Source organism: Bacillus rossius, chromosome 13 (assembly GCF_032445375.1).
Source record: "Bacillus rossius redtenbacheri isolate Brsri chromosome 13, Brsri_v3, whole genome shotgun sequence".
Taxonomy (NCBI): Eukaryota; Metazoa; Arthropoda; class Insecta; order Phasmatodea; family Bacillidae; genus Bacillus; species Bacillus rossius.
The window spans coordinates 22,342,114-22,584,139 of NC_086340.1; the positions used below are offsets into that span (position 1 = coordinate 22,342,114).

Here is a 242,026-nt window from a genome sequence, read left to right on the forward strand (position 1 = left end):
TGCAATCTGCAACTGTTAAATACCAGGATATTGTTCTAATCTATAAGCGTTCAAATTTATTTAATCTGCAGAACGACATCAATGTCCATTCAACAATAGAATTTAATGATGCAAATAGTATCGCACTCGAACGTCTTAATTTTTACATGGTTAGATTTGACAAAAATCCATTTAATTGGCACTATTCATCGCAGAAAATTCTACCCCCTGTACTACTGCCGAATCTTCGATACGAGAATGGCACTCCAGTAACAACCGGTGCAAAAATTAGTTTCAACATGAAACTTCCAACGAATCTGAAAGCTCGTGCAACGTGGACTCATGTCCAGATGCGTTCTCGTTTGAATAAAACCGACACAACCACAAACATTATGAAAATAGTGGTGCCGACCAGTGGGAAGCTAGTAGTACTAGCTCGTGGTTCAGATAATATTGGGAAAACCCGCGTGAGTATGAAAAGAAATGTACAGCCAAGAATGGAAGATTTATGGACCGAAGCGGTAACAGTTCCTAACGACAACACCCACATCTTCGGTGACCAAACAGATGTTGTTAGAATAGCAAATGTTGCAGCATATAAGGGGGAAGTGTTTTTCATTGGCATAATCCCACTTGAGGACATCAAACACAGACAGTCAGAGAAGAACCAGAGTCGCTTCCCCAGAAAAGCTGACAATTTGGGAGAATCTAATAGTGCCTTGCACACTGAACCTTCAAATGAAGAGGACAACGCTACTCTTCCGCTTGAATTTGTAGCATATACTGTGCAATGTCTCAGCTGGAATGAAGAGAAAGGATGGAAACCTGATTGCGAAGCTCTGATTTTCGCTGAAAATATCACATGTTCGTGCCCGAGTATAAACCGGATCACCAGTATATCTTACTCCAATGTTCCTATAGACACTATTGACTTACGGGTAAGTCAAGATTTTCATATTGTTGTAAAAATATCATCCTCTAGTTTTAAACAATTTATTAATTTTGCATCGTGAAAGTGAATTCCATTCATAAGTATTCATTTGGTCATGTTAAGTTAAGTCATTATAAAGGTTGATTTCCCAAAGTTTTAGTTCTATAAAATGACCATAGTGTGAATTCATTTTAATAAGGAATATGATTAAGACTTTCATAAAAATTTATCAGTACCCTTTCAGATGTTTTTTCTCTAATATATATATATTTAATATATATAATTTTTAACAAACATTTTTGAGTGATATGTCAGACATATCATCATAAGTTTGCATTTGTTTTAAATAACAGGCTCCAGTTTCATGTAGGCAGTTATCTACATAACATAATACCAACTACACTATAAAACAAACTTTAAAAGTATAAAATCGAGCTACTATATTTGGACTCTTTTTTTATGACAGTAACAAAGAATTTGGGAACACCGCCAAGCAATCAATCGGTAGTCTCTCGTGTTAAACACTCGTCAGCAATTTTTATGTTAGTTTATACTATTTTACATGCACGTAAGAAAGTCAGCATAAGAACAAGTGCATTTTAACCAACTGCTTACCTGACAACTGCATAAATATCCTGATGGTATCGAAAGCTTAGCATTTTACCGTTCTATAAAATTTCCATCTTCACCCTGATCAAACAAAATACAATGTGCTCACTTTTCTTCAACTTCACCAATGCCTATTTTCATAAATATAGATACAATTATTGTTTTTATGGTCTCTCATTACATGTAGTGAAATAAAATTTATAATTTCCTATATGTCTTCTTACAGTAAGAAGTGTACGTGTACCTACATTACGAGCATAAGTACGGTATTTACAATACACACTTCCATATTTATACATGTCTGATGCCTTCTGTTTTCCACCTAAACCAAACTTCAATGAAAGGAATAATGGATTCTGCCTTGGCTGAAAATGTGATATCGTTAACATTGCTTACCATTGAAAAACTGACATCATCACGTAACATAATATTAATGAATATATTGCTTAATACACTCACTAAACTACAAAATTGAGAGCAATGCTTAGAATGCTTTATCTTTTAAACATTTAAAAGTATGATCGCCTTCTATTCCCGCCATTTTACAGAACCATAGGGGAGAGCTGAGACTGCTCAGGTCTAACATCATTGCACAGGTGCTGACCAGCAGCTTTTGGATGTAAATAAACACTCTTGAATTATATCAGTGCTGACAGAAAAAAAAATGGAAAGCTACCTATTTCCCAGTAAAAAAAAGTAATAAAATTAAATACTTGTACTTCAAGCAGTAGTCAGGTCAGTTGATTCAGGAAGGGGGGAAGGGTGTAGAGGAGGCAAAGTCCCCGGTGCCGAACCACATTGGGGAGGGGTGCGGTTAAAAGTCGAAATACTTTTGAAGTACAACATCTTAGTTCTTGGTTGGAGTAATTTCGTGAATGCGACGGAAGTAAAGGAACTGAAATGTGTAACAGACCGTTTTACTATCTATGACAAATGGCGTTATCCAACGTTCACAATGTCAAAGGGAAACTTTGTAGTTTTAACTTTTTAGTGAATTTTAACAAGATGAGTATTTGATAAAATACCTGGTCGAAAATAAGGTCCAAAGCCAAAATATTTTATGCAAGTGTTTTTCGCTTTTACTGGAGCCATTCCATTATATAGTTTATAATTTTGCTCATCAAATACGATGATTCGATAGTCGATGTAGCTGCTGCGGCAGCAAATTCTAGAAGCTGGTGCGGAAACTACATGTGATTCGCGTCAATAAATGTAGTTGAAAACATAAATTCCTTATATTTATTATGCTATGCATTATTTTTAAAAAATTCTATGGTAAATATCGTGTCGAAGTTTCGTATTATAAATGTATTTGCAACATGAGAACACGTGAATTTACTAGGTACCGAGGTTGGATTTTACACATCTCTGGCGAGTACTGAAAGACTAGCTCACCTTTTTTTTTATTTGTTTACCCTGATAGTTGGACAAATTACAATTCAACTGCTAATAAAATTCATTGGGAACCTTAAAAGTTACATATTTTTTTCCAGTTCATATGCTATGGTAATTACGTTCTCTCGGTGGCCTTGGCAATGGTTTATTATTTGAAATACCAAAAGAACGTTTCAGAAACTTTTCTGAACTGTTTTAATTTTTACCTAATATTGTGTAATTTTTATGCAGCTTTATGGGAATTTATTGTGATTTTTTTTGTTAAAAGTTGACAGTCACAACAGGTATTCCTGGTGTCGGTTGTTCTCGGACTGTGGGTAACTTTGCCTCCAGAGCTACGCCAGAGCCGACGGAGTGGAGCAGGACGACAACTACGTGATCGCTTTCCTGGTGATGATGCTGCTGGCGGCGTTCCTGCCGCTGAGCGCCTGGGGCCACCAGTGGGACTGCGGGGACGAGCCGCGCTTCGGGCTGACCTCACTCCCCGACAACAAGCCCGAGCACCGGCACGAGTACCTGGTGGCGGTGTACACGGGCCGCATGCCGGGCTCGGGGACCACCTCCTCGCTGGCCATGCAGCTGCAAGGTGGGCGCTTGCCGGGCGGGGCGCGGCGCGCGTCCCAGGACTTCAACGTTGCCTAACCGACGTTGTTTGGCTTCTGGGTTGCTTGGCGTCAAAGGCGAAGATATCACCGCCGTTTTGGTCGCCATCATAAGGGTAACAGTTACCTACTTGAGTTCTTGCCCATCCATAATTTGGTATTTGGAGCAGTTAGCATGAGCGCAGTGGCGTAGCAAGCGGTGGCAGGGATGGCCTCCGCCAGGGGCGCAGGAGCAGGAGGGGGCGCCATTTTCGATTCTGGCCAGGGGCGCCAGTCACCTTAGCTACGCCACTGCGTGAGCGAGTCCAACAACCGAGGTTTCTATAACTCGCAATGTGCATTTTATTTCAGAACCACCACACACGTTTGTTCAAATCCTTTGGGTCAACGGGAGGGGTGCGTGTCCTGTTGGATAATTTTGGCACACAGGCCTGTGAGTGCGCTTGAATGTTGTGTAATGCTAGAGAGAGTTACGTTTTCGTGTCTTCGGCGGAGGAGGAAAGGCTCCCCATCAGTTGAATCGGCTAACAGGCGTGATGGTGAACATTCTTAGACACTTGTAAATGTGTTGAAATTTCAATTGACCGAATTAATCTCGAGTGATGTGTGTAGCGTAAAATTGTGCGAGCCGCTTCAACAAAACTCTTCAGACCACCGGTTACCAAAAGGTATTCAACGGAACCTTGGGGTTCCGTGACAGGGGTTCTCTTCTATTTGGCTGGACTGTGGGCAATCAGAGGTGTTATGTCTAGGTTTGTGGATTTCTGAAGAGAGTTTCCCATATTCTGCTTAATTTGTATCCATCTTCTATATTTATTTTTGATGGGTGCTTTTATATTTATACTGAATGCAGAATGTATCTTTTCATGTATTCTTAAAAAGCATGAGAACTTCCAAAACCTCAGTAGGTAACTGCTACCCTGAAAATGGCTACTGCAGCATCGACCGAAACATCGGTGAAATATCTTCGCCTTCCACGGGCTACAACCCAGAAGCCAATCAACTCCAGACAATGGGTGCGCAAGCTCACGATCTTTATTACCTACCTGAAACATTGTAAATTTGAAGTATCGTTACCGAAATGTGGTATAGCATTTGTGCCACATGGGATATGGCAGAATATCTTATTGTTGTAAGATATGTGTTTACACCTGGTACAGTTCACATTAACCATATTACCATGTTACCAATAACTACCACATTATGGTAGTTATTATTATTTTGTAAATCGTACACTTAAAAACTGTATGTATAATTCTTCTGAATAAAAGCAAAACCATTTAAAAGCTGAGTTAGCAGTCCTTTACGAAGTTACATCGCTGCCTGAAAAATTGTGAGTGTATCTAGTAAAGTGTGTGTGCATGTGCGTGTGCGTGCGTGTAATTGTACATTGTGTATTGGAATTGTAAATTGTATTTTATATAATGGGGAGTGGGACTGGAAAAATTAATTGCCCCCGGGCGCTTAGTTGCTCTCGATGGCCATGTGAGAGGATGCAAAGTTGCAACGCAAGCGCTGTGACATTCAAATCAGGTCAAAATCTTTGGTGTAAGTATTTTTTCAAGTCTTTTTCGCTTTTATCGAAGCCGTTTCATTATGTAGTTTAAAATTTTGGTCTGCAAATGGAGTGATTTGATAGTGGATGTAGCTGTTCGGGTAGCGAATTCTAGCGACGAGTGCAGAAACTACACGTAATTCGCATCAGAAAATGTATTTGAAAACCCTTGAAAACATTAATCACACACGGCATTATTCGTGTCCGAGTTTAACAAAACTGTAGCGATCAGATACAAGGCGACAACATCGAACGACTGCTACAACAGACTGTCTGGTGACTGCAGTGTTAACTGCGCATGCGCGAGTATAAAAAAATATTTTCAACAAAGGCATATCGTAGTTTGCATACTCTTACTACATGGAATTGTGTTTATAGCTGACGAGTTAAATACAGTTTCTCAATGTTACTTCAATTTGAGTAGATATTCATTTGTAAAGTATTTTAGTTGGTTGTTCTAATTAAAGAGCTGCATGAAGATAGATTAGTATGTTTAGTACTTGAAAAACCTATTTTTACTATCCATCTTAGAAGGAGAAACAAATATTTGACTTCAAGAATATGGGAATAAATAATGTAACGGAAATATGGTGTTAAGCTGTCACGGGATGTGGCGTGGTGTCGCGTCGCGTCTTGTCCTATTCTTCATAATAAGAAACGCCCAGGTTCAGGGAGTCACCAGTTAAGTCATACGTATTCGGTATGTACTCGTCTGTTGTGAAAACACCCTTGGTAAATGCGCGCTGCTAATGCTGCAATTTTTTAAGTGAAACTTCTTTGCTGAAGGGGATACAATTTTCGAGCTTTACGAAAATTCCGATCACATAAAGGGGAACTGTTAGGCACGTGGTAGGGGAACTGGTAAACGAGGAGTGTGCCTCAGCGGCAACTCCACTTCAACTAATGCTCTAGCGGCTGACGATTAAGGGGGTGGGGGGATAGGTACATAGCATAGCATGCTATATGTTAGTTTAACAGGCGGAAGGGGAGACAGCAGGGGAGAGGTAGAAATGACCCAGTAGTGATGATACGAAATTATCGAAGCGCTGCTTGTTTTTTGTTTAGTCCTCAGTTTTTGAAACGGTTAATAATTGATGCTACCATAATTCTTTTATTTTATTTAAATTATCTAAATTTTTGTATAAGTATAGGAAAGAGTTATTGATTTGTCCAATTAACTTTATAAGTATCATTTATTTTTGTTTGAATACTATGATTGTAAATGAAAAAAAGTTGTATAAGCAAAAAAAAGTGTGTACGTTGAGTACACATGAGATAAAGTAAAACTTCTTGCGTATTAGGTATAGATAGAGATAAATTCTTCACTTTTACAAAAAAACTATTCACATAAAAATGGATGATAATAATAAAGTTTATTGCATAACTCAATAACTCTTCTCCACATGGATAAATAAATTCTAGATACATAATATAAATTAAATATGATGGCATTAAGTTAGCCGTTACAAAATATGAGGAGTAGACAAACATAAGCAGCATCATTTCTACCTCTCCCCTGCCATCTCCCCTTCCGGCCGTCACAACTAGCATATAGCATGCTACGCTCCATATCTATCCCCCCTCCGTGTTGCCATCTTCCCATCCGACCGCTAGCGCATGCGTTAAGAGTGGCGTCGCCGCTGACGCACTCTCCTGCTCTACCAACTCCCCTACCCAGTGCCGGTGCAAGGTAAATTGGTGCCCTAGGCGAAAAACCTTAATGCCTCCACTCCCCCCAGGCCAGACACCCCAATTTTTTTTTCCTTGCCTCAAAATACATCACGTAAGCCTAAGATTTTGTCAACAAGCAAATGTAAGAAGGCTTGTGTTTTTTTCTTTACTTTTTTACTTATTACAAATCATAAACAGGTCACCGTGGACTTTAAATGATTACTTATATCAATATAAGCATTCCAAACTGTTACGAAAATCCATTTTCATCTAGTTTCAATAATCGTTAAACATATTATATCATTTGTTATGTGTCGTGCTGCGCCGCCCCCAGCTACTTGGCGCCCTAGGCGGTGCCTAGTTCGGCTATATGGACGCGCCAGCCCTGCCCCTATCACATACTTAAGTATTCCCCTCATGCGATCGGAATTTTCGTAACGCTAGAAAATTGTAGCAAAGAAGTTTCACTTCAAAAATTTCTTTAGGATCTCTATTGCAAGAGGTAGAATCACGTGGCGAGGCCTGACGCTCCGCGGCTTGCCCCGGGACCGCAGGCGCGCTCGGCGCCAGCGACGTGCACGTGCTGGACGGCGTGTGGCGCGACATCCTGCGCACGGGCGGCCGCGACTGGTTCTCCCTGCGCACCGCCGCGCCGCTGGGCGAGCTGCAGCAGCTGCGCCTGTTCCACGGCCACGCGGGCGCGCGCCCCACCTGGTACTGCGACCGCGTCATGGTGCTGGAGCCCTCGCCCCCGCCCATTCCTGCTGCTCCCCGCTGCTACTTCTTCCTGGTGCGGCGCTGGTTCTCGCCCGCCACCGCCGGCTGCTCCGTGCCGCGCGCCCCCTCCCGCCGGCTGCACGCGCTGTTGCCGCGCTTCTCCCGCGCGCTCGAGCGCCAGTTCGACAACGGCTACCACAGCTGGTTCGGCATGTTCCACAGGTGACGCGCTCTCGTTTCCGAGCGTTGCGACCATGGGCGTCGCAAGGATATATTTTTTGGGGGGGACTTCAATTGATTTAGTTGTTGAGGAATATCCATACCCTGGGGGGGGGGGGGGAAGCGGGGTGTCCTGGGTCCGCCCCCGGGAAAATTTGGGGTTTGAAGGTGCAAAAAGGTGGTTTTAAGGCATTTTTCTTTCCTAAATATTATAATTATAGTTGGTTGCAATATATAATTTATTTTTTCTAAAATAATTTTCAGAGAACAATTTAAAAAAAAACACAGTTAACATATCTGTATTCGGTATCGGACCTGATTTTGATTTTACACGCAGATCGAATTAAAAAGTGCTCACATTACCACGTTTGGACTAAATGCACCATGCGCAACATATGGGTTATATCACAGAAATCATATTTTTAATATAACTACGAAACTAAATATAATATTGGAGGGGACGAAATTGAAGACTTTTATTATTGGGAGGGGACATGTCCCCCCCCCCCCCCCCCCCGGTTTCGACGCCCATGGTTGCGACAATTCCGATCGCGCGAGGCACATCAGGGCCGAAGCTAGGAGCGGGTCCAGTACAACCATCATATCTGAATTACCTACTAAAGCACATTTAAATCTCATGGAATAGTAGGTTTATAGAACTCCAACATTCACACATAGAAACTTAATTAAAGATTTTGCTTTAGAAAATAAATATGAAAATTTTATATATATTTGTATTTGTTTATTGCGTTATTGTTATAAAATACATGAAAAAGTTAAGTCACGTTTGTATGAAAGACATGCTTAGTTTAACACGTATGCGAACCGGCATTAAATATAGACTCTTTGTCTTGGCAACACAATTCTTGCCATTTTTTGGGTATGAGGCATGTTGGACTATACATATTTTTTTAATCCTGGGAGGGGTCCTGCGTCATGACCCCACGTTCCTCCCTGGCTACATCCTTGTGTATGTGGTGGGGGAACCGGTAGATGAGGAGAGTGCGTCAGCGGCGACGCCACTCCAACACATGCGCTAGTGGTCGAATGGGAAGACGGCAAAAGTAGGGGGGATAGGTATGTAGCGTAGCATGCTATATGCTAGTTGCAACGGCTGGATGGGAAGACGGCAGGGGAGATGTAGAAATGACGCAGCAGTGATGCAACGGAATTGTTGTAATGCTGCTTGTGTTTGTCTACTCCTGAGTTTTCGTAACCGCTAACGATTGCTACTAAAATATGCTTTTATTTAATTTAAAGTGTCTACAATTTATGATGCTTCTGAGTGACTTAAAAGGAAGTATTAAAATAATTTGATTAACATTTTGTTACAGCCATCCAGAAAGCAACTTCACCCGCTACCAGAGAATTTGCGCAGCCATGATGCAGCTGTCGCTCTTTCTGATCGTGTCCATGGAAATGCAGAAGCTGCTTGTCAACGACGACCCGACGTCTTCAGCCGGCAGCTATGGGAACTACGCGCTACAATGGACGGATATTTTCGGGGGATTTGTCGCAGCTGTCTTCACATTCGTTGCGCACTGCATCCTGGCAGAGCTGTACAGGAGGACTGCCTCTGGAAACAGGCATCGGTTCTCGACCATAGTCTACCAGGAACTCGGGCAAAGCGCGGCGTCCCCCACCGCCAGTCCGGATTACGTGACATTCCGCAGGCTTCCTTCGGGAACGGGGAACCCAGCTGAAACACGGGAGGAAGCAACCAGTCTTTCCACAAGCGTGACGACAAAAGACTATTCTTTCCCGATCCCTTACAAGTTCCTCTACTTGTGGTGGTCCATAACGTATGCCGTGATAACAATCTGCTTCTTCGTGGCTACGAGTAACAGCGTGACTTATTCGTGGGTGGCAAGCCTTAAACTGTTGACCAGCTTTTTCGTGTCCTTCATTATCAGTGTATTTGTACTGGAGCCTATTAGATTGCTTACTGTGTCAATATTCTGTACATTCTGGGACAGAAACATAAGAATAGACGACCGCAGGTACTTCCCGAAGGAAATGACATGGAAGGAAAAAAAGGCAGCAGAAACGTCCAAAAGTAGCAGTGTAAATGTAACATTGTCGTTGGTGAAGCTAAAGCTACTGCATCGGAACAACAAAATGGAAATTAAATTTCTAAGATTCCTATCAGAGTTCTTTCTGTATGTCGCGGTAATTGTCATGATTTTGATCATGGTCGATCAGATTGAAGAGTATAAACCCCATACGCGGATTGGAAGCACCACACCAGAGTTTAGAAACATTCCAAAAAGCTATACAAGAAATGAGCAGATATCAAGTCAAGGCCAGTTCATGGAATACATACAGGGAACACTTTTACCTGAGATGTATGGCACTGCTGGTGTTGGCAGTTTGTTTGGTGTGCCTCGTCTCAAGCAAATACGATCAGATAGGTAAGCAAACAACCTTTAGCTCTTTTTTCTTTTAAGTATCTCAAATTATGTCTTTTTTGTTTGTAGTCTAAAGTACCATGTTATTTCTGATATTTAAAGGTGTGTCGCCATTTACTACAATAATCTGAACTTGGGATACCGGTGCCTGGATGACTACAAAGTGATTGCAGGAGATACGAAAGATTATGTGCCAACGTGGACCCAAGTTAGACATTGGCGCTCGAAGAGGCAATCACCGGCAGACTCAACAGACTCGGAATGGCGCTACCAGGCAATGGAACTGCCTCACATCAGTGGGAATCTATCCTGGTACCAAAGTGGTGGTTACATAGCACATTTGAAACGAAATTACGACGAAACCTCCGTGGCACTGAGATCTCTGCTGGCCGCGGAATGGATCGACTCCATGACAATGGCTGTTTTCGCGGAATACTCGCAGTACATTCCCAATCGTGAATCAGTTTTCATGGTGCGTCTCATGGGGGAAAGGATAGCATCGGGTGGATACGCAACACACTTGAAAACCGATATTTTTAAATTGCATCTTCAAAACTCAACAAGTGAAATATTTTTCACTGCAACGTTATTTATGCTTGCCATCCTCTTGGGCGCGATTCTTTGTATAGAGGTACATCAGATTTCCAGCTCACGGTCGTACTCGTATGTAAAAGGCACATGGAATATTATCAGTTTAGGATTAATAGGGATAGGCGCCATCGTAATTGCATTGTGCATTCACAGAAGTGTCTTGTTCGAAGAGGACACAAGACAGTCTACATCTTATGAGCTAGAGAGATACTTCAATTTCTATCCAGCAATAGACATAGACAAGCTGATATTGGGGCTCCTGACTATAATGCTGGTCGTCATTATACTGAAGGTAAATTAAAAATTGGTTATGTCATGTTTGTGATTATGTAAACTACACCCAGTTACGACATTTTGACTATGACTTTATGTGATTGTTTTTATGCTTGCAGGGTTGGCAAATCCTCTCTTCTTGGACACAGTTCAGAACAATCGCATCCGTTCTATGTGCATCGACTCTAACCCTGTCATCTTTTGCAATGTTATTGTGGATCGTCTTGGCTGCGTTTGCTACGTTCGGCTATTTCATAGCATTTTCTCATTCGATCTCTTTTCGTAACCCTGTCAGAGCTTTTATCACATCTCTGCACTTATTGATGGGTTACTTTACGCTAAACACAGTAACTGTGATACCTTTAGGGTATATTTATTTCATTTTAGGATTAATATTTCTGACCCTTTTATTCTCTTGGGGGTTTAAAGTGCTCATTATCAAGAAGTATTACACGTTCCAGAAAAATGTCCCCTTACCAGAAACAAAAGAGATGGTTTTTGGAAAGGCTGTGGAATATCTTTTTAGTGAAGTTAAACATGATAAACTACAACTGCTTTCAAACTCATCGAGAGCACTCTATACTCTCGAACAACATATAAAAAGCCATTTTGGAAGATCTGCAAGCATAGGAGACTTTATTAGACTACAAAAAAACCTAACAACAGTTAAAATCGTTGTTGCTACAGAAAATTTCGATAAGCAGATAGCCGAACTAGCAAAAAAGTTAAAATAAAACGCATACTTATTGTAGTAAAAACCAAAATAAATTGATAAATAAATAATAATGGTTGGCCAGTTCTCAGACGAGTTCAAATGCGATTATAAGGCAATACATCGTCCGCATGTTGTGTTACATTTTCATCTTATTCATTATTTTTTTTTTCAAGGATGATTCGGAATTTTCATTTCACAAACGTGAAAAATTACTATTCTTTGGTGCACATTTTGTTGCCAAACTGCTTTATGCTAAATTATATTTGTAAAATGTCAGGCGTGTGTTCGTTACTAAAACTTGTTTTCAATAATTGCATATTTGTTACTCATTAGAACTAAAATAACTTTTCGTGGGCGATAAAAATCTGTAATTAGTAAAAAAAAAAAAAAAAAAAAGTAAATGACGAAAGTTACTTTTACATGGCTAGTCCAAATAGGCTAATAAGTAAACATTCTCTCTCTCTATTTTTTTAGAGAGCAGAAAACTGTATATTCTCTGTGTCTACATGGAAATTTAAGACGATAAAAACAGATTAAATCAAATTATTTTATTCAAAAATTCAACATAAGGTCTTAAAGAATAAAGTTTACCTACTTAAGAAAAAATGTAAATGTAAAAAAATATATTTCCTTGTCATTAGTAGAGCACTGCCAATAAAACAAGACAACCTAAATTATTATTTGAATTAATATATGTTTAACATAAAAAATAACACTTGTATGAGTGCGGTGGCGGGGCGCAGGTTTAGGACACGGCTTGTGATTGTAACGTTTGATTTAGATCCAACTGGTGTATCCAAGTGTTGTATCCAAGTGCTGTATGGAAAATTTTAACACGCTATGATTCTTATGCATTTCTCAACACACAAATACTTTTCGAATAATATAATTAATACTATGATATATTTAAAAGCTACTCACACTTTTTTTTTTTTTAATCTCTCACGTGTCCTTCGCCATTTTACTTAAACGTCTGTCATTTCCGTTTCCGCTGTAAGCGATTCTGATTGGCTGATTCCGTCACATATCAATCAAATACTAGAACCTGCCCTTTTTAAACAAAAAAAAAACATATTGAATCTAAAGTCATCCAAATTTCAAACAAACATGGTTGAGCTAGTGCGTCTTCGTAACATTCAGACTTTAATTGACCATATTTATTGAAAAGTTTTGGAAGCAAAAGTTTGACAGCGTGACAAGGATGTATGATGCACCAAATAACAAACGCAAATAAAAATACTTTTACAATCAGAGTGTGGTTGCACAAAAGCTTGCAACTGTGTACCATGTGGTATAAATCTACCATGCGATTTCTCACAGAGTTAGTAGACTATATTTAGAATGTGGATACGACGTGTAACATACGATTCTATGGGCCAATGTTTAATTAAAATTTTCTAAACATTGACTGTCTAACCATTGATGTCTAACAGTATATTTTATTCTTGAAACTTGGATTTAAGGAAATTTGTGTTTTTTGTTGCAAATAACTTTCCTAGTGAGAAATCGAATGTTTTGTGATCAAAAAAATTTTTGGGAATACTTTTTAACTTTTCATTTGCTATTGATTTATATTAAAAACATGAACTTTATAATACAAAAACAAAACATATATAAAACAAATTCTTTAGAGTAAACAATCGATGAAAAATTGTTTAGTAATTTATTACGTTAATATTGTGTTACAATAGAATAACTCATTATGACTAACTCTTCAACTACAGTAAAAATGTTTAAAATTCTGCTACTGCTCAACAGAAAATCTGTAGACAGTTCTATGGATGTACTCGTTTCCTGGAAGAACGATGCTGTTAGGGAAGTTAGCCTGAAATCAAAAATAAAAATAAATATATTAATTAAGCATGTTAAATAATTTCTTCAAAAAGTATAAAATGCACAGTTTCGTGTAAATAACTTTTTTTATGTATTTTTTGAAGCAGTTTTATGTCTTAGAAAAAAATAATCTAGTCAATCTTTTGAAAACTTTTGAAAAGCCAACAAAAATATCACCATATGAAAAGTGAAACAAATTTGTTAAAATCAGTTATATTTGGTCTGTAAAAAAAGTTATCGTTGTGTAACGAAGTCACGCACATTTATTTATTTCAGTTTTCGTACTCCACACCATTTAAGGTTCACCAATAAATTTTGACGAAATTTAAAATATTTCTACAAACCTTAAGTTTCACAACCGTTAAATGAATAAAAATAAGGAATTTTAAAAGTATACTTGTTTGTAATAGAATAATAGTAGTAATGGCCAGTTTGTATTAACTGAATTTTTTTACCTTACTGATTTGATCTGACAATTCTATTTATTCATTTTTTTTTATTTTTTTTACTGCGGTTAGTTTATTCTCTGAACTGTTAAACTGACAGTTCTCTTTCCTATCGCACATAAACACGCATCCACACCAACACACACTCTCGCAGGCAATGAAGCCATGTTGTGAATTTTTTAAATAATGTTTATCGTTTCGAATTTCTTAAAGACACCGCAGCGCACTTGCCACCTGCGTCCCACGGGAAAAGTTTCAGTGAACTCTATTTATTCACGTTCTAAAGCTCAGAACTGTAGGACAATGCAAGATATCCGAGTGGTGTCTGTTTAAGAAAAGCATCTGATGAAACGTTGAGGGACCGATGGGTGGCTCTGTTTCCGTATTTCGTGTGTTCGAACTGCATTTTTAGTAAAGTGAAAAATTGCGTTTAATTTCTTTTTTCCGTTACAGATTCTTGAGAGCACCCAATGGCCTTGCATTACACATTTATATTAATTTCTCCGCCATCTAATGCTACGGTTGCCGCTCAAAATTCATAGTTGTCCTATGCACGACGAGAAGACTGCGCGCCAGTTCAGAGCCTTGCGCTTAGAGGCCATACCGCGCTAGAAGCACCAGCGAGCGTCGCGCTTATCGTCCCGCCTCACTAAAGGCGAGACCACACAGAAAACTATAGGCTGTGTTAGCTATGTCCGCTATGTCCGCTGCTCCAGGTGGTCAGACAGATCAAAACTAGTTCGCGATGTCGGAGAGACGCATGCCGTGGTATTCGAGTGATGATCCCGACGATGATAACATTCTGCTGGCTCTCGCAGTACGTAAACGTAAAAAATAACTGCGTTCGTGAAGTTAGTATAAAAATGAAAGAAATTTGAAGAATTAAATCATTTGATGAAGCAGTTTCGTGCGAGGACGTAGCCAAATTTATGGATTATTTCAGAATAAATACATCTCAGTTTGATAGCATTCCTTTGAAATCAAATCCCAGGCATATCCTGAATATCCTGCCTTCTATATTCTTCCATCGATTTGTTCCATAAAAATGGATTTTTTTTTTCGTGATTCTTCAATTAACTTTTCCATCGAAATGACCATTTAAAGCACAATGCTGAGAGAAAACAACAAACTTCATAAAAAGGAGACGCAGTATTACAGCATCAATTCCGCGCGAAAACAGATGTTGGTTTTACTATCTGCGCATGCGCGGAGTCAGCAACGTTTATAGAAACAGTCGAGATGCCAAACAACCTGGTGACGTCACCAGGATCGCCAACATAGCGAACACAGCGAACACGGCTCGATGTGGAGAAGTCTAAGATGATGTACATCAAGTTCTGTCCCTGCCCGAACACGCCCGAATATTCACCTTCGGCCAACCTCGGGATTTGTTTTATTTTTGCGCAGGAAAAATGAATTCAAATATTAAAAGTGGTCGGTTAGGTTAGCTACATTAAAACACTTTAAAACACTATGGACGGTTAGTTAGGTTAGTATAGCTACATTAAAATAAACAGAGAAAAATAAATATATATAAATGAACTGGAGGTTGGCCGAAGGTGAATATTCGGGCGTGTTCGGGCAGGAACAGTACTTGATGTACATCTTAGGCTTCTCCTAGATGTGGCCAGTGGCACCTGAGATGCAGCTGGCCGTGTTCCACTCGCGTAGCGAACATCGCGAACACGGCGAGCCTAGCGCCCTGCGTGTGGCCGAAGCTTAAGAGGGTGCCTCCTATTTCAGGTCATGATTCTATATTTATATTAATCACTGATCAAATTTTATATATATACAGCGCAAACGTTTTGCATAATTAGCTGCCAAACATTTTTGGGTTGTACAAATAAGGAGAATTTTATTTATTGCAGAAATGAAACTTTTTAGGTTCAACTGCAATGCCACTGGCTACTTCATGATATGGTTTGCATTTCTAATACAAAAACTCATTTCATGTTTCTTGGCTGTCAGAATCGTAACGAATTTGAGAATTTTGAAATGCCAGGTGAAATTAATTAATATTTTCTGAAAAGAAATTCAAACCATTTCTTGAAGTAGCCAGTGACATTGCAGTTAAACCAAAAAAGTTTCAGTTCTGCAATAAATTTAATTCTCCTTATTTGTACAACCCAAAAAATTAAAAAAAAATTATTAACTTTGGCAGTTAATTATGCAAAAAGTATGCGCTGTACATATTTTTCATTTCGTGATAGTTAAACAATTGAAGAAGTCTACAAGCTTATCTGTAATTACTGTAAATATAAAATCTTGACCTGGAATGGGAGGCACCTGCTTAACTAAGATACACCGGGAGAGTCCCTCAACACCAGGGGCGCAACAACAGGGGGGGAGGGGGCAAGGGTATTTTGCCCCCCCCCCCTTCTGAAACCTTGAAGTGGGGGCGAACGGGGGCAAAGATAGTGCTGTGTAATCAATTTTTAGATAGTAAAACTGCTTAAATAGCACCATTTTCCACCTTGAAATACAAATTTTCCCCCGGACCCCCCCCCCCCCCCCCCGCTTCAATACGGGGGATCGATGATTCTTTATAAAAAGGTATATTGCCCCCCTCCTTTTGGAAATTTAGTTGTTGCGCCCCTGCGTCAACACCCACGTGGTTGACGGCGTCGGGGTAGTCCTGGGGCTCGAGGCAGAAGGCGCCGTGCTTCCTGTACACGCTGCCGCCTTTCCCTGTGATCTCGCCGATGCTGTTCCCCGTGTAGAACTGCACCCCGGGTTGGTTGGACCGCAGCTCCAGAGCGCGGCCGGAACCTGGATGAACGACTCTGAAAAAAAAAACAACACCCATTTACCACTCTCCGCCTCTTTTTATCTCGTAGTAAGCTTTTGCTGATAACCAGCGGCAGCGCCACACACAACTATAGAGCCGGCCAACATCTTGCTAGTCTAGCTAGCCTACAGTTCACAGGGATGAAAGCCACAACCACAACCCGTAAAGTTCCGGAGTGAAAACTGCAACGGTGACGTCATTATTCAAAATGGCGGAAAGCTCTAGAAAACAAAATGGCGGAATTCAAAATGGCGCTGTCAAGATGGCCGCCGGGATCAAGATCTTCTAAGATGGTCGCCGTGACGTCACAATCCAAGATGGCGGACCCCGGCACCGGCACCTCAAGCCAGAAGCCAGTCCCAGGAAATACTTTTCTACACTACTCTTAATGGTTCAATTTTCTCTGAGTGTGATGCTTTTCGAGGTTAACAAAATTGGTTCACCAGGAAATAGACTAGCACTACAAGCTGCTAGCATGTGCCTATACGGGTTCGAGAAATTTCTCGGGGCGTGATTGTGAGAGAAATTAGGTAGTGTGTCCTTTCCCGAAGTCTCGCGAATATTTTAGTTTTTTGAAATGATTAGCTATGTTATATTGCACGTTTAATAGGAAACCCTAACAATTTGTTGAAACTTTTGGCAGGGGCTTTTTATACAAAAAAGCTTTTTAAAAATTTTTTGGCTTCTATGTATATTGTTTTAGTTATATTAATCATTAACCTTAATCACAATTATTTTTCAAACACACATTGAAACTAGTTTTAAGTCAGTGTTTAGATTGTCAACGTAAATTTATGTTGAATAATGGCAAATAGATGAGTGTAACATGGTGTCACGTCGGATGTTGGTGGTTTTGTTACTGACAGTTGTAGATTCAGACACGTTCTGTACGCACAGCATATTCCGAATCATATTACTCTGGTGTGATGTTTCGTCGGTAACTAAAATTATGCCTGATTGTTTAATTGTTTTCTATAATTTATTTTAAAAGTATCTACTTTTTTTTGTTTTTAATTTGTTTCTTCTTTCCTTCGCGGGGCCCCTAGACTCACAAACACAACCCCCCCCCCCCCCACACACGGACTCGCGGGCCCCGTTGCCGTAGCAACGGTAGCACCGGCCATGTGGGGGCCCTGCTGTGCACCAGACTGACGGTTTCTGGTGCATCTGACTGAAGCTGGAATCACAATGATCCGTCACCCGTCCGTCAGCCATCCGTCAGTCCGCCAGCGAGCCGAACGATTCACAATCATCCGCACGTCCGTCAAATATATTTTTTTTTTAATTTTTAATGTTGCCAACAGACCAAAAATCTTCAATATTGGTGAAAATGTATATTGAATGGATACATTATATTGACGATCATAAAAGTTATTCAGTTAATAAATAATTAAATGCATTTTTTTTCGCCCTGATGTTTATTAAAATATTTTCAGTTGTTAAAAATGTGTTCAAGCGTAAGTTTAAAACATTTATGGAAGAAGATAAAACATATAAACACACTTGAAAACCTTAGAACCATAGTAAAGATTGCCGGTGATAGGTATCTTGCTAACATTTTGGAGGTTATTTTATCCGTCCGTCCGTCGAAAGTTGAAGTTTGGCAAGGTTTTGACGGACGGATGGATGGAATTTTCTGGGCCATCTGATTGGCTGCAGGTCACGTGATTTACAGACGGACGGGTGACGGACGGATGAGACGTAAGTTGAACTTAAAGCTGGACTCTCAATCATCCGTTTCATCCGTCCGTCACCCGTCCGTCCGTCCGTCAATCACGTGACCTGCAGCCAATCAGATGGCCCGAAAAATTCCATCCGTCCGTCCGTCAAAACCTTGCCAAGCTTTAGCTTTTGACGGACCAACGGATGGTCCACCGCCTTGTTAAGTCGATCGTCTTCAATACGACTTTCCGAAAACAGTGTTCGATTTTTTTAATTTGCAATATTTAGAAGGCTGTGTCGTAGTGACCGATTATTATTGTCATAATAACGGTAAAGATTGCTTATGAGAATGAGCTTTTCGGAAGAAATGCTGATAAATTACGTCCGGAAAAGGGAGCATTTGTATAATATATATAGCAAAGACTATCGGGATAAGCAACTGAGGAAAAAATCCTGGATAGAAATAGCTTCTTTCTGTTTCCTTTGACGCAGTAATAAAAGAAGCATAATTTTATTTATTGCTGGGATGAGTAATGTTATTTTTAAGACGGCACCCGTTTAATCCATTTGTCAAAGCACGGTTCCCGCCTGTCAACTTATTATCACATTCATAAAAACAAAAGTTAATTATCGCAAGTAAATTATTTTCCCCAAAAGTTTACCTACAATTAAGAAAGTATGTGGCGGAAAGTTGTAGCACTGATATTTTAGAATAGTGACGGACGAACGGATGGCTGATGGTTGAGAGTCGGTAATAATTGCCGAGAGAAATAACGGACCGAAATTGACGGACGGACGGGTGACGGACGGATGAAACGGATGATTGGGAGTCCAGCTTAACTCAGAAACTTCTGCCCGCGCCTGCAACTTCGCAGGGTTTCGTTTCCGAACATAATAATTATGCTCTCCAATGAAAAATTGCTTGCTTTGTCATCCCCTGCCACCCTTTTAATTAATGCCACGCGATGTGCGAACATTCAGCACAGTATTTTCGTGTGCTTTGATCAACTACACTTTCTTGGCTATAAGTCATTGATACAAATAAATAAAATAAAGGTGTATGTATATCTGTGATTTTTGAATTATTACATTCAAAATAGTTTTCGCTTTAGCAAATTAGTCACCTAGACATTACCTAATTTAAAAAGAAAATTGTTTTGTCTGTCTGTACGAAACGACTTAACTCAAAAGCTGCTGATGCTATTGACTTGAAAATCTAAACAAGTTTAAGATAGTAACAACTGGAATTAATATTACCATTTAGTTTTGTTGTAATATCTCAACCGGCTCTAAAGATGTAATGATATTATTTTATGCACCAAAAATTGATTCCCGTAAAGCATTACGACAAAGAGAAAAAGTGTACATACCAGGGGATTCAGTCACACATACACAAAATATTTAGTTCAAAAGTACAATCTCCAGTTAATTTTTTTAATTTTATAATTAATAATGCACAAGAACGCAAGAACGACGTTTTCCAAAGTAGGTACAGAATAGAGTAAAATATGTTTCAACCACGGAAAATATACCTATAACGTTCTCGAGTTAGTGAGTCCACTTGATTGTATGTGCTTGTTGCTAAACGTACTACTTAAAAAAAAAAAAACACTAGGAATGGTTTGGTTTGACTTACTTCAGTGTAAATATTTATTAACCATAATTTTTAAACAATATTTCTATCCAAATAACTCTTTCATACATTTCTCTAGCACCTCGTATTAGTCATAGCTCTAAACTATAATGATTGCCAGTATAATTTTTTGACAAAAAGGGTAATTTGCAGCGTGGTTGGAATTACTTTTATGCCTTACTTTGCCACGAAGCGAAGATCATCTCCTCCGTCCGGTTTGATGCACAGGTTATGATCGTAACCGTCTTTGTCATCGAACTTACTGACGGACAGTATTCCAGTTTTCAATAAAGTGTAATTCCTCAGATCGAATGGCGTTGAAGTTACGCTTGCAATTTCACCTGAAAAAAAAAAGTTTCTGGTGCTGCGTACGTACAGAATTTCCCATAGCTCAACATCGAGCCGAAAAAAATAGGATAGGCCAGTAAATTACGGTTCTGAATAAAAAAAAAATCATCATTTAAATTAAAATATTGTAGTTTGCGAGTTACAGGCATTACTTCAAATTTTTTTAAATCTTCACCCTGAACTAAATTATTAGATTCTGTGTCAAAAAATTTTCTACGCAATCATGAATAATTCTACTATTGATAAACAATTCAAACATTCTATACTTTTTGGTTTGGGGGGTGGGAATTATTCTCCGGATTAATGCGGCAAAAAAATTGTAATCAGGTAAATTTGAATATTCATTTTCTAAAATAATTCATATGCCAAAAGTTATTTGAATATTTGGCTAATTAAAGCAAATTACTCTCTAAGTTAGCAAAGTTTTTGTTAAGAGTGTTGCAGCATACATAGGTCGTCCAAATAATTTTTTACCCTAACAGTATAGTATGTTTGATTATATTTTGAATTGTTATTGTTTTGAATTGTTATAATTATTTTAGTCACATATCTAATAATTTGTTGCAGGGTGTAGATTTAAAAAAAATATATGTGAAAAAAAAACTCTAAAACTAAGACAGTTTTTGAATTTTTGTTTTTTTGATTCAGAATAAATAAATGAAGTATAAACAGGAAATTGTAAATTGTTTTTGGTTAATTTTTCTCTATTTTTTTTTATAATTACGGGTATAAATAGCTGATTGGCTACACTCACTATGGTGGTTTCAGAGGAGTTAGCTTCCAGTGAGAAGTTTCTTCACGTAACGTAAGATTAGAACAAAAATGTGTGTGTGCAGACCCGTATCAAGCCTCTGCGAGGCCCCTGGCATTATCCCGAAAAGAGGCCCCTTTCGCAGGAGTGAACATACCCCAAGCAAAAAAATAGGGGGTTCGGGGTCATTCCCGGAAAAAAATTTGTATTACAAGGTGCAAAATGGTGCTATTATATGTGTTTTTTAAAACCAAAATATTGAATATACAGTTGGAAGAATTGCAATATTTTCTACTGTTGTTAATTTTTACACGAATAAATAATAATTTGCATTACATTAACTTAAGTTCAGTTCCTGTGATACAAAAAAACAATACGATTCCAAAGGTTTTTCAATAAAATATATGTTTTACATTGAAAAAAATACACTGCAAGTCTTTCAATATATATTTATTTATTTTATTTATACTTATACTTAACAGAACTAAGTATTATTAATGTTTATATCAGATGACATCAAAACATGCAGTAATAATTAACCTATAATTGTTTTAAAATTATTAAATCTGCGACTGATTAATTTCTGAGGTTATATTGAAATCAATTAATGGTCTTTACTACTGTAAGCTGAAACAATACCAATTTTTATTTCAATAATGCAAAAAAGTGTTAATGAAAGATTGAACTTCAAAATCAAGTATAACATCCCCTTTAAGCACTAGCACCAAAGTCTACTTCAAAGTTTTCAACCTCTTGCACATAATGTCTATGGCTATCAATAATTTAAATAAGCTTCTTTCTACATTTTTTTGAGGCAAAGTCTTTGATGACATCACTAAAGTATAGCGTTCTAAGTATGTCACATTCGATACTGAGAATGCTCAAACTGTTTAATGCTTCTTGTTGCATAGCACTTCCTTTTATATTTTTAATAATCTTCAGTTTTGAAAAAGATCGTTCACCTGAAGCATTTGACACCATCATTGATAAGAACATTCTCAGAGAAATTTCCACATTCGGATGAAATGCTGGCAACAATATATTTTCATACAGATTATGATAGATGGCTAAATTTTCTTCGTACATTACAATATTTCTTTCCCCTTCTGATTCACCAGAGTTTGCACAATCGGAACCATTATAAAGGTGTACAAGCTGCAAAATATCTTTGTTTTCTGTAAGATAACTTTTTTAATGTAGGCATTCTTCAACAAGCTCCATCTTATTTACATCTTGTTTGTATACAGAAGCAAAATAGTCGCAACAAATTTTCAGTTTGTCTTCTTGAAGATCAATTAAATCCTCCAGAAATCCAAATATCTTCAAAACTCTTCTGTATGCTTCTGTGCGTATATTAAGATTCAATACCAATGAGTCTATGATTGGAAGGTAGGTCTCAACTCTAAGTTTATCTCTTCCTTTGAGACTAGTATCTGGGTTGCTGCTGTTGTCAAAAAACGTAAGCCGAGTGCTGCGTCTATTTGTTCTGTCCTGAGAATTATCACTATTAGTGTTTTTAGTTGATGCCAAAGCGGAACTTTCGTATCTGTCAAAACTGCCTCTTTTCTGTTCAACAATTGATTTTAGAGACTCGAGAACTTTAACAGCTACTGACAGAGTAAGAGTAGGTTTTTGCAGGACTGTGTTGACCTTGTTGATTCTTCCCAAGATATCATTCCAAAAGTAAGTGAGAAACACTGTCTCAAATCTTTCCATGCATTTCTTCAAACCCGCAGCTTTTAATTTCGTGTCAGCATACTGCTCGGTGTCATTTCTAATCGCATCCAGTACTGACTCAATCACTTCATATCCTTCGCTCAATGCTAAAACAGCATCTGCCCTAGCTGACCATCTAGTGTTGGAGAGTGGTTTTAGCTTTTTACTTGAATCAGTCATAGCAGATAACAAAACGTTCCATCTGCTAGTTGATGCTGAAAAAAAGTTGTACAGTGATTGAATGAAGTCAAAATATTTTGTCGCATTTTGGTTGCTTTCTGCTGCTACTACACCAACAAGATTCAAAGAGTGGGAAGAACATGGTATAAATTCTGCTAGTGGGTTTTCTTTTCTGATTCTTGCTTGCAAACCAGTGTATTTGCCACTCATGTTTGATGAATTGTCGTAAGATTGTCCCCGACAATTTTCAAAATGAATACCACAGTTTCTCAGCAAACCAGTTACTTCTTTGAAGAGTGTTTCGGCTGAATGCCCATTAATGGCAATGAATTTCTATAACCTTTCAGTTGTTTCACTATTTATTACATACCTCATAATAAACGTAAGTTGATCAGTATGTGCTACATCAGGTGTGGAGTCTATACATATCGAGTAATACTTAGCCTCCTTAACCTCTATAACAATCTGATCAAACACTTTTCTCCCCATCACTTCTATGAATTCATGACATACAAAAGACGACAGGTAAGAAACATTTCCTCGGCCTGTATTTCCATATTTATTTATATGTTCATTTAAAAATGGATCATATTCACTTATCAACTCAAGTGACCCTAAATAGTTCCCGTTATGTGGATAACCAAATTTCTCTTGATCTCCTCTGAATGGTAGACCTCTTTCAGCTAAAAACCTTACGACAGAGACAACTCTAACCAAAACATGCTGCCAATATTCACATTCCTTATTAATTTCGATCTGGAGTGCTGTATCAATTCGTCCTACTTCTTTGCAGCGTCTCAAGTACACTAACATATTATTTCTATGCTCCTTCCCATTTTCATGGCCAGTTAGAGACTGTGTTGCATGTTTTCAATAGTTGAAGCCTTCTGAACAGAATGGACTGGAAGAATTAGAACCAAAAAGTTTACAAACAAATAATATACTCGACCAGATGATGGTAAATACAGTAACCATTCACGCCTGATTTTCTCCCCAGTCTGAAGCTACCGGAAAAACATGGATGGACACAATGTTCGTGACTCAATTACTTTTTTTCTATCTTGTGAACACTCATATTTACGAACAGAATCAATAAAATTGTGGTTGAAATTTTGACAGCATGAAGGGCCTTTCCTTATCCAATAATCTTGAAGTTCATTTTTAGAACCTCGAAATAACTTCCATTGTTCTACATATTTACCTGGTTCCATTTCATCACAACTGCGTATTTCATCTTTTTCATGTGAAACTGAATTCTGAAGGTCAGAAATAGTTGCAGGAGCTCTGTCGGGATAAGCTTCTTGAACATTTACGAGTGGAGAGGATGACGGACCACAAGATGTAGGATTGCGATCAACTGGAAGACGATCTGAAGAACTAGAAGTGAGATCACTAATTAAGCCTAAATTTATTTCAGCACCAGAAACTGTTTGAAAAAATGAAGTAACTTTAAGTAAAGATTCTGTAAATAGTTCACTTCTTTTAGCCTTTTGTATTTTATGGGCACCACTTTCATAGATATGTTTCATGATTGCGATTAAGGAGCACTTTCAATCTTCTAATAAATTCCCACAGTTACATGGTAGACTGTTCACCTGAAAATAAATTACTTGATTTAATCATACAATCAAAATAAGAAAATTGCAATACATATATATATAGACACACACACATTTGGATCGGAAAAATACATAGGACATTTGCCTATCTGTGCAGATAAATGTATTGTATAAACCAATGAATTTTGGAAATAAACGATGTCAAATAGCTACATGAAACAATAACACAAGAAAAAAAATTTAAAAAATTCGAATAGGCAAACTTAAAACCCAAAACCTTAGATATTCTTGCTGTGAACCTTCACCCTAGCCAACTGTTTTTTATGTTAGACTCCTTCGCGAGGTCGAGACAACACCAACGAGTCTATCATTCCCCCCTTTACAACTATTATGTCAAGCCCTGTGACTATGTGACAGCGACAATACAGACTTGTGTCAAGTGGTGACTCTAACGGACGAACACAAATACCCAATGCCTTACCCAGGACTCGAACCCAGAACCGCAACCGCCCGCACCACAATCAGGCGCGCTACGGAGACCGGCAACTCGGTCACTATGCCACTACTGAAGGATGTGCAAAACTTTAGAAAAATAAGGAAAGTACAAATTTCATAGAATCACGTTTTTGGAAGTTAAGTTTTTATATACTGTTAAGTAATTAGATGACTTTGTCTTTTAATTACTAAGTAATTATATGACTTTGTCAGTAGATGTATTTGGTTCGTTCTGGGACAGGGGAGGGGGGAGGGGGATTCGGGGATTATGTCACTTCCTTCGACCATGCACACACGAAAAAGTGTCCCGTTATGTTCATCAGCCATGTACGCACGAAAAAATGTCCCGTTACGTAACGAACGAACGGAGGAGGACGGACAGACCAGCTCGCCAGGACGTCTCGCTATGAAAAGTATTAGGCGGTAATAAACAGCCAGGAGGTAACGAATATAAGCCTACTTCTACACGTGTTATGAACGCCGGATACATACGGCCAGGCAACCGTGTGTTTTGGCGCGCTCTACTTCCACGACGCGCAACGGCACCGGCAAGTTTTTATTACTACCTCCTCTCAAGTTCTGATCTCCTAATACTTCACAGCAGAGAAGCGCTGTTGGTCGGAGCCCGTAGGTACTTCCTTCGCACGCCTAACCTAACCTAACCTAACCTAAACTACCCTCACCTAACCTAATCCATATGCTAATCTATGCTAACCTAACCTAACCTAAACTAAACTAAACTAAACTAAACTAACCACACCTAACCTAATCCATATGCTAATCTATGCTAACCTAACCTAACCTAACCTAACCTAATCCATATGCTAATCTATGCAAACCTAACCTAACCTAACCTAAACTAAACTAAAATAACCTTAACCTAATCCATATGCTAATCTATGCTAACCTTACCTAAACTAAACTAAACTAAACTAAACTAAACTAAACTAAACTAAACTAAACTAAACTAAACTAAACTAAACTAAACTAAACTAAACTAAACTAAACTAAACTAAACTAAACTAAACTAAACTAAACTAAACTAACCTAACCTAACCTAACCTAACCTAACGTAACCTAACCTAACCTAACCTAACCTAACCTAACCTAAACTAACCTAACCTAACCTACCCTAACCTAAACTAAACTAAACTAAACTAAACTAACCTAACCTAATCCATATGCTAATCTATGCTAACCTAACCTAACCTAACCTTACCTAACCTAACCTAACCTAACCTAAACTAAACTAAACCTAACCTAACCTAACCTAACCTAACCTAACCTACCCTACCCAAACCTAACCTAACCTAACCTAATCCATATGCTAATCTATGCTAACCTAACCTAACCTAACCTAATCCATATGCTAATCTATGCTAACCTAACCTAATCCATGCCAATCTATGCTAATCCATATGCTAATCTATGCTAACCTAACCTAATCCATGCCAATCTATGCTAATCCATATGCTAATCTATGCTAACCTAACCTAACCTAACCTAATCCATATGCTAATCTATGCTAACCTAACCTAATCCATGCCAATCTATGCTAATCCATGTCAATCTATGCCAATCCGTATGCCAATCTATGCTTATTCGTATACCAATCTATGCTAACCTGTATGCCTATCTATGCTAATCCGTATGCCAATCTATGCTAATCCATATGTTAATCCATGCTAATCCATTTGCCATTTTGTATTTCTAGTAATTTCCACCAACTTCGAATCGTGACGTCACCGTTGCAATTTTCGTTACGGTCGCCATCTTGAAAATCCGCAATTTTTTATGTTAGAAATTCGGGAAAATTTTTAAAAATCATTAAAAAAATTAAATAATCGAATTAAATAAAAATCTTAAAAACCACTGTTGCAGTTATTGTTACGGTCGACATCTTGGATTATATAAATGTTGCATATTTCGTTACACCCGCCATCTTGGTTGAGTACCATATCATTCTTACACTTTTCGTTAAGACCACCATATTGGGTCCTATTAATGTTACAATTATCGTTATGGTCGCCATCTTTAAATTTAGACGCCATCTTGAAAATCTTTATTTATTATCCGATTTTAATGAAAAAAAAGTTCAAAATTCATCAAAAAATTAACTTAATAGAATTCTGTTTATATCGATTCCCGTCCTTGATTCGAAACCGGCGAGGGCAAAAAATATAAAATCAACAGATCCTTCCTCCACAGAAGCCACCTTCAGACTGACCTACCTCCACCAATAACAAGGTATTTACCATCAGATGGTATGACGTCACCACACCTTTGACCTTGACCTTGACCTTTGACCTTAACCTTGAAATTTGACCTTGACCTTGAAATTTGACCTTGACCTTGAAATTTAACCTTAACCTTGAAATTTGACCTCGACATTGATCTTTGACTTTGACCTTGATGTCCATCACGGATCCGTCATTTTATGTTCAGTACATGCTAGTGGTCATTGCCACCATCATGTTTTCGTCTGCTGGAGGTCACCATATTGTGTGTACTTGTCTTACCATCATGCAAATTCTATTCTAACATGCTACAGTGCAGTAATAATTTATTATTGCTGAGGTGCCCACCATCTTGAAATTTGACCGCCATGTTGAAATCATGTAATTATTTAGTTAGAAATGCGGGAAAAATTCCAATAGTCTCCGAAAAAATCAATTATTAATTTACAAATTGAATCGATGGATCCATGTCCACGGTTCGATTCTTGACCAGTGACAGTTGTAACTAATTATTAAATAAATTTTAAATTATTTTTTCCGTTACCTTTCGCGGAGTTTATTAATCATAAGTCAATATACCTAACCAAAGAATTAATACAGTGACGATAAGCCTATCATGAAAGTCTAATTTTTGAATAATCTGAATAACCTATAAGCCGTTCATGTACAAAACCGCACATAAAGAACAATTGTCTTCAGTCCATGAGACCGAGTCATGTCATTATCAGACGTATAGGCTAGTCATTTCAGGACCACATGACCTTCGTCGTTAGCTAATTATATTCAATTAATCCATCGTGACATTTTTATACATTCTAAAGGAGCAAGTAACCTTGAAAAATATTTTAGTAACACCAAGAGGTGATAAACTAGTAAATATTCAATCACTACATTTTGTACTACGCGCAATCAACAAAAAGGAAGCACCATCAACGAAAAGACAGCACCACCAACGAAAAGGCAGCTCCGCCAACGAAAAGGCAGCACATTTGGAAGCAACGACAACGAAAAGGCAGCACAGCCAACGAAAATACAGCACATTTGGAAGCACCGACAACGAAAAGACAGCAGCGACAACGAAAAGACAGAACATTTGGAAGCACCGACAACGAAAAGGCACCACATTTTGGAAGCACCGACCACGAAAAGTCAGCACCGCCAACGAAAAGGCAGCTCATTTGGAAGCACCGCTTTCGAAAAGACAGCACATTTGGAAGCACCGTCAACGAAAAGGCACGGACCGCAAGACCGGGCCATGAACAATGTCAGTCATATAGTCCATGAACACAGTACACACAGGAAACGAAACGTACACACAGTACACACTGGAAACGTATACACACAGTACACACAGGAAACGGAATGATCACACATACAGTAGCGGAAACACACAGGCTTAGTTGGAAATCAGAATACAAGAAATAAAAACATTAAATTTTTACTTTCAATATTTAATTACTTCTCAACATTACACAAATACAAGTAAAAGAAGCCATTATTGTATGTAGCCTGCTTTCCTCAGTTCTTTGAGTATGAAGGATATTTCTTTGATGCACGAATAGTTTCCTTCACAAAGCGAGCCATGTAGAAGTCTTAGCCGGTCAACCATTATGTTTGGATCTTTCCATGATGTGTAATCAATCTCTTCTACCACCATCTTACTTGCTTGTTTATTATAAATACTGTCAATATCACAATCATCCCAGTGATCATAATAAGCATTATCAGATTTATTTATTATAACACGACGTTTCCAACGTTTCGGTCTCAGGACATCGCCACATTCTTCGATCTTGTCAGCTCTAGGTGCTTCATCACAGTCTATACCTTTGTCAACAGCCTCAGAGTCACTGTAACAATCACTGTAGAAGACATCCTCTTCACCCAGATTACCGTATGAATTCGCTATCGATGATGTCGAAGTGTCTTCATCGTCTTCATGCTTCCTTTTTAGGAGTCCATCATTTTTACAAAGAATGGAGGATCTACTGAATATAGGCTTGAATGTATTCTCACTTTTCACGGTGTTGATACTGCCATTAGTTTCAGTCTTCCCGAAGCCATTAGCATCCTTCAATTTATGTTCTTTCTCACGATCGGGTGAGCTAATACCATCACGCTCAGGACAAGGAAAATTATTGTCGTAATGCAGATCACTCTTCTTTAGTCTAGTGGATCCATCAGTGTCCTCTATGCCGTAAGTAGTCTTGACTTTACATGTTCTACCATGTCTTTTTAAGCTGTCAATTCGTGTTAACAACCTGCTACAACGATTACAGCTTAACATGTTGCGTAGTGGGTTTCTAGCACAATCATTCTTCCCATGACGTCTAGCATTCCTTCTCATGGCAAAATCCTTGCCACAGTAACTACAGCGGCTACCTTCCGATTCAGCTGCAGATAACAAACCACGATCCATGGTAGCTTCTGTGACTAATGCCAGATGCAAACTAAGAGTTTTAAATTAGATCCAATACTTAAATAGAAATTTTTTCATATTTCATCAGCGAGAGTTAATTTATCTCATACAAAAGTACTTGCTGCAACTAGTTCTGCTTTTCAACAACTGATGACGTCACGTATTGCTTGCAGGTAAATAATATTTAGTTCTTTAATGCAGGATGCGGGATGCTCACTAACGATCGCAAAAGAAAGATGGCTTCGCTAGACTCCAAGGAAAAGGAAGTTCGTCTTGCATGTTGGTGCTCCACAGATGTCTCATGGAGTAATATTAATTTGACTGAGTAATGATATTTTTTAATTCCACCTGATAAAAATATTGCAAGTTTTGATTTAGTAGCAGAAATTATCGAATTAAATGTAACTCCAAATAAAATGACATGTCTCATTAAGAGTAAAACTCCTTCATGGAGAGATCGGTTTCTCAGAATAGTCAGATACACTTGAAGAAACCACAGGAATGATTGCAAGAACACGGGAAAAACCATCAAAATATTGATAAGAATAATCAGGAGCACACGGAGAAAAACCATCATAATATTGACAAGAATTATCGGGAGCACACGGAGAAAAACCATCATAATATTGACAAGAATTATCGGGAGCACACGGAGAAAACCGACAAAATTTTGACAAAAATTATCGGGAGCACACGGAGAAAACCACCACACATTTTCTTGGATATCATTAAATTTAAAAAAAAAATTAAAAATAAAAATAAATTAATAAAAAATTTAAAACAAAAAAAATCTACAAAAAAAATACACAAAATTCTGGCTTGTACTAAAACTCTATCTTTGCTCATCAATGATAGAGTTTTAGTACAAGCCAGAATTTTGTGTATTTTTTTTGTAGATTTTTTTTGTTTTAAATTTTTTATTAATTTATTTTTATTTTTAATTTTTTTTTTAAATTTAATGATATCCAAGAAAATGTCTGGTGGTTTTCTCCGTGTGCTCCCGATAATTTTTGTCAAAATTTTGTCGGTTTTCTCCGTGTGCTCCCGATAATTCTTGTCAATATTATGATGGTTTTTCTCCGTGTGCTCCCGATAATTCTTGTCAATATTATGATGGTTTTTCTCCGTGTGCTCCTGATTATTCTTATCAATATTTTGATGGTTTTTCCCGTGTTCTTGCAATCATTCCTGTGGTTTCTTCAAGTGTATCTGACTATTCTGAGAAACCGATCTCTCCATGAAGGAGTTTTACTCTTAATGAGACATGTCATTTTATTTGGAGTTACATTTAATTCGATAATTTCTGCTACTAAATCAAAACTTGCAATATTTTTATCAGGTGGAATTAAAAAATATCATTACTCAGTCAAATTAATATTACTCCATGAGACATCTGTGGAGCACCAACATGCAAGACGAACTTCCTTTTCCTTGGAGTCTAGCGAAGCCATCTTTCTTTTGCGATCGTTAGTGAGCATCCCGCATCCTGCATTAAAGAACTAAATATTATTTACCTGCAAGCAATACGTGACGTCATCAGTTGTTGAAAAGCAGAACTAGTTGCAGCAAGTACTTTTGTATGAGATAAATTAACTCTCGCTGATGAAATATGAAAAAATTTCTATTTAAGTATTGGATCTAATTTAAAACTCTTAGTTTGCATCTGGCATTAGTCACAGAAGCTACCATGGATCGTGGTTTGTTATCTGCAGCTGAATCGGAAGGAAGCCGCTGTAGTTACTGTGGCAAGGATTTTGCCATGAGAAGGAATGCTAGACGTCATGGGAAGAATGATTGTGCTAGAAACCCACTACGCAACATGTTAAGCTGTAATCGTTGTAGCAGGTTGTTAACACGAATTGACAGCTTAAAAAGACATGGTAGAACATGTAAAGTCAAGACTACTTACGGCATAGAGGACACTGATGGATCCACTAGACTAAAGAAGAGTGATCTGCATTACGACAATAATTTTCCTTGTCCTGAGCGTGATGGTATTAGCTCACCCGATCGTGAGAAAGAACATAAATTGAAGGATGCTAATGGCTTCGGGAAGACTGAAACTAATGGCAGTATCAACACCGTGAAAAGTGAGAATACATTCAAGCCTATATTCAGTAGATCCTCCATTCTTTGTAAAAATGATGGACTCCTAAAAAGGAAGCATGAAGACGATGAAGACACTTCGACATCATCGATAGCGAATTCATACGGTAATCTGGGTGAAGAGGATGTCTTCTACAGTGATTGTTACAGTGACTCTGAGGCTGTTGACAAAGGTATAGACTGTGATGAAGCACCTAGAGCTGACAAGATCGAAGAATGTGGCGATGTCCTGAGACCGAAACGTTGGAAACGTCGTGTTATAATAAATAAATCTGATAATGCTTATTATGATCACTGGGATGATTGTGATATTGACAGTATTTATAATAAACAAGCAAGTAAGATGGTGGTAGAAGAGATTGATTACACATCATGGAAAGATCCAAACATAATGGTTGACCGGCTAAGACTTCTACATGGCTCGCTTTGTGAAGGAAACTATTCGTGCATCAAAGAAATATCCTTCATACTCAAAGAACTGAGGAAAGCAGGCTACATACAATAATGGCTTCTTTTACTTGTATTTGTGTAATGTTGAGAAGTAATTAAATATTGAAAGTAAAAATTTAATGTTTTTATTTCTTGTATTCTGATTTCCAACTAAGCCTGTGTGTTTCCGCTACTGTATGTGTGATCATTCCGTTTCCTGTGTGTACTGTGTGTATACGTTTCCAGTGTGTACTGTGTGTACGTTTCGTTTCCTGTGTGTACTGTGTGTACGTTCTGTTTCCTGTGTGTACTGTGTGTACGTTCCTTTTCCTGTGTGTACTGTGTATACGTTTCGTTTCCTGTGTGTACTGTGTGTACGTTCCGTTTCCTGTGTGTACTGTGTATACGTTTCGTTTCCTGTGTGTACTGTGTGTACGTTTAGTTTCCTGTGTGTACTGTGTGTACGTTCCGTTTCCTGTGTGTACTGTGTGTACGTTCCGTTTTCTGTGTGTACTGTGTGTATACGTTCCGTTTCCTGTGTGTACTGTGTGTACGTTTAGTTTCCTGTGTGTACTGTGTGTACGTTCCGTTTCCTTTGTGTACTGTGTGTATACGTTCCGTTTCCTGTGTGTACTGTGTGTACGTTCCGTTTCCTGTGTGTACTGTGTGTACGTTCCGTTTCCTGTGTGTACTGTGTGTATACGTTCCGTTTCCTGTGTGTACTGTGTGTACGTTCCGTTTCTTGTGTGTACTGTGTGTACGTACCGTTTCCTGTGTGTACTGTGTGTACGTTCCGTTTTCTGTGTGTACTGTGTGTACATTCCGTTTTCTTGTGTTTACTGTGTGTACATTCCGTTTTCTTGTGTTTACTGTGTGTACATTCCGTTTTCCTGTGTGTACTGTGTGTTCATTCCGTTTTCCTGTGTGTACTGTGTGTATATTCCGTTTTCCTGTGTGTAAATTACGTTTTCCTGTGTGTACTGGGTGTACATTTCGTTTTTCTGTGTGTACTGTGTTCATGGACTATATGACTGACATTGTTCATGGCCCGGTCTTGCGGTCCGTGCCTTTTCGTTGACGGTGCTTCCAAATGTGCTGTCTTTTCGAAAGCGGTGCTTCCAAATGAGCTGCCTTTTCGTTGGCGGTGCTGACTTTTCGTGGTCGGTGCTTCCAAAATGTGGTGCCTTTTCGTTGTCGGTGCTTCCAAATGTTCTGTCTTTTCGTTGTCGCTGCTGTCTTTTCGTTGTCGGTGCTTCCAAATGTGCTGTATTTTCGTTGGCTGTGCTGCCTTTTCGTTGTCGTTGCTTCCAAATGTGCTGCCTTTTCGTTGGCGGAGCTGCCTTTTCGTTGGTGGTGCTGTCTTTTCGTTGATGGTGCTTCCTTTTTGTTGATTGCGCGTAGTACAAAATGTAGTGATTGAATATTTACTAGTTTATCACCTCTTGGTGTTACTAAAATATTTTTCAAGGTTACTTGCTCCTTTAGAATGTATAAAAATGTCACGATGGATTAATTGAATATAATTAGCTAACGACGAAGGTCATGTGGTCCTGAAATGACTAGCCTATACGTCTGATAATGACATGACTCGGTCTCATGGACTGAAGACAATTGTTCTTTATGTGCGGTTTTGTACATGAACGGCTTATAGGTTATTCAGATTATTCAAAAATTAGACTTTCATGATAGGCTTATCGTCACTGTATTAATTCTTTGGTTAGGTATATTGACTTATGATTAATAAACTCCGCGAAAGGTAACGGAAAAAATAATTTAAAATTTATTTAATAATTAGTTACAACTGTCACTGGTCAAGAATCGAACCGTGGACATGGATCCATCGATTCAATTTGTAAATTAATAATTGATTTTTTCGGAGACTATTGGAATTTTTCCCGCATTTCTAACTAAATAATTACATGATTTCAACATGGCGGTCAAATTTCAAGATGGTGGGCACCTCAGCAATAATAAATTATTACTGCACTGTAGCATGTTAGAATAGAATTTGCATGATGGTAAGACAAGTACACACAATATGGTGACCTCCAGCAGACGAAAACATGATGGTGGCAATGACCACTAGCATGTACTGAACATAAAATGACGGATCCGTGATGGACATCAAGGTCAAAGTCAAAGATCAATGTCGAGGTCAAATTTCAAGGTTAAGGTTAAATTTCAAGGTCAAGGTCAAATTTCAAGGTCAAGGTCAAATTTCAAGGTTAAGGTCAAAGGTCAAGGTCAAGGTCAAAGATGTGGTGACGTCATACCATCTGATGGTAAATACCTTGTTATTGGTGGAGGTAGGTCAGTCTGAAGGTGGCTTCTGTGGAGGAAGGATCTGTTGATTTTATATTTTTTGCCCTCGCCGGTTTCGAATCAAGGACGGGAATCGATATAAACAGAATTCTATTAAGTTAATTTTTTGATGAATTTTGAACTTTTTTTTCATTAAAATCGGATAATAAATAAAGATTTTCAAGATGGCGTCTAAATTTAAAGATGGCGACCATAACGATAATTGTAACATTAATAGGACCCAATATGGTGGTCTTAACGAAAAGTGTAAGAATGATATGGTACTCAACAAAGATGGCGGGTGTAACGAAATATGCAACATTTATATAATCCAAGATGTCGACCGTAACAATAACTGCAACAGTGGTTTTTAAGATTTTTATTTAATTCGATTATTTAATTTTTTTAATGATTTTTAAAAATTTTCCCGAATTTCTAACATAAAAAATTGCGGATTTTCAAGATGGCGACCGTAACGAAAATTGCAACGGTGACGTCACGATTCGAAGTTGGTGGAAATTACTAGAAATACAAAATGGCAAATGGATTAGCATGGATTAACATATGGATTAGCATAGATTGGCATACGGATTAGCATAGATTGGCATACAGGTTAGCATAGATTGGTATACGAATAAGCATAGATTGGCATACGGATTGGCATAGATTGACATGGATTAGCATAGATTGGCATGGATTAGGTTAGGTTAGCATAGATTAGCATATGGATTAGGTTAGGTTAGGTTAGGTTAGCATAGATTAGCATATGGATTAGCATAGATTGGCATGGATTAGGTTAGGTTAGCATAGATTAGCATATGGATTAGCATAGATTGGCATGGATTAGGTTAGGTTAGCATAGATTAGCATATGGATTAGGTTAGGTTAGGTTAGGTTAGCATAGATTAGCATATGGATTAGGTTAGGTTAGGTTAGGTTTGGGTAGGGTAGGTTAGGTTAGGTTAGGTTAGGTTAGGTTTAGTTTAGTTTAGGTTAGGTTAGGTTAGGTAAGGTTAGGTTAGGTTAGGTTAGCATAGATTTGCATATGGATTAGGTTAGGTGTGGTTAGTTTAGTTTAGTTTAGTTTAGTTTAGGTTAGGTTAGGTTAGCATAGATTAGCATATGGATTAGGTTAGGTGAGGGTAGTTTAGGTTAGGTTAGGTTAGGTTAGGCGTGCGAAGGAAGTACCTACGGGCTCCGACCAACAGCGCTTCTCTGCTGTGAAGTATTAGGAGATCAGAACTTGAGAGGAGGTAGTAATAAAAACTTGCCGGTGCCGTTGCGCGTCGTGGAAGTAGAGCGCGCCAAAACACACGGTTGCCTGGCCGTATGTATCCGGCGTTCATAACACGTGTAGAAGTAGGCTTATATTCGTTACCTCCTGGCTGTTTATTACCGCCTAATACTTTTCATAGCGAGACGTCCTGGCGAGCTGGTCTGTCCGTCCTCCTCCGTTCGTTCGTTACGTAACGGGACATTTTTTCGTGCGTACATGGCTGATGAACATAACGGGACACTTTTTCGTGTGTGCATGGTCGAAGGAAGTGACATAATCCCCGAATCCCCCTCCCCCCTCCCCTGTCCCAGAACGAACCAAATACATCTACTTTTGTCTTATAATTACTTATATACCCCAATCCCAACAGAAAATTAGAACATGTTCTATTATGGTTTCTGTTATATTTTCGGGTAAAGAAACTGTAAAACCCAGAAGCTCGTTATACAATGGCTCGGAAGTGAATTTGTATCATAAAAACACATGTGAAAATGTGTTCTAATCCTGTAAATAATATTTGAATCGTAATCACTATAAATACCTACCACATATTGTCACACACTGCATATTTCTCCTCTCTTTTTTCTGCTTCTCTTTTCTGTTTTTTTTTTTTTAATATATATTTCCAAACACTAATGGAGGTGATGTACTGATGCACATAAGAAGCTGACGTAGATTCAACATGAATTTATAAACTATATACGACAGAAATGTTTGTTTAATGTTTGAACATGTGTAATATTGTAAATGCATAACCTTTTTCATTTATTTTGTAATCCTTATGACATGTCCAATATCTTTGTACAATTGGGTATGAAAAATATCCTAAGGATGCAATAAAACAAACAAAAAAACTGCGTTTTCAGGTCCGCATCCGAGTTATTTCGCTTCTGCGCCATTGTAGAACGATCTTAAAATCTACTACGGAACTGGGCCTCATATGATTAAACAGTAGGCTAAATTTCTCCTGCTATTACTAAGCCCAGTGATACAAATCACTTACCATTACTGTACACACATTTTACAAAACGGCAATTTATTTATAGTAACAACACAGAAAACAAACTTTCGCTTACTCTCATAGCCCAGCGCAGAACTGTTTATTTACGCAGTAGATCGATTCCTCGATAGGTAAAACGCGCATTGTTTAAATGTACTGCCAACATAATGCGCGCAGTGCACCTGCACGCTGACCACCATTCGACAGCTAGCTGCTTGATATGATTCCTTTCGATTGGTTTGCTAGTGTGTAATGTATAAATTATTAAAAACGAATAATATATATGTAAGAAATTATGTATCATCGAATATTTTTTTATTCCTCAAGCCGGAACAAGAAATTTTTTTCTTGCAATAGTGTATTGTCACACACTTGTCACAGACAGAACAATTGTAGTGTGTGTTTTCTTTGGCGATGGTGATTTATTTGAGCAGACTGAGGCCCCCTGGGGGGCGAGGCCCCCGGCGGCCGCCGGGTGCGCCTATACGTTAATACGGCACTGTGTGTGTGTTTATGAGTATTTAATTTGGCTTAGTTTCATTGTTTTATTTTGGGATAGCATTATTCATCCCATGGATGCAATAAACTAAAATAAACGTTTCCACCCAACATCGGCTCTGAGCTCAAATATGGAGCATGTGCTAGCACACGCGAAGGGAGCCTATAGTTCACAGGATGAGAGCCACAACCGAAGAGTTCCGAAGTTCTTCGAATTATGTCTATCGCTAAAATCTAAACAACTTTTGATTTTAGTAACGAAAAAATAAATACAGATATTTTTATTTACTACGCCGACCGAAATTAACCTAACATTTTACTTCGGTAAACTTCGGAACTGTTCGGGTTGTGGCTGTGGCTTTCATCCCCGTGAACTGTAGGCTATTCCAAAACCGCACCGTTGTACTATCCACTCAATGCTTTCATATGGACCAAAATACTGGTCATTTCAATGCGGCGCTATTCAGGTGTTGGCATCACACCTCTATGCTCACCCCATAGTTTAGCAAATTCACATTGACAGCGACTTAGGCGAGAATGTGTGAGTTTTATTGTTGCTTCTCGTGATTCCCATGGTAAATGCTGAATAAAATGTATATTGCAATGTTTAAAAAAAGTAAATAAAGTACTGTCGAGAGACGTGAGGAAATATTTTTCACCCCTGTTAGCAGCAAATGCTATCCAAGACCGTCGAGAAAAGGGCAAGGGGTGGAGCGAAAGGCGAAGGGGTAGAGGTGTGCGGTTGAGTTTCGAGAATTTTTTTTTAATGCTTGGGTTCACCCTGATAGGACGAAAATCACAAGTCAATAGTTAAACGAATTTATAAATTACGCTTACGGTGGCTGCGTGTTTGAAGAAAATGAATTAATCAGAACAGCTCAGATATGTTCATCAGTGGTTTCAGTGCAGGCGTGTACTGTTATCAGTTTGCCCGTATCAACCAGCGAAGATGGGGAAAAAAATACATAGAAGTTAAAAAAAAATTAAAGTTGAAAAAACGAGATATGTTTGTACCTACGAGAACAATATAAAATATTTAAAAAAAAAATGATAATCTTTGTGCCCATTTCTCCAGCAATTATATCCCACTTCTGCCGAGAAAGATATCTGTTGTAATTTATTTTTCCTCGCATGTTCCGCAGAAACTAGTTTTAAAATACAATTATAAATAAAAAAAATTATATGTCTGTTGTTATGACCTACTGATAACCTACAAAATTACAAGGTATGTGAGGTATGTGAGGTATGTGACGCGGACGTCACAACTGTGCGAGAAAAATCAAACTGGTTTGAACGAGCAGCTAGTTGTGGTGACGTGTTCGTGCGTAATCTGCAGAGGCGGTTGCCGGCAGTGGAAGCTCTTCATTTCCAACCGCATTGTTTGATTGCTGCGACGAACTCAAGACCTCTTTCCGCCCGCTGTGACTCTAGCCTTGTGCGATAACATGCTCAGATCACGTATGGAGTTGTGGCCACGGTAATTTTTACAGTCACGTAGAGTTTATTTTTAACTGTGGGGTATTTAAAAAAAAAATGTACATTAAACAATATGGAAGGGCCTCGACGTAAATATTCGCCCCCCCCCCCCCCCTTTTTCCCCTCGAGAACTTGTTTTCTCTCAGCAGCCTTGCATCCAACAATAGCTACACGAACCACCTGGACTAAAACAACTGACTTGCGTATTTGCCTTACCTGTGGGGATGTTTTCATGGTCAGTCACGGTGTAGTAATCGGCGTTTATCTTGACCAAATGTTCGTAGATGCACTGAGACCCGTTCGCCTGAAAATTTAATGGCGAAATACATTATTAGGCCTACATTCAATACACCTTTTAGAATGGAATTATTCACAGCTGTTAATTTTTTCCGAAGTGAAAACAGATAAAATTTGTCAACAGGTTTGTTCTGCGCACGCACACCTATTAATTTAGACTTATTTTTAGTTAATGAATTACGGCGGTCTGCCAGAAGTATTTTGTTGTAATTTGCTAAGTATTATTCTTTTCAACGCTTTAGTCAAGTTAGCTTAAGACCAGCAAGAATGAATGAATATTAATGAACTAGTTTTTTTAAAATAAATAATCAAAAAACCAACAAACTAATCATTTTAAGAATTGACTATGAATTTTATTTTTATTCCACAATATTATTTTTTTAATAAGATATTACGTACAGTAATTCAGATAATTTTGCTTTCAAATACGTATATACATAATTTTTTTAGTAATGATTTGATAGTAATTTTGTGTAATACTCTGGGTGTTTTTGACGTGACAACGTCTAATAAATCGATGAACGCCGGCTGCACGCACGAAAAAGTGTCCCGTTACGCACATTGTCCCGTTACGCTGTGTCCCGTTACGCTCATTGAAAGCTTGCGCCGCATCTATCTCTCTTCCACTCGATTGGAACAACCATCGATTTGACTTTTTCGAGGCACATTAAACTTGAAACACTCCCATTCGTTTCCTACATTTCCTATCATCGTCCTATCCTTAACAGAATAACACAGATTGGAAGAAGTTAAATAGCACTCATGTATAAAAGTTATAGTTAAAATAATCTCTTCGTTAAGGTAATAAACATATTTGAATGAATGAGTGCAAATAAAAGTAAATTTATCAATTAAATTGTAGATTTCATTTCACTCCTTCTTTGTATCCATACAAAATAGTGATAATTCAATAAAAATTATTCAATTTTATTCATAAAAGTATGCAATCATTTCACCAACGTTTTGTTATGACGTTGTCACGTTAATATATCGTCCGTAAACCGACTTTACAGACAACCAATTTTATTTCTTTTTACTCACGTGTCCACAAAGATTGAAGTATGAATGGTTGGTCAAATTGATGGGCGTCGGCTTGGTTGAGGTCGCCTTCCACGTCACTTTCAACTCGTTGCTGTCGGTCAGCTGATACGTGACGCTAGCCAGCACCGCTCCGGGGAAACCTTCTTCGCCGTCGCTGCTCAAGTAGCTGAACACCACCTTGTCGTCTTCCACGCAGGAGCTCCACACCTTCTGCAAATGTCCAACAGCGATTCCTTGACACACGCCAGAAAAAAAAAATAGTGCGTGGAGTCCCTCCGCGCGGAAGAAGTGAAACTTCGTAATGTGGAAATGAAAATAGGAAGGGGTAGAAATTGATTTTTAGTGAAATCATATTGTATCAAATCAAACTAAAATAAATCATGAAATTATTCAACGACAAAAGCTGTTTATTTAATCAAGCGGACGGGTTCGCCCCAAGGAGAAAATTGACGCGGCGAGACCTCGTGGACATAGAGAAATGACACACACTCACTATTTATATGTCTATGAAACATGATTTTTTTTTCTGCAATTTAAATTGTAATATACAAAAAGTGTATTGAAAATTGAAACAAATATGGTGACACTACAAACTGTCAGGATCTTTATTTTTTTTCTTACTCTCTCCCTCTTGCGTTGGAATATTGGAGGCTACTCGCTGCTAACGCTCGCGCATGCGTTCGAGTGCCACGCATTCATTCTCGCTCTGTCTCTTTCTATTCCCCCTCCCCAGGAGCATTAAATGTTTAACGCAACCTTGTTGGAAGTCGCATTAGAAGTTTCACTTCAAAAAGTTTTCTGCTTGATTGATTATTTCACAGGTTTTTATGCCGCCGGTTTAGCGCTGATATGAAATATAAAAATTCAAGGCACTCGCAGCTGACCGTATGGGATACTTACATCTATTTTCTGAAACAAGCGCATATGCACACTGTTTTATTCTTTCCTTCATCTATCTCTCTCGATTATTATTATCATTATTATTTTGACGGGGAACCAATTATCGCACAAAGAGGAGAACGAAAACCAGCCCGGAAACATATACAGAATAGTGCTCTTTTTATATCTATATTTGGCCAAGTACATATTCTCTGTCATAATTGGTGTCAAAAACATTTCAAAACAATGTTTCACGAAAAACGTTGCATTAAAACTCGGCCTTAAAATTTTACACTCATCGCGTCCAAAAAAAAAGTTTATCTTTAAATTTCCTTCTAGAAAATCAGGTCCAAATCCCAGGGTTTAGTTAGTTTTTTTTTTCGAGTATTTTTCTTTTTTATCGGAGCCGTTTCATTATATATTTTAAGATTTCACTCTGCAAATGGAATGATTGATTCGATAGTCGACATACCTGCTTCGGCGCTGAAATCTAGCGGCGGGTGCGGAAACTACGTGTGATATTTCGTTCAGAAATGCAGTTGAAAACTCAGTCTGCGTGTATATTTGTCACGCTTGGAATTATTTTAAAGAATTTTACGTTAATTTCGTGTTCTTGTTTCGTATTATGTAATGAACGTGTAGGTACGCCAGCGCCTACCGATGAAAAGCAGCGGCCGTTCATGTTGAAGCCACTTCATCATTGGACGGCAAAAGGACAGTAGCCATGTCTCAGAATTACCTTATCGAACCCTTTCAGTCCTCCGTGCAAGGTGTTGTTGCCGTCGTTCAGACTTATCTGGTAGGTTTCGTTCCCAATTTTGAAACGTCCGTTTTTTATCCTGTTCGCAACACGTCCTACTACCGCCCCGAAGTAAGGATTGTCAGCCTTCAGATAACCTGAAACAAAAATCAAATCAATTAAATGCCTTGCAAACAGACACTACCTAGCAGAACATTTTACGTAAAATTAAGAACCAAACCTATAAGGAGGGATATGAACAGAATTACGACATCTTGATTTCAACAGTTTTTTAGGCCACACAAAGAAAATAAACATTCCGTACTTTTACGAAAGATTTCTTTTGAAACACGTTACCAAGAAATAGTTTGTAATAAATTAAGAAAGATATTGCAACTGTGTAAACAGATGACTATGGTAATTTTGAACGTATGAAATAAGATTTTTGAGATAATACTGAGTATTTCTTTTGAAAATTGCCAAAAAAAAAGTTTTTTAATTATGTTACATATGAGAATATTATTTTAAACCAAGGAAAATATAATCAAATATTTAATCATTTGATTTTATTTGGTTTTATTATGCTTAGAAATGTGCGCAGATTTTACTAGAAAGCTATTCAGGGAACGGTTTACAAACTAACTAGGTATTGGAGGCACTGGGACAACTCAAAGCATAAATGCTCGGGTTAAGAATCCGAACTCAGTATTACTGCAAAAATTATTTTGTACGGTACAGTTGTTTTCGTGTAAATGTAAAAATACAAATATTTATCATTTACATTAATATTTATGTTCCATTTACAAAAAAATACAGAGAAACTATTTAACTTTTAAAGCATAGCTCATGATTTAACAGAGTTACTGAAGTAACGATAAACTAAGAATAAGCTCCCGAATAAAAACAAACAAGTTATTTTTCTACCGCCTGCTAAGAACAGAAAATGGTCACATCAGTTGGTTTTTAAGTCGTGTTTATTCACAACTTTCTGTGAAATTGGTGAACATTCTGTATTTTTATGTAAAATATAATCTATAAGCTAAAGTAAATGACGAATATGAAAGCAAAATCATCTAAATTATTTTACACTCTAAATATATGATAAATTTGAGTATACAGGCTACATCAAAAATATCGCCCGTATTTGAAAGGATATCTAAAATCGACACGTCAGTAATCGACTGTATATGTGTGCATTGCGAATGAAGGCTACCCTCTGGACGATTAGGTTTCAAAACCAATTGGAAAACAAACTGTATTCACAGTATATTCAAGCTACGCAATAAAAATGTAATTAACAATTACCGTGTATTTTTGAAGTAACACTTCTTTAGGCGCTTTGAGGGTAAACTGTTATAGTATGTAACGAAATGAGCGCGCACAATGCAGCGGAAATTTAAAAAGGTGGACTTTTTTTCCAATTGTGTTCAAGCGAAAGATAATTATCACATAGCACGTGGGGTTTTTTTTCTTCAAAAGAATGATAAATAATTCATGTAATAAACAAACTGAAAAACATGTACTAACATATAATTTAAATGTAGAACTAATAGCTACCACAAAATGTTACTGTAGTTTGATTTTCTTCAGGTTTAATTATACTTTACTAGCAAAGAAAATTTTGTTATGATGTAGGCCTACATAGCATCGATCATAATTTCTACTTCGTTGTTGGTTTTAACTTTTACGTGACGAACTCTGCTCTATCTGAAGTTAAGTGTATGCTGTATAGCTAGTTTATTTGTCAAACTAAAGTTTGCAGTCTAAAGGTCACAAGTATTGAGCTACATGTGACTTGTGATTCGTAAAAAATAATTATTTTAAATAATTTTAATAATCGTATTTAATATCTCACAAAACTCAGTTTTTCATTCTATGAGAATAAATTTTCAGCGTACATGTTGATTCCCAGTTTCTTAATCTTGCCAAATAAGTATAAGTTCTTACCTGCATACACGCGCCTTTTTTTTTTTTGTAAACCTTTTAAATCTGGGTCGTATTTTTGTCGCATGGTATACAGCTAAGAAATATTTTGATGTGTAATTAATTTCCACACTCACATGCAACAAATATTTCTGAACCAACGTCTTGAATCTATGATTTTTTTTTGGCCGATAATTCAGCTCTTGAACGTTGTATAAACAGTGATAACTTTTTTTTTCAGTTGATATGCCAAATGCCGTAATTTTGCAATGCAATAACTCCCTGATATGCTTTATAAGTTAAACTACCACTTTAAATATACTTAATACCTTAACTTTGTTTTGTGTTCTGAAAAACAACACATTGACACAAAAATGTTGCACATTATATATATATATATATATATATATATATATATATATATATATAATTCAGGGAATCTTATAAAATATTCGCTGTTTCCGAACACCTCCTCAAAGGACCCTGTAGCCTAAAGGACCTCTGCAAAGTGCATCAGCCATTTACATTGACCTTCCGAACTATCGCAATGACCCTTACATCCTTATTATATTATATACTGTGAATCGTATCCTTGGTTTCATGCAACTTATGGCCCCTGAGAGGTTTGCGACGCTCTCTCTTGGCGTGTTGCTAGGCCAGGAAACTCCTGTCGATACCCTTTTATCTTTATCTGCTTCTGTCATTGCCAAATGAAAAAAAAAAAAACTGAAAAAGTATAACTTGAAATTTTCCAGAAAATAGACCGTCGAAAAAAAAAAAAATTCAAACGCAGACGACTGCCGATGGAGTAATTTTTTTGCTGGTTCACACCAGGTTGTGTTCGCGACAAAATAATTCGTTAATTTGATACAATTTCTTGGACGTACGCTGCTTTTCAAGGTAAAAAAATTCATAAATACAAAATGAGAGATAAAAATGAAAACACAAACCGAAAAAGAAAACAAGCCGATGTCAAACAGTATAAACCCAACGATGAAACTAAACAGGTATTGTGGACAACACAAGGAAGACAGCACAGACGAACACATTCAGACTTAAATATCGGACAGCACGAGAATTCCGTGGGAAGGAATTTAGCATGAAAAAAAAAATAACAGACGCAGTGGCGGATCCAGAGGTTCACCTCGGAGGGTCGAGGGGGGGGGGGGGGGCGCTCTTGGATTTCAGATTAGCCAGACAAAAAATGTCTTAAAATTACTAAATATGTATTTAATCTACTTACACTACACATAACATCCAACCACCATATTTTATGATTCTACAAGAAATTCATTAATTATATAGTAAAATATTTTATTGTTTTCAGAAACAATAATTTTTTTGTCGGCAATATTAACGTAGCAGACAACTGGTTTTTCGGGGGGGGGGGGGAATTGTCCCTGGTGCCTTCCCCCCCCCCCCCCTCCCTTGGTTCCGCCACTGAGACGAACACAGTGAGCTAACAACGACGAAACATTTTCAACGATTCAGGCAGACATCAAATATACGAACACAACCATGACATAGGTATAACCGTCGAACACGGTAGAGTTTTTTTTTCCCGTGACAAACGGTGGAAAAACTGCAATGACTTGTGTCCCGGAAATTGTATCAAATGGAAATTCCCCCATTTGCACGAATCGTTCAGAGAAAGTAATTCGTCGATCCTTTCGCGGCCTTGAAATCAGCGCAGTTCGCATCGGCGTTCGGAAACAGCGACGGAGCGTGCTGCCTTTGAATATATATACGTGTATGTATATATATATATATATATATATATATATATATATATATATATATACTGTATAGAAGTCGCGAGTGGATAGGATTTACTCTACGTTTTTCAGGAGCGTATGACGAGCAGCTTGGGAACTTCACCGCTGCAGTGCGCTGCCGTAACGCCCTGTATCGTCTTAGTTGTTATTTACACGTTAGAGCGCAGCACTGTCGCCCGCTGTCATTCCCCAGCGCGCCCCCCGCCAACCATCATTCACTGCAGCTCGAGGTCGTTCAACGGGGAGGGGGGGAAGGGGGGTGGTTTTTGAAGAGTTCGACACTTGTCCGCTAGGGACCGCCACAGGTCGATGCCCCTAGAGATGGTGGCGATTGCGGGCGGTGAATTAACCAACTACCTACCTCAAAACCGTATTGGAAATTTTAACCTGGGCTGGCGACTTCTGTACAGTATATGTATGTATTCAAAGGTGCTGCGTTGAGCCCCGAACCGACCGTCGAGGTCGTCGAAGCCCAGCACGACGTCGTCCACGCCGCCGCTCCTGTCCGGGAGCTTGACGGAAGTGACTGTGGCGCCGTACGACATCACCTGCACCTCCGCGCCGCGGCCGTTCCTCAGCGTGTACCTGCGCAGCCACCCCGCCCCACAGTCTTAAGCTGGGTTTACGATTGATTTCCTTAAGAATTATAACTTAACATCGAGCACACGATCAAGTCAAAACTACATCTTCCAGTTTACGATTGACATGGAAGTCGTTAATATTCTGACCAATCACAGCATAAAACACATGGTCGGCCATTGTTCGAAACGGAGAAGCAGGTATGAAATAGGTTATTGACAAATGGAATATCTATTTTTCGAAATGGATGATGATTACAAATGACAAATATACGAATTCTTACCCAAAATACTGCCTCGCTCGGTCCAATAATAAGACATAAACTTCCGGTTGAAAGGTTCCGGTTTGTTGTGATTGGTCGCTTCCCTTAAGTCTTAACGAAAAATATAAAATATAACCATTTCTGTTAAGTCTTAAGTCGTCATATGGTTCGCACACGACCCGTCAAAATTCACACACGACAATCATAAACCATTCCACTAGTTTACATTGAGTCATATGGTAAGTACACGACTAAGTCTTAAGTCTTAATTCTTAATTTTCAATCGTAAACCCACCTTTACCGGTAATATGTGGGATGATCAACCCTTTCGTTTTTTTTTCCAGTCACCACCCTACAACCCTTGCTTACGACTTTCCCTCAGTATGTGCTTTGTCTGTTCTTGGTGCCGTTGGGAAGGACTTGAAAAAAGAAGGGGAGGGGGGGGGGGGGCAACATATTTGCAGTGTTTACTTTGTCTGTTGGCTGTGTGTGTATGTATATGAGTGAGATGCCCCTTTCAGCAGAACATGTTACTTGCATTAAAATGTGTGTGTCGTGGCCCCCCAAGGGCCGGTGCAAGGTAATTGGTGCCCTAGGCGAAAAACCATAATGACCCCCCCCCCCCCCCCATCCCGCCGGACATCCCAAAAAAAAATTTTTACCTGCCTCAAAATACATAACGTAAGCCTAAGATTTTGTCAACAGTCAAACGTAAGCAGGCTTGTGTTTTTTTTTTTTAACTTTTTTTACTTATTACAAATCATAAACAGGTCACCGTGGACTTTGAATAATTACTTACATCAATATAAACATTCCAAACTGTTACAAAAATCCATTTTCATCTAGTTTCAATAATCGTTAAACATATTATCATCAGCTGTTATGTGTCGTGCTGCGCCGCCCCCAGCTACTTGGCGCCCTGGGCGGTTGCCTAGTTCGCCTGTATGGACGCGCCGGCCCTGAACCCCCCTTCCCCCTGTCCTAAGGTGGTTAGAAGTTCCAGTTACGGGAAGCCTTCTTTTCACAGACGAGAGAGCCAAGCGAACGATCGTGCATCTTCGGGGTTTTGTTTTTGTTCATTGTAAATAAATATGGCGGTGTTGATAAAATGATACTAATGGCCAATTAGGTTAGGTTAGCTACATTATAAATACTTTAAAACATTGTGGACGGTTGATTTGGTTAGGATAGCTACATTAAAGATACGGAAAAAAAGGGGGAGCATGAACTTCGGGGAACTTCGGGTTTTGGCTCTCTCGCCTGTGAAAAAGAAGGCTTCCCGCCTGGGTGGGTGCATACGAGCTTTGAATATATATATATATATATATATATATATATATATATATATATATATATATATATATATACTGTATAGAAGTCGCCAGCCCAGGTTAAAATTTCTAATACGGTTTGAGGTAGTTGGTTAATTCACCGCCGCAATCGCCACCATCTCCAGGGCATCGACTTGTGGTGGTCCCTAGCGGGACAAGTGTCGAACTCTTCAAACACCCCTTCCCCCTCCCGTTGAACGACCTTGAGCTGCAGTGAATGATTGGTTGGGGGGGGGGGGAGGGGTGCGGGGGAATGACAGCGGGCGACAGTGCTGCGCTCTAACGTGTAGGTACATAACAACCTAAGACGATACAGGGAGTTACGGCAGCGCACTGCAGCGGTGAAGTTCCCAAGCTGCTAGTCATACGCTCCTGAAAAACGTAGAGTAAATCCTATCCACCCGCGACTTCTATACAGTGTATATATATATATATTCAAAGGTACGAGGCTTGTTCGAGCATTTTCCCCGCCGTACCTGCTTTGAATATATATACTGTATAGAAGTCGCCAGCCCAGGTTAAAATTTCTAATACGGTTTTGAGGTAGTTGGTTAATTCACCGCCGCAATCGCCACCATCTCTAGGGCATCGACTTGTGGTGGTCCCTAGCGGGACAAGTGTCGAACTCTTCAAACACCCCTTCCCCCTCCCGTTGAACGACCTCGAGCTGCAGTGAATGATTGGTTGGTGGGGGAGGGGGGGGGGGGGTGCGGGGGAATGACAAGCGGGCGACAGTGCTGCGCTCTAACGTGTAGGTACATAACAACCTAAGACGATACAGGGAGTTACGGCAGCGCACTGCAGCGGTGAAGTTCCCAAGCTGCTAGTCATACGCTCCTGAAAAACGTAGAGTAAATCCTATCCACCCGCGACTTCTATACAGTGTATATATATATATATTCAAAGGTACGAGGCTTGTTCGAGCATTTTCCCCGCCGTACCTGCTTTGAATATATATACTGTATAGAAGTCGCCAGCCCAGGTTAAAATTTCTAATACGGTTTTGAGGTAGTTGGTTAATTCACCGCCGCAATCGCCACCATCTCTAGGGCATCGACTTGTGGTGGTCCCTAGCGGGACAAGTGTCGAACTCTTCAAACACCCCTTCCCCCTCCCGTTGAACGACCTCGAGCTGCAGTGAATGATTGGTTGGTGGGGGAGGGGGGGGGGGTGCGGGGGAATGACAAGCGGGCGACAGTGCTGCGCTCTAACGTGTAGGTACATAACAACCTAAGACGATACAGGGAGTTACGGCAGCGCACTGCAGCGGTGAAGTTCCCAAGCTGCTAGTCATACGCTCCTGAAAAAAACGTAGAGTAAATCCTATCCACTCGCGACTTCTACACAGTATATATATGTTCAAAGGTACGAGGCTGTTCGAGCATCAACCCCGCCGTACCTGTCCACGGCCTGCGAGCCCGCGCTGCCGAACGCGTCTCTGGAGATGCCCTTGGACCGGGGGGCGGTCTCTGTTCCCCGCGCGAGGCACGCGCCGACCAGGAGCAGCGCGAGGGTCGTCCTCGGCCCGTGGTTCGTCATGGCGTCGTTCTGTGGCGTCGTCTGAGCGCGGGACTCCCCTCGACCAGGCTGTCCGCAAGGAAAAAAAAAAAAATATTTCGTACCAACTTGGGCGAGAAAAAAAGTACTAGATTAAAAAAAAAAGTACTAAATTATAATTTTTTTTATGGTTTTTAACAATTTAGGAAGTTATTATGGCGTTGCAATGCTTGAACTTAAATATCACACCACACACACATAAATTTCATAGTTTTTTAAAAAATTATTACGCTTAATAATAAAACATATTGGAGTTACTGTAATCAGGGGCGCAACAACTAAATTACCAAAAAGGGGGGGGGGGGGGCAATATACCTATTTATAAAGAATCTTCGATCCCCCGTTTTGATTTGTATTTCAAGGTGGAAAATGGTGCTATTTAAGCAGTTTTAATAGGTAAAAATTGATTACACAGCACTTTCTTTGCCCCCGTTTGCCCTCACTTCAAGGTTTCAGAAAAGGGGGGGGGGGAAATACCCTTGCCCTCCCCCCTCCCCCCTGTTGTTGCGCCCCTGACTGTAACAGTATTATATTAAAGAAAAGAAAGTACTAGATCTGAGCGTAAATGTACTAGACCACTTAAAGAACTTATAAAAGTACTAGATCTAGTACGCAAGTACCAACTGTGGACACCCTGCCCTCGACGCGTCTGCGGTGCTGCGCTTTCAGAGGCCGCGAGTCCTGGCGCACCTGTCGCCGTCGCCTTATTCACGTCAACAAAACATTACACTCCAAGAGATAATCACGCTCGCCGAAAGATAGCGAACGTGTTCCAGAACTGATAAGATGATATCCACAATTTTTTTTTTGACGTGACAACGTCTAATAAATCGATGAACGCCGGCTTCACGCACGAAAAAGTGTCCCGTTACGCACATTGTCCCGTTACGCTCATTGTATGCTTGCGCCGCATCTATCTCTCTTCCACTCGATTGGAACAACCGTCGATTTGACTTTTTCGAGGCACATTAAACTTGAAACACTCCCATTCGTTTCCTACTTTTCCTATCATCGTCCTATCCTTAACAGAATAACACAGATTGGAAGAAGTTAAATAGCAAACATGTATAAAAGTTATAGTTAAAATAATCTCTTCGTTAAAGTAATACACATATTTGAACTAATGAGTGCAAATAAAAGTAAATTTATCAATTAAATTGTAGATTTCATTCCACTTCCTAGTATCCATACAAAATAGTGATAATTCAATAAAAATTATTCAATTTTATTCATAAAAGTATGCAATCATTTCATCAATGTTTTGTTATGACGTTGTCACGTTAAACTATCGTCCGTAAATCGACTTTACAGGTAACCAATTTTTTTATTATGTATGTAGTACCTGACCATGCTATAATCTCGAAGCTCATTTAAAAAAAATTAATTACGATTGGCTACGATGCTGGGATGGGTTACCTCAGACACTTTGTAGGAGCTCTCCCCAAAAATTTATAGAGTTGCGATGCAAAAGGTGCAGGGAGTTTGTGTTCGGTGGTGTTAAGTTTGCCCTTATCGGAGTCGTACGACAATCTGTTCATATCTGCACCAGATATAGTTATTCCGAAAGTGATCTTTTAATCGCAAGTTAATTAATTTTAATGTTTGTACAGAAATTTAAGGACTGTAGTTATGTAAAAACGAATTAACATCTTTGCATTTGTGAAAATATTTAGTATTTGTATTGTGTCAAAACTAATGAAGGTCCATCTTTTAAGGAATCATTTCACCCCACCATAGGGTATCCATTATAGCATTTTCTTGGTAGCGGTGTTGTGGAACCATGAGGGGAATGAAGTTAGGGTAGCTGCACTGGCATTCAAACACCCCCCCCCCCCCCCCTTCTCCTGTGGAATGTCATAAAATTGCAGATATTTGTAAGTTTTCACATTTACATGAAAACGATTGTATCACTACAAAATATTGTTCGCTGTAATACTGAATTTGAGTTCTTACCCGTGAATGTATGCTTTGCGTTGTCCCAGTTCCGCCAATAGTTAAAAGTTGTTTGTATACCATTCCCTAGATAGCATTCCAGTATTAACTGCGCACATTTATAGAAGTAATTAAACAAAATAAAGTATAATTATTGAATATTCGATTATTTAAAAAATATATATATGCTTGAATGAAACACACATTAAAATATAACACTGCGAGCCTATTTTTGAAAGATATACTCAGCATGATCTCGAAAAATTTATTTTATACATGCGAAAATTACCATAGCCATGCGTTGTTACGTTATCTTTCTTGTGGTATTACAAACTATTTCTTAACAACTAGTTTCCAAAGGAATCTTCTGTAAAATTACAGAAAATTTGGGGTTGGAGATGTAGAAAGGTGGTTTTTAGCCATTTTTCTTTCCTAAATATTCTTATTATAGTTGGTTGCAATATATAATTTATTTTTTCTAAAAAATATTTTCACAGAACAAATTTGTAAAAACACAGTTAACATAGGCCTACCTCTATTCGGTATCGGACCTGATTTTGATTTTACACGAAGACCGAATTAAAAAGTGCTCACATTACCACGATTGGACTAAATGCACCATGCGCAACATATGGGTTATATCACAGAAATCATTTTTTTTAATATAACTATGAAATTAAATATATTATTGGAGGGGACGAAATTGAAGACTTTTATTATTGGGGGGGGACGTGTCCCCCCCGTCCCCCTCCCCCCCCCCCCCAGTTGCGACGCCCATGAGTGACCCGTCACACGTCGAGCGGCACTATCCTGCTGTTGACTCGCCACGAACAAGGGTTTATTATAGTTTATCGAACTAACTCTATCAAAAAAAAATTGAGCCCTCGTGGAGATCGGGCACGTTCGCTATCTTTTTAAAAAAAAAAAAAAAAAAAAAAAAAAAAGCAACTAACTACCTGGGCCACCCTCGAACGAAAACTGCTGTGTGAATGGGACGGGAAGTTTGAGCGACTGTCTCTCTGTCCACGCGCTATACGTCTTGCCCGCAATCATCTTGAACTGCGCGGGTAAATCGTTTCTCAAAACAGTTTCGTGTGAAACTCCGTTTACAACCGTGACGTAACCGCGACCAGAGTCGTGGCGTTGTTGGTATCAAACTCGTGAGCCTTGTGGAAAATAAAATACCGTTTAATAAAAAACAAAATAAATTATTTTGAAGTTTGTGTTTCGTTTCGCTGACAGCGCGCTAACTTTGAGCAAACTCGGAAAGTGGAAGGACGATATTCGCAGGCTCGTGAATCAGTGAGTTCGTGAAAGAGTCGGAACTCGGCCTGTGTGTGCATTTTTTCAGTGCTGCCAAGCATTACCGATTTTCCGTAATTATTTCCGACTTACAAGTCCAGTCACGAAGTTACGTAGTGTTTATTTATTTTTAACGGTGACACAGAAACTTAATTACATGTGTGAAATATAGTATGCACCAGAGTTCAGTACGTAAAATCTAGCTTAAATAGTTCATATAGTATAAAGGTAAACTTTTTGAAAAGTACTTAATGAGTATCAATAATGAAACTTATTTCAACTTTTCTTGCAAACATGTCCAATTTTTAAATTAAGTTACAGTTGTACGAGTGAGTGTTAAATTTTCTTGTAGTATTTGGCGTCAACTTTATCAATTGTCCTTTATTTGTGTTTTATTGTGTGCACAAATGCAATTACTGATGAGGCGTGCCTGGGAGTTGGAGACACTTCATTATGGCATTATGGAATGGAACACAATCGAGGTTGGAAAATTTCCAAACATGCTGTAAGTACTGTTGCACAAGCACTTTACCCTCTGTCTTATCTTAACGTGCTATCACGTAGACATTGTCGGTGGTCAACGAAATGGTACGTTGAACATAAGTTGTTTTTATTTATTTTTTATTCTTATCGCAAAGATGTTGATAGTGTATCTGAAAATTCGTTGGAGATACACCAGAGTTTGAAAAAAAAAGTTTTTCGGTGCATGAATCTTGTCTACTTGAACACAGTTAAAATGTCTGCATTAACCTCTCTGAGTGTGCTTATTCTTCTCGGGTCAACATGTGGCTGTACAGGAACCACTTACAATGCCACGTGGGCTAGTCTAGACACCAGGCCCCTGCCAGAGTGGTATGACGATGCCAAATTCGGAATTTTCATTCACTGGGGCGTCTACTCTGTCCCCTCATTTGGCTCCGAGTGGTTTTGGAACAGATGGGCAAGTATGTATAACATTATAACTATTTTATTTTTTAGTTACTTCTTACTAAATACATACTATGTTTTCCTAATCATGTATCTATCAAATGAAACTGGTAATTTTTAACTCTGTTTAGTATCGAGAAAGCCATGCTAAGATGACGTTCTTAAATATTTGGCAACAGTTCTATTTATTTCGTAATTAGATTAAACTAAAATAATATAAAATTTATTTTAGAAAATAATCCATGGTGATTAAAGTGAAAGTTTGGAATTTAAGGTGATTTCAGATCAATTACAACGCTTATCGTAGATAAATTAACACCACTCTACAGCTACCTAAAGTGTTTACATATTTTCTTAATTTCCCACCAAACAATTTGAATTAACGACAGTTATTCTTGTTTATATAGATCAAGAATAAAGCTGTAAACATATAAGAATGCTGAGGTGGGTAAAGACCGCATTTGTCACAACGTTCAGAAGAAAGTTCGTTTTTTAATTAATCACGTGTGAAAATTGTGTTTTTTCAGATAATTACACAGATTATGTCGAGTTCATGAAGAAAAACTACCGCCCTGGATTCACATACCAGGAATTCGCCAAGGACTTTACTGCTGAATTTTTCGACCCTAATGATTGGGCGGAAATTTTCGAAAATGCTGGAGCAAGGTAAGCAAGCTTAGCGTAGGTGCGATATGTTAGATCCTTTCGTTATGCAATTAACAAAGGGCGATTTTCTTGCAGAAAATTTGGATGTGAGAGAACATACTCAATGAACTTCGATCTTTTTTTTTAATAAAAACCAATATTTTTTTACGAATTGAAGTGGCGCATCGATTCAGAGAAAAATATTTTTCTGTACTTTTACAGAAGATTCCTTTGGAAACTAGTTGTTAAGAAATAGTTTGTAATACTACAAGAAAGATAACGTAACAACGCATGGCTATGGTAATTTTCGCATGTATAAAATAAATTTTTCGAGATCATGCTGAGTATATCTTTCAAAAATAGGCTCGCAGTGTTATATTTTAATGTGTGTTTCATTCAAGCATATATATTTTTAAATAATCGAATATTTAATAATTATACTTTATTTTGTTTCATTACTCATATAAATGTGCGCAGTTAATACTGGAATGCTATCTAGGGAATGGTATACAAACAACTTTCAACTATTGACGGAACTGGGACAACACAAAGCATACATTCACGGGTAAGAACCCAAATTCAGTATTACAGCGAACAATATTTTGTAGTGATACAGTCGTTTTCATGTAAAAGTGAAAACTTACAAATATCTGCAATTTTATGACATTCCACAGGAGTTTGGGGGGGGGGGGGGGTTTAATGCCAGTGCAGCTACCCTAACTTCACTCCCCTCATGGTTCCACAACTCCGCTACCAAGAAAATTCTATAATGGATACCCTATAGTGGGGTGAAATGATTCCTTAAAAGATGGATCTTCATTAGGTTTGCCACAATACAAATACTAAATATTTTCACAAATGCAAAGATTTTAATTCGTTTTTACATAACTACTGTCCTTAAATTTCTGTACAAACATCAAAATTAATTAACGTACGATTAAAAATCACTTGCGCAATAGCTATATCTGGAGCAGATATGAACAGATTGTCGTACGACTCCGATAAGGGCAAACTTAACACCACCGAACACAAACTCCCTGCACATTTTGCATCGCAACTCTATAAAGTTTTCGGGGGAGCTCCTACAAAGTGTCTGAGGTAACCCATCCCAGCATCGTAGCCACCCAGCTCCCTCGACCTTTGCCAGCTTTTACCTGTGGTTGGCTCAGGCCTATGAGTAGCGCAGACACTTAGGCCCGTTCTCCAGTGACACACAAACGGAGACGGAATTCCCAGGACATTTCACTACCGCGTTTGCTGCTTCCGCAATGCACGGAAACTTAGCATAAGGCACCCAATTATATTGCATTTCACGGTTACGAAATATTAATTTAATTTTTTTTAAATGAGCTTCGAGATTATAACATGGTCAGGATCTACATAAATAATAAAAAAATACCACCACAAATAAATAATAGAACACTAGATATTCTTGTACTTGAAACAATTTTTAAAGTATTTAGAACAAAACAAAACGTAGATGGTCACACCGAGTAACGTGAACGGAAGAGCTGGGCATTTGCCGAGCTAATACGCATGAGTACCGTTGTAGATACTCCGTTCCGTGAGATTCGCCTCCGTTTACGTGATCCGTCCCTGCTTACGTGTCACAGAATAACAGCAAAAGAGTACAGAATGTCCGTAAATGAATGTCCCAGTTTCAATGGTACGTTATAACCTTTTTGATTTACAACAAATCATACATCAAATTGAAGGTTAAAAAAAAAAAATAGGTTTTCTTACAAAAGTTCAATATGTGCACACATCCAACTGAAAGACTAATTCTTCCCACAATATGGTTAACAAGTCCGGAGTAATGGAAGCAATAGCCTCTTTAATTCTGTGTCTCGATTCTGGCAAATCATTTGGTAGCGGCGGAACATAGACACTACCTTTTATAAAGCCCCAAAAGAAAAAAATAATTGTAAATGTGTATGCAGCTAAGTTTTTAATCTTTAGTTGGCTTATGAAATTTGTGGGAGTTTAATCACATTTATTTATATTCTGTAAGGCAAAACTAAATTCTAATAAATGTCCGTTATTTTCTGTTTACCTTTTGGAACGAGAAGCGGAAACAGCAAATATCTCGAGTGTTCTTCTTCTATGCTACCAAAGGACACAGATTGAGGACAAAAATTTCAAGTCGGCCAAAGTATTCGGGCCAGAGAGATTCGGACCATCGCCCGCGCCACGCATGAAGTCAAAGGGTCACGTGGGCCAATCAGTGATCAGTGTCCGTCGGACACAGTTCGGGACGTTGCAATTGTAGACGGGACTTGGGCGTGGTGGTAGTTGTGACGCTCGCTAGTCCTTCTGAATCTCTGCACACCGTGTGTGTGCCCGGGTAGGCCCCCGCCCACCCGGGAACACACGCGGTGCGCAGAGCTTCAGGAAAAACAACGCGATTTCAAAACTACTCAAGATATCCGAGTGGGGTCTGCTTACGAAAAGCATTACGAGTTCACTGAGGGATGAAAAGTACTTTTGATTTCGGATTAAGTTTTTGAACTGTATTTTTGAAAGAGTTAAAATGGCTAAAACACGTGTTTTCTGAGTAATTTTTAGGCCTTAAACCTCCGGTAAAGATTCTTGAAAGCTCTTGAGGGACTTGCATTACACCTTTATCTTCATTTCTCCGCCACATAATGTTGCGGCCACCGCTCAAATTTCACAGTTATCCTGTGACGACGAGAAGACTGCTCGCCAGTTCAGAGCCTTGGGCTTAGAGGCGACACCGCGCTAGAAGCACCAGCGAGCGTCGCACTTATCATCCCGCCTCACTAACACATACATATACACCCCGACCAGACGGCGCCCTTAACGGTATGTTCCCTTAACGGTATGCTCCCTTGTTACCTCGTTAATCCGTTTGCACGCAAGCTCTTTTTACAATCAGAACAATTCGTTGCATTACACACTAATGAATGATAAACTGTTTCTACAGGTACGTTGTTCTCACGACTAAACATCATGAAGGATACACGTTGTGGCCTTCGAAATATTCTTTCAGTTGGAATTCCAAAGACGTGGGTCCAAGCAGGGATTTAGTGGGTAAGTAGCTACAATGTTATACCTTACAGTATGATCGGAACTTGGGGGGTCATAAAGGTTATGGGTGACCGTGAATGCCGAAACGAGCAAAGCACGGAACGCAAAACTGTAGAATTTACAGGCGAGTGCAACTGTGCGCAAATTTGAACCACCAAGCGCTCCCTGGGAAGCAGACGTCCAGAGTTAGGCCCCTTTCAGACGAAGTTGATTCAACCTGGTTGACTTTCGACTAGTTGACTGCCGCGTCAAGTCTCTTTTCGGTCTGGTATCACACCAGGCAACTTGTGGAATCAACTTCACTTCCCAATAGGGGCGGCTGCACACCCTCAAAAATTACAGTAAACTTGCGGAATTTTCCACGAAGAATTCTTTATTATTTCGGATAGCAGGATCTTCGTAAAAACCACGCCGTATTTTCGACTTTAGAGTTATATTTTCCAAAAGGGGGGGGGGGGGGGGGGGAAACACACACGTAGAAGAAATAAGAGCAGGGTTATGTTTTTTTTTTTTTTTTTTTGCTGGAGTATTAACAAGCTTGTGAATGTTCACATAAAATACCAAGATTATTCTTGTGGATTCATGTTCAACGATAATAAGATAACGGTAAATTTGCGAAGATCCCTGGATGATTTGTAACTAGCGTTCTTTGTAAATTTGAAGAGAAAATTTTTAACAGTGCAGGACTGAGCAAGCCCGGCAGCCTCAGACACGGTTTCACTTTTATTTTCCCTGTTCGTCTAGTGTTCTGTAAAACTATATAGACATTAATAGGTGGGAAATAAAATAATTCAGGTGTTACGAGCATGTAATTTAAACCGCTGGTCATTACTTTCCGATTTCAAATTATTTTTTTCTTCATGATTTCTTATTAGAAAAGCCATCAGAGATTAAACCAGAATTTTAGCTTTAGAATTTTTATGAAATCAACCCCAAGGGTAATTTCTTAGGAAAGAATATCAAAATTTATGATCAATGTGCAAAAATATCGTCAAATTTTGGTTAGCTTTAAAGTTGTTCCAAAAAAAGTTTATTTTTCAAATTTTATGGGCCTTTATTTTTAATCCCAGCAATTTTAAGATACCTAACTATAATATATAAAATATTATAATAATTAAAAATTAGGATACTGAGGTCTTATTTAAGATTGCTTGTAATCAAAAATGTTGATTTTTTTTTGTAGGGGAATTCACCAAAGCTATTCGCTATACTAACATACGACTTGGATTATACCATTCTCTGTTCGAGTTCTACAATCCGCTGTACCTGTTGGACAAGGCCAACGATGAAAAAACGCATTTATTTCCTGATCGCAAGACTATACCCGAAATGTATGAACTGGTAAGCAGCCACGGATTTACTATTGCATTGTAAATATGAGTTTGCATTACGTTATTTCGTTATTGTTTAGGTGCTATTAAAAAACAGCCAAATTTGTTGCTCACCTCATAACATCATCAAAGCTGTATAAACAAAATCACATTAATTTTTTCATATAAAAATTATGATTATGCTTCTGAGTGAACCTGACTTCAGAGAGGAATTCATTTCCCACAATTTAGCCTACTGATGTATCATCTGACAACTGATTTGCCGTTTCCTGGACGAAAACCAGATAGTGAATCCATTCTTCAACTCGGTGTTTAGAGCCATTAAATTGACCATGTGACCAAGTCAAGGCCAGGAACATTACGGAATCAATGTTCTTAATTCTCGGAGCTATAAGAGTGCTAAAATTATTTTTATGGCAATAATTTATAACATAATTCTATGTTCTATAATAAAGTTTTTTTTAAATACCTATGCGCGGTGTAAATTCTGCGAGGTTCACGAACGCAATTTATACGGACGAATCACGCGGGTTCGCCATCTTTTCGAGATTTATGTGCCAATCCGCCACAGATGGCAGGAACGTGGTTACACGAAATCACTCCTACCAAATGCTGTACACCGAGAGCTAAGATTTTCACGTCAAAAATCTCTAAACGTAGCCGGGCCCTCGGGTGATTTGCGCCTTTCCTCCACAGCCCTGAGCTTACCCCTACAGGACTCATTGCTTGCGGCACGCCTTGTCGGGTTTTCGTCGGTTCCCGGTGTTCACATTGAACTACTTCGTGTGACATATTCCTGTCACGGAGACACCCGTGCTCGAATCAACGCGGACTCATTCGATGGCTTCGGAAGGATCCAACCAGCATTCGGTCTGACAACTATACACTGGCATGTAAGCCGCTCGTTACAGGGCTGTACTGGATGTCCATAAAAGAATTTACTGTTTCAAAGGTATATCATAAAATATTTTTCTTACAAATTTCCAGTAGGTATATACGGCACACATCCAACCTAAAGCCCCATTCTTCCAACGCCTTGGTTAACAAGTCCAGGGTGATGCAAGCAATAGCCTCTTCAATTCCGTGTCTCAACTCTGGCAAATCATTAGGTAGCGGCGGAACGTAGACACGAACATTTTATAAAACACCAAAGGAAAAAAAATTGCATGGCATCATGTCAGGTGAACGTGGAGGCCAGCGAAAAAGAGCTCTGTCGTCTCGACCATTACGACCCATCCAACGGTCAGGGACTTCGATGTTCAACCGCTCGCGTACAAAAGAGATTCCAATGGGGAGGGACTCCATCACGTTGTCACATAAGGTTTATAGGTTCACCCCCTGCTAGTTGGGTAAATACCCAATCTTTCAACATAGATGGCGCTGCAAGCGTTAAAACAACAATAAAGCAGTACTCGCGCATGCAATGTTTGTTTTTTTTGAAAAACTGTTTGAGTTACTCTTTAATTGTGACCTTTAACCAACACTTTTAAGTTGATACTATTAAGATTTATAACTAGAATTTTTTTTAATGGACATACCATAAGTTGGTTTAGTGTGGGAGGGTGTGACCCTGAAGTATCCCAGAACTAACATGCTCCCTCGACTACCGTACTTTCTTGTATCCCTCAGGTGAACACTTACAAGCCGGACATCTTCTGGTCGGACGGCGGGATAGGTTCGAGCGACGACTACTGGAAGTCAAGGGAGTTCATCGCTTGGCTTTATAACGAGAGTCCCGTCAAGGACGACATCGTCGTGAACGACCGCTGGGGGGACGACGCCATGTGCCACCACGGCGACTTCTACACGTGCGCCGACCGCTACAACCCAGGTGACACCTCCGGCCGAGGGCATTCGGTGCGTTCTGACTGGGAGTTTTGGGTCGCTCGCTCATTGGGTCGCACAACGCTGGAATCGCAAAGGCGCCCGAAAAGGGCGCGATGCGATGAACGCGAATAGTTTTCCTGACCAATCACGTTCCACGCATCCGTGAAGTCAGCGAGCGGACAAGACAGACATCCAGATTTTTGAAGTGAAAACTTATTTAGCCGCGTTGAGCGACTTTTCTTAGGGGCAAAACTTATGAGTTCGCGTCACCGACACATGCTAGTGATGTGTTGCGCCAGACTGGCGACGCGCAGCGGCCTGTGTACATGTAAACGCATATAAAAATAAAACACTAGTAGTATATAAAAGGGGCTCCGGGCACAGGCTTCAGGCTGTGGTGCCTGTGTCGGGTCAATGACCGATTACTCTGACGTCACGGTGGCCATCTTGGATGACCTTGACCTTCAAATTAGCCCAAATTTAGCCAAAAATCACCTAAATTTCCATTTTTTGGAAAATAATTCGGCCAAAAAATCTCAAAAAATTTGATAACTCAAAAATTAGGATTTCGAAAAACTTCAAAAGTCTTTTTGTCTTAGAAAGAACTCAAAATCTAAAAGCGGCTTAAAAGTCCTAAGAGCTAGCCGCCGAGTTCATGACCTTGAAAATTATGATGCCATGGCAGCCATTTTGAATTATGACGTCACCGTTTCAAATTCCGTTACGGCCGCCATCTTGAAAATCTTTATTTATTATCTGATTTTAATGAAAAAATTATATAATTTATAAAAAAACTAATTAATTAAATTTAAAAAAATATTTAAAAAACATACATTTACGACTGGAGCTCGGAGACCTCGGTTGAAACCCGACGAGGTCAAAAAAAAATTGACATAAGGTCCTTCCTCCATGGAAGAGCTGACAGACTGACCCCCCTCCCCCACAACTTATGTCAAAGTATATATATCGTCGTCTAGTTTGACGTCATGTCCGCCATCTTGAAAATCCATAATTTTTGTGTTAGAAAATCGGGAAAAAATTTAACAATTAATAAAAAAATTTTAATTAAATTTTGATAAAAATCTTTAAAAACACCGTTGCACCTTTCGTTACGGCCGCCGTCTTGGAAATCAGCAAATTTATGTTAGAAATTTTTGGAAAACATTAAAAAAAAATATAATAAAATTTTATTGATCGCATTTTAATAAAATTTTATTATAATTTTTTAAAAAAAATTCCATATTTCTAACATAAAAATTACGGATTTCCAAGATGGCAGCCGAAACGAAAATTGCAACGGTGTTTTTAAAGATTTTTATTAAAATTTGATTAATAATTTGTTTTTTAATTGTTAAATTTTTTCCCGATTTTCTAACATAAAAATTATGGATTTTCAAGATGGCGGACATGTCATACTATATGACAATATATATAATTTGACATAAGTGGTGGGGGGGTCAGTATGCCAGCGGCTTTCGTGGAGGAAGGACATTATGTAATTTTTTTTAGTTTTGACCTCGTCGGGTTCGAACCGAGGACTCCGAGCTCCATGTCGTAAATGTATGTTTTTTTAAATATTTTTAATTAATATTTAATTAATTTTTTTAATTTTTAAAATTTTTCATTAAAATTGGATAGTAAATCAAGATTTTCAAGATGGCGGCCGTAACGGAATTTGCAATGGTGATATAATTCAAAATTGTTGCCATGGCATCCTAATTTTCAAGGTCATTACCTCGGTGGCTAAAGCGGCTAGCTCTGAGGACTTTTAAGCAGCTTTTAGGATTTTGAGTTCTTTCTAAGGCAAAAAGACTTTTGAGGTTTTTCGAAATCCTAATTTTTGAGTTATCAAATTTTTAAGTTTTTTGGACGAATTTTTTCAAAAAAATATATGGAAATTTTGGCGATTTTTGGCTTAACTTTGTCAAATTTGAAGGTCAAAGGTCATGGTCAAGGTCATCCAAGATGGCCGCCGTGACGTCAGAGTAATCGGTCATTGACCCGGCACAGGCACCACAGCCTGAAGTCTGTGCCCTGAGCCCCTTTTATATACTACTTACACTGTATACATTTGACTGTATCATGTGCGTGTTGGATTCTTTTTGCATGGGTAAAATCTTGTGAGTTCGCGTCACCGACATGCTGTAGTAGCAGTAAGTGAAGTTAAATTGACCACGTGAAAAGTTTAATTTTTGTATACTGTGCATTGCCTTATTTGGCGGCCATTCAGGACGTGGTTGGTCTGTTTATCACCAAATACAAAAAATTAAGAATATAATAATTTATCATCGTCTGGGAGGAAGGGAAACGTACCTCTGTGCCCTTTCGTCCCTAACCCTCTATCGTAAAACGTGGCGAATGGGATTAAAAGTTTAGTTCTATGTATAATTATTTTCTGCTATAGTTTTAAGTTGTGATGATGTTTCTTCTGACATTAATATTGTAATACGGTATACATTTATGCTATACTCATATATTATTTACCCCAGCTACACATAATTATAAATATTTAAAATCTATAAAATAATATTTCAAAAGCTGTTAGCAACAGAACTTAAATATGGAGATAGCAATTGCGTACATACTCAGTACCACCAAATGCACTTAATGCAATATAAATTTAAAAAAAAACAGCGCATGTGTTTTGTCGCACGGTGAGTTCCGCTGACGTCACCGAACCAACAGAAACGCTCTCAGGGCATTTACACACGGGCGACTTTATGTCGCAGCGACTGAGCGACAGAAAGTCGCTGCTTCAGGCGACAGTCGCTCTACCTTGCACACGAGCGTCACTTCTGTCGCAGTGTCAGGAAGGATTCCGCAGAGGTGGGCGCCTTCCTGTTCCTTACTCGGAACGCACGTGCTAAAAGGAAAAAAAAAATGAATAAACCAATAAATAAATGAAGGCAGCAATGGGTTGCATTCGCCAGTAAGTCAGCGACGTATTGAAATATTTTTGTATAATACAAATTTCTGCCTTTTCTCTTTCTTCTCTTCTACATCCAGTTCATCCCAGTTTGTGATAGCACTCTTCATACACATCTGCCCATAACTTAGTTTTAAAATTTCTATCACTTTATTTTTTTTTATGCGCAATTATAGTGTTTAGGTAGTTTTTCTACTTCTGAAATTAACAGTTCTTATTCTATTTTGATTGTCGAATGCCGTGTCGATGCATCACGAGGCACGAGCGCCCTGCTCTGCCGTGTCACTGTACTGACGCGGCAGTCGCTGTTTACAGTTGTGTGTCGAGTCGCCCGAGCGAAGGGGCGTGCTTCGTTGTCCTTGGCTATCGCTCTGCGATTGTTTGGACCCGGCGCCTCGCGAAAGAAATTGAACCAGTCGCGTCTTTTTTAGTCGCGGCGATAACAAAAATAAGTCGCTCGTGTGCATGGATCAGTTACAAAGCACTGGTTCCATCACGAGCTACTTGTTAAATCGCTGCGACAGAGCAACAGAAAGACGCCCGTGTGTAGTAGGGTCCTTGGTGACTATACTCTGCACTCCCATTCCCTCAATTTGCCGATTTGTAATTATTTTAAACTACTGCATGTTTCACGAACTTGCACTATTGTTGTGTCGTTGGCTGGCTGGAAGCCTGGCGGGAAACGACGATAGTCGACCCCTAACAACCAGTTATGCCCACAATGCGGACAAAAATGTCCAAGCGCCCGCCCTTGCTTACCTAGTAGATATTTTCTACTCTTCCAACTCTTCTTCCTGAGCCATCCTTCTATTCCCGTAGTCAACCCACATGTAATTAATGCATGAAATTTAGCATCCCGCATGTAAGTGCCCAGGGTTTTCCCTGTGTCTGTGCAGGTTTTAACTGGGTCCAACTTATCTAGTTTTAACCTAGAGTAGTCAGTGAGGGGAGTTACACATGGCGCCAATTGCTGCCATGGCTGGCCAATCCCCCTCCTAGCACATGCATGCTCCCTCTCCCGCATGGCTTAAACCCTGCATGATTAGAGCGTATAGGCTTCGGCCTGAGACGCACTTAGTCTCCCTCCCTAAAGCGGAACCCTCTAATCCTCCCCAACACACTTAGTTTTAATATTTAGGTTAGGAAAAAAAATCATTGTGTCGTTTTTTTCCCCCCGGCAGGTACGCTTCAAGCACACAAGTGGGAAAACTGCATGACGATCGACCAAGTTTCGTGGGGTTTCAGGCGTAACGCCAGGTTGTCAGACATCCTCTCGACGGCCGAGCTTATTTCCAGCTTGGTGACGACAGTCAGTACCGGGGGTAAGTCTAAACACGTACATAAGATTGCATGTAAGTAGAGTTACTACCTCGAGGAAAATCTGCACGTACTGACCTCGAGCGCTGTTATTAAAGACAATGCATCCACACATAGTTGGTGAAACACGCAATATCTGAATAAGAACAAATAATTATACATCTTGAAAATACTTTTATCTGACGAGTTCTGATTGGGTAATTCCGAACCAAGAAAACCCTGCCACGTTCGCGCAGTCGCAATGTGTTATCTGCATAACCATATTGTCCAACAATGCTGTCCGATACTTTTTCCGTTGCATTCACTTGTCCAATACATATCTGGTTCACACGATAATAATACATAAATGGCAGCTTAATAGATTATATATATACATACCAAATTACCTGAATATAATGCGATGTTTTTATTTTATTTATAAAAAGTAAAAAACCTAAAAGAGTCACATTATAATCGCAAACTTGTATCTTGCCGCTTGGAGATGTGAATTTACAGCGATGGGAACATATCATTGTTAATTGAAGAAAACCATTGCGTCACTTAAACCACTGACGAAGCTCTTTTCCTTATAATTGCTGTCTTTTCCCCCCTTCTTATTGCCGCTCGCTATTTAAAAAAAGGCCATGCAAAATCACTCTAGTGACAGAAAGTTTCACCAGGAAAGCTACTAGGAAATATGGTATAAATTTAATAATTTTAATTTATGTGTGTTTGAATTGTGATTTTTACCCCATAAAGTATTTTTTTGTACACTCAATCAAAAATTTTGCTGTAGCATTATATTCAGAGTCGCAATATTTTAGGATAAATATGGTAAATTTTTTTCTTGGCTTTCCTTGAGAGTTGAAACAAGCTAGAGATTAATGAAAATTTTTATTGTTGGAAATTTTGATACATTTCTGGGAGATTATATTAAGATATTAATATATAATTTGGTCAAACATGTTTTTATGCCCAAAACCTTTGTTGCTACTTTTCCATGTACTTCGTTTTCCATTTCAAAGCAAATCTTTGGGGGGGAATGTATACGAATATAACGAAATGGCACTCAGGATGAAATCATAAACACCTAAAATCAAAAAGTTTGTTAGGAATTTTTTTTAAAAAATTATTTTACATTATGTTTATACTCTCTATTATTCTCCTTGGCTAATACCGATCATGACGCCACATGCATATGGCACAGTCTGACCTAAAATGATCAACTTCACAAACTCTGGTCAGACGGATCTGCTCCACGTGCCTGCACCTACAACACCAGACGACGTAGGTCACGTGAACCAATCAAATGCCATATCTGCATCCGCCCCATTGCCTACGACCAAGGGCGTCGCCAGCCGATAACCTAGGGGGGGGGGGGCAATTTGTGGGAAATGTATGTATTTTTTTGCATTTGGCTACATTTTTTTTTAATCTCTAGGGCTCTAGGGGGAGGGGGTCAACTGACACACCTGAAGTGACGTAAAAAAAATTACCCTTCACATCCACTGCAGTAAAAGATTACTCACGCAAATGAAAAAATCCTAGAGTGTAAACTTTGTAAATCAGACTTGATTAGGTGATAACATTCGGGGAAATAATAAAAGTCGGTTACATTGAAGTGAAGACAGTGGCAAGAAAATAATTTCTTAACTGTTCCTTATTGCGTATCTAGTTTATATCAATACTTTATCTTAAAAATAAAAAATATTTTGGTAATTGTACAATTTCAAATCACAAACACATTCAACTGCTTTCTTCACTATAATATTTTACATTAAAATACAATGGGATAACTACGTTACACAGAACAATTGCTCCCGGGAACAATGTTCCTCAAAGTTTTAGACATATTTCAAAAAACAAATATATTTTATTAATTCAATAGTTGAACATCACAACACGACCAATTTCTTTATTTAAATATTTTATTTTAAAATACAACTGGATACACAATAAGGAACAATTATTACCATTATAAATTTCACCTAGAAGAATATACCTAGTATATGTAGGTATGCAGAATGACTTAAGTGTGAAGAAGAAAAAAAAATTCTCTCCTAATCTGATTTATATTGATATGGTATCATTGACTTCTTCTCCCTAACCCATTTATCATCAAACTCCTCTAACTTTTCAAAAATAATAATTACAGTCATTAGTAGTATATAATAGTATGTCCGAGATCAGGGTTCAGGGTGTGGAGCCGGGAGCCGGTGTCCGCCATCTTGGATTGTGACATCACGGCGGCCATCTTGGATGAGCGTAACGGGACACCTCGTAACGGGACATAATGTAACGGGACACAGCGTAACGGGACAAGTAGATCACGGCGGCCATTTTGGATCCGCCATCTTGGATCCGCCATTTTGGATGACGTAATTGTGTGTTCTAGAAAATTCCGGTGATGTGTTTTCCGCCATTTTGAATGATGACGTCAACATTGCAATTTTTGTTATGGCCGCCATCTTTAACTTTTTTATTTATTATCCGATTTTAACGAATTTTTTTTCTGTTCCACTGGAGGCCGCCATCTTGGATACCGTCGATTTTGTTTCTGTTGTTTGTTCCTAGATAGCGCCAGCATCGCTCTTGATTTTTTTTGTTCCGCCGCAGGCCGCCATCTTGGATACCGTCGACTTTGTTTCTGTCGTTTGTTCCTAGAGAGCGCCAGCGTCGCTCTGTCTCATCACATAAGGTCGATGTTCCATTACCTACCATAGCTATTATGAACCTTATCGACATTTTAAATTTTATTTTTTATGAAAAATATATTGGAAACGCTGTGATTCGAACCATCGCAGCTCTGATCTCTAGGTTGGAAAACATACGCCTTTAACCGCTCGGCCATCGAGAGATTTACCAGACCGAAGATTAAATAAGGTATATATAAAAATAACATGCATATTTGGACTTGTAATTTTTTTTAAATTTAAAGTAATAATAGCACCACCTGTTCGAGACAGACCTACCATCTTGTCATTTGGCCGCCATCTTGAAAATCCATAATTTTTATGCTAGAGATGCGGGAAAAAGTTAAAAATTCATTAAATAAATTGACAATAAATATAATGATTGATTATATCGATTCCCGTTCTTGGTTCGAAACTGGTGAGGGTAAAAAATAAAAAAAACATCAGATCCTTCCTCCACAGAAGCCACCTACAGACCGATCTACCGTCACCAATACCAAGGTTCATATATCGTCAGCTGATATAACGTCATGTCCGTCATCTTGTCTTCATACGCTGGAGACTACCATCTTGTTTTCGTCGGCTAGGGTGTGCCGATACCATGTTAGTATAATTATCTGGTCACCACACCATTGACCTTGACCTTTGACCTTGACCTTGAAATTTTACCTTGACCTTCAAATTTGACCCTGACCTTGAAATTTGACCTTGACCTTGAAATTTGACCTTGACCTTGAAATTTGACCTTGACCTTTAAATTTGACCTTGACCTTGAAATTTGACCTTCACCTTGAAATTTGACCTTGACCTTGAAATTTGACCTTCACCTTGAAATTTGACCTTGACTTTGAAATTTGACCTTGACTTTGAAATTTGACCTTCACCTTGAAATTTGACCTTGACTTTGAAGTTTGACTTTGTCCTTGTCGACCATCATGGACCCGACATTTAATGTTCAGTAGATGCTACCAGGAGCTACCACCTGCTGGAGTATGTCATCTTGTGTGTGTACTCATATTATAGAGTACATTTCCATCTGGATGATTTCATTCTAACCCGCTACAGTGCAGTAAACATTTATTACCGAGGTGCCCCCCGCCATCTTGAAATTCGGACGCCATCTTGAAATCATGTAATAATGTAGCTAGAAAAGCGGGAAAAAATCCAAAATTCATCAAAAAAATCACTCATTAATTTACATATCGATTCGATCCGCTCCAGTCCTTGGTTCGATCCTCGATCGTTGCAATAATGTTTAATTTTATGAAAAAATAATAACTTCAATAAGCCACGTTCAACATTCTTAAAGAGACTTTAAAACCTCTACTACCATCATCCTATAAGCCATCAAGACCACCATATTGAAAATTCGTAATAATTAAACTAAAAATTCAGGAAAAAGTTAAAAATTCATTAAATAAATTTGCAAACAATATACTGATTAATTAGGTCGTCTAAGGTCCTTGGAACGATCCTGGACGAAGCTAAAATAAATTTAATTTAAATACCAGAAAAGCGTAAGGTTCGAGAAATAAAACACCACAAAGTCGTTTACAAACATAATATTTATTACACAATTTCTATCCTACTACAGAATCACTTGCGAAAGCCAGCAAACTTATAAACATTTAGCTTTGCATAGACGTGCAACGACTACTTCTTAGCTCCAAATGCTCCAGCAGCTCCAAATGCTCCAACAGCCTCCAAATGCTCCAACGGCCTCCAAATGGCTCCAACAGCTCCAAATGCCCCAACTACCTTTTCTTTCAACAGCTCCAATGATATTGGGCCACAATGCTACGAGTCTAAGAGACTACGAGGCTACAAGGCTACGAGTCTAAAAGGATCTAGCTGGTTCCGAGTTAAACATGGCTGAGAGACTGCATGACTAAAAGACCGCATGGCTACGAAACTAAATGTCTATGAAGCTACATGGATACAAGTCTACTCGGCTCCAACACGCAATGTACACACAGTACACACAGGAAAACGTAATGTACACACAGGAAAACGTAATGTATACACAGGAAAACGTAATGTACACACAGGAAAACGAAAAGTACACACAGGAAAACGAAAAGTACAAACAGGAAAACGAAATGTGCAAACAGGAAAACGAAATGTACAAACAGGAAAACGAAATGTACACACAGGAAAACGAAATGTACAAACAGGAAAACGAAATGTACACACAGGAAAACGAAATGTACAAACAGGAAAACAAAATGTACAAACAGGAAAACGAAATGTACAAACAGGAAAACGAAATGTACAAACAGGAAAACGAAATGTACAAACAGGAAAACGAAATGTACAAACAGGAAAACGAAATGTACAAACAGGAAAAAGAAATGTACAAACAGGAAAACGAAATGTACACACAGGAAAACGGAATGTACACACAGGAAATCGGAACGTACACACAGTACACACAGGAAACGGAATGATCACACATACAGTAGCGGAAACACAGGCTTATTTGGAAATCAGGATACAAGAAATAAATCATACTTTTTTTAAATATAAAGAATTCATTTTATTTTTCATTAGTACACACATTACAGTTAATCAAATGATTATTGTATGTAGCCAGCGTTCCGAATTTCTTACAGTATGGGCGATACTTCCACGATATGCAAGTAGTTTCCTCTACGAACAGATGCCACCATCAGTCTTAGCCGGTCAACCAATATTTTTGGATCTTCCCATGATGTGGAATCAATCTCTTCTGCCACCATCTTCATTGCTTGTTTATTATAAATATTATGATCTCTGGTGTCTTCCGTTTTAACACCATCCTCAGGGTTACTTTCATCATCTAGCCAGCGATCATCACAAGCTTGATCAGATTTATTTATTATAACACGACGTTTCCATCGCTTCGGTCTCAGGACACCACCACATTCTTCGATCTTGTCAGCTTTAGGTTCTGCATCACAGTCTATGCCTTTGTAAACAGCCTCAGAGTCACTGTAGCAATCACCGTAGAAGACAACGTCTTCACCCAGATAACTGCAAGAACTCAATATCGTTGATGTCGAAGTGTCTTCATCGCCTGTATGCTTCCTTTTCAGGAGTCCACCATTTATACAAAGTATGGAGGATCTGCTAAATATAGGCTTGAATGTATTCTCACTTTTCACAGTGTTGATACCTTCATTAGTTTCAGTCTTCCCGATACCATCAACATCCTTCAATATTTGTTTCTCGTCACGATCGGCGTGCTAAGGCTTCCATCTTTTCTATATTCATAATATTATTTGTCTTTAAATCTCCGCGTCCGTGTCACTATCACAGATGTAAATCATCATCATAGCTGTCATCAATATTGTCATGAGCTGCATCAATATAACTCATTTTATGATATCGTTTCCACATTTCAGTTGTCAGTGATTTACCACAATCTATGATCTTGTGAGCTCCATTCTCATTTTCTGTAAAAGCCTATGAGTCCAGTTTTATTATTTAATCCTTCAACCCATCATCACAAACTCAATTAAATAAATGTAGTATATAGAAAAAAAAATCATCAAAGTTCCTTTCATTTAATCTTGGAAACCGTATCATCCTTTCCACCTATAGTAGGTATAGTTTCTTGAGCCCAAGAGTCTTTCATTATATATACCATGCAGTGTTCTTCAAGAGATGTAGTATACCACCATTTCTACATACAAATTCATCCTATCATTAATTTGTTTACACATTAGAAAAACCTTCACGCTATTTTTACGTGTTTTATTAAATTACCACTTCGACTAAAATAATTACCACACATAGTAATTTCTACAAAGGACACTTTGTCCAAGACATTTTAACCATAATCTGTCTGAAAACAGCCATGTCCCATCTATATCACAAAGTAAACGAGGGTTAGTGGAGATAGGTCAAACAAGTGCTAGTCACTCATAGGGTAAGAACCATGTGTTCGATACCTATCTCAGTCAATGTAGCATCTATGTATTTTTATTACCTCATGTAGAAAAATATGTTCCAATGCATACGAATTTAAACTTATTCACGTACGACTAGTCAAAAGTACATAAATTCAAGCACGCCAACCGCAAAAAAAAATTCTCAATGATAGAGGCAGAGACTTCTCGATCGAGACACGCCTACCATCACCTGCAAATGAACATTGACCCCTCGCGCGGGAATTGCAAGCTTGCAGAATGCTGCGACACTCATATGTTTTGCTCAAGACATGCATACATCTCATCACTAGCCTTCCAACTCAGTACACGTAAAACTCCAGTGAAATCATAATCCAGCATACGTAAAGTACTTGCTGGAACCACTTCAAAGTATACATCTCCGAACCAGAGCAGAAAATCAGCCTACGAATGTATATCTTGCTACCTACAAAAATAAATGTGTAGCACATATACGAGAGGAGTCGAACTTTACATACCATACTCAATACTCTGATAATTATAAGCGGCAAAATATTTTAAATCATGACCCCGGCTAGTATACATTTTTTTCGTGAACCCTAAATTCATGTTAGTAATCAGTACGAATGTGCGAGTAATTCGGACGAATAATCGCTTACCAAGTATCCAGAATCTTACTGTTACAGCCCAGCCAGTGCACCAGATTACTTCGAAGTGTACGCAATTGATTAACATTATTCAATTTTTTAATATCACCTCCGTAGTGTACACCAATATATGACAGGTTACGATTTAAGACCATAGATTTCCCACAAGTATGTTATGTTTATTTCGGGAGAGTAATAAATTATTATTTTAGAAATAATAAATCAAGTTCCTATCAGATTTGCTCTAATGTTACGGCATTACCTGTACCTGCACTTTACCAAAACATCTCCCATAAAAATCTTAAGAATGCAGATGGCATACTCAGACTGAAATAATTTTAGCAAAAAAAAAACTGTCTTCAGCATTATTGGTAAACAAAATAATACTCACAAACAAGACAAAACGGACATTACAAATCCGACCTAAATTACGTGCCACATGTAGTTTATTACATTAAGATAAACGATGTAGGTTAAGAAAAATTAATAAAAAAATTCTTTAATTCAATAATTTATTTTAAATTGTACATGCATACACAATAAAATCTGACACTGTATGTATATATATCGTATACATTTTCTCAGTCCTTGCAACATTCATTTCTATTAAAATAAATTATTATATTTCGTTTTAAGAGTGACAAAATACAACTAATTCATACAGATCACGATACATCAGATCAGGAGTGTAACACCTTAGAGGACCAGAGATGATGCTAGAAACCCATCTTTACAAAATTTATAATGTTTTTTCAAGTAAAATTTTCGTGTAACCTGTACACCGCACTTCTCACACAGAAATTTTACACGGCCAAGATTTCTTCTGCATCCATGCTTTTCATGGATGCGTGTACTTCGTAGTCGCTCAAATCGTTTACCACAGTAGCGGCACTGATACAGATATTCATCGCAATTATCATCGCTTCCTCGATGTTCAACTTGCAAATGAACTTTGCTTTTACAATGCCTAATCAAATTACTTTTGTTTGTGAAATGTACACCACATGGGTCACACGGAAATGTCACACGATTAGCGTTTCTTCTACAGACATGATTTTCATGTCTTCTTGCATGTTGACGGTATTTAAAACTTTTGTCACAGTAACAGCACCGATGTTCGTTAGTCGTTCTTGAATCACCAGTCATTGAAGTTTCCATCGAGGACGAAACGAAGTTCGTAGAGTTTTCCTGTGTAGCCAGCACCACCGGCATTAAAGTCTCTCCTGCTGACGGTATCACGACTGTTGAAGTCTCCTCTTGTGATGACGTCGTCGTCGTTGCCGACGGGATCTGCACCTTCTCCGCCATAGCTGACGTCAGGGTTCCCGTAGTCGATGGTACAACATCCATCAAGTTCGTCGTTTTAGATGGTAAAGATGCCATCGAGTTCACAAGAACAGGTAATTACGCGTCTTATGCACCAGAAGAATCAAACTAGGTGATCCTTACACCGTCGTCGTCGCCAGTAACAAACTGAGCGACCTGCTGTCTAGGACTCGCTTATATACATGCACCGGTTGGAATAATACGCTAGTCAAATCAAGAACCATTTACTATAATACTCGAGTCAATACATCATCCAATGTTATTACTAAAAAAAATTAGGAATTTCAAGAAATAAAAGTTTAAATTATATATTGAAACAACTAATCTCTCATCCTACATACACGGTTCATTTAGACTTACTAGAAGGATTAAGAGTCTCTGAACAATGGAACTTTCAGAAACCAAACATAGTTTCAACTACTCAAATTTAAATTTTATTCTGTACAGCTACACATAACCTCCAACTGACTCCAAATGTCTACAACACATTTCTAAAATAATTTATACGATACCGGGCTAGGTCCAAAGTCAATTATTTTTTTACCTCTCATCTACAGTTCAGGAGTCCTTCAGTGTTGATATAGCTACAGACAAGACATGTCCAGTACCATACATCTTCAAAGCCTTCAGAGTCGATCCTTGTTAAGCCTTATGACAAAAGTCTCCGAAACAAGAGTCCTACTCTATAAGTTTACTATACACTTTTATGCTTTTCATAGCACACATCGATAAATATCTTCGTAAATAACCCAACATATTATCAGACCACTAGCATTCGATTTATGCACATACAGTAGGACACCAACATATCCATCAACACAAGTCCATTCTACATTAAGCACCTCACTTATTTTCATCAGTCTACACTCAGCACACAAAAACTAAATGAAGTCAATTAACAACCTAGTATTTATATACATCCAGTCATTTAACAGCATACCGATGGCTAGTTAAATAATATTGACAGTGATCATGTTAGCTAAGTTTAAATTTATATAGGACCAGGGACCCATTGAACCTTCAGAACCGAGCTACACATACTCAGTGCTGGATGCAAGTTAATACTACACTCATTTGCCATCACTCATTTTCCATAATCGACTCTCTATTCGACACCCATTTTACATAATCGAAACACATTTTCCATCATCGACACACAATTCAACACTCATTTTCCATCACCGACACACAATTCAACACTCATTTTCCATCATCGAAACTCAATTCGTCACTCATTTTCCGTCATCGACACTCAATTCAACACTCATTTTCCGTCATCGACACTCAATTCAACACTCATTTTCCGTCATCGACACTCAATTCTACATACTCTTTCCTTCTTCAACACTCATTTTCCTTCATCTACATAAAATAAAATGTAAACTTTCCAACACCCACACACACACACATAGATATTAAAATAGTCATCCGCAACTCAATTCTTTAATGTAGAAAACACATGAACTTTATTAGGACATGAATAACGACACATTTTAATATCAATTTTTAAAATTATATTTATATCAAAAATACAAAAGTATAAAATTTCATCAGTCAATACACATTACTAACTTATTATATATACCCTGAAATTCTAAGTTCATCAATAATAGTCCACGTTTCTTTGATAACTGATACAATTTCGTCATCTTGCGAAACAAGTAAAAGTCGCAACCTGTTCGTTAACACGTTCGGGTCTTTCCACGATATATAATCAATTTCACTTGATGCCACTATCTTCTTCAAATGTTTGCTGAACATATTCTGAAAATCGTTGTAATAATGATTATGATAATTTGTATCATCATCATCGGTGCTGTTCACATCTTTATCAAACACACTGACATCTTCATCTTGCATATCCCAGTATTTCGAATTTTTTGACATTGGAGTACCATCCTTGGTATCAAGCTTACTTGCTAATTTTCCAAAAAAATATTCCAAAGTCCGTAGAAGTCTACTATAAGACGACTTGTCACTTTTTCTGGAGATGTTACTTTCATTATCTTCTACCTTACTTATATCTTCAACACCAGTTAAGCTATTTCCTTCCTCAAGACCTGGAGATATTTTAACACAATCGCTTTTAAGACTAGGTAGATCAATTTCATTGTAAGACATACTGTCCCCGAGCATAGCGTCTCCATCTACGTACTTTATCTCCTGCGCGAGCTTGGCTTTACAAGTTTTATCGTGTCTTTTTTAATTCTCTCTTCGTGTCAACCGTCTTCCACACTTGCCACAAATTAGTATTTGACGGTATGGGCTTTTAACACATTCGTTCTTTTCATGTCTACGAGCATTATAGATGTTATCAAAGTATTTGCTACAGTATGTACAATGTCCTCCAGATCGAGATCGATATTTGTGTATCGTACCTTCACTAGTCTGTACGTACTCCATAATGGTTGAATAGCAACTAAAGGTATTTTTTAGGTACTTCGTATTTTCATGTATGAACATTCATCAATTATTTACGAAAAAAGATTTTTTTTTCTCATTTTGAAGAAAAAATCATGTTCCACGTAGTTTTACTACCCACCTTCATATTTCCTCATATGTTATGTTGTAAAAGCAACCAAAGTTGGTTGTAGGTTATGGAATGCTCACTCACGATCTCTTGAAAAAGGTGTACCTCCCTAGATCTCAAGAGGAAGAACATTGACCTTATTTAAAAATTAGTGAATAATATCATGGTCTAGCAAGAATCACAAGATAATCTATTCTCATATTAGCAACCATCATGTATCAGTTGTCTGTATAAGCAGTCAATGTTTTGTGTGGGATGCAGGATGCTCCCTTACGATCGCAACAGAAGGAGGGCTTCGCTAGAACACAAGGGGAAGGGAAATCTTCGTGTGTGATAGCGTTTCTCAGTTTTTTCATGACGTAGTAATCGTCTGATTAATGAACTTTTGTTTTTGCCTGATTTCCACCTGTTAAAATTCTTTTTTAAGTGTTGATTTGATAATATGACTTCGGAAATTTATACGAAACTCTGAATAAAATTACCTGTCTTAGACACCAAGAACAATACAGTTTGTCCTTCATGTTAATGCTTATCAGCTGTCTCAAAGCATATTATTTGTCTGAGTAAGGTTATTATTTTTTAAATCCACCTGATAAAAATATTGTAAGTGGTGATTTATTGACAGAATTTCACTAATTAAATGTAACTCTGAATAGAAATGACATGACTCATTAAGTAAAAAATTCTTCATGCAGAGATAGATTTCTCACAAATAATCAGGAGCACTCGGAGAAAACCATCAGATGTCTAGCCAGGAATAATCAGAAACACTTGGAGAAAGCCATCAATATATTAACAAGAATAATCAGAAGCACTCGGAGAAAACCATAAGATGTCTAGTCAGGTATAATCTGGAGCACACGGAGAAAACCACCATAATATTGTCAAGAATAATCGGAAGCACACGGAGAAAAACACCATAATATTGACAAGAATAATTGGAAGCACACGGAGAAAACCGCCACAAGTTTTCTTTCATATCATAAAATTTCAGGAAAAAATAATAATAAATAAAAATTAATTAATAAAAAATTAAAAATAAAATACAAAAAATACATAAACAGATTCTGCTAGCTTGTGAACTTCTCATTGTTGAGCAAAGATATAGTTCTAGTACAAGCCAGAATTTTATGTATTTTTTGTATTTTATTTTTAATTTTTTATTAATTAATTTTTATTTATTATTATTTTTTCCTGAAATTTTATGATATGAAAGAAAACTTGTGGCGGTTTTCTCCGTGTGCTTCCAATTATTCTTGTCAATATTATGGTGTTTTTCTCCGTGTGCTTCCGATTATTCTTGACAATATTATGGTGGTTTTCTCCGTGTGCTCCAGATTATACCTGACTAGACATCTTATGGTTTTCTCCGAGTGCTTCTGATTATTCTTGTTAATATATTGATGGCTTTCTCCAAGTGTTTCTGATTATTCCTGGCTAGACATCTGATGGTTTTCTCCGAGTGCTCCTGATTATTTGTGAGAAATCTATCTCTGCATGAAGAATTTTTTACTTAATGAGTCATGTCATTTCTATTCAGAGTTACATTTAATTAGTGAAATTCTGTCAATAAATCACCACTTACAATATTTTTATCAGGTGGATTTAAAAAATAATAACCTTACTCAGACAAATAATATGCTTTGAGACAGCTGATAAGCATTAACATGAAGGACAAACTGTATTGTTCTTGGTGTCTAAGACAGGTAATTTTATTCAGAGTTTCGTATAAATTTCCGAAGTCATATTATCAAATCAACACTTAAAAAAGAATTTTAACAGGTGGAAATCAGGCAAAAACAAAAGTTCATTAATCAGACGATTACTACGTCATGAAAAAACTGAGAAACACTATCACACACGAAGATTTCCCTTCCCCTTGTGTTCTAGCGAAGCCCTCCTTCTGTTGCGATCGTAAGGGAGCATCCTGCATCCCACACAAAACATTGACTGCTTATACAGACAACTGATACATGATGGTTGCTAATATGAGAATAGATTATCTTGTGATTCTTGCTAGACCATGATATTATTCACTAATTTTTAAATAAGGTCAATGTTCTTCCTCTTGAGATCTAGGGAGGTACACCTTTTTCAAGAGATCGTGAGTGAGCATTCCATAACCTACAACCAACTTTGGTTGCTTTTACAACATAACATATGAGGAAATATGAAGGTGGGTAGTAAAACTACGTGGAACATGATTTTTTCTTCAAAATGAGAAAAAAAAATCTTTTTTCGTAAATAATTGATGAATGTTCATACATGAAAATACGAAGTACCTAAAAAATACCTTTAGTTGCTATTCAACCATTATGGAGTACGTACAGACTAGTGAAGGTACGATACACAAATATCGATCTCGATCTGGAGGACATTGTACATACTGTAGCAAATACTTTGATAACATCTATAATGCTCGTAGACATGAAAAGAACGAATGTGTTAAAAGCCCATACCGTCAAATACTAATTTGTGGCAAGTGTGGAAGACGGTTGACACGAAGAGAGAATTAAAAAAGACACGATAAAACTTGTAAAGCCAAGCTCGCGCAGGAGATAAAGTACGTAGATGGAGACGCTATGCTCGGGGACAGTATGTCTTACAATGAAATTGATCTACCTAGTCTTAAAAGCGATTGTGTTAAAATATCTCCAGGTCTTGAGGAAGGAAATAGCTTAACTGGTGTTGAAGATATAAGTAAGGTAGAAGATAATGAAAGTAACATCTCCAGAAAAAGTGACAAGTCGTCTTATAGTAGACTTCTACGGACTTTGGAATATTTTTTTGGAAAATTAGCAAGTAAGCTTGATACCAAGGATGGTACTCCAATGTCAAAAAATTCGAAATACTGGGATATGCAAGATGAAGATGTCAGTGTGTTTGATAAAGATGTGAACAGCACCGATGATGATGATACAAATTATCATAATCATTATTACAACGATTTTCAGAATATGTTCAGCAAACATTTGAAGAAGATAGTGGCATCAAGTGAAATTGATTATATATCGTGGAAAGACCCGAACGTGTTAACGAACAGGTTGCGACTTTTACTTGTTTCGCAAGATGACGAAATTGTATCAGTTATCAAAGAAACGTGGACTATTATTGATGAACTTAGAATTTCAGGGTATATATAATAAGTTAGTAATGTGTATTGACTGATGAAATTTTATACTTTTGTATTTTTGATATAAATATAATTTTAAAAATTGATATTAAAATGTGTCGTTATTCATGTCCTAATAAAGTTCATGATGGAAAATGAGTGTTGAATTGTGTGTCGGTGATGGAAAATGAGTGTTGAATTGTGTGTCGATGATGGAAAATGTGTTTCGATTATGTAAAATGGGTGTCGAATAGAGAGTCGATTATGGAAAATGAGTGATGGCAAATGAGTGTAGTATTAACTTGCATCCAGCACTGAGTATGTGTAGCTCGGTTCTGAAGGTTCAATGGGTCCCTGGTCCTATATAAATTTAAACTTAGCTAACATGATCACTGTCAATATTATTTAACTAGCCATCGGTATGCTGTTAAATGACTGGATGTATATAAATACTAGGTTGTTAATTGACTTCATTTAGTTTTTGTGTGCTGAGTGTAGACTGATGAAAATAAGTGAGGTGCTTAATGTAGAATGGACTTGTGTTGATGGATATGTTGGTGTCCTACTGTATGTGCATAAATCGAATGCTAGTGGTCTGATAATATGTTGGGTTATTTACGAAGATATTTATCGATGTGTGCTATGAAAAGCATAAAAGTGTATAGTAAACTTATAGAGTAGGACTCTTGTTTCGGAGACTTTTGTCATAAGGCTTAACAAGGATCGACTCTGAAGGCTTTGAAGATGTATGGTACTGGACATGTCTTGTCTGTAGCTATATCAACACTGAAGGACTCCTGAACTGTAGATGAGAGGTAAAAAAATAATTGACTTTGGACCTAGCCCGGTATCGTATAAATTATTTTAGAAATGTGTTGTAGACATTTGGAGTCAGTTGGAGGTTATGTGTAGCTGTACAGAATAAAATTTAAATTTGAGTAGTTGAAACTATGTTTGGTTTCTGAAAGTTCCATTGTTCAGAGACTCTTAATCCTTCTAGTAAGTCTAAATGAACCGTGTATGTAGGATGAGAGATTAGTTGTTTCAATATATAATTTAAACTTTTATTTCTTGAAATTCCTAATTTTTTTTAGTAATAACATTGGATGATGTATTGACTCGAGTATTATAGTAAATGGTTCTTGATTTGACTAGCGTATTATTCCAACCGGTGCATGTATATAAGCGAGTCCTAGACAGCAGGTCGCTCAGTTTGTTACTGGCGACGACGACGGTGTAAGGATCACCTAGTTTGATTCTTCTGGTGCATAAGACGCGTAATTACCTGTTCTTGTGAACTCGATGGCATCTTTACCATCTAAAACGACGAACTTGATGGATGTTGTACCATCGACTACGGGAACCCTGACGTCAGCTATGGCGGAGAAGGTGCAGATCCCGTTGGCAACGACGACGACGTCATCACAAGAGGAGACTTCAACAGTCGTGATACCGTCAGCAGGAGAGACTTTAATGCCGGTGGTGCTGGCTACACAGGAAAACTCTACGAACTTCGTTTCGTCCTCGATGGAAACTTCAATGACTGGTGATTCAAGAACGACTAACGAACATCGGTGCTGTTACTGTGACAAAAGTTTTAAATACCGTCAACATGCAAGAAGACATGAAAATCATGTCTGTAGAAGAAACGCTAATCGTGTGACATTTCCGTGTGACCCATGTGGTGTACATTTCACAAACAAAAGTAATTTGATTAGGCATTGTAAAAGCAAAGTTCATTTGCAAGTTGAACATCGAGGAAGCGATGATAATTGCGATGAATATCTGTATCAGTGCCGCTACTGTGGTAAACGATTTGAGCGACTACGAAGTACACGCATCCATGAAAAGCATGGATGCAGAAGAAATCTTGGCCGTGTAAAATTTCTGTGTGAGAAGTGCGGTGTACAGGTTACACGAAAATTTTACTTGAAAAAACATTATAAATTTTGTAAAGATGGGTTTCTAGCATCATCTCTGGTCCTCTAAGGTGTTACACTCCTGATCTGATGTATCGTGATCTGTATGAATTAGTTGTATTTTGTCACTCTTAAAACGAAATATAATAATTTATTTTAATAGAAATGAATGTTGCAAGGACTGAGAAAATGTATACGATATATATACATACAGTGTCAGATTTTATTGTGTATGCATGTACAATTTAAAATAAATTATTGAATTAAAGAATTTTTTTATTAATTTTTCTTAACCTACATCGTTTATCTTAATGTAATAAACTACATGTGGCACGTAATTTAGGTCGGATTTGTAATGTCCGTTTTGTCTTGTTTGTGAGTATTATTTTGTTTACCAATAATGCTGAAGACAGTTTTTTTTTTGCTAAAATTATTTCAGTCTGAGTATGCCATCTGCATTCTTAAGATTTTTATGGGAGATGTTTTGGTAAAGTGCAGGTACAGGTAATGCCGTAACATTAGAGCAAATCTGATAGGAACTTGATTTATTATTTCTAAAATAATAATTTATTACTCTCCCGAAATAAACATAACATACTTGTGGGAAATCTATGGTCTTAAATCGTAACCTGTCATATATTGGTGTACACTACGGAGGTGATATTAAAAAATTGAATAATGTTAATCAATTGCGTACACTTCGAAGTAATCTGGTGCACTGGCTGGGCTGTAACAGTAAGATTCTGGATACTTGGTAAGCGATTATTCGTCCGAATTACTCGCACATTCGTACTGATTACTAACATGAATTTAGGGTTCACGAAAAAAATGTATACTAGCCGGGGTCATGATTTAAAATATTTTGCCGCTTATAATTATCAGAGTATTGAGTATGGTATGTAAAGTTCGACTCCTCTCGTATATGTGCTACACATTTATTTTTGTAGGTAGCAAGATATACATTCGTAGGCTGATTTTCTGCTCTGGTTCGGAGATGTATACTTTGAAGTGGTTCCAGCAAGTACTTTACGTATGCTGGATTATGATTTCACTGGAGTTTTACGTGTACTGAGTTGGAAGGCTAGTGATGAGATGTATGCATGTCTTGAGCAAAACATATGAGTGTCGCAGCATTCTGCAAGCTTGCAATTCCCGCGCGAGGGGTCAATGTTCATTTGCAGGTGATGGTAGGCGTGTCTCGATCGAGAAGTCTCTGCCTCTATCATTGAGAATTTTTTTTTGCGGTTGGCGTGCTTGAATTTATGTACTTTTGACTAGTCGTACGTGAATAAGTTTAAATTCGTATGCATTGGAACATATTTTTCTACATGAGGTAATAAAAATACATAGATGCTACATTGACTGAGATAGGTATCGAACACATGGTTCTTACCCTATGAGTGACTAGCACTTGTTTGACCTATCTCCACTAACCCTCGTTTACTTTGTGATATAGATGGGACATGGCTGTTTTCAGACAGATTATGGTTAAAATGTCTTGGACAAAGTGTCCTTTGTAGAAATTACTATGTGTGGTAATTATTTTAGTCGAAGTGGTAATTTAATAAAACACGTAAAAATAGCGTGAAGGTTTTTCTAATGTGTAAACAAATTAATGATAGGATGAATTTGTATGTAGAAATGGTGGTATACTACATCTCTTGAAGAACACTGCATGGTATATATAATGAAAGACTCTTGGGCTCAAGAAACTATACCTACTATAGGTGGAAAGGATGATACGGTTTCCAAGATTAAATGAAAGGAACTTTGATGATTTTTTTTTCTATATACTACATTTATTTAATTGAGTTTGTGATGATGGGTTGAAGGATTAAATAATAAAACTGGACTCATAGGCTTTTACAGAAAATGAGAATGGAGCTCACAAGATCATAGATTGTGGTAAATCACTGACAACTGAAATGTGGAAACGATATCATAAAATGAGTTATATTGATGCAGCTCATGACAATATTGATGACAGCTATGATGATGATTTACATCTGTGATAGTGACACGGACGCGGAGATTTAAAGACAAATAATATTATGAATATAGAAAAGATGGAAGCCTTAGCACGCCGATCGTGACGAGAAACAAATATTGAAGGATGTTGATGGTATCGGGAAGACTGAAACTAATGAAGGTATCAACACTGTGAAAAGTGAGAATACATTCAAGCCTATATTTAGCAGATCCTCCATACTTTGTATAAATGGTGGACTCCTGAAAAGGAAGCATACAGGCGATGAAGACACTTCGACATCAACGATATTGAGTTCTTGCAGTTATCTGGGTGAAGACGTTGTCTTCTACGGTGATTGCTACAGTGACTCTGAGGCTGTTTACAAAGGCATAGACTGTGATGCAGAACCTAAAGCTGACAAGATCGAAGAATGTGGTGGTGTCCTGAGACCGAAGCGATGGAAACGTCGTGTTATAATAAATAAATCTGATCAAGCTTGTGATGATCGCTGGCTAGATGATGAAAGTAACCCTGAGGATGGTGTTAAAACGGAAGACACCAGAGATCATAATATTTATAATAAACAAGCAATGAAGATGGTGGCAGAAGAGATTGATTCCACATCATGGGAAGATCCAAAAATATTGGTTGACCGGCTAAGACTGATGGTGGCATCTGTTCGTAGAGGAAACTACTTGCATATCGTGGAAGTATCGCCCATACTGTAAGAAATTCGGAACGCTGGCTACATACAATAATCATTTGATTAACTGTAATGTGTGTACTAATGAAAAATAAAATGAATTCTTTATATTTAAAAAAAGTATGATTTATTTCTTGTATCCTGATTTCCAAATAAGCCTGTGTTTCCGCTACTGTATGTGTGATCATTCCGTTTCCTGTGTGTACTGTGTGTACGTTCCGATTTCCTGTGTGTACATTCCGTTTTCCTGTGTGTACATTTCGTTTTCCTGTTTGTACATTTCTTTTTCCTGTTTGTACATTTCGTTTTCCTGTTTGTACATTTCGTTTTCCTGTTTGTACATTTCGTTTTCCTGTTTGTACATTTCGTTTTCCTGTTTGTACATTTCGTTTTCCTGTTTGTACATTTTGTTTTCCTGTTTGTACATTTCGTTTTCCTGTGTGTACATTTCGTTTTCCTGTTTGTACATTTCGTTTTCCTGTGTGTACATTTCGTTTTCCTGTTTGTACATTTCGTTTTCCTGTTTGTACATTTCGTTTTCCTGTTTGTACTTTTCGTTTTCCTGTGTGTACTTTTCGTTTTCCTGTGTGTACATTACGTTTTCCTGTGTATACATTACGTTTTCCTGTGTGTACATTACGTTTTCCTGTGTGTACTGTGTGTACATTGCGTGTTGGAGCCGAGTAGACTTGTATCCATGTAGCTTCATAGACATTTAGTTTCGTAGCCATGCGGTCTTTTAGTCATGCAGTCTCTCAGCCATGTTTAACTCGGAACCAGCTAGATCCTTTTAGACTCGTAGCCTTGTAGCCTCGTAGTCTCTTAGACTCGTAGCATTGTGGCCCAATATCATTGGAGCTGTTGAAAGAAAAGGTAGTTGGGGCATTTGGAGCTGCTGGAGCATTTGGAGCTAAGAAGTAGTCGTTGCACGTCTATGCAAAGCTAAATGTTTATAAGTTTGCTGGCTTTCGCAAGTGATTCTGTAGTAGGATAGAAATTGTGTAATAAATATTATGTTTGTAAACGACTTTGTGGTGTTTTATTTCTCGAACCTTACGCTTTTCTGGTATTTAAATTAAATTTATTTTAGCTTCGTCCAGGATCGTTCCAAGGACCTTAGACGACCTAATTAATCAGTATATTGTTTGCAAATTTATTTAATGAATTTTTAACTTTTTCCTGAATTTTTAGTTTAATTATTACGAATTTTCAATATGGTGGTCTTGATGGCTTATAGGATGATGGTAGTAGAGGTTTTAAAGTCTCTTTAAGAATGTTGAACGTGGCTTATTGAAGTTATTATTTTTTCATAAAATTAAACATTATTGCAACGATCGAGGATCGAACCAAGGACTGGAGCGGATCGAATCGATATGTAAATTAATGAGTGATTTTTTTGATGAATTTTGGATTTTTTCCCGCTTTTCTAGCTACATTATTACATGATTTCAAGATGGCGTCCGAATTTCAAGATGGCGGGGGGCACCTCGGTAATAAATGTTTACTGCACTGTAGCGGGTTAGAATGAAATCATCCAGATGGAAATGTACTCTATAATATGAGTACACACACAAGATGACATACTCCAGCAGGTGGTAGCTCCTGGTAGCATCTACTGAACATTAAATGTCGGGTCCATGATGGTCGACAAGGACAAAGTCAAACTTCAAAGTCAAGGTCAAATTTCAAGGTGAAGGTCAAATTTCAAAGTCAAGGTCAAATTTCAAAGTCAAGGTCAAATTTCAAGGTGAAGGTCAAATTTCAAGGTCAAGGTCAAATTTCAAGGTGAAGGTCAAATTTCAAGGTCAAGGTCAAATTTAAAGGTCAAGGTCAAATTTCAAGGTCAAGGTCAAATTTCAAGGTCAAGGTCAAATTTCAAGGTCAGGGTCAAATTTGAAGGTCAAGGTAAAATTTCAAGGTCAAGGTCAAAGGTCAAGGTCAATGGTGTGGTGACCAGATAATTATACTAACATGGTATCGGCACACCCTAGCCGACGAAAACAAGATGGTAGTCTCCAGCGTATGAAGACAAGATGACGGACATGACGTTATATCAGCTGACGATATATGAACCTTGGTATTGGTGACGGTAGATCGGTCTGTAGGTGGCTTCTGTGGAGGAAGGATCTGATGTTTTTTTTATTTTTTACCCTCACCAGTTTCGAACCAAGAACGGGAATCGATATAATCAATCATTATATTTATTGTCAATTTATTTAATGAATTTTTAACTTTTTCCCGCATCTCTAGCATAAAAATTATGGATTTTCAAGATGGCGGCCAAATGACAAGATGGTAGGTCTGTCTCGAACAGGTGGTGCTATTATTACTTTAAATTTAAAAAAAATTACAAGTCCAAATATGCATGTTATTTTTATATATACCTTATTTAATCTTCGGTCTGGTAAATCTCTCGATGGCCGAGCGGTTAAAGGCGTATGTTTTCCAACCTAGAGATCAGAGCTGCGATGGTTCGAATCACAGCGTTTCCAATATATTTTTCATAAAAAATAAAATTTAAAATGTCGATAAGGTTCATAATAGCTATGGTAGGTAATGGAACATCGACCTTATGTGATGAGACAGAGCGACGCTGGCGCTCTCTAGGAACAAACGACAGAAACAAAGTCGACGGTATCCAAGATGGCGGCCTGCGGCGGAACAAAAAAAATCAAGAGCGATGCTGGCGCTATCTAGGAACAAACAACAGAAACAAAATCGACGGTATCCAAGATGGCGGCCTCCAGTGGAACAGAAAAAAAATTCGTTAAAATCGGATAATAAATAAAAAAGTTAAAGATGGCGGCCATAACAAAAATTGCAATGTTGACGTCATCATTCAAAATGGCGGAAAACACATCACCGGAATTTTCTAGAACACACAATTACGTCATCCAAAATGGCGGATCCAAGATGGCGGATCCAAAATGGCCGCCGTGATCTACTTGTCCCGTTACGCTGTGTCCCGTTACATTATGTCCCGTTACGAGGTGTCCCGTTACGCTCATCCAAGATGGCCGCCGTGATGTCACAATCCAAGATGGCCGCCGTGACGTCACAATCCAAGATGGCGGACACCGGCTCCCGGCTCCACACCCTGAACCCTGATCTCGGACATACTATTATATACTACTGTCATTGTACTAAAATCAGAGAAATGCAATACTGTTTTCTACTTGCACGAACATGCTAATGTAATGTGTGTGTGTGTACATATCATATGTCAGAAGATGATGATGTACTGTTAATACTAAGCCTAATTTCACTTTCATAACTTCAATTTTTTTTTTTTTTTAATAGGAAACCTGCTGCTGAACGTGGGTCCAACTAAAGACGGCATGATCACGCCTATTTTTGAAGAACGTCTACAAGATATTGGTAAATGGCTTAAAATAAATGGTGAAGCCATTTATTCTTCCCGGCCATGGACTACACAAAGAGACACAGTGACTTCAGATGTGTGGTAATTATCACATGCATATTTATGATTTACTAATAGCAGTAGAGTAGTTTTTGTGGGTCATGAATATTATAACTGTAGTAGAAGTCTAGACAGAACTTTATTAGCAATACCTACTTAACATTTTTAAGGCTCTGAGAGAAAGGCATAAACATAAACGTAACCAAGCTAACGTAAAATTTGCTTTACAATTACTTACATCACACATCCGCAACAATCACATTCATGGAAATGAGCTTTCAGATACGTTAAGCTTCACTTTACAGACACTGCTGCCGTCACCCGCTGTCTCGGGATCGAGACCCGGGGCGGTCCTAATGTTTTACTGTGGCTCTAAGGGAAATCTCCGGCGGGCGCCAGGTTGATTCGAGGATTAACCGAGGTGGTCGTGTTTTTTTGCCCCTGTGTTCCACTAGGATCGACAGCTGTTGATGGTGGAAGAGAGTCCCTGCTTCCAGTGGCGTAGTCAGGATTTGTGTATGGGGGGTGTTAAGAAGCATGCCCCGCCTCCCCGTATTAAAGCGGGGGGTCCGGGGGTGCTCCCCCGGGAAAATTTGGATTTTAAGGTGTAAAATAGTGCTATTTTAACAGTTTTCGGTTCTTAAATTTAAATATTGTAATGGTAAAAATTTTATTAATTTTAATATGAAATTTGTTTGAGTGATGAATAAGAAATTAATTAAAGATACGGTGCTAGGGGGGGGGGGGGGGGGTTGAACCCCTAACCACCCCCCCCCCCCCCCCTGGCTACGCCCGAGTTCTGTTCGCGGGAGTCGGCCCGGACCGTAAGATGACCTGCGTCGCGAACCTTTGTTCCGCGACGAGCAAAAATTAAAGCGGCCGGGATAAGCCCTGCACCGGAAAATGGCACGGGGGCACGCGGGGAGAGAAAGGAGGAAAAAGGGTTTAGCGAATTATAATAGTTACCAGAATGACGAGTCAGAAGCACAAAAAGTTGAAGTCTCCCCGCGGGATCACACGTCCGCCCCGGCCCGTGAGTAAAACTCTACTCCCGCTTTGTGCCGGCTTGGGAGGGGAGGACGCGTCATGACGCGCCGAACTTTCTAATGTGCCGTTATTCCAATTTTATAATCATAATTATTCATTATTATTTATAGAGCACTCGTATCTTAATGGCATCTGTCTGAATTAGTTGGCGGAAGGCCTATAATAATAATAATACATAACAAAATTTAGATTAATTATATTTGAAAATAAAAAGTCAAGCTGGAGACTGTCTGTCACTTGTTGACTACTCCAGTGGCTATTTGCAAGTAAAAACAGGGAAATAAATTAGGTTGGATAACACTGTGGTTAATTATTCGCGGAAGGCCACAAGGGACGTTCCCAGTAGCGGATCCAGAGGGGGGGGGGGGCTAAGGGGCTCAAGCCCCCTCCAAAAGCATCTGGGTCCACTATTGTTTTAGTGTTTGCCTTGATAAAGCCTAGCCTCAGCTGGGTCAAGCCCCTCCCAAACCAAAATCCTGGATCCACCACTGGACGTCCCGGACGTTTATTAATTGCTGTTTCCCACGGGGGAAACCGCTGCACCCCTACGACGCACTTTCACTTTTAAGTGTTGTTCTGCTAATTAAAAATCACTTAATTAATCACAGCAATTTATGATGCGTGAGAACTGTTTGGTGATGTTGGCATATGGACGTATCTGGGAATGCACTCACCGGCGGCGTCTGCGGCTCGCTTGACTCACGTGAAATGTGCTAGGGGTGCGTTCCGTTAGCGGGGTTTAATACTGGCGGGTGGAGGCCGGGCTTTATGGCCTTCGGAGGGACGATGACACTACATAATATGAGAAATGTCAATGTACATATTATGTGACATTTGAACGATTTTCCTGCCATTTCATAGCAATAAAATTTGACAGGAGATAATTAATGCAGATTCAATATATTCAGTATAAGTGTTGAATTAAAATATTCCCAGGAACTGGGTAACCAATGGTCGTCAAAACGCCTCTATCTATCCCAAAAATAGTCGAACCATCAGCGCTAAAAGAAACCATTTTCTTCTTAGGCCTGCTTGTGCCATGACCCTCACAAGTCGCAGGGTGGAACATTTGTTTATATTGTTAACTTACAAAAACTTTACTTACTCTTATGAAAATTACCTAGGTACACAACAATTTGTTTATGTCTTTTCTATCCCACAAGTTGAAAGACTAGAAGGCTCGTCAACGAGGTTAGATGGTACACATCACTGGCGAGTACTGAAATACTTTTTTATTTATTATTATTATGGATCTTAAGTTTTACCTAAGTCGTCACTTCTCACATTTATTAATGATACTTGCATGCTCCCAGGTATACTCAAAACAAGAACAGCACAGCAGTCTACGCGACGGCACTTAGTTGGCCGAAAGGTCGCAAATTGGTCCTTGGAGCTCCAAGTCTATTGAACAATGCAACAGTGCATTTGTTGGGACACTCCACTGCATTGAAGGTAAGATAATAAATATTATTTTATTGTTAAAGGAAATGAGAATTATAGTAACTAATCACAGTTACAGATAAGAATTCACATGTGTTTGAGTAATTATTTCCTCGACTATTTTTTTTTTCTTTATCATTGAAAAAATTATATAGATAAGTAAATAGTTTGTAAAGGTCAATGTAAAATCACTCTCTATAGGTGATGAATCCTGTAATATACAGTTGAGCATTAAAACCAGTCAAATTAGCATACACAAATTAATGGGTGGCAGGGAATGCTAAAAAACAATTTTTGTCTGAAATTGCAAGCCTGCAAAGTTACGCAAGCGAATTTGAACTTTGCTTGCGTAAGGGCACTGCTCCATTGGCCGAGAGAATGTGCAGTCGCAGCACGTAATGTTAAACGCTCCGCAGGAAGCCGGTGACAAGCAGGACACAGATGTTCATCGAGACAGTCAACTGCACTAGCAGCCGGCAGTCTGATGCACAGCACAGTGGATGGCTGGTTGTAGTGCATTTATACGTTTAGCTTTGGGCGACTAGCGCAGTGTTGACTCTTAGTGAGTACGATGCCGCAGTTAGGCCTGTTCCACAATGACACAGAAACGGAACAGACGAAAACGGAGACGAAAAGGGAGTATTGTTCCGTTCCGTCTGTATTTTTCTCGTTCTACAATACACGGAACCGTAAGAAATCTTGACCAATAAGAAAGAGCGAGCGTGACGTAACTGAAAACTATGAGTATCAAGTGAACTACCTGTTAAATCAAAATGTATGGTTGTTAACTTGGTAATGTAGTAAGTCGATTTATTATTATTATTATTTTTTTGCGTTGTGGCGGTGGTAAAGTAGTCCTCCGTCTTGTCATATATAGCAGGTATATCTTTAACCATGAAAATTAAAAGTTCATCAAAATTCGTCATGATGAAACCCACGTGCACAATTCAAATTTCAAAACAAATCTTGTTATGTTGTTAACGCATAAAAAAAGTAGTCGAGAAATACGGAAACCAACATTAGTAAAAACTAATATCTTAATTAACATGAACACGCAACTGTAGCTTGACAACTGCAGTGAATAAATAACGTGCTCCTATTGGTCTAACGGAGTAACGTAAACAGAAGACTTCAGCACTGCTGAGCAGGTCCGTACGGGTCCGTCTCCGTTTGCGTGCTATTGTAGAGGCTCTGTTCCGTGAAATCCGTCTTCGTTTCAGTGTTCCGTCTCCGTTTCCGTGTCATTGTGGAACGGGCCTTACAGATTTGACAAACAGCAATCGCAACGGCAGAGTTTACATTCGCAAAGATGGCCAATACGCAGGGACAAGATTACATGATGAATTGCTATAAAACCGAAATAACGCCGAAAAGGATGTCAATACACCATATATTAACACTGAAATTCGAGTTAATATGCCACAAAGCACTGAAATGTGGTTATAATCATGAAACTAATAAGCATTTTCACACAAAACTTAACCCTAATAAAAAATAAATAACCTTTTAAATATTAAATTCAATTACAGTCATTTATTTAGCATAAAGTTTGTACCATATTCTATGCAAAAAAAATTTGGAAATATTTTACTTTTTTAAATCTTGCAATTGTAATTAGTTAACTCATTTTTACATACATTTTTCAAACACAAAAAAACTTAACAGATTAATTTTATCTGTTCCAAATAGTTAGACATGCAAAATTTCAACGCAATATGACTTTGAAAAGTGGGTAAACAATATTACATATTTTATTTCCCACCGCTAGCGATGATATGTATGCAGCTTGAGTAATTGTAAAGTTTATGCATGATTCTAGTGACATGTACAAAATTAATAAAAATAAGATAACTACAAAAGCCTCTATCACAACACAATTGTTTTAGATATCTGGAAATCTTATCTATATTTAAAGGAGATAAAGCCATAATCAAGTATTACATCACAAAAATTGTTTTTGTTTCAGTGGGCTGCAGTGGCAAATGGAATCCAGATAACTTTTCCAAGTAAAGAAGATGTCTCAAGCCAATGGGCTTGGACCGTGAAGTTAACTAATGTGCAGAAGAAATAAATATTTCAATGTACATAAATGTAACATAATTTATGCTACACAAATTTGTTGATGTATATGAAATTGAGGATAAATGTGAACTGCAGTAAATACTTTCATTATTAGTAATTCATCAGAGATTTGTAAACAATTTCTCAATTTTCAAATTTCATACAGAATTACTACAGTACCTGTCAATAATTTAGAACCTTTAAGAATTTTGTACAAATGCCTTGCTGTCCTCCAAAATTTGGTAATAGCTTTTGTAAAACATTGCTCTACCATTTCAGCAATCACCACACATTTTCATAAATTTAAATTATTCAAATCACTATACTAGTTCACAAGTTATGAAATTGTATAGGTTTTGAAAAGTAGAATTTCAGTACATTTTACTGTATGGAAAAAATATTTAGAAACAATCATTTTTCTGTTATTTTTTTAAGTAAAATGCACTGTTTTTACATTCAAGTTTGTTGTTTCATTTGCAAATACCCCGATAGTTTACGTTATTAAATATATTGTGAATTTGAATCGTGACAAACAGTAAATATCTCATGATCAGTTAGTGTTATAATGTCAACGTAAAAGTTCACAGTCATAATTTAAGTGTAACAACAAACAGGACTTTTAAAGTGCATGGCAAGGGAGAGGAATTTCACAAGACCACAAAATCATGGATTTGTAACATTGGTAATTAGAATTAGAATCAAACCTGAAATTGTGTAATCGGAATCAAAGAAATGTGGAATTATCAAGATTTTCATTAACAATTACATATTGATTAACATGCTCTGTCACAATCAACAAACGAACAAACAAACAAAGCAAGTATTTGAAAAACAAAACAAACATGTGCAGGTATTTATTTTTCAATACCAATATCTGTGCTGATACCTGCCAATATCCAATACCAGTATCGGTATCGGAACAGCTCTAACAGGAACGTATTTGTACAAAATTCATAATGGTCCTAAACTATTGTTGGGTACTGTAGTTAACAGCAGTTCGAAAATTTCAAAACTGTTATTTTCCTTGCCTGTGTGCAGATAACTATGTATTGTCATCTATATTGCTTCAGTGAGCAGTTTCGGTCAAATTAATTCCTAAAATCATAGTACTTCCAGGATTAAATTTTGAACATCAAATTATAGCATTCTGAGTTTTTCATTCTTTCAGTAATTTTACATTGTTACCAAGTGCTCCACAAAACAAATAATTATCTTAAAAATAATTAAATAATGAACATCACGTCAATAGAAGCTACTACCCTCGGAGGAGGTTATTTAAGAACTGTTCTATCACCATAGGCTATACCAACATGAGACACATTTTTAAAACGGAAGATGATCAATCTATTGCCACTAATAGTCCTGCCATTATGGTGCCAAATCTTTATTTTAAAAAAGTGTTGCGTCGTTTCTATACTATGTAGGTATTAATATCTTGGTCATTTGGAGCCATAATTCATATACATGCCACATTTACGATAAGAAAATGTAATTTAAGTACAAAATGAGAAAATTGTGATTAAAAAACTGCCAATATGATAGTTTCATCCAAAGCCAAGATGATAAAATCGCTATTTGCAGAAAAACCTTCAAATATCTATCCAATAAGTTTCAATATATTTTTTTTTTTTTGCTGAAACTTCTTAAAATTATATTGATTTTATCAGACCACATTGTTTTACATCAACTCATTGAGCCCTAAGTCCCTACAAATTATTGAATTTTTTAATTCATCACGAGACATCCTGAAATGATGTTAAACTTCACGTTAAATAAAAAGCATTTGTGTACATTGACACATCCTAAATATTTAACACCATATTTACTCGTCCACAATATTACAAAAAAAATTCTGACATTCAAAATAAATTTGTTAATGACATGGACTTTTTCTCCTTGCATTTTTCTTATTTAAAATTAAAACATTGATTTTTATTTAAATGTGAACTTCAAAAGTTTTAAAAGTTCAAAGTACATTTAATTCATAAAAATTGAGGGAAGTAAAAAAAAGAAAGTAAAAATGGATATGTTCATTTTTACAAATATCTAGATACTGTTTTTCAGCTCCCTTTTTACATACTATTTTGCAATATACCAAAAATTTAATTTGTCTCAACCTGCACACATTTTGAAATTTTCTCAACAAAGATTTTACTCTGTTGGGCGTTACCCACAAATGTCTTGAAATACGAGATTATGTGTAACACTTTCATGACTAGCAAATAATGCAAGACTAACATTTTTCACAACAATATTTTTAAAATTCATTCTTTTTTTTTTTTGTAAAAATGTCATATTCTTGCATATTCCGTATTTAACCTCATATGAGCCACATGATTTGTGTCGATTTTTAGTGTAAAAAAAATGTACTGTGACCCGTATGCAAATTTTGGGTTGATAAAAAATATTTTACTGTGTGATTGAATATATGAGTAAATAACTAACCTATGTTGGTTTTTAACACACGTAACTCCACAAGTAAGTATAAATGGTTTAATCAGAATATTTCAGCAGTCGCGTTAAGAGGCCACTCCAGTGTTTAAGGGGCAATACGCAACCCGCGTTAACCTCATAAGATTCAATGCTATTTTCATTTTGCTTATAACTTATTAACTAATATAGATTTTGAAATGATGCTTGCTTGATATGCAAGACAACGATGCTCTTATCAAAGCCCCTTTCTTCAAAAAACGTGCATAAATTATGGTTTTATACTAATCTTTACTGATATGCATAAGTGTAATGTCTAGGTTTGAACCATAATTTATGCACGTTTTTGAAGAAAGGGGCTTTGATAAGAGCATCGTTGTCTTACATATTAAGCAAGCATCATTTCTAAATTTTTATTAGTTAATAAGTTACAAGCAAAATGAAAATAGCATTGAATCTTATGAGGTTAACGCGGGTTGCGTAGTGCCCCTGAAACACTGGAGTGGCCTCTTAAGTTCCGTGAACAGCACATCGTGTCCTGTCGCTGCGTTGGCAAGTGACGCACGCGCCTCTCTTGCGCCGAGGATGAGACGAGTGGAAACGAAAACAAACCAGCCGGAAAGGGTAAATGTCCCATGGAACCGGCGACCACAACAATTAAAGTGACTACCTTGACACGTGTTCCTGGCAACTGCGCCCAATCACTATCTATTGTTTCTGCACGAGATTTTTCCCAGGCTTTCGACTGAACGTATCGTAACAGAACCGCAGCCATCAATTGGGTGTTTATAAAGAGCACCTTTTATATTCCTCCAGCCTAGCAGTAAACCGAGTGCGAGTGTTTACAGGCGAAAGTGACGCAGTAGCTTGCTACCTATCTCTCTGTAGCAAAGGGATGGGTAAAAAAAACTAATAAAATTGAGGAAAAGGGAAACAAGGATATAAAAAAAATAGCAGTCTTCTTCTGTGTCTTGTTAGGAATTGGATGGGTCCTAAATATTTATTTGGAAAAGAGGGGGGGGGGGGGGGAATTTGCCCACCTCATACCCTCCCATAGTAAACAAAGAAGAGTTGAAGGCCTACGCCAGTGTCGTATTTATTACAACTCTAGTGAAGACAGATACATATATGGTGTTGCAACCCGTATGTAGGGCGACCCTTACTTGAAAATGTTAAGATTTTTTTTGCCCAAAATTAAGGGTGCGACCCTTCTGCTGGTAAATACGGTATTACAAAAAGTTTGCAATTGTATGCAACGTGAGCAAAAGTATTTAAATTGTTGAATGTACAGTGCACAAGTGCTAGCTGACTGTTCTTGTATCACGTATGAGAATAGTCCTGAAAGTGTTAAAACACACAAAACACAATCGGGAAACAATGACAAAAACATAACACACACAAAAAATGGTAGAAAAACAACAAAAATAGGTGAAAGAATGTTGGTTTTTATTTCGCTACCCCTTGAACCTGAATACACTCTTCATACATTCAACTGTAAGTCGAAAAATGCTATTAAACACCATAAATACAACTTTTAATATACAGGGAAAACTCCACTTACGTCGACCAATGTCGTTCCTTTGCACTCTCAAGCGCGACGGGGCACTTCAGGACAAGGGGGTCTGTCCACTCACTGTACCTGAGGTCACGAATTTCAAAAAATAATAAAAAATAATAGTTCCACGAGCAAAATACACGAGATGAAAAAGGACAAAATGTTTTAATGAATCTTTCTTTCGGAATCTAATCACATACAACCAGCAAAAAGGCTAAATAGAAACAGTTTTCCAGGATTTCTCAACAATACTTCTGTTCTGCTACGTTATGAACTTCTCAAGGTTAAATAATTACAAATGCACAGTATTTACTGGAAAAACTTTGTACATATTAAACATAATTTAATAATCACACATAAAAAGTACTTACAGTCTATGCTTGTAAATATCCATAAAAATAATCAAAACAAAAATCTTGAGAAGCTCATACATGTACGTGCTTAAGTAATTTTTATACAAAAGCTATCTGGATATGTGGCATAGCACGCAGATCATATATTATTACTGATACAGGCGCCAACCACATAACATTAACACAGCACTGAAAATTAAATAATTAATTTTTACAGTGCAAAATAACGTTAATATTTAATACAATGTTGTAATGCTCCAAGCCTAACATTCAAGCATCACGCTCTCCAAACCGACTCACAAATTTATGGTACACTTATTTATATCATTCGCTTGGCCTTGGAGTTTTAAGCTATTTATTACAGTTATTTCTTTTTGTTAAGGAACCTTGCGCACTCAATCATCACATGCAACACTGTTACAGGCAATGAAAACAGTTTTATTCACGTAGTAATACGCACTAGTATTCCTTTGCAAAAAAAATTGAAATAAAATAAAATGCTGGCCCACCCCGACTCTGCCGATACAGTAAACACGTAACGAACAAGAACGTCGACACTGCAGAGGCAGACTGCAAGAACAACAGACAACTATGCAGTAAATAGGAGGTGGTTCAATAGTTGCTCCGTTCGACACTTGTTCCCACTATGAGTCCTCCGACATGAATGAGTTCTGAGACTTCAGCTGTTCCAACGTTTTGATTTGCTGGCGCAGGAACAATATCCTAAAACAAAAACAAAAAATTAAAAAAAGATGATCACATTAAATCACCCTACAGTTAATGCATGCTATTTTCAAGTACCATAGACTCCGACAGATTAGACGGCACAGCACATACGACTAAGTCAGCTTTATAATAATGAAAACTGGAAAATAAATAGGTACATTCGTAACAGATGTGAAGCCACAAGGAAGTAGCACAACCATGCTTATCCGCATTGAACTAAAATGTTTTGGTTGGTGGAATTTTATGAGGAAATAACACCCGCCCCTTTAAGTAACACTAATTCGTTCTAGGAAAACAGAGTGCTAATAAAGAAAAGCTAATTAAATACTTTTTTTCCTTCAGAGTACGTTAAAATTTTTTTTTCTAATCAGGTAAAAGTGCTTGCCGACTACCATTTTAATCAAGTCACTACTGCAATTACAATCAATTTACAGTACTAATATATGCCTCGATACATTTGAAGTAGAGTAAAATCATTTTTTTATGACCCCTCACGGTTCCTGGAAATAGGGTCGTAATGGAGGAAGAGGAGGGAATGGTAATAAACATTTTGGACTGACAATAAACAAACAAATTTTCAACCTGCAAACCCATTATGTCAAAATGTGTCATTTTGCACACCAAGTCCATGTTCAGTTGTCTCTGGCAAGAAACTGACAAATTTTCAAACTCATAAATAAATTTATTTTAGTAGTAGACATTTTATGAAAAGGAAAGATATCCAAGAAAAGTATATTGGATTACCTACTGTCACCAAATACAGCATAAACATGGTACAATGCATGGCGCAACTTTATCTTTTAACAAGCATTAAGTCAATTTGACACTGATTTCATATAAGGAAAATGAAAAGATTTTTCATTAAAATGTTAATTAGATGCTGGTCGTAACTATATACCACACCAGAGACGTCACGAAGGTTAAGTGCTGTGACATCACTTTGTTATCACTCATGCGAGCAGACGAGACGGGGAAAGTTAGGACATGGCAAAACAAAATGCAGGGGAGGAAGGACAGCAACCAATGTGTTTCCTGCTTGTGGAAAACAGGGCGTAAGTATTTTTATTACATTGTGAAGCAACCTTTTCTTCTCAACCCATAGGAAAAAATAATTGCTTGAGCAGTCAAAATACGTAAAACGACGATCATCGAAGGGGCAGGTGTGCATCCAGTTGATCGCTATGTATACATATCTACTAAAAAAAAAAAAAACATGTCCTAGCATTTCAGGATAAAAGTTCTTATATCTTACATATGTCTACTTTATCTTTTTAGCCATGTTTTGAACAAAACTAACCACCGACTGGCCCAGTTTTCTGACAGTTACATTTTTACACACTTATCTGTAAAATTAAGTACTCTGATAATGAGGTTGTTATATATATCACCAACTATCTTAACTTTTTCTGTATTAGTTTTTTTCTCAATTTACATCACAGAAAGTAGTGAAAAGTAGGGGTGGGCGAAGCTTCGAAAGTTCGAATTCGAGTCGAACATTTGTTATATGAGAATTCGTACTCGAAAAAATGAAATTATTTGAAGTACGAAAAATAGAAAAAAAACATTTCAAGAGTTTTTAAGCTAATCTTTTACTGTACATACCTACATTGCCTAAAAGTTAAAGAATGCCTACGATCAATAACATCAACTTGGAGTTAACTTAGCATAATGAAATCACACACATGCTTAGCCTAAGCCTATATGCCTGATCATTAAAACTAACCTCAACCATAATACGTACAAATATGTTCGTTATACTTTGTTCAACTTACATTGGCTTAGAGTAAAATAATTGTCAGTATCGTATTTTGCTGAGAAAATGGCAAATAGCAACTCTCAATGAATTATTTTCATGTTTAGAAAAATGCCAGATTCATTCCTGACTTCGGTATTAGTCTTAATCTCCCCCCCCCCCCTCAACAGCTCTTTTTCGATGCATAAATTACGTCCATAATTATTTAACGTGATACTGATACAATATCATCAACGGACTTATAAAACAGCAGTTACGGCACTAAATCATATGAAATAAGATTATTGAAAAAAATTCATTTATAAATAAACGGGGAAAATATTCCATGGATAGAACAGCAGAAAAAATGAGTTTCGTGAATAATCGTAAACAAAGATGGTGACCATACAAACACTCCGTTTTTCACCCACACTCTTTCTACACTTCTTAGACCAGGCCTGCTTTTGTGCAAAGAGTAAAGATATTTTTTTTTACGTTGGAAGGAATGTAATAAACAATAAGTAGTTTGCCTCTAAATGGCTGTGCGCGTAAGCTGAAGGCCAAAAGTAAAAAAAAAAAGTTTATATTTAACTTTAATCGTTCTTGTTCAATATTATTATTATTATTATTATTATTATTATTATTATTATTATTATTATTATTATTATACGTTAACAACGTATAAGGTTCAGCCGGCCGTATAAAATATTACCATACAGTATTTAGTTGTATACAAACAGCAAATGTTACGTGACTAAGTTTTTGGCAATGGTTCAAAAGGCCTAAGTTAATGGAGAATGTTGCGTTGATAGTTAAGTTATGTATTAGCAAACGTGTAATAAGCAATCCTTACATTTGGTGGAAAGATGAAGGAAAACTTAAATATCCTAAACTGGCAAATGTTGCTCTGAAGTATTTAAGTATTCCTGCCACAAGTGCATCAAGTGAGCGGGTATTTCCTTCCTCCGGAAATGTGGTGACAGCACGTCGTCAATACCTGACACCTCAACATGTGCAGGAACTAGTAACATTTTTGCATGACAATTTAAATAAGTTTTGAAAAATATTTTCTGTCACCAAACTTGTAGTTTATTATGTACTTTAATATTTTGAATTTTTTGCATTTAAATGTGCATATATTTTGTGCATCTGTGAATTACATTTATTTTTTATATTCAAACTAGCTTGTAGGTTTTAAGATTTGTACATTTATTATAAATAAGATTGTTGCATTGTTTGGTGTTTACATTTAAGAAATTCTTTGATTTGGCCTAGTATTCGATTCGAATTCGGGAATATTTATAAAAATTTGCTTCGAATTCGCTTTGAAACGAAAATATCTATATTCGCCCACCCCTAGTGAAAAGTAAAAAAGAAACTTAACAAAAATTATTTTTTCCTGTAAAACAGAAAAACAAATCTTAGCGATCCTGAAACTTTCCCCGAATTTTGGGATCTCACACAGCCCTACTTTTTACTCACTTTACACAAATTAAAAGTCTGTATACTATAATTTTTAAAATCGTGCAGCTACTGTTCACGAAATCAATTCCGAAGTGCAACCAAATCGGAGTAAGAAAACCATAAAATAAGAGTCATCAACAAAAAGTAATCAAAGCCAAGAGATATCCAAGATCACGCAAATCTAAGTCGTAACAACGGTAACAGTGTGTCACTATGGTCTTTGAATATATATACTGTATAGAAGTCGCCAGCCCAGGTTAAAATTTCTAATACGGTTTTGAGGTAGTTGGTTAATTCACCGCCGCAATCGCCACCATCTCTAGGGCATCGACTTGTGGTGGTCCCTAGCGGACAAGTGTCGAACTCTTCAAACACCCCTTCCCCCTCCCGTTGAACGACCTTGAGCTGCAGTGAATGTTGGGTGAGGGGTGCGGGGAATGACAGCGGGCGACAATGCTGCACTCTAACATGTAAATAACAACTAAGACGATACAGGGCGTTACGGCAGCGCACTGCAGCGGTGAAGTTCCCAAGCTGCTCATCATACGCTTCTGGAAAACGTAGAGTAAATCCTATCCACTCGCGACTTCTATACAGTATATATATTCAAAGCTATGGTTGGCTGATGACTGACGGGCGGCTGAAGGGCGGGAGGCACGCAGACAAGCCGGTGCCACGGAACCTGTACCGTTGGTAGGAGGGAGGAAAGGATCAGCAAGGAGGCGGAGGTGTCCACTGCATCATGTGCAGTACAGAGCTCACCAAGAGAAATGCAGTGAACACACTTCAAACTAATTTTCTGCCACTTTCATTCTAATTTTCGACTGCAATGAAAATTTTTTCACGGTTTCTCGTAAAGGAGTTGCAATAATCGGGTGGTAATAAACATGGTTGTAACAACTGGGTTTCACTGTACGATTAAAAGTTTTATCAGTTTTTGAGACTAAACAATTTAAAAATTAAATTACTTTATAAAAAAATCTAAGACATATTATTTACATAACAGTGCTTGGCCTGGGACATAATACCTAAGCAGGCATTACAAACTAAAAATAATATTAATATATAGAAAATAATTATATTTTTAAAAAAATCATTAACTTAACATTTTCTATTTTAAAAAGATTATTTCAGTTGTTACTTGGGTGTAGTGAAGCTATAAATAATGATATTTATTTAAATTTGTTTACTCCCAGATAGGAACAGGACTGGAAACAGCCACAATGGGCTGAGGAAATTGTAATATTTTTTTCATAAGAGACAGGAAAGTTGTCAATAAAAAAAATAACAGGCCACAGAAGAATAGAAGAGGGTTATACTGCTCAACTATGTATGCAACAGACCACCTTCCATAATATATATATATATATATATATATATATATATATATATATATATATATATATATATATATATATATATATATATTTACTTCCTTGCCCCCAATTCTGTTTTTCAGCAATCACACGTTTACTTCGATAAGATGCTACAAGCAAGTACCTGGCAATTCATAGCCAAAAGCAGCTTTTAAAGAGTTTACTCAGCTTACATCTCTAACATGAATTCCCACAGTCTCCCGGTATGGTCCTTAACACGGCACTACAGATTATCGTAGGTACACTTTCCGCTGGCTCACCTTTGCTCCTGTAATGTAGCTTGGATTTCCGTTAACCTAACGATAGAACGCGCCGTCTTCAGGTCAGCTGAAACCCGTGTGCACTGCAAACTGCCCATCGTGTGCCCTTCCTCACTCAGCTTCTGCGCCTGGAACAAACAGTTTCCCATGCAGTTACTCAATTTTATAAACCAATCTGTCCATGTAGAACACGCAACAACAACAAAAAAGACACTTCAAACGTAACAACTAAGTAGATAGATTAAACTACCATAACGTGCACTGACTGACGAAAATGTTAAGAACCAACAAAGCTCCGTTGAAGTCAGGTGTAATTTGGTGCACCTGCATTCTATCGATGTACCTTCTAGACAAAAAGAACTTACCAATGAGGTTGAACATATAAGTATAGTAACAATTGTACAGCCATTAAGGCCTTTCAAATGGAGTAAAGACACTATATTGACTGTTTTTGTCTTGTTTTTGTCATGTCCTTGTCTTTCAACATCTGTACACCCGCCCCTTGAATTTTGTTTCAGGAAAACAGAGCACTAATCAAATATGTTTTTCCATAAGTGTTTTGACTAGTTTACGTAATTATTTCGGTTACTGTTTAGCGAGACAGTAGCAAAAAAAAAAAAAAAACTTTTAAAACTTGTTGCATGTTTAAAACATAGCTTATTGGTCATATTTTTTTATGAAATACCATAAAACATTTTTAAAAAAAAGGTATTAATATTGCACAAATGACTTAATCTCACTAGTGAACGTTGGCATATAACAAACTCACGAGGTATACTATGTCAAGTATCCATAAGCAAACAAGTATTCATTATTTCGAAGCGTTAGTATTCAAGGGCAAATTGGACACAAATAATTTATTATTCATACCCGAAAATTAGAATATTCACACAGGCCTGTACAGTAGGTCTATTATATCAACTACAGAGCACTAATTCAAAATATGATCCTTTAAGACCATTCTGCATTTGGAAGTTCAGAGTACTAGTCCAAGAAATGTTAGATAAAAGTGCTCTGAAAACCATTTATAATAAGCTCCAGGCTTGGAGCGAGGATGCTATGAGAGCCCAAATACTGAAGAATAGTTCTGAAATCATTTTCAATGTTTTGGAAAGTATTAAACCCATTAACTGGGCAGATTTTGACCACAATATGCACAATTTCAATAAATAAAAAATTATTTTATATCAACACTATAAAATGTTTTTGCACATTTATGCATTACATTGCATATTAAAAAAAAATACTAAAAGAGACTACCAAAATTAATTACTTAAAGAGGGCTTTTGTTGGTAAAATTTCACTAGGTAAAATACACTAAAAACAAAATTTTTAACACAGTTTGGTACAGTTCTTGGCTTCATGTGAGTTCCATTTACTGTATGTCTTGGTAATCAATAATAATAAATTATTTGTTTTGAAATTGTAAACAAAATATCATAATCTTCATGAATACCGAAAAATTTTCAAATACCACCGTACAGTAGAATCTATATATTTACCTTTAAAATGTAGTATTTTTTTATTTTTAAAAATAAAGTATACTAGGGGATCAAATTTTACATTACCTTGGAAGCAAATATTTGCTTTAGCCTGCAACATGGGTCCTGTGACGAACATTTTGTGCCCTCATATCCTTCAGCCAGTTGTTCAGCGCAATTTAAAGGTCCTTGTTATCGCCTAGGCAAAGTCTCTTACGATCAGCAGATAAAGAAGACTTTTCGTACACCAAACCAAACCACAGTGCCACATCTGCATTTTTCCTGCCTTTGTCAACTTCTTTTAAAATTTCAACATTTTCCTTCAAAGTGAACTGCTTGCGTTTCTTTTTATCTTTTCTTGATATCAATTCTGATTAAAATATTCAATCAACAATATTGTTTGCCTCGCGCCACGTCAAACGTAAACAAACCTCGCATCCATAGATAACAATAGCACCACATTAGTAGTGCGCGTCGGCCATGTTGTGACACCAAACAGTTCAGAACTTAACCTGCATAAATCAACATAATTGAATTTTCTATCTCGTAAATAAGTTAAAATATAATTTTTATTTAACGTTTGTATCTACAAATATACATATATGCGTTAATTAAAACTTTTAAAATGTGCTCTACAAATAAACAAAAGATGGCGCAGCTAAAAACAATTGTCTTGAAGAGGGGCGAGACAGAAATTGATTGTTTAGATCATCTCATCCATGGAGGAAGAATTGCGCGTTATACTGTACTATGATTCTATGAATCTTTGAGACAGTGTTTGTTTACGTTTTATACTTGTTAACAATTCTTGAAAGTGATAAAAATTAATCATAATGTACATTTATATTAAAGAACTCCTGTGCAAACACAGTGACAACTATGTAAAAAATTTTCCTGATAACTGGAAAAGAATGGTCCTTATATTTAAAGGTAGGATACGTTTTTAATGTTAAAGTAAAATATATTTACATTGTTTACATTGGTGTTTTGAATGGGAATTTAAAATAATGTGTTAAACTGAAAGATACGTTATTCTGAAGTACGTTGTAACGGTATTTCACTGTATCTAAACACACCTGGTAAATTTAATTCAGGACTTCTTCGAGATTTATTAATAAAATTTGGTACATCAAAAAATTAAGAAATATATCTACTATCAACAGGAAAGCTAAAACCTTTCCTCTGATAATTTCTACACAATTAAAATGATTACAGTGTTTTCTCGCATATTCGTCGCACATTTTATACTAAAAACAAGTTTGAAAAGTAGGGGTGCAACGATTATGCGGGGAAAAAAATTTTTTTTTAGGTAAAGTTATTCATAAAAACAAAACCCGTTCATGGAAAGTACGTTATTTTAAAAAAAAATGTGGAGTATACAAGAGCACGCCAAACAATTTATATTAATAATTCATGAAACAAAAACCTTTATTCAACTTTAAATAGAAAAACAAAATCTGTGACCCGAATGCAAACCACTTGAATATGTGACGTGAACTAACACGTAACTATCGTCGTAGTACACATTTACCACGAAAGAGTGTGGGCCATCAAATGTAGTTAACTCAGCACTCAACAGAGAGCGCGCGTTGCATTCAATCGGCAAGATATCGATATTCGACTAAGTGTGCGCGCTCTATACGAGAAGCAACATAACCAAACATGAATGATGCCAACTAGCGCTGGCTACATTTTTATAAGTGGTACACCGTGGCGACGCAGACAAACAGATAAAGGTTATAACATTTAAAAACGTTTTAAAAGAAAATTTACACATCAGAAAGCTTCGTATTTCTGTTAATTAAATAAGTAAAATAGTTAATTTCCGAAAAATATTAGATTTCTACTTTAAAAAACACAGTTTTATACGGAAAAGATACCTACACAAAGCGCTCGGAATCTAATAGCAAGACCAAAAACATCATGCGACATTTACGCGAGAAGTTTTTTATTCAAATTTTGACGCCCTAAAATATGAGTGTGACGATTATGCTATAAAAGAGGGTAGTCTTTTTTCTATTTTTCTTTATGTGCAACCATAAGCTGAAGTGAGGTTTCAAAAAGGAAAAAGCTGCTGCTAGATATTAAAGTTTCGTGACTTCTAGCACCAATACTGTTATTTTCATGTTTTGTTTGTGACCAGCCCTTCTGTTTTGTTACCTGTAGACACTAGCGGTCTGTGAGTACTCGAAAAGTACATATTTTAATATCCGTGAATAATTTGATATTTTATATTAATTTAATAATTGGAATCTTTACTCAAAATTTCAAACTGAATTTTCTTCTCAACTAATTGTTACCAAAAAATAGGTAAGGTATACACCATGTCTGACAAATACACAACAAAAAAAAATATATTGGAAAAACAAGTACCTAACATGCGTGAGGCTGATATATTAAAATATTTAGTTTTGTACTGCAACATTATTCACACATTGTTTTATATTTAACAAATAATAAATGATTATGATTTTAAAATTACTAATAATGTAATAATATTCTATTTTATTAATGTAAGCCAGATCAGAATGGCCAATCTTCTGGGATAATAAAATTCCTGTTTTTTTCAATGGTGGTTTTCATCAATATTTGCATACAATTTGCATTTTTGTTACACGAAGCACACACAATATGATGTTTTATTGGCGTTAAACAATAGACAACTTAACTATAGGCTTAAAAATTAAATCAATGAACTTGCTTAAAACAAAACCTACCACCAACAAAAAAATTTATAATCTCACGTCACCAAAATTACTTGACATCAAACGCACGTGTTTTGCCCCTCTTGCGTGGCTGGCTAATGCTGTTCTTCCCATGCTACCGATATTGATTTTAACATTACACAAATTGCAAATGGCATTTGTCCTGCACTTTGGATCTTTCTCCACCCATTCAAACTCTTCCGTATATTTGTCATTGTATGTGGTGACAGAACTCACATTTTGATAGTCTGCGCAAATTACATGTTAGATTAAAAAATTCAAAACAACGTCCCGCACAACTAAACTTTTAAAAAACTCGAGAAAAGTATCCGTGATACCGTGATGCAACAACATGAGCGCAAAGTAAAAAAATATATATACAAAACTAGTGCTACCAACATGCCGTGCAAGAAATTACTACCACCCAACAACATTTTCAGCCAAAATGCTGTTGCTTTTGAATACAGAAACATAATAAGTATGGAAGTCTGAATTGTTAACGGTTTCTTACATATGAACAAATTAACATTCAAAAAATATAGCTCACGAGCATACTGTCGTGCTTCGACGGGTGGTGAACGTGCTCACGTCCAAGTTTCTCCATCATAGGCTTTTAACAGCCGTATGTTATTGCGATCGTTACTTCATAAAAAAAATTCCCGGTTCTAAGAAAAATTCCTGGTTGATTCCAGGTATTCCTGGGTTTTTTTTTTTAAGAAATCCTGGCTATTTCCCGCATTTCCCGGTTGGCTGGCCACCCTGCAGATCAACAAAACTACTTTGAAACTTAAAATTTACCGGTTTAACAAAATTAATTGCCAAGTTTTTTTTTTTAATTTCCTTCATTTTACTCCTTTTTTTTTATTGTATTTAGAATCAATTTTTCATGTAAATAAAAATTTTTTTCATTTCCATGTTAAAACTGGATGTTGGTGAATACTGCAGTGTTGGCTCACCTGCTTCTCGAGCGCCTCGGCCGGCCAGCCGCGCACGTGGTTGACCAGGTCATCCCGGTAGTGGTTGGCCAGGCTGGGGGTGAGGTGGGGGCCCTGGGGCCGCAGCGCGTGCAGGGAGCTGCCCACGCCCGCCTGCGTCAGGCTCTGCAGCGAGCTGAGGCTGCTGGGGGGGCTGGCCACTGCAACACGCGCCCCTTGCCGGCTCCCGTATGCTCCCGCAAACCCACACACCGCTTGTTCCCTATATCAACACATGCTCGGACTTGTAAACATCGCGTGTAACTTAGTGTACGGTGTCTGGAAACATTTGAATTTCGAAACTTCCCCCGTGAATGCACTTGCCTGCAGCGCCCAAGTTTTTTTTCAACAAGTCTGCTGCCTGCCGAGGCGGGCAGCCCATGCAGCTTACGGCGACGAAGCAGCTGCAGTCGCTGTTGTTTCGACCATTGTGGCGGGTAAGTCGTGCTATCGCGCGCGCTCGCTGCCAATCGAGTTGTTCGCGAGTGCGTCGTCGTTAATTGTGTCGTTTTATCTGGATTTTTACAGTCTCGTGCGTCGCTAGACGAAACAACACGTACTTCTGTTTCATGTTTGTGCAATAATACACTATTTTTACGAATCACGACAATGCCTGAATAATAAGAACCGACACGTAAATCTCCAGTTTTAAAAACAAAACTGACCTCAAAAATAAAATTATAAATTCTTCATCCTAGTACCGTGTTTTCTCGCATAATCGTCGCACATTTTATTCTAAAATCAAGTTTCAAAAGTAGGGGTGCGACAATCATGTGGAAATTTTTTTTTGTTAGGTAAAGTTATTCATAAAAACAAAACCCATTCATGGAAAGTACGTTAAAGTACGTTAAAAAAAGGTGGAGTATACAAGAGCACGTCAAACAATTTATATTAATAATTCATTAAACAAAACCTTTCTTCAACTTAAATTAGAAAAAAAAATCTGTGACCCGAAAGCCTGAGACTTCAGTCTGTGACGTGAACTAACGCGTAACCAAACGTCATCGTATACACTTACCATGAATGAGTGCGGGCTATCAAATGTAGTTAACTCGGCACTGGACAGAGAGCGCCCGTTACATGAATCGGCGAGATATCGATATTCGACTACGTGCACGCGCTCTCTACGGGAAGCAACATAACCAAACATGAATGATGCGCTGGCTACATTTTTATAAGCCGTACACCGCGGCAACGCAGACAATCAGTTTACAAAATAACATTTTTAAAATCTTTAAAATAAAATTTACACTTCAGACAACTTCGTCATTCCGTTAATTAAATAAGTAAGGGCAGACCTGCCAACATTCAAATTTAAAAAATCATGAGGTCCTCGATAAAAATTTTCAGGCCCATAAATACAGGTTAGATATAAAAAAAAAAAACAACACATGAGAATCTTTAAATTTAAGTGACACACCTGCACACATGTTACATGGTCTCTGCTTCGAAATTTATTTCAACAAATTACAGGTTGCAGATTTAATTTGGTTGAACACAATTTTAACGCTGTCGTGTAGTGATCATGCAGGGCCGCAACTAAAAAATATGTAAAATAATATTCTGCTCTTGTAACACTATTATCACTGTTCACAGCAAAATTATTTTTTTTTTTTATTGGAAGCAATACACTTCACGTGTTTGTTGTGTTTTTTTTTTGTAGCGACATGTTTCACTATGTCTCCTCTTCCACTATGCGAGATAGAAAAATCAGCACGGCACACGCTACAAAATGAAAAATTGCTTCCTTTACGTGACTCGAGTATTGATGGAAACTCGTTACTGTAAGATTTCGTAAAACTTGTTTCGTAACTTTTACAAACAAAATCTCGGGGCCCCGAAAAATTTTGAGGAAACACTATTTTGGCGTGAGGGCGTGAGATGGACCTTAAAATCGTGAGCCTCACACCAAAATCGTGAGAGTTGGCAGGTCTGTAAGGGGTAATGTCCAAATAAATATTAGATTTCTACTTTAAAATACATTGTTATATACGGAAAAGATACCTACACAAAGCGCAGATTGCGAGACTTAGGGGAAATCAGCAGGGGCTGAATGTCTGCTTGCCCCCGCAAGTCTGGTCACGAAATGGCTTCGTGTAACGAGACTTAGTACATGACAGCAAGCGGAGGTTATGGGACCGGGGCGCTTCAAGCAGCACTTCAAGTCGCAACGTAGCATTGGCGAAGCTGTGAACCGGATGGTGTGTGTGTGTGTGTGTGTGTGTTGGGGGGGGGGGGGGGGGAAGAGAAAAAAAAACACACTGAAAAATAATTGGCCCGGCCGTACACTGGGCTGAATAAAATGGCAGGGAGCAAAGAATTTAAGTAAAAATTAAATTTAAAAAAACTCAATTATTTTAAAATTTAATAAAAAAAAGGGTGCCTATAATGCACATGATTGGCATACAGACGTGTAGATGTAACCAGTAATGAGATTTTTTTTTTTTAAAAAAAGTGATTTAGAGTGAATTTATCTACTGTTAGAAACGGTGCTGGAACTGCGGCAGTATTTTACTAACGACTGTGCGAACAAACTGTCCGCCAAGTGCTCGTTGTGTAATAAAACTTAGTTCAAGGGGAGACAGTGAATCTACAGCTAATTTAGGAGAGAACATTTATTAAATGTACGTTCTTCAGCAGCACGAACCAAACAGCAATCCAGGGCAGGGTGGAATGCTCTGACTCACGTTTGCGCACGTCGACGCAGTCCTGGCTCTCCGAGTGGGTGGGCGTGGGCGGGCCCTCGCCGAGCACGGCCCCCCCGCCCCCCGTCTCCACCTTGAGCGGCTGCTGGCCGGCCGACGCCGGCTCCAGGGACGCCTGGCGGGACAGCAGCAGGGCCGTCTGGATGGTCTGCAGCGCCTTCTGCGGCGACAGCTCCGCCTGCTCCAGGCCCTTGGCCCCGGCGGCTATCTGCGAGAGCAGCCTCGGGAGGCTGGCGAGCGTGACGGGCGGGGCCTGGGGCGGGGCCTGGGGCGGCGGCACCATCGGGGGCGGCGGCGATGAGCCCGGCTTGCCCGCGGCCGACTGCTGCTGCTGCTGCGGCTGGTAGCGGGGCAGGGAGAGTGGCGGGTGGGAGGAGAGGCGGGGCAGCGCGGCCGCCAGCAGTACCGGCCCCCCCGGGGCGTGGGACTCCCCGCCCGCCGCGTGGCTGTACGAGGTCTCCGAGGTGGGCGTGCTGTCCCCAGGCGAGATGTCCATGTCCTGTGCCTGCGACTCACCTGCCCAACATTCACATATTTCAGTTGTTTTTTTTTACCTCAACAACAGCAATTCAACGATAACTACAAAATTTAAAAACAGCCTCATTTGCATAATAGTAACCTCATTATTTTCATTTCAAACTCTAGTTATTCGCTTTTTTCAGTTATTTACGACGTCCATGTACCGTGTTTTCTCGCATGATCGTCGCACATTTTATTCTTAAATCAGTTTGAAAAGTAGGGGTGTGACGATTATGCGGGAAAAAAAAAATTTTGTTAGGTAAAGTTATACATAAAAACAAAACCCGTTCATGTACTTTTATTTAAAAAAAGGTGTAGTACACAAGAGCACGCCAAAACAATTTATATTAATAGTTCATTAAACAAAAACCTTCCTTCAACTTTAAATAGATATACCAAACTCTGAAGCGAACGCAAGCCACTTGAATCTGTGACGTGAACCAACGCGTAACTTACCACGAAAGAGTGCGGGCCGTCAAATGTTGTTAACTTGGCACCTGACAAGAGAGCGCGCGATGCATGCAATAGGCGAGATATCGATATTCGACTACGTGCGCGCGCTCTTTACGAAAAACAACATAACCAAACACGAATGATGCCAACAAGCGCTGGCTACATGTTTACAAAGCGGTACACATGCGGCGACGCAGACGATCAGATAAAGATAATAATTTTTAAAAGCATCTTTAAAAGAAAATTTACACGTCAAAAAACTTTGTATTTCCGTTAATTAAATAAATAAGTGGTAATTTCCGAATAAATATTAGATTTCTACTTTAAAATACATTGTTTTATACGGAAAAGATATCTACACAAAGCGCTCGATATCTAACAGCGGAACCAAATCTCATCATTCGACGTTTACACGAGAAGTTTTTTTATCCCAATTTTGACGGCCAAAAATATAGGTGCAACGATTACGCGATAAAAGAGGGTACCTTATTCGGCTGTGCTATAAATACATTTATAGTATGTACATATATTTGCACTCAAAATTTACACTTTTATTTACATTTATTATTTTATTTTTCAATGCAAAACACAATGCCTAGTGTCAAGTAAACTACTAATGTGTGAACATGGTGGTAGATTGATAGTGACTATCGATTTATACAAAGTTCACATCTAGGTCATAGCGTAACAGTTCCCGTGTTTTTTGTTGATGTGCAAGTATGAAAATATTGAATTAGGTTTCAGTTCAATATTTACTTTGAAAATAATTATCAACAAGAATATTGGCACGTGGATGTGAATATTTATGCAGTAAAATTTACATACTGTAAAATAAATTCACCACCTAAAGTTTCGGGGAATACCGTATTTACTCGCATATATGTCGCCATCGCAGATAGGTCGCACCCATAATTTGAGGTCTTGAATTTGGTATTTAAGATTCCCCCCATATAGGTCGCACCGGTAATTCATTACACATACGCATTGCATCACAGCAAAAAAAATTTAAAAAAAAAGGGCCGCAAATTGATGTAAATTTACCGTCAATAGCGTGCCGTGTGCGGAGAAAGGTCATTGTACTCGGTCAGCTGCTGTTACGGCGCGCCGGCTGGCTCTCTTTGTTCACTGAGCTGCGCATGCGCAGTATAACTCACTCTATGCTCCGCCCATCAGCAGCCAGCCAATAGACGCGAACTTAGCGGAAAAAAATATAAGCTCCACCTTCCGTGTACCAGTTTTGTCCATTTCTAATATCAGTTTGTTGGTATACGCACCAGTTTTCTCGCTGCCGTGACATGTTCAAGTTTACGTTCATCTTGATGTCTTGATACCAATAATTAATTAATTACGATCCCCAGAAATAAATTGTTAGTTTAAAAAATATGTGTCAACTGTACAATACTTCCGAAATTATAAAATACGTATAAAACAGTTACCAAGACTCCGCTCATTTTATCTTGTGAATTTTATCTCGTACCAGTATTTTGGCTAAGTTGTGACATAAATACAGTATCAGAACTTAACAATCTGCCACATTTATACATTCGTGAGTTTACATTTTTCCCTCGTGCATTTAGGATTGTCTCCTGCTATAATTACTCGGACTTTTACACGCCTAGGCTTAAATTATTACATGTTTAGAAATAAAAGCAACTTTTCATATTATATGTATATTTTGCAATTTAAAATGTTCATTGCCGACTATAAACATTAAATTTTTCACTATGTTTTTAGGCCTACTAGCTAATCTTATCTACTCTTAAAGTACCCACGGTATTTTCTGGTTGTTTATGGTTGTTACGTGACGTAAATAGCGGAATGGATTCGATTTTTGAGACGTAATTCGCGTGAAAGTATTGTATTGGTCTAAATGGGAACTAAACGGGACCTGAAGAATATAGTGTAAATAACGGGAAAACGTAAATAAGGGGTTTCGCTGTATGTAAACATTGTAAATAAATTTGCCTATACCTATATAAACTTCTTTTTCACATTTTAAAGCAAAATATTGCAAAAAAAATTCCTCAAAAATTTTTTAAATTTTTTCTTCACATATAGGTCACACTTCATTATTTTCCCATCAAATCTGGTAAAATTGCCGCGACCTATATACGAGTAAATACGGTATACATTTCCGTTTTCTCCCAAAATCCCATCCAGCTCTATAGAGCTTCGCATTCCTAGTTTAAAAGATTTTTGCCATTAGCGCTGTCCTTGTTTCAATGTGCAATGTTGCCAGACATACACAATAGAACACAAATGTTTTAGACACAACTTTCTTATGCTATGAAAACTGATTTTTAATGTAACTGAATCGCTGCAATGTAACTGAATCAGAGCATTTTAGAGACAATTTTCCAGTTGTATTTCATCAAGACCATCGCCTGATAATATACAAATTTTATTTCCAAGGAGTCATCATTGAAGTACGCCACCTTGGTTTCAACTATTTGAGTCAAAATTTATTTTAATATAATTAATACTAAAACATTTTGCTCTTTTACGCACAACATATAACTCTATAGAATGCCTTGTCGAATAGAATAGTTTCTCCTGTGAAACAATAACTGGTATTAAGCATTGAAAGATTTTTTTTTTGCCAGAATGACTACAGCTGTAATATAACTGTCAATAATCACTAATTTATTGTCTTAGAAAAATCAAAAACAAGCAAAATTAAATATAATTGCAATTAAAGAAGTTTTTTAACGCTTACAAGTCGGGTAGTATTAACACAGCAACAGAGGTCGCTTTTTACTCTGTACTGCAATGTTCCGTGACAACGGGAACGAAAACTTCCAACAAAATTAATCTATAAAATTGAAGCAGCGCCTAGCACTGACTTGCGCTTAGGCGACCATCTTGAGTAGACTGTCTTTTGTTTTCTTCAGCGTCCCGAGCACAGCTATGGGAAAGTCTTCCCGCAACACAGCACACACAGCAAGAAAAATAGCCCAAATACACTTAGATATGTCCGAGCTCAAACAACAACAAATGTCAAGATATACACAATATAAAGTTACCGGGCATGCAATCCGAATGCGAGACAAGACTACAGTAGGCACACCGAAACCGAACTCTGCCCACCGTCCAAATGCTTTCTTCTCTCATTGGCCTCGGCTTCCTCCCTGCTGCTGCTGCTGCTCGACTGGCTGTTCCAGTACAGATCTCTCTTCTCCTGCTGCCGCGACGCCGACGAGGACGCCGCCTTCACCGGGGCGTCCCGGCAGTTGCTGGCCGACGGCCGCGAGTTGGAATGTTTCTCGTGAGCTGCAGGGACAAACCCATGTTCGCTACACAGCGGCCTGCAAAGCACCCCACACTTGAATTTCTACAAGGGAAAATATTCCCACGAATTTGTTCCCCAGCAAGACAAACACGGTCACGTTCTCACTTGCACTAGTTATCGTGCTCATTCTGGGTGTCCACACATTTTGGAGATAAAATTTCTCCGACTTTTCTGACCAAAATGTTTAACTTCCGTACCTAATACACACACACACACACAACACACTTACACAAAAAAACACACACAAAACACACATTAAATAATTCACTTATGTTGCAATTTTCTACAAGAAATAAAATCTAGCCTCCACTGTTCCCACAACGGCCTACTTTTCTCGCGACTTTCGATTTTTCAAACAGGAACTTGCCAGTCCATTTTATAGTATGACTATGGACAAGCTACCATCACTGTTTATTTCTGTTAATAGACACCTGAATATTTTGTGATTGCAGAAAACTCGAAAAAAAGATGTGATTCGTAAAGATCTGAAGTTGAATTACGATTGTCTTTTATTTTTTATCTTTAATACAAATTCCTATAAAATGGGCTCTCATTTTAAGAATTATGTTTTCACGACTTACTTGTCTAAAGTCTTTTGAAACGGTACATCACAGAGAAAAAAACGCATAGAATAAAACTATTATGAAGCAAGAAAGGTCTATAATTTTTTTTTGCATCTTTAAACATTTTAATTTTATTGGCAAATCTCAATCGCCGTGCTGAGCGGCTTTTCAGACTTCCTCCGCTGTAACTCCAAGCCCTTTCGACCCGCTGTCAGCTACGGGAACCAGCTTAGTTGAAAAGCTAGCCACTCTGCCTCTAGACTGCGTTACTTATGCCTAGAGCCACGATTATATGGTAATGCGTAATAAAACGAAAAAACACTGAAAACTGCTTGAAAACACGAAATAAAACGAAATTGTGCGAAATCCGCGATATGTCACGAAATTTCGTCTATCCTGATTATTTAAGTTTTTTTTTCCATTCTGTAAGGACAATTCACTATCTTCAGCACAATCAAATATTTTTGACAGTAACTAGTAGCCATATATATTATATGTGACGGTGATTCATTATAGATTTTAAAATGGTCTCAGAATTAACGTAATATTTTCTTTAAACGGTAATCTTGTGTACCATAATAATTTAAGATGTTGATAACTATGATACAATGGCCGCCGTTCACTTTCTGTAAATACAAAAATAACAAACGCCCAAAATATGTTTTTCTAAGATTACGTTTTTAATCATTAAAATATTACACACTAAAGCGCATTGCTTTTACTGTTTATTTAAAATAAAGTACGTAGGCTACGAAAATAAAATTAACCCTGCTTAACGTAACGATTGTAAATAATAAATAGTACATGTTTATGTCGGTATTAATTTTCACGTACGTATGTTGGTATTCAGTATGCGTTTGTATTCGCATCTATTCTCCATTGTTTTGATCTTTCCAGCACGGCAAGTTTTTGCGTATTAGAGGTTAAATTCTTCCTATGTGATTAAAAATTTTTGATAATGCATAAAACGAAGGTTTCTTCTGCCAGTGACCGATCGAAAGAATTTTCCAGCGAAGGATTTTATTTCAGTGATAAAATTTTAATGTGCAAATTCTCTAACTGCAGGCTAGACTACGAGAGACGCGATACGCTTGTGAAACATGTCGCGAGTGAGAAACATAAGCGTTTGAGGCAAAACTCATCTGTTAAACAACATCCTTGTCTAAGAGTATTTAATGCCATTAATTTGCTGTTCAACCCAAGAAATGTGAGTAGGGTTAGCATAGAAGATGCAAACCTACAGAAGTCTCTGCATAACTTGCCTTCTGTTTCCCATCTTATCATTGATACATTCATACATGGCTATGTTGCTTTCAAAAAAATAATTGAGGATGAACTTTCATTGCCAGACACAAGCCAAATTGATGTTGCAAAGGTACTTTGCTCCCTTAAAGGGGACTACAGTGAATTTGCTCAAGCCAGTTTAAGGGCAATCTGGTTCCCAACATCAAATGTTGATGCAGAACGTTCATTTTCCAGGTACTCACTGGTAGTTAGTGACAGATGACAACGTCTCATGCCAGAAAATGCGGAAAATTAGCTATGATAGCATTTCAATAAAACCGTCTTAATAGTAACTTTGGAAGTGCTTAATTGTGTAATTTTGTAGTGTATGTGATTGTAATTAAGTCGTGAAATTTTTAGTAGTTATTTAAAAGTTTGGATTTATGAATTTGCAAATGAACTTAATTATCTATGAATTTGCAAATGAACTTAATTGTAATTAGATCATGAGGTTTTAGTGTTTATTAATATTTGTTTTAATAAATTTGCATGTCGTACAGAAAAGCAAGAAAATTTTGCCGTGGGTATTTTGAGCAAAAAAATAAAACCATATAACACCGAAATCTTTATTTCTTTACACCAAAATTTGTCTTAAAATAACACCACAAAATCTTGACTCTACTTATGCCACCTCTGATTGCCTCCTGAACACAGGTTAGGAATTGGAAAAAGGGATTTGGGAATGAGGGGGGGAGGTAAAAGGAATGAAAAAAGTATGTGCACTTGTGTGCATCTATGTACGCGAACATGCATGTTTGTGTGTGTGCATTTGCATGCTACCGAGACCACATCCGCAACCACGAGCGAAAATAACAAAGCATTGCCATGGCACTTAACCTTCTTGACCTCTCTGGCATGGTATATAGTTATGGCCCATGTCTAAAAATTATTACTTTAATGAAAAATCCTTTGATTTTCCTACTGAAATTGGTGTCTCATTTACTTTACAAAATACAGTTGCACCGCACATTTCACTGTGTTTATGCTTGTTTTGGTAACAGTAGGTGGGAGAATATGCTTTTCTTGGGTATCTGGTTTATTTTCAAAAGACATTATGTTATTAAAATTAATTTATATTTAGTTTTGAACATTTATGAATTTCTTGCCAGAGACGACTGAACACAGATTTGGTGTGAAAAACGGCATATTTTAAAGAACATATTCAGACGTAATAGTCATCCACAATGTTTATTAAGATGCCCGCCTCCTCTATTGCGATCCTATTCCTATTACAGTGAAACCTCGTTAATACGATATTGGTTAATACAAAATTCTCGTTATTACAAACCTGTTTAAAGTCCCTGCAACATGAATAGGATTTTCATCGTTAAGACGTTTGTTTATTACGAAATACCGGATATTATGTAATTCGAAGTTCCATTGTGGCCAAAAGCGTGTTTTCGTGTATATTTAATATCTGATAATACAAAGTTACTTTGTATTTTAGTCTTAAAAAACGTGCGCGGTAACTCCAAAAATAGATCATATTAATGGCATTTTAAAATAAAAATATGTACTCAAACACAGTATAAACCATTATTGCACAGCGATATTTTACGAATTCCACACATGAATAATAAATAATATAGAATATAATTCCACTAGATTACTATATTTTACACAAATAACTTCCAAAATAATACGTGCTTCCTATTATCGTGGTTAGAAAAGTGTACATCGGCCATGTCCGTAAACAACAGTTTTGCCATCATTAGGCCGTTAAAAAGTTCACAAAGAAAATATCAAACGAAATTTAGATAAAATAAAGTACAGAAATTACACTGTCGAATATGGTTTAAACTCCTAGAAATCATATTATTTTCTTTCTGCCATAACCAATTAATATTTAGTATCTCAGCGAGGTCATTGAATAGAAAGAACAGAACAACGAACAAGTGACGTCGCCATATTGATTGAAGTTTGAATCGTGTACGTGTAGTCTCAGTCTCGAAAATTATAAATTTGTTTGTGCTACGTCTTATTGGTCGTGTAGATGTTCTTTTAAAATCGTGATCTCATATGATTAGCATAGCTTAATTTGTTTCGTATTATTATTTTAAAGAATATATTTTTATTTTTTGCCTCGTACCAGTGTAACATGTATCTTTAACGTACACGTTCGGCGAAGTTATAAACATAACCAAAAATGGAAAACAAACGAAAAAGAAATGATTTAACAATTGAAAAAAAGTTGCTGCTTATACGGGAAGTAAACTTAGGCGAAAAAACCAAAAGTTGTATTGCAAAGGAGTTCAATGTCCCATTGTCAACATTATCGACAATAATGAAAAATGAATCAAAGATTAAAGAGCACCATGAGAAAGGAGGGAGTTTGAAAGGACGAAAACGTATGCGCGGCGCTAAGTACGACGAACTTGAAGAGAAATTGCTGGACTGGTTTAATCATTCGCGGTCCCAAAATTTGCCTCTATCTGGGCCTATCATGAAAGAAAAAGCTGATATGTTGGCATTGAAAAGTGGAGTTGATGATTTCAAATGCAGTAATGGGTGGTTGCAGAAGTTTATGCAAAGACACAATTTGGTTTTCCGTAGTGTGTGTGGTGAATCAGCGGATGTTGATAATCAGAAAGTTGAAGAGTGGATGGAAATATCAAAAAATACTATAAACCAGTACAGTCCTAGAGACATATACAATATGGATGAAACTGGTGTATTTTATAACCTTTTACCAGACCATACCATGGCCTATCGAGGGGAGCCCTGCCATGGTGGCAAGAGAAGCAAGGAGCGTATCACAGTTGCATTGTGTTGCAATGCTGATGGCAGTGACAAAATGAAACCTTTGGTTATAGGAAAGTTTTTGAAACCACGCTGCTTTAAGGGTGTAACTAATTTCCCATGCCAATATGAAGCCAACCAAAATGCATGGATGACCTCTAAAATCTTTCGTGATTGGTTGTTGCGGTTAGACAGAAAAATGGCTATCAGGAACAGAAAGATTCTTCTTCTCCTTGATAGATGTGCAGCTCATTCTTCTGAGTCACTGAAATTGGAAAACATTCAGTTGGTGTACTTACCTGCCAACACCACCAGCATTTTGCAACCTCTCGATCAAGGAATTATTAATAATTTAAAAAAGATATACAGAAAGAGACTTGTCCAATTTCTCATCCGTCGCCTGGATGCCAAGAAACCGTTAACAAAATGGAATGTTTTGGATGCTATTCGAAACATATGTATGGCTTGGGATAACATTCAGCCTACAGTGATACAAAACTGTTTCAAGAAGTTAGTCCCAGCAGTAGCCACAAATGAAGAAACTTCAGTCCCTGAACTGCCAAATGCTACAGAGAAATGCAGTCCTTGTGGTAGTTTCAGACCCAACATGCCTGTTCCCAGTGGTAGTTGTGCCACAACTAGCCTACCTCCATGGGAAACTAGCGACAGTGCTGAGGATGGTGGTGAGGAATGGGACATTCTTCAGAATAAACTAAATTTCAGTAAACCGTTTGACAGTTTTGTGCAAGTAGATGACTGTCTTCTAACATCACCTACGCCAGATGACTTTGAGGTGATGGACTGTGACACCATTGATTGTGGTGAAGTTAACACGGAAACAATAGATTCTGAAGAGCCACCCACACTTACACTGCCCAAAAAAACTGAAGCTTTGCAAGCTCTGAACATACTGGTAACAGTAATACAGTGCAGCGATACTGACACCGAAACAATCAAAGCCTTTGATCAACTGTGTGGCTTTGTCCAAAGTGTGTTCAAAAACAATGAGAAGCAAACCAAAATCAGTTCATTTTTTTCACCTAACTCTGCTCAGTGATCCTCTAGATGTGTGTAATAAATTGAAGCAACATGCCATACATAACTGTAAATAATTTTGTGTTATTTGTGACTTTTTTGACTTTTTATTTTATTTAGGTGAAACATGTTTTTACTTAAGAGAATGCTCTTATGCAGGTATGTACTACATAACATATTTCTTGTTTTATATAATTGTATTGTCTTACAACTATGTACTATCTACATATCTTGAAATGTTTTTAAAATCGGTAATTAAATATTTTTTTTGAATGTTTTGACATAATGTATGAATTATATGTTAAAGTATGGTTATTACAATCCTCGTTATTACAAAGTGGGTAAATTTCTGTCCCCTCAGGTTTGTATTAATGAGGTTTCACTGTATTGTGAAGGGTCAAAACGAGGTTTTACTAAATTGTTTTCCCAGAATAAAAAAAAGTGACAGATTTTACATTAAGAATTTTTTTCACAAATTGGTTTTCATTTCCATTATACACCTCCCTAAAAAAAAATCTGTAATGTAATTCATCTATTGCTTCTTTCTTATGAACAATTCACGTACAATTAATTTATGTACAAACATTAGTCAAACCGTTAACTATATTTTACTATCATTCACTAATAATGCAGTTTAATACCTACAGTTAATCTACTGTGAACATCACTGCCGCATCAAAATAATCTGTTTCATACTGAAACTGTTACCAGATAACATGAAAGTAAAAAAACGATAGCCGGACGTCCGATGACGCCGGTACCAGATGAACCACTTAGTCTTTCCTGGTGGCCACCAGGATCGCTTGAGTTAATGGCAGCAAAATGGCGCCATATTTGAATTTTGAAGCGTCCAACACTTGGATTAGTTAATATAAATCTAGGGTAAGCACATTTACAAATCCAACACTAACAAAAAAAAAATTGTTAGCAATTAAAAAAAAAAACTAGCACTTACATGTCCTATTTGTAGAGGTGTAGTTCCGGTCGGTCTGCTTTTCTCGGCTGCGTTCTTTCTCGACCCACTCCCGTGGCTTCTCCCATTGCGACACTTCAGTTTTGCAGTTGTAGTAGTACTTCTTCCCCGACGAGCTGATGTGCTCCGACCAGTCCCCTACTCTGGCCACACGCTCCCTCTCCGTCTCGCGTTTCTCCTGCGTGCAACAACCAATCCTTTAATTAATTAAATAAGGCCTCAACTTCCTCGCCGACCGTTCAATCGACGGAACACTGACTAAATAAACCAAAAGGGTGTGGCCGGGAGAACCTCGACAAAACCCAGATGGCTCTCTCGGCAATGGTCGCCACTTGCGAAAAAAATACACAAGTTTGGACCCACCCCCAAAGAGTCAAGGGATATGACCACTCCCCATCACCACGGCATCCCTCATTCACATTCGAGAAAACATGATGCCCACGATAACACAGCGCGCGCCGAAGCAAACTGAACATTCATTGTCATATTCAAAACACTAACTTCTAATACTTTTATATATATTATATGTATAAAGAACTGCCAAGAGCTCTGTGAAATAATTACTAACCAGCACTATACATATGGAAATATCAGTAAAACCCTCTCAACAAGTTTTTAAAGAAAGCGGCTTAAAACTTCTCATCAGAAAATACTTCCTACTATGGAAATGATAAAAGTAAATGTAAGTCAAATAAAGTGATACAACCCAAAGTGGCTGATAATGAGGAGTTATTTTAGATATATGCTGTTTATATTTCAAACTCATCCAAACAAAAATCATTTGATACAATTGAACAAGTACTTACAGTTGCACAATCCATAAAGACTGAAAGATCATTCAACATTGAATTGTGCTTGGTTCAAGATAAGTATCGAAAATGTGAACAACTGGAACAATAATGGAACAATAACGTATTAAATTGTATGTAATTAAGAATATTCTGAAGGGAAACATTTTTGAAGTTTGAATTTTTGTTGAATAGGTTAAAACGTAAGGATTGGGGAAGTCCACATGAAACGCAAAATTTTTGTCATTCTATAAAAAAAATATATATATACACACACATATATTTCTTGTATTTATTAATCTTTCACATGAATGTTTCTGAAATTGTTTCCTGTAATTTCGCCAGTGGAAACCATTTCATAATTTTTTTGTAGGTGTGCTAGCATGTTTTTTCTAGATATATACATACAAATTTAACTCAGATGTGTGGCAAAACACACTAGAAATTTTTTAATTTAAAACACAAAACTAATAAATGCAAAATCTCTATGATGAACTTGTCAGCCACATTAATTTCCCTGTATGCGACTTCTTTATTCGCGAGTCTCGTAAAAATAACAATTTTTAATACCCACATTAAATCTTGCACCGTGGTCATATGCACACATGCCAGAACGGGATTAATTATAATTAGAGATATCCACTTTTAAAATCCACTTTAAAATATGTTTTAATACTCTTGCTGTGGTACATAGGAACTTGACTAGAGTATATTTATTGAATACATAACAAAATAGGTACGTTTAAGTTATTTTAGTTCCTCACTAAAAGAAAATGTCTTGCTGATACTGCAGCAAATAAATCATACTTATAAACGTAACACCATGTGGGCTATATTCTTAGTGGAAATGAACTGAAGAACTAAGAAACTAATCCCAATGACACCATTACAAATTTTGTTGGTTAAACTGACTTCTTTGATTTTAAATTATTTCCATTCATTGAAAAATACGGGATCCATCAGTCATGTTACACTACCTTGTAGAAACCCTGTGAACATTTTCAGCATTTCAATACCAAAGCATTGATCGCAAACTCACTAAAGCATTTTGTAGAGTACTGGACCTATAGCTGTGATCGTCAGAAAGTTGTTTGAAATGCCTTTTTCATAGGTATGATGTAGGAACATGCATGTAACAGGCACGACTGTAAATAACTTTGATCATTTCCCTGGCAAACCACCTGTAACTTTTATGTCTCGCAAGTTTCATGAACGAGAAAATAAATGCAAGTCTCACAGACCTATATCAGTCAGATGCCCAGGATTATCACCTACAATCTTTTTAACTGCAATGCTGTAAAAATAATGCTTAAATGACACTGCTCCCTCATTATTTCATTAACACAGTACACAAACTGGAAACAGTAGACTCCTTGCTGATGTCCAGTGGATCCTTAACCCAGGTGATTCAGCCACAGGCTTAAAATATCATTAGTCAACTTCAACTTCAAATGACAGTATTTATAGAAGTACATGCAACAGTCAAGATCATCTGTAAGTTCTTAACTTTTTGGCAATACTTTGAATATTTACAAAAACAACACATTTACGCTACCTTTAAGTTCTCTAATCGTTTATATTTTCTTGCTACTACATATACCCAGCAATTCAAAAATTATTAATGCTAAAACAGCAAAGAAATTATAAACAACCATACACACAGATTAATCTAACTATCCACTATGCCAAAATCAACTTGTCACTATGAATCGTATTGAGCCTAATGTTTGGTTCTATAAAAATAACATATGTTGTTAAAAGAGATTAGAAGTTTAACCTTCAATTCACCAAACTCTGTTTTGATTTGATGCAATTTTACTTCTTACAGTACATAATGTAACCCAGAAAAATTTTTTATTTAAACAATTATGGCCACAATACAATGGAAAGTAACTTTTATTATGAACTAGTGAACTGACTAAAATAATGTTACACAGGTTTCCAACATTCAATACTTAAAAAGTCCCATAGCTTCGTACACCAACACAAGATAAAATAAAAGGGGACATATTACTTTCGTTTTAAAATAGCTGGAGAACTTTGCATATATCTTGCAATATTATATTACAAAAATTATACTATATAAAAAAATGGGTGTTATCAAAAGCTTCATAATATGCATGCACAGCCTCATCATTTAGATATATTAACAATCCACAAACAAAATTACTAAAAAAAAAAAATAAAACAGGTGAACAATTCTTTCGGTACTCGCCAGCGATATGTAACATATAACCTCGGTAAAGAACAAATTCGTATGTTCTCATGTTGCCAATACACTTACAATATGAAACTCAAGACAAATAATTTAACAGAGAATTCTTAAAAATAACACTGAAAAGTGATAAATATATAAGCGAATTGTGTTTTCAACTACATTTCTTGATGCGAAACACACGTAGTTTCAACTCCTGCCGCTAGAATTCATTGCCGGAGCGGCTACGCCAAATATAGAATCATTCAATTTGCAAAGCAAAATTTTCAACTATATAATAAAACCGCTACGATTAAAATGAAAAAGACTTGAAATAAATACTAAACCCCAGGTTTGGACCTGATTTTCGACAAGGAATTTTATTAACACACTGCCCATCTTGTTAAAATTCATTTAACAGTTAAAACTATAAAGTTTCTCGTCGGCTTTGTGAACTCTTGTTCGCGGTATCCACCACAGATGGCAGTGGTTACAAATTTCCGTTCAATGCTATTTTCATTCCATTCACGAAATTACTCCTACCAAATGCTATATACTGAGAGCTAAGATGATACGGGTCAAAAACGTTTTTCTAAGCTTCTTTTGTTCCATTTGGTGGGAAATAAATACTATTAATAAAGCAAGAGTGTTTTTTATAGTATTGAAGTTTTGCCTATCCATTCTCTTCTAAACTAACTTCTGTACCTGCTCCTTTAAAACGAACATACAATTTAAGCTGATGATTAACTAAACCAATACTTTGCAATAGTAAAAAAAAAATACATTACTATACAAAATTAAAACAGGTGTTCTTTTTTTGTACCAGAAGACTTGTTATTATTACTGTCGAACAGTCATGGGCAAATCCACTTGCATATTTAATGTTTGAAAAGTAGAGCCAACACCTTTTCATCCACTATCACGTAATAGAGATAATAAATATTATACTAATGAAATTCTTGTATTATAACATGAAAAAAATTAATTTATCTCAAAAATTTGAAAATTTATTACAATAAAAGCGTGGTAAAAATAACAACACTCAAACTTTACGTCCAAGTAACTGCAATTGCAGTGTATGTGTGTTACAGCAGGGAATGAATTTCCCTGCAAATGTTCACAGTTATAAAAAACTAGAAACCAATACTGGACAGCACTGCACCGACTACATACGCGAGCGTGCCACAACAAATAACCTAGTGGCATGGAGTGACTACAAAAACCATTTATTTGTAATAGTTGATTTTTTTTTTATTTGGCAACAAAAAATTTTTATATTCTGCAAAAAAAATTTTAATAGGTTATTTTAACAAAAAATTTTTTTTAAATCCAAACAAAGGTTTCACTAAAAATAATTAAGATGTTTTCATCATCATTATGTTTGTATTATAAATTTTAAAATTAATATAATGTTGGAACTGGACACGTCTTCTAGCGTCTATTGAACCGGTACACACCACCTAGTTTTCGCACAATATTCTGGAGCTGTGCCTTATTATTCACTAATGTATTTGCTGTACCCAAAAATGACAATACATTTGCAACTTCATAATGTTTCTCCAATATTCTAGTGGCTGATTACGTAGCAAGGCAATGTTACTGCTATTTTCTTGCAAATAGAATCTGCACTTGCACCAAAAAGACTAGCCAGTTGTATGCACTTAGCAGAGCCTTCACTGAACAACTTGAATCAGAAGACAAAAGTCAGTCTGCAGAGTACACTGTATTTTCTTAGGCAAATGTTATGTTTCTCAATGTCGCCAATCCCTGGCGACGTTCTGTTGTTTTGCTAGGTTTCAAAATACTTTTATTGAAATACCACACACTGAGATGCATTTTATTATTTTCAGCTGAGTCTTCACTTATATTTCATTCATGATAAAAATTTTTCTTTGAAGTAACAGGCCTGCTTAAAAATTATAAAATATATGTATGCATTTTCACAAACATAAATCAAACAGTAAAAAAAAAAGCAATTGTGATAAAATGTTCAAAACTTCTTTCCAAAAAGTTCAGATCAGATCTAAAGTTGACAAAGCTTTCACTTAAATGCATGATGAACTTCATGTACACATAATTAAGAATTACACTATTTCAGTTCCATGTTGATTAATGGCCAAATATAAATATGTACTACAGCATGGTTCTTGAATGAATACAAACATTAATCAGTACCTTCAAACAAACTTGGATAGAAGCTTTTCAGGCTTTGAATTACTAAATTTAATTTATAGGTAACTCATGTAAAAAAAATTATACATAACTACAGCCTTTTCTTTGCTGATTTTGTAAATATTAAATTTTTTTTATAGAAAATGTATTTTTGCTAATTTTTTTTTCAACTGCAAATAGGTGTTTTTGTTCCACCCTTCTATCTCTTCTCTCCTCTTAAGATTCAATGATGTCATCAGAAGCATTCTCTACACAAAGATACTTAATCCTGGTGCAGTACACTTCGCAAATTATTCCTTCACTGGCCTTTCTTCACAGAAGACTACATTCTTTGTAAGCAGCAATATCTTCCCTGACAAACTTTACTTCATTTATGTTCAGTTTAAGCCTCCCAGCATTCCTTAGCCGGGTGCTACTTGCAGTACTTTCATGGTGTCTGTCTGACTGTGAAATGTATAAGCAACGATTATTTTAATTTCAAACTAAAACACTCGCTGACTGCAAGAGTCTGTAAGAACCTCGTGGGAAACAACTTCGAACTTGCTGGTCACTATATAGCAGATAGAAAGTGCCACAAAAATAAATTTTGTTGAACCTCGCAGTGCCTAAGTTCACAATTCAAATATCAACAAAATCGTTTCATGGTATTGAGCATTTTTATAAAACCAAAATAGCCAAAAACTACTTATTTTATAATGCAGAATCCACTTGAAGGTAGAAAATTTCTCAGATACGTCCACATAACAGAAGAACGAGACGAGACAACACACTCACAAAAGCACTTATTATTCATCGATTCAGCTGGTCATGAAAACTCAGCAATGTAACAGCATTCACTTTCCATCGACGTAGGAAGATTATATTCCCAAACCAAATTCAATATTACATTGCACAACAAAGCATCTTTTGAACGTAGTTCCAAGTCCTTAGGCAACTTGCAAACACTATAAAAGTGACTCATTTGTCCTAAATCCTTCCTGGATTAACAGTAACTTGGCCATTTCCAAGTTCTTGAAACCACAATCACCACACTGCACACACACCACTATTTTTTTCTACAAGGAAATTCTGCAGCAACAAGGACAAATGTGACATGTAAAACTCATAATCTGACAATATGCTTCTCAAAAACAGACGCAGCTCATTGCAACACGACACGTTAAAATAGTGTCTTGAGGACCTCTTTAACTATTAATATAGACTGCATATTCCCTATAACTAACTTGTAGCATGAAAGTTTTTTCCCCACAATCCATAATACTTCCAGCTTGTTCAATCTTCTTTGGTCTTTCATTTAAAAATTATGGCAGAAAATAATTTATTGAAATAGGTCCAGGGCACCTACGATTCGTTGATTATAGCTTTCTGTTTAAGTATTTATGTAATGCTTCCAATTTTAATCACAAAAGTACCGTACCTTGATATTTTGGCAGGTGTGCGATTATCTAGAAAAAACTTAAGTCAAGACTCAATTTCAAAATGAGATGAAAATAACTTTAGTTCAAAAATAGCTTCAAATACAAACTATGATATATAATTTAACCACTAACAAACAGGAATAAAAAAAACATGGAAATGTGATCTTATATCAACCACAGCATTTCAAATCTTGCAATAATTCACCTGGATGGAAACAGCCAATCATTAAAATCTGTAATAGAAATTTTTTTTACATATAAATTAAACAGTTGAATGTAATGAATTCCACCAACTGCCAACTCAAAAAAACCGTCAAAAGAAAATAGGGCAAGTCGAATGTCACCTGACACGAGTTGTGAAGTGGCTTTCTCTGGGATGTCTCTCGCGATGGTGCGTTCTGTGTAGTTAGTTTTGCTGGGTGAAGAATAACTTTCTAAAAACACACAAATGAAACTGTGTAAAACTTTAAACTTATTTGGTTTTCAGAATGATAAAAACTTTACACAAAAACATTAAAATCATTTAAAGACCTTGTGGTAGTTTTTTTTATTTTACTAGAAATAAATAATGACTTGAAAAAATGTTTGCTTCAATGCACAAAAATCTTGGTGATACCACACTGCAAAACCTTCTAACACCAATTTATACTCTTGGTATTTTGGCACAAACCTAGCAAATTCAACAATATCATATATAGTGCAAGGCAACACATGTTTTGGAGAGTATGTTTTTCTTTTCCTAAATTACTCATTTGAAGTGGAATGTTGTTAAAAAGTACACCTGGAAATAATTTATTTTTAACAAAACACATTGAATTATTAATACTGAAATCATTAAAATATTATGGCTTGATTTTTTACAGCGAGTAACTTAAAAGGTCTTTCACTAAAATCTTGTAGTGAAGTTATGAGGAACAATTTTTATAAAAAGTACATAATACTGCAGTTACTTTTTAGATTAGCTTGTTAATTTAAAAGGGCTTGTAACTACTGAAATGTAAATCACCCCGAGATGTGGCCACCGTTCCACACAACTGTATCATTTCTATCTTGCAAAATCTTCAATGAGTCTTCATCGATTTGCCTTTACAGGAATGTGAACAAGTATAGCAGATTATTTTATTCCTCACCTGGCAAACAACTAAATATTTCAATGGTTTTACATCCAACCAAAATCTTAATTTAACTCACTACACACACACAAACCCCAAGTAAGTACCTTTCTCAAAAAACACAGCACTCACATTACCCACCCATTGTGCACCATTTTCAAATAGATTACAATATTTCACTAAGCAATATGATGGGAGATGCCATGTATGTAAGGATTACTTTGAAAATTATTTTCATAACTTCCACATTGGAGAATTTACAAAAAAAAAAAAAAATATAGCATTTCATCGAAGAGTGTCCACACAAATCTGTAATGTAATTTTGCTGATTTTTCTCTAACCAATATTTTGGAATTTACATCACAGATTTTTTTTTTACCACCATAATTTACCTACTTTACAATTTTTAGAAAGAAGTACAAGAAAATCTGGTCACAACAATCCCAATAGCTGCCCAGAACTCTCTCTCCACTTTATTTATTTTTTGAAATTCGAACAGGACCTTGCATATGCCTTTTTGTAGTGTGTGTGACAATGCCACAAAATACTATCTGGGAAAAAAAAATTATTTCACAATCTGGATGATAGCAGACTGGAGCATGACATTTTCCCCTTAAATTTACTATCACAGGAGAATTTTCATGACTTTTCCAGGATTTCGAGTCGATTCTCTGACTTTCCCTGAGAAATTCCTCCTTCCTGAATTCCCCACTTTCAAGAAAATGGACACCCTGCATCAATACTGTGAATATGGCTCCCATTTCAAGAACTATTTAATAGAAGTACATGAAGCAAATTACGTTATAACCACATTAACGCACATTAAGGTCAAAAAATTGCATAATTGCTCATTCACAGTAACCACTTCCAAACGCAAATATTATTTATTTACACTAAAAACCACACTGCAGGCTCAGTGGTTCAAACTGTTGCTGAACACAAAGTAAAGACGTAGCCTACTTAGCCATACAGATAATCATTATGATCATTTAAGTAGCAATAAAAAAGATAAACATAATGCAACTTGATCTTGCAAGGAAGATAAAAGTAGAACAATACTGGATATATAGTCAGTAAGTGCTGCAACAAAGATATGGTCATATTTCTGTAAAAGTAGGTCATATTTCTGTAAAAGCAGTTGCAGCAACTCAAATGCTTGTTCTTTTTTTTTTTACAGGCTGTCTAAAAATACCTAGCTGATAAATTTCAACACCTTTAAATACAATTGAAGTTATTTTTTTGTATCACAAGGTCACTCTTTTATATAAGTAAGTATTAATAAAGTGAGCAAAATTAAATATGAGAAAATGATATACAAAATATATCTACTATTTGGAAGAACATGCAGAATAATGATTATAGACTGAAAACCTTTTCTGAGGTAAATTTCCTCATGATTCAAGTACACAGTCAACAGAAATATATATATTTAATGTGCGACTATAAACTGAAGGGAGGTATAAAAAATAATTCAAATTAGCAAAGGGGAACTTAAAATTTAAGTTTTGCTGCTTTCGACCACAGTCAAATGTTTGTTTCAAGACTTCTTCATGACCAGTCCTCCAGTTGCGAAAAAATTTTCGTTGACTTCCTATCCTGTAGACACATGTCACTATCAAAATTAATTACTTTTTTAGTTCGTAAACAAATTATATCCCTCTGCAGTACAAAATTTTCTGAATTTGAGTGCATCAGAAACACCTAATTACCAGGGACAAGATATATAGTATTTCGATGAATGGAAAAGTATGTCAGTATACCATATAAAATCCTAAATGCACGTTAATGCACCATCACACACCTTAAAACAACAAAAATCATGAAATTAATCTTTTAATATATTAACGTCAAAGAATGTAGTTTATTATAATGAAGTTTGTACCAAAATGTATGTAGTAAATAGAATGGAAGATTTTTTTTTTCTTGCAACTTATTAGTAACTCATTATTACAATACAACAATGGTACACTCTTCAAACATACAACTACCTTATATTTATTTTTGTTGGTCCATGTAGTTAGCATGTTTAATACAAATTAAATTGTAAATAAAAATGAATAATGTTTCAGTTAAAATAACACAGTTTTGGTGAAATACGTTCTCATGAAACATTTAAATGTAATATTCTTGAATAATATGCTATACTTATGAATAAACGCAATTCATAAAAAATAAAAACAATAAAACAGAAATTGTTTAGTCTAAAAATAAAATCATAAAATCTTGTACCTAAAAATTACTGAACAAAATTGCAAATTTATCCTTAGGGTGATGTCATAACTACAAGACACTGTAATCATAGCAGCAGTAAAACACGACTAATCAAGCAGATTACATAGTTACAAAGGACTTCAGGAAATCTCACTTTCCACAGTAAACACCAGATTTTGAATTCAAAATTTCTGAGCAGCTACCGCAAAGCAATGTCATCGTTATTATTACCTCAGTACTGCTCCTGTCATGATTGGTCCTGTGTTCAGAGTCCCTGCTCTCTCGACTTCGCTTATCTTTCGGAGACCTTGCACACTCTGGGAAAAATAATGATTCAGTAAATACACAATTTACAACTTAGCTAAAAACATAAAAATAACACATTCATGCTTCTCATGAAGGCCCGTCTACAACAGTCCGAACCTGTGGACGGTCCGTGCCCTTATCCTAATGTGAATTACGTCACATCGTCGCACGGAAAACCGCCCTGTCTACAATTGCGATGTCCGGTTCTACTGATTTAAAAAGTAGTCACCAGAGCGCAGTAAATATAGAGTGCCGAAATAATTGTTTTCTCAATTGATTTTGTTTACTATTTTCATGCTTTTGTAAATGTGTATGCAGCTAAGTTTTGAATATTTAGTTGACTTGTGAAATTTTTGGGAGTTTAATCATATTTATTTATATTCGGTAAGGCAACAGTAAAAGCTCAGATATTTTCTGTTGACTTTTTGAGACCGGAACCGGAAACAGCAAATATCACAAGTGTTTATTTTTCTACACTAACAAAGGACACAGAGTGGGACAAAAAGTTCAAGTCGACCAATGTATTCGGACCATCGCCCACACCAAGACGTCAGAGGGTCACGTTGACCAATCAGTAATCAGTGTCCGTCACAGGTTAGGACAGCGCAATTGTAAACGGGCATTATGTCAGTTATCAGTTAGATTCGTAGTTAGGAACAAGACCAGAACGAGAGAGTAATGTCCCCCTCCCCCCTCACAAGAATTAATGCACTCTGAACATTGGTAAGAATTCCCTGCATTATAATGTTTATCTATAACTGCTGAATCGAGGAATACAACTTAACCAATGAATTTTAGAGTGGTCTCCATGAGAAGCAAAATGCTCAATTACTCATCCAATCAGATAATCAGTTAACACTGTTCACACGCTTCATTTCTGAAATACTTATACTAATCGAACATAATGAGCAGTGAATTTGGAGATATTATATATATATTTTTTAATGTGGTATTTTAAATTACGAGAAGAATATCTGTTCCAACAATGCTTAGTTTCACGCAAACATTTAACCAAGTTCCTCATACTAACTAGCGTTTCAAGTCTGCGAAATACCTTGAACCTTAAGCAAAGGAAATCAGCTCAAAAGGTTATCCAGAATGTACAGTAAAATCCACACAATTATTTTTATCCTGATTGTAAAACAAAAATGACAAAAGTTATTGTTTATAGAAACTCATTGGAAACCTTACAATTGATGCTATATTCACAGATCACATATGCAGGTATGGCCACAGTAATGTTTACGTTTTTTTAGATTTTTTTAACTTATCGGGAGTTGAAAAGTGTTACATAAAATAATAGGGAGGGGGCACAGCAAAATTATTTGCCCCCGGGTCCTTAAGTTCTCTCAAAGGTCCTGCCAAAACGTATTAAATTTCTAAAGAAAGCAACTAATATAAATTTTTGCACCCCTTCCTAACTCACCATGGTGAAAATATACGAAAAGACTAAACTGTTCACACAGTAACAACAGGCCTGGAAACTATGTATAAAATGATTTTCCTTACATTGCACTCGCGAAATACCACAATAGATGGAACAGTTGAAAGTGCCAAATATATTTGTCGCACCAGCATTGCAACTTGAAAGGTACTGAACACTTATACAATAAGCCATTAGGAAGTTAGTGAGTTAATGATATAGGATCAACCTTTGTCTAATCATTTCATTTAAGTTCCCTGATTTATCATATATTTCCCTGTCTATTCCCTGATTTTTGCACAAATTTAAAAATTAATATTCTATGACTATTCCAGGTTTTCTGTTTTTACTGATACTAGACATCCTGAACAATTATCTTAAGGACTACATATATGGCAAAAGGAATAAATAGCAATATCACAAAAATTGAAATTATTTATTTTTTTTACACTAAAATTTTTAAGTATCTCTCTCACCGGAATACTTTTCTCTTGATTTGTAGTCTCTGTTTTCTCTCTCCTTCTCCCGGAACTTCTGCAAATATGAACCTTTTCCTTGATAGTTTCGGTCCCTCGGGCTCTGCGAATCAGGGCTGTCTGACCTGTAAGAATTGCCGTTGGGAGACTCTCGCATTCTCTCGTGGTTGTAGCGCCCATCGTAGTTTCCCTTCGAAGAACTGTACTTTGCAGTGTTCTAGAAAGATACAGGGATGTTTTAAAGCTAGCATAGTGGTGATCAAAACTTATAAGTTTAGAACAAAAAAAAAAATTTGCCCTAAACACACTTGAGTGCGACAAAATCAGAAACACAATTTTTACTCAATAAATGCTATCCTTGAAGAATTCACATTGGTACTTGTTACATTAACTTAATGTTATGAATATGTTCTGGAATGCCTTCAAAGCATTTTTTTATGTAAACTTTAGATTAAAGTTATAAATGAAATTTGATCAAACTACAACACACACAAGTCATATAGCGGTTCTGTTGTTTTCTATATTTTCATTTTTATTGATGGTGATGATGGAATTCAATAGTTATATTGCATTTTTGTGAACATTTAAATTTTTATGGTAAACAATATTAAGACTTTTAAATATTATATAAATCTAACAACTATGATGCAGAAATAGGTGCAAAATTATGTGTAATAGGAGAAAGAAATGGGTACATTATAAAACTGTGTATGCAAATCCTATGGTATAAATGTAACAAGCAAAAAAAAAACTAATTTTTCAAATACCAACCACTATCCCTTAGTTATCACTTGCATTTGCTAGGACTTTCAAAGGGCTCAAAATGTTCAGAAGCTATCCATAAAAATAAATTAGAAATTTGAATTGTGTTACTGATTTCATTTAAAATTGATGTAAAATTAACACAATGAACCCTATGTTAACTTTAATGTGAAATTGCTCTTAAGAACTAACACTACTAATTTAATTTAATTGATCTCTCACTAAAATTATTTTCTAAAATCTTGAAGTATATTTCAGATGAATAACAATATTGAACTACTGATAAAATACAGCTATTGATTGTCTAGCAGATGCAAACAATTATTTATTCAGAAAATCAAACAACATATAAGGCACAACATCACTTGATTTTTTTTTTTTGCAATACTTAAGTGCCTAAAATTAAAAATTACAAAGACAATTAAAACTGGGTTTATGATACCTTTTTGCTCCAAAGTCTGGATGGGTATCAATTTTAATTCACGTAACTCTACGGATATTAGTAGCCATTATTTTGTTAGTACAGATTACTAACCAATATAAGCTATATCGGCTCATTCGAATGATTGCATAGTTAATTGGTACATTAATCGTAGATTTTAATGCTAATAAATCAATAAGATGTTGAAACCAACTCACAGAACCATCACACAAAACAAAATTAAGCTCACAATAAACATGTTCTTAAGTTATCATACTCAATAAGATTACATCCACTCAAAACTGTGGGAAACAATTTTTTAGTCCATCTGCAACGTTTCACAAATGAGTACCCAAAATTATTATGTTTGCAACCACATCAGGACTAAAACACAACCTGGAAAATAAATTAGTTCAAAATCTTGGTAAAGGCATCAAAGCATGACATTACCCCCTCAAATTACTAACACGGAGGAATTTTCATGACTTTTCCACGTTTAAAAGTAAGCTCCCTTCTTTCCCTGAAAAATTTCAACCTCCCTGACTTTCCAAAACGTGAACACCCTGACTAGCTTCCGCACTATCGTTTCACTCGCAGCACAACTGCACCACACAGTTGACCAGCCCCCAGCCGGGGAAACACCACACGAGTGAGTAAGCGAAGAGAGCAGCAATCTCCGGCAAATCACAAAACAGAAAAATCTATGAAAATAATTTTCCCTAGGGTTTGTAGACGTCATTTTATAATTGTAAAATAATAAATCCTAGTTCAAGCTAAAATTCTTTCTGGTATTTGCTTTCCTGCAATGAATATAAGTGTCAAAAACCATGTCTAAAATTTAACACAGAAGAGCACTAAGAAAGGATATTTGAAAATTCTCATAAGTGTGTTTTTGGGGGTAGGGGGGGGGGGGGGTAGGTTTCAGGGCGTTAAATATCAAAACTCCCGTTTTTGGATCGAAAATCCCTGTGGCATGCTTCCTTCATCTCCACTGCAACTGCTATTTCATTGTTGATTCATTCTTTGTCTACGTTAAAATTTTGCGGGGTTTTAAAGATGTATATTTTCAGTTTTTCAAGTAAATGTCTTACAGACTCAAAACTCGGTAGTGATGTTCCTTACTGTGAGAGCGAGGTTTTCCGAAAATAAGCTCCCAAGGGTGGTTTAGCCCGGGCAACTGCAGGTACTGTAGCTAGTAATGAATAAATTTGTTTCATCAAACTTTGAAATATCTTTACACTTTTTGATTATTGATTGTGATCTGGCTAGAAACTAAACATATTTGATTCCACTTCAAATTAATACACACTTGTTTTATTTTCCTTATTTTTGATTAATAATACTGAAAATTGGATATAGATGACTAACACCATTTGAATTTATGATTAAAATACATGCTGTTTTAAGAAATTAAGATTCATGTTCTCCTAAATGCTCACTTTGCACGATATAAATATAATTTAGAAAATAAATTTTTAAAAACAAAACTGTATTTTTTCTACTTTTTTTTTACGTTTCTACCTATAAGACCATTTCAAAATGAGAACTATGAAAAAAAAAAATTGAATAGTTAAAACCCAATGAATGACAAAAAAAAAAAAAAAAAAGATTACCTATGATTATTAAACCAACAACACAAGAGAAAAATATTATAAACATCAAGAAGAAAATTAGCTGATCTTAAATAAACATAGCTAAAATTTCTAACTATAAAATTGTGAAGTGACAGCTTCAATTCAAAAACAAAAATTACTGAAATATTTCTTTGGAAATTTAATTATTGATTTATTTTTTTGTGAAATGTGACACTGTTACCAGTTTACATTTAATGTTTTAAAAACGTGCAGGTTTGGTCATGATCCTAATAGCTTTTGTTATATATTTCCGAACAAACTTCTTGAACCACAACAAACGTTATGCATGCTTGTGGTCCACAAATGCCCAGCAAATCACTGCAGTTGATAGCACTGTATCAAATATCTTAAATTTCACAATAAATCATTATTAAATTATTAAAATAGATAAAGTAATTTAAAAAAAAAACAATATTCTTACATTGCGGCTTTTCCGGAATTTAATAATAAAATTCCCATAATATTTTTTCAAAAACAAAAGACATTTCTCTATCTACTCTGAAAACCGCATCTTTAACATCCTACTGGTTTCTGAGAAATCACAGTTAATAGCTTACATTATAATACCTATAGATCAACACAGCCATCGCCATTTTTTTTAACGTTCCCACATATATATATATATATATATATATATATATATATATATATATATATATATATATATATATATATATATATATATATATATATATATATATATATATATATATATATATATATGGAAAATCACAGGATTAGCAGACCTAACATTTACAACAGTCCATTCAGAGACCGAGTTTGTGCATGTTCAGTATAAAATATTAGAAATTTGTTACATCGTAAGAATGGTTGTTTAACTAAGGTTAGCTCCATAAAAATACTAACATAGTGTGGATGGTTGGTTAGGTTAGTTTAGCTACATTAAAAATACTGCAAAATATTTTTAAAGGTTGCTTAGTAACACCAAGTCCATTCCGAGACCCGAACAGTTCCGAGGTTATTTAAGTTCACCGCGCACAAGCAACTTTAGTAGTAGATAAAAACGTGCATAAAAGATGTCCATATAGTCTTTGATAGACTTAAGTGATGGAGAAATTAGAGAATAGTCAAGCTACATTAAAAATACTATGAAATCTTGGGAATTGTTGGTTAAGTCAAGACAGATAATCTTAAATTAGTAATTACTAAGCAACCACAAGAAATATTTTTACTGTAGCTGTACCAACCTAACCAATTGTCCACAATCTTTTGAAGTATTTTTAAGGTAGCTAACCTAACCTAATCAACCATTCTCACAATTTGACTATAGTTCTCCAAAACACACACACAGACCCAAACGGAAAAGCAAAAAAATGGCTCCGGCTACTTCAATGCACAGGTATTCTAATGAAAGCTATAATGTGTTATTTCTCACAAACCAGTAGGAATTTATCAATGCTGTTTTCAGGGTAAATACAGATACGTCTCTAGTGTTCTAATAAGTGTTTTCGAATATTTATTATTCATTTACAGAAAAGCCGTAAGAATTTTACCAAAAACCAAATTTCAAGGTCAATTTAAGTTCATGATTTAAATTAATTACAAATATACTGCAAAAAGACAGATGTGGACTCTCAGCTTCAAAGAGCAGTTTGATGGAGATTTGTAATCAAAGGTAGGAAATAATAAGTCTGCACTAAAACAAAAGTTCTTTGACTTGATAATGAACCAAGCTGTACCCAAAACCACTATTTAAAGATTTTTTTTTTAATAAAATCCATTAATATTTGCAATTACCATAAATGTTTTGGTCCGTTCATTTTTGTTCCTGAATAAAGGTTCTTACAAATAGCACTTACTTTCAACTCATTAACCTGACATAGACAAAGATTTTGAGGAAACTTCATACACTTTAATATTCAGATACTTTGTTATAGATCATTGCTATCTTGACCTAAGTTAGCAGGGATACCTTGTTATAGATCATTGCAAACTTCACCAAGGTTAACATAGATCATTGGTTATAGATCATTGCAATCTTCACCTAGGTTAACAGACTACCTTGTTGTTGTGGACAATTTGAACATTAATCTAACATATGTCACACGTTATAAGTCAGGTTTGCACTGGTGCCTTATAGTTTTTCTAAATTCTTAGGTAATAGTTGTTTTATGTTAAAATACATAAATATCTTAAGGCTTGTTACGTATAATATAAGGTTAAGAACTAACAAGTAATGAGTAACATACTATGAAATTAAATTTTGAGTAGAATGTAGAGTTATATTACATGATTGTGTATGCACAAAAAAAGTTGATATTTCAATTTGATTGGTTGAAGGGCCATTTAATATGGTTTTGGCAATTGTTTAACTTCAACACCAAAATTTCACTAACCTACATCACCTTCCAAAACGTTTTCTTGGGTTAAAAAAAAAGTTACATAATGGTGAAATAATACTATATCTAAGCAACTGGATTTATTTTTGATTGTTGATTGTTACACTTGTGATTGGGCTTCCCTCCAGGGACAAGGAGTCCCTTCACCCCCCCCCCCCCCTCTACAAATCGCACAATTTCTGAAGCCTCTTTCTCAAGTCCTTTCCTCTTCTCACATCCAGTATCTTTCCCTCGATCTTATTCCACTCCCTCCCTGTCATCACCACGAATTTATAGTGTAGTGACAGATGGTAAAAACACACAAGAGAAATTAAACAGTAATGTTGGTTAAGAATAACACTGTTTTAACATCTGACTTTCTAAGAGTACAAATAATATATACTTAAGAAATGTCATTACCCCTAAAGCATTGCAAGTTTCTTAAAGAATTAACCCATGGGGGAATCATTCCTAAAATACAGTACCTAACCAACCGTCCACACTATTTTTAAGTTCTCAAATGTCGTAAACATAACCTAAGCAACCGTTCGTAAAATGGTTAAAAATCATTCTGTAAGAGATCTTTGTGAATAATTAAATTATATTACTAGCAATTTAATGTCTTAATGAGTGGTTATTTTAGCTACATTAATACCATTAAATTGTCAAAATAGGTCAGAATACCTAAATTTAAAATAAAGTCAAATAGTTAGTTAGGTTAGGTTAGAAACAATTGCATTTATTGTAGCTGACCTAACCTAGTAAAATCTTTAAACCATTTTATAGTATGCTAATTGTAGCTAACCTAACTTCCACACATTATATAGTATTTTTAATGTACATAACCTAAACTGATCCATAATCCACGCATATTTTATATTTTTGAGGTATCTTACTAAACCCAACCAACCATTCTCATGATTTAATGCTGTATGTAATTTACCTAACCTGACAAACAATTAAAATGGTAAACTATGGCTGTATCCGAATACCTAGGGATGCATCCATTAAGTTCACGTCCCTACATCCCTAAACAAATGCACCCACAGTTTAAAGGATGTACGATATTCTAATAGTTATACAGCTAGCACTACCTGTTGGTTTGTCATTGTACTAATGTGGATTGGCATTTTATATTCATGACATCTAAAGTGGGCCAGTAAAACGTAAATGAACATTCAAAATTGTAAACAATTTCGGATGATTTCAATTATTATAGTTGGGAATTGAAATATGGAAGAAAATTTGAATTGGGGACTTGTTCCTACAAATCAAATTAATTTACTGTTTATGTGAATTATGTAAACATACACTTATGGTATACGTATTTATAAATACCATAGTTACATTTCACGTGTTTATCTTCTAGTTCAAAATCCATTTTAACTATCTCGTATCACACGTTCACTCTTTAAGAGTTATGTTCACAATAACAAAGCTGATGGATGTATGGACGTATCAGTGGATGCAAGAGTCGCATCCCTAAAAATCTTGAATTAGTGGACGCATGAGAGGATGCATCGACATCCCTTGTGAGAATTCGGATACAACTCTAAGATGGCCGCGTCCATTACGATGCACTATCTATGGATCCCTTAGCTAAGGGATCCATTTGGCCACTATTCGGATACAACTTATTTGGTAACTACTTGAAGAATGTTTGGAAAACATGTTAGGAAGTTAATGCATGTTTGAAATTTTTTTTGTGAAAAAGCTACTCTGCTCCCAAATTGTTTCATCTCTTACTGTAATAATAACAATTTCTTTACATGCCTCAACAAAACATGTAAAAATAATAAATCCTATAAACCCTAATTGCATGAACACTTTTAATTTTGTTCCCATTAGTTACTGTTCCAGAAAATGACTGCATTCTTTCTAAGGGTAGACAACAATTTTCTTTAGTTACCTAGATAAAAACATTAATACACTACTGTTGAGCTTTACTCCCAAAAATTATGTGGCTAACGGCAACCATTTTGTGATTTGGAGTCAGATTTGTCAAAAGGTAAGAAAACTTCTAAAAATTTAATTTTAAGAACCAGAAAATATTTACCTAAACAAAAATACTCCCTTTTCCTCTCCCCCCCCCCCCCTCCCCAACAACCACAATAGGTCAGATAAAATATCCAGCCGAACAACACCAAACATGTTTAGAAAACTGTACTTTTATCTGGCTCTTCATGAAAAGCTAAGATGGGAATAGTCTAGATTCCGATACCAAAACAATCTTGATTATCTCACCAACATGGCAGCACAGATGTCAATACCACCCCTAGATTTTTAGAGGACAAGCGTTTGGGGGTTTTGGGCGGGGAGCATTTTGCACAAAATACATTTCTTTAATAACCTAACTTTCAGGTATCGTATTCGATACTACAGCCCTACCTACTCAAGTATAGAACCCGATTCCAAAAATATATTTCCTACTATATTGTATTGTAAACTATAATCCCACCCGGTTTAGTATATTTTACAATACAAAATTTTATCATTTAATTATTCATTTTCAAACTGATTTTAACATCAGGGTGCCAAACATTATACTATAGCCCTACCTATTCCAGTACATAACACTATACCTTTGATATAATAATTATATTTCTAACCACAGTCCCAGTAGGTTTAGAATATTTTAAGATACCACACTTGTAATCTATAATTTTTTTTTTACTAGTTATCAACTATTCAGGTAACGTTAAGTATACTTCAGCCCTAACAAAACTAGTATAGAAAACAACATTGAAAATATCTTCCATACAATAATTTAATTTTCTCAACAAGATTATAGTATCTGGATCTAGACTACTGCTAAGACCAACCAAGGTCTTAAGAAATAATGACTTAAGTACTGGCAACTTCACTTACAAGTTTAAGGATTGATTTTATTTACTCCAGCCGAACATAACATTGCACTGCAAAACCGAGTGCAAAAAAAATAAACAAAAAAATACTCAACATTGGCCTCAAATAAATCACAATTTTACTCAAAGCAACTTACATCATTATTGATTTACCAAAAATTACTAAATTACAGCTTTAAGCAAATCTAGTTATTTCAAAGAATAAATGTGACTGAATATTTTCTAATGTTCATTTTCATATATAAGTACCAAATTTTCATTAAAATTGTAGGTAAATAACTATCTGATAGCACATCAAGATTGGACTACCATTACCATATACTGACCCTCATTATACTTCAAAATGCAGTTCCCATCGAATGCAACATAAATAAATGTAGTACGCTCCGTATTAATAGCTTATTTATTCCTCTTTACGTATTTTGGAATAAAAGAAATAATCAATGTTTCCACATAACCGAGACATGACCGACTGTCATTTGTCCATTCCGCTATCATAGCGAAACCTTTCCTTGAGAAAGCCTTTATTACCTGGTAGGGATGGGCTTGATGTTTTTCGAAGTACCTAAAACAAAACACAAACGTAATAAGGTATAATATGGAATAGTTTCAATTAAAATTTAAAAGAAATTAGCTACCTCCATAAGACAGCACATAACATGGCGAGGTTGTGTCAGACGAAATTGAAAATTCTATTAAACTAAACGGGCATACCCATCACTTATCCTCTGTGGTTTCCTTGCATGCATTACCATCAATGCAAAAACCTAAGAAAGATTTGTGGCTATTGTGGCAGCCTTTGTGTTATGTTAATGTCATAAAAACAACATTAACACCTATTTATCAGCAAACTTCTTCACCGACGCCATGTCACATTCGTAGACGTTCACTCAGAGTATACATTAATAGATACAAACATCCGTGTAATGTACACAAACAAATACTAAGAATATAAAATACGAAGCACAAAAAACATTATATAAATAATAAAAGTTTAAGAAAATACAATAGTTGCTTTCTTAAATAAACTCTCATTAGTAAAATCAAAAAGCTACTTGAGAAAACTAATTCAGTATAGAATTAAAATATTAACAATGGCCAAGATATTTTAAATGGCATAGGTGTATTTCAAATTATTTTTTAAAGCAACTGTAAAATAAATTGAAAAATAAATGTTACAATCCAAATAGTTATTGAATTAAATAACAGGTATATGTTTTCTAGCACATTTTATATTTTCAAATCATGCAAGTTACCAAAAGGATTCCAATTAAAAATGAGGATGAATTTCGCACTTCCTTATGCCTTTCAAACTGAACTTTTTAATGGGACAATATATATATATTTTTTTCAATTATTGGAAACCATTAAAACATAAGATGTAGTCCATAATTAAATCTTGACTTCCAGGTTGAAGCGCCCGTTAGTTTAAATAATGGAGTGCACGACCTTTTGGCTACACAATAGTCAAACTTAAAATTGTTATAAATATATAAAAGATAGAATGGGAATCAGGGTTTAAATATTTGCACAATATTATGGTTTGTATGAGGCGAAAGGGGAAGTGGAACACATATGCGGGGAGTTGATCAGGCTGGAACGATAAACAAAGAAAAAAGGGATTTCGATAAATGTTGAAAATATAAAGGTGGTTAGATTCACCAGGAAAAAGAAAGTAAAGAGGGAAATGTATAGCTGTAAGGGGCAAAAGATAAAGGGGGAATAAAAGTATAAGTACGTGAAATGGGCAAAACGGGTTCAGCAGGTTGACGTCGTCCGACCGAAGGCCACCCATAAGCCCGACCTGCAACCGACAGTATCCGACCCCGCTAACGGAACGCGCCCCTAGCCATGGCTCACCCGAGTCAGACGAGCGCCGCGGAACTTAGGTATTATCAACGCCCTTAACTTAATCGGCAAGACAAACCGAGTCACGTACAATGTAAATTCACTACACTTTAAAGAATACGCCACTTTGAATTAAAAACACCGTGCAACACAAGTGCGACGTAGGAGTTCCCGGGTCACTCACGTGTAATTTTGTACTAAAACAGCTGTGAGTGCTCCCCTTGCGGCCTTCAGCCTGATTTCAATAGTGTAATATGTGAATAAACTAAAACCGCCCCAAATTAGCATTTATCATTCGCCACTGGAGCAGTCATCAAGCGACGAACAGTCTCCAGTGTGACTCTGATATTTCAAACTTATTTTATACAAACTTGTGACATGTCATTTCTAAAACATATATATATATTAAGATAATTATTAAGTTTTATTATGTGAATTTAGAGCCACTTACATTTTGTTATTAATATAATTTTTTGCAAATAACGGAACTTTAGAAACTCTGGCGCGACATGAAGCTCACCCCTCCCCTCGCGCCAGGGCCAGACGCCAGTACAGCGCGACTCGCGGACCGGGACGGACGCGCGTCCCACGGGGAGCCATCATCTCTTTGTCTTCACTGAACTATCTGGTAACTATAGTCAAACTCCGGAACCTTATTTAATTATTCCCCGTGTGCGCCCGGTCCTTTTCCAGTGTAGGGCCTATCCCAGCCGTGTAAACATAACACGCCCCGCACAACGCATTACGAGGGGCCGTGCAATATACGGCACGGGCCGACTCCCGCAATACCAGACTTTTAATTAATCGCCGAGTGCACAGGAACTGGCTACATCTAATCGTAGACTTTACTTAATTTAATAGCGAGCCGCTGTCCACACAAGTGGGCCCGCATGTCGCCGTTCACAAATTACGGGATTGGCCGACTCAAATCAAACTCTCTCCCTCAACCTCGACTGGCGTGAGGACGTAACTTTAGTGACGGCACGTCAGAGCGCCTAGTGTATAATTGACAGTGTACTTTATATAGTGAAATCGTGTGACTGTAATTGCAGTGTAATTTGCCAGCGTAATTAAACGTCCACTCCGCACACTCCGTGCGCAGTGCAAAACCGTGTACGTTATTTCTGAACCTCACCAACCTCGTTAGGGATCAGCATCCTATGCTGTATAGGGCCAGTGGGGCAACAGGCATTAGGTATCCCTAACATCACACCACCGCCGCCGTTCCTAGTGGACCACGCAGGGGCCTTCGGACCTTACGACCCTCCATCGTGGCTAACCACCGCGTTAGCCTGGCGCCCTCCCGGACACGTTTCCCCGCAAGAAAACAGCTTTCCCACTAGGAACACCGCTGAGTCTCGAACACAAGAACCCGGGCGACGGCAAGGTGGTAACAGGAGGACAATGGTATTGCTTAGCAGAACACTACAGAGAGCAAAGTGTGTTGAGAATGGTAGTCTAGCTATTGCATGTTTATAAACATAATCGCAAGTTGAATATATTTTATTAGTTTAATTGTGACTATATTGAGATAGATAATAGCTCCATTGTTAATCAATAATAGTAAAACACAAACACATAGCCTTGATCAATAGCCATGTAGGCGGCTATCAAACTGTTGGTTGTGGTGCTCGTTCGCGGAATCGCACTACACTGCATTACACTGCACTCCTACTCATACTAGAACACGTGCTCTCACACATGCCCCGGGACGAACAGTAATGGGACATAATGAACTGTGCAAGCTATGGTAACATCCACAGATATGGTAACACCAATGTGTGTCATCAGTATACAATCGTATCTATGGGAATGTCGCATCACTGTCTTTTGAATGGTATACTCGGGTTCATGGTCCTAACTGGGTGGAATGATGTAGGATTGGGGAAATCGGATGATGATGTAGTCAGGCGCCAGACAGAGGAAGGAGAAAACGTCACCAGCTATTAGACAAGCACAATAAACCCTATTCTTGACTGTGTCGTAAAAGTTCTGCTCATGGAATAATCCAATAGTTCCTTTCAGGTAGAGAACTAATCAACTATTCTTCAAAATTCTTTTGTGAGTATCGTAATCAAGATTGTCGAGTTAAAGAAAAGTCGTTTTGGAAGTGTGGCAATGTTGCTTTTAGCAAAGACGTCACTGCTATCATGGCAATCACAATAAGAAAGGCAAAATTTCTCATTAAAGTGAATTATATTTTCCATTCTGTTCAGCTCTGTGAATTCTTTTATTTACTGTTTCCACGACGATTAAAATATCCTCGCTTATTCATCTCTCTTGTTGATGCATGTGGAAGTATACTGTATAAATGCAAAATCAATAATTAAAAATGAGTTTTAGAGTTACGTACCCAAGTCATGGAAAATAAAAATCAATATATTTTTCGAATATCAAATTAGTTTTGACACCGGTCCGGCTACCTCCCCGTCAGAGCTAAAGAGTTTTTTGAGGAATGGGTCTCGGGGTTTGGGTAGCCAAGTGGCAGGAGGCAGGGACGTGTCCGTATAGGTGATCCTTGGGCTGTTTAAGCCACCCAAGACGCCTTACACTACAAATGATACACTCTGCTACGTAAAGTGTGTTTTTTATTCCTTATCAAACTTTACATGGTGCAATCCATCCCCTGGCCGCAACTGTTCGGGGTTAGTGAGCTCTGCGCGTGTACGGATGTTCTGTGATGACCACACCTATAATGGTGAGAGGGGGAGTTTAATGAGAGCAATACGTGGCGGACGTTGCTGCTGTTATGATGCTAGGCGCGCGATGGCTGTCAAGACCTGCGCGGTGACGCACGGCCAGTGGTGGTCGTAACTCACGCTCTAGATGAGGCTGCGGAATTGGCGCGAAGTTGACCTCTCAACGTTGCGCGAAGATGACCAGCCTCTCCGAGCTCCTGGTGGATACTGGGGACTTCGTGTAGCGCTGCACTACAGAGGGTCTGCTGATTGCGCGCCAAAATCGCAGCGCGCAGGGAACAGATGCGGCCAAGTTTAGGACATATTCGCACGTTGAACAATTGCATTAATAAGTAAAAATGTTTGACGAATTATACATTACATAGTTTATGTCTGTGGGAGAAAAGAAGTGCCCTTGAATGCTATAATCCGGCGGAAGCACAAGGCAACCCGGCGAAGTGCTTCCGCCGATGTGGCCGGTAGTGGTGCTAGCTGCGGGTCGTTCGGTGCACTCACACTCTTTGCACCATGTTGCACGCGCGGGCGTGTTCGTGGCACACGGCATTGAGAGGCGTCGGAGAGGCATCGCGGCCTGTGCGACTAAGAGGCGCACTATCGGCTGGCGTCAATTTATTGTTGAAAGTACTACGAAATCATGATATTTAAGAAAATGTTAACTGATGCATTTGTTTCACTACAAATACAGATTTTTTATTCTATAGTTGTGCTTATTTGGCTCCTACCCATATAATTATTTTATGTATACTAGAGACAAAAATAAATTTTGGGCTGTTTGTTCGTTAAAAAAAACCATGATTTTTAGGTAATTGTTTCACATTGTGTATCCAATATTTTTAAAGGTTTTATAATTCAAACTAACATCATAATTCGCATAGGCCACTATGGCACATCGCTGCCTCACCAGAGAGAGTGCGGACCGAACAAGCCCTGGCGCAGTGCAGGGCAAACGAGTGCAATGCTATGAGTGCCAGCTGCCACCAGCGTATCAATTGTCGCCCTAGAGGTAATCCACCAGTGTGTGTTAATGTTACTTTGCCCTTCAGTAATAGTGTTCAAAATTAAACTAGGCATTTATTAGACAATATTACCATTCCAGTCATTTTGATATAAATAATTAAAGATATCTTAGTGTGATTAGGCTGAGACCATTGCCTGTATTACTCTTTTGCACATGGCACGTTTTCGCGGGAACAGAGCTAGGAAGCTGCACGGAATCAACATCCTCGGCAGTTGACCATCACCCTTGAAACAGACCAAGCGCGTATCGCCCATCGAGGCCCTCAATTTTGTTCTCTAAATTCATCACTGCAATAGCATAAATTCGAATGCTTCTACACCTGGCCTCGTTGGCAGTCTGAACAGCCGGCCAGAACTTAACAGCCGTGCAACTTAAGAACTACTCTCTTCCATGGCCAAACTGCCATAAGGCTGCTTACCTTAGGATATATGCACTCATAAGTGCGGCAGTGGCTGTGACGGGGGGGGGGGGGGGGGTTAGGGTTTCCAACCCCCCCCCCCTAGCCATTTTTTTTTTCTTATCTGAAAGCAGTTTAGCTAAAAGCCTGGGTGCCTTACTGCTATCACCAGCCACTGCACTGGAGGGGAAGAGTAAGCGAGCCCTACCGATTCTCCTTCCCTTCCTCTACCCCTGTCGCGAGCTTAAGCTATAAGGTTTTGATGCTGTAACTGGTCCCAATCTTTCAAATATCTTACACCTATTGTATTTAACCAGCACGGTAATTATAAGCAGGTGGTGACTGAGCTTCCAAAAGTGTAAGGATTGCTGTGTGTGTATAGAATTGAGACGACATGGTGTCATGTAACTATTCAAGCTAAAGCTAATTGTCTCCAGGAATAGGCCAGTTCTGCCGAAACCCAACCCTTTTATTCCTTTTTTTTTTGTACTGTCGAGCTTCGAGCATGATTTATGATTTTGAGTGGACGTGGACAAGGCACTTAGATTGATTAAAATATTTTAATTAATTTCTTACTTCATCACTCAAACAATTTTTTTATTAAAAAATTAATATTAGTTTTACCATTACAATATTTAAACTTAAGTACCGAAAACTGCTAAAATAGCACTATTTTAAACCTTAAAATCCAAATTTTCCTGCTTTAATAGGGGGGGGGGGGGGGCATGTTTTTTAACCCCGCCCCCCTCCTTTACACAAATCCTGGCTACGCCACTGAAGTGCGGTAATAAGAAACAATTTCCGTTACCTACGGTATCGTGGCTGAAACTCGGGGTAAGTATAGTGGATGCTGACTAAAATGAAAGGTTTTAACTATCAGGGAGGTTGCCAGGCTAGCTCAAGCATCAAACCATTCATGATGTATGGGTCGTCAGCCCCAGCGTGGTCCATTAAGTTTGGCGGCTGTTGGATGTTGCTGAACAAGTTAACTAACTATTAAAAAAAAATAACACACTTCCTACACAGCATAGAGTTCTGATTCCTACATAAGAAATACATTTTGAAGAAGCCATGGTTTTATTCACACTAAAAATTTTGTACTGTTATAGAATTTGCGCAGGAAAATTATAGTGGCACTTTAAAAGGCAAAATATGTTACACACTCGTTAGTTGTGAAACACACTAGAATTAGCCTTGCAGCAGTCTAGTTACGAAAATGATAGTTAAGTATGAATCAGGCTCTGCTGTATGAATCTTGAATCCTATGTTAAGTGGCAGAAGAGAAGTTACATTTGATGTTGGTAGACATTGACGCCACTCCCGCTGCCTGTCTAAGATTTTTAAAGGAATTATTAAGGTTTGAAAAGATCTCAGGGGTTTTAACGGGGGTTCGGCCAGGTGGCTGCAGGCAGGAGCGCGTCGCGGTTCGAAACCTACCCGGGCTGTTCAGGCCACCCAGGACGCCTTATAAATAACTGGTAAACGAATTGACACGACACTGCATTTTATTCAGAACCGATACACTTATTGGTCCAGGTACTGGCCGCGTCTGTTGTCTGACCGCTGCGACACGCGTATCTCTACGCATTAACGGTGCGCGCGACCAGGATAGGTTGCAAAGGGGTATATACGGACTGATACAGCGGCCGACTGTCAACGTGAAAGATGGGGCGGATAGTCGCGGAGCTACTGTGCTGCAACAACTTATGCAGACATTTACGTTAACATGGAGAATGACACATATGTTCCATGTTATTTGCACTCTAACCTGTGGCGAAATATTAAAGCCCCGAAAAGTACGTACACCCGGTAAGCTGGAGGCATACACGTTACAGTCACTTTCTAATTGGAAATTACTCGGTTAGATTGCTCATTACAAGTTACACATTTATAGACAATGAAATTAAGAGGCGAAAGTTAGCGAGTAAGAACTCGACACACGTTGCTAAGAGTCTTCGATGATAACAATTAGGTGTCTGTGAAGCCGAAACTGCGTAACTGAATTACGCTGTCCTTAATCTCTGGACACGAAATTACGTAGAAAATGCAAAGTTCCCTGTTGGGATAAAATTAATTAGTTACGAGTCGCACGAAATATCGTGCGACTGGGTGGGGTCGGCGCAGAACTGGTAAAAGGATTTTAAACACTTACACTATTGCTGATATATGGAGGTAGCGCGAAAGTTGATGGCTCTGCGTTCGCGGAGCGTCCGACCTCTGCGAGCCCCCGACAGTAACTGAGCGCGAGACCGCCCTGCGGCCTCGCGCCTAAACTTGTGGAGCGCGGGAAAACAGATCCGGCCAGTTTTGGGCTTAATAGACATGTTACACAATATATGATTATAAAACAATTAGACATAATTTCCCTTGAATTAAATATCTTTTAAATTGTTATTAAATTGGTTGTTTTTGATTTGAACAGAATAATTACATATTTAATTAGGCGCATTGCCACACCCGGCCGGGCGCTGTCGTCGCTTTGGTGTTCGTCGCGGCTCACTTTTATACACTCGGCGGACATCACGCTCGGGCGTGTTTGATGCACTTAAGAGTAAGTGTTGTGACATAATGGCCTGTGCGAACCAGAGGGAGCACCGGCGGTCGGCGTCAACATATACGCGACTGAATTAAGTAAAGGTCTGTTCTCTGTAATCGGCCAGTGCTATATGCAAGAACACACAAGACAGAGATCACACAGAAGTTGAAATTGAAAGTTTAATGGCTTATGCCCTGCACCATAAAAATAATCTGAGTATGCATTGGGAGTGAAAAGCAAAAGGTTTTAAAGTATTTACCAGAATGACTGAATCAGTGATGAACAGTGATGGCTCCGCACAGTATAATGCATCCCAGACCGCGGCCTGATGAAGACTTTCGGAGAAGGTGTGGCGTGAGGAGGGGTATATACGCCGCCTTGAGCCACCCCACAAAAGAAAAACCATAAATACTTTTATGTAAAACATATAAATTAATCATATTACACTTCTCAAACACAATCAATGAACAATATTAACGCAGTTAGGAAAATAAAAGGTTAATTAAGGGCAAACAACACACGGAACTGATAGTTACTTACGTTTTGACATTTATTGTTTTGGACTCACACGTGCTGTTAGAGGGTGCTTTCCGCCGGTGGTTTTCGTTTGGTGTTTTTAGGGGTTAGAGGTTGAAACCAGTTTGTACTGCCACATAAGGAAGGATGTCTTACTATTATAGGGGAACGACGAATTTTGCATACAAAGGTGCTACTTAATTAAAGAATACATAACGATACGATACCTTCAATAAAACTTAATTTAATTTAATACATAACAATGAAGTGTTAAAAAGGAACCGTTCACTGCTTCCTCCAAGGTGCTCCTGATTAAACTTATTGAGTTGCGAAGGTATATAATGGTCTCAAAGTTGTATTGTCAGTTGTATTGTCAAATAACAAAAAATGAAATGGAACTGCCATAAATTTAGGAAAAAAATTAATGGAAAAAAGTTTTGTATAAGTATGAGATGGAAGACTTGAGAATAAAATATGTTTACCATAAGTTCAAATGTTTGTTTTGCAAAGGAAAGAAATGACTTCGAATCAGCCTTATTCGTGACAGTAAAAAAACATAAATTATTCAAACGCTTCAAAACCTTCTAGGTTTGACGTATTTAACCTTAATTCACCGCTTCACAATTTGTCAGGCATAATATTAATACAGTGCATACTGCTTGTAGTATGTATAATGTATTAATCTTATTAAAGTTTTATTTCAGTAAATTTAAGTGTTTTTATATTGCAGCACTATATTGCTCCTACTTAAGATTTCATTGAAAGTTCATTGCATTGTTAATGCGTTTCAACACCTATAGGTTGGCTAAAGTTTTTTCTTTTACTTTTTGTCGTTTCTTTTTATCGTATATGGTGTTTTGGTTTTGGTGTTGTGATGGACTTTGAGTCGACAATTTTTAATTCGAAGATTTAAAGAACAATACTTCTTGAGTTTGCTATACGTTGCGCAATAATTTATTTAATGCGTGTAAGTGTTCTGATCAGTAAAATGGTAGGAATAGTAATTCATATTTGAACGCAGCAATTTTTATGTGGGCCATTCAGCATATAGTACATCCTTATGCTGCAAAAATCTACCAAACAAGTTATTGTAAAATCTTTTCGAATCTACAGTCATAGCATGATTAGTAGTATTAGGTAACTGAGTGAAGAATTATGCTTAACGAATTTTAGTGCAAACATTGTAAGTAACTAGCCTGTATGGGAACCTCAACGTCAAGGAGAATGGAAGAAAGTGATTCAAGATCACGGTCGGAAGATAGTTCTGATGTAGACTCGGATCTTACGACTTTACTTCAGTACTTGATTAGGAGGTTTGTTCGTTGTTATCTATCCTATACCTTAAATGAACTTAAATATAAAGTATATTACAATCAATTGGGAGTCATATTGCATAACATTAACTAATGTAAAATTAGTAGCAAAAATTTGTGTGATTGTGTTTCATAGATGTGACTTGGTGATCCCCCAAAGGATATTTTTGAATCTTTTCGAATTTATAATGAATTAAACTGTGGGGAAAGTTATATATTATAAATTTACACAACTACTTTAGAAAATTTATGTTTAATATCTTGAGTGCTCAGGTTGAGGTAAGTCAAAAATATCTGAATGGGACATAACCAAGCAACATTTAAAAGCCAGATTACCAATTCCAATGAACGGAATTTGAATGTAATGTTTAAACACTGAGAGCAAGACGAAAATGGGTAGGATTTACAACAAAATTATTCTCTGTCACACAAGGACCAGAGTGGTGCTAAAAAAAATTTATACGGAAGTTTAGGTTTTTTTGTTAAGTTATACGATGTCATCTGTAAAGGTTTCTTTTCACATAGATACTTATACACTGATAACGTATGCCACACAGAATTAAATATATGTTTAAAAATTCAGTTTATTGCTCGTTTTATGTTGGGATTTTATATGAAACACGTTAAACACCTGGGAACCAAATTCAACCAACTGATTGAAAAATGCATTGCAGACAGTAGCCTGTTGGCATTCTTGCTCCTTGGTTCTACAGAAATACCTACTCTTCGGCAGTGCAGTTTTCGGGTGGAAATGTGTATGCGTATTTTGGAGAAAATCATAATTTGGGAGATAAATTTTCTGCACTGAAATATGTACCTCTTGGCTCTATCTATACAGGAGCAAGTAGCTTCCAAATTTGGAGTTTCTATAAGTTGAAACAAAAGGGCTGAAGTTTATTTTAAGTAAATTGCATCCCTTTCAGTAAGGTCTTTTTTTTTTTTTATATATCCTTGGTCTTTTTCCATTACCCAGTCATCGATCGTGTGGCAGTGCTGCTGTTAGCCTAGCTTTACGTTTCCGGGCTCCTGCCCTGCCACAATGGTCCTGTCTCTGGCTGTTGTGAATCTGGTTTAAGCCTTGAGTGTTTTTCAGTGTTGCTAACATTACCGGACAACAGGTTGTCCATATTCTGGAAAGTCAGGGAATGTTAAGGAATTTACTTTAAAACCTGAAAGTGTAACACCCTGGACCTCCGGCTAGCTCAAAATTGAAACAACTTTTGATGGGATTTTGAAATATTTAGGTTCCAAAAAGAAGTTGTTGTTGATTATTGATTACTGAAACAAAGTCTCTGGGACAAGAGTTACTGGTTTTTATTATTCGCTACTAAAATCTCAAAAGTCACATTGGCCACTATCTTCTGACCACGAAAACAAGTACATGACAAAAAAAAAACACAAACATTGAAGAAAACATTTCCACATTCATATGTCAATGTAGAAGAATTTCACGCCTGTAGTCCGGTCTGCGCCGAGGAACATTGTTTCAGATTTATTTAAATTAGAATTTTACGACTGCAGGGGGAAATCGAAGGCCTAGAGTGGGACCTTTTTATTAAGTGGTTATCGATGCCAAGCAGATATTGGTGTCTTGTTCATCGGTACCATGCTTCTAGGCAACCATTGGATTTAATTGACGAACAGGTTTTTTTGATACAGTGCCTAAGTAATGAACTGAGTTGTTTGCGCAAGTAGAGTTGCTGTGTTTTGCGAGTAAGTTTTTTTTTTTTTGCAATGCACTTGTTTTTCGTGGTCGGAAGATGGTGGCCATTGTGACTTATAAGTTTTCTCGGAGCTGATTATAAAAGCTGTAAAAACCAGTGACGGTTGTATGTGAGATTTTTATTTCATTAATCATTGACAGTGGCAGTCTTTTTTGGGCTTATAAAATGTTTCAACTTTACATTAAAATTTTTCAAGTGTTTATGTATATGAATTCTGGACCAATTTTTAGGTAGCCGGTGGTCTGGAGTGTGGCGAATCATGGAAATTCCTCGGTCATAGTAATTTGAGGGGGAAATGACATCATCCAGACACCGAACACATTTTTTTTTTTCCATATTGTGTTGAAGTGCATAGTCATAAACACTTTTAAGAGATGTGTCAGCCCTTGAACTATTGATAGTGTGATAGTTAAAAATGTAATGCTTGATAAAAAGGGTGTATACAAGGTTCTGTTTTATTAGTACAGCTACAGAGATGATTGAGACTAAATCCAGAAAATTACAAAATATGTAAATTATTTTTTAAAAAATTTATCAGGTAAATTTGTAATTTCACTCATGGAAAAAGTTAGGGAATTTTTCAATTATTCAATATCTTTTTTGAAAAAGCAAACAACATTTTGAAAATAGTGTTTGCAGTACTTCTATTGTTTGATTATCCTACTAAACAGCATATTTCGATTCCCAATTTATTCTAAAATATATTCTACATTGTAACTGCTTCTGGGAAACAAGACCATTAATATACATAGATGGTTGAAAAATGTTTGGTCAGCTACATTATGTTTTACAAATTATGTATTAAGAATGTAGCTGATTTAACCTAACCAACTCATCACTTAAGTTATAATTGACCTTATTTTCCTAAAGCTGCTAATTTGTAGAATTTCCGAGAACATTATTAAAATCGCTATAATAACAATTTAATAGTTTTTCTTCAATATTTACGTATTTTTAATTCACAAAACTACACAATTATCCTTAATTTTAAAACTCTTTATGACTACCAAGTGTCCAGAATCTAGAATTTAAAAAAAAAAATTAGATTTTTAAAATATCAATTTTTTTAAAACAATCTTTCATATAAGTCTGGGCATGCTTCGTGTGCATATTGACTTTCATAGGTAAAAATGTGTTTTGACATGAATTCTGTGAAATTTCAAATTTTGCAATGTCACAATTTTACACTCACTTATTCCTTAAATCATTAACAAATCCACCATTGCATATTCTACATTAACAGACATCATTTACATTTCAGCATGCACATGCAATGCCAATAACAAAAAAAAACTGATATGAAATGTTAAAAACCACCACCAAAAATTTATACAGCCTTATACTCTTTCAAGAATTTTCTACTAGAATGGTAGAAATAATAGGTAGCAATTTTTTTTATAAATAATGATATTATTAGAAATTATTTGCAGTTGGTACCAATTTTTCCTCCTTTGGAGGAGACAAATGGAATCACATGAAAGTAATGTATGGACTTCATTATGGCAGAAATAGTATGGCATTAAACTATGTTCACCTCTAGTAGGTATGCTCTATAGAACTGAAATAGGCTACCTTAAGTAAGTTAATGACCCAGTGATGTGTGAAATGCCCCAAGTTCATTTTATTCATATTTTAGTTGCTTGCAAAATCCACTTCACTGTCTTTCCACATTTAATGTTTGTCAGGATTATCTGGCATGACTAGCACATATTTAGTAAAGTTACGTAACCAAATGCACTAGAGAACAATAAGCTGACAGCACCAAAGTTTTGTGCAAAACATGGCGTTGTTAACACCAGACCAATAGATGGCAGATGTGTCCATTATCAAAATTACATTTGTTAAAAATTATGATGACAACATTATTACAGTGTAAACAAGTTTTTCTCTTATCAAATTTTCTTTTCCAGCATTAAATGAATGGTGGGCATCTCGTCAAATGAGTGTGTGTGTGTGGGGGGGAGGGGGGGGGGGATTTGTTTCTTGGGGGAAAAAAAGTGTTCTCTAAAAAAACATAACAACAACCTGTTTTTTTTGTTTGAACCAGCTTTTTTATTACATTAGTTATTTTAGTTCTCAGCATGTACAAATGAAAGCCATACAACATCCTGTTTTTTGCCACTCATGTTGAACCAGGAATGTTATAACATCAAAGAACTGAAGTCCAGCAAATCTGCACTGTGGAACTTCACCACAGAAAGGGTATCTACTCCCCACAGGAGGAGGATTATCCATAGACTGGGTGTTTACCAAAGAAAGAGGATTTACACTAGTCAGGGATTGCCCACAAAATAGGAATTTTTTTAAAATAATAAATTTATTTATTTCCTCATTTTTTACACTTTTGACAATTTACTAATTAATGTAATTTTTATAGGAGTATTTGGCTGGGTATTATTTACAACTTAGTCAGATAATTTAAATGATAAGATCTTGATTAGTATGCTATACAAGATCTTGATTAGTAGGCTATACAATTTCTTTGTTCCTGTAAATCACAATAAACATTAATGAGCAAACTATTGTTGTTATTAGAGTGGAATAAGACTTTTCATCATTAAAAAATATTAAGATAATTTTTAAATAGGTAATTCATTACTTCAAAAAACCATTTTTTTTTTTTTTTTATAAAAACCACTTGATTTAAACCATTGTGGTTTCAATCGACCAACCGTGTTTATGTATTTGTGACATGCCCACCAACAGTTTGAGATCTTTAATGGTGGGCACGACATACACGCGTATAACAAAACAATTACAGAGAGAAAACAAATGTACAAAATAAAATGAATGCAGGCACCACCTGCAGGGAAACACAACCGTGAAGATATGCACCACACGTAAGCAGTCGTAACGAGTAGGCACCATACATGGGCAGCGACCGCTGGGAGTACTCTGAGAAATCCCAATGGCTTACAGTAATGTTTTCCACGCTTCCCCACTTGTAAAAAAAAAATATCCAGGTTCGACCCCACCGGAATTCAAATTACCTTGTTGGGAGGCAAGTGGTCTGACCACTCGGTCCTGTTGACACTGATCGGTATTGGTCCATCACTTTCGGCATAACATGTTCTGCACTCTGACTTGTAATGCACTCGCCTGAGGAATGATTTTTGTGGCTGGACAGCAACTCTGCTCTTTTTCTGCATTATCTACTTCTGACTAGCTTTACAAACTTAAAACTAATATTTTACCTGTCACTAGATAACGACAGCCATGAGACATTTTACCACCTCCAGATTTTGAGTTTTTAAAGTTAAAGAGAAAAGAAAAACTTTTTTTTTAAATCTTTATAAACATGAATTTGAATTATTTTAGGTGCAATTTCATTGTGTACTGTGTAAATCGTATTTACTTAACATTGTAAAATTGTCAGAGATTTTGTACTTCCCTGTGTATGCATGTACGTATATCACAAACATTGCTACCTAGTTAAAATCTGTGTATATTTCTGGGATCGAAGTGTGTTTTTAAAAAAAACTAATCTTTTGTAACAAAATTAATTCTGTTTTGATTCATGGTGCGTGCGTGTGTGTTTCAGTGGGCAAGTACATATCATTTCATCAGATAATGAAGATAGCGAAGACGAATTTATGGCTGCCGCCAGCCCTCCGCGGACGGAAGTGAAGCCAAATACAGAAAACCTCGATGTAAGTAAGGACTAACACGTAAAAGTGTTTTTGAATTTAACCATTTACCATGAAATTTTACTTGTTGATTTATTACATTATGTAGATTCTGTTATTGACTAAACTTTTGAAACGTTGTCTGAATCATTCTAGTTTCTGTATATCTTAAGTCACATTTGCCGAACATTATAATTATTGGTAAATGGAATTTTAATATGAATGTGTACATGCTCGATCTTTTAATTTACGCTTAAAATTTGTAATCTCTGTCATTCCATAGCTCTTTAAGAATATAGAAGAGATGTATTCTTTCAAAGGGAAAAGAGAGAGTTGTAGATTGTGTACCTATTTTGGTGTATTGAAAATGAACAAACCCATGTGTCAAATGAAACTTTTTATTCAGGAAAACCGCATAAACTTAATTTTTATAAAGTTTTTTTTCCCAATAAATAAAAAATGTATGTACTTGAATCTTTTTTTTTCCTGTATAGGCTATATTTGAACTTTTATGTTTTACAACTATTTATGTATACTATCTACTTTTAACATTTATGAAAATAATGTGACGTATAAATATCAAAACTTCAGAGCTTGAGTGTGGAGATTTCCTTTTCATTAAATGGAGCATAAAACATGCAACTTTTATTTATTGATAATTTCTTGGGTATGATTTATATTGTTTAATTTTTTCATCAATGAGAATTCTAGATAATTTATGATGTATTTAGACATTTTAACGGTGCTCACATCTGATCTGTGACCATTCAATTAGCATATCACCTTATAAATGCTGTAATTTGAGAAGTATTGTATCAGATGAGCTGTTGCATGTTGTATGATGTTATTAATTATTTAATTAATTTTTTTCCAGGAAAGTGAAATAAGCCTCGTCACAAAGCAGTCATGTGGGTTGATTCATCCCACAGGAAACAAAAGACCATCGTCGGTCACCGGAATGTTAAAAGCGAGAGAAGTAATTTACCTTTTATGATGTTTAGAAACTTTCGTAAAACTATTTTTTTTTGGAACTAGCTGCGAGTAAGATTCTTACTTTCTGAAAGTTTTGTGATTTTATAAACTTTTTTTTTATCTACAGTGTCTATGAATGTGATTATTATGTAATTTTTTTTCCCCAATGTAATTATTAATAATTATTTGGTTTTTGTGACAGAATGGAATGTTTGGTTGCAACCAGTTCACGCAAGGGGATTGCTGTCGAATTTCCAATTGGTACCTTCCAAACTCAATGTCGGTGGTGGCGAGATATCGCACGAAAGCCTTTTGTGGGATATACTCGAAAAATGGTGACCATTTCGTGAGCGCTTCTCAAGGTGATTGAAATGTTCAGTCTGTAAGAGCATGCGTTATAACTTTATAATCACTGCATTTATGCAGTCTTGTGTACAGTTGTGTTCGTATCACTTGACCTTGGACTTGAACAATTTGTAGCACGAGCTTATATTTATCGTAGTTTCTTCTTCATTGTGTTTCTCAAATTTCAGATCGTAATCTTCGGGTGTACTCGACACGCGGGAGTCAGTTCAAACTACTTAAAGTCATCCAGGCTCGCGATGTTGGGTGGAGCATATTGGACACTGCCCTCAGTCCGGATGGGAACTACATCGTGTACTCCAGCTGGTCGGAAAGCCGTAAGTTGCGCGCAGTGTTACTGGTGCGTTCATGATTTGGCTTTTAAACATTAATTATTTACTTTTGTTATCCTGATAATGGTGTGTGTTTTACTTTTAGTGTGTTGGTAGGTGTAAAATAATTTTTTTTTAAGTGAATGCAAACAAATTGTATTTTTAGGTCTTCGTAAGTTTATTTTTTGCAGCAAAGTAAAGGGGCCCCCTACTTATAATAATCATTTTATTTTAACCTAAACTAAGTAATTGTTATACTCCAATTATTCTTTGCAACTATCATTGTTTTGTTTTGTTAATTTTAAATGAAATTTTGAATAAAATAAAAGACCTGAACGCAGGGTATTGCCCAATGAATGGCTGACTTCTGAACTGAGAGTTGCTGTTTCCTGAATAATGGCATGATGTGCTTTTCTATTGAAATACCACGTACAGTGAAAGGTGTGCATTCTGTGGTTTTACAAGTTCTGTAATCCATCACCACCCTTGTTTGGGTTTTTTTCTGGTGGATTCTGGGTGTTTTCCTTGGCAGTCAGTAGGCCTGTGGGGGTAATATTAATTTTTTTGATGTGAAGCAAATATCAAACTGAGTGTTTAAAATGTTTGCAAAGTCGAATCGAACTGTGAATATTTTTCTTAGCGAAGCTGTATTACAATTATTTTATAAAATATAGAATTGAAGTTGAAAAAAATAGTTTAATGTTTTAACTGATACAGTGATTAACCAATTGAGACCTGTGTATAAAATCATTAAATAAAATTATAAAATAACTAGGCATAGTATTAATATTGAGTATTCATGAAAGCAAATGAAGTAACTATTTTCATGAGCGAATCTTAGGCTTAAAATGTTTTGAAGATTTGCAAGAAATGCAAGGGAAGCTTTGTATCACAACCCGAAGCTTTAAATAAAATTAATAGCAAAACGTAAATGCACAAGCAAACACACAATTCAATTTAATACCCTGCTTAGCGTTGCTGTGGCTAAGCTGTGTAATAAAATGAAAGGAAGAAAAATTTTTTCCCACATGAAATTTTTTATTTTAAAGCTAGTGGATGGACTAGATTTTTTGTTTGTCCATTTTCTGCATAAACATAAAGATCAGATGGTTTACCTACATTTGATCATGCGACGTATAATTGCCCATGAGAGAAGAATTGGTTTTCTAAATTCAAACCGCACACTTGCAAAGATAGTCATAGCGAATTCAAGCCATATTGGAAAGTGAAGCCGTGTGAACTCGTAACTCTATGTCGATCGGAATGAGTGGTATTCGTGGAAGTATTAGGTTTTCACCTTGAGGTTCAATCAGAATTGTTGCTTCAATTAGATTGTTCATAATTTTTTTTAACTACTAATCGTGTACCATTGCATAACGTTGGTTGATAGATGTTTTGGAATAATATAATTGGCACTACAATTTTCAAATTCAGAATGTGTGACTGTAATCCGGTAACATTGAGTGAATTAAGAAATTCTGTTGGCATATTCATTACTTCACTTGGGTTTATTGTGGAGTAAATGTGTTCGTATGTCACTGTTTCACCTCCGATTCTTTTAGAATAATGTAGTTCATATCATATACATTTTTAGCCACTAGAATAGCTCTTCTGCTTAACCATGCAATGCTTGAGTTCGATGATTTGTTTCAATATGCTTTGGAAAACCTTGTCTACTAATTCTTCTTTTGAATTCACAATATTGCAAAAATGGGAAGGTGATTTTTCCTGTTTCTGGATTTGTAGGCCGTGCCGTGCCATTACGACCTCAAGTAATTGTCTTGAAAATATGTCAGCTGTTGGATCGGTTTGAAGCTGAACTCTCAGATTTGTTGTTAAATTCATTTTTTTTAAACTGTGTTCTATAAAGTTGAATGTTTCAAACAGGCATTCAATTCATCAACTGGTGTTGAGCGAGGTATAACTAGAAGTGTTTGCCTGAAGTCACTGAACAGTAACATCAATAAATACTCCACCAATTGAACATGATTATTTCTTAAGTTTTTTTTAATGTTTTGTCTAATGCTTCCAATGACTTCTTGTGAGCCAACTCGTAAAAGTGTACCATGGCAAGAGAAAACAAAAGACGTTGGTAAAAGTATTTTTTTTCCTTCCTTTTTTTCCCCTGCATGTGGATTCCAAGGAGAAAATATTATTTTTATAGTATTTTTTTATGAATTCTTGATAAAAAATTCGAGGTTGCAGTCATATTATTATCGGGTAAATACTGTAAATTGATGTTCCATATTCTTGCAATCCCACTTGCTCTTGGTTATGGACTTGCCAGGTTAAAGAATATTCACTGAAAGGCGCGTTTTTATAATTTTTTCTTCTTCTGTAGAGCATTTTTAATTGAAGTGTTTGATCATCATGGTGGGCAGGGCCGGTGCAAGGTAAATTGGCGCCCTGGGCGAAAAACCTTTAATGCACCCCCCCCCCCCCCTCCTCCTCGTCGGACACCTGAAAAAAAATTGTCCTTGCCTCAAAATACATCATGTAAGCCTAATATTTTGTCAACAATGAAATGTAAGCAGGCTTGTTTTTACTTCTTTTTTCTTCTTTTCTTATTGCAAATCATAAACATGTTACCGTGGACTTTAAATAATTACTTATATCAATATGAACATTCCAAACTGTTACAAAAATCCATATTCATCTAGTTTCAGTAATTGTTAAACATATTGTATCAGCTGTTATGTGTCGTGCTGCGCCGCCCCCAGCTACTTGTGCGCCCTGGGAGGTTGCCTGGTTCGCCTGTACGGACATGCCGGCCCTGATGTCGGGTGTTGCAGTTCACCTGTGCAAGGTGTTCAGCGACTCTGACAGCCAGGACGTCCTGTCGCTGTGCCCCGACGACCGGCGCTTCTGCATCTTCGCGCTGCTCTTCTCGTCGGACGGCCACGAGATTCTGGGCGGCGCGAACGACGGCTATCTGTACGTGTACGACCTGGAGTGCAACCAGAGAACACTAAGGGTAATGGCTCCTGTTTCCCAAAGGCTTTTGTAATTCACTTTAATAGTTTTTTAGAATTCCACGTAGAGTGGCCACTATGCCTCAAATGTTTACTGATTTTGGTACATATTTAAAAAAAATTCAATATTTTTTGATGAGTTATAACATAGAAATGTTATTTTTAAAAATGAAATTGAGGTAAATATATTACAATAAAATCTTGTCTGTAATATTCATGTGCCTGTAGTTTACTGTTGCTTTTAACCACTTAAAAACTTTTTTTTGTTACATTCCTTAAGTAGATTATGGTATGTAAGGTTATTTTTTTGTGTATTTATATTTATACATTTTTACTAGTCCTAGAAATTTATAAGAAAACAATTTTTTTTAAATTTAATTTATGTGTATAATGTCATTTTAATTTCAGATAGAAGGCCATGATGACGATGTGAATAGTGTTGCATTCGCAGACAACACATCACAGATATTCTATAGCGGAGGAGATGATGGTTTGTGCAAGGTGAGTGTTTCGTAATAACACTAAAACCTTAAAAACCAATTTTCATCGACGATGGCCAGCATCAGATCAGCCACTGAATTTCCCCTCGTGATCACCAATAGCGCTTGAGTTACGGGTGTCGTGATGGTGCCATATTTTAATTTTGAAGTGTCCGTAATTTTTAATTAGTCTGCCATTTACATCTTGTGCATTCTGCTATTTACAAGTCCAACAGTGAGAATGAATAATTTATTATCTGATTTGAAACACTATTGGCATTTGCGATTTTTTTTTTGGCAATAGGAACTGCAGAGTTTTTATTGTGTTGCCATTGAGATGCATTGCAGTTTATGTTTCTTCGTCAAAATTTTTATCAACAGGTCAACAGGCCAATTTGTCACTTGACAGTCATATGTGGAACCATTACCGTGATATCCACCTCTACTCAGGAGCTTTCCTCCTGGGGGGGGGGGGGGGGGGAGACAGCAAGGAGTATATTACCGATAGATACAGCAAGTGGGACCCATTAAAAAAAAATTCCTAATATGAAAAGATTTTAACATAATATATGAAGCCAAGAAGATTGATTGAACCAATTGAATTTATTTTCTGGATCATAGTACAGGCATGCATTTTATATGTTATTTAAATATTATATGATTATCATCAAAACTTGTTAAAAATACTCAATTTGTGTGTGTGTTTGTTTTGGAGTTGGCCAGATTTTCGGATTAGCACGACTACTGTACATTTCAATTTGATTAGAAAAAACTATTCTTTGTACATACAATATGAATTTAAAAAAAACACGATTCACAAACCTCGCTGCCGGCAGTATGATAGACCAAATTGCTGTGTATTATATTTTCTGTAGTGTGTTTGCATTCCATTGTCACGGGAAGTTAGAGAAATTTACTTGTAAAACCCGGAAAAGTCGAGTAAATTCCTCAGTGATAATTTTTAATTTGAGGGGGAAATGTCACGCTCCGGTATGCTATCGTCCAGACTTTGAACACTTTTTTCTAGATTTTTTTTTTAGTGTGTAGTCATACACGTTGTAAAATGGCATACGCAAGGTTCTGTTTGAACTAGTATACAGGTGGTGTAGGTTGAATTGTATTTATTTATTTTTTGTCGGGTAAATTTGTAATTTTGGTCATGGAAATTTTTCAGGGGAGCTGAATTGTTGCCCGTTGGATGGGCAGCCCTTCAGGATTTTTCTGGCAATGGTTTGTTTGTACAGCGACTGGAAGGGCAGGCCCATCCAATTTCTGAAAACATGTTTCTTTAAGTGTTTAAATAATCCTGAAAACTTGCCCCTTGGATGGGCAGCCCATCAGGATTTCTGACAGTGGTGTTTTTGAAAGGATGTCTGAATTGTTGCCAGTTGGATGGGCAGCCCATCAGGATTTTTCTGACAGTGGTGTTTTTGAAAGGTTGTCTGAATTGTTGCCCCTTGGATGGGCAGCCCTTCAGGATTTTTCTGACAGTGGTTAGATTAGGTTAGGTTAGGTTAGGTTAGGTCAGGTTAGGTTAGGTTAGGTTAGGTCAGTTACAAACTAACCACTGTCAGAAAAATCCTGAAGCGCTGCCCTTCCAATGGGCAACAATTCAGTCGCCCCAATTTTCGTACCGGTGTCGTGCGGTGACGCCCCGAATCGCCGGCAGGTCTGGGACAGGCGGACGCTGAACGAGAGCCTGCCGAACCCTGTGGGGGTGCTGGCCGGCCACATGGACGGCATCACGTACATCGACCCGCGGGGGGACAGCCGCCACCTGATAACCAACTCCAAGGACCAGACGATCAAGCTGTGGGACGTGCGGGTGTTCTCCGGCAAGGGCGGCCAGGACAGCACCCGCAAGGCTGTGGCCGACCAGAACTGGGACTACCGCTGGCAGAAGGTCCCCAGGAAACGTGAGCACCTCCTGAGCCGTTTCCTGCCCTCCAGTATCGGCCGTCTTCGTATTCACTAAATGCTTTTTTTTTTTTTTTTTAAATTAGGGATGGGTTAATCAAATCCGTGGTACTTTATGAATTTGATATTTGAGAAAAAAAAATTTGAAGCAACATGTCAGAGGAAATAAAAGTAAAATAAAAAATTCAACTGTGATCTGATAACCTCTAAAGTTTTCTGGGTAAATTTTTTCCCTTCATACTTATCCTGTTTACCATTCCACAAGAACTTTTAAAATGTAATATTAATAAAATAACAATGTCTTGATTCTGGAAACTTCAGTTTGTGAAACAAGAATTTAAAGGGGAGAATGTTTCAACTCCGTGGTTATTTTTCGTTTATTGTACATCACTGTATTTTCTGGGATTTTAATTCTGGATTCAGATTCAAGAAAATTGAGATCTGCCCCATCACTATTTTTTATTGGGGGGGGGGATAAAATCTAAATTAAGTGCAACATATGCCACCCCGAACCTTCGTCTATAATTCAGCTTTGAGTTCTTCCCCCCCCTCCTTCCCGTGGTTATTTCAGACATGTCCAACCTGTCAGCCCAGTAGCCCGAGCTTCCTGGGTTAAATTCCCTCGTTTCGGGGCGGGGATTTTCCCACTTCTTGAACTGGGCGTTGTGTTGTGTTTTCACGTCCGTGCTGCAGAAGGCACTAGCGAGCCGTCGCAGAATCATCCAGCCTTGCCCGCCCTAGTTGTGGCCGTTGGCCCGGCGAGCCACACGACACAGGTCCTGTGTTCCCAGCCAGGTCCCGGGATGTCACTTCCTGGGTCCAGGACCAGGGGCTGGGTTCTGCCTTCACCCCCGTACTGCGGGACAATACTGCCTAGCACGCCCCAGTCATGTTGATAATTTACTAAGATGTTGCGTTACTCACAGATAGAATATGTATCTAACGTGCACACATGCTTAAAGTTTGTATTTTGTTCCATTTTGTAATTTTTACAATGGTTATTGTACCTCTAGATTATACATATGTGGATTCCTCGATTTATTGTGTTTTGTATGTTTTGTGTAAATTTGTTTGACTGTGTGGTCTGTTTGCGCACTATTGTTTTACTCAGGTTAGGCAGTGTAAAAATTAGTTCAAACTCCTTTGATAATAATTATAGATCACCGTTACTGTCAGACTTTAAATTTAGGTATTTCATTGTTCAGCTTTGCTTAAGAGACATATTGTATTATTTTTTAGTAAAATTCGTTTTTAAAACAGAAAATTTCGGGTGTTACCGGTTTTTATTTGTATAAAACCTTTTTTTTTAATAGTTAGTCCACAAGAATAGTGATAAAATTATTATGCTGCTTTTTTACAATGAAATACTTTGTAATATCCATCCAAAACAGATATGTTCAGAACAATAAAAATAAATTAGTGAGCAATTGTATTTTAAAGTTATTTGTTAAGAGAGTAGCTACAATAAAAAATTTAATTAATTTTTTTTTTTATCCATGCATTTGGCACAATTTATTTTGTCCGGAAATGACATTCCTTGAATTTCAAACATTAAAATATTACTTTTTGTGATTTGAATAAAGTTTTGGTTAAATGCTACTTGATTCCATTATAAAGTTTGCATTTCGGCGTTACGTGGTGTTATGGCATGCTTTTCGGGGTTATTTCAGTTTTATCGCAATTCACCAAGTAATCTTGTCCCTAATGACGAGGATGTCTGTTTTCAGTAGCCAATTGCAAGAAAAATTTGGACGGCGACACATCAATCATGACGTACAGAGGACACAAAGTCCTTCAGACACTGGTGAGGTGTCACTTTTCTCCCGAGTTCACGACTGGCCAGCGCTTCATCTACACGGGCTGTGCGTCCGGCAGAGTTGTCAGTGAGTACTGTTTGTGTGGTGTTTGCCGGCGGGTGTATGATCGGCTGTGCTGACATTTAGCCAGTGTGTTGCTGCAAGTTTCAAATTTCAAAATTCCCTGACGTGTACAGCTTTTCCAGATCTGAATCGACAAGTTTCCCTGACCTGCCAGACACAAATCATCCCGCGGCTCACTCGTTGTTGCTTTTTTAGGAGGAAAAGTTGTATGTGCTTTCAAATGTGTCACCTTAGCAAAATTAACGCCATTTTAAATAGATACACATGTTTGTATACAATTGCTATAGATTCACTTAAAGCTATCGAATGTAAAAATACTATGATTTCAGGAAAAATAAAATCTTTGAAAGTTAGTGATTAATAAATGTTTTGAGCAATTTTTGAGGTGCCTAAAAGTTGGCGGAAATGGTATACAGTAGAACCTCGATGATACGTTCCCGTTTCATACATTTTCCCGTGTCATACGCCGATTAATTTTGGTCCCGCCGAAAGTACTATATTTACAATGGTTTACTTTCCCGGATCATACACTTATAAAATCAATAATTTCCCGTTTCATACGTTTTTACGAAGCGGAAATGTCCTAACATTCAAATTTTTTTTGTTATATTCCTCCTGATAAACTACGTTTTAATGCTTTTATTTTGAAAATTGTTCATTGTTTACCTTTGCAAACGTAAGAAAATAACTTTATCACACCATAGATATGGAGAGTATCAGGAAGACTGTGCACTTCGCTAGTAGCATCTATGGCAAGCACCAAGCGAGACTAGTGGCGCAAACTAGCAATGATTATGAAAATAGTACACGCGCTTTACCAAGGCACGGATCTCATGTTTTGTGCATTCATTAATCTTTGAACTGAATATAGCCGTTTGTTATTGTTTTCTTACGATCGGATTGTTTTGTATTTTACGTTTCTCAAGTTAAAATTTTATTGAAAATTGTTCTATTGCATAAAGTTGTTTGTAAGATGAAACAAACAAGCAGGCAGAAATTTCTGATTTTCTTTTTACAATAGCCTATTTTGTTTTATTTATAATCTAATCTTTGTGACTTCTCCCCCCCCCCCCCCCCCCCCCCCCCCCTCCAAGAAAGGACTTCATAACATTTTGTAAGGCCACTGTTTCTCATGTCAGCTTTACTTGATTATGGACTGTATTTTACATTTCTGGTGGTTTTATTATATGTATATATAATGATGAATTCATATATTTCATTAATATAATGCAATTATTTGCACATTATGTATTTAAGTTTAATCTGACATTGTGCTGGTATGCTAGATTGAAAAAAATTATATTATTGCTATTCCCTTTTCATACACTTTCCCGCATCATACACCATTTTTGTGCCCTCCGTTGAAAAGTGTATGATAGGGGTTCTACTGTATTCAGTTTGATTTTCCTGTAAAAGCAATTACAGAAATATTTTAAAATTTCCCTGACTTTTCCAGGTATGTATTTCCTGACCATTTTAATTTCTCTGTCTTTTTCCTATTTTTTTTCCTTCTGTTTTCTATACATGTAGTAACTCTTGTCATTCTGGAAAATAAGGGAAAAGTCAGGGAAATTCTGGAAAATTCATGGAAATTTTTCCGTTTTTGATAGGAAAATGTCATACTTCTGCCTGCCACCACCCAGACTGTGAAAGCAATTTTTTGCAGATGATTTGTAGTGCCTAGTCATAGGCACTATAAATCGATGTATGCAAGGTTCTGTTTAAACAAGACAGGTTTGGGGATGGTAGAAGTTAGATTTTCTGTACTTCTATTAGATAATTGCAAACTAGGTAAATTATTTTAATAATGAGTCAGTAATTTGGAATTTTGGTCAGGGAAATATGTGTGGACACCCCGGTACATGAAGTTATGATAAGAGTGAATGATAATGCTGCACAAGTGCTGCTTATGGAAAAAAAAAAGGAAATTGATAATTAAAGTGGAAGGTTAAATAGGTTAGGTCAGCAACATTAATACAGTAGAACTTCGTTTTCACGTATCTCGAGGGACCAGGAAAATAATAATGTAAAAACCGGGAAAATGTAAAAAGAGAGACGTGTTAAAAAATATATATATTTATTCTCACTATGATGGGAAACAATAAGCAAATATCATTATCATATAGTGAAAACAGTAAATCCATTTAATTCTTGCAGTAATTCACTATTGTTTAAAGTTGAACATAAAAATTTTGATTCATGAGTAAGAGATGAGATTGTTGAAGCATCTCAAACTGTACACTTTTTATGGTGCGATTTTCTTGCACAGTTCAGTATGATTATGAACATTGTTAATAATTGCATGTTAACATTCAATTACCGTATTGGTCCGAATATAAGGCGACCATTTTTACATAAACGAGAGATGCAAAAATTGGAAGTCGCCTTATTTTCGCACCCAAGACGTCAGAACCGCAAACATTAGTTCCAAGCTGAAAGCTACAGTAGAAACATTGTTTAACAAAACGTTCACGATTTTTTATATTAACTAAAACTTTGTTACCTCACACGGTAAAAACCATAAATCCACCTAATATTGCAGTAATTTACAATTGTTTGAAGTTGAAAATTAAAATATTTGTTCTTGAGTAAAAACGTGAATGTTGAAGCATCTCAAAATGGCAACCTTTTATTTCACAATTCATATTTGTACTTTGTGTACAATCGCGTGTTAACATTTACGGTAATTTATCTTCAGATTTTTAACTGAAATATTTGTACTAAAATATCACAGTTATTTTCAGAACGATTGTTTACGTTTACAAACATTTCGGATGTAATGTATGGAAATTCACGGCTGCCAACTGTCTTTCCACAATATTTCTTTGTTGTAAAACGAACATTGCCGAACACGCTCGAAGACGCCATATTAACAGGAATTTGGTACGTTGCTTCAAAAGCTATTTTAATAATCCACTCTTTATTTATGTAAAAACCTTTCATAATTATAATAGATTATTCTTTCAAATTCATAGAACAGACTCTCTCTGTCAGAGAGTAATATGGACAAATATACGCGGTCACGTAACCGAAGTTATTCATGGCCGTATGCTTCATCATGTCAGCTAGCCACTTGTTTTGTTCCGGCAAGATGCATTATTTGTTTGCTTTTTTTACGTTAAACACACTACTAAATAGTAATACACCTTGTTCTGTGGTAATACGTAGCTTAAGTCAAACGGAAAGTTAAATGCTGTATTTTAAGAGTGATTAATAGCCATTGTAAAAATTTTAAATTCGTAGATACAGTAAACTGTGAAAAATCAACAATCACACATCGGTGGAACGGCGGGGAACGAGCTCTAGACAAATAAACAGCTCTGAAGATGACAATTATGCAGCTTCATTAGAGTAAACACGAAAAAATTTCTAGTGTAATATTTAAAAGTGTAAATATTTTCTAATTGTTTTCTTTTGACTTTTAGGGTAGGCCATTCAAACTTATTTTAAATAAGTAAAGTGATAAATATAAATTAATTGTTATACATAAATGCAAAAACGATTTATCAACACAAAATGTATGTCTAATGAATTTTCACATTAATTTCTACCAAAAATTATTTTTACATTTGTTTGGCCTCCTGAAACTGCAGGTCGCCTTATATTCGGGGTCGCCTTATATTCGGGCCAATACGGTAATTTCAGATTTTAATGGGAAAATATTCTACTAGACGAACACTACTACTTTCATGATTGTTTACATTTAGAAAAAATAATTGTGATGCAATGTTTGGAAATTCAGTGCTGCCAAGTTAAAACAAATATTGCTGAACATGCACAAAGATGCCATAATAACATAAGTATTTGGCACATTGCTTTAAAACTTATTTTAATAAGGGCACATTGATCCACTGTTTGTTTATGTAAAAATCTCATTATACAACTTTATTTTCATGCATAATACATTCAAGTTTAAAGGGGAGAGATTTCAAAATGAACTTGATTTTCGTGTTCATGTCACCAAAGTTTTGGTTCACCATGGCAAATGGCACAAAAAAAATGCAAGTTGTTTACAATGGCAAACAAAGCGGCCATACAAGCACACGCAGTAATGTTTAGTTATTAAACTTAACATTATTCGCTATAAACTTTTATTGTTCCCTCTAAACTTTTCAAATGTTTTGCTAGTAAATGCAGCACTTTTGCAACTTTGTTGCAACTTACATTACGGGAAATGCTTTCACATGAAGCGGGAAAGTAATGCATTAGTACTATAGGGGAAATGACGGTGCGAGTAAAGAAAAAATACATAAATCACTGGAATTTGTAAATCCCGGGTACATAAAAATGAGGTTCTACTGTAATTCATACCTAAGTGATTAGAACCAAGATTTTTTATGGAGTTATATAAAAGCAAATTCCATCATTAAAAATTGTCAATTTTGTCGTTATCATCTTAAAAGTAAAAAAAAACACGTAATAACATAGGGGTGTATTCTTACATACCAAGCATAATTACATTGATCAACTGTTTTAAAAATTAGTAGTATGACACTTAAAATATGTACAATATACAAACAATTCTACATATATTGATGAAAGCTAAACAAAAAACTGCAACTGAAAATTTCAATATTCTTTTGTAGTGTGTTTAGTTCACAAGAAATTTATAAATATGAAAATCAAAAGTACAATAGAACCCTGTTATAATGAATCTGAAGGGAGTAGTTTATATGTTCACTATAGAGGGGAAACTTTATATCTGGGAAAACTTTTATATTGGCAATACATACTCAAAAGCAAAATCTTAACTACACATAGGCCTAAGACAAGAAAAGAACGAATGAAAATACTCAAAGCAACAGTTTTATGAGCAACTGCAGATACAGTAGAACCCCTATGATACACTTTTCTACGGAGAACACAAAAATGGTGTATGATGCGGGAAAGTGTATGATGGGGGAAATGGTAAAATTGGAATTTTTAAACAATTTGAACTACGTAATTATATTAAATAACAATTTATATATCTAATTGTACATGTTGGTGGTGAAATATTTGGATATGAAGCAGTTTAACATCATAAATAAGTACTCAGTGATAGTAAAGCCAAATAATGTAAAAAAAAAAAAAAAAAAAAAAAAAAAAAAAAAAAAAAAAAGTTATACTCACTCATTTCAGGAAACAAACTTCTGACTTATGTACTTCTCAGAAAAAAATTACACTAAATATATATCAACTACTGAGGAAAATATGCTCAAAATCTCAAGAAATTGCAATAGGCCTGAACAAAGAGTCACTTTTTAGAAAAAAAATCTGAAATTTTTGTTTGTTTTCTATTAGAATTGGCAAGTTCTTCAACATGTTGTTCAACTTTGTACAAGTTTGTGAACACATGTTCACTTCCACTCACACTGTGTAAATAACGAGAAAGTGTGTCAAGTGCATCCACTGCCTCTCTGTAGGTTGGTGCTGGTCTTGCATCATCTTCCTCCTCTTCTTCTTCATCTGCAACATCATTTTGGGGCAAATGCTCGTCAATAATGTCATCAGCAGACAGTATTTCTGATGTCACAACCCCATTATCAATATCCACGAACTCTTCAAAAGTAACATCAGTGCCTAACGTTTCCCACTGGACAGAACTGACTTCAGGATCTTCAACCATGACCACTTCCTCATTTGTGATGTTTTCTTGCCAGAAATCCTGCTTTTTTGAAACAGTTTTGTATTGTTCCTTGGTCAACCTGAAGCCAAGCATATGCAATATAATGCATAGCAGTTAGTACACTGATCTTCATTGTGCTGGGATCTTGTGAAGAATTCAGCATGCTGAGTGCCTTTTGCACAAGCCTCCTCCTGTACTTGGCTTTGAAGCTGTGAACAATGCCCAAGTCTAGTGGTTGCAGTTCACTAGTGCAGTTTGGGGGGAACATGCAAACTGTGACATTTCTGAGTACAATGGTGTCAGTGTAAGCAGCACAGTTGTTAATAAAAAGAACAATCTTTCGATTCTGTAGACCCATTTTGGCATCTAATGCTTCTAACTGCAATTTAAACAAGTTCCTGGTCATCCATGCTTTTTTGTTTGCATAGTATTTTGTTGGCAAAGTCTTTACACCTTTGAAACATCTGGGTTTCAAAGTTTTTCCAACAACAATAGGTGGCAACTTTTCACTGCCATCGCAATTAGTGAAAAGCAAAACTGTCAGTCGTTGCTTGCTGAGTTTGCCACCATGGAATTTTTCTCCTCGGATACTCAAAGTTTTACTAGGCAGTAAATTATAAAAAAGACCAGTTTCATCTGCATTAAAAATATTGCAGGCCTTATAGTCGCGCACAAGGGATGGCAACTTGTCCTTCCAGTGTTCGATTGTGTCTGGATCAACACTCCTACTTTCACCACACACTGTGTTGTACACAATATTGTGTCTCCTCTTAAAACGATCAATCCAGCCATTCGAAGCACTGAAATTATCTCGTATGCCGAGGCGGGATGCCATGTAGAGGGCTTGTTCACGTAGTAATTTGCCATCTACAGGAAGGTTCGCTGCACGTGTGTTGATGAACCACTCCTTTACCATGGTTTCCAAGTTCTTCGAATGGAGATGCTTTTATTGACTTGATTTTTTTCACCATTGGTCCCGTATTTTGAGCAACATTTTCAATAGCAGCTCTGCTTTTAGCAATGGTGTTTACCGTTGACACTGGTATTCCAAGCTTATTTGCAAACGATACACGTGTGCCGATGTGCGCATCCAACTGCTTTAAAATATCCAACTTCTCTTCTATTGTGAGCGATTTTCTTTTTCTCTTTGAAGGTTCCATTCGCGAACAGATATTTTGAGATAGAAATAAAAATACCCAAAAGTACAGTATTTAGCCACGCATTGGTCGCACTTGTGTAACAAGGATAACATTGTATACACAAATCCAAGACAGTCCACCCGTGGTTCGTTTATGGTTGCTTAAAATTGTAGGGCAATATCTGGGGTCATAGATGAAGTTTGCTAGTCATAGACGTTCACGTCTCGGTGCAAAGTCTTCGAGTATATAACAATCTATGGCCCGTAGTTTGTTTTGGTTCTTACAATCTAAGTTGTAAACAACGGTCGTAAATACGTTTTCCGTTTAAAATTACAATAAAATGTTGATTTTATCCTTCAAAACTGGCCTAAAACGTATATTTTTTCACCTGTTGCGCCTGCAAGAAAAATGTAAGATGCGGGAAATTATTTAAATGATTAGTGTATATTGCGGGAATATAAACCATTGGAAGTATAGTGTTTTAACGGGACCTAAGAAATATGGTGTATTGTACGGGAAATCGTATGAAACGGGAACGTATCATGGGGGTTCTACTGTATTATTTTTAATGCACTATACATGTACAAACTTTCTATTAATGGTTTTTCAACATCTGCGTATTTTCGTTTTTTCAGGCGTTTAATAGGTACTCTGTGACGTACTCGCAGCTTGAGAAAGAAGATTGTTCAGCTTGTTTAATATTGTACTTAATGTGGATGTTGTAATTCCCAGCTCCTTTGCTATTAACACGTCCGGGACAGTGGGGTTAAAGTCTACCTTTTCAATAATGTCCAGTTTATCTCGCACAGATATGCCTTAAGCCCTTTTCACAATACCGCGATGCGACGCGGCGCGGCGCGATGTGACGTGACGTCATACCAAACCAGCCAATCACAACTACATCGCCCGCGATGCGCGACAGCTCACTTGGCGACGAGGCTGTTTCGTCGCTTCGGCGATGTCGCTGATGACGTCAGAAATAACAGCCAATCAGAAACAAGATTGTGGTAAAGAAGAAGAAGAACTGAAAACAAGAGTTAAGAAACGATGTATTAATGCATCTAAGTAATGTTAGTAAACAACACGTGGATTTTGTTCAATTGAAATGAGTTTTGAAGAGCGTCTGATTGATGAAGTTCAGAAAAAGCCGTGTTTGTACGATGTTTCTAGTACCTAACAAATATTGTAATTAGACGGAGAAAAATAATGCTTGGTTAGTAATATATTATGGGCTTCGCGATTCATATCCATAATTAAATGCTTCTACCAGTCAGTCAGTGTACAAATATAATAACAATCTGAATATTACCGTCAAAAACTTTTGTTTACAACCATGTTGTAAAATATCCCCAGCAGAGTGCAGGCTGGTTCGGTTTTTTTCGCCAGCTGCATGACGATCGCGTCGCGCTATTTTGAAGTGCACTAGCTGGCGACATATATTTACGTCGCTGCCTTCGCTACATCGCGTCGCCAGATCGCGTCGCATCGCGGTATTGTGAAAAGGCCTTTACGTTTATTACCACGTTTTTCACCCTTTTTTATGTACGTATTTCTTATTGAAGCACATTTGCACAAAATTATTTTTACCGTCAAAAGTAAATAAACGAAAAATAACGAGTCTGGCGCATCAAAGATCACCTCATACCATTTAGTATCACAGTTGCTAAAGCTGGAACGAAATTTTCTCACTTTCTATGGAAAAATTTAGTAGACAGAGTTCTATCTAGTGGTAGTCTTACAAACCTTACTCGATCAAAATGTCCGAAACGTGAACGATAAAAATGAGACGTAAAAATATTGAATTTGCTGCTATAATGTACATACGTATTTATGTGGCGGTAATTTATTTTTAATTTTGATAACATATTAAATGTACACGCGTTCACCCATTCTTTAACTTTCCAGGGAAAACTATTTTTTATTTTCACCAAACTGATCACCATTTCTGGCTACACTTAGCATACCGAGGCCACTGGAATACGACTTGTTTATAATATGAACAGTGGACAATTGAGTAGCGTATTGCGGAGAAAAACTTCAATGTTATCCAGAATAGATGTTTTGTGAAAAAACTTGTAATTATATGAAACTATAGAGATAAATGTGCATTATGTTGGCAAAATTTGTTCGTGGTACGCGGGAAAACGTATCAACATTGTCAAAAGTTGTGCGCTATATCCAATATATTAATACATAACCTCACACCATTTTGCCGGGACTGAGATGGAAATTCACAATAAACGGGAATTCATTATAGGCGGGTTCACTATAAACGGGTTCTACTATAACCAAACTTTTTTTTTAATGCAGTGTTTAAAGCTAAGAATTTGTGGTTTTATATTTTAGCAAGTTTTGTTATTTTAGTTTGTAAAATATTTTGCATTAAGCTATTAAATTAAATTTAGATGAATTTCCCTGCATTTAATGTTTATTTAAGTTTTTTTTTAATTTTGCATTATGCTATTAAATTAAATTTGAGTGACTTTCCTTGCATTTTGTGTTTTGATTTACATTTCAGTGTTATTTAGTGTATTGACTTCAATTTCACTGTTATTTTGGTTTTATCACTATTCACCAATCCATTTTGCCTCCATTATGTAATAGGATTAATAATGTAGCTGATCTAACTTAACAACCTTTTCACTTTTGCCTTATTTCTCTTCTGAAGCCACACTTGTATAGGATTACAAATTAAATAAAAGTGCAGCTCTTACTAGTGGCTCTATTGAAAGCATTATGCAACTGCTTTGAACTGGGAAGGGAAAAAAGTATGATCTTAAACTAGATCACCAGTTTTTTTTTTTAAATTACTTGAAGGTGTAATCAAAATTTATGTAAGAACCTCATTCTTAATGTCTTAGTGTTTTTTTTATGTTTTTAAGGGCAATTTAGTTTTGATTTCATTTCACATAAAAATTTGTTATTAGTTGTATTATTGACTGTTGAATGTTGTTTATTTAGTCAATGTTTTATTAAGTATGTACCAGTGTCTAGAAATTAAACTTCAAAGATGTTCATCTGCATGTTGTAGGGCGTGTGGTTTTAGTGCGGTAAAAATTTTTCCCTAGTGCTTTCTTGTATGCATGATCCGTAAGTATTTAAAGATAAATGTGTCACCTGGAATTTTGTTATCTTCCAGTTTACGATGTTCTCACCGGTGAGCCCTGTGGTAAATTGTCTGGCCATCACGCATGCGTCCGAGACGTTTCTTGGCATCCGTACAAACAAGAGATAATTAGCACATCGGTGAGTGTTTGTAAGGTTGGGTACATTACATATCACTGTGGAACTTTGGAAATCTTGTGTGAATTATTTATTGATCTATTTTTTTAATAGAACAGAAGCCAATTCCAAATTCTAGTACTGTACTTGGTTACCAACTTGCCACCCTGTGTACTTTACTTGCTCTTGCTATACATGAGCAGTTTATATCTTTTTTTCTCTACAAAAACAATTAGCCAGATGAAAAGTTTAACATTTATTTTTTTGGATTTTATAGAGATTATAAAAAATTTGTATTTCTTATTTATATACATATATATATATATATTTTACTGTGAGAGAGAATTTTACTGTATTAAAATTGAAACTTAACGTGTTATTACTGTAAAACTCGCTTAAGATGTTTCCGCATACTAATAGGTTTTTTCGTTTATTACGTTTAAATAATTATTGCCTCGATCACTTCCATATATTCATTATGTAAATTTTTCCCATTCAAAAGGCATTTTTAGATGCTTTCTGCATGTAACGTTCATTATTTAAGGAATAAATGCAATAGAGTTTATCTTTACACTCATAAACTTTATCGTTAAACTTTTAACAAATTTTTTAAAAACAATAACAAACATGGCCGTCAAAACCTTAGCCGCACAATGTTAATATATATTTTTTCAACCAGTCATCTGCTTGCATTTGTGTCCTTTATGAGGCTGTTTCATTCGTACACCATTTCCCTCATTCAAGGCATAACGTCTGATGAATACACAACAAACCCCCCTAGCCATTCGTTGACCTGCTTGCGTGACCCGTGTTGCAACCGGTACAGCACTTTTGAGTAACTAATCACAGTTTCATTTTTTTGTGGAGCACTGTAGTAGTGATAATTCGTATTTGGTGGATGGAAATAATGATGAATATTGTAATTTTCATGTCTTGCTATGATTTTCTTTTTTTGGCCGGACTAGTACTTTATTCACCTGTAAATTATGCACAATTTTTTTTGTAAAACGAATGTTCAAAAATCATCATGCGATAAAAGAGGGTAAAACATAAATTGTGTTGAAGACTTTTGTGTGTCATAGGATGGGCGTTTCAGAGAAAAAGTTCCACAAAATTTCCCAACATTATTGTCGTAGTCTTGGGCCCTTCTCCCCTTAGTTACCTCGTGCGTTTGTGGGCACTTCTCCGCACATTGCACTGAAAATGTAAATGCTGCAACCCTGATGCATGACGATGCCGCGCAGTGCGCTGGTTCTCCTTTGGGCTCCGAGCTCGGTCAGCCTGGTGCACTGCTTGATGGAACGACGCACGTCTTGCAATTGTGGATCGTGCTCTTTGTGTGATTCGGGCTTGTCTGTTTTCGCGTGACGGCAGCCGTGCTGGCGAATGTCTGTGAACAGTGGGACACAACGCACGGCAGATGGACCTACTCGGGGGAGGCGTCGGAGGACGCGAAGGGCGAGGACGACGGCTCGTTGCCGTCGACGACGCCGCGCCGCAGCGAGAGGATAGCCCAGCTCCAGCAGCGGCAGCAGAGGTCGCAGGACTGCGCCGACAAGTTCACAAGCACCACGTCGTGCTGACCGTGAACCGCCCGGGTGCTTGGCCGGCGACCACCACTCGGACTACACCTGCACCTTTTTCTTTCTTTCCCCCCTGGGCTGCATTGTACGAGTGACCGCTTGCCGTTGTTTTTTTTTTTTTTGATTGTGTGACTTGTGTGTGTCTGGACGTGAATTATTATATGAATACTTTTCCTTTGATGAGGTTTGGAGCGAACGCATCGAGTTTTTAAACGGTTAATGCCAGTGTTATTTATATCTCATTGTGATATCTCGAAGAGAATTATATAACTTTTTGGTGTCTTGGTTATAAATGCAAAGTATCTTGTAGATTGTGTTTTTTTATTTTTAAGGCCATGAAATTGTGATGAATTCATTTTGTTTTTTTGTTTTTTTCCTTCCTTTCACCCACCTATCAGTTTCACTGATTTTCAAATTTTTTTAGAACTATGCAAAACAAACAATTAAGAAAATTTGTGTGTGGATTAAAATGGTTTTTATACTTTTGAATGCCAGTGTTTACTCTTTTGCTTCTTGAGGATTTTAATAAGTATTTTGCTTTTCAGTGCCGATGATTTTTGCCAAAACTGCTGAAACTGAAAGTGGGGGTTGCATTATAGTAGCAAATTTGGATCTTGCCATTGGGAACAGCGTAGTTGAAGAGCTGCACGCACCGGGACTTACTGGACCTCTTGCACAGGCGAGACATATGAGAGATGCAGGATGAGGGAGTGTCACTGGGTTGTTTCTGCTTCTCTCCTCTTTCACCCTGCCAGGCAACCGTGAATGACTGCTTTTGAACTAGTCATAAAACACCAATTTTTCCTAACTGCCAAGCGGCTGTGTAAATAACTACTGAAAAAATGTTGCACCATAAAAGGTCTAATAAATATAATAATAAATATAATTTAAATTATTTTAATGTGCTATGTACTTTATTTGTAATTTCCACTCCACAAATTCATAAACAAAAAGCTTGGGTTCGCATTATATTCAGAGTCGCATTGTTTTCGGAAATACGGTAACACATTGTGCATTTTGTACTTTCAAACCACAGCTTGCTTACACTGCTAGGCCTGTTTACGAGCATTGTGCCTCTTTCCGCTCTTTTTTTTTTTTGTTCTCATTTTGGTGCCGTATAGACTTCAGCATCCGCGGGGGGGTGCATGTTTATCTTGTTTTCATGTGATACAATCTAAGCGTTTCGAAATCCCAAAAGTTATTGTCTTGGGACTTGCAATGATTAGAATAGTTGTATTGTTACAGCTAGTAAGTATTATCACAGTTCAGGAAGGTTCAGGGTCCATACCGGGCTAAGGAATCCATTGCATTCGTCGAGTATGTCATCTTTTTAGCTCTTGTGATGCCCTGAAACATTCAACCATTTCAAACACGTGTAGGATAGAGAAAAGTTGACCCATGTGGATTTTGGATTCTGAAAATGGATTCTTCTCCAAAAAGTAATTACAATCTACTGTGTTACTTGAAATCAAAATTAAAAATGTGTACATTAATAAATTAATGATCAAGGTCGTTGTATTTTTCGTGGTCATGTTGCAAAGTCCTGATTAAAAAAAAAAAGCAATAAGTCAAAAGTCTTGTCAGATCATGCTCTGAAAACAAATGGAAGTCGTTAAGATATGTTTTTTAAAACACATCCAGAAATTGGCAACTGGGTTTAGGGTTGAATGTGTTCTGTTCCCCGGAACGGTTAGTGTGTTAGAAAGCTAGCTGGTTGCAGCAGAATCAAGTCCGATATGCATGCATGCTTGAAACTGGAGCACGAGTTGTGTAATTGATTGTTTTATAAGGAAAAAATCCCATTTTGAGTTCCGGTTCATGATACATACCTGATTTGGAATCTGAAAAGCCCAGAAAAGAAACTATTTGAAGTAAAGCACATAACGCTTTGACAGCTGTAATTTTTGTAACTGTACTGTCCTCAAACCCTGGTAAGAAAATGGTTGTTGGTGGCAACTTTAATTTTATTTAATGGGTTACACATTTTTTGAGCCTGTTAGATATGATCTTAATGATAAGGAAGCTTCTAACAAGTAGCTCTGATAATAATTCATTGAAACTTGAGACTGCACTATTTTTTTTTTCTCACTGGCAATTATAGTCCATTTCTTTGTCTGTTCGTTTCTACTTTTAATGCATAGTTTTTAGTTTTAATTTTAATCCTTTCTTGTCCCTTCCCTAATGAATTACACTTCTTGGACTTGGTTTCCCCTTCCCTCCCTTCCCCCCAAAATGTTCATTTTTAATGGAGACCCGGTTTAACCGAATGCCCAGTTATTCGGGTCTCGAACAATCGAGGTTCTACTGTATGTTCATTAATAGCAAGGTGTTCGTTATTTCAGTAGAAGGCCCACTTTTACAGTAAATAAAATTACCTGATTTCATTAAAAAAAACTTATTTCTTCATAAGAAAATCTCATTTTGTTTTAAAAAAAAAACATTAACTTGAGCATTGAAGTTAGTAGATAAAATATCTTAGGCCTAATCACAGAAGAATTAAATTATAAGCATGACTTGCCACTTGTATAATTTTTATGACGTGAATAAGATACATTTTTACTAGCCACTTTTTGAATTAAAGGATTCATTGCTGGCCATTTACAGAAGTGTGTGTGTGTGTACGACAAACCAAAAACAGTTCAAGGTCGTTGACATTTTTTATATTCAATAATGCTGAATTACTTCATTAGGTACTACACTTTTACTGCATTAGGTAATGCACACTTAAATTTTTATCATGAAAAAGTTTCTAAAATATTTAACACATTTGTCAAAAATATTATTAAACTATTAAACTTAAAAAAAATGCACCATTTACAGTACTTATTATTCTAAACAAAAAAAGCATAGATGACTGAAAGCACAAGACTATTTTTGACATTTTAATCTTGAAAATTAAACACTCCTTTATGTAGGTATTTTATTTGTTTTGTCACACTTATCAGTAGCAGGAAAAATAAATAAACATCTATGACCATGGACTAGAACAAGTGTACAAATTAAAAGTCAGTATCTACATATCACAGTATGAGACCAAAGCAATTTATTTTCTGTGTTTATGTATGACGAAACATGGTGTGACTTGAAGTCAAAACAGACTTGACTAAATGTTCGGGATTCAAAACTCAATAAGCAGTAAATGTGTTCATCTTCATAATGTTGCTGAACTAAAATGCAGTTTATATGGCTGCCTTTGACTATAAAAAACAAGAGCCTTGAAACCAAATCTGGAGAGTAAGGAATAAAATAATACATTAGCAAAAGCATACAGTAAAACCCTCTTTAAGGTAATCCCACGTAAGAAAATTCCCTGCTAAATAAGTTCAAAAATTGTAGCATTAGACCTATAAGTTAAATTTAAACTTTTTGATAAAAATTTATTTCTTAATGTGTCTAAAATTTTAAGTACCTTGAGAAACTTTTTAACAGAGTTAGACACACTGTAGTATTTACATGTTCAGAATGTCAAAGTTATTGATGAATTTTATTTTTGTGTCAAAAATGTTTCCTGAAGTATTAAATATTCTGAAAGCTTTGTAACTAGCGGCGGACACACAAACATTCCTTTGATAGCTTCTGTAAAGATAAATAATGTAGCACTTGTCAACCACACGTATGCTCGCTAGTGTTTGAATTTCTGTAATTTTTTCCCCTATTATTTTAACTTGAATGGTATTTGAGGATTTTATCGGCCCATCCCTATTCAGAATTCATAAGTTTATCTGGTTTATATAATTTATTGAGGGGCCCGCTTAGTTGGGTGTATTTGTGTTAGTGAAATGGAATAAGTGCTTTTAGCATGGTATCGCCGGTATTCACAAGGTCATGGGAATAGGGCAACTATGAGACTGGAGTGGTAACCATATAACCAAGTGAAGATTAAGGTGAAATGCCAGTTCTTTTTTGAGTGCTTTCAATAATATGTACCGGATGTTTCATTCCTATAAATTGTTCTGAAAAAATTCAAGTTTCAGCCATTTTAACTCTTCTTCTAAAAATATAATTTGAAAACAAAATTCGGTAAGAACTACTCATCCCCCTTAGTGCATCCTTAAATGCTTTTTGTAACCAGACAGATGCCATTCAGATATCTTGAGCAGTTTTCAAATGGCATGGGTTTTTTCTCTGAAGCTCTGCACACCGCATGTGTTCTCAGGTAGGCAGGGCTCTTAACATTTGACTTTTGCAGCAACTGAAGCAGGTGACTTCCTTATTTTATGCCTGCTCTAACAAACATGTATTGCCTTACTTTACATCAGAGGGAGTTTTTCCTCTCACTTTTTCTTTCTTTTCTCACTTATTTTAAAGTTCTTGGGTGAGGGGGAGGGAAATAAATGTTACTACGTGTGAGAAATTGACTGTTACTAATTTCAATAGAGATCATCAGTGTGTGTTATGTTTCTAGCTGTCAGCCAAGACAGCTTCATTTAGAAATTATTTACATGTTTGTTAATATTGGAGAAAAAAAATTATTTCAATGATATACAAATTTTTCACATTTACAAATAAGGTATTTACTGCAAGCACTTAAAATGTTAAGATCAGTAAGTATTTATTTTGTTTACCTAGGCCAGAATGTATATTACAGCGAAAACAGTGATAATTAAAAAAAATGTTACAGCTGTCATACGATAACCATCTAATTTTTTGACGTTTTAAGCAGTTTGTAGTGATCTGCGTGAAACTGAATTTTTACTTATTTTTTAAACTTACTTAAACTCTGATATGTTTGTTTTGTTCCTAAAAAAAATAATTATGAAATAACAAGAAATTCAGAATAAAAATGTTAAAGTTTACTTAATTAGTCAAAGTAAGTAATGGCATTTCAAACCTGACGACCTAGATCTAGGTATCCTTGACGCACACACTGTTAATCTAGGAAGTTGAATTAGAATGTAGATTATTTTATTTGCCTTGAATGAAAGAGAAATGGAGTAAGCTAGGTGGGTGAGCTTAAAAAAAAAGAAAATCTTCAATCGTTACCTTGGATTCACGTTTCACGACGCATTAAATCTGTCACAAGAAATATATAGTGTCCTCGCAACTCTCACTGATAGATTCAGTATGCATGTTGGATCAGCTTCATACAGCCTTGTGCTTGTAATGCGAGTATCCCGACCAAGATACTCGTGCAGTCTCTGCATTCTTCATTTCGGCTCGTTCTGTACTCCAGCACTGATTATGCTGCTTGATTTCAGACTTTTTTTTGGCCTTGACGCAGTGTGGTATTACAGACTTTTTTAAAACTATGTAGCTCATGTATTTTTTCTTGCAATAGCGCAGGTAGAGACAAGATTCTATGGTTTTGTTTTAAGGTCAATTTCATTTTTTTTTTTAAAACAGTAGATTTCTGTGTTATAGTTTTTATTTTCTATGAATTCTGTGTATTCCTAAGTTTCAACAAATACGACACTTAAGTGTTCAGTGAGAATTACTTTACCAAAACTGTGTCACTTTGACTGATGCATGATGCACTTTTCACAATATAATAATTTGTAATAAGCTTGTCAAACTGCTGGGGACAATACAAATAAATCAGTATCTATATGTGCGTTTGAAAAATGTACCAAAATCGTGAAGTAAAAATTAGTTATTAATAACAGTTGCAATATAAAAAAAGTGGCAAAAATTTTTTTCCAATTATTTAGTACATACATTTGGGTACTTACTCCATGCTAAATAATTTACATTCATTTTTTTGTAACTGAGTTTAGTTTTTATTAAATATGTGATTAATTATGCAAGGGGTTAGTTTTTCTTTGGTATTCCCATTAAAACTATATAGACGTTCAATAATCGAGCAGAATTGCTGCTTTGGCATGGCCAAGGACCCAAACTGGGAGGATTTAAGAGCCTTTACTATAGTAAACGTGTGCTAGTCTGCAAAACAGACTACACTTGCAGTAATGCTGCTAGGATGATTGCAGGATATTTTTAATCGTGGGTTTCGTGTAGTAATATAGATACATAGGGCTGTAGCATCTTTGCCATTAATGCTGAGAAGGATCTGTTTGGACTGCATGAATAATGTGTATGCTGTGGTCCGTCCACAGCATCTAGGTATAAGTAACCTGGTTTTTCTCCTGTTAAACATTGTGTGCAAAGTTTTGTCTGACAGTTAAAAATATAAGGACATATTAAACATTTGCAGGGAGACTTCCGTACCGTTGTCGCCTGGCCACAAACCGGGCCGTGAACTCAGTCTAGCCAGTGGCAGGGAATTCACTCAAACAAAAGCAACGTGTGCCCATTCAGCTGCCGGTAACTGTACGTGCTTGATCATTCATAATGCATCGTGTTCAAGTATTTGAGACAAAACTAGAAGTATTACAGCACGCAGATTGTCATGAAGGCCACGCTTATGTTGGTCGCACTTTAGCTTTAAGCAGGTCAACTGTGTGCATAATTGTACGAAATAAGGACTCTAACCAAAAGTTTATATACACAAGTCTGATGCTGTTAGCTGTACTAACGGGAATATATTTGACATTAGATATCGGAACAGAAATGAACAGATGATTCACGTGGAAAAGGTTGTTAAATGAATGTTGCAATGAAAAAAATAATCATTGGCCTGACAGGATTGGTGTGAACTAGGTGATGATATGCGAATAAGCACTTTAATTTTTGAAAAATTAAAATGTAAAAATCCGGACAGTAATATCTATTAACTATCAGTAAAGGATGGTTTGGAAAGTTACGCGACGTGAGTTGAAGGTCACGCCCAGGCGGGCAAGTCAGCCAGCCGACTGACGATAAAGGACATAACCATGTATCTCCCGTTAGGCTGTGTCGTATTTGTCATACAAAGTGCGATGGAAGGCATATAAAGATAAATGGTGTGACATATTTATAGTTGAGTGTTATTCAACACGTTTATATGACGTAAAGTATATTTTCCTACACAATTTTGGAACACATTAAATAAATTAGCCTTGCTATTTATGGAAACTATTGCTTGAGAATACGTGATTTAGAATAACACAAGCATTTTTAGGAATTAATTAGTCGTGCTAAGTGAGGGATAGGTGTACACAGTTGCAGCCATTAGTAGTGGAATTTACTGGTTGTTCAACAAAACCCTCTTTTAAGGTCCCCACCTACCCAGGAACACATATGGTGTGCAGAGTTTCAGAAGAAACGACCACAATTTAAAAACTGCTCAAGATATCCGAGTGGGGTCTGTTTACAAAAAGTATTTAAGAATACACTGAGGGTGGATGAGTAGTTTTGTGTCAGAATTCAGTTTTTAAACTGTAATGTTAGAATGAAATGCCCAGTATGGATTCTTGAAAGCACTCAAGGACCTTGCAATACACATTTATCTTCATTTATATGCCATGTAATTATGGTTACTGCTCAGATTTCATAGTTGTCCTATGCACGAAGCTTAGATTCTGCGCTAGAACAACAGAGCATCACTCGTGACTAGGTGGGACCTTTAACAGACCCCTAACTTTTCTCTGTTTCTACAAGTTTTGCATAATTCTTTTCTCACAAAAACGTGTTGATTGGTAGGAAATCACTACTATAGATTATTGTGCTGTTCCCTGTGACTGACGTGGTCACAGTGAATTTACAAGTCCTTTAATATCAAGTCAAACTGTTAACACACTAACAAGAACCCTGGAAACTAAGCAAAAATAGGTCTTTGTTACATCACACTCTAAGGCGCCATTGAAGAATGGATTAGTGATGTAGGATTATTGGATAAGCCTTTGTTTAACCATTTTATTTTGATTCTCGAACCTAACACAGATATCCGTGACTATTCCATTTTTTTTTCCCAGAAATCCACGATTTCCTGACAGTTCAGTTTTTTTTTTTTTCCCCCAATGCTTGCACTATCACTATCATGTAGTGGGTGTGATAAAATTTCTGGAACGAAACCAATTAAAATTCTGCATTCAGGCATTACGAAACAGTGTTAAATTTTTTGTTTAGTAGTGTTACAACGGGCCTTTGTTATGTTCACGCGTACTTAAGTGACGATAGTAAAATTTTCAGCTTAGTTTGCAGCTTGGGCATTGCTCAAAACATTACATTTCTAATTAAAGTTTTTACTTTGTGTTGTTATTACACATAATTTCAGACTATCTAAAAGTATGAAAAGGTTGAACCCACCAGAAACTCATGAAATCTGATTGTAATATATTTTTTAGTCATTTCTTATGTAGCAATGTTTACTTTCACATTTTTTCTTGCACATTCAAATAAAATAGTTACCTAAACTATCTCGTGATTTCTTTTGAATTCATCAATGTGCAAATTTAATATGCAGATTTTTATTGAGGGTGGATGGAAGGGTATTTCGTTGTACACTGTACTTTTGAAGATTGATAATGGGCTAATGGCTAAATAAAAACTGACAATGTGTTGTGAAACTCCTGTCAGAGATTACAGAGACATGGAGTACACTTTTATCTCCATTTCTAGGCCATAAAATGTTAAGTACGTATACCATTTAAATGTCATTGTTTTCCTTTGAACGACATAAAGAATGCACGCTAGTACAGAGCCTTGCTCCTCTTGGAAGCAAAACCAGCACAGCACAGCACAGCACTTCATCATTCTGCATCACTAACACAAACACAAATACACCCCCTCTCTCCCTCCTTCATTAACGACTCATCGGTACAGAGGTAGTTAAACTGAGTCTGGCGAAGGGTGCAGCTGGTTTGAAGCAACAGTGGAATTCATGGGGGGAATAAATGGAAGCACCCCAAGTTAACCCTGTGGGCTATTTACTGTCCACATTCATCACATTTGCCATACCCAAAAGAACACAATTTTAAAAAAAAAATTTGGACAATATTTTCTGAGGATTACTTACAGTAATTGTTGAAACAACAAGCTACCCATTATTAATTTTTTAGAATTGGGTTTATATGTTTTTTTTATTAAATTTTATATATTTTCGCTCTTCTGAATATGTCCTTTTTATAAGCTGTCTAGCACAGTTTTACAGTTCTGAAAATTTAAATAATGTAAGTATTTTATTCTTATGTTTATATAAGATCCATTTTATTGTTCATGATTATTATTTTACGGTAAAAACTTTTTCTTTATTAATTTTTTTTTTAAATGAACACTCATTTCGCTACTGTTACACACACATTCCTTAACCCTGTCTAAGGCTTATGAAATAATCAATTATTATACGTACTTAATTTTCTGCATTAATTGATCTCAATCGTAGAAATCAAAGGAAACATTCCTGCAATTAAAAACAATATACTTTGTGGCACTTACCGTAAGTAGTTCGGAGCTTGTGTGACAGGCATTTAGTTTATAATTGAAGGTCTGTTCTAACGGTAGTTGGCACGCTACACTGTACTACGCTTGTTTGCTGCAGACGTCAACGAAACTGGACCAGTTTCGTAACTCACTCCACTTTGCGCTGTTCAGGGCCGACCACTTTCACACGTGGAGCCACTGCGTGTCTGTTTCCGCTTTCGCCGATGCCGGCTGCCCGCTCCTTTCTCGCTTGGCAGCTGCGGCCAAGGTCACCGGTTCAAGTTCGCCGTGGCAGAGAGTGCGACCTAAGCCACCGATTTCCCAAGTTTCTGTAAATAAATACGGCGGCGGCAAAGTGGCGTAGTGGGTCACTTAACTCGCAGCCAAGTGGACCCCTGTTTTCCATGCATTCTGGGATGGTTAATTCCCCAATTTTCTTGAACTTGGCTGTTGAGTTTTGTCAGTTTCTAATTACCTCTGTCAATGAGACCTTAAGCCCAAGGGGGGGCAAAAAAAAACATAGTTTGAAGGCGAAGCATTACCAGCCATTTAAAAAAAAAAAAATTGTCCCGACCTTTGTACTTAACGATGTTTTGTCCCATTTTCTGCTTCACAGTCTGCTGCTCGAGATAATGACAGTAATCAAGAGAGTTGTGTGATGACAGACTGTTCACAGACTGTGTAGGAGACATTGTGTTTCTCGGGTACAGGCACGGTAATAACTTTTTTTTAAAGACTGCACAGTTTATTTCTGTCCTTCACACACATTCATTCAGGAGATTAGATATATATCTTCACCACAGAAATAGCTTGCTTTTTTTTTTTTTAAACTCTAACTTGTAAAAGATATTTACAAATTAATACATTAACACAGGTTAAATCAAACTTTTGGTGATCAATTTAGTGTTTGGTAAAAGTTAAGAGGAACCTGTATTTGGTAAATGTTATTTTATTTAATTATGAGTAGCAGAGATAACAATGTAGTTAGTGTCTTGGCTTCACTTAAAATCTTAGTTTTGTTACCAGGATATATATTTTCTAAAAGTTTTTGTACGTGTATTGTAAGGAGGCCATAATTGAATGTCAACTAAAGCTGTTAGCAAGAAAATCATGACAGTAATAAATTTTTCAAGTAGAATAACTATAGTTAGTTACTAAACAATTAAATGAAACGTGAACACACTTTTCATTATTTAACTCTTGTTGATAAATTTTATATATTTAGCTGCATTTTTTATAGTTGACATAATTTAAATAATTTTGCTGCCAAACACATCCGATGAAACGCTACTACGTAGTTACTTGTGAGTTACTAAATGACTCATTTAAATTATTAGTGAGACCTGGATTGGATAGTGGCAAAACAAATATTTGATGCAGTTTTGGTTAAAACTAGTATAGTGGTATCATTGAATAAAGTTTAATCTGCAGTTATAATCCTAATACAGTTGATCTGCAAGGAATAATCTGGATTGGTCACTATGAATGAGCTGATGTGCATCAAGAAAGTTAGGTTGTGTAGATTTAACATAGTTATGCCTAGAATTTTTCTCATTCATAACTTGGTTACTTGTAACTATAAAAAAAAAAATATTGTTATATTTTCATTTAAATTAAATACAAATATATAACCCACTTCATAAACATTTCAATTCAACTGTGTTGTCTGTTTGAAGGAAAAAAAATATATTTTGCAGTGTAATGAATCCATTTTTAAAAAAAAAATTAATTGCAGTTACCTAATATTTTTTTTCTATCGGTAAAGTTTTCATGAATGTAATTAATTATTTTAGATGTACGTGTAAATGATTACATCAATTACTTGATAAATTTTTTTCTTGAGCAAAATGAGGCCTGAACCAAATTTGACCAAGTACGTGCCTTCCAGGATAAAAAGTAAACCTCCCGAGAGGAGTGTTACGAATGCAGAATAGCGGAAGCCTGTGTGACGCGCCTGTCTAAGTATCAGCGAGTGGGTGACCTAGATAAGACACGAAGCCTTCCAAGAGCCAAGGCCACCGTAAAAAAAAAAAAAAGCAGTCGTAACAGGATAATGGAGTGTCTGAAGCCATACCTTTGCAGTTGCCTTGAGCTCGGCTCGCCCGTGGTGTGTGTGGTGTGTGTGTGTGTGTGTGAAGCGTTCAGCAAGCAGTGCTCGTCTGTCTGCCTGCTGCTACCGGCCCCCCCCAGTGTTTTGTCGGACGTTCCACGCGATGCCAGTGGTCGAGAAGATCGGCAGGAGGAGCTGTGTGCCAATCATTTACACCCGCGGCACGCACTACGAAGTGGGCTTCGATGTCGTAAGTACCCGTCACATCCGTCTGACACCAGTCATTCGGCTGTCAGCTGTGCTAACGTACACTTCCATCCTTTTAGTAGGTTGGCTGTTCAGCTGGTTTCCATAAAAATAGAATTGTGACCAGTTTATAATTGACCTTCTGGTGTTTGGCAGAAGCCCAAAGTTTTAACGTGTATGCTAATGCAGTACAAGTGTCAGATTAGTAAAAATTTGATGTTATTGCAAGTACACACAATTATTTTGGTCTTGCAAAAATGATAAGGAACATCAAATCCAAAGCTAAAATGAACCAAAAAATGTTTCAAGTAGTACAACAAGGACTATTTTACTGTTTTGCATACATGTAATAACAGTAAAATCCTGTGAAGAAATTTTCTCTAGGTACTTAGAAAGTTTAACTTACATGTATGTATGTATTTAGAGGACAAGAGATTAATTTTTGAATATTATTATGAATGAACTTTTCTTAAGTGGATTTTTCTTAAGATAGTTCTACTTTGATCTAAAAAAAAGTGCATGAGTCAGAATATTCTGAGCTAAGCCTTTATACTGAAACTTAAACTGAACTAATAATTACGTAAGTGGTCAAGTATGAGGTATAGTCGGAAATTAGTACAGTAAATACTTAGAATTCAGAACCCCAAAATTTTATGTTACTTGCTGTTGTTAACGCCACACTTGCACGTCTACATTTGTGCCATATAAAAAGAAACCCTGAAGTCGTTCTCTTTGCTCAAATGAGAGTTACCAACTCTTTTTGGAATCAAACCTTATATAGTCCAAGATTTTACTACATGAATAAAAATCATTAGATACAACTCTGGGAGCTTGAGGGAGTTGTGTAATCAGCACATAATGCATACCATACACTGAATAAGAACAGTCTAGGAAACAATTAGCAAGTTACCCAACTGCCTCTGCTTGTAAATAAAAAGCAAAAACTTGTAAAACCAAAAAATACTTATGCAATAGCAAGATTAAATTATGAGGTACATTTGAAACATGGAAAAATTAGATAACTGCATAGAACTAAGCATATTTTCAAATATCTTTAAAACAGGCTGGTGTAAAAATTCTGAAACACTATGTTAGGAATTTTGTTGCTCTATTCTGTTGAATGTTAAGTTCTCTTTTTCTCCCCCCCCCCCCCCCCCCCCCCCCCCCAAACTCTTTGCTTTGTGCATGTACAGTTTAAATATAGAAAATAGTTTTAATATTTACAAGCACTTAGTATAATCTTATTCTGCTATACTAATATTATAGCGTAACTGCAGCTTAATACAATAATTGTCTGTACTTAATCATAATTTCACATTGCTGATTTCATAGGCCAATTAATGGCAGTTCTGATTTTTAAAGAGTGTGTAGTTTTTGAGTTATATGCATTTTTTATACACCAAATTACAGTGAGACATCCTTCAGCAAACATTCAGACTTTCAAACCTCATTAGAGTCACCACACTTACTTATCATGTATAATTTTTTTTTCTTTCAAAATATCTAGCAACCCAAGACTAAAAGTTCAAAGAATACCTGCAAAAAAAAAAGTCTTGCCTTTATTTGAACAGAATGTAGTAAAAGTTTAGAGTGTTTTTTTCTTCTAATGCTGTGTGCTTGTGAGAAATGTGCTGACAAATTTTTTTTTTTGCATCCTTGGGCAGTGGCGTAGCGTGCCATCTCGGCGCCTGGGGCGGGAGACCCATTTTGCCGCCCCCATTCTATAGGTGCTTAGTTAAAATTAAATTTCACATGCAATGAGGTACCTTTTATTGAAGTTAAAATAGGATGAGTGGTTTTACAAGCGGATTCTACGGGCCTTATGAGCAGCGAAGTCAGAAATAACTTTGTCAAAATCAATATTAGCAGCCAATTCTTGTTCAATCGACAATATAGCCAAGTTTATAGTCTAGCGGAGCTCATAGTAGATCTGAGGTAATTGTGCCACTGCCCCATTGACCCTTTAGACCCCTGGTGCGAAACTATAATTTGTGGATTTTTGGGATTTAAATTAACGGACTAATAAAACTGAAACTGGGATTTTACGTTCAGCGTGTTTCACCCAATCCCTGCCAGACCTAGAAGAAAAAAGGCGTCGACCGTTAGAAAATGATTTAACTGAGAAGGGCTTGTAAACCCATAATTTGTAATTTGCTAAATTTTTGGTATATTTATTTGCATGTTAAGATGTGTCAATTTTTTGCTAGATTTCGCCTATGTTAATTAGTATTTACAGCGGTGATACGCCCGGTGCGTATCTATATTTGTATTTGTATTAATATGTTCTTATATATTTTTAATGCCTTTTTGGTAATTATATTTAATTTTTGGAGCTCCGAAGTATATGATCAAATTATAATTTTTTCGGGGAATTGTTAAAGTATTTTTTTAGTATTATTATATAGCTATTTTTTATAAGTAGTAATAGGGTAGGTATTTTATGATGGATGCGCTGATTTGTGATGAAACGATTTTATGATATATATATATTTATTCAATGTTGTCATATAAATTTTGCGTCTTTTTAACTTGCTGCCTCCTCTCACTGTTCGCAACCTTATTAGTATTTTTTAAGCCTGCTATTAGTTTGGGTTTTAATATTTTTTTGGGTTTACCTGCGCTCGCGGTACGGGGCAATATAGGAGTTTTACTGTGTCCCGGTTCGCGGAAGTTGTTTGGTTTGCCCTGGGTTAAGGTCAAACTTTACAGTACAATGCGTAGTACTAAATTCAATGAGTGCGAAAGAGAGGCATCGACACGGGCCGACGCGTGAAACAAAAGATTTTGTATGAGTAATTAACATAATAAGGAGTGCCGCTCAACTCGGCTCGCGCGCGCCGGGCGGCGCGGCGTGATGCGATGTTGCCGTTCGTATGTAAACAAACAAACGTTATAAAGAGCTCTGTCAGTGATTTCGCAGTTTTTCTTTTAAATAAATATTAAAAAATAGTTGGTGCGCAAAATGTTAGATAAAAATGGAACATTATAGTGTGTCTGACACATGTAATGAATGAATCATAGATCAGATCTCAACCCGCTTCACCGGCGACCCGCCCCCGCGGGCTGCCGCCCGGGGCGGGCCGCCCCCTCCGCCCCACCCACGCTACGCCACTGTCCTTGGGACACTTTTTTGTTAACTAGGAGGAATAAATAATTGCCTGAGCTGTCAGTCGCTTAGTAAGGAAGGTGGGGACGTAAGTACTTTCACAGCTGTGTATTATCTTCTTGAAAAATATGCTGATAATTCTAATCTATTTTTAGCATGACCTAACTGTAAAAACATCCCGACAGTTCTAATCTATATTTAATGTGAGAGGTTCTTTTTCCTGTAAAAACCGCACAATTAGCAGACACCATGGGTGTTAATCAAGTCCTTGAACAAGAGAATTAAATCCAACTTTTAACATATTCTGCTCTAAAAAAAAATCTTCAGAATCTTCGAAGTTTTTGAATTTTCCTGAAGAAAGAAGTCAAAGAAAATTATTCTTCAATTTGACATTGACTTTCCAAAGCTTTGCATTTTCTTATTCATTTATTGGCATTCAAACCAAGCATGAGCTGTTTTTTTTTTTTTAGACAACCTGTCGATTTCCATCAGTTGAAAGCTTGTACGTAACCAAAAAGTAATTACATGACCCAGAGGTATTTAACACGGTATTAAAATCGTAATTTTTTCAAGAGTGCACGGTTTTTGATCTGTTTACACTTTTTTTTTCTAGTAATAGTAATAGGAAAAGTTGTTGGTACATATTATTTATTGAACAAAAATATGATTTTCAAGTAAATAGTTTGATATTTCAACTGATCCAATGCCATTTCATAAAAAAAACCTCACATATTCTCTTATCTCCAGAGTACAGAAATGCTCTCAAGTTAAAAAAAACATTAAGGGATGATTCACAAAGGATATGTTGGTAGAACTTCAGCCATTTGTGATGTGGAGGTTATTAACACTAGTAGGACTCATCACAACAAATCACTGGTCAGATTGAACGAGAAATCTTACGCTCATAAGGTAAAATCCATTTTGGTTAGATCCAATTCATTTTATTAGGTGTGTACATACTAATTTATCCCCAAGGAAATAAAGAAATTCAAGCATTCAATGCTTGGTATCATCAAATAACAATGAGAAGGTAAACTTTTGAAAAGTCCATATTTTATTTTTTTAATATAAATTTTATTTTAGACATAAGTAACTTTGTAAATTGCTGTATAAATATGTCAACTGTTTTATGGAATGTAGCATTTGGTATGAACTTCAGCAAGTTTGTATTCTGATTTTCCTTGTTTCAGCTGTCACATCTAAAGTTTTTTCCCCCGTAAATATAACAACTTTACCATTAAAACATTTGAATGAACATACACAGAATGAAGATTTGACTGTAACATTTTTTTTCCAGCACAGTAACAGTTTCCACTGTTTTCATTTCCATAAACACACTTTAACCAACAACACTGCCAGCCTGAAAAAGGAAAAAATATTTTTACTCAAAATGTAACCTTTACTTTAGTAAACATTTATAAATATAAGATACAGATCATTAATGGTAAGTGGATTTATGACTAAAACACATACATATACCTAGAGACCGGAAAAATTTGCGGGTTCAACGACCTTCAGGATACTCCAATATCCTTTACACAAATGCCAACTGTTTATTGGCTGCTGACTTGTGAGTCGTCTCGAACTGAGTGACCTGTGATACGACACTTCTGTGAGCGAGGGTCTCTGATTGGCCTTCAATCCTCCAGATTAACAGTGAACCAATGGCAGAAGCAGAACTAAGGCATAGTTATTTGAATTTTAGCATAACACGAAATGAACCCGCGAATTTTTCAGGTCTCTACATATATACCATGTTTAAGACAGTAAGATTCTACGTAATGTTAAAATTTACGGATACTACTGTTTTGCAAACAAGATTTTGACGATATCCCTACATTTCCCACGTTTTCAAGACACCTTTCCAATTCCCGAGTCTTCCCAGTTGTTCTCTGTGCCTAGCAGCTGGCGGCCCTGGTAAAGCGCGGGGCATCGACTGGTGTTCCAGGGGCGAACGTTCAGCGGGCTGATCCAGAACTTCCTGGCCACGTACGACCTCCTGAACAAGGAGTACCTGCCCCTGTACGAGACGGAGGCGGGCAGGAAGGCGTACCAGGAGACGCTGGACTGCGTGCGACAAAACTTCCCCCAGTACGTGAAGGAGCTGCAGGGGACCGCGGACGGTGCCAAGGTGCCCTTCCACAAGGTAGAGCGACGGGGCGCCCTCGTGTTTCCCGCCCTGCCAACCTGTGGCGCCCTAGACTTTGTGGGGCCCTGGGCCTTTTTGACTTTAATGGAGGCCCTCCCCAAGAAATCTGAAAAATTAACTCTTTCAAACTAAATTTGGACGTAGTTATACAAAAATGAACCAACCCACAATATTGTTATATTTTATTTGAAAATAAATTTTAAATAGTACAAGGTTGATCGTACCGTCGTTGCTATTATTATATCAGTATTTATACTAGACCATTATAAAATTACACCCACATTATGTTATCAATACGAGAATTACAATTTATAATTAACTTTAACTTCAAAATACTCAGAATAGGTTTCATGTGGGTTGGTTCCTTTTTGCATAACTATGTCCATTTTAAGATGACCTGGATCCTAAATTTTGACAATGGTTTTGCTCATTTATCTTAAGAAATGTTAACATTTCATCCCTGATAAATTATCTTTGGGTCGGTTTTATAAATGCTTACCGTCAAATTCTAGTGGAATCTTTTATTATACGTTGCAATAAAACACTTCAAAGTTTTTTCTTATTGAAATTTGTACTGACGAGCACTTAAATTTTAACGCTAATAAAATTTAGAATTTTATTTTCCCACTAATGTCCATATTTTATAAAGAATAATTGACAAACAAGTAAAATAAAAATGAAAACCATCAGTGACTGCCAGCTTGAAGTGCCCTGGAGCCACCCCTGCTGTTAATAGTAACTTTCTAGGGTTCAGAGAGGACTCAAGAACACACATTTAAATCCCCTTAATAAAAAAAAAAGAATGCAAGGTGTCCACAATAAATCTGTGGGAAAATTTCCCAGACTTTTCTATGAACAATATTTCAAATTTCCTTGATGAATTCTTTAAAAAATAATTTAACTTTTATTTCAATTTTCTGAAAGAAATATAGGTAATCCAGCTTCCACCATCCATACAGCTGCACTAGTTCAAACATAACCTTGGATATGCCATTTTACAGAGTTGATGACCATGCCCACAATGTGCTCAGTGCCTGGGTGACGGCATAACGGATGACATTTCCCTTCTAAAACTACTGTCATTGAGGAGTTTCTATGACTTTTCCAAGCTTTGAAGTAGATTCCCTGACTTCCTTGACTTATCCCTGACTTTCCTGAATATGGACACACTGGAAAAATTACTGTGGCTGAATTACAGTTGAGCAGGGTCGTTACAGGCGGTAAGGGATGACGATATTACAATGGAGTATTGTCAGAATGTAGGGTTGTGGGGGTTGGGGGAGGGAGGGGTACCCCGAGAAAACAGATTGGCTCGTTGAAATGTGTGCCATGTTCCCCAATTGTGAGAAATCTGGGTTCGATGCCAACCTTGGGAGAATCTGACCAAATTTTCACCAAAAGACCCCACAATAACAATGACAAGTGAATAACTTTTAACGAACTCCCACTTCATATTATTTTGTGTTTATAGTCAGTTAAAAAATAATTTTAAAAGCAAAAAAAAACATCAAGTAATTTAATTTTTTTTAAGAAGTTTTCATGCCTACGTGCATTTTATTTTTTTGCAGCTGTTTTTACTGCACATGGATGAAATTTTACCTAACACTACAGCAAGGAAATCCAACCCCAATCCAAATGGTTGCTCAACGGTGTGTTGCAACTACCCAGAGAAGGTAACAATAAATAAATCTATGTCAAATTAAATATTTATTTTTTTTTACAAAAAAAATATATTTTGCATTGTATTTTGTAACATCTATTATTTGCAGGAATTTTTGGGCCACACCGAAGACGCCCTGGCGGAGATACTCAACAACATATACTTTGTGTCGGCCCACATAATAGCGGACTCTCCGCAAGGTCGCTGGAAAGTCACGGAGGAGAAATTCACATCCTTGTGCTACGCTGGGCACTTGCCCGGTTTCACCATGAGTTACAACCATCACGGCCTGGTGTACTCAGTCAACATTATAAAAGCTAAAACTTTAGCATCTGGTAAAACACGTAAGTATCACTCTACACATTTCATGTTACATTAAATCTAGGGACAAGAACAATTTTATTTTTTAAAAAAGGATTTTTAGTATTATTATTTTTATTTTTATACATTATCCATATTTATTAAAAATACTGTATTATTCAAAACTATGAAGTTAAATTAATTTATTAATACTCTTTTCACCAAAATAGTCTTAATTTTGTCACACCTGATGCACTTATACAATAAAATCATTAGAAATAAGAACTACACAGAATTTGTGAAAAATAAAATTAAATCAACAAATTTTTATGTTCGAAAAATGTTTCAATGCAATAATGTAAAAACATGTTACTAATAAGAGTTGCAAGATCAAGCAACGTAATATTAATTTTTTCCAATCCATTTAGTTCATAGATTTTGGTTCAAAATATCACATTCAATGAACTAACCACAGTAAAAGTTTTTGTAATTTGAGTAAAAATTTAAATTAGACTTTAATGTTTTTAATTACATTCTGATGCTAAATGGCATATTATGACTTACATTCTCTGCAGCATTATTTTGGTTTCAATCGCAATTCACCGTATCATCTTGTTGCTAAGTTAAATGGAATATCATTTACGAGTCGGGAAACCATCGGTGCTATTCATTATCTCTCCGGTACATTATACAGCAGCATTGTAATAAATTTTCACTGAATTTTTTTTATTTACCATTACTGTAAATGGGAGATGTGGCTTAATTTTTTTCCATTAGTATAGCCGTGCGAAGCCGGGTCGGGCAGCTAGTACGAAATAAACTTCTAGCGCCTGCGGCATTGTCAACACACACTTCGTACGTGTACTGCATGTTGTATCTAACCCCCTCCAACGTATTTGATTCTAAATTGGACTTTTAATAAGGATCCCTAATGTTATTGATAATATAATATAGCCTATAGCCTTCCTCCATAAATGTAATATCCAACACTGAAAGAATTTTTCAAATCGGACCAGTGGTTCCTGAGATTAGCGCGTTCAAACAAACAAACAAACAAACAAACTCTCCAGCTTTATAATATTAAGTATAGATTCCTGTACATGCAAATGAAATAGCTAAAGAAACTATCTTTTGATTTCATTCGATTTTACATAAAGTGAAAAAAATAAAAAAAAATTTTTGCTGCTCGAGGATTGTGCACGGCAAGCATGGTGGTTTGCGACGCAGCCCGGCACTTCCTGACGCGGGCGCTGCTGGCGGGAGAGAACTTTGCGCGGGCGCAGCAGATTCTGCGCGACGCGGGCTGCGGCGCGGGAGACGGCGTCAGCATCAACATGACGTTCCTGCGGCAGGAGGGCGACCGCCTGTTCCACAACGCCGAGCTGGCGCCGGCCGCGGGCCCCGGCGCCGCAGAGTCCGTGCTCAGCGTGCTGACCGCCAGCCCGCACGAGCACATGTTCCACGCCAACAAGTGAGCCCCTACCCCTACCCCCCCTGTCCCCTCCCTTCCGTCACCGGGACAAACCGTGCGGTCTGGGAACTGCTCTGCTCTGACACAATAACGGTGACTGCACACTGGAAATGTGACCTACCCAGTAAACATTACAACAGACTATTTTTTTTTACAGATATGGCATATACTCTGACACAACAACGGTGACTGCGCACTGGAAATGTGACCTACCCAGTAAACATTACAACAGACTATTTTTTTTTACAGATGTGGCATATACTCTGACACAATAACGGTGAATGTGCACAGGAAATGTGACCTACCCAGCAAATATCACCACAGACCATTTTTTTAACAGATGTGGCATATACTCTTGACACAATAACGGTGACTGCACACTGGAAATGTGACCTACCCAGTAAATATTACAACAGACTATTCTCACAGATGTGGCATATTGTATTGTATAGCTACGAACCCTTACATTTATGTTTTATTTTTTTCCAAGTGATTTTTTTGGAATAGTTTTTATTTAGTGTTTTATTTCTTCTTAATTTATATCATACATTAAGCTTCCTTAATTTATTGTATTCAATAGTGTGGTCCCAATGTTCAGTGTAAAAGTGTTATATTTTTTATAATGTAGTGTAATAACACGAGTAAATTGCAAACCGGCCTAGTGCTGAATTTTGTTAGTGTACAAAATAAAATAAATAAATATCAGAGCGGCACCTGTTTACGATAAATATTTAAGAATGCGCCGATTTCCGATGCATAGTTCTGTTTCTGTACTTAAATTACAAATGGTATTTTTTTAGAGTGAAAAGGGCTAAATTGTGTGTTTTCAGATTAATGTTTAGGCTTTTTAATGTAATGTCCTATTATAAATATGACCATGAATAACTGGATTATGAAGTCAAATCTCATAGTTGTCCAATGAACGACGAGAAGACTGTACGCCAGTTTAGAGTGTACTAGAAGCACCAAAGAGTGTCAGACTTAATATCCCGCCTCACTAACACAAATACACCCCTGAGAAGGCTTTCCCCTTAATCCGGCATGTTCGCGACCGCTGCCATGCCGAATTGTCAAAACGTCAACATAGTTTTGATGGCAATACCAAACGGAAATTAATATACAATGCAAAGGTTTTCAAAAAGTAACAACAAACTAATATTTAGAAAGGAAAAAAAAAACATTACAAATTAGCATTGGTCTTCTTCAAAAGAATATAATTACTGGAATTTAAACCAGCTAATGAACAATGTAACTTGCTAGAAAACACAAACACTGTACTTAAGTGAAAACTGACAGCAACAATAAACTTTGTACTAAAAACACAGCCAACGGCATTAATACAACCTGGCAGGGCAAGGCATGGTATCCACACGCGATGCTATGGGTGAAACATTGTGTGATAGGTTGTTCCATAGAAATGTCCATGCCTGCTGCAATGGAAGCCTGGCTGAAAGTTTTGTTGGAACCTTTTAGCGGAGCCAGTACGAAACCTTCCATCGTGTGACATAGGCTTTATACTGTTTGTTTCATGACCTGTAGCCACCATTTCCTGTGGGACCCTTGAAGTTGGGTATGCCCAGAATTTGGTAGCCCTGATAAATAGGCACACCTGTATTTTGCGATTTCATTTCATGTCAAGGTATTTCACAAAACACTGTAGGTTTTACTAAGAGTCATGGCAAATTGTGAGGGTGCAGCAGTACGGTGACCACATTCTCATTGGCCCCGTCAAGAGCAGGACGACACCTCTCACCGACCTCAGCCAATAACCACGGGAGAAAAGCTACAGTATTTTGTGAAATACCTTGACACGAAATGTATTCGCGAAATACAGGTGTCCCTACTGATAAAGCATGATGTCGACTGATGCACATGTGTCGTTTCAAGTAAATAAGAATACCAATAAGAATGCACAGGTGAATATAGATAGTGTATATAGATAAGCCCATTCATCACTAATTATTACTAAAGGGAAGCAATGATTCTCAAAGAATCAAGGTTGACACTAAAAATGTTATAGGATTGAGGAAGAAACAGAATTGTCAAAAGGATTTGTTTTGTAGTAGACCTTATCGTGATAGCTGCTGGAAGCTGATGTCGACAACGCTGGGTTACTATCTAACAAAAAAAATTTTTTATATTTCTTTTGCGTATGCTATATAAATGAACTTCAGTGAAGACAAAACTGCCATGCTACACTAATGGTAATGTCTTGAACGGATCTTGTTGTAGGCTTGTTACTTATGACTTGATGTAAGTTTTTGGACATACGCCATTGCTAAGAACTTTTTCTGTTGAAGAAAAACTAAAAAGTAAAAAAAAAGTTTTTCTTCAACAGAAAAAGTTCTTAGCAATGGCGTATGTCCAAAAACTTGCATCAAGTCATGCACTCCCAATGCACAAATCTTTCAAAGATAATATTGTTACTTATGTCTGCACGATCTCACAGGTACTTGAGGCTGAAGGTTCCCGAGGTGGGCGGCGCCATCGTCACCAGCAGCGACCGGCGCCAGGCGGCGTTCATGAAGTTCCCCGTCCCCCGCTCCAAAGAGGACATCGAAGCCATCCTGGGCGACCAGTCCGACAGAGAGTTCAGCATTTTCCGGGAAGAAAGCGACGACGACTACGTCAAGACGGTTGCTGTCGGTAGGTTGCGACATTCGGATGTGAACAATCATGTACAAAAAAAAAAAAATGTGAGCGAACCTTTGAGAACTCACCAGAGACGTGTGAACATCTAACCTTAAGGGCTCCGCCCACCCGGGCACACACACGGTGCGCAGAGCTTCAGGAAAAACGCGATTTCAAAACTACTCAACATATCCGAGTGGGGTCAACTTACGAAAAGCATTTAAGAGTTAGCTGAGGGCCGAAAAGTACTTTTGATTTCGGATTAAGTTTTTAAACTGTATTTTTACAAGAGTTAAAATGGCTAAAACGCATGTTTTCAAAGTAATTTTTGGCGTAAAACAACCGGTACAGATTCTTGAAAGCACTTAAGGGACTTGCATTACACCTTTATCTTCCTTTCTCCGCAATATAATGTTATGGTCACCGCTTAAATTTCACAGTTATCCTGTGACGACGAGAAGACTGCGCGTCAGTTCAGAGACTTGCGCTTAGAGTCGATACGGCGCTGGAAATACCAGCGACCGTCGCGCTTATCATCCCGCCTCACTAACACACATACACCCCTTACGAGGTGGGCCCCTTAACCTCGGTAACAAGCCAATTCATGTTCTCTCATGTTGCAAGTAAACTTATACAAAACTCTGATATCAAATTTTAACGTAGAATTCTTTAACATAATGCAGAGTGTGATAAATATGCGAAAATTGTGTTTTTTTACTACATTTCAGGATGAATTGCACGTACTTTTGCACCCGCCGCTAGAATTTGCTGCCAGAGCAACTAAGTCGACTATCAAATCATTTTATTGGCACAGCGATACGTTCAATTATATAATAAAACAGATCCAACAAATATAAAAAAGACTTGAAAAAAATACTAGACACCGGGTTTGGACCCGATGTTCGACAAGGAATTTTATTAAAATACTGCCCATCTTGTTAAAATTCACTTAACAGTTAATACTATAAATTTTCACTCTGCCTCAATGAACTTCTATCTGCCACAGATGGCAGTACCATTCCACGCGACTTCCATTCCATTCATAAAATTACTCCTACTAAATGCTGTATACAGAGATAAAGTTTACACATCAAAAAGATACAGTGTCACAGGAGAATGAAATCCATAGTGCTCTTAAAATAAATGTTTTTGTCACAATCCACGATGTTTTTAAGTACAGTGAAGGCTCTTTACGTCACATCTGTGACTATGACTATGCCGACTAGCGATTTTGTCAGATAATTGAAGGTCAATCACGTTTTAACGGGAATACCAATAAAATTCATATACAGTACAATAATTGTACAATGTAACTATTATATTTAAAACAAGTTGTATGAGTAACCTACTAGAAAACAAGAAGAACTGTACTGAAATGAAAACTGACAAGTCACAATAGACACTGAGCGAATTAAAAAGTTGGGCAGCACCTGGTGGTCAAATACATAAAACGCCCAAAAAAATTAGTGTGCCAACTGCTGTCACAATAGACGTGCAATTTTCAGCCACAAACATGACACTCCTGCCAACGTCTCAGAAATCAAGACCCGAGATGGGCTGGCGCCCTTCCAGAACAATTTTTGTCTCTTTAAGTTTACTTGGAAAACACACCACCATGTAACAAGTAGACGCAAAAAGATAAAGATCACAAACTTGACATTTTGTACCTCGTTTTTGACATGCCCACTACAGAGCAAGTCTATGTTTGTGAGTTAGACTTTTGTTGTTAATATAACTACGCACTGTGAAAGAGAACTCATAAGTGAATTAGATTATACGTACATTCCTAACAGATGGGATGGGGTGAATCCAATTTTTTTCTAGGATTCTAATCTAAATTAAAATATAAAATGAAAATGCTAGTAGGGATGGGCCAGTCAAATCCTCAAATACCATCAAATCATTAGTATTCGAAGGATTCGGTATTCAAAGAAAAATATTTAAAGAAAATTATTAGAGGAAATTAAAGTAAACTAAAAAAACTTATAACCTATGAAGTTTACTAATGCAATTTTTTTTCTTCATTGCTATCTTGCTAATATTCCCCAAGATTACTTTTAACATGTAATATATAAATATAATTACAATATGTATTGATTCTGAAACTTAGTTTGTGGAACATTCATTTAGGGTTGAAAGTTTCAACATAAAAGTTAATATTTTTAGTTTCTTGCATATTATTTTCTTTTTGACCCTTGAGACCTACATTCAGATTCGAGGTACCTACTCTTTGGGATTAGAATTCAAGAAAATTGAGTATTGATCCATCACTAATATTTAGTGAGAAGAATCACAAGTAATCAAAATAAACATACACTAATATATTAGAAACTAGAGTATTAACTATGTTATGAAATAAATTTATAGGAATACTTGATACATGCACACAAATATTTTAAAAGAAAATAGTGGTGCTTGTCATAAGATGTGCAGAATGGAGTTCCGGGGGCTTATTTCGATGCACTATTCATGTACGTTTTTCTTAGTGATATTTTTGCACTGCAAAATAAACATGTGGCTTTTGTGGTGCTAACTTTGTCAGGAAAAAAGTGTTCCTAAACATCCTCCATTGTTATTTAGAATACCTTTACAAGCACAATTATCACCACCTAATTGTAATAACTTCACTACTGCACTTACCCATGAAAAACATAAAAATAAAAATTACAAAATCACATTTAGGAACTTAAGTTTGAAACTAACCCACTTTACCTGAGAAGGTCCATGGTTGTCAGTTTTTGTCACAGATTAAATTTTCTTGTGATCGATGTAGAGCTATAACTATTTTCTTTCTCAAGATGAAACACAGTGACATTATTTATTTAAAATATACCATGAATCTTTGTAAATGCTAATAATATTTACCCTCAAGTTTCGGGATAATACATCCAAGTGTGCTATAGCTATAACGCAGCTCACAGTAACCTCTTTAAGTCACTTTTATTCAGTGAACTCAGCTTTAACAGGCCACTGATAAAAGTTAATTTTTCTGCTTTAATCTGCTCACTGCGTCACTAGTTCATGAGCAAGACACCTCGTCCGGTAGCTTGCTAGAAGTCACGTTTGGCTCCCTGCCATCTGTGAGTTTTCACAGCTCGTTAAGAAGTTTCACCTACCAGTTAACTTGCATGCCTCTTTGCCCTTGTGCGTCTACATCTTCAGCTGCTTTCTAGCGTGATACAATGCTACTAAGTTACCCATTGAATGGTGATTCAACCTACAATATTTTGTGCAACAGGATCCATGCAAGTGAAGACATCACTCATCACAGCATCAAACCTATCGTTAAAGACCTGCAAAATTCACTGATTTTTTGACCTCTAGGATAGACTCCACAGTCCTTTAAATATTCGCGGAAATGACACCTGCTCATTGGCTACTTACGCGTGAGACGTCTCAACTAGGCTGACCGTAATTCGGCACTTTCTTGGTTTAGTCGTTTAGTGTTTCCCATTGGCTCACAGTTCCCCGGATAAAATGTGGGCCAATCGCAGAAGCGGTACGAAGGTATAGTTGTTTTGATGCTAGCCTATCGTGAAATGAATCCGCGAATTTTGCATGTCTCTACCTATCTTCCCCCCTCCCCCCCCCCCCCCCCTAATTGTGTTATATGAACATTTTGTAAGCTCAGTCTATTTAAATTAAATGACAGATAAGCCGGGTCAATTTCAATTGAATAATGATAAATTCACATCATCTGCGTGTGTTGTAATGGAGTTTAGAATTTTCCAGTATTTTTATCTAAATCTTTAAAATTGAATAGCTTGCATGCAGGCTGTGCTAACGAAGAAAAATGTGGTTACAAGAAATCCTCCACGTTTCTGGTGTTTGATTGTGAGATGTGTACATTATCCTACAGTTTATACTTTCTGAAGTTAAGTTCAGGGTATAAACGCTCTTTCAAAAATCCAAAGAACACAGCTTCATATTTGCTATAAATTATTTCCTAAACATTAATTTCATTGTGGCCACAATTCACAAGAAGGTCTTTGATCATTATATAAATGAAACCACTTTGCATAAATTTTAATATGTATGTAATTTGCTCAAAAAGTTTTCCTTTTACAAAACAGTTTTGCCTAATCCTTGTGGCTAATAAAGTTCCACACACTAATTCAAACAGTCACAAGATACATTAAACTTGTACATATATTGTTCATTAGCAATCAATGTTTCCTTTTCCGCAGGAATCTTTGACTGTGTTGCAAGAACGTGGAGCATCTACACAGGCAATCCCAAGACAAGTGAACCAGTTGTGGTGCTACCCATTCAACTGAAAACTGAATCAAGATAAGATGTGTGACAAGCATCTTATTTACATCAAAAACTAGAGGATGTGCTTGTAAAGTCGTGATTGAAAGGCATGTAGCATGAAGAGAAGAATGCTGTCTTCCAGCAAGAGAGCGTATTGTTTGTCCGTAATACAGTCGATGCGGGTGACTTTGTCCTGTGAGGATGACTTTGTGCCATTGAGCATTTTATCAAATAATATTTAATAACCATTAAACAAAAAAAAAATTGTCCTTCTTCACGATAGTTAAAATTTGCACAGTTGGTGCTGCAATATGACAACATTGCATACTACTCTGCATCATACATGTGTTTTCAAAATGGCTGCTATGCATGATGGTCAATATTTTCATTGTTTTTGTTAGTGTTGTGAAGTGTTGTACAAAAACATAAAAAAGACTTACGATTTTAAAACTGGCTCCTTTGATATTCTACCACCAGGTATGTATTTAGCCACTTCCAGAATGTTTTATCGAACTGTTTCTTCATAATATTTTATTTTAAGGTTATGTTTCAGCAAGGGTGGCTTTGTACCACGTGGTACAAAGTCATCCACACAGGTACAAATCCACCCTGGCATTAATATTTTGGTTTAATATTCTTTTTGTGTATGTAGGTTAAATAACAAGTAGGTTATTACATTTAAGTACAGCAGATTTAATCTGTTTTCAGATATATAAATCCACAAAATGCCCAATAAATATGTGCCACACCCTGACTCAAGGGCTTACAGAAGATATTCAGATGAAAAGTTGGAAGCATGCCTTACAGACATTGCAACAGGAAAGATGTCAGAAAGGAAAGCTTCTGCACATTACAACATACCTAGGCAGACTATACGAAACAAGACCAAAGGTTTACACAGTGGCAAAATTGGCGGTCAGAAGGTTTTTTCTGATGATGAAGAAAAAGAGTTTGTCCAACATATTTCGTGTGTAGCAAATTTGGGCTTTCCAATAACTAAGACTGATTTTCGTTTCATTGTCAAGAGTTACTTGGATAAGAAAAAGAAGAATATCAAGTGCTTTAAAAACAACTATCCCGGCCGTGAGTGGTGTAACCTGTTTTTAAAACGACATGACAAGGAATTGCGTGAACGTTTTGCACACAACATCAGCAAGAAACGTGCTAATGTAACAGAGAAAATTGTAATAGACTTTTTTGATCATTTGGAACAGGAACTGGATGGAGTACCACCTGAAAATATTTTCAACTTTGATGAGACTGGCATCAATGATGATCCAAGAAAAAAGAAGGTTATCTTTTCAAGAAAAAGTAAACATCCACAGTTGGTTGTGAACAGCAGTAAAGTTAAATATTCAGTAATGTTTTGTGGTACTGCTAATGGAGAAGTGCTACCACCATATGTAGTGTATAAAGGAACTCAACCTTTGGTAACATGGACTCAAGGTGGCCCACCCGGAACCAGATATGCTGCTTCAAAGAGTGGTTGGTTTGAACAAGCCACCTTTGAAAATTGGTTTGACACTGTTCTCTACCCAGAGTTAAAAAAAGAAAGATGGACAGAAAGTTATAATATGTGATAACCTTACATCACACATCAGTTTGTATGTTTTGCGGCAATGTGACAAAGTCAAAACAAAATTTATCTGCCTACCTCCCAATAGCACACATATACTACAACCTTTTGATGTTTCCTTTTTCAGTCCATTAAAAAGCCATTGGAGAAAGCTTCTTCACTCATGGAAACAAACCAAGGAAGGAAAGAAGTACACTACTGTAACAAAGCAAGCATTTCCTGAGTTGTTGCATGAGTTGCTTAAAGCAAATGCTCCAAAAGCATCAGATAATGTTCGTGCTGGTTTCAGGAAAACTGGAATTTACCCCACGGATCGTCGGCAGCCCATTGGTAGCCTACCGGAGTTTGGACTAAATGACCTGAATATTTCTGATGGTGTTGGACAAGCTTTTCAAGAATACATTAAACACATCACTGAGAATTTCACATCGCCGAAGTCTACTTCACGGAAACGACTTCCAGTAGAACCTGGGAAAAGTATTAGCAGTGAGGAGGTGGCACAATATCTGGAAGAATCTGCACTGAAGAAGAAGTCCTCCAAAAGTGTGAAAGGAAAGTGTTTAAGAATGAAATTTGCACCAAGAAAGGCAAGTCATACTCAGGACAGTTCTAGTTCAGACTCTGAAGCAGGTAACTGTGAACTCATATTTGATGATACACCTGATGAATCTGCTGAAGAGTTTGACAGCTTCACAGAACAGCCATGTTCCAGCAGTTCAATCCAAACTTTGAAAAATAAAACACAATCTAAGGGTGATCTCTACAGTGTAAATGAATTTGTTGTTGTAGACTATGAAGGGACATTTTATCCAGGGAGGATCACTGAGATAAACAGGCAAAAGAAAGAACTTAAAGTCTCTTGTATGAAAAGGGCAGGGCAAGGATATTGGAAATGGCCTGAAGATAAAGACGAAATATTTTATGACATTAGTGCAGTGATTGATCGTGTGAACATGTCTTGTGTGCGGCAAGTATCAAAAAGAGGCCTTTTTTCCATCGAAAACTTAATTTTGAGCCAGCATTGGTCTGTGTAGTGTTAAACTAAAAAAAAAAAGTTTTAACACCTATTCAAGACATTTTTAGTTTGCTCTCAATGTTTTAGTATGTAATTTGTTAATATAATTGAAGTCAAATTAAACCAAAACATTAATATTGTGTGTGAAGTTAATATTTAAAGTGGAACAAATTCACCTGCTGTACAACTGTTCTCAATACAACACTATTTATGCGACAATTACCAACACGGTACAAAGTCACCCAACACATGTAGGTGACTTTGTACCACAACATTACTACCGTATTTACTCGTGTATAGCGCGCCCTCGTGTATAGCGCGCACCACGATTTTTGCAACTAATTCCAAAGAAAAAAAAAATTGAAATATTTTTTCCCCCCATAAATAAATTTTACTAACATTTTGTGGTACCTGATTATTTAAATTGATGTGTGGTGATGCGTCAGGAAAATACATAAACTCTGCTGTCTAAACGGAAGATAATGAAGCGCTATATCGTCACAACTGGTACGTGGAAGGAAGGAAGGGAGGGAGGCGTGCCGCGCTACGTTGCTAAGCTGGCGCGGAGAACTTGATGACTCACCGGTGAGGAATGGTGGAAGCGAAGAAGTTGCCGGGGGGGGGGGGGGGGGGGGGGGGGGGGGGAACTGGTGACAACATTCTCTCTTTCTCTCTCTCTCTCTTTTTACTAGCTTCTGAGCTGGCTTTCTGTAAAGGGGGGAGGTCTAAAAATAAACAAGAGACCATGATGTGCGAGCTTGCGCGCGCGTGTGTGTGTGTGTGTGTGTGTGTGTGTGAAACAGAGGCCTTGTTGCTTGTGCGTATGTGTGGGGGCTGGCCAGAAACGTCACCCGTCACCCGGCAGTTAACGACTTCCACTCCTCCCCGCCTCCCCCCCCCCCCCCCCAAAAATTTTTTTTCCCGTGTATAGCGCGCATCCTTATTTTTTTCCTTTACTTGAGGGGAAAAAAGGGCGCGCTATACACGAGTATATACGGTATTTTTTAATTTTCTAAAACTACACAGAAAATTAAGTTCTATATTGCTAAAGAAAGCACATTAAAAATTAGTGGTGCACCGATATGGCTTTACCGATTCGATTACCGATTACCGATTATGAGAGCAATAATCGGCAGATACCGATTCAGTTATCGATTATAATGAAATATTTTTGTTAAGTGTAATAATGCACACAAAATGTTTTATTCCCATGTGAATTTAATTACAAGAGTAGGTAAAATTGAGAATACAGTTATAATAACAGTATAAAAATATATAAAATACACTATTAAGTCATTGCAAAGAGTAAATTAAATTAACTTCTATTTATATTTGTTGTTGTAAACAACTTGAACTACAGTCTAATAATTGTAATTTACAATGGGTAAGTTTTTGTTGCGGAAAACTAGCATTATTATCGAATATCACATAAGGTTGCATCGAGAAATTACCGTTTTACAATGTAAACATGCTGCTTTATTTTGTTCACTTGAGTTTATAGAAAAATGTTTCCACACTTCACTTTTTTTTCTCACCACTCGCCATCTTACTATAATTATATAAAAATGACTAAAAACCAATTCTAGCACATGTGATTTTATTTATGTTCACTGAATATATAAACTTATAAATACTTTTTCACTTTTCACGTCACATACAAATAACACAACAACGGATGTTGTTACCAAAGACGCCCATAACGAGTTTGTAAAACGCAGTGATGAACTCTGAAAGGAATCGGGACCACGATTTTGAACCTCTACTACGACTCGAAAAGATCGATTCTCATAGAATACACTGCAACTGCTTGTGGTATTTTGATTGTGTGCCATCTATTTTACGTCTCTGGCTATCTATAGGTAATGTACAAGGCCACTAAACAAAAGACGAAACGTAAATAAACGTATAGGAAAAATATATTTTTTATTGTTAGAGGCAATGAGATTAATTAAACTTAACGAAATATCTGTAATCTTGATATGACGGAGTTAGATGAATTTTGTAATATATACAAATATTACCATATTTCGTCCTAAAACGTGTAACAAAATATTACACGGTAAAAACCTACTTAATTACGCCGGGACGTAGATAATCGGCAAAGTAATTGTTAAGATAATCGCCGATTACGATTAATCGGTAAGTACCCATAATCGCCGATTACGATTCATCGTTATCCGCATCGGTGCACCACTATTAAAAATACTTCCATACATGTATTTAATAAATAAGTTTTAAATAAATTAGGTTCTATAAATACATGTAAACATGCCTTAAGTGGTACAAAGTCACCCGCATCGATGTTAGTGCAGCTGGCATGTGTTTGGCTTTTATTTATTGTAATCAAAATATAAGTGTACAAATTTCAGTCAGACCTTGGTAGATTTTCAAGAAATGTAGTTGGCGTGTTTGATCGAAAAATATAATGAAAGGCATTAGCTTAATGTATAAAAGAACTGTAGTAAAGTGGATTCAATATGAGATACCTTAGGTGCAGGTCAGCATCTTGACAGAAGGCAAGAAAGAGGATAGAGAATAAGTACTGTGTGATAAAAATTATGAAAATAAAATTTTTCCTTTCAAAAAGCTTTGTTTTTGTGCCAATACAATCACGATTCCTTTATCATCTCCTATCATCAGGGACAAGATTTTATGGTTTTATTCTTAACGTCCATTGGGTTTTCAAAACAGAAGATTTCTGTGTCATTTTTTTTATTTTAATACTTTGTCTTTATTCAAAAAGATTGCATTTTATTCAACAAATTAAAATGTGTATTTCTCAATACATATTTCAACAAAATATGTAGTCACATTTTGACTGATACATTATGCACTTTTACAATAAAATAATTTGAAATAAACTTGTATGGGACAGAACTACTCGGAGAAATGAATATAAATTGTTAACTTTGTGCATGTTCGAGAAATTTGCCGCCGTTAATGTAAAAAGTGTTGCTAATAAGAGATGCAATATCAAAAGTAATAATATTCTTTTTTGTACAAGAAATTACATTTATGGAATTACCTTTATGGCATTTACTATAGTAAAAGAATACATTTTTGTCATTTGAGTGGTAAGTTTTGTCTAGTTGTTGGTTGATATTATGATTTTAATTTGTTTTGGTGCTTACTGTGTAATAACTTTGATTTAGGTGTAACATGGTGTAGTGACGTGCTTTTCTGCATTATTTGTATTTTATTGCAATCCACCATATAATCTTGTCCCCTTACCTATCCATTACAATATTGTACTAAACCAGAACTTATGAAATAAATGAACCTTCGGGATCATTTTGTAAATAAATTATTTCATAAGCCAGGCTAGAGCCAAAATTCGATCCCTCTAGTCCCTAATCGTGCGCCGTGTCGCTCAGGGGGGCCACCAAGCGTTGCTTGATTGACTGACCTGTGTGAGTAACTGAACCAGCAACACAAGCGAGAGTAAGCTTTCACCGCCTCGTCAGTACAGTTATCCGGACGCAAGGCCCACGTCTGCGAGTGACATGAACGCGCGGAGCCGCGATACATCACAGTTTGTGGCTTTGTGCTGCAAACCTCAAATTAGTTCGTGTTGGGGTCGCCACCAGAAATAATCTGTAGATTAAGGGAGCAGTGGATCTAAAAAGTTTGGAAACCCCTGCTCTGGACACTTGAAAAAAAAAAAGCCACTTCTAGGAATAGATTAACATTATGGCTAAGCGGTGCGAGCTTTGGACATTGTCTGCAATTTGTTTAAGATATTTCTCTTATGTCGGTTATAAAAATCATGCATTAGGACTTAACATGCCACGTAACTAATCAATTAAAGATTGGGATAAAAAAAATGACATACTAACCCAGAATCATCAAAGCAATTAACCTCTATCTAATTGTTACATTACTGAGTACTCTTTCCTATTATTATTTTTTTACTTCGGCCATTAAACTCTTGTTCGTTAAAACACATGATTACTCCCACTTTGGTGACGAAATATGTATGCCAAACAATGAAACATATATAACAAAGCAGGTACAATTTATTTTAAAAATTTACTCAGTATTTTATATTAGTAATGTTTATATTTGCCATAACTATTGATATAAATTTCCAACTTCAACCTTCCTTTATGTTAAACATAAATATATATATAAAATTTACAGTTAAATTATTGTACTTAAAAAAATGTATTTCACATTGAATATTCAGAGGTTAGTACTTAATTTTTTTACGTTCAGCAGTTACAAAATTACAACTATTGACGGTTTGCATACAAAACTAGGGTAGGGTAGTACAAGGTTCCACGAAACTCATCTTCAGTTTCTCCACTCTGGGGGTGCTCCAGTTTCGAGGAGAAACGTCATACGACAGCTGCGGGGCCGGCTGGCCGCGGCTGACTCGAGTCGGGTGGAACCGTGGCTCAGGGTCTCCGGGCCGCCGCAGGGGCGCTCCGGGACCCCGCCCTAACCTCATCCCCCTGGAGAGGCGCACGAAGGCGCCGAGTCCATCTGGTTGTTGACGCCGCCGAAGCGTCTGCGGGGAGGACGCGGCGGCCTGGAAAGCGAACGAGTCGGGGCTCAACGTATCCTCGACATCTGAAGGGCTACAAGGTGGCTGGAACGAGACGAGTCGGTAAGGGGGAAACAGAGCACACTCCGAGAGACCATAACTTCCAAAAAAATTCTGATTTTGACATTGTTCCTGGGAAGGAGGGTTGATGAGGGGAGGGGGGAGCACGTTCGAACCAACTTTACCCTGGTAGCTTGAACAAGAAACCCACCTTCAATATGCATTAAGTCTCTTGCATACAAAAAGAGGGCTAACAGGGAAATATTTAAAAAAAAAAAAAAAAAAAATGAAAAACAAACACTATACCACGAGACTCATTATACATTATTTGAGAGATTCTCACAATGGAGAAGATTGATTTAGAACATTTTTATGGATATACGCAATTGGTGGTTTTCACTGTACCTCACAGAGAAACCACAATAATGGACAAGTAATATGAATACACACAAACACATAGAAAAACAAGTCAAAATCAGCAAAATTAACTCGGCGTTTATGGTAAAAAGCCTGAGGTTTAAAGAAAAGGAAAATTCACCTAATTTTGTGATATTTAGCATTTTGACCTTCTTTTTTGACCAGTTTTGACATCAGTGAAAGGTGTATATCAGTATATCCCTTTTCACTTCAGCGAGAAAAAGATATGTTCCAGAAGTATTCTGTGATTTCCCTAACTTTTCCCAACATTTCCTGACCATTATCATTTCCCTGACTTTTCCCGGGTTTCCTGGTTATCTGTCCTTGTAGCAATCCAGGATTTAAGTTGAGTCTTTTTCATTTGAGGTTAAAATTTCCAATAATTTTAAGAAAAAATCACAAAGAAAATTTTTTTTGTGAATGATTTAAGTTAGATTCACAACAAATACAAGACAAACACACACTCAAATCAGCAGTATTATTTTTAAAGATGTGATGGTTGACAAATGTACTACAGATTTTTTACAAAATGACAGAAGAGGATTAAAGAAATAAATGAACAAATAAAATTAAGAGACACTATTTAATAGCCAAAAGTCACAATTTGAACAAACTTCAACCATGCAGTTTTAGCACCAAAAATGATGGGAGTAACCAAAAAGAAATTTATAATTCCAACCAGGGTTGGCTAATTTAAACCCTGGTTGAAACCAAGTGGTTTATATACAAGAAAAAATTTAAAGAATACATTTTTAAACATAATTATCTTAATTTTTTTTAAATGAAAGGTCTGATTCTACTCTAATAGAAACAAAAGTTAGCTCATAGATGTTTCTTGTGATTTACAGGAACAAAAAATTATATACTAATCCATATCTTATAATTTAAATTATCTGAATAAATTGTAAATTATACCCAGCTAAATACTCCTGAAAAATTAAATTGATTAGTGAATTGTAGACAGAGCGTAAAAAAAAAGAGGAAATATATAAATTTAATTTTAAAAACATCCCTGTTCTGTGGGAATCCCGACTGTTCTGTAAATCCCTATTCTGTGGGAAACACCCATTCAATGGAGAATACTCTTCCTGTGGGGAAATACCCTTTCTGTGGTCATGTCCCAGTCAGATGTGCAGATTTGCTGAAGTTCAGTTCTGTGATGTTATAACTTTTCTGGTTCAACATGAGTGGCAGAAATCAGAGTGTTGTATGGTTTTCATTTCAACATGCTTAAAACCAAAATTACTAACAAAATAAAAAAAAGGCTGTTTTAAACAAAACAAAAAGTTGTTTGGTTCTTCTTTAAAGCTGTTTTTTTTTACCCTGATCCCAACCCAAGGAAAGGCACTATTAGTTTCAACCAAACCTTAGCACAATTTTTTTAAAAATATATTTCTATAAAAAAATAACTATGGCAAAATTGTGACACAAAGTGTGTATAATCTATGGCCACTTTAACATGTTATGAATTTGCTATCCTAAGCATTCACAATCAGTTAATCAAGACCCATAGAGGGGATACTTTCATTCATCTCAACATGCAAAACATTCCAAATGTAAGGTTCGAGGTACAGTAGCAGACACTACTTTACGGCATGCAGAAACTCTAGACCTACCCTTGACCAGGTCTGCGATAATCTGTCGTGTAACCACTTCCCCTGGGGTGAGAGTCGGGGCTCACCAGTGTCTTGAAACTAAAACAAAAAATAAAAACATATGTATTCTGAACCACCTCTACAAATTTTCTTAATCCCCAGTTTTTAGTCACTGTACTAATGAAACTCAACATGCAAATTCTAATAAGCCTGAATGAACTCATTATGGGTAGTTTTAAAAAAAAATGTATCATGCAATTTGAACTACTCAAGTTATCAGACATAAGGGTTCTTATAGATCATATATTTTTATTTATTTGCCTAAATCATTTCCTTTATGAATATTTTTATTGTAACAACAGTCACATGAATAGTGTAGTATCGCCAACTTCTATGAAAAAGCTGTACAAAGAGTAATGGAGAAAAAACTTTTGTTAGATAAAATTATTATTATTATTATTATTATTATTATTAATGTTAAGAAATATTACAAAAATAAAATAGTCTTCAGTGTAACCAGACGTGTCCTAAATTTTATATCAGCAAACCAAGTAATATTTAGATCATAATAGTATGTTGTATGTATTTGTATACTGTCTTTGAGTAACTTCTATATAGTAGTACAGTCAGATTAGACATCGAACAATGCATCAAATAAGGTAATTCCACGTTTTCGACCTCAGCAAACGACTACATCGTTGTCAAAAATCAAGAAAACCGCAAAATTGTCTACCTTTTTTCAGTTTTGTTAATTTTGACCCAGGACTGTTCCAACAACACCGTCCCTTTAACTTTTGAAGTTGATTAAATTGGCAACACAATGAAACCAAAACAGTGTCGGAGATACAGCTTTTCAAAGTTTGGCCAATTTTTTCGAGTTACATGATTTTTTTTTTTTTACAAAATTTCATCATTTTCAGTAAATTTGTGTTTCTGAAGGCCTAGTTTATTGTTCAAAACCCTCTCCCACACTCTCAATGGATACTACTGGGGTCTCAGGGGACCCCAAAGTAACCCCTCTTAACCACTTGAGCAAAAAATTAGATATTTGTATTTAAATTTACTAAAACTGTAAAGTACTGACAGTTACTTAAAATGCCTTAATTCTTGGAATGATCATTATAATTAATATATATATAAAAGAAGAGATACTGAAGTGAAATACATAGATGGAAAATATCTGATAATCTAAAATATTTAATTAATTTGGAGGAAGTGTTTATTTTATTAAATTTTTCCCTCTTTGATGGACCTGATTGGTCCAAGACATCGACTTTTGATATATGACAGGAGGGTTTTCAAGAACATCCGAGGTGGGCGTCCACAATTCATCATTTAGTTCGTCTTCGTCTCTCAGGTCACCTGAGATGGGTGAGTGACACACGTCAAATGTGACCTCAGGGACGTTGTCACACGAGGATCCCTTGCAGCGGCTGCAAACTAAGGAGCACTTGAGCACAATCATTAAACCTTCCGTTGCGTAGAACGTTCCAAACCCATCCAATGTGTTTACGTTAAAATCGGCATTATCAAATGCAAATCGCAGGAAGGATGATGGCTCCAAGCAGTGTTTTGTCTTGTCGCAGGATGGCTGAGGTTTCAGGAATTGAGGTATTTAAGTAGGATGCTGCAAATCAGATATTTTGATCCAAATTTGTGATTAACGCCGACTCCATGCAATAATGAGGGAATGAATGACGGAGGCCTCACTGCTGCTATTATTGCATGAGCGAGAACAACACACTTGTTTTCTATGTGTATCTAGCTAGGTAGTGTCGTTTTGTCTTTAAGAATTACCATTTCCAATGTTAGTCGCAAATAATCGGAGATAAAAGTATTTACAACATGGAAGAAGTCATCTGAGGGTGTAAATGAAGTTGTTTCAAAAGGTTTTGGACAAAGATCCTCTCATATTACATCGTCAGCTGCCTCAACCACACACAGTTTTCTTGTTGAAGATATGAATGTTTATCCTTTTACCAAGTGGATGTCAGAATTTAGTTTTAAAACAAACCTTTTCTTTCAAAGCAGTTTCGGTAATTACGTATTATATCCTCTCCATACTTCTTAAACAGATGAATTCTGATTGTTCGATTATCTGGCTTTTCCCCTTTTATCTGGTTGAGGTCATCCAGAGGAAAATGACATTCCGAGTTCTCTTGGAGATGTGCAAACATTCATTCCATGGCATCCCTGCGACCTCCCCTCTTCACACCTTCTTGTGTTAGGGGCGAAAAGAGTTTATTTTGGCAAAATTTGTGATATCTCATGTACTGCCACAAAAATTACCTGCTGCTCTCAAAATTGTTGTACCAAAATAAACTTTTTCCACAATAATGATGGTGTATCTTTTTGTTGCATATTTTTCTTCTATGTCGCAATGAACTGTTCTGTAATTCTTATCTTGACATAAAAAAACTGTGTTCTCTGAAACTGAACTGTTCACTCACCGATCTTGAAGGTCTTGCAACTTTTGCTTTCACACATGTTTCTCCACGGCGAACTGCTGTTGCAATCAGCTTGGGGTGGCTGTTCCTCTTCTGGCAAGCAGCATGCACAGAAATGTGATTCATACATTTCGAAAAACACTCAGCTTCTCGATTCTTTAATGTAATACTGGAAGCCAGAAGGGTTTGTATCTGTCTCGCCAGTAGTCACCACTTCACCCTCTTCAAACTCCCGCGACAAATGAGACAAAAACTCGCTCAAGTCCCAGGCTCCGACATGCTGCAGGCCTAAATAACTGCGCATAACTCGGCGTAGTAGTCGAGGAGGGGATATGTACAGAGGAGGGTAGGTACGGCGTAGTACACAGGAGGGGAGATGCGATGGAAAACAGGGAGGGGAGGTACGGGTGAACACAGCCAAAGCTTCCGTGGGATCAAAGGACCAATTCCAAACATTCCCCTGTCCAGATGGCCCCTCCTTTTCCCATGCATAACACACACAGTTATTTATAGGTACAGGCAACATGTACAGTTCGATGGGTAGTGCCTAGTATAGTACCTAGGTAGCTCCTTTCAACAGACACCCAAATTGCCCAAATTAGAGGGGTGGGAGGGGAGTCACTTTGGGAAACCCTGAGATCCCAGTAGAATCAACTGGGAGGGTGGGAGGGGGTTTCAGAACAATAAACTAGGCCTTCAGAAACATAAATGTTAGTGAAAATTATGAGACTTAGCTAAAAATCATGTAACTTGAAAAACAGGCCAAACTTTGAAAAGCTGTATCTCTGAAACTATTTGTTTTATAGTAACAGTTCTGGTCTCTAATTATTAAAACTTTAATCTACTTCAAACGCAAATGGAATAGTTATTGCCGAAAAACCAGTCCTTCTGGGTCAAAATCAACAAAAACTGAAAAAAGGTCAAAAATTTAGAGGTTTTCTTGGTTTTCGATGATGCAGTCGTCTGCCGAGGTCGAAAACTTGGATTTAACATTCCCATTGCATCATTACCAACATATAAAAAAAAATCATCATTCACCCCCTTTTTATGTCTAATTTGACTGGACTAATTTTTAGAAGAGTGAAAACGGCTGAAACTTGTGTTTGGAATAATAATTATTTAGACATGAAACACCCAGTAAAGATTCTTGAAAGCAGTCAAGGTACTTGCATTACACCTTTATCTTTATTTTCTCACCATAAAGTGTTACGGTAGCCACTCAAATCTCATAGTTAACCTATGCACTTCGGTTCACTACACTACCTAGCGCTTGGAGGCAATACCGTGCTAAAAACACCAGTGAGCAATGCATTTATCATCCTGTCTCAACACACATAACCCTCTGACTAGATGAGCCCTTAACTTGTGAACTATCTCAAACAAATACAAAAAAAATGTTTTTATAAAGATAAATTTTTTTAATGAATTATAAAAAGTATAAGTAAATATAAAACCATGATTTTATCAAAAAACAAAATAATATAATTAAAGGCAATACAATACTCTAATATTAACTGAAGTACAATAATTAATTATAACAGTAGGGCCTGAATATGTAATAAATTATAAACCTAAAATAGTATTTTTTGTTGTTGTTCAGAAATCATAGTAGCTGATCATGCTGATAATCAAGAATGAAAAGATCTTCTATGTAAAAGATTTAAAAGCAACATGAAGAATTTTTTAAGAACCAAACATCCAACCTTAAGTCACTTTATCAATCTGAATAATGTACCTTTAATACAAGATGTATACATAGTTCAAACAAATTAATAAACAATCTATTTTCACAAAGAATTATAGCAAAGAAATAAATTTATAGCTCTTGAAAGCATATCTATTAATGAAGTTTAACTTTGCATTACCTACTTCCACCTTCAAAAATTAATCAAAACAATTCAAATTAAAATTAGAACCTTATTTAGGAGCATAGCCAAGATTCTGTTTCAGGAAAAGAATTTAATTTCGTATTGCCTCCCAAAAATTATAGTAGCACGTTAAGTTCAAGGAAACACAAACCACACAAACAAAAAAATTTAAGTTTGACAACACAAGCAAAAATTACTTCTATTTCATAAAATTACAGGATGGCTATGTCTCTGAAACTTATCGTGGAATGTAAAAATGAATTTCACGGTGAAATTACAGCAATCACTATTTAACTAGCCAAGTTTTGCTTACTAACAGTTTCAAACAAAATTAAGGACTATAAAAAAACTTATCACATAAGCATTACTATACATACAATAAAATGATAAAGTTAACGATTCCCGTGAACCACGAAACCAAACTCCACCCCTGATCCTTCCGTATAGTTCCATCTGCAACAAATAAACACACAAATGTTTTGTTTTATTTTCATTACTGGAGCCTCCCTAAAACTTACACTGAACACTGTGAGAAAAACTCTGACATTGTCCATGGGCTGTGCCCATAGTTACGCCTGATGTGGCTCACCAACTTCCATATTGTTCAATTTCATGAATGTTCACTTGAAATTGAAAACAAATCAGGGTGTAAAACAGTCTTGGCCCCGGCCGTAACGTACTGACAAGAGTCAGTGTTTTTTTTTTAAAACAGTCTCAGATAAGATATATTCCAAGGATCTTTGGAAAACCTAAATATAAATTGGGGCTAGTATCAAGAAAACAGTAGGGTGGCTACCATATAATTAAGGTCAATCTCTAGTGAATATAGTCTCGGCTACACTATTAGAGGACAACATAAATTTACATACCTATATTTACATTACACTATCTCTGTTACATCACTTGATACCAATCAAACAATTATTATTAATAATAATAAAATACCACATGATACAACTAATAGCAAAAAATGATTCACAAACATTATTAACATGGCACTATTGCTATTCTGACATTAATACACCACATCACCTATAAATGATAAGTTTTTTTTTGCAGAATCCAGTAAGAATTTTCAAACACTACTTTCTGAATTCTATTTTTTTTTGCATCAGCCACTAAATTATAAAGTTATCATATTGTAAAATGGTTTGAACGATTGGTTAGGAATTACCAATATATAGTGGCTAATTTAGGTAATTGTCTACTGTAGGGACACCACTCTAAAAACAAAGGCAAATACCTGAAAATGGATTTATTCAGTTCTTTATTGTATTTATAAATATTACATAGAGGCCCATTCAGATATTTTCAAGAACTTTACACATATTTAACAATTTTACGTTTGCTAGTGCCTCTGCCATGGTTGAGTACCATTAAACATTTAATACGATGCTATTCCAGCCACATGCAAAAATAGTGAATATTTTCAAGATAAGGATGGTAAAAAAATTATTATAAATATTACCTGGAATGTAAATATAATAATGTAAATTAGTTTTATGCTTTATAAAGTAGCTGAAAATGTTTTCAAAAAAAGATATCCCTGATATTTTGTCGCCACCATACTATTTGATACTAGCTGCAACATGATCCGGTGGTTTCCCATACATCAGAAATTCAGCATAGCCAAGTCTGTTTTCTAAAAGACAGGGATGTTTAATGTCAGTACATTACGGGCAGGACTGTTTTCTATCCTAACTGTTTTTCCACCCCCGAATAAGGATTAAGGCTGAAAACATGTTTGTCCCTGTCTTTTAGAAAAGTCTTGGTTACGCTATTAATGCACAAAAATTTACGTCACTATAACATTAAAGGTAATATTTACAGTACTTCCATTTCATATATCCAAATTTATCCTTTGATCCTGATGGCATGATCATGTATCCATTGATCCTGTGATACAGAATGCTTGCTGTTTTAATTTAATACATCGAAAGATCCTGTACATAACAAAAACTTGTGATATAACATTCATATCGCATCATAAGTTGAACATGAATAAAAAAAATTGCCACAAGACCTGACAATTTGTTTTGTATTGTGATATTTTAGTTTTTACTTGGCTAGCATCGTTCAACTTACTAAATGATCAATGTATACAGGATCATGCCATTAGTGTCAAGGGATAAACTTGATTACATGATACACAACTGTTACCAAGTATTTAAATATAGCTAAACTAACCTAACCAAACATTCTTACGATATTACTCCATTTTAATGTACCTAACCTAGAAAAAAACCTTTAAAAAAATATATGTAAGGAGTAAAAATATATAAATAATTTTGAAATTTTATTATAATTCTTACAGAAAAGTATATCTCTATATACTTGACTACTGCAACACAGTAGACAGTTACCTAGCTATGCTTAAAATTAGCACAATGACAAATTTCATTTTTTGAGAGTATAGAAATGCAGTAATAAGGTTATTTTTAATTATTTATAATCGTGAAACTTAAACAAAATTAAGAAAATGCACATCAAAAACGTTTGAAAAGCATTGAGTGCGTCCGTTTACCTGAAGATATGTACACCATTCTGAATTTTAAAATAACGCCTAGCTTTAATACATTTTGCTAATTATATTTTCTTCCATCTGTTTGCCATTTTTCTAGTTGGTTCTTTCTAGTTCATAGATGTTATCCAAACAATGAAGAAGTACCCATTGAGAATTGTTTTTAAATTTGCTAAGTGGCACTCAACTTGCACCTAAGGCCCGAGGTCAATTTTACTTATTCGAATTTCTTTATCATATCGTTATCAATAACATATCTGCATTCAAATTTAAAATTATGCCTTACCCGATACTCTAACTCAGGATCACTCGCACCGTAAGCTGGTATGCATCGGACAACATTACAGAGGTCGACCCTTGTTAAAAATAGAGTGTTTGAAGGAACATCGTGAAAGACCGATTGATGAAGATCAGCGCGCAGTAGAAAGCAGTCCTTCGGTGAAGGCTGCAGGTGACCCGATGTGCACAGCATAGGTATGCACATACTTGTGAACTGTGGCTGGAGTTTACGGCCTGTGGAAAGTTTAAAGTGCAATGGGACTGAAAAGCGTTAGAATTTGGAGTGGAAAACTACAGTGACATTCGGTATGGCCCACTGCAGAAGAGATGGAAGCTACGAGTGAGGCACGAGAAAACCAACTCGGAAGCTTTTAGGAACATGAGAGAGTTGTGCCCCACCCCACCTGCATAACAGAGATCCTGTAACCTGCGAAGAAGGAAAACGACAATGGAGCAATGAAATGCTGCCTGGAATGCCGTGCATCTAAAAACCAATCCGGTTTACTGATTTCTACTCTACCTCAAGAGCACTTGTCTCTCGGCCATCGGTGCTATTAGGAGCCATGTCTGGAATTTGTGCTTGGGGGTCGTTCATTAATTACATAAGGACGATTTTAGCCATTTTTACCCCCTTCCCCCCCTGTAATGATACAGAAGATTTCACGGAACCCCACCCCCTTGTTTTTATAACAAAATATTTTTCTTAAAGTTTCCTAAAAAAATCAAATATAAGAATATGTTTATTTACATTTAGGAACATTATTAATTAATATAAATCAAATATTTTCGTTTATCTAAAAAAATAATTATTTATACCTTAGAAAATGCATATTATAATTAAAGGTACGCTAGACGTTGCCAAGTGTTGGTGAGAGTGTTTGTAGCGGGACTGAACCATGGAGCGAACGTGTAGAGCGTGCCGTGTACCCACGCGGATCCCCGGTGAAGCCGAACGGCCTTCACAGACAAGGGAAAACCATACAGGTTAGATTTCAAGCCAAGTACCTGGCGGGGCATGCGTGAGCATAGTACCCACGACCCGACATCAACGGCCTGGCGCCCCTCCGGACAACAACAGCATCACGACACCCATAGCGCCCGTCAGGTACCTCCCGGGCCTTCCACAGAGGTCGGGTGACGGCAAAAGGAGGTGAAAGTTTCCCTCCCATGCGAGGCGGCCATGTTCGGCAGTCTCCAACCACTATGCACCGGGTCAAGACGTGTGTCCGTGAGCAGCCTTCCATTTTGTTCCACCGATCGTTTATTCTGTATACGCTGACGTCCCTCTGCTTTAGGTCCCTGATTCCCCGTTTGCGTAATTGTCCTGTTTTGCCCGTGCTGCTCTCGTCGGTGAGGTGTGAGTTCAGGCCAACGTGGCCGGGACTGGGAAGTACGGAACCAGGAGGGAATTTTAGGTGAGAAGGAAGAATGGTAGGCAGCTCCAAGGATAACTCGGTGATGTTCTTTCCACGAGCCCCTTTTATTGTCGCATAGATAACCTGCCGCAGCCTGGCGGACACGTCGCGGAATGAGCGCCATCCCCGCTATGACCCGGACTCCCGGAAGAAAGCCTCGTCCTTTTAATACATCCCGACACTAACTGGGAAGGTAATCCCGAAACTATCGTCCCGGTTACGACTGTTCGGTGATGATGCACTGCGTGTGCGCGGTCCGTCACGTAAGAGATTCGTACTGACTGTGAGATTTAGCGGTTCGTAGTTACGTGTCCACGGCCTATGACGTTCGGCTGGTGATGTCCCGAAGAAATCGTAAAACTCAATACGGCCAGCGATACAACTAATGCAGCTCTGCTGCAGTGACGACCCATGACGTTTCACTGTCGGCGGACTGCGAGATGACAAAACGCATCTCACGTTAAGCGCGGAGCGGCGCGCACGTCTGCTCTCTATCGCGCCCAGAATACTACTGCCCCCTCCGCCCCCCATCGGACCGAGGCCCGCGGGCCGCGGAGGAGTGGAGGGGAAATCGGCCGGCGTGGGAGAGACCCGCCCCGCGATGCGCCAGGCTGCGATTACATTACTAGCATGGCATAAGCACTTGAGAAAAATCACAGAATTATTAACACAACTTTAGCGAGTAATTAATTAAAATAAAATTCACATGAATTAATTAGTTACGATTACATGACAAGCGAAATATTTACACAGTGTTTCAGACGTGAGAGTTCTGTTACGTTACGAAATATACACAATCGTTGAGGCTCCATTTAAAATTACATAAAAAGCATAATTATTTATAACACAAAAAGAAGCCCACTTGCACACTAGGGAGCACGCGGGTGCGTCCCTGACCGTAGCACATCACAGATGGTGCACTGGGGGGACAAAACTCCCTTAGAACCACGTCGGTGGACAGGTACGGCCTCTGCATCTGGGAGGGTACGACGACTGTTGTCAACGCTTTAATATCCAAACATTATTTTACTTCCTTGCTGCTCACGTCGACTCGGTGTGTATTTTTCATACCCGGGGCTTATCTCGACCGTTTTCCTTAGTGGTTCCGCACTGCATCGCGGACCACGTCATTTACGGCACTGGCCGACGCCAGCAAACACGCTTTCGCTAAGACCGCCGTGCATTCGCCTGCTGGTTGCAACCTCAAGTAAGTGTCAGGTGTAATTTAGGATCATGCTCTCTGAGCCCCCCTAAGGCAGTTAACTTTCGGTACTGGCCGTCTCCAGAGCACTAGTAACCGCGCCCCGCGAGACTGCCGCGGCAAATTCATAGAGTTATGTTAGTGTCGTGTTTTGTTCTGTAATCAGCGTGTGATAATGTAACTGTACAACGGCTCAGATGCCGCATAGCGCATTTGCATTGTTTTTTTAGCGGTTCTGCCACCACATAGAGTATGTATAGGGAGTACTGCGTACCCATGCGTACCACCGGAGAAGTCCGTGAATTAAATGTAAATTAACATAAACGGTGTCGCTTACGATTATTTCGCACCACCCCGTCCCCCACACGGCCGAACGGCCTCACAAACAAGTAGGGAAGTTCAGGTTAGATTTCAAGCCGCGTACCTGGCGGGACACGCGGGGTCAGAGTACCCACGACCCATCACAACGGCCTAGTGTTCCACTAGCCTGGCGCCCTCCGGACAACAGCAGCACCGCCATGCCCATAGCGCCCGTCAGGTACTTCCTGGGCCTTCTACAGAGGCAGGGGAATGGCAAAGTTGTTTGCTGGAACGTACCTTGTATTTCCATCTGGATTCCCATCTTTAGTGAAAATCATAATTGGCTTAACATCGCACTTGTCAGTTTTAGCATTTCTGAAAACTACAATAGGCTCCTTCATTACAATGTAAATATCATGGGCATGAGTCGCTGCCATAGACTGAGCGGCTTTTCCATTTTGAACTGCCTTGAAAGTGGGGCAGCTGTAAGTAACATCGTTGGGATCGCTCTTACTGTTCGTCTTGTTAAAAATTCCAAGATAGACTGAAGGTACAAGCTTATGCTCTCTCCAATAATAGAGTAGTGGTCTGAAAGCACGACAAGGGACTGTTAATACTTGGCAGTGGTGATCCCGACTAGCACAATGCCTTATCCGTGCACTAGAGGCAGTATTCCACGACATTCGGGTATGGTAGCAAATAAGCACTATTTTGTTGTTATATAATCGTAACCTAAATCGCAGGTCATATTCCAGACTAAGTCCAAACCCAATCGCTGTTAGGTAAATAAATAAATTAATAAATAAACTGTGTCCAGCATGTTGCTTGAAACTGGTTCCAATATATTTTAGTTAAAATTTTGTAAATTACATTGGAAATGAAATGGGAAGAGACAATTGAGGATGTTTGCGAATTATTGTCTCGTATTATGCATCAGTTTGGGAAGTGGAAAGGCTACACGATGCTCTGTAGTACATCTTAGTTCGTTTTCATTTCTTCTAATCATTCATTACCTACCCTCATCCACTGTCTTCTATAGGAAATCTCCTACCCAATTTCACTTTACTGTCCCACCATCATCTACATTTTTTCAGTAGCCTCTTGTATGGAAACTTGTTTAAAAACTTTCTCGATACTTGTATTTTATTTACTCTATGAGTCGATAGCAGCTAATGGAGCAGAAATTCTTAGCAGAAATCAATGCGATAAGCAGTCTTTTTATCTCCAAGTCTTTGTGTTTCTATGACTGTATTTTGTTTTTAATGTAGACGGCGTTTGTTGACGTGTTAAAATTGTATAATCTGGATAAAATTACTTGCCACTATTGTCAACAGTGTCTGCGTACTGTTGTTTATGAAATTTTTGTTTACTTCATAACGAAATAGAAAACCTTTCATTTGGATTGTGATATTATTTAAGCCGAAATTACACTAAAATGACAGCTAGGGTAAGTGAAGTATATGTGAGGTACAGAGGTAAATTGTAAGGTTTGCGGTTTTCCCATAAATAAATTTATAAAATTATACGAAAGTTGTGTTTTAGAACATTAAAGACGTTTCACTATTTACCCTGAAAAAAGTGTTTTTTAAATCCCAATAGATTTATGTGAAATTACTGTTTATAGGTTACTTTAGGTAGCATATGAAGTGAATTGGCCACCGACATTGTGCTTTAAAGTAGCCGATACTTCCAACAGAGATTGGTCTGATTGTTATCGCCGCTTGACGTTTACTTGATACTAGCTGCAACTTGATCTTTTAGATCTCCAGAGATCCTTAAGAGTACAGTGTAGCCGAGATTTTCTTGAAGGAAGATGGATATTTAATGTCAGTACGTTACGGCCGGTGCCAAGACTGTTTTCCACCATATTTGCTAAGTGAAAACCAATTAGGTAAAAGTTCCATATCACATACCCAAGTTTATACCTTGATCTTTATGGCATGGTTATAATTTTTTTCGGTAAATATTTACAATCGCGGTAGATGCCAAAAAAAATGCTAAAAATCTGAAAATACTTTTATTCTGTGCCCTTTCACTTCCTCTTTTCAAAACAACCGGCGGAGGTAAGAAATTCCAAATACTTTAGGAGATATCGAATTTTTTAATTTCATCATATGTAGAGTCGCGGTATATGCAAAAAAAATGCTAAACATCTGAAAATACCTTTATTATATGCTCTTCAACTTCCTCTTTTCATTAAAAGCGGCGGAGATTAGAAATTCCAAATACTTTAGGAGATATCAAATTTTTAAATTTCAGCACAAAACCAGCGCATTCCTGTGGCGTGCGTGCACCATTGTTTCTTGTTTACGTACGAGTATCTATTTTTTTTATTGGATAATGATGTCACGTGATTGTTCGTGATAGGCCAGAATTCAAATGAACTAATACGTGATTATTTAGTTCAATTATTGTTTAAAACGGTGTTTAATTACCGCCTCCAACTTACGTGAGTTTTTAACGTTTCTAATTTTAAAGTCTTATTTGTTATTTTGATATTGTTGCGCAAGTAATAAGTAACAAAAAAATTTACGTGAGTTGTTACTGTACATCCTTTGTTACGGGTTTGTTAGGTAAGGTCAGTTACATTATAAATAATTTAAAACTAAAGAATAATTAAAATTAATTCACATTATTTTTAATATCACCTTAGTTTTAAAGTATTTATAATGTAACTGACCTGACCTAATCGACCATTTTAGTTTACTGTTCACCCTCTGTCCGGGTTTGTTTGGTCAGGTCAGTTACATTATAAATATTTTAAAACTAAACATCCATTAAAATTAATTCACAAAATAATTTTTAATGTCGGCTAAGTTTGAAAGTATTAATAATGTAACTGACCTGACCTAATCAACCATTTTATTAATTACGCATTCACGATTCACGTATTCACGAACACACGGCAAAATAACCAAAATGGCGCCGCTCGAATGGTTCCACAGGTCTTGTATTGCAAAATTAAAAAATTCGATATCTCCTAAATTATTTGGAATTTCTTATCTCCGCCGCTTTTAATGAAAAGAGGAAGTTGAAGAGCATATGATAAAGGTATTTTAGGATTTTTTACATTTTTTTTTGGCATCTACCGCGACTCTACATATCATGAAATTAAAAAATTCGATATCTCCTAAAGTATTTGGAATTTCTTATCTCCGCCGGTTGATTTGAAAAGAGGAAGTGAAAGAGCATAGAATAAAAGTATTTTCGGATTTTTAGCATTTTTTTTGGCATCTACCGCGATTGTAAATATTTACCTTTTTTTCGTGTGGATTTCGGCTATTGACCTTCGCTCCTAGGTCCCATTACTGTGTTGCTGGCATTTTCAGTTTGCTCAGAGTTTATCGTTCTTTCATTTTTTATTTCAGTACTGTTTCCTGTTTTCCAGCTGGTTACATTTCACATTTTCATATAATCGGGGAAAGCACAGTCCTGAATGGGCCGGATTAAAGCCTTCGCAATGTTTTTTTATAATAATTCACCTCCACTATATTCTGTCACTTCCAGTAATAACTTTTCCTTCATAAGAACTTTTTACCAAATTTAGCAAGGTTGGTTCTACGATTGCTAAGAAACTTAATATTAGGGGTGCTGTGATGACCACAAAAATTGTTTTCGGCTGGAGTTTTCAATTCCTTTGACATAAAGGAAACCTAGCTGGTGTGTACAATATTCCATGCACTTGTGGCAAGGTACATATATGACAAACTGGCAGACGAATAATCACAAGGGTTAAAGGACATATCAGTGACTATAAAAATGAAAACCCACGATGAGCTATAGCAGAACAATCCTTGGAAACCAGACACAGCATAGATTTCGTAGCCAACATCCTACAATACAAGTAAAGATACATTCGAGAACCAGTGAAAATATTAAAACACCCAGCAAACCTAAATAGAGAGTATAGCTACAAATTAAGCAGAATATGGGATACACTCTTCAGAAAATATTGAAACCTAGCTCTGCATCTAACAGAATACAGGTCGCCTCTGGTTGGCCAAACAACCCAGCCGATCAGAAGTGATGAGGCCACTTATTTGCCAGAACCCCCAGCCAATCACAGGAGCCCAGCTCCGATTGGCCAAACCAACAGGCCAACAAGATGAACGGAAGGCTGTGATTGGCCCACATATGCAGCCAATCTGGAAACACTCCCCTCTCAGGCGAGAGTATTAAAAAGGCAGGAGAACTTGTAATAACCTCAGTAGGTAGTAACTATACTGATGATAGCGACTGCAAAGTCAATCGAAACGTCTGTGATATGTTCACCTTGGATGTGGCTACAACCCAGAAGCCAAGCTACTTTAAATGAACCATTAATTGAATCAACTATATTAAAAGATTACATTTTGTGAAGTTAAGTTAATTTTGATTAAAAATACTGATTAATTTAATGATTTTAGTTGTATTTCGTTGCCTTATGGTCTATTAACTTCGGTGTTACCTATATGGTGTATTGTCATGCTATCAGTGTAATTTCAGTTTTATAGCAATTCACCATATAATCTTGTCTTGTCCCTGCTAATAGTCATAAATTCACACCATAAGAACTGGTATTTTCTAGTTTTGCGACTTTTCCGGGGAAAAAAAAGTGCAAATGGTCTTAAGTAAACCCTAGTAATTAGCTTTTTATTTTCCTCCAAAACTGTGTGTTTAAATTTACTAGATACTTAAACCAACCTTCCGCACAATTTTACGTATTGTTAAAATAATATTGGGATTGTACACCATGTGCTTAGGGTTGATTATAATAATTATTATCATTCTTTGAATGTGATATTTTCACTTTACTGAAAAAAGCTTTTGTTCAAATTATTAATTTCATGATTTTTTTCATTTCTAATTTTTTTTTTTTTCATTTTCAGGCTCCCTTACTGGATGATGACACCTTAGCATTTGGCGATGAGGAAGTGAAAAATAACAAAAATCTTGAGTGAGTATGTTGTATTCAGTTGTAATAATCCTGGTCAGGGCCGCAACTAGAGTCTCTGGCACCCGGGGCATGAATAGATTCATGCTGTCCCCCCCCCCCCCCTCCCTCTTTTTTTGCACATACCACACCAATAAAGCGGGGGCTCCGGGGGCTCTCCCACGGAAAAATGGTGCTATTTAAGCATTTTCCATACCTACATGTAACAGTTTCTGTGCTACTGTAACTTCCATGCATGAACCCACTATGTCCATAAAGTAGTCCGTATAATCTTGTTCTTTAAATTGTCGTCATAAATATTTTTTAAAGATTCAAATTCAACTTGCGAGACCTTTTTGCAGCAAAGATTTTGATGATATCATCATAGCAAATAGAGGATGCTCTTCCTCACAGCCAGTGGTACCACCCTCTCCGACAACATTGTACTGTATTCGTATAGAGGACGCATTAAAACTTTCTATCTTCTCCCTTTACAATTTTTTATGTTAATGATGAACTTAACATTTTTCTCAGAGTATTTTAAAATAAATTTGTTGAGACGTTATATTGTAAATCAGATTAGACATTCCTGGCATGCAAGTTAAAAAACTTTTTACCAGTTACCAGTTGTAGTAGGAATTACAATGCAAGCAATTTCGGCGCCCCCACAGCTTTGCGCCTGGGGTGCGTGCCCCGCTTCCCCCTTCCCCTAGTTGCGGCCCTGATCCTGGTAAGGCATGCAACATAATTATTTTTAAATTACAGCTTTCAAATTATTAAGACATTGCAAACATTTAAGTATGTCGTTTAAACTGTTTTTAGATGATTTAATGTTTTGCAGCACAAACAGAATGCTTTGTGGTGATAATTTTTGAATCTTTTCTCTGTCTTTATTAAAATAGTAAGATGAGAAATCTGTTTAGCTAAACTGATACTTCTAATGTCATTTACGTTTAAAAATCTTGCTGTAAGCCTCATAATTCACATTTCATAAAAAATGTGATAGTTAATTACAAACTCAGGTTCATTTAAAAGAATGCATTTAATTTGATTTTTTTTTATAATAATTCACATGTTTTGATTCTGTTGGTAACAAAATATTTAATTTTTTAAATTTTTTTTTATCTTGGCTGTACATGTAAATATATATATATATATATTTTTGTTCTTGTGTTGGTAAATGTCACCTGATCTTGTATTTCAGGCACCCGTACGTAACATTTTTTCATATAGCGTTTCGGGTTGGTGCCATTATTGCCTACCTGTTGTGTGGGTGGTTCAGCGACAGTTTCATTGCAAGTTTTGTGACTGTCGTTCTGCTGCTGTCAATGGATTTTTGGACTGTGAAAAATATTTCAGGTTAGTTTCACGACCGTTCGTAGTAAAATGCTGTATATTATTTCAATGAGACAAAAAATAAACGTAGCCTAGATTAAATTTTTTTTTTATGTAACGCTAATGAATTAAAAAAAAAACATTTATGGAAGTTTGAGTAGCTGCAATGCATGCAGTTTGTGTGTGTGCGGCTATTTGTTTTGTGCAGGTGTGTCAGCCAATAATTGCAATTTTCTTTTGTTGCAGGTCGCTTAATGGTTGGTTTGCGCTGGTGGAATTATGTTGACGATGAAGGGAAGTCACACTGGGTTTTTGAAGCAAGAAAGGTTTGAAGTACATTAAATAAATATTTCAGGCATGCGTTAGCTCCAGATTAAGATCGAACTGCTCATGCACAAGTTAATTTAATATTTTATGGTTTAATGTTTTTTTTTCAGTTTCATTTTACAAATTAATGGCTTCAGTGTTAATGACTTAGTGTACTTTAAATGTGTATGCATGATATTATTTGTAAATACATAAAAGTAATTAAATGAGTTCATAGTTGGCAGATCCACATTTTATTTTTTGTCGCCGTCAAAAAATCATCGGGAAATGTTGAAAGCCGTACAGTGTCATACAGTTTCTCATGATGACTGTCTGTAAGCCTGTATCATTTTAGCCTCTCATGTTCGGTATCAGATAGGTACTAACTTAATGGTTTTCATGTACTAGAGTACACAATAGTGGAGAGGTCAGATAAATCGCCTAGGTACTGCCAAGGACACCTGGGTGTGATTCCCGGTGGGGTCACACTCAGATTTTTCACAAGTGGGGAACATGGCAGGCAACACATCGACATGATCCGATGAGTTTTCTCAAGGTCCACCAATTTGCTCCACCCATGCATTCCATCCATGCTCCATTGATGTCTCGTCACACGTAGTCTCCAATGACATTGATATCCACGATGCATTAGGACCGCATTCATTCGGTTCACTTTCATGTTAAAACAGAACTAGGAAAATCCAAGATCTGTAAAATAAGTGGCTATTATAGCCGACATCATTGATGGCCAATTTTACTCATTGTATCATTTCTGAAACTAATCAGAGGACCAGTTACTTATGAAATAATATTTATTTTTGACAATAATTTTTTATTTCTTATGTGGTTCGTGAGCTGTTGGTGACCACAGGACTGCATAAAAGCCTAAAATGTCTGAAAAGTTTAATTGTACTTTTTAATAAATACTACTATATAATGCCCAGCATGTGTTGCAATGCCTCTTTTAATTTTTTTTTGTAATTTGGTTAAGTAGGTACACACACATACATACACGCAACACACATCCATGTGCAGGGGCACAAAAACAGGGGGGGGAAGGGTATTTTGCCCCCCCCCCCTACCTGAAACCTTGAAGTGGGGGCAAACGGGTCAAAGAAAGTGCTGTGTAATCAATTTTTAGATAATAAAACTGCTTAAATAGCACCATTTTCCACCTTGAAATACAAGTTTTCCCGGGGGAGGACCCCCGGAGACTCCCCCCTCCCCCCACTTCAACAGGGGGGATCGATGATTCTTTATTTAAAAGGTATATCCCCCCCCCCCCTCTTTGGAAATTTAGTTGTTGCGCCCCTGTCCACGTGTGTGTATGTATCTCTTTTTATATCTCTCGACTGGTGCACCACCCTTATTATTCGGATACTAGATAAAAGGAACTGTCATATAATCCTTACTGGTATTTACTATATACTACGTGCACACCACCTTTAATTCTGCTTAAAGGGTTAGTTTTTTCAAAATTTTATCTAGACAATGGTTTTCCTTGTACGGTCGGGTATGCAAAATTGCATCGCAATCCGATTAATGGTTTAAGGAACTTTTATATATATATATATATATATATATATATATATATATATATATATAGAAAGAGAGCGAGAGTGTGAGAGGGGGGGGGGGGGGGGGGGGGCAAATGTTTTTGGTTTTTTGGCTTAATTGTTGTTGCTATTTTAGTTTTGCCTAGCATTTTTAGTGCAGCTTCTTGCTTCTGTTTTTTGTAGTGTATTTTTGCTCTTGTAATGCAAACTTTGCTATTCAGGGATTCTCAGTTAGTGATTTAAGATGCATTTGGTGATGTAAATGTATTGGCCATTAGTGATTAAAATTATTTTGATAATAGAATAAATATTGTGTCCATATAGATAAAACAAGAGTTTACGGGATGTTTGGAAATTGCTTGGCATAAATTTAATAGGGTGCAGGGAAAGCCAAAACAAACTATTTTTGTTCGCACCTGTTAATTTGAAGCTTTGCCTTTCATGATATTCGTTCCTTGACAAAAATGTGAAGCAATTTCCCAACAGTCTGTATACTTTGAAATTTACAATTTATTAATTTTGAAAAGTTTTGCAAGTTTTGAACTGAGTCATAATTTTTACTGAAATGTTTGGAATTGAAAACTATCATAGGGGGAAAAGTTAATATTTTACTACATTTTACATATCATCACTTACGAAACACCACTGGCTAAGTGAATTTTTTTTTTAAATTTTTTTTTTGCTTCTCCATGGAAACGTGTGCATTTAGCATCTTCTCAGAATGTTTTTGAGCTCTTTCGTCTGATTAAATATATAAATCTAAAACAAAAAACAGCATTTTGTGTTGTTATGTTTGCGATTGGCAAATTGTCACATAGGCAGTGTTGTTTCCTAAGTGACGATAGGTTAAGCTCACTGTAATTTTTTTTCTCCATCATCTGATGTAAACTTTGTGTTGAGTGTACATAGAATACTGCAGCTTGAGTTATTTCTAGCCGAATGTTGTGCTGCAGGTGTGAACGTGTTCTGTGAAATCGTGTGTCAAGTTGTTTCATGTGACCCCTTCTCCCAGGGCGACCTCCAGAACAAAGTGAATGCGTACGAAGCACAGATCTTCTGGCTGGCGTTGGTCCTCTGTCCGCTGATGTGGTCCATTTTCTTCCTGATCGCTCTCTTCGGACTCAAGCTTAAATGGCTGGTACGTATGGAATCACTTCTAGAATGAATGAATGAATGAATGAATGCATAACCTCTCGTCGACATCAATGTTATTAAAGATGATGAGCAGCAGTGAGATTTTATGCTTGTAGTTTCAAGACCAATTTCATTTTCAAACCAGAAGTTATCAATGTTATTGTTTTTATTTTTTATAAAAATTTGTTATGTAATACTTCACCAAAATGTTGGCAAATTCATAGGCTGCGCAATTTTACCATCAAATAATATGTAATGAATCTTTCTAGAACAGATACATCTAGAATAATAAAAATAATTTAGTGAGCATGTGTGGTTTTAAAGTTATCCAATAAGAAATGCACAATGCAACAAATAAAATAAACTTTTCTGATACATGAAGTTTGGTACCATTTTTTTTGTCAGGAATTGACATTCGTAGAATTTTAAACATAAAAAGATTACTTTTTTATAATTTGAATTAAGTTTTGGTTAAATGCTACTTAATTCCATGATATAACGCATTTTGGTGCCATGTGGCGTATTAACGGATGTGCATGTGTTTCGCAGCTGCTGGTGTGTATCGCCATAGTCCTTAACGGCGCCAACTTGTACGGGTACATAAAGTGTAAAGTTGGCCACGGGGAGAAGATCAGCAACTCAATCTCCAACCTGACGTCTAACTTCTTCAGGCGGCAATTACTAGAAAATGTAAGCGTTTTATGATAGTGCATTGCAACTATTTTTCTGCAAATTGCAGAAAAAGCAATTGTGTGGTTGTAATAAGTGTTTGTACTTTGTAGTGTCAGATTTGGGAGTAGGAATGGTTTAAAACTTGTTGTAAATAGCGACTTCAAATTCAATTTGTAATATCCTTATACATTTTTCAGTTAATCTTGTGAGAAATGTCACAGATTAATAACCTGTTTAGTTATTTTATAAGTACGTAGTGCATATTGGAAGCCCTTTCATGGTGTTTCTAACATTAAACTCAACTTTCACTAATTTTTTTATTCACTATTAATTTTAAAATAATGATATATAGTTGGTATTTTGGTCGTAAGCAAACATTGAAAAATTGTTTATTCTGCTAAGGGAGATTATGGGATTAGTTACTGCCATCTTTTTTTTTTGTGTATGCTTTCTAATTTTAATCATTAGGCCTATAGTGCTAACTTTTGGCATGACAAGTCTTAAATCATGTCTTCTAAAGCCTTTTTGCTGTGTTATAGAGATGATTATTCATTCACAGAGACCACCTAGAGTAAATGAACAGCTCCTTCACGCTGGCAATTATAGAGGTCATAATAAGTACACTAGTCTACAGATATTGACGTCAACAAGTTTCCTACGCCCTGATGAGCCAGAAAATTAAATACGATAGCTATGTAGCAAGCTGTGGCAAAACATTCCAAAATAGTTGGGCAGATCATCCTTAAAGTATTCAAATTAAGTTTCAGCATGCAAGACACACTTGGTTAAAACTATAATGTTTCTGGCCTGTGGCTTGTAGTGACACCCTAGATTAATTAAATAAAAAAATGTTAAGTTGAACGTCACACAACAGGGGCAGCCACAGCAAGATTGTCTATTTCAGAGGTTTGAGGCTGGTCTCCCAAAATAACCAGTATATATGCTCTGGGTAGCACTAGTAAAATATATTTTACCTAATTTTTTTTGTGTACTGATTTTAGATACATCATCTAAATGGCTTTGTATAATGTTCACAGATGACAAATATGATGAACAGAACAACCCAGCCTGCCGCAAACAACGCAGCCCCTACAAACATCATCTGAATTTTGCAGGGATTTTTTTTTAAACTGATAGTACTTTGAAGATTGTAAAATGCTATTTGTACATGCACAAATTCCATACATTTTCATCTGAGTCCTCAGATAAAAATGTCACGAGGCTGTTAAAGTTATTCCAATTAATCTATGTGGCTTATCTTCATGATATGTTGTACGTAATTTATTAAAAGTTTTTACTTCATGTTAATGTCCAAAGAATTTAGACGCAGAACATTATTAGTAATGCTGCAATGTTATAGTTCGTTAACTAGTATTTTCAAGAAAGAAAGAAAAGGCTGCAATACAACTTTGATGATCACATATAAGTTTATCTTTTAAATTTCAATATAAACTATTTTCTCTAAATTAGGTCATAAATTGATTGTTTTAATTCATCAGTTTGTTAATGTTAAATGAGTTATTTGTCATTCTTCGGATAAGAAAAATATTTGTCCGCTATTGTGTACTCTAATTGTTTTCTGGAGGATTTTGAGAACACAATTATGGCATTTAGAATTATTCATTTCTGGAATGTAACACTTAACTATTCAAATTTTTGTAGAGCAGTGGTTCTGATAATGCTGTGGGGTGCAAATATTTTTGACAGGAAGAGAAGAACATAGTCTCGACTAAACATAATCTGACATTTCAGAATGTGGTGTATAGCAGTTTGTGTATCTGTGTCCAAAGACAAAATCAGGTACAGCCTCACAGGACAGGGTATTGGCTGTTGTAATGACCGCTAACCACTGCCTTTTAACAACATAGTAGGTAGTTGAGTACACAACGAAGCCCCAATCTGGTGCTGTGTAAGAACCCTTCTATGTCACTGAAATCCTCGATTGTCAGTTTCCATCTGTTGTCCGCAGGCTTGCTAAAGCTCTGGAAAACATGCAAGGTAGCCACTCAACAGGAAATTTAGGGAATATTTGAAGAACAGTGAATTTTCTCACCATCAGGGATATCCAGAAGAAACCCATGTATTTTTTAAAGCCATCTCTCTTGTAGGCCTATGCCTACCAGAATATTGTTCGTGGAAGCTGTGTTACACGACTTTATAAAATACAGGATTGAAGTAAAAAAAAATTGTGTAATGTTTGAAATGATTAGGTGATTAATGAATTGGGCCCTGTGTATAACACCATTCAGTAAAAATTATAAAATAAATGTGCATTATATTAATAATGAGTTTATAAAGGCAAATGGAGTGCTACCTTTTGATCAGTAAAATAATTTATATTATCACAAAGTTGGTATTAAATGAAATACAAATTGTAATGTAGAAAATCTAAACGTAACAAAAAAAATCGTCATTTGGTTACTTAAGTCTAAATTTACTGGAAATTGTTTTCGGAAACCTAGAAAGTTCAGAAATTTTTTGCCTGTGTGTATCGTTTGTACAGAGGCAGAGCTGTGTTTCGGACTTGTTACTTCTCTTAGAAAACTACCACTTCTCTCACAAGTCATACTCAGGGTCGTGTATTTTTCTCAAAAAGATTTTGAGACTAGCTGAGAGTTAATACACTGTAGCCTCGTCTGTGGGAATTGGTCGAGTTTCTTTAGGTACATGTCTGCTGCTGTCAACGCCAATCAGCGCGGAAGCAAACGCGTTCTGTACGGCCAGGTCAAATAAGGCAAAGGCTTCTCTTGCAGATGGCCGCCAGTTACAAGGAAGAAATAACTGGTCATGGGCATGAATTTTCTGCAAAAAATACCTGCCCCTAGTTGTACTCCACTCTTATCCTAAGCCTTCGAAAGAAACAGCAGGATGTGGGCCGTTTACATAATGAATCAGCCCGTGGCGCTGCCGAGATATCTTCATAGCATTTCCCTGTCCTGAATTTACAACCATCAGACAGCCGCAAGTCGAGCTAAGAACAGAGTTCTTACAGTTTTTGGAATGTTTCAGTTTCCGTGTGTAGTTTCAAGGCCTTTAAAGTCTTTTCATTGTTTTTGGACTCTGAAAATATGTAATTTTTTTCCTTCGTACCCAAGATTGCCTATATTTTGTATTTAAAATTTAACAGTATCAGTGTTTTGAAAAAAATATATATATATATTCGTTAGTGTTTTGAATGCTTTAACTTGAATATGAGACACAAAATATTAACTTTATCAATGTGATGCAGTTTGACCTTTGAAATTGTACTTTTTAAGTCTTGAGAAGTCCTAGAAAATACAACCAAAATATCAGCAATAACTCTTCAAGAATAATGTGAAGTCTTGATGGACGTGCCCTTGAATACCTTGCCAGGCCCAGGTACCGCTGCTGTTGAAAGCCGCATTCGCTTGCCTCTCTGCCCCGCAGGATTTCTTCACGTGATAATCCCGAGGCTCGAGAAACAAAACGGGGAGTGAGCGTGTCGTATGCCAGCCCGTGAACACCAAGTTGTTTGTGGGCTTCTCCCGGAGATGGCCCAACTGTGCGAACTTTTGAGTCGCAGAGGCTGACCAATCCAGGAGAGCTACGAGAGGAGGCAACCTTTACAGACAATAGTTCACTAGCTTTTCTTCGCCTCCATCTGCAACATGACTGCCGTGGCTACAGCCAAAAAAAAATTGATAAACTACATGATGAATAAATGGTGGAAAAAATTAGGTGCTGAAAAGAAGCATGTTAACATTTCTAAAGGCATTAGGTCCTTTAGTTGTAATAGATGTAGTGCTATCAAAAGAAATAGTAAACTGCTGTGAAATCAGTCGTATGATTTTAAATTATTCTCCATTTACCAGGCTTTTGCTTTAATGTGTCTATAAAGTTTAACATATGAACTGTTTTGCCATTATTATGTGTTGTGTTTTTTTTTTAAGTGGAGCACTGATAATTTTTGTTTTATGTAAATATTTCACCTTTGTTTTTACAACTGTGTGCTGTGTGACATAAGTTCCTTATGTAAATTTTGTGAAGTCTTGTTCTGTATCTTTGTTTTAAAAACATAAATAAAAACATTCTAAAATTTATATATTTCTTTTTAATGTAAATTAACGATCACCCAATAATATTAAGGTAAATACTAACTTCAGAAGTCCTTGTCTCAGGAGGTGGATCTAGCAATTGGTTAAGAAGGGATGGTGGACCCAGATATACCACATATGTAATATGTTTGTGTGTGTATGTTCGTACAGCGTGTAACCAAAATACGGGTTTAAAGTGTGGGTACGTATGCAGGACATGTAGATGACGTATAAATGGCAATGAATATACTGGGCGGGCTATGGTTTGTTCATAATTATTACTGATTCTGTCACAGTAGAGTTCCGAAATTACAGTGTTATTTTTATAGAAACAGAGGAAATTGAAGACACACTTAGAATGTTGTGTGTCTCAGCATTTCGTACAATAAATCTGGCTCCAGGAAAAAAAAAAAAACTTTTTGTAAATAAATTAATATAAATAAAATTCTGAAACATATTTTAGCATTTTAAATATTAAGTTTTTTGCAAACCTGTATTTTTTAATTATCCCCCCTTTTTTTGCCATTAATTGGCTGAAGAAGAAAAACTGCTTCACACACCATGTAATCGTGCATACGTGGCCACCTCCTGGGTGCAATTACGATGAGAAAGGAGCAGTGACGGAATGAATGGGAAACGGGAAAACCCAAAGGGAAAGCAAAAAAACACGGGCTCACGGCTTCAGTAGAATTTAGAAACATGTAGACAAAATTACAGTTTAATTTTTTTATAGATATACATATTTTTATTTTATAATAAAACACTTTGAAAAGAGTGAGTGTGGGCGAAACATCTTATGAACGGTCAGTGCGACGGTGGGGAATGTGAGTGGTAAGAAGGGAATACATATCCAAGGAGCTCCTTAGGTGCAGCATTTTCCTTCCAGTGCTATACCCATTCAAACTGTTTACCGTGAAGTGCCCCACCATCTAGGAATTTTTTCCATGTTTTTGCTATAACTCTAACTTTGTACTATTCTTCACAATTTTTGGCATGCCAAGGCATAAATCATATCTCCCAGACCTTCTTTACCTTGTTGTAACCACATATTTACCAACAGGCTCTAGTCTGTTAGCGCTGCGAGGAAACAACGCGGGCGATTACAACATCGTGATATTCACGCCAGTTTACAAGTGTTGACTTCAACGAGTAGCCTAGGCTAAGTCCGATGTCATGTCGAACAAAAAAAATAGGACAGTTTTATTGAAACCAGTATTAAATTTTTTGAATTTGCAAAATGGCAAGGCCTAATCCCAGTCGAGTGATAGACGTAGAAAATGCGACAATGATATTTCTAGAACAGTTGATCAGGTAACCGGGCCTTGCTGAGTTGGCGTTATGCTTCTTTTAAAAAGATTTTCTCTGTGGAAAGCGTGTGAAAATAATGAGTGATAGGTATAGTAAATACAGTACAGTGTGACAAGAACCTACCCAGAGAAGGTGTCTAAAAATGTCCTGGTGAACATTTTTCGCACCTTTTGGCAACTGGTTTCCAAAAAAAGCTTTTGTTAAAGTAGAGAAAATATTTTTCTGTGTGTACTAAGATAAGCCACTTTTTAAAACAATCTGTTTTTAATGCTGCAACGAAATTTTTTTGAAGATTTTTGTTTCTGAAAATCTTAAGTAGTATATCTATACATTGTTCGGCCTTTAGCTGCGTTTTCTATATTGATCAAAACTACTGATGTGTCTGGGTGAACACCTGATCTTGCCCTACGCTGTATTTCTTATGTGTTACGGTATAGAACTTTGGGGAGACACAACATAAGAAAATAAAATATTTCAGCTACATAAAAAAAAAAGCAATTTGACTAATTTCATTTAAGAAACCATCATCATCGCGTAGAAGATTATTTCAAGTACTCCAAAATTATACCTTTTTACTGCCAATATTTTATTAAAACTATTGATTTTCACGAAAGACAATATACGTATACAGAAAACAAATAGTGGGTCATCCTGTATAAAACAAGAACTACACCGGACCCAAGAATACCCTCTCACTCCAGCCAATATGCTAAAAACTATAACTATGTGGGCATATGCCTGTAATATAGTTTACCACAACATGTTAAACATATCGACAGCAAAAATGTTTTTGCAACAGAGTTGAAAGTTGTTCTATTCTTCCAAAAAAAATTAAAATTTAATGAAAATTAAAAAAAATTATAATAAAGAACGACTGAAATTAGTTTGTAAATAATTACTAAAAAACAAACTTTAACCTTATTGAGCTGATTCAACATTATTATAAAATATTATTAGATTATATAAAAAAAGTAAAAAAAAATTATAGTGACGAGATTTGAACCACGTCCCTTAAGGTTTTCAAAGATTATTGACACACTGGAAAGTTTGAAAGTCACCATGAGCCAACGATCCTCCCATCCCCCATAATGTTGTAATTTTTTTTATGTAACCCCGAGTCGTGTACCTAATTGTAGTTGTTGTAATTGTTGGTTTATGGGTAAGCGCCAAAGAGACGATTAGGGCAACACAAATCACATCCATGTCGTATGTGGGATTGGAACCCAGAGTCCCCGCACAGTATCTGTGCTACCGAGACCGTTGAAAAATTGCAAGAAGAATGTGTATTATAATCACTGTGATGCCAGTTTTCTTAGGTATTTCAAAACTTGTGATTACTTTTTTACCATGACTACTCTAGTTTTACCATATATTTTCCAGGGTATTTGCACTATCATAAAGTTTCATTTGGCACACCAATAAGTTTGGTGTGTACCTCAATGTTTACGAAAGTGAGTGACTATTTATGGGTTCATGTTGCTACACGTGGGTCACATTTACGTTCATCGACTTTCGTTCCATTTTTGCACGAAATTACTCCTACCGAATGCCGTACACCGATAACTAAGACGTTTACACACACATAAAAAAAAAGTTAATAACTCACTCTTTTCACACATGTTCCACGGTGCCTCTTCTAAAAGAATCATCCATTTTTAGAATGGGCTGAATCGTCCCGAGCAACGCGTTTCCATTCGACTGCACGGTTAAATTTACGAAGAACGCTGGTTACAAATGATCCAAGGTCGTAAAATCTATCTTCGTAAATTTCAGGGTAAAAAGTTCACTTACTATGAAAACAAATCAACACTTATTTCTTCCACGTAAGCATTTACAGAGTTAAAAAGTTAAAATACGGCGTAGTTTATACGAAGATATAGCTATTAGAAATTACGAAGCATTCTTGATTTATTTGAGGTGAATTCTTCGTTGAAAAGTCCGTTAAATTACCTATCGTAAATTTTTAACATTGTACGGAGACCAGCACGCTAGACCTTTTTTTTCATCTCTCGCAACTTTAGGGCGTGTTTATAATTTTCACTTGTTCTCTTGTATCCCTAGCTTTGCTTCAGAACACGATGAAAACAGGAACCGAGGACTGCAAAGACATGCGCAATCGGGCGGAGGCAAGGTGCGTGACGTACTCTCTGGGGTTCTCAGTCGTAGAAGGGCATCCCGGCCCAAGCAGGGTGTTGGACGCTGCGCGCTTCGAACTCGTCGAGCAGCCTGGAACACACGATAAGGCCCGTTATGCAATTGCTGTCACAACTTAGAAACACACAAGATAAAATCTTCTAAGTTATGCCTGTTCTGAGTTGTGTTATGATCGTTCTAACCTATGACAGTTCTAAGTTACGTGGATTTATTCGAAGTTTCTAAGTTATGCCTGTTCTAATTTGTGTGTTTCTAAGTTATGATCGTTCTAACTTATGACAGTTCTAAGTTACGTGGATTTATTCTAAGTTTCTAAGTTATGACTTCTAAGTTACGTGGATTTATTCGAAGTTTCTAAGTTATGACTGTTCTTAAGTTGTGTGTTTCTAAGTTATGTGTGGTACGGAAACGGAGACGGATCGCACGGAACAGAGTTTCCACAACAGAACTCAGACGGAGACGGGTTCGTAACGGATCAGCTCGGCAGTGCTGAACTCTTCCTTTTACGTTGCTACGAGCGACCAACAGAGGCCGAGTATTTGGTTTTTGTTCTAAATACATAAAAAAATCGTTTTAATTACAAGAATATTTATTGTTCTGTTATTACTTTGTGATTAATTTTTTATTATATATGCAAATTCTGCCCGCGCTATGATATAGAAGCATAATACATATTTTTATAATTAGATTAATATTTCGTAACCTTGAACTGCAATCCCATTGGTTGCCATCCGTTACCTTCCGTGCACTGTGGAAGCAGCAGACGAGACAGTGAAATGTTCCGGGAGATCCGTCTCCGTTTCCGTGCTGTTGTATAACGGACGTATTTAAGCGCGTTTGTTAAGGCCCATCGACAACTGCGATGTCCTGACGTCATGCGTGGTTTAGGCGATGGTGTGATTACATTGGTTGAAATATAATATATATAATATTTGGCAGCATATAACAGCAGAACATTCGCGACATTTGAGTTTCCGGCTCCCGTTTGAAAAAAAAAAAAAAAAAAAAAGCATGAAAATAGTAAACGAAAAACATTTACTTCGCTCTATCAACTAATTTAGAATATTTCAACAAATTCGGACATCGGACATAACAATTGTAGACTCGACAGTTTTCCGTGCGACAATGTGACGATGACATGGATCACCAACAGGTTCGGATTCCATACGGTTATGTAAACTTATGTTACGCCTCGTCAGTCTCTCCTGATGACTAGGGGTGACCATTGGATCTTTTGGTTTCAGAAGGAAAGATAATGACTTCGTCCAGACATTAGTTCCTCTGTTTTTATTTTACTTTTGGTTATTTTCCATTATGTAATATAGATATATAATATAGTTTGATTAACAGAAAACACATACAACATGGATTTAAGATCACATTAATAAAAGAATGTGCCGACCCTTATTGAACAATTCACGCCATTTAAATAAAGTTCGTGACAAATAAACATTTTAAAGAGTCTTTATGAAGCTTCAGGATTTCTGATCTGAGAAACTTCGTGGTTGGATGCTAGTCCGAAAAGGTTTTAAAAACTGAAAGGGCTGGCGCTTTGAAGATTGGTAGGCGAAGTGGAACAGCTGACGGGACGTCAGGGGGGCCTTAGTCATCCTGCCCGTGGAGACTGATCTGGTCCTTGGAAAAGTACCCGGGTCCGGGTACTTGGTCCCTGGTCCGGCACTTGGACCCTGTCTGTGAACAGATCCGAAACACATAGGTTCAGAACTGACTCACAGACAGTTGGTGAAATAGGCAGAAAATGTCTTCTAGTCACGATGATGGTCGGGGAGTGACGGTAGTAAAAACTCACCAAACTGGGTGATGTCTTCCAGGATCTGCCCGGTTGTTCCGAGTTCGCGATCTCGCGTTTGTCGCGGACGTTTCCATGATTTTAAAAAAAATTAATTAAATATTTATGATGACTATTCGGGCTAGACCTACACGGACTGACTAACGCATAAACAGTACCGTTGTGGGAATCATCCCTTGTCTAGTTTGATCACATCTTAAAAGAAAATAACGGAGAGGCGTCCCGATGATGTAGATACTATGCAGTCAGTCCCGAATCGCGGCGCGCAGTGCAGTAAGTTTGGGGCGGCCGAGGCTCGTAATAAAAAAGGCGGCGTTGAAGAAAAAAAAAAGGGGGGGGGAGTTTCGGCTTTCAGACCGAAAGGTTCCGAATATTACCGAGTTGCTTGCCGAGGAAAGGTAGACTTCGATATCTCGAAGTTGGTGGTACTGCCCGATGTCAGCGCGAC

General features: G+C 36.9%; 7 protein-coding genes and 1 long non-coding RNA gene across 19 annotated transcripts; 5 read left to right on the top strand and 3 right to left on the bottom strand.

Moving 5' to 3' along the window:
• Nucleotides 1-476: 476 nt before the first annotated feature.
• On the top strand, nt 477-11,748 carry LOC134538608 (polycystin-1-like protein 2). The gene is made up of 4 exons (XM_063380038.1): nt 477-917; nt 3,248-3,500; nt 7,297-7,681; nt 9,013-11,748. Exons 1-4 carry the CDS (start codon nt 477-479, stop codon nt 10,091-10,093), a joined length of 2,160 nt encoding a protein of 719 aa, XP_063236108.1. The 3' UTR covers nt 10,094-11,748.
• A 1,561-nt stretch (nt 11,749-13,309) lies between these two features.
• On the bottom strand, nt 13,310-49,944 carry LOC134538360 (galactose mutarotase-like). Of its 4 annotated transcripts, none has more exons than XM_063379615.1 (9): nt 49,822-49,933; nt 49,044-49,231; nt 45,927-46,057; nt 41,775-41,932; nt 40,157-40,366; nt 39,035-39,122; nt 20,209-20,368; nt 16,556-16,727; nt 13,310-13,490 (listed from the first exon to the last, which is right to left on the bottom strand). In XM_063379615.1, the coding sequence occupies exons 2-9, from the start codon at nt 49,181-49,183 to the stop codon at nt 13,410-13,412; spliced, it is 1,140 nt and encodes a 379-aa protein (XP_063235685.1). In that variant the 5' UTR covers nt 49,184-49,231; nt 49,822-49,933; the 3' UTR covers nt 13,310-13,409. The 4 variants fall into 4 exon arrangements, with proteins under 4 accessions (XP_063235685.1, XP_063235686.1, XP_063235688.1 ...); XM_063379616.1 differs by having other exon boundaries at nt 49,826-49,924; XM_063379618.1 differs by lacking the exon at nt 20,209-20,368 and having other exon boundaries at nt 49,822-49,944.
• Nucleotides 49,945-53,084: 3,140 nt separating this feature from the next.
• On the top strand, nt 53,085-91,293 carry LOC134538361 (alpha-L-fucosidase-like). The gene is made up of 9 exons (XM_063379619.1): nt 53,085-53,379; nt 53,890-54,028; nt 56,952-57,058; nt 58,239-58,396; nt 60,016-60,217; nt 64,321-64,461; nt 86,525-86,687; nt 89,006-89,144; nt 91,099-91,293. Exons 1-9 carry the CDS (start codon nt 53,142-53,144, stop codon nt 91,201-91,203), a joined length of 1,392 nt encoding a protein of 463 aa, XP_063235689.1. The 5' UTR covers nt 53,085-53,141; the 3' UTR covers nt 91,204-91,293.
• A 3,755-nt stretch (nt 91,294-95,048) lies between these two features.
• On the bottom strand, nt 95,049-140,827 carry LOC134538367 (WW domain-containing adapter protein with coiled-coil homolog). 5 transcript variants are annotated; one of them, XM_063379633.1, is made up of 11 exons: nt 140,644-140,827; nt 140,461-140,494; nt 131,910-132,034; nt 129,936-130,021; nt 126,726-126,815; nt 119,792-119,987; nt 113,014-113,196; nt 108,937-109,470; nt 106,232-106,410; nt 101,090-101,217; nt 95,049-96,254 (listed from the first exon to the last, which is right to left on the bottom strand). In XM_063379633.1, exons 1-11 carry the CDS (start codon nt 140,645-140,647, stop codon nt 96,176-96,178), a joined length of 1,638 nt encoding a protein of 545 aa, XP_063235703.1. In that variant the 5' UTR covers nt 140,648-140,827; the 3' UTR covers nt 95,049-96,175. The 5 variants fall into 5 exon arrangements, with proteins under 5 accessions (XP_063235703.1, XP_063235700.1, XP_063235702.1 ...); XM_063379630.1 differs by having other exon boundaries at nt 131,910-132,126; XM_063379632.1 differs by lacking the exon at nt 126,726-126,815 and having other exon boundaries at nt 131,910-132,126.
• Nucleotides 140,828-149,485: 8,658 nt separating this feature from the next.
• LOC134538362 (DDB1- and CUL4-associated factor 11) lies at nt 149,486-176,407 on the top strand. Of its 3 annotated transcripts, none has more exons than XM_063379621.1 (11): nt 149,486-150,256; nt 155,522-155,630; nt 156,481-156,582; nt 156,781-156,940; nt 157,112-157,258; nt 160,045-160,226; nt 160,633-160,725; nt 162,373-162,619; nt 164,348-164,503; nt 174,387-174,493; nt 175,870-176,407. In XM_063379621.1, the coding sequence occupies exons 1-11, from the start codon at nt 150,144-150,146 to the stop codon at nt 176,050-176,052; spliced, it is 1,599 nt and encodes a 532-aa protein (XP_063235691.1). In that variant the 5' UTR covers nt 149,486-150,143; the 3' UTR covers nt 176,053-176,407. The 3 variants fall into 3 exon arrangements, with proteins under 3 accessions (XP_063235691.1, XP_063235692.1, XP_063235693.1); XM_063379622.1 differs by having other exon boundaries at nt 149,610-150,256; nt 164,351-164,503; XM_063379623.1 differs by having other exon boundaries at nt 149,774-149,910.
• A 10,637-nt stretch (nt 176,408-187,044) lies between these two features.
• Nucleotides 187,045-208,333, top strand: LOC134538363 (beta-alanyl-dopamine/carcinine hydrolase). Of its 2 annotated transcripts, none has more exons than XM_063379624.1 (7): nt 187,045-187,589; nt 192,640-192,782; nt 194,409-194,513; nt 194,610-194,844; nt 196,028-196,271; nt 198,721-198,917; nt 203,090-208,333. In XM_063379624.1, the coding sequence occupies exons 1-7, from the start codon at nt 187,343-187,345 to the stop codon at nt 203,194-203,196; spliced, it is 1,278 nt and encodes a 425-aa protein (XP_063235694.1). In that variant the 5' UTR covers nt 187,045-187,342; the 3' UTR covers nt 203,197-208,333. The 2 variants fall into 2 exon arrangements, with proteins under 2 accessions (XP_063235694.1, XP_063235695.1); XM_063379625.1 differs by having other exon boundaries at nt 187,366-187,589; nt 192,640-192,837.
• Nucleotides 202,923-219,274, bottom strand: LOC134538364 (uncharacterized). Its single transcript, XR_010076126.1, has 4 exons — nt 219,145-219,274; nt 216,998-217,073; nt 212,327-212,404; nt 202,923-210,278 (listed from the first exon to the last, which is right to left on the bottom strand). It is a non-coding gene; the product is annotated as an uncharacterized LOC134538364 (long non-coding RNA).
• Nucleotides 219,275-223,570: 4,296 nt separating this feature from the next.
• On the top strand, nt 223,571-236,312 carry LOC134538365 (uncharacterized Golgi apparatus membrane protein-like protein CG5021). Of its 2 annotated transcripts, none has more exons than XM_063379627.1 (7): nt 223,571-223,783; nt 227,205-227,272; nt 228,453-228,607; nt 228,830-228,909; nt 231,470-231,583; nt 232,129-232,269; nt 233,289-236,312. In XM_063379627.1, the coding sequence occupies exons 1-7, from the start codon at nt 223,772-223,774 to the stop codon at nt 233,355-233,357; spliced, it is 639 nt and encodes a 212-aa protein (XP_063235697.1). In that variant the 5' UTR covers nt 223,571-223,771; the 3' UTR covers nt 233,358-236,312. The 2 variants fall into 2 exon arrangements, with proteins under 2 accessions (XP_063235697.1, XP_063235696.1); XM_063379626.1 differs by having other exon boundaries at nt 223,573-223,783; nt 231,458-231,583.
• The last annotated feature ends 5,714 nt before the right edge of the window (nt 236,313-242,026 follow it).

What these genes read in the sequence shown, in the direction of transcription:
- LOC134538608 (XM_063380038.1), top strand. Translation starts at nt 477, where the DNA reads ATGGAAGATTTATGGACCGAAGCGGTAACAGTTCCTAACGACAACACC. An exon ending in GCTGGCCATGCAGCTGCAAG is followed by an intron (nt 3,501 to 7,296) that starts GTGGGCGCTTGC and finishes CCGGGACCGCAG; the next exon opens with GCGCGCTCGGCGCCAGCGAC. An exon ending in TGGTTCGGCATGTTCCACAG is followed by an intron (nt 7,682 to 9,012) that starts GTGACGCGCTCT and finishes ATTTTGTTACAG; the next exon opens with CCATCCAGAAAGCAACTTCA.
- LOC134538360 (XM_063379615.1), bottom strand. Translation starts at nt 49,183, where the DNA reads ATGACGAACCACGGGCCGAGGACGACCCTCGCGCTGCTCCTGGTCGGC. An exon ending in GGCTCGCAGGCCGTGGACAG is followed by an intron (nt 46,058 to 49,043) that starts GTACGGCGGGGT and finishes GTGGCTGCGCAG; the next exon opens with GTACACGCTGAGGAACGGCC. An exon ending in GACTGAAAGGGTTCGATAAG is followed by an intron (nt 40,367 to 41,774) that starts GTAATTCTGAGA and finishes GGACATTTGCAG; the next exon opens with AAGGTGTGGAGCTCCTGCGT.
- LOC134538361 (XM_063379619.1), top strand. Translation starts at nt 53,142, where the DNA reads ATGAATCTTGTCTACTTGAACACAGTTAAAATGTCTGCATTAACCTCT. An exon ending in TCCAAGCAGGGATTTAGTGG is followed by an intron (nt 57,059 to 58,238) that starts GTAAGTAGCTAC and finishes TTTTTTTTGTAG; the next exon opens with GGGAATTCACCAAAGCTATT. An exon ending in GACGACAGTCAGTACCGGGG is followed by an intron (nt 64,462 to 86,524) that starts GTAAGTCTAAAC and finishes TTTTTTTAATAG; the next exon opens with GAAACCTGCTGCTGAACGTG.
- LOC134538367 (XM_063379630.1), bottom strand. Translation starts at nt 140,684, where the DNA reads ATGGTAATGCATGCAAGGAAACCACAGAGGATAAGTGATGG. An exon ending in ATCAAGCCCATCCCTACCAG is followed by an intron (nt 132,127 to 140,460) that starts GTAATAAAGGCT and finishes GTATCTTTCTAG; the next exon opens with AACACTGCAAAGTACAGTTC. An exon ending in ATGACAGGAGCAGTACTGAG is followed by an intron (nt 126,816 to 129,935) that starts GTAATAATAACG and finishes GTGTGTTTTTAG; the next exon opens with AAAGTTATTCTTCACCCAGC.
- LOC134538362 (XM_063379621.1), top strand. Translation starts at nt 150,144, where the DNA reads ATGGGAACCTCAACGTCAAGGAGAATGGAAGAAAGTGATTCAAGATCA. An exon ending in CTCCAGCTGGTCGGAAAGCC is followed by an intron (nt 157,259 to 160,044) that starts GTAAGTTGCGCG and finishes CGGGTGTTGCAG; the next exon opens with TTCACCTGTGCAAGGTGTTC. An exon ending in TGCGTCCGGCAGAGTTGTCA is followed by an intron (nt 164,504 to 174,386) that starts GTGAGTACTGTT and finishes GTTATCTTCCAG; the next exon opens with TTTACGATGTTCTCACCGGT.
- LOC134538363 (XM_063379624.1), top strand. Translation starts at nt 187,343, where the DNA reads ATGGAGTGTCTGAAGCCATACCTTTGCAGTTGCCTTGAGCTCGGCTCG. An exon ending in TTTAGCATCTGGTAAAACAC is followed by an intron (nt 194,845 to 196,027) that starts GTAAGTATCACT and finishes TTTGCGACGCAG; the next exon opens with CCCGGCACTTCCTGACGCGG. An exon ending in CGTCAAGACGGTTGCTGTCG is followed by an intron (nt 198,918 to 203,089) that starts GTAGGTTGCGAC and finishes CCTTTTCCGCAG; the next exon opens with GAATCTTTGACTGTGTTGCA.
- LOC134538365 (XM_063379626.1), top strand. An exon ending in AAAAATAACAAAAATCTTGA is followed by an intron (nt 227,273 to 228,452) that starts GTGAGTATGTTG and finishes CTTGTATTTCAG; the next exon opens with GCACCCGTACGTAACATTTT. An exon ending in GGGTTTTTGAAGCAAGAAAG is followed by an intron (nt 228,910 to 231,457) that starts GTTTGAAGTACA and finishes CCCTTCTCCCAG; the next exon opens with GGCGACCTCCAGAACAAAGT.